Source organism: Mustelus asterias, chromosome 4 (genome assembly GCF_964213995.1).
Source record: "Mustelus asterias chromosome 4, sMusAst1.hap1.1, whole genome shotgun sequence".
NCBI classification, from domain to species: domain Eukaryota; kingdom Metazoa; phylum Chordata; class Chondrichthyes; order Carcharhiniformes; family Triakidae; genus Mustelus; species Mustelus asterias.
This window is the reverse complement of record NC_135804.1, coordinates 46,509,976-46,798,333: the sequence shown is the minus strand read 5'-3', so window position 1 is coordinate 46,798,333 and position 288,358 is coordinate 46,509,976. Positions and strand designations below refer to the sequence as shown.

Below are 288,358 nucleotides of genomic sequence, written 5' to 3'. Positions count from 1 at the left end.
ACAGGCGAGTGAGTATAGAAATAGGAGGATAGGGCAGGTGAATGTGTGGCTGGAAAAATAGTGCAGGAGGGAGGGCTTTGAATTCTTGGAACATTGGGACCGGGCTGGGGGAAATGGGACATCGATAGGTTGGACAGGTTGCACCTGATCAGAGCCAGGACCAATGTCCTCATGAGGGGATTTACTTGTGCTGTTGGGGATGGTGTAAATTAAGTTGGCACGGGTGTGGAAACCAGGAGAGACCCACTAGAGAGGAAAACTAAGCTGTGCAAAGAACTGGGAGGGACAGACAGCGCAGGGGTGGGGGTGAGGGGTGCGGGGGCGGGGGGGGTGGGGGGGACGGGGGTTGGGGGAATGGGGGGCGGGAGGGGTGGGGGGGTGGGAGGAGCAGGGCGGGGGGGCGGGGTGTGGGGGGGCAGGGGGCGGGGGGAGCGGGGGGTGGGGGGGTTGCAGGCCTATGGGGCATGAGATAAGCAGCAAATGCAAGGGCATGGTCAGCAGACCTCCCCTTAACGATGCTGGGTCTCTAAATCAAAGCATTCTTTCTGATTGTATCACAGCTTGGCATGGTTCTTGCTCTGCCCAAGAATGTAAGAAACTACAAAGGGTCGTGAACGAAGCCCAGTCCATCACGCAAACCAGCCTCCCATCCATTGACATGATACGTGGTAAAAACACAAGTAAAACATTTCTTACAGGGGATAAGTATCTCAAGAGAAAAAAATGCAGGGCTACAGGGGAAAAGTGGGGGTTGTGTGTGAGGGGGGTGGACTAGCTCAGTTGCTCTTACAGGAAGCCGCATGGACACAATGGGCCGAATGATCTCCTTCGGTGCTTTCACCATTCTACGATTCAATGAAAGAAAGTCCCTTTAATTGTACGCACAAGTATATTTTGTTGTCAATCTGGAAAGGCAAGCATGCTTCTGATTATTCTGCTTCTTTGCCCCAAGCTAAAGCACATTTTCCTGGTGCTCCTTTATTTGGACAGTTAAACACGGAGAATGCTGCCTCTGTTGCAAGGAACCATTGGGTTACTAGTTAATGAGTAAACCATGTCAAAGCTTCCAATCTGGTTCAAGGCCTGCTCCTTACTACAATGGAGCTCTTGTAGTGGCTCCTGCTGTCTTGTCGAAGTGGGACTAATTGAAATTGTACAACTCTCCCTGTTGTTCCTGCAAATCAATTCTTAACAGTTTACAATGGACTTTGAGCAACTGGACAAGTTTATGGTTTAATCTTCGTAGAATGAAAACCTGATATGAGTCCATAAAAATATAAAATAAGATTGAATTTTTAAAGAAGCCTTTTATTTATTCGTGTTTTCAATATTGCAGCAATAAAATTGCAATGCTGTAGCGGTTGTGATATTAACATTTATGCATCCACTAAAGCTTTGAATGTCTAAATAGCAACAATTGAAGTTTAACATGAACCATAGAACCATAGAAAATTACAGCTCAGAAACAGGCCTTTTGGCCCCTCTTGTCTGTGCCGAACCATTTTTTGCCTAGTCCCACTGACCTGCATTTGGACCATATCCCTCCACACCCCTCTCATCCATGAACCCGTCCAAGTTTTTCTTAAATGTTAAAAGTGCATTTACCACTTTATCCGGCAGCTCATTGCACACTCCCACCACTCTCTGCGTGAAGTTCAAATGTAACCTGAAATCCCAACTCAAAGTGGGATTACTGCCCCCCCCCCCCCCCCCCCCCGCCACCCACACTTCCCCCAACAGCAAATCTTATTGCCAATGAGTTTTGTTGCGTTGGTCAGTATCACTGAGAGTTCTTGATTAGATTCCAGAATATTTGTACTTTTCTAACCAGCACAGCCCCTGGTTCACTTTGCGGAATATCATGGAAGCTCCATTTACTTATCCACTGTAAAAAGCCATTGATTAAATATTACTAAATCTACTGTTCCGTGCATTCACTCATTAACTGATAGAATAAATGATAGGTCAGTAATGTGCTTGATCTATAGGGGATGCAGAATAGTTCCCAGTGCTTCAGTGAAAGGCCCTACATTCTGTCCTAAATTCAAAATCCAAAATTTATTTTATGATCTGCATCTCAACTTTGATCAGAAACTCATTTGCACTCTGAGTGTAGAGAGGTGACTTTTCCTCTTCCACTCTTCCTGTTGTTCCCTATTTGGAGTTGAGCGTCCAGTAAATATTTTCTTTGTTAAAGCATCACTTCCATTTCTATCATTCAGGAGTCTTGAAGGTGCTTTTTATCTGTCTTGAAACATGTATTCTGCTGCCTGGAAGAGAGGTCCATGCAAGGTGCTACACATACACACAACTCCTCTCCAACATTAAGTTGTAAATATTTGGGCAATGCCGGTAATAGTGTCTACACTCTCTGAAAGTTTCAATGAATGCAAGATAGTTTGCAAAGGTCCTCAGGCATCCTTGGGTATCTTTAAACCTGGGTTGACACTGTGCGGGACTTTCACTCTATATAACAATGGCACTGTGGTTAGCACTGCTGCCAAAGACCCAGGTTCAATTCCGGCCTTGGGTCACTGTCTGTGTGGAGTTTGCACGTTCTCCCTGTGTCTGCATGGGTTCCCTCCAAGTGCTCCAGTTTCATCCCACAGTCCAAAGGTGTGCAGGCCATGCTAAATTGTCCCTTAGTGTCCCAGGATGCATAGGTTTGGCGAATTAGTGGGGTAAATATGTGGGATTACAGGGATAGGGCCTGGGTAAGATGCTCTGTCAGAGGCGGTGCAGACTAGATGGGCTGAATGGTCGCCTTCTGCACTGTAGGAAATCTATGATACATGGAGCATGAAATAAAAGCAAAGGGAGATGATCCCCTCTGTGGAATCTCATTTTACTTTGTTTTGGAGTTAGGTCAGATTCTGACTCTGGATTTACATTCCACATTTATTTATTGTGAATGTGCCCTAAGTGGGTACACTGCTCAATGCGAGCCGATTCTCTCCTGTCACTGTCTGAACAGACAGATAGAAGCTATGCGCATTGACATTTTACTCTGGCAAACATTCAAGGCCAAATTTGATTTGCAGCCGACCTAGAATCATCCCGGTATCACTAAATTTGGAAACATGCAAGGTGTGAATTTTGCCAGCTATGTGAATGGAATCCATGAGAATGCTTGTTTCAACCAGCAGATGTGAGAAATGTTATGCTCCACGTTGGCTAAAGGAATATATGTTCTTCTCGTGGGAAGAACTTTGGTGCAATGACTGTAGTGGTTTCTCCATAAAATATTTGTGTCACAAGCTTTTTCTTCCAAAATTGAATGTGCTGTTGTACTCCTGAAACTTGTCCATGGAGTGCTTGAATCACAGTGCTGATCATGATTTTCTAACATGACTATCTTAGCATGCTATTGGGAAGTGGGAAGGCCAGGCCTTCCTCTGTAAAGAAGTGCTAAAACATTAACAAGAGAGTGGCTCCTGGCAATTATTGTGCTTTAGTGATTACCAGATTGGTACCAATCAGCAGGAGCAGGAGCACTGCTGCCTCACAGTACAAGGGACCCAAGTTCGATTCCTGGCCTGGGTAAGATGTTCTAGTCAGTGCAGACTCAATGGGCTGAATGGCCTCTTTCTGCACTGTAGGGGTTCTATGGTTAATAAGAAGGACTTTATAGGTAACAGGGCTGGTTTTGCTGTTGTCGTTTCTGGTGCTTAGAATTATGTCCTGTGGCCTGTCTGGTTTCATTGAACATCTTCTTGTACCATGGTGCCATAGTCAGTTAGCTCATCTACTCTGCAGCCCTAAATCTCATTCAAACACGAGAACCTCAGGGGTGGCACGGTGGTTAGCACTGCTGCCTCACCGTGCCAGAGACCTGGGCTCAATTCAAGCCTCGGGTCACTGTCTGTGTGGAGTTTTCACGTTCTCCCCCTGTCTGTGTGGGTTTCCTCCGAGTGCTCCAATTTCCCCCCACAGTCCAAATATGTGCAGGTTATTTGGATTGGCCTTGCTAAATTGCCTCTTAGCGTCCCAAGTTGTGTAGGTTAGGGGTTATGGTTTTGGAGGGATTGGGTAAGATGCTGAGTCAGTGTAGACTCGATGGGCCGAATGGCCGCCTTCTGCACTGTAGGGATTCTATGGTTCTATGAACCTCAATTGCAAAGACTGAGGCTCCTGCGTTCCTTTCCTCTGGGTCCTCTTACCTGCGACACTTACACTTACACCCTCCTGACCAAATCAGAAGATCCTATCTGAAGTGACGTGGCTACTTCCTGGTACAAAGCATCCAGGTATCTTTCCCCCTCCCTGATGTGTCTGCAGCTCAGCCTCCTGCTCAATGACTGTGAACCATAGCTCCTCAAGCTGCAGATGTGTCTGCCCTGGATCACAGTGGCATCCAGAAGCTTCCACATTCTGCAGCCATGATACATCACTTGTCGTGCTATCCTTAATATGTTTTAATTCATTACTTAATTATATTATTCACTTATTTATTTTCCTTTTTTTAATATATTCAATATAATAGATCCCATGGCACCATGTTGAAGAGCAATATTAATCCCTCAATCAAAATAACAAAGGAGGAGACTGTCTGAGCATAATCACATTGCTGTTCGGGGGGAGTTTGCTCTGCGCATATTGACTTCCGTGTTTCCTGCAATACAACAATTGTTGCGGGCTAGGTAGATTGGTCATGCTAAATTGCCCCGTAGTGTCAGGAGGACTTGCTAGGGTAAATGCATGGGGGTAGGGCCTAGGTGGGATTGTGGTCAGTGGAGACTTCATGGGCTGAATGGCCTCCTTTTGCACTGTATGTTTCTATGATTACGCTCTAAAAGCATTTCATTGCCTGTAAAGCACTTTGAGATGTCTGGTGGTCGTGGAAGGTGCAAAAATATACTTTATTTGTAAATCTGTGAGAACATTACAAACATTCATATGGGAGGATTTAACCTAGTTTGGCAGGGGGGTGGAAACCAAAGCAAAGGTGAATTAACTGAAGGGGAAACAGAGAGTAGGGCCAGTAAGACTCAGAGCAGGTGGGATGTGGTTGCTAATCAAAGAGGGTCTGGTGGACTGAAGTGCATTTGTTTCAATGCGAGAAGTGTAACAGGCAAATGGAATTTAGAGCTTGAATTAGTACTTGGAACAATGGTGTTGTTGCTATTACAGGGAAGGACAGGATTGGCAGCTTAACGTTCCAGGGTGCAGATGTTTCAGGCGGGATAGAGGGGGATGTAAAAGGGGTGGGGGAGTTGCACTACTGGTTAAGGAGAATATCACAGCTGTACTGCAGGAGGACACCTCGGAGGATTCATACAGCGAGGCAATATGGGTAGAGCTCAGGAATAGGAAGGGTGTAGTCACAATGTTGGGGATTTACTATAGGCCGCCCAACAGCCAGCAGGAGATAGAGGAACAGATATGTAGGCAGATTTGGCAAGGTGTAAAAATAACAGGGTTGTTGTGGTGGGAGATTTTAACTTCCCTTATATTGACTAGGACTCATTTAGTGCTAGGGGTGTGGATGGGGCAGAGTTCGTAAGGAGCACCCAGGAGGGCTTCTTGAAACAATATACAGATAGTCCACCTAGGGAAGGGGTTGTACTGGACCTGGTATTGGGGAATGAGCCCAGCCAAGTGGTCGACGTTTCAGTAGGGGAGCAGTTCGGGAACAGTGACCACAATTCAGTAAGCTTTAAGGTACTGATGGATAAAGATAAGTGTAGTCCTCAAATTAAGGTGCTAAACTGGGGGAAGGCTAATTACAACAATATTAGGCAGGAACTGAAGAATGTAGATAGGGGGCAGATGTTTAAGGGCAAATCAACATCTGGCATGTGGGAGGCTTTCAAGTGTAAGTTGATAGGGATTCAGGACCGGTACATTCCTGTAAGAATGAATGATAAGTATGGCAAGTTTTGGGAACCTTGGATAATGAGAGATATTGTGAGTCTAGTCAAAGAGAAAAAGGAAGCATTTGTCAAGACTAGGAGGCTGCGAACACACGAAGCAAGTGTGGAATACTGGGAAAGTAGAAAGAAACTTAAGCAAGGAGTAAGAAGGGCTAAAAGGGATCACGAAAAGTCATTGGCCAGCAGGATTAAGGAAAATCCCAAATGCTTTTTATACATATATAAAGAGCAAGAGGATAGCCAGGGAGAGGGTCGGCCCACTCGAGGACAGAGGAGGGAATCTATGCGTGGAGCCAGAGGAAATGGGTGAGGTATTAAATGAATACTTTGCGTCAGTATTCACCAAGGGGAAGGACTTGGTGGATGATGAGTCTGGGAAAGGGTATGTAGATAGTTTGAGTCATGTTGAGATTAAAAAGGAGGAGGTATTGGGGTTCTTGAGCAACATTAAGGTGGACAAGTCCCCAGGGCCTGATGCGATATACCCCAGAATACTGAGAAAGGGAGGAAATTGCTGGGGCCTTGAGAGAAATCTTTGTATCCTCACTGGCTACAGGGGAGGTCCCAGAGGATTGGAGAATCGCCAATGTTGTTCCTTTGTTTAAGAAGAGTAGCAAGGATAATTCAGGTAATTACAGGCCAGTGAGCCTTATGTCAATGGTAGGGAAATTATTAGAAGATTCTTTGAGACAGAATTTACTCCTGCTTGGAAATAAGTGGACATATTAGCAAGAGGGAACATGGTTTTGTGAAGGGGAGGTCATGTTTCACTAACTTGATCGAGTTTTTCAAGGAAGTGACGAAGATGATTGATGAGGGTAGGGTAGTGGATGTTGTCTACATGGACTTCAGTAAGGCCTTTGACAAGGTCAAAGGCCGAGTGGTGCAGAAGGTGCTACCCTTCTTAAACAAAGGAACAACATTGGCTGTTCTCCAATCACCTGGGACCTCCCCTGTGGCCAGTGAGGATACAAAGATTTCTCTCAAGGCCCCAGCAATTTCCTCCCTTTCTCTCTATTCTGGGGTATATCACATTGGATCAGAGGTGAGCTGGCAAGGTGGATACAGAACTGGCTCGGTCATAGAAGACAGAGGGTAGCAGTGGAAGGGAGCCTTTCTGAATGGAGGGCTGTGACAAGTGGGATCAGAGCTAGGACCTTTGCTGTTTGTAATATATATAAATGATTTGGAGGAAAAGGTGACTGGTTGATTAGTAAGTTTGCAGAGCACACAATGGTTGATGGATTTGCGGATAGTGATGAGGACCATCAGAGGATACAGCAGGATATAGATCAGTTGGAGACTTGGACAGAGGGATGGCAGATGGAGTTTAATCCAGACAAATGAAGTAATGCATTTTGGAAGGTCCAATACAGATAGGAAATATACAGTAAATGGCAAAACCCTTAAGAGTATTGGTAGGCAGAGGGATCTGGATGTACAGATACACAGGTCACTGAAAGTGGCAACGCAGGTGGAGAAGGTAGTCAAGAAGGCATATGCATGCTTGCCTTCATCGGCCGGGGCATTGAGTTTAAAAATTGGCAAGTCATGTTGCAGGTTTATAGAACCTTAGTTAGGCCGCACTTGGAATATAGTGTTCAATTCTGGTTGCCACACTACCAGAAGGATGTGGAGGCTTTGGAGAGGGTACAGAAAAGATTTACCAGGATGTTGCCTGGCATGGAGGGCATTAGCTATGAGGAGAGGTTGGAGAAACTTGATTTGTTCTCACTGGAACGACGGAGGTTGAGGGGCGCCCTGATAGAAGTTTACAAGATTATGAGGGACTGGATAGTCAGAAGTTTTTCCCAAGGTGGAAAAGTCAATTACTCGGGATCATAGGTTTAAGGTGCGAGGAGCAAAGTTTAAAGGAGATGTATGAGGCAAGCTTTTTACACGGGATGGTGGGTGTCTGGAACTCGTTGCTGGGGGAGGTACTGGAAGCAGATACTATAGTGATTCTTAAGGAGTGTCTTGACAATTACAGGAATAGGATTGGAATAGAGGGATATGATCCCCGGAAGGGTTGGGGGTTATCGTTCAGTCGGGCAGCACGGCCGATGCAGGCTTGGAGGGCCGAAGGGCCTGTTCCTGTGCTGTAATTTTCTTTGTTCTTTATTCCAAAATGACCTTCACACAAAAAGCAATAATATTCAGGCTCTTTACATACATCAAGTAACATTCTGAGATGCTTCAATACAACAAAGGAAATGTTTCAGACATTTTACAATGGTCTTACAAATGTTGCAAACTTATTTCAAAGGTTGTCCACAGAGAAAATGTTGCACTCCGAGGTGCTTCGTATAACTGAGTTACATGTAATATTCACTGTATACTTTCAGTGAGTCATTCAGCCCGAGGAGGTTCTACTCCTCATGATTCATTGTAGTTAAAAGGTCTTAGATAGCCACCTCCCCCATTGTGCCCCAAGCTTTAGTGCATCCCTCAACATGTAGTTCTGGGCTTTGGAATGTCCCAGTCTGCAATACTGGATCAGGGTCAACACCTTGTACTGGAAGACCAACAAGCCTTGGGCAAACTTCACTGAGTTTGACTTTCACTGAGTTGATGATCCCCCAGCAACATCTCGGAGTCTGTTCCTGGGACAGCCCATAGATCACAGAGAGAGCACTGCGTCACGGAGCTGTTCAGGATGAACTTCAACAAAAACTACCTCATCCAAATGCAAATCTTTTATCTGTTTAAGTTATTGCCAGAAGCTGTAATAATGATTGTGTTCAGCAGGGGTTGCTATAGGAATAATAAAACACTTTGAAGATGTACCAAGATTTGTTGCCAATTGAGTTAACCTTTTTTTAATCCTTTCACTTTATATCTGGTTTGTGGGGTGGCATTGCGGTATTGTCACTGGACTAATAATCCAGAGTAATGTTCTGGGGACCCAGGTTCAAATCCCACCACCGCAGATGGTGAAATTTGAATTGAATGAAAATCTAGAATTAAAAGTCTAATGATGACTATGAATCAATTGTCTAAAAAAAACATCTGGTTCACTAATGTCCTTTAGGGAAGGAAATCTGCCAGGAAATCTGGAAGAAAATGGGTGGCTCTGTGGTTAGCACTGCTGCCTCACAGCGCCAGGGACCCGGGTTCGATTCCCAGCTTGGGTCACTGCAGAGTTTGCACATTCTCCCCGTGTCTGCATGGGTTTCCTCCAGGTGCTCCGGGTTCCTCCACACTCTGAAAGACGTGCTGGTTAGTTGCATTGGCCATGCTAAATTCTCCCTCTGCGTACCCGAACAGGCGTCAGAGTGTGGCGACTTGGGGATTTTCACAGTAACTTCATTGCAGTGTTAATGAAAGCCTACTCGTGACACTAATAAATAAACTAAAACCGACATCCTTGCCTGGTCTGGCCTACATGTGACTCCAGATCCACAGCACTTTCAAGGGCAATTAGGGGATGGGTAATAAATGCTGGCCCAGCCAGCGATGCCCACATTACATGAAAGAATAAATAAAAGGTTTTCACCCCTCTCGGGGTATGTATTCAGCAGGATACATAGCACGGCGGAGGGGGGGGAGGAAACACATGCCTCCAGATACCACCCTCGGGATATCACCTGACACAAAATAGATCAATTCAAGTAAAATCATTACTTTGTGCAATTGTTGCGTTAAATGAAGACCATCCTTGCCAGGGAAATAAATTTCCAATTTTGTCACCACAAGTCAACATCGAGCCAGAGTTAACAACTTTGTTTGTTTGACATATATCTGGAGATTTCATCACAAGGTCTCCCACCTCCAAGTGGTCTGTCCAGTCAAGCAACATTTTCACTCCTCTCTGCCAATGAACTAGTGAATAAATGGAAGTGTTGAATGAAAACTAGAAACAAACCCTTGCTTTTAAATGTCTGAGTGATTTCTCTCCCGGGTTGCTCAAAGCAATGGCATGGGAGATTAATTTTTAATTGCTGGAGTCTCCAGGACAATGAGGAGGGTTGGCAACTCAATGTCAAGAATTCCCAAGTGAGGTGCACCTCAGCCAGCTGCCCAGTCAAACTCTCTTCACTCCTTCCCAACCGAGCCAGAAAACACAAGGGTGAAATTTCACCTTTTCCGTACAACCAATACAATAGAAAATGCTGGAAATACCCGTGAAGTCAGCCATCATCTGTGGAGAGAGAATAACAGAGTTAATGTTTCAGAGTCAATGACCACTCATCAGCGGTTAGGAATCATAGAATCATAGAATCCCGACAGTGCAGAATCGGCCCATTGAGTTTATAGGCTCCCTAAAGACTACACAGTAGGACAGAGTATAAATAAGGGCATTGGTGAGACTGCATCTGAGTTCTGTGCACAGTTTGGGTCTCCTTAATTAAAAAGGGACATACTTGTATTAGAAACAGTTTTGAAAATGTTCACTTGGCTGATTCCTGGCATGAAGGGTTTGTCTTATGGGGAAAGGTTGAGCAGGTTGGGCCTATATTGATTGCCGTTCAGATGGACGAGAGGTGAACTTATTGAAATATAAGGTAGGTGCTGAGAGGATGTTTCCTCTCATGGGAGAATCTAGAACGAGGGGGCACATTTTCAAAATGAGAGGTCTCCCATTCTCAAGATGAGGAGAAATTTCTTCTCCCAGAGGGTCATTTGTTTTTGGAATTTTCTTCCCCAACAGACAAGTCTGAATAAATCCAAGGCTGAGTTAGATGGATGTTTGATTGACAAGGAAGTAAGGGTTAGAGGGGCAGGCAAGAAAATTGAGTTAAGGGCACATTCAGATTAGCCACGATCTGTTTGACTGGCAGAGCAGCCTTGAGGGGCAGAGTTGGCTACTCCAGCTCCTAATTCTTATATTTGCAACTTGTTATGCATACAATCCCATGGTTGACCTGGAAGAGATTGCCGGTTTAGTGCTAACTTAAGACTGTTTTGTGATCCCATGAATCCACTAGAAAAGGCTACTCAATCACATGTCACAGAAAACTTTTACAACCAGCAACTGAAGGAGACTCTCACCTCATCCATCCAGCAGATCTTAAGATTTAGAATATCTGAGCTCACATTCACACCAAGGGAATTCATAGACCTACATTCGAACGTATGGGGAATATTGTTTAAAAAAAACATTGCTGCAAAATAATATTTTTGAAAAAGACCTTCAAGGATTTCCTGTCTCCTTGTAGCAATCACCATTTGCTGATCAAGGTGGTGGGCAGGTACAGCCTGGTTGCTAGGAGCAGCCAGGACACCTCGAGTGAACACAGATTTTCATGTCCCTCTTTCCTGACCTGTTAAGAGTCATCAGCACTGGGCACACCTAAGGCAGAAAAACAGATCGTGTGAGGAGTCTAATGGAAAACTTTAAGCTTCCTTTTTTAGACTTCCTCTTTCATTAAAATATTTCTCTTTTATCAAATTAATAAACCTACTCAGAAAAAGAAAGGCTTGCATTTATATATCACAACCACAGACATCTCGAAGCACTTTGCAGCCAATTAGACACTGAAATGTAGTCACTGTTACAATGCAGGAAACAGTGCAGCAATTTTGTGCACAGCAAGCTCCCACTAGCAATGTGATAATGACCAGATCATCTGTTTTTGTGATGTTTATTGAGGGACAAATATTGGACAGGATATGCACTATAACTTCCCTGCTCTTCTTCAAGGTCATAGTGCCATGGGATATTTTACATCCACCTGAGAGGGACCCCGGTTTAACATCCTATCTGAAAGCTTACACATCTGACCATGCAGCACCCTCTCAGTACTACACAGGAGTATCAGCCTTGGTTTTTTCTGCCGAAGTCTTGGGATGAGACCTCAACCCAGGATCTTCTGATTCAGAGCGGAAAGTGCTATTAATTAGCTAGGATTCACATGGCTCTCTGAAACAGTCAGTCCTTGAACACACATTCAAAAAGGGAGGTAGAGAAAAAAAACAGGGAACTATAGACCAGTGAGCCTAATGTCGGTACTGGGGAAGTTGTTAGAGTCCATTGTCAAGGATTTCATAACTCGGAAGGCAGTGGTATAATCAGACTAAGTCAGCATAGATTTACGAAAGGGAAATCATGCTTGACGAATCTATTGGAATTTTTTGAGGATGTAACTAGTGGAGTTGACTGAGGAGAATCGGTAGATGTGGTTTATTTAGACTTTCACAAGACTTTCGACAAGGTCTCACATAACACACTACTATGTAAAGTTAAAGCACATGGGATTGCAGGTAATGTCTTGAGATGGATAGAAAGCTTGTTAGCAGATAGGAAGCAAAGAGTTGACATAACTCTTTTTTCTGATTGGCAATCAGTGACTAGTGGGGTACCGTAGGGATCTATGCTGGGACCCCAACAGTTCACATTATATATCAATGGTTTGGAAGATGGAACCAAATGTATTATCTCCAAATTTGCAGATGATACAAAGTTGTGTGGGAGGGTGAGGTGTGAGGAGGATGCAAAGATGCTTCAGTGTGATTTGGACAGGCTGAGCATGTGGGCATATGCATGGCAGATGCAGTATAATGTGGATAAATGTGAGGTTATCCACTTTGTAGCAACAATAGGAAGAAAAATTATTACTTGACTGGGTGTAAATTGAGAGAGGTGGACATTCAATGAGACCTTGGAGTCCTCGTGCATCAGTCACTAAAAGAAAGCGCGCAGGCACAGAAGGCAAATGGTATATTGGCCTCCATAGCGAGAGGATTTGAGTATAGGGTTTTGCTGCAATTGTATAGGGCATTGGTGAGGCCACATCTGGAGTATTGTGTGCAGTTTTGGTGTCCTTATCTGTGGAAGGATGTCCTTGTTATAGAGGGAGTATAGCGAAGGTTTACCATGCTGATTCCTGGGATGGCAGGTCTGTCATATGAGGAGAGATTAAGTCGGTTCGGATTATATTCACTGGAGTTTAGAAGAGTGAGAGGAGATCTCATAGAAACTTATAAAATTCTAACAGGGTTAAACAGGGTAGATTCAGAAAGAATGTTCCCAATGGTGGGGGAGTCCAGAACTAGGGATCATAGTTTGAGGATAAGGGGTAAACATTTTAGAACTGAGCTGAGGAGAAATTTCTTCACCCAGAGGGTGGTGAATGTGTGGAATTCACTACCACAGAATGTCTGATTTCAAGAAGAAATTAAATATAGCTCTTATATATCAAGGGATATAGGAGGAAGGCAGGAACAGGATGTTGAATTCAATGATCAGCCATGATTAAAATGAATGGCGGAGCAGGCTGGAAGGGCCGAATGGCCTCCTCCTGCTTCTAGTTTCTGTGTTTCTATATTCATGTGAAAACATTGTTTCCTGTTTGAGGATGGAGGAGAGCCCTATGTAATTTGAGTAAAACTAGCTCAATGATCTGGCATGTGGGAGTTTTCAAGTGTAAGTTGATAGGGATTCAGGACTGGCACATTCCTGTAAGGATGAAGAATAAGTATGGCAAGTTTTGGGAACTTTGGATAACAAGAGATATTGTAAGCCTAGACAAAGAGAAAAAGGAAGCATTTGTCAAAGCTAGGAGGCTGGGAACACACGAAGCAAGTGTGGGATACAAAGAAATTAGAAAGAAACTTAAGCAAGGAGCAAGGAGGGCTAAAAGGAGTCACGAAAAATCATTGGCCAGCAGGATTAAGGAAAATCCCAAGGCTTTTTATATATATATAAAGAGCAAGAGGGTAGCCAGGGAGAGGGTTGACCCACTCAAGGACAGGGGAGGGAATCTATGCATGGAGCCAGAGGAAATGGGTGAGATATTAAATGAATATTTTACATCAGTATTCACCAAAGAGAAGAACTTGGTGGATGATGAGTCTGGGAAAGGGTGTGTAGATAGTTTGAGTCATGTTGAGATCAAAGAAGAGGTATTGGGGTTCTTGAGAAACATTAAGGTAGACAAGTCCCCAGGGCCTGATGGGATATACCCCAGAAAACTGAGAGAGGCAAGAGATGAAATTGATGGGGCCTTGAGAGAAATCTTTGTATCCTCACTGGCTACAGGGGAGGTCCCAGAGGATTGGAGAATCGTCAATGTTGTTCCTTTGTTTAAGAAAGGTAGCAAGAATAATCCAGGTAATTACAGGCCAGTGAGCCTTACATCAGTAGTAAGGAAATTATTGGAGAGGATCCTTTGAGACAGGATTTACTCCCACTTGGAAATAAGTGGACGTATTAGCGGGAGGCAACATGGTTTTGTGAAGGGGAGGTCATGTCTCACTAACTTGATCGGGTTTTTCGAGGAAATGATGAAGTTGATAGGGCAGTGGATGTTGTCTACATGGACTTCAGTAAGGCCTTTGACAAGGTCCCTCATGGCAGACTGGTGCAGAAGGTGAAGTCGCATGGGATCAGAGGTGAGCTGGCAAGATGGATACGGAACTGGCTCGGACATAGAAGACAGAGGGTAGCAGTGGAAGGGTGCATTTCTGAATGGAGGGCTGTGACAAGTGGCGTTCCTCAGAGATCAGAGCGGGGACCTTTGCTGTTTGTAATACATATATATAAATGATTTGGAGGAAAATGTAACTGGTTTGATTAGTAAGTTTGCGGACGACACAAAGATTGGTGGATTTGTGGATAGTGGTGAGGACCATCAGAGGATACAGCAGGATATGGATCGGTTGGAGACTTGGGCAAGAGATGGCAGATGGAGTTTAATCTGGACAAATGTGAGGTAATGTATTTTGGAAGATCTAATACAGATAGGAAATATACAATAAATGGTAGAACCTTTAAGAGTATTGATAGGCAGAGGGATCTGGGTGTACAGGTACATAGGTCACTGAAAGTGGCAATGCAGGTGGAGAAGGTAGTCAAGAAGGCATACGGCATGCTTGCCTTCATCAGCCGGGGCATTGAGTTTAAAAATTGGCAAGTCATGTTGCAGTTTTATAGAACCTTAGTTAGCCTGCACTTGGAATATAGTGTTCAATTCGGGTCACCACACTAGCAGAAGGATGTGGAGGCTTTGGAGAGGGTACAGAAAAGATTTACCAGGATGTTGCCTGGCATGGAGGGCATTAGCTATGAGGAAAGGTTGGAGAAACTTGGTTTGTTCTCACTGGAACGATGGAGTTTGAGGGGCGATCTGATAGAAGTCTACAAGATTATGAGGGGCATGGACAGAATGGATAGTCAGAAGCTTTTTCCCAGTGTGGAAGAGTCAAGTACTAAGGGACATAAGTTTAAGGTGCAGGGGGCAAGGTTTAGAGGAGATGTACGAGGCAAGTTTTTTACACAGAGGGTGGTGGGTGCCTGGAAGGTCGTGGAAGCAGATACGATAGTGACTTTTAAGGGGTGTCTTGACAAATACATGAATAGGATGGGAGGGATATGGTCCCCGGAAGGGTAGGGGGCTTTAGTTCAGTCGGGCAGCATGGTCGGTGCAGGCGTGGAGGGCTGAAGGGCCTGTTCCTGTGCTGTGATTTTCTTTGTTCTTTGTTCTTTGTTCTCTTCCAACATGATTGAAGTCTTTGTGTAAAGCGTTTGTAAACCAACAACAAAGTCTTGACAAGTCAATTTCTCTTTAACAATTCCACCAATGTAGCCTGTAGAAGTGGTTGGAACTGGATCACGTGAACTTGCTTTGATTGATTTGTAAACATATTAATTAACTCCCAAAGCCAGTGAGATGAATGTTTTATATACAAAACATCTTCCTATACATAAATGTATGAATGCACTGCCTCAAGGGGTGGTGGAAGCAAGTTCAATAACAACTTTCAAATGGGAAGTGAATTAATTCTTGTATGGGAGGAGATTGTAGGACTATGGGGAAAGAGCAAGCAAGTGGGATGAATTGGACAGATCTTTATGTTAGCACAGGCACCCTGAGCCAAATGGTTTACTTCAGTGCTGTAAGATTGTCTGATTCTATATTGCTGCTGCCTCAGGCTGGTAAATAAGCTGCCAGAACACAAGGATGCGTCTCTCCTATCCACTCACTCGCCCATGAGAGTTGCATGACCACTGTCGAGACATCATGGACCAAATGCTCCTTCTCCCCAGTCGGTATCAGGTAACACTGACATGAACACAACCCAATTTCTGCACAAAGACCTGGATGCAAATCATTATTTGAACAGCTAGCAATCAGATACAAAACATCATACCATAAACACAGGTCACCACACAACATAGCACCTCATGCACTAGATCAACAGGGAATTAGATATAGCCAATTCAGCACCATCACAAGATAACTGTTATGCTACCGATTCCAGCTGACTTCGATGGAATAAGGCACAACTCATTAACAACTTGTATTTAATCGGACGGCACAGTGGTCAGCACTGCTGCTTCACTGCGCCAGGGACCCAGGTTTGATTCCAGCCTTGGGTGACTGTGTGGAGTTTGTACGTTCTCCCAGCGTCTGCGTGGATTTCCTTTGGGTGCTCCGATTTCCTCCCACAATCCAAAGATAGAACATAGAACAGTACAGCACAGAACAGGCCCTTCGGCCCATGATGTTGTGCCGAGCTTTCTCTGAAACCAAGATCAAGCTATCCCACACCCTATCATCCTGGTGTGCTCAATGTGCCTATCCAGTAACCGCTTAAATGTTCCTAAAGTGTCTGACTCCACCATCACTGCAGGCAGTCCATTCCACACCCCAACCACTCTCTGCGTAAAGAACCTATCTCTGATATCCTTCCTATATCTCCCACCACGAACCCTATAGTTATGCCCCCTTGTAATAGCTCCATCCACCCGAGGAAATAGTCTTTGAACGTTCACTCTATCTATCCCCTGCATCATTTTATAAACCTCTATTAAGTCTCCCCTCAGCCTCCTCCGCTCCAGAGAGAACAGCCCAAGCTCCCTCAACCTTTCCTCATAAAACCTACCCTCCAAACCAGGCAGCATCCTGGTAAATCTCCTCTGCACTCTTTCCAGCGCTTCCACATCCTTCTTATAGTGAGGTGACCAGAACTGCACACAATATTCCAAATGTGGTCTCACCAAGGTCCTGTACAGTTGCAGCATAATCCCACGGCTCTTAAACTCCAACCCCCTGTTAATAAAAGCTAACACACTATAGGCCTTCTTCACAGCTCTATCCACTTGAGTGGCAACCTTTAGAGATCTGTGGATATGGACCCCAAGATCTCTCTGTTCCTCCACAGTCTTCAGAACCCTACCTTTGACCCTGTAATCCAAATTTAAATTAGTAACAAAATGAATCACCTCACATTTATCAGGGTTAAACTCCATTTGCCATTTTTCAGCCCAGCTTTGCATCCTATCTATGTCTCTTTGCAGCCTACAACAGCCCTCCACCTCATCCACTACTCCACCAATCTTGGTGTCATCAGCAAATTTACTGATCCACCCTTCAGCCCCCTCCTCTAAGTCATTAATAAAAATCACAAAGAGCGGAGGACCAAGCACTGATCCCTATGGCACTCCGCTAGCAACCTGCCTCCAATCCGAAAATTTTCCATCCACCACCACCCTCTGTCTTCGATCAGATAGCCAGCTACCTATCCAATCGGCCAACTTTCCCTCTATCCCACACCTCCTCACTTTCATCATAAGCCGACCATGGGGGACCTTATCAAACGCCTTACTAAAATTCATGTATATGACATCAACTGCCCTACCTTCATCAACACACTTAGTTACCTCCTCAAAAAATTCAATCAAATTTGTGAGGCACGATTTGCCCTTCACGAATCTGTGCTGACTATCCCGGATTAATCCGCATCTTTCTAAATGGTCGTAAATCCCATCCCTAAGGACCTTTTCCATCAATTTACCAACCACCGAAGTAAGACTAACCGGTCTATAATTACCAGGGTCATTTCTATTCCCTTTCTTAAACAGAGGAACAACATTCGCCACTCTCCAGTCCTCTGGCACCATCCCCGTGGACAGCGAGGACCCAAAGATCAAAGCCAAAGGCTCTGCAATCTCATCCCTTGCCTCCCAAAGAATCCTAGGATATATTTCATCAGGCCCAGGGAACTTATCGACCTTCAGTTTATTAAACTGCAGGTTAGGTGGATTGGCCATGCTAAATTGCTCCTTAATATCCCAAGATGTGTAGGTTAGGGGGATTAGTGGATAAATGCATGGGGTTATGGGGGTAAGGTTGCTAAGGTGCTCTCTCAGAGAGTCAGTGAAGGCTTAATGGGCTGAATGGTCTCCTACTGTATTGTAAGGATTCTTTGCAGGAACATCACAGAGGAGAAAAGATATGGGCATCAAGCCCATTAGGAAGGGTGCACAGAGTTGACAGATAGCTTGGTTTTTTTAAGAAAGCAGGGAGATATTCTGAGAGAATGGGAATGGAGTTCCAATGGGGTTCAAAGTAGAGGAGATTTCTCCCACTGAAATCAACCACAGGGCAGGAGTGGGTTGCGCATAAAGCCCGAGTCAGAAGTATGAACAGGGTGACAGAGACAATGAGGCTGCTGCTGCTCCTGGAGCAGTTTGACGATGGACAAGGATTTTCAATTCAAGCCTTTAAGGGTTAGCCAACCAATGACGGATGAATTTGCGGCGATAAGTCAACAAGGTTTTATTTGCATCAGGACGCAGTGGGGAATCTTTGGGGTGATTTGTAGTTAATGCCATGTGGAGGTTGAAAGGCCATCAAGATATTGGGGAAATCATGACTCGTGGAGAGGAAAGTGTGCAAACTGTTCTCACCAGCAGCAGGAGAAGGTATGGGTAAATGTGACCAGTGTTAAGTTGTTGGAAGTAAAAGATCTTGTATTTAAACAATGCTGAGGTTGAATTTTTCATTCTTGAGATATGAGCATTGCTGGCATTTACTGACCCATCTCTAGTTGCCTTGGAGAAGGTGGTGGTGAACCTCTTGACACACTACTGTCCATGTGGTCAATGTACTCCCACAATGCTCTTAGATAGAGTTCAAGAATTTTAAAACAGTGAAAACGAAGGAATAGTGATATATGTCCAAGATAGGATGATGTGTGATTTGAAGATTAACTTGTTCAAATTGAAACAGTGTGTGATTTGAAGGTGAGTTTGTCCAGGTTGAGACAATGTGATTTGAAGGTGAATTTGAGGTTAACAGTGTTCCCATGCACCTACTACTTTTGTCCAGCTATGTGGTGGAGGGTGCAGCTTTGAGAGGCGCTGTTGAGGAAGACTTGGTGAGTTGCTGCAGTCAATCCTACAGATAGTACATTGTGCAGCCATGGTGCGCTGAGAGTGAAGTGGATGTTTCAGGTTTAATGCAGTGTTGTTCAGCTATAGTCAGCAGGTAGAATGGATGAAGTTTAATAGCAAAGTCTTTGGCACAGGGTCAAAACCAATGGCTTGTTCTGTCTGATGTTCATTTGCAGGAAGTTCTGACTCATCCCTTGAAATAATGCCAGCCTGGCAGGTTTACAGTATGGTGATGGTCACAAGGGACCTGATAGGGAGGTTAACTGAATGCCATCAGCACACATATGGAAAGTGAGTTCCCATATCTACAAAATATGTTAACAAGAGAGATGGGAGAGAATGGAGCTGAGGGTGGATCCTTTGGGAATTCTGGGGGGTGCAGAAGAATGGGTTGCTAGAGATGCAGTGGGTGCGCTGGGACAAGTCAGAGTGGAACCACATGAGGGACAACCATGACTGATGTAGATAGTGGCGGAGAGGCAGTGAAGGAGGATTTCATGATTGACCTTGTCAAAATCTGAAAAGAAAGGGAAGCAAAATCTACCAAGGTCACATGGTCAAGAACATTATTGATAACTTTAAATTGCTGCAAACAGAGTCCAAACCCTCAGGCATTCAAATGGGGAGATGTGAGAGGGAGAAGTGAGGGTGCAGATGAAGTAGAAACTAAAAGTCTCCAATCAACTAAAAATACTGGGGAATTAGATAGAGAGCACAACATGGGGAATTAGATAGAGAGCAAAACATGGGGAATTAGATAGAGAGCAAAACATGGGGAATTAGATAGAGAGCACAACATGAGGAATTAGATAGAGAGCAAAACATGGGGAATTAGATAGAGAGCAAAACATGGGGAATTAGATAGAGAGCAAAACATGGGGAATTAGATAGAGAGCACAACATGGGGAATTAGATAGAGAGCAAAACATGGGGAATTAGATAGAGAGCAAAACATGGGGAATTAGATAGGGAGCACAACATGGGGAATTACTTAGGGAGCACAACATGGGGGATTAGATAGGGAGCACAACATGGGGAATTACTTAGGGAGCACAACATGGGGGAATTAGATAGAGAGCACAACATGGGGAATTAGATAGAGACCACAACATGGAAAATTAGATAGAGACCACAACATGGGGAATTACTTAGGGAGCACAACATGGAAAATTAGATAGAGAGCACAACAAGGGGGAATTAGAGAGAGAACACAACATGGGGAATTAGATAGAGCACAACATGGGGAATTAGATAGAGAGCACAACATGGGGAATTAGATAGAGAGCACAACATGGGGAATTAGATAGAGAGCACAACATGGGGAATTAGATAGAGCACAACATGGGGAATTAGATAGAGAGCACAACATGGGGAATTAGATAGAGCACAACATGGGGAATTAGATAGGGAGCACAACATGGGGAATTAGATAGGGAGCACAACATGGGGAATTACTTAGAGAGCACAACATGGGGAATTAGATAGGGAGCACAACATGGGGGATTAGATAGAGAGCACAACAAGGGGGAATTAGATAGAGAGCACAACATGGGGAATTAGATAGAGCACAACATGGGGAATTAGATAGAGAGCACAAGATGGGGGAATTAGATACAGACCACAACATGGCTCATGGACAACTGGACACCTCTTACAGAGCTACCAGGGAATGGAAACTTCAAAGCAGGCTTTAATCTAGACTCGATTTCAGAGACCAAGCTGCAACTGTACAGCTAGGGACAGAGACAATCTCAACAGACCATCAGGAGTAGCGCACTTCCACTAAATTATTAAGTACAACTATTTTTAAACTGAAAGAATAAAATGAACTAACTTGTTGCTATGGCTCCTGCTACAGACAGAAGCTGCTCACCTTCCATCTGTTCATCACAGGAAAGTAAAGGCAGGCCTCAGGAAGCAGAGATGCCCATGTTGTATTGAAAGGGCACAGCTAAGTCTGAACGGGATGGAGAATTTTAGCAAATCTCCCAACTTAGTCCTGCTGCTTCTCCACAATGGCTAAAGAAACCAACCACATCACTACAGTCACCTCCCTTAACTGTGTGGTTAGTCTCAGTGAAGAGTGAATCCTTTCCCACAAAGAGGAACGTATCGTCCAGTTAACAAAAACAAGAGCAGCTTAGAGCAATTCACACTGTCTCAGTTGTGGGCCAAAACTACTCGGACAATTGAGCAAAGATGCCATGGTCAATGGACTCACATTTTCATGTTGACTTACAGGACATTGCCCTTGAAGTCTAATGTAAATGTAGCCACGTAGCGCAATAAGACAGATGAACTTTGTCCAATGGCCCATGGAAAGAAGCAGGCAACAAACTCCCAGAGCACGATAACTGCTTGTTGCATGTCCACTTGCCCACATAAGGGGGCGACTTTGAGCCCGCACTTTCTGTCTGCAGGAATGGCGGCATGTGCTCAAATTCCAGAGAATGTGATTCGTGCCAGCGAGTTTCCGAGTTCTGATCTTACCGGCTCCTCGCCGGCAGGGTAGCATGAAACACACCCCGGGACCGCAGAAAGCTCATTTTATTATATTAGCATTTCATTGGCAACTCCCCCCCTCACCGGATATTCAATTGGTGCTGGGGTGACATCACACCAGCACCGTTTACAACAGGTTCACCTAGACGTGAACCTGGCACCTTCACCTCCAAGGGGGGGGGCGGTTCAGAGATCAGCGCTGAGGCAGCCAGCATCCTCCGCGGTGTGCACTGCTCAGGAGGCACCAGAGAGGACCCAGGGGACACGGATTGGTTCAACCCAGTGCTGGGGGTGGGTGTCCCAGAATCACCATTCCAGGGAAAGGGGTCGGGAGGGGTCACTTGCAGGCTTTGCCTTCTCTTCATGTCAGGCGCTTCTTGCTCTACAGGGGTTGTGAAGGCTGGTATGTAGGCAACACTTCCCGTGTCCTCCATCCTGACTTCCTGCCCATATCGCAGCTGGGGGAGTGCCCGTCCTGGCAAGAGGATGGGAGAGACATAGCACTACCATTCTCAAACTCAGTAAGAAGTCTCCAAGATCTCAAGTCCTCCAAGAGAGGATCTCCAAGAAGATCGCGCATATCGACACAGATGTGAGACTTCTTACTGTGCTTACCCCAGTCCAACGCCGGCATCTCCACATCATTCTCAAGCTCCACAGGGATGAGGCACAGGGTGAGCACGGTGGTTCCCCAAGTTGGTGGCATGAACAGACAGGGTGGAGGCTCTGTGGGTGAACAAAATGAAATTTATTGACAAATGTTCAGAACAAAATGGTGACCTAGCTACACGAGTGCCTATATTTATTCAGGCCCTCCTCGGTGTCAGGGGTTGGGGGTGTGTTACTCACAGGGAAGGGGGTGTCAGATGGGCTGGATACGCCCAGATCATCCATCATCTTCCGGCACTGCTGTTCCCTCCTATTCTGGAGTGCACTTGCACTGACCAGGGCTGGCACTGCATCCCAGGTGGGGATAATGCCCCTGCTGGAAGGCTGTCTCTTGGATTGGAAGTAGAGAGTGTCCCACCACTGCTCCACGCCATCCAGCATCCTGGTGAGGGCCCCTTCTGTAAAGCGCGGTTTGGCCTTCTTGCCTGCCAACTGCTGCAGTTGTTGTGGAACAAGTGCTGGGGAGCTGTTTATACAGAGCTGCCCAGTGCTTGCAGAAGTTAAGTTGTTGCAGAACGGGCGAATCATACGGAACATGCCGCTAAACTTGTGGACATAAAACTTATTGACAATGAGGCATAACATTCGGCCCAAAAATACGCCAGCGCTATCAACTGGAAACACTTCGTTTTTCCACCGGATCCAACACTCTGCCATTCTTTGGTAAGATTTTGCGGAAGGCTGCTGCTCTTTTGGTTACCTGTGCGATTCACATCTGTCATTTGCAGCACGATGGCACAGTGGTTAGCACTGCTGTCTCATAGCGCCAGGGATCTGGGTTCAATTCCGGCCTCGGGTCACTGTCTCTGTGAAGTTTGCACATTCTCCCCGTATCTGTGTGGGTTTCTTCTGAGTGCTCCGATTTCCCTCCCACAGTCCGAAAGGAGTGCAGATTAGGTGGATTGGCCATGCTAACTTGCCCCTTAGTGTCAGGGGGGATTAGTAGGGAAAATACCTGAGGTTACAGGGATAAGGTGGGATTGTTGTCGGTGCAGGCTCGATGGGCCAAATGGCTTCCTTCTGAACTGTAGGGATTCTATAAGTAAGAAGTCTCAGTTGCAGTACCTCTGTTGTCTCGGTGTTGAGTGTCTAGGGCATTGTTCATGTGTGCCAGGCTGCACAATGGAACCCAGTCCCAAATTACATGTTTTTCATGACCTTAGGAGCTCAACAAACAATTGCAAGTGTTTCTGTTGTGTCCAGTACCAGGCACTCGGCAGGCCTCAGTGCCCCTTCATATGGGGTGTCAGGGCCTGAGGAACAGCAGCTAAGGAGTGCCAAACACCACCTTTCCAACCCCGGAGGATCTTCTCAGCTCCTGGCTGCCCTTACATTAAAACCCGTATTTGCGTTACTATCAATATTTAGCTGCTCAGCGCTGGAGAGTTTGGTTGCTGAAAGACGCACTGCTTGTTTTTGCTTCATGCATATGAAAGGAAAGGAAATCGGAATGGCACATTAACAGGAAAGCTTGTACATTTCACAGTAACTTCATTGCAGCGTTAATGTAAGCCTTACTTGTGACTAATAAATAAACGTTACTTTATGTTCCTTGTGCACAATAGCAGGTTTTGTTTGTAAGAATTGCACCTTGCCCTCTCTTGCTCTCCCTGTGGCTCCCACCAAGAGAGCACCCAGATAATGTGCTCCCGGGTCTGGAGAAGGATTGATCTGTAACTAGCAGCTGCAAGGTATATAAGAGTAGCCTAGTGTTCCCCTCCGACAGAGTTTTCCATCCATCCCAGCAGGAAAATACTTGGTCTCTGCTGCGCACCGACACACAGTGCGACAGCTGAGAACTGGAATTTGTTCTGTGGGGCCACGGACCGATAGTTTTGGACCCATAATGCCCCACACCACTCCCCAAGCATATCAAACGGTCAAACTCCCATTGGAAATATCTCAAATTAGGTGGAATTATTCAGTCAAACCCCAGGTGATGTCATCAGCTGAAAACAACATGAGCAGCCCTCTATTCGCTGTGTCAGTCTCACATAACCTTGTATCGATCCATATGCTTTTCTGGTATTCCACTTTCACCAGTATTCAAACCTTGAACCTGACAGGATTTGAATCACAGGGATAGACATCGGCTTTTCTCAATGGCTGGTACAGTTTCAACGCAATTCAGTTCCTTTCCTGAAGGTTAACTGGGTTAAAGGTCCTGAAGGTTAAGTGGATTAGGGATAGGGCCCAGGTGGGATTGTGGGGGCGGCACGGTGGTACAGTGGTTAGCACTGCTGCCTCACAGCACCAGGGACCTGGGTTCGATTCCCGGCTTGGGTCACTGTCTGTGTGGAGTCTGCACATTCTCCCCATGTCTGCATGGGTTTCCTCCGGGTGCTCCGGTTTCCTCCCACAGTCCGAAGATGTGTGGTTTAGGTGGATTGGCCATGCTAATTTGACTTTTAGTGTCAGGGGAGACTAGCTAGGGTAAATGCATGGGGCTATGGGGGTGGAGCCTGTGTGGGATTGTGGTCCGTGCAGATCCGATGGGCCGAATGGCCTCCTTCTGCACTAAAGGATTCTATGATTCTATGGGTTAAAACATTTATTTATTTCAGATATGATCTGGCCTCTCTCAGTCCAATGAATTCTGTGCGTGTGCAATCACTGAAACAAGAACAGCATACTAAAGGATAATTGGAGTGCTACGTGCAACTGTACATACTGGAGTGCAGCTTATAGATATTTCTATACCTGCATCATTCTTTCAGTAAGCTCAGTGGGCTAGGTGGGATTGGGGACTGTGCAGGACGATCTCCATTGGACATGGGGTCAGTGACAGTCTGGGAAATGATGGCTTGATGTTTGATTGTGGGCTCATGGTGCAGGAGGAGATGTCAGAGTATTGGCTTTCGGCTGATGTTTGCCAAACAAGAACAGTTCCGCTCTCAGCAACATGTTTAATGGCAATGTCAGGGTAGGGCCCAAGCATACATCTTCTTACTGCACTGCTGTCCCGTCCGCTTATGCAGCGAGCTGCACTCACCAGTGCTGCCACTGCGTTGCAGACGGGGGTGATGATCTTGGTGGCAGGCTTTCCCCTGGAGCTGGGGTAGACTGCGTCCTGGTTCTGCTCCACCCCATCAAGCATCCTGGTGAGTGCTCCCTCTGAGAAATGCAAGCAGGTTTCCTGGCTGCAATCCCCTGCAGTCGCTGTGGTACAAGTGCTGGGCAGCGCTGGGCAGCCATTTATATGCAGCTCCCCAGTGATTGGTGCAATTAAGTTCAGCCATGGTGGGCGAATCAAAGGGAGGATACCGTGGGCACACGGCATGATTTTTGTGGCCAGGCAGAAATTACGCCAGAACCGTTGGCGCGATTCACTCCATTCTTCTCGCCAGAACCGACACTTTACCAAATTCTGGCACAATCACCCCTCAAGAATCTCCAAACCAACTGCTCAACTGCCAAAGTCAGAGCTACTGGAACCACCCAACTTAACAGCCACAACGTTTCACCATCTACTCCTCACAAACAAGCCAAAGATTGATTTGCATATTTTTTCTCACTTTTATTTTTGAACTCACTCTCCTTTCTAATCTGCGTGTACGTGTTTTGCACTTTATTATTCTCTCCTTGCATTTTGCTAACTAATAAACTCTCTTTCTTTAACTCAAGAAAGCCTGTTTAAATTGGCTCTTTTTAAAACATTGGGACTGCGAAAAGGTATCCAAAAGGAAAGGGATCCTTTCTAAATTAACCTTGTTGCAACCAACCAAGGGGGTTGAATAGAGACAGGGAGCCAATTCAACCCCTCTCAAGAGGGAGTGTATCGGTTTGGGGGTACCTCTGTCCAGAATCATAACAAATTGGAGAACTCACCCAAGAACTGGTCGTAACAACCTACATCACATGGACAGCAACGGTTCAAGCAGGTAGCTCACCACCACCTTCTGAAGGATAATTAGGGATGGCAATAAATGCTGGCCAAGCCAGCGACACCCACCTCCCATGAATGAATATAGAAGAAAAGCAGAACCTCAATTTGAGCAAGCCAATAGCTCAGTCTATTGTCACCCTGGTGATGGTGTGATCAGTTGTTGTCTCTCTGTGGTAGGCCATCAGCCAGGCCCTGAGCTGGTACCTGGTGAAAGGTCAGCGACCTGAAACATTAACTCCTGTTTCTCTGTCCACAGATGCTGCCAGACCTGCTGAGTTTTTCTGTTTTTTACCTTAGTGGCTATTCCTGGTCTCTGCAAGTTCCTGATAGAGAGAATGCCTGCAGAACTTGTGAACTGGTGGAGGATGAATGAATTATGGCAGCTCCCTCGATGCCTGGTACAATATACTGTTACCATGGTGACAGACCTGCTGCACATGAAGAGAGTAACATAATTGGGCAGTGTTGTGTATGGCCTGGGCCTGGATTTTTCTCTTGCTATTTAGCTGTGCAGTTTAGAGGGAATATTGGAGGCCTTTTCCATACAAAGTGGCTTGGGTGATGCAGTTGTGGACTGCGGATTGCGGGATCCTATGGATGTCACCAGCAGATCCCTGGAAGGGCCCAGGCCTGAAGATACTGAAGGCTATCTGTGGTCACCTTGACAACTGGGGGCAATGGGTGGACAACTGTTCTTCTTGGGCAGAGGTCTTCATCCGAGGGACTGCAGATTCTGCGACCATCTCTGCAGTTGGAGCCTGAGCCTTCGAAGGCACTGCTGTCCAGCGAGTTCACGGTAGCTGACCCTTGGCCTAGTGACCCTGCACTGAGGATATCACATGAGGTGCAGCCCTGTGTCCATCCCCTCTGTTCTCATAGAATCCTACAGTGCAGAAGGAGACCATTCGGCCCATCAAGTCTGCACCGACCACAATCCCACCCAGGCTCTATCCCCATAACCCCATGCATTTACCCTAGTTAATCCCCCTGAAACTAAGGGTCAATTTGGCATGTCCAATCCACCTAAACCGCACATCTTTGGACTGTCGGACCCAATTGGAAGTGGCCTTGACTGCCCTCCTAGACCAGGACCCCTCCCCACAGGGAGCAGAGATGACACCCAACAAACTCTCTTCCAACCCTCCTTCCAACACCTCACCTCACATCCCCCAGATTCCAACTCACTGTTTCCATGCGCTGACCAGGACACTTACCTTCTCCTTAGTCTGTCTGGTTCACTGGGCCCTTTATGGCAGCCAGTGTGGTAAAAAAGGGGGAATTTGCTGGTGTTGCATTGTGCTGTCACCTTCAGTGACTCTCGCCGCAGGCCCCAAGCAGCTCCAGCCAGCGAGGGTTTGAACAAAGCCTCTCGGTGTGCTTTACACTGTTGTAATTCCAGAGAGCCAGGGCTTTAGGCCTCTGGTTGGGGGTTAATGGCCCTGACAATATTTCTCTGACTGCTATTTTAATCTTGGCCTGAATCCAATTAAAATAAACAAGTTTACACTAAGATATTGCGGACATTGGAATCTGAAACTAAAACAGAAAAGGCTGGAAACTCTCAGCAGGTCTGATAGCTTCTGTGGAGGATAAAGGTCAATGTTGGCTCTATTCTCTCTCCACAGACACTGTCAGACCTGCTGAGATTTTCCAGCATTTTATGATTTCACAAACAGGTTTGCACCTCTGTTAAATTCACAAAAAGGACGAATTAACCAGTGCACTCAGTGTAGCCGGAATCCTCTGAGCATTGCCAATGATCATCAGAGTGCCGGTCCGTTCAAAACTCCGCTCAACCTGACACTGCTCCACAATTCCTCCGGGACCTTCCAAGCCCAGCTTTTCCAGAAATGTGGAGCGCAGCATCCATCAGGGAACTCCGCAGCAGATTAGGGAAGGCAGAACACTGCTCCCCTTTTATGGCACCAGCTTTGTTATGGTAAGTGTAAATGTCCAGTTTGAATGTCAGTGATTAAGTGGATGAATGAGTAGCTGAGTAGGATGGGTGAGTGGGCAGGTGGGTGAGTGGGCAGGCGGGTGAGTGGGCAGGCGGGTGAGTGGGCAGGCGGGTGAGTGGGCAGGTGGGTGAGTGGGCAGGCGGGTGAGGTAAGTGGACAAGTGGCTAGAGTGGGTGGACTAAGTTGACTAGTGAAGAGGTGGGTAGGTAGGGTGAGCAGGCGGGGATATGGGTTGTAAGGTAGTCGGGTTAGATCGGGGGATAGTTGGGTACTCAGGGGATATTCGTGGGGTCAGGGGGCCTAGAGAGGTTTTGGAAGGTTAGGTTGGGTCAGTCGGAGTAGTGAGGTCAGGTTCGGGGGTAGCTGGGTCAGGTCAAAGGATATTTGTGGGATCAGGGAGTGCAGTCAGGTTGTCAGAGGATTAGTCGGATTGGGTTTGGTCAGGGAGTTGTCAGGTCAGCCCAAAGAGGTAATTGGGTCAGGTTTGGGGGTACTTGGGCTTAGTCGGGGGGATGAGGGGTATTTGTGGGGCAGGTGGTTGGAGGATTAGTAAAACCGGGACTTGTCACATCGGGCCGGGATAGGAACAAAGAAACAGGAATAGACTATTCAGCCCATTGAGTGTGCTCCGCCAGTCAATACGATCATGGCTGATCGGATACTTCAATACCTTTACTTGCACTATTCCCATAGCCCTTTATGTTATTGTTAATCAGAAATCTACCCATCTCTACCTTAAACATACGTCCACAGCCCTCTGGAGCAGAGAATTCCAAAGATTCACAACCCTCTGTGTAAAGAAATTTCTCCTCATCTCGGTCCTAAGTGGTATCTCCCTTATTGTGGAGAATGTTCTTACGGTACATATTCTTGCGAGTAGGTACACGGTACATACTCTTGCGACTCGGCCAACATTGTCTACCTGATACACTGCAGGAAAGGATGTCCCGAGGCATGATACACTGGGGAGACCAAGCAGACGCTACGACAACGGATGAATGAACACCGCTCAACAATCACCAGGCAGGAGTGTTCCCTTCCTGTCGGGGAACACTTCAGCGGTCATCCTCTGATCTTCGGGTAAGCGTTCTCCAAGGCGACAACACAGAATCGCTGAGCAGAAACTGATAGCCAAGTTCCGCACACATGAGGACAGCCTCAACCAGGATCTTGGGTTCATGTCACACTATCTGTAACCCCCACGACTTGCCTGGGCTTGCAAAATCTCACTAACTGTCCTGGCTGGAGACAATACGTACCTCTTTAACCTGTGCTTAACCCTCTTTCCACTCACATTGTCTGTACCTTTAAGACTTGATTATCTGTAAAGACTCTCATTCCAACCATTATCTTGTAAATTGAGTTTGTGTCTGTATATGCCCTGTTTGTTAACACAACTCTTCACTCACCTGAAGAAGGAGTGGCACTCCGATAGCTTGTGCTACCAAATAATCCTATTGGACTTTAACCTGGTGTTGTGAGACTTCTTACTGTGCTTACCCCAGTCCAACGCCGGCATCTCCACATCATAACAGTCAGTCAAACAGGTCACAATAAGATTTACAACATGCAGAATGTTACTGCTGTGCTAATAATAATTTCTGCATCACTCAACCATATCCAAACATTGGACCAGAACTCAGCAGTGAATTTAGTTAAATAACATGAATGTCAGGTAACAAACAGTGTGAAATGCAACATGCCAGCAATAGGGTGAGCTGGATGGAGTGAGGTCCTCTGCAGGTTCACGATATACCTGTTCACTTTGAATTGAGAAGTATGAGCAGCACAAACCAGTTCTGTTATGGTGGTTTACCCTTCAACTGCATCATTATCTGTAATCTTTTGTTTCCATTTAGCAGGAACTTTCTATGGTGTGTAACCTTGAGATAATAAATATTTACAATAACCATCAACCTTTTAGTTGATGGGTTAGAACATTTTTGTGTTAGGCCTGTGTCGTAACAATGCCTAGAAGATATTAATTTTGATGGTTAGACAACAGTAGACAATGTTTTCTATTGCAAGTTTAATGCAGCACGACCAAACTACCACTTCTCAACTGTTCACACCAATCAAGCCAATTATTAGGAGGCAGATCTGATTAATTTTCCATGACTTAAAGTTAAATTGAGTAGCCTACCTGTTCTATAAGGCCAATTTAAAGTAGATTCCAAAACCTTCCACAGTTGAATGTGCTATTAATGTCTTTTATTTATTCAGCAATATAAGAGTCATAGAGGTTTACAGCATGGAAACAGGCCCTTTGGCCCAACTGGTCCATGCTGCCCTTTTTTTTTAAAACCCCTAAGCTAATCCCAATTGCCCGCATTTGGCCCATATCCCTCTATACCCATCGTACCCATGTAACTATCTAAATGCTTTTTAAAAGATAAAATTGTACCCGCCTCTACTACTACCTCTGGCAGCTTGTTCCAGACACTCTCCACCCTCTGTGTGAAAAAATTGCCCCACTGGACACTTTTGTATCTCTCCCCTCTCACCTTAAACCTATGCCCTCTAATTTTAGACTTCCCTACCTTTGGAAAAAGATATTGACTATCTACCTTGTCTATGCCCCTCATTATTTTATAGACCTCTATAAGGTCACCCCTCAGCCTCCTACGTTCCAGAGAAAAAAGTCCCAGTCTATTCAGCCTCTCCTTATAACTCAATCCATCAAGTCCCGGTAGTATCCTAGTAAATCTTTTCTGCACTCTTTCTAGTTTAATAATATCCTTTCTATGATAGGGTGACCAGAATTGCACACAGTATTCCAAATGTGGCCTTACCAATGTCTTGTACAACTTCAACAAGACGTCCCAACTCCTGTATTCAATGTTCTGACCGATGAAACCAAGCATGCCGAATGCCTTCTTCACCACTCTGTCCACCTGTGACTCCACTTTCAAGGAGCTATGAACATGTACCCCTAGATCTCTTTGTTCTGTAACTCTCCCCAACGCCTTGCCATTAACTGAGTAAGTCCTGCCCTGATTCAATCTACCAAAATGCATCACCTCGCATTTGTCTAAATTAAACTCCATCTGCCATTCGTCAGCCCACTGCCCCAATTGACACAGCATGTGGATAAGCCTACAAGAGGAGAGGCTGTACCCGATCTGGTACTGGCTAATGAGCCTGCACAGGTGTCAGATCTCTCAGTGGGGGGGCATCTTGGGGATAGTGATCATAACTCTATTTCCTTTACGCTAGCATTGGAAAGAGATAGGATCAGGCAAGCTAGGAAAGTGTTTATCTGGAGTAAGGGGAAATATGAAGCCATCAGGCAGGAGGTTAGAGGCGTAAATTGGAAGGAGGTATTCTCGAAGAAAAGTACCGAAGGTGGCAGATCTTCAAGGAATGTTTGTCTGGAGTTCTGCATGACAACGTTCCGATGAGACAGGGAGCTTTTGGTAGGTTACAGGAACCGTGGTGCATGAAAGCTGCGCTGAACCTAGTCAAAAAGAAAAGCAAAGCGTACAAAAGGTTCAGAGAGCTTGGCGATGATAGGGATCTAGATGAGTATACGGCTTGTAGGAAGGGACTTAAGAAAGAAATTAGGAGAGCCAGAAGGGGTCACGAGAAGGCCTTAGCAGGTAAGATTAAGGAGAACCCTAAGGCGTTCTATAAATATGTGAAGAGTAAAAGGATGAGATGTGAAGGAATAGGACCTATAAAATGTGAAGGTGAGAAAGTCTGTACAGAACCGGAAGAAACAGCAGAGGTGCTTAATGAATATTTTACCTCGGTATTCACGGTGGAAAAAGACCTGGGTGGTTGTACTACAGGATTGAGGCGGACTGAAAAGATTGAGTATGTGGACATCAAGAAAGAGGATGTGTTGGAAATTTTGAATAGCATCAAGATAGATAAGTCGCCGGGACCGGATGGGATGTACCCCAGGTTACTGTGGGAGGCGAGGGAAGAGATTGCAGAGCCTCTGGTGACGATCTTTGCGTCATCGATGGAGACGGGAGAGGTTCTGGAGGATTGGAAGATTGCGGATGTGGTTCCTATATTCAAGAAAGGGAATAGGGATAGCCCAGGAAATTACCGACCAGTGAGTCTAACCTCAGTGGTTGGTAAGTTGATGGAGAGGATCCTGAGGGACAGGATTTATGAACATTTAGAGAAGATTAGTATGCTCAAAAGTAGTCAGCAAGGCTTTGTCAAAGGCAAATTGTGCCTGGTGGAGTTCTTTGAAAATGTGACTAAACACATTGACGAAGGAAAAGCAGAAGATGTGGTTTACATGGACTTCAGCAAGGCGTTCGATAAGGTCCCCCATGCAAGATTTCTCGAGAAAGTGAGAGGGCATGGGATCCAAGGGGCTGTTGCCTTGTGGATCCAGAACTGGCTTGCCTGCAGAAGGCAGAGAGTGGTTGTAGATGGGTCTTTTTCTGAATGGAGGTCGGTCACCAGCGGAGTGCTCCAGGGATCTGTTCTGGGACCCTTGCTGTTTGTCATTTTCATAAATGAGTTGGATGAGGAAGTGGAGGGATGGGTTGGTAAGTTTGCCGACGACACGAAGGTTGGTGGTGTTGTGGATAGGTTGGAGGGATGTCAGAAGCTGCAGCGTGACATAGATAGGATGCAAGACTGAGCGGAGAAGTGGCAGATGGACTTCAACCCGGATAAATGTGTAGTGATCCATTTTGGCAGGTCAAATGGGATGAAGGAGTATAATATCAAGGGTAAGACTCTTCGCAGTGTAGGGGATCAGAAGGACCTTGGGGTCCGGGTCCAAAGGACTCTTAAATCAGCCTCGCAGGTAGAGGAGGTGGTTAAGAAGGCGTATGGTGTGCTGGCCTTCATCAATCGAGGGATTGAGTTTAGGAGTTGGGAGATAATGATGCAGCTTTATAAGACCCTGGTCAGACCCCACTTGGAGTACTGTGCTCAGTTCTGGTCGCCTCATTGCAGGAGGGATGTGGAAATGATTGAAAGGGTGCAGAGAAGATTTACAAGGATGTTGCCTGGATTGGTTGGCATGCCTTATGAGGATAGGTTGAGGGAGCTCGGTCTTTTCTCCTTGGAGAGACGAAGGATGGGAGGTGACCTGATAGAGGTGTACAAGATGTTAAGAGGTATAGATTGGGTGGATTCTCGGAGGCTTTTTCCAAGGGCTGAAATGGCTGCTACGATAGGACATAGGCTTAAGGTGCTGGGGAGTAGGTACAGAGAGATGTCAGGGGTAAATCTTGCACTCAGAGGGTGGTGGGTGAGTGGAATCGGCTGCTGTCAGTGGTGGTGGAGGCAAACTTGATAGGGTCTTTTAACAGACTTCTGGATGAGTACATGGGACTTAATAGGATTGAGGGTTATAGGTAAGCCTATATATAAGCCTAGGTAGGTAGGGACATGACCGGTGCAACTTGTGGGCCGAAGGGCCTGTTTGTGCTGTATTTTTTCTGTGTTCTATGTTCTAAGATCCCGTTGCAATTGGAGATAACTTTCTTCACTGTCCACTATGCCACCAATCTTGGTGTCATCTGCAAACTTACTAACCATGCCCCCTATATTCTCATCCAAATCATTAATATAAGTGACAAATAACAGTGGGCCAGCACTGATCCCTGAGGCACACCGCTGGTCACACGCCTCCAGTTAGAAAAACAACTCTCTACAACCACCCTCTGGCTTCTGTCAAGAAGCCAATTTTGTATCCATTTAGATACCTCACCCTGGATCCTGTGAGATTTAACTTTATGCAACAACCTACCATGCGGTACCTTGTCAAAGGCCTTGCTAAAGTCCATGTAGACAACATCAACTGCACTGCCCTCATCTACCTTCTTGGTTACCCCTTCAAAAAACTCAATTAAATTTGTGAGACATGATTTTCCACTCACAAAGTCATGCTAACTGTCCCTAATCAGTCCTTGCACCTCTAAATGCCTGTAGATCCTGTCTCTCAAAATACCTTCCAACAATTTACCCACCACAGATGTGAGGCTCACTGGCCTGTAGTTCCCAGGCTTTTCCCTGCAGCCCTTTTTAAACAAAGGCACAACATTTGCCACTCTCCAATCTTCAGGCACCTCACCCGTGACTATCGATGATTCAAATACCTCGGCTAGGGGAACCGCAATTTCCTCCCTAGCCTCCCACAACGTCCTGGGATATACTTCATCAGGTCCCGGGGATTTATCTACCTTGATGCGCTTTAAGACTTCCAGCACCTCCTTCTCTGTAATATGTACACTCCTCAAGACATCACTATTTATTTTCCCAAGTTCCCTAACATCCATGCTTTTCTCAACAGTAAATACTGATGAGAAATATTCATTTAGGATCTCACCCACCTCTTGTGGATCCGCATATAGATGACCTTGTTGATCCTTAAGAGGCCCTACTCTCTCCCTTGTTACTCTTAAAGTTAACTTAAAAACCAGTAATATGTAGCTATGACTGAATGAATTTGTGTTTTCATATTTATTGGCTTCGTAACTAACTTCTGACTTTACACAAGTATATAATATGAAAGATATAGTTGTAATGCTTAAATATTTTGCAGGTTTTAACTGGTATAAAGTAAGTGTCATCTTCGTTTATTCAACTGACTCATGCACATCCAGGCATGGCCAAGAATTCATTTCTTTTTTCTGGTGAAAAGGAAGAGAGATTTGGCGGAATGGGAGGAACTGGCATCAAAAGGATCACGGTGCTATAAGGAAAAGATGGGAAGTCTCTGGGTTAGGAACCACGGATCCACCTCAGGGAAATATCACCTCAGGATCAGGAACATCTACAGGACAATGTCAGGGAATTATCACCTCAGTATTAGGATGACTTCATTAATTATGAAGGTACCTACAATACTGGAAGTTGTACATCTGCCAATTCTCCCTTGAGCTAACAGGAGACAAGATATCTTGGCAAAAGTATATTTATAGACTGTTTTTCACGAGCTTATGAAAGGGGAGAAATTTTTCCTATGATTACTTACCCTTTCTAGATATTAAATAGAGCGAGGCCCATGGTGGTACATGTTGCACACGGTGTAAGGATTGAGTTTGATGATCTAACTAATCCTTTGCCATTTCATTTGTTTTACATTTAAATCATGTTACATATCAAGGGTAACTTTACAAGTCCCTACTCGCTGAGGCAGGGTACACCTGAATTTCTGGTATGAACTCTCAGCTGGCAGGAAGCATGAACTCGTGAAATGACTACCACGAGGTTGAGTGCCTGCGCATGTGTTGGGTGTAATGGTAGTGCATGTGTACACGTGTGTGCATGTGGGCCCGTGCGTGCATGTGATTGATTCATATTGTGCATTCGTGAGTTGGGCTGAATCAATGATTATTGATGGTCAATAGGGGAAGGGAAGGAGTGATGTGGCAGGAGATAAAAAGACTAACAATGGGTGAAAAATTGTTTGCTGTCATTTAGTCTTTTTGCTGTTTGGCTTTTAATTTATAATGTGGAGATGCCGGCGTTGGACTGTGGTAAACACAGTAAGAGTTTTAACAACACCAGGTTAAAGTCCAACAGGTTTATTTGGTAGCAAATGCCATTCGCTTTCGGAGCACTGCTCCTTCGTCAGATGGAGTGGAAATCTGCTCTCAAACAGGGCACAGAGACACAAAGTCAAGTTACAGAATACTGATTAGAATGCAAATCTCTACAGCCAACTAGGTCTTAAAGACACAGACAATGTGAGTGGAAGGAGCATTAAGCACAGGTTAAAGAGATGTGTATTGTCTCCAGACAGGACAGCCAGTGAGATTCTGCAAGTCCAGGAGGCAAGCTGTGGGGGTTACTGATAGTGTGACATAAACCCAACATCCCGGTTTAGGCCGTCCTCATGTGTGCGGAACTTGGCTATCAAACTGATATACAAACTGATAGCCAAGTTCCTCACACATGAGGACGGCCTAAACTAGGATGTTGGGTTTATGTCACACTATCAGTAACCCCCACAGCTTGCTTCCTGGACTTGCAGAACCTCACTGGCTGTCCTGTCTGGAGACAATACACATCTCTTTAACCTGTGCTTAATGCTCCCTCCACTCACATTGTCTGTATCTTTAAGACCTGGTTGGCTGTAGAGATTCGCATTCTAATCAGTAATCTGTAACTTGATTTTGTGTCTCTGTGCCCTGTTTGAGAGCAGATTTCCACTCCATCTGACGAAGGAGCAGCGCTCCGAAAGCTCATGGTATTTGCTACCAAATAAACCTGTTGGACTTTAACCTGGTGTTGTTAAAACTCTTACTGTTTTAATTTATATGCAGAGCCCATTTCCAGGTGCTTCTGTCAGTGATGTTAGAGTCTCAGGCAAGTTTGATTTGACTGACTGCTTGACAATGATTCAGTCAAGATGTTGTCCGTATCTTACCAGCAACGACTATTGGCCCGGTGCAAAGAGAAGAGGAGGAGTCCTGTCTCTATTAGTAATCCACTTCATTATCGTTGTTAGGCAGTGTACACATCAATCATATGGCTGGTTAGAACATCAACATGCAGTTTGTATCAAAACTATGCAGTCTAAATGCATTCCCGTTGGTTTCCATGACAATTCTTGAATAATCCCAGAATATTAGATACTACCTGATCAGGAGAGCCAATGCTGGCCAGGCGTTCGTCTTCCCTCTGGATGCCGTCTTTGCGTCCTTGATGCAGGGTCTTCCTCTTCTGTGTGGTTAGTCTCCAGAGTTTCGCTATAGCTGGTTCAGGAATGCTCATTCTTATCCTGTTCCTTATCTTTTCCAAGATATTCTGCCTCTTCCTTGCTGGTTTAAACTTCCTTGCTTATTCCGTGTCTTTCCCTCATTGGCCCCAGCCAAGGTCCTAGGTAGGATTACCTCATTGCTCTCTGGCTAAATAAGGGCTTATGCCTTACAACATTTCCTTTGTCTTTTTTACAGAACTGAGTAAGTTTAACCAGTTCAAGCCAGTTTCAAGTTTCGGGTTATTCCAGTTCAAGCCTCATAGCGCCAGGAACCCAGGTTCGATTCCCGGCTTGGGTCACTGTCTGTGTGGAGTTCTCCCCATGTCTGCGTGGGTTTCCTCCAGGTGCTCTGGTTTCCTCCCACACTCCAAAGATGTGCGGGTTAGGTGGATTGGCCATACTAAATTGCCCCTTAGTGTTAGGAGGACTAGCTAGGGTAAATGCATGGGGTTATGGAGATAGGGTCTGGGTGGGATTGTGTTCGGTGCAGACTCGATGGGCCTACTTCTGCACTATGGGATTCTATGATTCTAAGCAGAGTTTGCAGACTTTAGCTGCCCCTTTCAGCTCCTGGCCAACAAAGGATTATATCTACTGCAGATGTACTGAGAGCACTGGGACAATTTATCCTGACTGAATACACAAAGAGCAAAGATAACACAAACCCTGATTTGCAAAGTGACTATCAACTTTTCACTCACCTGAAGAAGGAGCAACACTCCAAAAGCTTCTGCTACCAAATAAACCTGTTGGACTTTAGTCTGGTGTTGTGAGACTTCTTACTATCTGACCCATGACAGATGTTTTACCCAGTAACTAAGATCACAAGAGCATACCTGCCTCCGCTATCTGACATCTTGTGGCCAAACGGGCCACCTAAGATGGTGGTTCGCAAGAGCACGCTGAGATAATTGGACAAGCGCTGAAACAGACAGGCTGCAGCCTCAAAAGAAATTGGACAGAGATAAACAGGCTGCAGCTGCAGGAGCTTGTTATACACAGGATATAGGCCATCTCCAGGACAAAGGACACTTCCTGGTCAAACTGGGTTGTTTACCAGACAGAGGAGAGCCTTACCCCTTATTTGGGAGGAAGGAATTTGACCTACAGGCATGGCCATTTTGTACACCCAGAGATCAGTGTGGCAGTACTTGATTGGACCTTATCGATCAGGCTGATCAAGGCCTGATTGATTGATTGATTGGCAATGGCCAAAAAGAGCGTGAAAACCAATGAGGTATAAAGGGTGCTGCACAACAGAAGAATCTCGCTCTCTCTCTCCCAACGAATGAATGACAACAACGGTGACCATCACCAGCAACGACCAGCACAAGGAGAGCCAATACACCCAAGAAGGACGGAAGACCAGACCCAGAGTATCAAATTGGATCAAAGGACCAGACTATGCAGAGGACTACAGAGACCAACACGTGGATAAAGGCCAATATCTGCCTGGCTACTTGCCAGTCACGCAAAAGTTAAGTCTAGTATTGACTTGAACTTTAGTATTCTATAAGATAACTTATTGTTGATTGGGTGGGTGATTAACAATTGTGTGTGTAAATAAATATTGTTGCATTAACAAGAAGTCTACTCGCAATTCTTTGTCCACTGTATAAGGGTTAAAACAGACCGTGCAGCAGGTGCAACAGTCTATAAGTCCAAAACATGTAACTTTGATTCTGATTATTTTAACAGGGCATCAAAAAAGACTTGTCCAATTTTACTTGTAGAATTTAAATTTTAAATCAATTGTTAACTCTTTGGATAGCAAAACAGGGACATTTTCTGCTGCATAACACTTGTGAAAATGATCTGTGTGCATCTGACGCTGCTCTTTACAGAACACAAACAGAAGCAGTGTAGAGCTGGAAACCAGTTCCCAGATCAGTTGAGAGTCGGTCATTCTGTTGCAAGACTCTGAAGATGTTAACATGTGGATTTTTTTCTTTTCAATATGAAAGGCAGTGGGTGTGATCATTCAGACAGTAAAACTACTGATTGAGCACAGAAATCAAATAATCCAACTTCTGTTAGTGCGATTACCAGTTAGTCACTGGTTAGTGAACTCTTTCAGTGAGTCTGAGCTTTTTCCAAATGCATTGTTTGCATGGTACAAGCTTATCACATAATTATCTCCCCACATCAGACAGAACCTTCAGTACCTTACCACTTAACAACTTTGGAAGCATTGTACTTGAATTATAGAAACTAAAAACTAAATGAACTTCTAACTATGATGCTAGTACACTATTTTTTTATTCATCTGAGGGACATGGGTGTCGCTGGCTGGCCAGCGTTCATTGCCCATCCCTAGTTGCCTGAGGGCAGTTGAGAGTCAACCACATTGCTGTGACTCTAGAGTCACATGTAGGTCAGACCAGGTAAGGACGGCAGATTTCCTTCCCTAAAGGACATTAGTGAACCAGATGGGTTTTTCCGACAATCGACAATGGTTATCAGATTTTAAAAAATTTTTTTATTATTATTTAATTCAAATTCCACCATCTGCTGTGGCGGGATTCAAACCTGGGTCCCCAGAAGATTAGCTGAGTTTCTGGATTAATAGTCTAGCGATAATACCACTAGGCTATTGTGTCCCCAAGGGCAATTCCACACCCTAGCTCCCTCAATCACTGATGGTAAATGCACAATGATGTGCCGTATTAAACCATATAATCCTCAACTAAATGCTTGGCCCAGGCTTTTTTCATGCAATTTAACGGGTGAGGAAATTCTGGACAAATCCCACTAACCTTACTCGCTCAAAGGAGTAGAAATTTAGGTAAGATTCCTGATATTGCTGGGAGTTGGCTTCTGGATATTGGATGAATATAAGCCAGGGCTGCAACATGATGCTAAGCTTCATTATAAGCTTGTTGACACTTGCTGCCTGGTTTAAACTTGAACAATCATGAATATTATTGGAAGGTGCTATGGAAGAATTCTTTCAGGAAAAGTGGCAGACTGGAGGGAGAGGGGAGTGATTGAGGGAGAACCACTTTTATCTGTCAGGTTCCATGAACAGCCCCATCCTTAATGATGAAAAAACTCACCAAAAGGTGAAGCTGAAGGTATACAACCATCTTTTGCCCGAAGTGTCAGATGAATGATCCATTCGGCCTTTTCCTGAGGTCCCCACCATCACAGATGCTAAGATTTGTAGCCAATTCGATTCACTCTATCAAGAAACAGCTGAGTACATTGGATACAGACAGACTCTGCACCCCAGCTGTAATGCTGATAATCTATGCTCCAGAATGCTTCTAGCCAAGCTCTTCCAGTACAACTCCATTAAAGCATCTACTCACAAACAGGTGAAAAATCGCCAGCTATGTCCTGCCGTGAATAAGCAGGACAAATCCAATTCAACCTACTCTGAAACATCAGCAAAGTGATGGAAGTTGTCATTGACAGTGCCATCGTGCTGCACTTAGCACCCAATTATCTGCTCACCAATGCTCCGGTTGGGTTTTTGCCAAAGGCACTGGGCTCTAGACCTCATTACAAACATTGGATAAAAGAGCTGAATCAAAGCAGCGAGGTGAGCATGACTATCCTTGACATTCAGGCAACATTGGACCAAGTGTGGCGTCAAGGAGCCCTAATAAAATTGGAGTCAGTGGCAATTAGGGAAAACGCTCCACTGGTTGGAGTCATACCTGACCCAAAGGAAGATGGCGGTGGTTGTTGGAAGCCAATTATCACAGCGCCAAGACATTGACGCAGGAGTTTCTTAGGGCACTGCCCTCAGCTAAAACTATCTTCAGTTGTTTCATCAATGAACATCTCTTCATCAATAATTCAGAAGCTGGAATTTTCACTGATAATTGCAAGATGTTTAGTCCTATTTATAACTTCCAAGATCCTGAAGCATTCTGTGCCTGTAAGTAGCAACATCTGGACAACGCTCAGGTTTGGGCTAGTAAGTGACAATTACATTCAAGCCACACAAATGTCAGAAATGACCATCTCCAACAAGAGAATGTCTCGCCTTCTCATTTTGATGTTCAATGGCATTATCTTTACTACATCCCCCCATCAACAAACTAAGGGTCACCATTGACCGTATAATGAACTGGACAAGCTATATAATTCATCCAGCTGCCTCACTGTTTTCAGTGACTAGAACTGGGAGTTCTTCATGCAGGAACAGAATCCCCTTCAGGTAATTCAATGGGTCCACAGTACAGGACAGTAGAGCAACACTTGTAAGATCACCAGCCTCTCTTGTGATGGAGGATAAGGGAATTGGCCTTGTCCTTCTTTGGTGCAACTACACTTGCCTTCTCTTCTTGCCTCTCATCCATCATGATTACACACAGGGTAATAACCCCTCACACTGACGAAGCATCACCCTGACTCGAAATGTTGGCTCTGCTCTCTCCCCACAGATGCTGAGATTTTGCAACATTTTCTGTTTTTGTTTCAGATTCCAGCATCCGCAGTATTTTGCCTTTATAATAACCTCTTACTCTGGACAGAGATTGAAATAGGAGCTGGAATACCTCCATCTGCTCCTCTCAGTAACTCGGCACAGCAAAAACTAAAAACCCTGAAACATGCAGTCAAACCTAAGATGCAAGATGTCCAAACTTTTAAGAACATAAGAACATAAGAAATAGGAGCAGGAGTAGGCCATCTAGCCCCTCGAGCCTGCCCCGCCATTCAATAAGATCATGGCTGATCTGACGTGGATCAGTACCACTTACCCGCCTGATCCCCATAACCCTTAATTCCCTTACCGATCAGGAATCCATCCATCCGCGCTTTAAACATATTCAGCGAGGTAGCCTCCACCACCTCAGTGGGCAGAGAATTCCAGAGATTCACCACCCTCTGGGAGAAGAAGTTCCTCCTCAACTCTGTCTTAAACCGACCCCCCTTTATTTTGAGGCTGTGTCCTCTAGTTTTAACTTCCTTACTAAGTGGAAAGAATCTCTCCGCCTCCACCCTATCCAGCCCCCGCATTATCTTATAAGTCTCCATAAGATCCCCCCTCATCCTTCTAAACTCCAACGAGTACAAACCCAATCTCCTCAGCCTCTCCTCATAATCCAAACCCCTCATCTCAGGTATCAACCTGGTGAACCTTCTCTGCACTCCCTCCAATGCCAATATATCCTTCCTCATATAAGGGGACCAATACTGCACACAGTATTCCAGCTGCGGCCTCACCAATGCCCTGTACAGGTGCATCAAGACATCCCTGCTTTTATATTCTATCCCCTTCGCAATATAGGCCAACATCCCATTTGCCTTCTTGATCACCTGTTGTACCTGCAGACTGGGCTTTTGCGTCTCATGCACAAGGACCCCCAGGTCCCTTTGCACGATAGCATGTTTTAATTTGTTTCCATTGAGATAGTAATCCCATTTGTTATTATTTCCTCCAAAGTGTATAACCTCGCATTTCTCAACGTTATACTCCATTTGCCATATCCTCGCCCACTCACTCAGCCTGTCCAAATCTCTCTGCAGATCTTCTCCGTCCTCCACACGAGAGAGAGCATCAGACTCAGCTGACCAGGATAATCCAAAGCTCTGTGTGTAAGAGAGGACAGTATACAACAGCACAAAGTGAGGGCAGAAATGATAGGCTTTCGATTGTCTTAGGGCAGCCTTGTCATTTCCATTGTGTGCTGGTGAAACAGGAAACCTACCTCTTCCTCCAACGTTACACTTTCTGATGGACATAAAATGGCTCGGAATCTTTCCAGAAATGGGTCCGCCCCCAAAACCAACCCCACAGAATGAAATGTGCTGGAATTATGCTCGCAACTCACTAAACATAGCAAGGAATTTCCAAAGAAATGACTGCTTTGGTTTACGTTATGAAAATTACTGTGCTTAAACTATTGATCTCCCATTTGCTGATCCCTCCAAGTAGTTCCTGTGTGTTTGAATTTACAATCATAGAATCATAGAATCCCTACAGTTCAGAAGGAGGCCATTTAGCCCATTGAGCCTGCACTGACAACAATCCCACCCAGGCCCTATCCCCTTAACCCCAAGTATTAACCTTATCAGTTCCCCTGACACTAAGGGGCAATTTAGCATGGCCTATCCACCTAACCCAGAAATCTTTGGAGTGTGGGAGGAAACGGGAGCACCCGGAGGAAACCCACACAGACACGAGGAGAACATGCAAACTCCACACAGTGACCTGAGGCTGGAATTGAACCCGGGTCCCTGGCGCTGTGAAGCAGCAGTACTAACCACTGTGCCACCGTGCCACTCCAACCACTGTATCACTGTGCCGCCCCAGTCAATATGCATTGACTGAGGATCAATGAAAGATTGGGCGGAGGGGTGGGTTATGATTCTTGATTGCAGACAACAATTTGAAAGCAGCAGGAGTGCACATGCAAAGCAGTAAGTGCATGCGTTTATGAATAACCATTGCATTGTGGACCTTGGAATAGATGTTATCAAATATTAATTAAAAGGGATGCAGTAAAAATGCAGTTGTAGGTTGCAGACAGAGATCTTGTGCACCACATGTTCAAGCAATACTGTTATTTAAAAAGTGTTATGAGTGTTACAATATTAACAGCATTCTTCGAGCGAGGAACTCTGCTAAAAGGCAATGTTACTGTTGGCAGTTATCATTTAGTGAATATAATTGTTCTGTCTTCATACATCCTGTAAATTAAAAATGTGCTTGTTAATTAAAAATGTGCCAAATTACTACTTAGCAGTCTCCCCATCCAGCTGATGAAATGGTACAATTTACCTGTTCTGGATTCTGCTCTTGTGTCCATCGGAGTAACTGAATGGAGTGAGGTGGAATTGCGCTATACGTTAAGGTGACCAGAATATATAGCTGGACTCGGAAATAGCAAGTATCTCAAGGTGAGATTTAATTTGTAAACAATACATTTTATTCAAATGCCTAAAGGATCAATTGCTTGAAGGAATGGCTTTTGTAGGGAAACATGGAATATTTTCAATGGCTCAATGCGTATATTGGTGTAATGCACTATAGGATATAGCCTTCAGCGTATTTCAGTCCTGAATGATTAAGAACTGGAGTAATTCTAGAAAGAATACAAAAGGGCTAATGCATTTTTTTCTGTGTCTGCCCTTTTGTATAATTATCCACAGCCCCAAGTGTAAATTAGGCTGTGGAAGGCAAGGTAGCCTTAACACTTGGATTGGGAATTCAAAAAATATTTGAAGGAATGTTGGTGCTCTAGGGTGCTACAGAACAAGGGGATGTTAGCGGAGAGGGTGCTGCAGAACATGGGGACGCTGGCAGAGAGGGTGCTACAGAACATGGAGACGCTGGCAGAGAGGGTGCTACAGAACATGGAGACGCTGGCAGAGAGGGTGCTACAGAACATGGAGACGCTGGCAGAGAGGGTGCTACAGAACATGGAGACGCTGGCAGAGAGGGTGCTACAGAACATGGGGACGCTGGCAGAGAGGGTGCTACAGAACATGGAGACGCTGGCAGAGAGGGTGCTACAGAACATGGAGACGCTGGCAGAGAGGGTGCTACAGAACAAGGGGACGTTAGTGGAGAGGGTGCTACAGAACATGGGGACGTTAGTGGAGAGGGTGCTACAGAACATGGGGATGTTAGCAGAGAGGGCGCTATAGAACATGGAGACGTTAGCAGAGAGGGTGCTACAGAACAAGGGGACGTTAGTGGAGAGGGTGCTACAGAACATGGGGATGTCAGCAGAGAGGGCGCTATAGAACATGGAGACGTTAGCAGAGAGGGTGCTACAGATCATGGAGGCACTGGCAGAGAGGATGCTACAGAACATGGGGACGCTGGCAGAGAGGATGCTACAGAACATGGGGACGCTGGCAGAGAGGGGGCTACAGAACATGGGGACGCTGGCAGAGAGGATGCTACAGAACATGGGGACGCTGGCAGAGAGGGGGCTACAGAACATGGGGACGCTGGCAGAGAGGGGGCTACAGAACATGGGGACGCTGGCAGAGAGGGGGCTACAGAACATGGAGACGCTGGCAGAGAGGGTGCTACAGAACATGGGGATGCTGGTGGAGAGGGTGCTACAGAACATGGGGATGCTGGCAGAGAGGGCGCTACAGAACATGGGGATGCTGGCAGAGAGGGTGCTACAGATCATGGAGGCACTGGCAGAGAGGGTGCTACAGAACATGGGGATGCTGGCAGAGAGGGTGCTACAGAACATGGAGACGCTGGCAGAGAGGGTGCTACAGAACATGGAGACGCTGGCAGAGAGGGTGCTACAGAACATGGAGACGCTGGCAGAGAGGGTGCTACAGATCATGGAGGCACTGGCAGAGAGGGTGCTACAGATCATGGAGACGCTGGCAGAGAGGGTGCTACAGAACATGGAGACGCTGGCAGAGAGGGTGCTACAGAACATGGGGACGCTGGCAGAGAGGGTGCTACAGAACATGGAGACGCTGGCAGAGAGGGTGCTACAAATCATGGAGGCACTGGCAGAGAGGGTGCTACAGAACATGGAGATGCTGGCAGAGAGGGTGCTACAGTACATGGGGACGCTGGCAGAGAGGGTGCTACAGAACATGGAGATGCTGGCAGAGAGGGTGCTACAGTACATGGGGACGCTGGCAGAGAGGGTGCTACAGAACATGGGGACGCTGGCAGAGAGGGTGCTACAGAACATGGGGATGCTGGCAGAGAGGGTGCTACAGAACATGGAGACGCTGGCAGAGAGGGTGCTACAGATCATGGAGGCACTGGCAGAGAGGGTGCTACAGAACATGGAGATGCTGGCAGAGAGGGTGCTACAGTACATGGGGACGCTGGCAGAGAGGGTGCTACAGAACATGGGGATGCTGGCAGAGAGGGTGCTACAGTACATGGGGACGCTGGCAGAGAGGGCGCTACAGAACATGGGGACGCTGGCAGAGAGGGTGCTACAGAACATGGGGATGCTGGCAGAGAGGGTGCTACAGAACATGGGGATGCTGGCAGAGAGGGTGCTACAGTACATGGGGACGCTGGCAGAGAGGGTGCTACAGAACATGGGGATGCTGGCAGAGAGGGTGCTACAGAACATGGAGACGCTGGCAGAGAGGGTGCTACAGAACATGGAGACGCTGGCAGAGAGGGCGCTACAGAACATGGGGATGCTGGTGGAGAGGGTGCTACAGATCATGGGGATGCTGGCAGAGAGGGCGCTACAGAACATGGGGACAAATATTTGTGCAGTCTCATCTAAAGACACAAAATGCATGTCTGCATCATTCCGATCCAGTTTGTTGCCCAGGAATGGATGGCATCGGGAACTAGGGAGTGGAGTTTGTGGCATGGACCAAAACAATGATTTGTGTATTCTAATATTTAGCTGCAAGAAAATTCTGCTCAGCTAGTACTGAATGCAGTTATAGAGATTGTAACATTTCCAAGATCTCTGAGAGACCTTTCTACACAACTTGAAAATGTCAGAGATTTAGCAGGTTTGAAGCAAGGAAAGGAGTAATGTGAGGAAAGAACAAATGGGAAGATCTGTTAGGATGGAAGGCAGGAGATATCAAATAGAAAAAAAGTGATGATGGTGTAAGTTGATAGGGTCTCAAGGAGCAGAATCATTACTAACAGTTACTGTCTTATGAATGGGAGCAGTGTTTGTGATCTGGAATGGTTGAACATTGAATCCAAAAGTTGGGAAATGCGTAATCGAAAGCCTTAATGAACAGCACCTTATTTTTATGATTAGGCACTTTAGAGCCTTCTAGATGATAGGCAGAGCAACTAGAGGGGCCGTTACTTTCACACTTCAAAGGGCACTTCAGTAGCTCACTGGGGGAAGAAAATAGAAAACAAATAAGCAAAACTGAGATATGAACAAAAGTCATTTGGACCAGAGCTCCTTTTAATTAAGCATTTCTTTTAGAATCAACTGCTCCTAATAAACCCCAGCTATCAAATCCATAATTGGTAGTGAGGAGGCAATCCATGGAGTGGTGACTGGATTCAATTCAAGGAAAAAATGGGGGAGCGGTTTTGTTCCAGTATTTGATTGCTAGGTCGGTGTTGGAAAGTATTTTGCTCTTTGCTTCCCTTTCTGCCTCCCGCTCCCCAGTATTTCCTTAAAATTAAACCAGCCACGGGTTGAGCCAATGTCAGATTCGATTCCAAAGAGGACCAATCCGATCAGTGCGCTGCAGTCCTTCTACATCCCATCATGAATGGTGGTGGTCAATTCAACAACTAGCAAGAGAAGAAAACTCCATGAACAGCCCCATTCTCAATGACTGCGGAGCCCAGCACAGCAGTGCAAAAAGACAAGGTTGCACCGCTTGCAAACATCTTTAGCTAGAAGTGCCAAGCGGACTCCCCAAAGCCTGTCCACCACAGGAGTGTGATGGAATACTCTCCATTTGCCTGGATGAGTGCAGCTCCAACAACACTCAAGAAGCTCAACAACATCCAGAAGACAGCAGCCCATCGATTGGCACCCCATCCACCACCTTGAACACTCACTCCCTCCAATGCCAGAGCACAGTGACAGCAGTGTGTGTTGTGTAATATGAGGCACTGCGTCAACTTACCAAGCCTCCTTTAACAGCACCTTGCGAATCTGTGACCTGTACCGCCTGGATTATGTGTGGAAAAACCACCATCTGCAATTCCCCTTCAAGCGACACATCTTCCTGACTTGGGACTGTATCATCATTCCATCACTATTGCTGGGTCAGAATCCTGAAACTCCCTTCCCAAACAGACTGTGAGTGTGTACCTACACCACACGGACTGCAACGGTTCAGGGAGGCAGTTCATTACCTTCTCAAGGCCAATTGGAGATAAGAACATAAGAACATAAGAAATAGGAGCAGGAGTAGGCCATCTGGCCCTTCGAGCCTGCCCCGCCATTCAACAAGATCATGGCTGATCTGAAGCGAATCAGTTCCACTTACCCGCCTGCTCCCCATATCCCCTAATTCCCTTATCGATCAGAAAACTATCTACCCGTGATTTAAACATATTCAATGAGGAAGCCTCCACCACTTCAATGGGCAGAGAATTCACTACCCTCTGAGAGAAGAAGTTCCCCCTCAACTCTGTTCTGAACCGGCCGCCCCTTATTTTGAGGCTGTGCCCTCTAGTTCTGGTTTCCCTTCTAAGTGGAAAGAATCTCTCCACCTCTACCCTATCCAGCCCCTTCATTACCTTATATGTCTCTATAAGATCACCCCTCATCCTTCTAAACTCCAACGAGTACAGACCCAATCTGTTCAATCTCTCCTCATAAGCAACACCCCTCATCTCCGGTATCAACCTGGTGAACCTTCTCTGCACTCCCTCCAAGGCCAAGATATCCTTTCGCAAATAAGGGGACCAAAACTGCACACAGTACTCCAGTTGCGGCCTCACCAGTGCCTTGTACAGTTGGAGCAAGACCTCCCTGCTTTTATATTCTATCCCCCTCGCGATAAAGGCCAACATTCCATTCGCCTTCTTGATCACCTGCTGCACCTGCAGACTGAGTTTTTGCGATGGGCAATAAAAGCTGGCCTCATCAGAAATGCTGATATACCAAGAGTAAATGAGTAATAAAAGGTATTCAGAAGGGGCAGCCTCCCTTTCGGCGCTCATCACTACTCCACAGCTAATGGGATGATAGCCACAATGATTTTCACACATCCGTTCGCGAGCTTTCACATGCAACATAGGTAGGAAATGTCACAAATTGCACGGTGCTGCATAGCCCAGCCCTATCACGATAAAACTATACCTGCAGGAAACTGAATAGCTCAGGCAGTTCCTTCAACCCACACAACAAGCCAGAAAGCTCAAGATGTGAACCTTAGCCCAGTTCAAAAGACCAAATCCCTTTTGCTGATGAAGGCCCAGGTAGAGAAATAAAGCCCTGACTATTTATTAGAGGACATTGTGAGATTTGAATCAGTCTCCTTCTCTATATTTATGTTGCATAATTATAGTATTCATGGAAGTTGTACTCTCCCTGAAACTACTCCGGTTTGGGGCCAGAAGTTATGGAATCAGCTTGATACAGTCAATGCCTCTTTGTTCTGATTGGTTTTGATTGCAATTGTCTTGCCCAAGAGAGAGATTGACTTTTAAGATCATAAGATATAGGAGCAGAATATGGCCATTCGACCCATCGAGTCTGCTTCGCCATTCAATCATGGCTAATAAGCTTCTCAATCCCATTCTCCTGCCTTTTCCTTGTAACCTTTGATCTCCTTACCAATCAAGAACCTATCTATCTCTGTCTTAAATACACTCAATGACCCGACCTCCACAGCCTTCTGTGGTAGCGAATTCCATAGATTCACCACCCTCTGACTGAAGGAATTCCTCCTCATCTCAGTTCTAAAGGGTTGTCCCTTTGTGAGGCTTTTCCCTCAGATCCTAGTCTCTCTTACTAATGGAAATATCTTCCCCACATCCACTCTATCCAGGCCTTTCAGTGCGCTGTGGCCTAACAGCTCATGGCAATGCTTTTTTTAACCACTTGCGTCAACTCCACGGTTAAGACTGTACTGGGGATATAGGTTCATAAAGCAGCAAATTCAAGTTATGGCAACTGTCCAGCAGCACAGGATTTCTGAACAAGTAACAAGGGCCATTTGCCTAGGTTTCAGGCCTAGCCCCACTAGGTTACATTCTACAGACTAAAGGAAAACACAAATTAAATCGCACACACCACCTTAGTGCAACACTCTAGTTTGTAACAGTTGAATTTGATAATTATGAATATCAATGGTGTGATTTAACAGTATGTAACTTTAATTAAGCTTAGTATTCATTTTATTTGTATTGGGTTTGATATCTCCACACTTGATCAGTTGCAGGATGTACTTGTTTCACACATTCTCTGCAAAGCATGGCAAAGCATTGATCAGTGAGATGCCAAATTCTCCTTCCGGCCATTGAGTTGGTGTCTGAACATTCCATACTTTGACTACGACTGCGACCCCTGCACGTTAGTTTAACTGTGAGTGCTGTGGTCTGGAGTGTCAGACCATCATGTTATCATAGCAGTGATACGTTCAGATCTCAGCCACGCTGAAAATCAATACATTTCACAGGAAAAAGACAAATGCTTGGTGGCAGATGCAGAATTAAGCACATTCTTTGCATTACATGAGGCAGAGAAACATCACCTCTGTGGCGCAAAATAGTCCTTTGATTCAAATATTGGGTTTCAAAAGGCTCCAAAACCTTCAGCTCTAGAAGTCGATGATGTTGAATTTTGAGATTCAGCTGCTGGAAATGCCTATCCAATTCTTTGCTGGAGATGGTCCAGTGCATTGACAAGGAAAGCTTGTTGGATCTGGATCCAAACCATAGCATTACACTGCATCTCCACTTGACTATCAACTTGTAACTGCCTGTACGAGAGTGGCACTTTTCATTTTAGTCAGCAAGTATCAGCATTCACTGAGGTGCGGGGTTAGGTGGATGGGCCTTGCTAAATTGCCCCTTAGTGTCAGGGAGATTAGCAGGGCAAATATGTGGGGTTACGGAGTTAGAGCCTGGGTGGGATTGTTGTCGGTGTAGGCTGGATGGGCTAAATGACCTCAACAAACAAAGAACAGAACAGCACAGGTATAGGCCCCTCGGCCCTCCAAGCCTGCGCTGATCATGATGCCTTCCTAAACTAAATCCGTATGCACTTACGGAGTCCGTATCCTTCCATTCCCATCCTATCCATGTATTCGTCTGGATGATCTTTAAATGTTGCTATCGTACCTGCTCCCATCACCTCCCTGGGCAGTGCGTTCCAGACATTCACCACTCTGTGTAAAAAACTTGCCTCCCACATCTCCTCTAAACTTTTCCCCACGCACCTTAAACCTAGGTGCCCTAGTACTTGACTTTTCTACCCCAGGAAAGAGCATCTGACTATCAACTCTGTCCATGCGACTCATAATCTTGCAAACTTCTATCAGGTCACCCCTCAATCTCCATTGTTCCAGTAAGAACAAACCGAGTTTATCCAACCTCTCCTCATAGCTAATACCCTCCAGACCAGGCAATATCCTGTTAAACCTCTTCTATACCCTCCTTCTGCATGGTACGGATTCTATGAGTTTATGTCACAAAGTTAAGGAACCCATTGAGCTTAAGCCCTGCCATGTGTTGAACTTCTCGAAAACAATTGAGAACGTTGCCTTGACTGAAGCACAAGAGATCAAATTTCAAAAATGATTGGGGCGAGCTGCCATGTTTCAGTCACTAAAAAATGTATTTTTTTTAAGCAATTTATTTATTTTTTTGAAATCTGGAAGTCCTTTTCCAAGTAAAGGGGTGGGAGGAATTTGGGTCGAGGTCAATCCCTCAGCCTCTCTCCTTGGACATGAGTCTAACGCCAATGCTACCATCCAGAGTCAAGTTGGACTCCTTTCACCGCCAACTCCCAATTTATCTACAACTTTAACATTGCTGCAACCGCTTCCCAACGCTGTGACAGTTGCCGTATAAACCAAACCTTCTTTTCCACCTTCACATTCCTGGCAGGCTGCCTCACCTGCTGAGAGTGCATATTGGAAATTCCAGAATACACTGTCCATTATTGTACTTTTAATGGTTGGAAAATCATGTGCAGCACGGACTGGAATCTCCAATATGCACTCTTGGCAGGAGATGCTCCCTGCTGGGAGCACGAAGGTTGGAAGTGTACCCATTTGGTGTCGAGGAGAACGGGTCTAATTCCTCTACTCATTGGTCAACTGTTTGAACAAAAGTTAACCCTTTTGCAATTTTGGTTTTCCAGACTCTGGTGAACTCCCGGCCGAGCTTTTGTTAAAAGGTCATTACTGATTCGCAACTTGATGTTTTGCTTTCTTTGCATGCAAGTTCCTTTGGTAGAACACTTAACTTTCCATGTTTAATGTTTGTTCTGACAATAATGACAGTCATTGATATATCATTGCAGAAAACAATGATATTTTTATTGATCAATCTTGTAATTTTATGCAATAAAATCTGTGAGTAAATTACAAATGAGTGAAGTTTTAAAGTTTATTTATTATGTAACAACTTTAATCAGGCAATTGAGCTGGGCCTGTTAGAACATAAACTCCCTGATTAAGGGCCAAATTGATGGGCCAATCAGGGCGCCTCTTGCTTTGTATTTAACCAGGAGTGTCAGTTCCTCTGATACTCCTAGTGTAGACTGCTAACTGAAAGCACTCTGTCTGCAGCTGTCAAACTTGTAAATAAAGGGATTTTGGTGAAGGGACTTCTGCCTCCGAGGACTTATTACAATTATTGTCACAAGTAGGCTTACTTTAACATTGCAATGAAGTTACTGTGAAAATCCCCTAGTCGTCACACTCCGGCGCCTGTTTGGGTACACTGAGGGAGAATTTAGCATGGCCAATGCACCTAACCAGCCTGCCTTTTGGACTGTGGGAGGAAACCAGAGCACCCGGAGGAAATCTACGCAGACACGGGAAGAACGTTTAGACTCTGCATAGACAGTGACCTAAGCCGGGAATTGAACCTGGTGCTGTGAGGCAGCAGTGCTAACCACTGTGCCAGCCCTTGAAGAATTGTATTGAAGAGTTAGATTTAATTGAATTGTCTGTAAACTACTGCAGAGATGTGTGGAAGTGGCTTGACTCAACTGTCCACATTGTATCTTTCCTATGCAGAGGCTCAATTCTTGACCTTGATAAACTAGCTGGAGTTGTGACAGTAAGTGGAGAACCCTTGCCAAGAAGATACATCCATGACTTCATTGCATGAAAGGAAATTGACTCCCCATCTCTCCCACACATATGAACTATTAGGTGAAGAGACATGGCACTGGTAAAGAGTATGACTTCAGTACTGGAAAAGGAAGGGGTGGACAGGCTCTGGAGAGTTGAGCTGGTTGCTGGGTTTTATGTTTGTTGTTTACTGTCCTGCTTAGCGAGACACTCCTGGATAAAGTTTACCCACAGCAGGGTGAAATCTCACATTATACAGAGCTGCTTTCAATGTGTTACAAAAGTGACAAGTGAACCAAAGTCCAGCTTCACTCCCCCACATGGCCACCTATCCTTGTTGTTCAGTTTTTCACCCACTCAGCACTGCCTTTTATTCTCCTATTAACACATTCTGCTGTCATACATTTTGCCACTATTGACACTGGTCAGTCCTTAATGTCACTATTAACACCCACCCCCCTCTCCCCACTTTGTCTTATGTCCATGACTACTTCGTCAATGTTACCTTGGTTCCGATCCTGTCCTTCTATTCCGCGCCATCTACCTCTCCAACTATATAACTTCTACCTCTCTTCAGTTCTATAGAAGGGTCCCATGGACTCGAAATGTTAACTTTGTTTCTCTCTCCACAGATGCTATCAGACCTGCTGAGTTTGTCAAGCATGTTCTGCTTTTATTTCTGTTCCGGCCTTTATTGCTGAGAGCTGCGTTCCTGCTTGTCCCAATGGTTCTTTTTTGGCTAATTCTGAGCCTAGTTATGTAACTTGACCAGAACTTGACTGAGTCTTTCTTGGAATTCTCCAATGTTTGCTTTATTATTTGGTGAACTATTTCTAGCTTCATTCTTGCTTTTGAATCAATTGTTGAGAAGATGGATCCAAGCCTATTTCTGCCTTATTTTTCCTTTTTGTAAAAAAAAAATGAAGTTTAATCTTCATATCCAAGTTTGATTTTGGTATTTTGTTAATATCAATTGGTAGATCTCAAACTATCAATAAAATAAAGTTAGATCCGTCTTTGGTGGGGGAGAAAAACGCAAACAAATTGTCACAGTTAGGAGTGTCTATAATGTTACAAGATGTTTTTTTTCTTTCAAACGGATGCAGAATCAATCGAAGATGTTGCTTAATATCAGCCAGGGATTTACAATATTGACTTTTTAATGCTATTGAAAGAAAAATATGATCTGGTCACATGCTCTGGATCACACAACATTATTAAAGTAGTCTTGTGTTAGCACAAACAAGTCAAACAAAAGGCAGAGATCAAAAGCTTCTCAATTGTCATTAGTTTTCTAAATTTAACTGCAGCACTTAATATGTCAACAAATCCAGTAGATGATATATCAATATCCTGGTGTACTGTGTAGCCACAAACAGCCACACTTCATTCTAAACCAAAGATTTTCCTTTGGTTTAACACATTATATTCTTTGCCTTTTTTAGGAGCAAGACTCAAGAGCGTTCCCTTTGAACATATAATTATTGCAAATAATCAATTTAAAAGGTTCTACTCTATTGTGCAAGGCATTCTTTTTTGTCTAATATCGGCATATATTTCAACCACATCAAAGCGATCATGTTATAAAGCATGATCACTTTATAACACTTTATAGTAAGCATACATATAAATTGGGGAGGTGATGGTGCAGTGGTATTGTCACTGGACTAGTAATCCAGAGACCCAGGGTAATGCTCTGGGGACCCAGGTTCAAATCCCACCATGGCAGATGGTAGAATTTAAATTCAACAAAATACCTGGAATTTAAAGTCCATGAAACCATTGTCGATTGTTATATTGAACCCGACTAGTTCACTAATGTCCTTTAGGGGAGGAAATCTGCCGTCCTTACCTGGTCCAGCCTACATGTGACTCCAGACCCACAACAATGGCCTAGCAAGCCACCCAACCACTACAAAGAAATCACAAAGGAATGAAACCAAACAGACCACCTGACATAATAAATCAAATCAAAATCAAAGAACTAGCAACAGTACATGAGATGGTAAATTCAAGAGGATGATTGTGAATATGGGTTGGAAAGTTTATATGGAGGGAGAAAGCTAGGGAGGGTAAGAAGGCAGTGAGGTACAGTCAGAAACTGCAGTGATACGATACTTAAAACAAAGATGGAACCAATTTGCAAGGAATTACAAATCCATTTGCTAGAATATATTTTTGAATTTGCCTGATAACCTACATGTGTTTGGTATTTGGTGCAGTGGTATTTTACAGATATTTTACACTTCCCCATGCATCAAACATAGACGCTGTGATGCCTTTATTGACTGACAGTGGTCAGCTGATTGATTTTGAACAAAAGAACATTAAAAAATAGGAGCAGCAGGAGGTCGTATGACCCACTGAATCTGCTCCACATTCAATAAGATGATGGTTTACCTGTACATCAATCCCACTTTCGCCCTATACATTAGGTCCTCACTTAAAGTTGGAGCTGCTTTCCTGAAAGTCGTGACTTTAAGTGGACAACTTTATGTGAATCAATGAAAGATAAAATCAGAGTCAGGTTTGCTCAGACATTTCTCACCCAAGAAAATCAACATACAAGTTGAAATACTGAACTGTACATGTGTGGTACTGTGCATTCCTAGCTGAAATAACTTGAAAGATAAAATAAATGACTAAATATAAAGTAAGTGCTGCATAGATTCAAATAGATAATAGCCACCAGTCTCTCTTTCTTCTTCAGCAGCCTCCTGGCTTAGGGGCTGACTTGCTTTCACTTTGGTCCAATGGGTTCGGAGATGGCGGATGCAATGCGCAATCTGCAGAGACATGCAGATCAGGTGTTGTTTGGAGGGTCAGTTAGATGAGTAGCTTGGAAGTTTTGCACACTCTCTGCCGCCTTGACTTTGCCACCACACACCCTCGGCAAAGGCTGGCTCTTTGATACCCTGCTGAATGAAAGAACCTGCTCCCATTTTGGTTGCTCACCGTGAATCGGCAGAGATATTTGACCTCTTCAAGGATGCTTTGAGGGAATCCCTAAAGTGTTCGAGTGGAGATGGTTTTGAGTGATTCGCACCTTTGTGTTGGGCATGCTGACTTGCCACCTTCAGCAATTGCCTCTTTCATTGACTTTTTTAGGGTCCCTGCTGCCAAGTTGAACAAGGCCAAATTTAATCTGAAGATTGCAATGGTATGAAATGGCACTCAACGACGCAAAACAGTGTTAAAATGAAACTGAAGGTGCAAAAGCGGGAATGACAGCCCTAAAAACGTTAAAGCAAAATGACTTCAACCAGGGCAACTTAAAATGAGGACTTACTGTACAGGAATAGGGCCTGGGTGGGATTGTGGTCGGTGCAGACTTGATGGGCCGAGTGGCCTTCTTCAGCACTGTGGGGATTCTATGATCTATGTATCCATAAACCTTCATTTGTTTAATGTCCCAAAATCTGCTGATCTCAGTTTTGAATACGCACAATGACTAAACATTCACAACCTTGTGGGGTAGAGAACTCCAAAGATTCATAACCCTCTGAGTAAGGAAATCTCTCTTCTCAGTCCTAAATAGCTGACTCCTTGTGCCAAGACTATGATCCCCAATTCTAGACCCTCCAGCTAGAAAAAACAGTCCCTCAGTATCTACTTCTCAGAGCCTCTAATAGGTTTATGCACTTCAAGGGGATCACTTCTCATTTTTCTAACGTCCAGAGACAATAGGGCCCGTTCCCCACCTGAGCTTAAGTGAAAGCAGGAGAGAAATGCACAGAGGTTATTTGATTCCATAGGCAGCTGGGATGTGGAGCTGTCAATCAATTGAATCAGGGACACAATGAGGAGTGTAGAGAAGAACCTGACGGGCATATATTTCACATTTAGTTCACGTTTTCCCTAACTGACACATGAAAAGTCTGCATTCCTTCCACATAGTTAACTGAAGAAAGATATATTTAAAGAAGATTTTATGTAGAAAGGAGGAAACACTTGCACTTTCTGAGCCACATTCACTTACGAGTGAGCACAATTATGTTTGCTTACGCATGTTGGGGGATCATAAAATACTAATCCCTGTGACTGACAACAATTTCCTACCTTGCTAGAGCTTTGTCCACTGCAATTTATTTTCAACTACAAAGGGATGATCTCATCATTTCATCAACCTGGAGAGTGATTGAGTATTCTTCACTGCAGTAACAAATCAAACATCATCCAGACAATATGATCCTAATTACATCCCACACAATAGTCCTCACAGTAACCACATTGGCTTATTACCATTTTAAGAGGCTATCTGAACTGAGATGGCAGACATTTTTCAGAAGCAGTTAAATATTTTATAACCAAAAAGAATTATATGTGCTGATTACAAGCAGTAATAGCAATTTTAGATTCAGATGACATCAGAACAACAAGGGAGATATTTGAGTGGTTCATGTCCATTAATTTAACCCTTGAGGTCACTTCCATGTATCAGATTTCATGTCTATATATAAAAGATATTAGATAATAGGGGGGTGGTGATGGCCGAGTGATATTACCGCTAGACTATTAATCCAGAAACTCAGTTAATATTCTGGGTTCGAATCCCGCCATGGCAGTTAGTGGAATTTAAATTCAATAAAAAATCTGGAATTAAGAATCTACTGATGACTATGAAACCATTGTTGATTGTCGGAAAAACCCATCTGGTTCAATAATGTCCTTTCGAGAAGGAAATCTGCTGTCCTTACCCAGTCTGGCCTACATTTGACTCCAGAGCCACAGTGATATGGGTGCTCTGGTTTCCTCCCACAGTCTGAAAGACAGCTCATTAAGTAGACTGGCTATGCTAAGTTATCCCTCAGTGTAGCCGAACAGGCGCCGCAGTGTGACGACTCGGGGATTTTCACAGTAACTTCATTGCAGTGTTAATGTAAACCTACATGTGATACTAATAAATAAACTTTAAAACAAGTATATCTGCATTATCTGTCAAATTGTAACATTCTAACATTTGAGGCAATAAGAAAAATATACGAAAGGATCTGTTAACTTCATGTGGAAAAAAGCATTAATTGGACGAAGAGAGAGAGAAATTCAGTTGCAAAATGCCAATTCTATAAGTTGTCCATCTCCGTCTCCTAGGGGCACAATGCAGTTGCTTCTTGCACACTCTTGTTGGAGGACATGGACTCCACAGGAGGATTCCCTGCGTGTTCCAGAGACATTGGTGTGGGCAATCCTGATGCCACACACCCCAACCAATATGCCAGGATCATTAATCTGAGCAACAAATGTGTATGCAGCTTGATCTTGCCCAACAGGATGGGAGCATGCCAGGAGTTAAAATGGGGCATAAAGCAGGAAACATGCTATCATTCTCAATTATTTCAGTGACATTGGATGCTACAGGTCCTGTTGCAGCATGATGTCAAGAATCACCTTCTCTATAGGGCGCAGGAGACGTAGACAACCTCGTCTCCCTCCAGATTTTCTTTGCGTACTTCAATTATGTTCCACCTCTTCCTGCAAGAGAGAAGACAGAATATTCAGGAGTTGACCTCCCTGGTAATTTGCTTCCACTCTCAGCGTGGTTTTTGAAGGCCTCTTAGATGTGTGGGATCATCTCTCCCGACCCATCTGTACAACGAATGTCTCCAGCATATATCCATCATATAGGTCCCTTTGACTGCTCTGGTGTTTCCTTTCCAAGAATTTACATTCTGTGAGAATGGATGTTACTTTTTAAAATACCTTTGGGAGAATATTGTGTTATTCTGTAAAGAAGGCTATGTGTGCATGTGTGTAAATGGCTTAATTAAGCTGGGAAAGGTTAATGGACACCATTTGTCTGGAAGAATTGAGGGAAAGGGAGCAGAGGTACTAATGCATGCATTAATAATGAAGCTACAGTTAAGTAGCTTTATAAATAAGAATTTGCATCAGGAGATATATAGGGACCTGTATTTTTTTCAGCTATTAAATTTCAAAGGGAGGTAAAAAGCTTTCACAGCATGCAAAAGTTCATAAATAAATAAGGGAAGGTTATTGAATTTTATTTGACCCCAAAATAGGGACAATAGGAAAGACATAAATGATTTTTATATTTTGGAAAAGTTAAGTTCAAAAAATGCTCAGAATAATCAAAGATGGAAAGGAAAACAGATAGGTGGGGAGAGGCCTGCAGCAGTAGTGGACTCGTCAACATTAAGGACATTTAAATGGTCATTGGATAAACATATGGATGATATTGGAATAGTGTAGGTTAGATGGGCTTTAGATTGGTTTCACTGGTCGGCGCAACATCGAGGGCCGAATGGCCTGTACTGCGCTGTAATGTTCTATGTTCTATGTTGAGTGATTTGGGATTGGCTCTGTGAATAAGGTCTCCGAGCAACAGCTCTGGGCTGGGAGAAAGTGTCATTTGAATCAGCCATCCAGTAAAGCCAGAAAAGTCTTGGGCTGCTTGTCCTGAAGTCTTGGATTCCCACAGCAGAGTGGAAGTGAGTTTGAGTGATCATATATTATGACTTTATTAAAGCTACAGTCCTCCAACAAGAGTTGCCCTGGCTAATATTGCTGGATTTTTATAGTTAAATGTCTGTAAGGGAATGTGCCCCAGAAGGTGTTTACTTGTGAGTCTGACCAAGTAAGAGTCGATTGGGGGAATGTTTTGTGAGACTAATTTTAACTATGTAACTGTAATCTTGTGCACTTAAATTTTCTTTTCTTCATGTTAATAAACCTTTTACTTTTAATTCTTAAAAATCTCAATATGGGACTTCTTTCTGCTGGGATCTTCGTGGTTTAAAGGAATGGCCCATAAGTCAAAGTTCCCCTGGGATTTCGTTTGCTCAGCAAGTAACACCTGACATCTCTGTGGTCATAACAATTGCAGCAATCTCTGACCAGCTTCACTTTTAGAAGGGCAAGCTGCCTTTGTAAAGAGCATGATGTGGAGATGCCGGCGTTGGACTGGGGTAAACAGTAAGAAGTCGAACAACACCAGGTTAAAGTCCAACAGGTTTATTTGGTAGCAAAAGCCACTTTTCCGAAAGCTAGTGGCTTTTGTTACCAAATAGACCTGTTGGACTTTCACCTGGTGTTGTTAGGCTTCTTACTTTGAAAAGAGTAGACAGCTTGTACGACATGGTCTATGAATAATGGAGTGAGACCTTCAGGCAGCATTCAGGAGCAGCGATCAGTGCAAGAGGCTCACCAACTCACACCACAATCATTCAGGTGAGATGCGAACACCTTAATCTGAACAGGCAGATGTGTTTGCAAATGTGAACCGTAAGGTCCAGAGTCTTTTGTGTTGTTTTATAGGGAAACAAAATGGCCAAAGTTCGTTGTATGTATACAAAGTTGGTTAGGAGCTGCTAGGAGGATGCAGAGATGCTTCAGCGTGATTTGGACAGGCTGAGTGCGTGGGCATCTGCATGGCAGATGCAGTATAATGTGGATAATTGTGGGTGTGGTGAACCATAGATGGTTACCACTATGGGTACTTGTACATATGTTACTCTTGTTACTGTTGGGGTTAGGGTTGGGGTGTTCCACCTGTTAGCATTGTTCTGTGGTACACTCCGTTTGGCTCCGCCTTCTTACAGGAGTATAAAGGTCACTGCTACTTCCTAGTGGCCCTTAGTCTGGGATAGTATTGTTAAGCAGTATGCTCTATTCTTGTTGTGAATAGAAGCCTTTATTCCCGGGTACGTCCTAGCCTCCCGAGTGAATTAATCGCGCATCAATTTTATTCACAACAGAATACCGAAAATTTTGTTCGAAGAAAGAATGGAGCAGATGCTCAAACCCGATTGGCTAACCTTGGATCCGCGTGCCGCGGGAGCGTCGAATACTTTCGACCATTGGTTGAAGTGTTTCGAGGATTACATTGACGCCTCGACAGCAGTCCAGACCGACGCCGACAGATTGCGGGTCCTCCACGCCAGGGTGAGCGACACTGTGTATGCAACAATCCGTGATTCCCAAAATTACAAAGAGGCCATCGAATTACTCAAGAAGCTGTACCATAAACAGCCGAACGAAATTCATGCTCGTCACCTATTAGCCACTCGACGGCGGCAGCCTGGCGAAACTACGGGACAGTACCTGCGCGAACTTCAACAGCTAGCCAGAGCCTGCAATTGCAAGGAGGTGTCGGCTACTCAATACACCAACAATCTTATCCGAGATGCGTTCGTGGCGGGAATCGGCTCATCCTATATTCGCCTGCGGCTGCTAGAGCAAGGTAACTTGGACCTGGCTAAGACGGTAGAATTGGCCGATGCAATGGAAACGGCCTCCAGAAGTCTTGAAACCTACCCCACCGACCACATGGGAACATCGTGGCAAGTACAGCCACCGCCTCAACTGTACCCGGCAGCTCCTCGGAACTGCGCGATAATGCTTTCAACTTCAGACCTGACGGCTGCGGCAGTTCCTGGAGGCCCACGGTGCTATTTCTGCGGATTGGTGAAGCACCCTCATCAGAGATGTCCAGCCAGGACGGTGTTTTGCTCCGCCTGTGGGAAGAAAGGGCACTATGCAAAAGTGTGCCGAGCAAAGACCCCTTCCAAGCCTAGCAGTGCTGTGTGTGACTCCCCAGGATCCATCTCCTCGTCTCCGGCCTCATCGATGTCTTCAGCCACGTGCGATTCACGGGCGCCGCCATTTCCTATGACGACGATGCAAGCCACGTACGACCTGCGGGTGCTGCCGCTTTCAACATCATCGACCACGTGCGATTCGTGGGCGCAGCCATTTTGGTCGACACCGGCCGCAGAAGACCAGCAGGGGTCCTCGTCGTCGGCTATCTCAGCTGCCTGCAGTTACACTCGGGATCCAACAGTGGCGTCAATCATCCTGGACCAGGCCAAGCCTCACAGACTCGACAAGTCCATGATGGACATAGAGGTAAACGGGCGCCTGACACATTGCCTGTTTGACAGCGGGAGCACAGAGAGTTTCATCCATCCGAATACAGTGAAATGGTGCGGTCTCTGTGTGCAAACTGTCAGGCAGACAATCTCCATGGCGTCGAGGTCCCGATCTGTTATCGTTCTTGGGAGCTGTGTGGTAACCTTAACGGTGCGGGGCACAGTTTACGAGAACTTCAGGCTCCTCGTGTTACCGCACCTTTGCGCTCCGGTACTCCTGGGGCTAGACTTTATGGTCCACCTGAAGAGTGTGACCCTGCAGTACGATGGGCCACTCCCTCCACTTTCAGTGGGAGAACAGCAGCCTCCAAATTGTCCAGCGCGCTTCACATATAGTCTCTCGACACTCAAAATTACCCCGCCTTCCCTATTCGAAAATCTCATGCCAGGCTGCAAGCCCATCGCAACTAAGAGCAGGCGTTACAGCGCTGAAGATTGGATCTTTATTCGATCTGAGGTTCAGCGGCTCCTCAGGGAAGGGGTCATTCAACCTAGCACTAGCCCATGGAGAGCACAAGTCGTGGTGGTCAAGACTGGAGACAAGCCCCGGATGGTCATAGACTATAGTCAGACCATTAATAGGTACACGCAGCTGGACGCATACCCTCTCCCGCGCATACCTGACATGGTCAACCAGATTGCGCAGTACCGGGTGTTCTCCACCATCGACTTGAAGTCAGCCTATCACCAGCTCCCCATTCACCCAGAGGACTGCAAATACACGGCCTTTGAGGCGGATGGCCGTCTCTACCACTTTTTAAGAGTCCCTTTCGGCGTCACTAATGGGGTCTTGGTCTTCCAGCATGAGATGGACCCAATGGTGGACCAAAATGGGCTACGGGCTACCTTCCCGTACCTGGACAACGTCACTATCTGCGGCCATGACCAGCAGGACCACGACGCCAACCTCCAGAAGTTTTTATGCACTGCGTCTCTCTTGAACCTGATCTATAACAAGGAGAAGTGCGTATTCAGCAAGCACCGCCTAGCAATCCTCGGATACGTGGTGGAAAACGGGGTCATCGGCCCCGATCCAGACCGTATGCGTCCCCTCCTTGAACTTCCCCTACCCACTAGCATCAAAGCACTGAGAAGATGCTTAGGCTTCTTCTCGTACTATGCACAGTGGGTCCCCAATTACGCGGACAAAGCCCGTCCGCTCATAAAATCTACCTCTTTTCCCCTGACAGCAGAGGCTCGCCTAGCCTTTGAAGGGATAAAAGCTGACATCGCGAAAGCCACGATGCATGCTGTCGATGAGTCCATCCCCTTTCAGGTGGAGAGTGATGCATCTGATTTCGCCCTGGCCGCCACACTTAACCAGGCGGGCAGGCCCGTCGCCTTTTTCTCTCGCACCCTCCAAGGCCCTGAAATTCGGCACTCCTTGGTGGAAAAAGAGGCTTAGGCCATTGTGGAGGCCGTACGGCACTGGCGCCATTATTTGGCTGGCAAACGGTTTACCCTGCTCACGGACCAGCAGTCCGTGGCCTTCATGTTCAACAACACGTTAAAGGGAAAAATTAAGAATGATAAAATCTTGAGGTGGAGAATCGAACTCTCCACCTACAACTATGATATCATGTACCGTCCGGGGAAGCTCAATGAGCCCTCAGATGCCCTGTCATGTGGAACATGTGCCAGTGTGCAGGAGGACCAGTTACAAGCCCTCCACAATGATCTCTGCCATCCGGGGATTACTCGGCTCTTTCATTTTGTAAAGGCCCAGAATCTACCCTACTCCATAGAGGATGTCAGGTCGATAACCCGAAGCTGCCAGGTATGTGCAGAGTGCAAGCCGCACTTCTACCGGCCTGACAGGGCACATCTCATTAAGGCCACTTGCCCTTTTGAACGACTGAGTGTCGACTTCAAGGGCCCCCTTCCTTCGACAAATCGGAATGTGTATTTCCTCAACGTGGTTGACGAATACTCCCGATTCCCCTTTGCCATCCCCTGTTCTGATATGCCCTCTGCCACGGTCATCAAAGCCCTGTGGAGTCTTTTTACCCTGTTTGGTTACCCCAGTTATATCCACAGTGATAGGAGTTCGTCGTTTATGAGCGACGACTTGAGGCAATACCTGCTCTCTAAAGGAATTCCCTCAAGTAGGACTACGAGTTATAACCCCAGGGGGAATGGACAGGTCGAGAGAGAAAACGCTACAGTCTGGAAGGCTGTTTTACTGGTGTTAAGGTCTAGGGGTCTTCCAGTCTCCCGTTGGCAAGAGGTACTTTCTGATGCGCTCCATTCAATCCGGTCCCTCCTGTGTACGGCAACCAACTCTACCCCACACGAGCGGATGTTTACCTTCCCTAGGGAGTCTTCCTCTGGGACCTCACTGCCGTCTTGGTTGACATACTCAGGACCTGTCCTCCTGCGGCGGCATGTTAGGGCCTGCAAGTCCGACCCTTTGGTTGAACAGGTCCATCTCCTCCACGCCAACCCTCAAAATGCCTATGTGGCATATCCTGACGGGCGAGAGGACACGGTCTCTATCAGAGATCTGGCGCCTGCAGGGGACCTGGAAACCCCCGTCACTCCCGCACCCCTGGTTAGGATTCCTTTGCCCATTCTCTCCCCTCCTGACACGGCGCGGGCAGCATCGGGACCTCAACTTAATCCTCTTACTCCCGTGTACAGCTTGCCTGAGTCCAGGAGATTGTCGCCACTTCGAGGTCCACAGGTGTGTGAGGAACTGGAGGAGTCACTGGACACCACCTCTGGGAGAGGGTCGTCACCATGGTCACCAGAACCGGCACTGGAGCCAGTGCTGCGGAGGTCGCAGAGACGGTGCGGACCTCCGATACGACTGAACTTGTGAACATAGGGACTGTTCGTATTGTCTCCTTACCCCACCGGCCTTTGTTTTTAAAGGAGGGGTGAATGTGGTGAACCATAGATGGTTACCACTATGGGTACTTGTACATATGTTACTCTTGTTACTGTTGGGGTTAGGGTTGGTGTGTTCCACCTGTTAGCATTGTTCTGTGGTACACTCCGTTTGGCTCCGCCTTCTTACAGGAGTATAAAGGTCACTGCTACTTCCTAGTGGCCCTTAGTCTGGGATAGTATTGTTAAGCAGTGTGCTCTATTCTTGTTGTGAATAAAAGCCTTTATTCCCGGGTACATCCTAGCCTCCCGAATGAATTAATCGTGCATCAGTGGGGAGGCACGGTGGTTAGCACGGCTGCCCCACAGTGCCAGGGACCTGGGTTTGATTTCCAGCTTGGGTCACTGTCTGTGTGAAGTTTGTACATTCTCCCCGTGTCTGCGTGGTTTTCCTCCGGGTGCTCTGCTTTCCTCCCACAGTCTGAAAGACATACTAGTTAGGTGCATCGACCTAAGCAGGCACAGGAGTGTGGTGACTAGGGGAATTTCACAGTAACTTCATTGCAGTGTTAATGTAAGCTTTACTTGTGATTAATAATAAATAAACTTTAAAAAGTGGGGGTACAGCAGGCAGTAAAGAAGGCAAATGGCATGGTGGCCTTCATAGTGAGTGGATTTGAATATACGGATAGGGATGTTTTGCTGCAATCATATAGGGCGTTGCTGAGGTCACACCTGGAGTATTGTGTGCAGTTTTGGTGTCCTTATCCGAGGAAGAATGTCCTTGCTGTAGAGAATACAGTGACGGTTTACCAGGCTGGTTCCTGGGATGGCAAGTCTGTGATATGAGAAGAGACTAAGTCGGTTAGGATTATATTCACTGGAGTTTAGAAGAGTGAGAGGAGATCTCACAGAAACTTATAAAATTCTAACAGGGTAGATTCAGAAAGAATGTTCAGAACTAGGGGTTATAGTTTAATGATAAAGGGGTAAACCTTTTTGTACTGTGAGGAGAAAATTTCTTCACCCAGAGGGTGGTGAATGTGTGGAATTCACTACCAAGGAATGTAGTTGAGGCTAAAAAGTCTGATTTCAAGAAGAAATTAGATATATCTCTTGGGACTAAAGGGATTAAGAGGTATGGGAGGAAGGGAGGAGGAGGGGGGGGCGGGGGGAGAGAAAATCAGGATATCGAATTTGATGATCAGCCATGATCAAGATGAATGATGGAGCAGGCTGGAAGAGCCAAATGGCCTACTCCTGCTTCTAGTTTCTATGTATAAACTATCAATGGAAAGATTTGTTTGGAATGTAAATTTTATTTTCAGCACATAGGGTCTATTTTTTTCTTTCATGAGAGAAAACCAAATAATGAAGTAGAGATTAAAAGGACATTTACTGCACAGACTTAAATTGTGTACATGTATATGCAAATTACACATCACATCTATTTTATGAACTTTATAAAAAAATAACCTTTTTAATGATGTTACACCCTTTTCCAAATCTTCAGTAATGTATTTTGGATTTGTTTGGATAATTTCATTTAATTGCAGCTTGGTATTGCATGAATGAATAACAAAATCAAATCAATCATCACCGTCAGTTACTAGCACAAAGTTAGTTACTTTCCGAACTTTGAATGCTATTAATTAGTCTGACAGACCCTGGATATGGTTTCTTCACAGATCAAATTGACAGAAATGTCCTCAATTCAGTTGAAGCACCCAAGCCACAATTTTAAATGTTTTGGCGCAGTGGGAAGGTGGAGACGAATTGATACTTCCAGTTACTGAGAAATAGTTGGAACCATGTAGCCTCTCCAATTATTCTGTTCAAATAAACTGGGATGGTAGGATTATGAAAGTTTCCAACATTCTACTGTATTAGTCACGCAATGGAATGTATGCTTTTCAAAAGACAACCACAGCAGCTATTCCCTTTAACAAGTAGAATTCAGCTGCACTTTAGCAGTTAAAAAGGCTTTGCATGTTTTTATCCCACCTGAAACATGTAGAATAATTTCTCTTAGTCCAAGATGATGCTGAAATAACTGGACACAGTAAGAAGTCTTACAACACCAGGTGATAGTCCAATAGGTTTATTTGGAATCACAGGTTTATTCTGAGCACTGCTCCTTCATCAGGTGAGTGGAGGGGTAGGTTTCACAAACATGACATATATAGACAAAGACACAATTGCAAGAAAATGGTTGGAATGCAAGTCTTACTGGTGTTGAGGGACTTCTTACTGTGTCCATCCCAAGCAAATGCCGGCATCTCCACATCAGAACTAACTGGAAACAGCACTAGAAGTGCGAGAATTGTCCTTTAAAATATTGAGGCTTCTTCATCTTTATGTGCCGCAGTGTGAAACTCGCTGATCCTTCTCACTGATAAAGCATATGTTTTAATTGTCAGAATTCTTGCTCAAAATCTGGGTGCTATGGTGGGATCATATACATGGAGGCTTGGGATTCCAAGCTTTCATGAATATTTTATTGAACCCCTTGCATACGAAGAGGGAAAATAAACATAGATTGATTTGAAATATAAGTACAAAATATTGGAAACATTCAGCAGGTTACTTAGCAATAGGAAAAACAAAAAATGCGTGTTTCGACTGGGATCCAACATGCAAAGTGCTGATGAAGCACTGCACTTGGACACACTCAGAACATTTAACTATCTTTTCTCTCTTGGAAGTTGTACAATTCCAACATGTTCTGTTTTTTTTTTTAAGGTCTCAAGCATTCGTTTGTTTTCTTGAATCATTATTGTCTCATTAGTCATCAACACATGCTACTGTTGGTGATGTACTTCTTTGTTTAACTGAGGCTTAACCAGTTTAACCAGAACTAGGCTTGCAACCTGGTATCTTCAAAGAAGTGCCTGCGGGGATGGTAGAGGCAGTGGCGGATTAACTACCACCCGGACCCCTAGGCTGAGCTTTAGTAAGGCCCCCTGACCTTGCCCCCTGCCCCACCCTTCGTTGAATAGAATAAAGTGACGTTAGATAACTTATATCGTTGTACTATGTATAATGTACTACATGTATAATATCATAAAGTTACATGAATCAATTACAGCCCTTTTATTCATTTATTTTTCATTTTCTTTACATTTGTACTTTAAAAAGCTTCGTGTTTTTTGGTTTACAAAAGTGTCGATAAAAGCATGTAAATCGACAGATCGAAGCATGTCTGATTCAATGTGCATGAGTGCCAGATGACTAAGTTTCTCATCGCTCATTGTTGAGCGCAAATAGATTTTGATCTTCTTCAGTGCTGAAAATGAACGCTCACCTGAACAGTTAGTGATTTTTTTTTGCTCTCTGGCCCCCCTCCCTTCCGGGCCCCTAGGCTTAAGCCTACTCAGCCTAATGGTTAATCCGCCACTGGGTAGAGGCATTGGTTATAATCTTCCAAAATTTTCTTAGATTCTAGCTGGTCCAAGCAGATTGGAAAATAGCAAATGTTAAACCTTTATTCAAGAAAGGAGGGAGGCACAAAGCAGGAAACTGTGGGCCAGTTAGCCTAACATCCGCCATAAAGAACCTGCTAAAATCCATAACTAAGGAAGCTATAGCAGGCTACTTAGAAAGTCATAATGGGATCTAGCACAGCCAAGTGTGGTTTTGTGAAAGGGAAATTATATTTAACTTATTGGAGGAGTTATTAAAGGAAATAACAAACAATGTGGATAAAGAACCCGCAGATGTGGTGTACTTTGATTTTCAAAAGGCATCTGAAAAGGTGCCAGCCACATGAATGGTTGTGACACAAAATAAGAGCTCATGCTGTAGGAGGTAAAATATTAACATGGATAGAGGATTGGTTAACTAATAGGAAGCAGAAGGTATGGATAAATGGGTCATTTTTAGGTTGGCCAAGGTGCAAACTAGTGGAGTTCCATAGAAATCAGTGCTGGACCTCAACTACTTACAATCCATATCAATGCCATATATACGTTAACGAAGTTTGATGATGACAGTAAGATAGGTAGGAAAGTAAGCTGTCAAGAGAGAATCTGCAAGGGGAATCTGATAGGTGAAGTGAGTGGACAAAAAAAAACTGGCAAATGGAGAATAATGTGGGAAAATGTGGGAAAATGGTTTGCAGGTACAGCAAGTGATAAGGAAGGCAAAATGGAATGTTGGAGCTTACTTTTCATTGTATACCAATACATATGACAATAATAAATCAAATTAATTAATGCAGGAAAGTGGAATATAAAAGTAGAGAAGCATTACTGCAGGTGTACGGCACTTGGTGAGACCACATCTGGAATAATGTGTACTGGTTTGGTCTCCTTATTTGAAAAAGGATATAACTGCATCAGAATCAGTTTAGAGAAGGTTCATGTGACTGATTCCTGGGATGATAGGCTTATCTTATTAAGAAATAAGAACAGGTTGTTCCTAAATCCAATGGAGTTCAGAAGAGGTGATCGTATTGAATCATGACAGATGCTGATGAGGTGTTTACTCTGAGGATAGAGTGTTTACTCTGAGGATGTTTCACTGTGCGAAGGAGGCTAGAACAAGGGAACAAAGAATAAGAGGTCTCCCATTTAAGATGGAGATTAAGGGAATTCTCTTCCTCATAAAGCAGTGTAGGCTGGATCATTGAATTTATTTAAGGCCAAGTTAGATAAGTTTTTGGTAGACAAAGGAATCAAGGGTTAATTGTGGGGGGCGGGGGGGGGGGGGGGGGGGGGGGGTGGGGGGAATGTAGACAGGAGGTGGCATTTGGACCACAACCAGATCTACTCCTGCTCCTATATTCTATGACTTACGAACGGTGCTGTATAAATGCAAGTTTGTTCTTAAATCAAGGTTGTACATAACCCTCCAGAAGTCCATGCATGGTTTAAACTGCTATAGTCTTCCCCCATAATATTACAAAGTGGATGAAGAACTACTAAAAGATATAACAGCTTAAAAACAAGTGTCTGAAATGTTTAACCCAGTCCAAACATTTAGAACATAAGAAATAGGAGCAGGAGTAGGCCATCTAGCCCCTCAAGTCTGCTCTGCCATTCAATAAGATCATGGCTGATCTGATAGTGGGTTCAGTTCCACTTACCTGCCCGCTCTCCATAACCCTTAATTCCCTTAATGGTTAAAAATCTATCTGTGACTTAAACACATTTAACGAGATAGCCTCTACTGCTTCATTGGGCAGAGAATTCCAAAGATTCACTACCCTCTGGGGGAAGAAGTTCCTCCACAACTCTGTTCTAAATTGACTCCCCCGTATTTTGAGGCTATGCCCCCTAGTTCTTGTTTCCATTGCAAGTGGAAATAACCTCACTGCTTCTACCCTGTCTCGCCCCTTCATTATCTTATATGTCTCTATAAGATCTCCCCTCAACCTTCTGAACTCCAATGAGTACAGGCCCAGTCTACTCAATCTCTCCTCATAAGCTAACCCCCTCATCTCTGGAATCAACCTGGTGAACCTTCTCTGTACCCCCTCCAAAGCTAATATATCCTTCCTTAAATAAGGGGACAAAAATTGTACACAGTACTCTAGGTGCGGCCTCACCAGTACTCTATACAGTTGCAGCATGACCTCCCTGCTTTTATACTCCATCCCTCTCGCGATAAAGGCCAACATTCCATTTGCCTTCTTGATTACCTGCTGCAGCTGCAAACTGTGTTTTTGTGATTCATGCACAAGGACTCCCAGGTCCCTCTGCACAGTAGCATGTTGTAATTTTTCACCGTTTAAATAATAGTCCATTTTACTATTATTCCTTCCAAAGTGGATAACCTCACACTTACCAATGTTATACTCCATCTGCCAGATCCTTGCCCACTCACTTAGCCTATCCAAATCTCTCTGCAGACTCTTGTGTCCTCCATGCAATTTGCTTTCCCACTCATCTTTGTGTCATCCGCAAACTTTGTTACCCTACACTCGGTCCCCTCCTCCAGATCGTCTATGTATATGGTAAATAGTTGAGGCCCCAGCACCGGTCCCTGCGGCACGCCACTAGTCACTGATTGCCAACCGGAAAAGCACCCATTTATTCCGACTCTCTGCTTTCTGTTAGATAGCCAATCCTCAATCCACGCTAACACTTTACCCCCCAAATCCGTGTACCTTTATCTTATGCAGCAACCTTTTGTGAGGCACCTTATTGAATGCCTTCTGGAAATCTAAATACACCACATCCACTGGTTCCCCTCTGTCAACTGCACTCGTTATATCCTCAAACAATTCCAGTAAATTAGTCAAACATGACTTTCCCTTCATGAATCCATGCTGCTTGATTGAACCATTCTTTTCCAGGTGTCCTGCTATTTCTTCCTTAATGATAGATTCCAGCATTTTCCCAACTACGGATGTTAAGCTAACTGGCTTATAGTTACCTGCCTTTTGTCTACCTCCTTTTTTAAACAGTGGCATTACATTAGCTGTTTTCCAATCAGCTGGCACCTCCCCAGAGTCCAGTGAATTTTGATAAATTACAACTAATGCATTTGCTATTTCTTCTGCCGTTTATTTTAGTACCCTGGGATGCATTCCATCCGGGCCAGGGGACTTGTCTACCTTTAACATAAAGCAGTGCAGGATCCCAAGCTAAATTTACAAAATACATTACATAGGCCTGATCTAGTATCCCACTGATGACAGCAATGGAACCATAAGGTCCATAAAGTATTTGATCCGCTATTTCTAAGTTTCTCCTATAATCACAGTCCCCTTCATAACCAAACATTAGTTGGCAAAGGAACCTATTCACATTATTATTACCTTTTTAAAAAATTCATTTACAGATGTGGGCATCGCTGGCTAGGCCAGCATGTATCGCCAGTCCCTTGTTGCTGAAGGTGATGACAAGTTGCCTTCTTGCACTGCTGCTTGCGATGCAAATCCATTTCACAGGAAAATCTGATGTCCCATCTCTGGTCAGGTCTACGTAATGTATTTTGTAAGTGTTAGCTTGAGATCCTGCACTGCTTTATGTTCAATTTTTGGAATTGGTTATAAATTTCAGTCACCTGTTTTTAAGCTGTTAAATCTTTTAGTAATTATGCATCCACTTTGTGATATTATGAGGGAAGACCATAGCAGTTTAAACCATGCATGGACTTCTACCAGCCAGGAAACACTGAAGTGTCAGTGGAGAATTCATTCCTGCCGATACTCCAAGGAGTGATAATTGGTCGCCAGAGATGGGGCATCTGGCCCTCTCTTAGGAGCAAATCCAGGCTCAGAGCTGCTGATTGGCAGGCTGCTCTCATCCCAGAAGCAACAGATAAGTCAATGGACAGCATTGGGACGACAAGCAGTTCACAGAGTCTACGTCCCAGAGTACAGGATCAGGTAAGTGCAGGGGTCCCAAGGTGGGGAGAGGTGGTAAGGTACGGGAAGGGGGATTGAGGTGTTGGTGAAGAGGGACCACCTTGTTGTGAGGGGGGTACCCTATATTGAAATGAGGCTGCTAGGCCCCACCCCAGGCCTAAGCAGGGTCACTTTCCAAGCTTTCCCTTGCTCCTGATCTCTTCCCGCCAGCCTGAAAATTAAGGGCTGTTTTCCCCACAGCCTCAAGTGATCAATAATTGGCCACTTGAGGGCCCCAGTTGAGGCCAAGGGAAAGTGGATCAGGCCAGGCCTTGTCCTATCCCACCATAAAATTGCCAAGAGGTTGGGGCAAAAGAAGACTGGTGGGAAGGCCACCTGATAAATTTTATGGCCTTCCCACCTGCAAATCTGCTGTCAGGGGAATGCAAAATCATTATCTAGGGAGGAAAACTAAGGGGATCATTTTCCCATATACTGTAGGCACTAAAGAACCTCTAAAGTGGCTAAATTGCTTCTCATCTGCAAGTCAATGCTAAACCTGCAGGTGCCCGATATAAACCTCCAGGCAAATTTAAATCATGATTATAACAAATTAGCCCTAAAATTGCGTGTTGAAGCTATACTTCCAGACAGTGTGCCTTATTAACACAGCATCTACTTTGTGCAAGTTGCATTCTTCACCAAAATAACCCCTTAGTGTTTAATCTCACCTCTCGTTCATTCATTTAGAATTTTAGTTTTGTAGTAGTATCTTAAATTGAAACTTATTTATATCCTTTGCTTTTAAGACATTGAGGAGCAGGGTCACAACTGCAATTTAAAAAAAAGTCTATATAGATTATTCCAGAGTTAAAGACGAGAAACATCCATAACAAGGTTCAATATTTCAGAAATTAGATCATGGCACTGTTTAGGAGAAATTCTTCATGATAGAAGTTTCAATAAAGCACATTCCTTAATAACCCTGATTCACCAAAACAAGTTTAAATTTGCACTTCATCTTCTGCAAACAAAGGCACCACCTTAAACCGAAACAATTACAGACAGGTGAAAAATGTGACATTGTACCATGAACGTGTTGTGTGCAGCTCTCTCTAATACTGTTGACTTGTCCTTATAATGCTTTCTAAAGTACCACAATCATTATTACATTTCACAAATCCTTTTCAGTAATTTCCTTTCAAAACTAAGATGCACAAAACTCCAGAAAATACTCCAAATATAAACTCCTCAATGAGTTAAATAGGGCTAAGATAGCAAGCAGCATGCTATCGCTTGATTTAACTTGTTGACATGTGGCATGTTGGGACTCTCAATTCGATACTTTCTGTGAGTAGTTAACCATCAATGCATTTACCTTTTCCAGCTTTTCCAATAGTCTTCCATTTTGCACAAGCTTTAATAGTCCTGTTCCATAAATCCACACTTCTGCACCTTAAATTTCATTGACCTTTCCTTATCTCAGCCACTTAACTTGAATACCATTTGGTTCTGTAAATCTTTACATAGTAAAACCAAGTGGCCAGGTTATCTAATTGTGGGAATAAAAGTGACAGGACTTGTGCATAATTAAGAAGAATGGAGAAACCTGAAAGATAAATAGATTATTAATCTATAATAAAGTTTATACCTCAAAGTTATTCAAAAAGGCACAGAAAAAGGTAAATCCAAAACATCACTTCAAATAGCCCAACACAGTAAGGTTTACATCAATAACTTGTATTTGTATACTGCTTTTAGCATAGCACATCATCCCAAGCAATGTTCTCGCTAATTAAATTTAAGCTTATTTATTAGTGTCACAAGTAGGCTTACATTAACACTGCAACGAAGTTACTGTGAAAATCCCCCAGTTGCCACACTCCGGTGCCTGTTCGGGTACACTGAGGGAGAATTTAGCATGGCCAATGCACTTAATGAGCAGGCCTTTCGGACTGTGGGAGGAAACTGGAATACCCAGAGGAAATCCATGCGAACACCGAGAATGTGCAGCCACTGCAGAGTGACCAAAGCCAGGAATCGAACCTGGGTCCCTGGCACTGTGAGGCAGCAGTGCTAACCACTGTGCCACCGTGTTCTTTGTTTTGCAAAGGCTGTTTGTTGTCCCTTCAGGATTGCTCGGAGGCCATGCGTGCACACACGTTAAAGGAAATGTTGACGTGTGAAAGCTCTTTGCGTGGTATGTTGCAGATTGTTACGTGGTCATGTGGCTCAAGAAGAAACGTTGGTCCTGACAGGAGTGTTGGCAAACAAAATTTGACACAAAGATATTAGGACAGGTGACCAAAAGCTTAGTCAAAGAGGTAGGGTTTAAGAAGCATCTTAAAGGAAACTAAGGAGAACAGGTTTAAGCTGGGAATTCCAGCTTAAGGTGACTATAAGAATGGCACGAATTGTACAGTAATTAAAACCGGGAGTGTGCAAGAAGCCAGATTTGAGGCGTGCCAAGATATCGGACAGGTGTTAGGAATCATCAATACATTTTATAGGTCAGGTGGTGAGAATATAGTTCCTTATAGAATTGTTATACTATAGAAGTAGTTATGCAATTGTGTCAGGTCTCAGTGCTGTCAAGTTCACCCCTTTAATATTATGGGATAGATTTGTAAAAGCACTGTCTGTATATAAAGATTATTTGCAATTCAGTCATTCTGGCTGGGATTTTTCCAGACATTAAGAGAAGTTACATATTCTTTTACCCTTGCTGACTTGTCAGCTGAGCCAAGATAGAAGTACCAATTGTGGCACTTCATTGTTACAGGTGTACAGGAAAATGTCTTTCTGTTGAGAATTTAGTGACTCCGATATCACTGTCCAGTAAATGGAACATCAGAAGAAAAAGATTTTCACAATGGTTTAGAAGAATAACTAACTTTTCCTTTGAATGTACCGAAGATTTGGAGTCAATTACGTGGAGGGCAAGGTTAGGTGAAGAACCTCTCCTATGGACTTCACCGCTAGATTTTGACAAAAACCTGGGATACAGCTGAGGCATAACTACAGGTGGAATCCAAAGAACAAAGAAAATCACAGCACACAAACAGGCCCTTTGGCCCTCCAAGCCTGCACCAACCCCCTACCCTTTCGGGGTCATATCCCTCTATTTCCATATCATTCATATATTTGTCCAGACGCCCCTTAAAAGTCACTATTGTATCTGCTTCCACTACCTCCCCTGGCAGCGAGTTCCAGGCACCCACCACCTTCTGTGTAAAAAACCTGCCTCGTACATATCCTTTAAACCTTGCCCCTTAAACCTATGCCTCCCTGGTAATTGATCCAGTCTTAGCTGCTTCCTTTTCTCTGCTATTTTTCATTTCTTTAAAAGACCTTAGATGTAAAGGGGTAATTTCTCAAACCCACATCTCATCTAGGAATACACAAGTGAAGGTAGTGATGGAATTGAGAAATTGCCTCTGCAGAATTTTGTCAGTAACCTTAAATTCTAAAACTGGTTAAGTGGTATAAACTTGTTACAGCTGGAAATTTGTCTCATAACTGTTCTGCATGAATAGCAATATTTCATAATTGGACATTGCAATTCAGTGGTCCTTTTCTTTCCCTTCTTTTCTATTTAACATTTTTCAATAACATCTGTATAACACCTATGGGTTTCAGCTTCTTACTCCGCTCTATCACAACCAAACTTGGAATTATGCTCTTTATCTGGGTTGACCCATGTATACAGGTACCTATTACACCATGTTTCGGTGCGTTTTGTTGTTGTTGCCAAGAATTAGTGATACTAATAGCATGCTTTCTAGTCCTGTCGAACCTTGATGAGGCTTTGTTTCCCTTTGACAGACACAAGCTAGTTGGTTTAGCTTAACTTCAAACCTTTTGTTAAGAGCTATTTACAAAGACCTCAGGGTAAGCACGTGACATTCAGGGCACAGACTGTTCAGATCCTAACTCTCTTGGAGCCTCTCGATCATGCGACTACTGATGTCAGTTATCTCACTGAACCATCACAGCCTTATTAACATATTAATTAACCCTTTACTCTCTACACCATACCTTGAATTTTACATAGTCCATTTTTTATACAACAGATTTTGCATCCTTTCTTCTTAGAATCATGGAATCCCTACAGTGCAGGAGGCCATTTGGCTCATCAAGCCTGCACTGACAACAATCCCACCCATGCCCTATCCCCGTAACCTCTGACACGAAGGGACAATTTAGTAGCTTGCGTACCTTTGGATTGTGGGAGGAACCCAGAGCACCTTGCTATTACTAAGAAGTGTTTAATTACTTCAATCATCCAAAGCATTGTTGTGATGGGTTGAGTTACTGCCTTGGCGTTACCTCCCTGCTAAGGGATGCTTTGATGTGGAGATGCCGGCATTGGACTGGGGTAAGCACAATAAGAAGTCTCACAACACAAGGTTAAAGTCCAACAGGTTTATTTGGTAGCACAAGCCACAAGCTTTCGGAGTGCTGCTCCTTCATCAGGCGAGTGGGAGTCGTGTTCACAAACAGGGCATATAAAGACACAAACTCAACTTACAAAATAATGATTGGAATGCGAGTCTTTACAGGTAATCAAGTCTTAAAAGTACAGACAATGTGAGTGGAGAGAGGGTTAAGCACAGGTTAAAGAGATGTGTATTGTCTCCAGCCAGGACAGTTAGTGAGATTTTGCAAGCCCAGGCAAGTCAGAATCACTGAGCAGAGACTGATAGCCAAGTTCCGCACACATGAGGATGGCTTCAACCGGGATCTTGGGTTCATGTCACACTATCTGTAACCACCACGACTTGCTTGGGCTTGCAAAATCTCACTAACTGTCCTGGCTGGAGACAATACACATCTCTTTAACCTATGCTTAATCCTCTCTCCACTCACATTGTCTGTACCTTTAAGACTCGCATTCCAACCATTATTAACTAGAGAAACAAAAGGAAAGTGTAGTTGCTTCTGTATATTCTCTTCAACTAACTGAATAATGGAAATTGGGCACAGTAAATTCTAAATGATCTTCCAATTAGTTTTATTTTCAACACATGGGCAGTAAGCCATTTTCAATACCAGGATGAATTTGTCAAATGGTCTTACCCGAGTTACCATAATCCACTGTACATTGTTTTTATTCTCTCCAATTCCATAGCAATTAACATGGGATGTCAGATTGCTTCCAGATGTTTATTTTTCTTTTCCAGCCAGCAATGCAAGGCAGGCAGAAATAGGAGAGTAAAATATCAACCTACATACCTTCGTGGCAAAGACGTGGATAGCACTGCACGACAGAAGGTACCTTATCTTCCTCAGGAAACTGGGTCCTCCTTTCCAATTTAAACACATTGCAACTAATAATGCTATATTTGAATCTTCTAATATTAAATTGGGACAAGAACCATGGAGGGCTCCAGCACATACAATCGCCAAGCAAATTAGGAAGATGCATTTTAATGTAACATTACAAATATCAGATTCCATAATTCATTAGTGGTATAATTTTCATTTCAGGAATGAAGTGTAGATAACTGGGAACAATTGGTTGAAGAGCTGGTAAACTGACCTGAGGGGATTGCAGTGCAAAAGGTAACCCAAGTTTATTTAATGAGGATGGAATTGGAAATAATAAAACTTAAACAATGAACGGTCCATCTTTGAGAGTTTGCTCGGAGATCTGCAATTAGGACAATAGGAGTTTTGGATTATTCATGTTGCTCCCAGATCAAAAAAGATAAAAACACTTTTATAAATGAGTTACTTGGTGGGACCAACAAGTTCAGAGGACATTAACTCCATTAGAGATAAATTAGTCATGTGGATCACAGATTCAAAGGGGTTTGTTTGAAGGGAAAATGTTTAGAACATTTCAAGTCAGGTTTTGTAAAAGTTTATTTTTTTAAAAGTGTCACAAGTAGGCTTACATTAACAGTGCAATGAAGTTACTGTGAAAATCCCCTAGTCACCACACTCCAGCGCCTATTCGGGTACACAGAGAATTCAGCATGGCCAATGCTCCTAACCAGCACATCTTTCAAACTCCATGCAGACGGACTGTAGGGGTGAGAGAGGCTCCATTGTTTACTTGTGTGTGTGTGCTTTTGCTCATCGAACAAACAGTTAGTTTGGAGAAGAGAAAGAGAGGGAGAGGGAGGGAGGGAAATAGACTGCCAGGAGCCATGTCTGTCCAAAGTCAGGACATAGAGCAAAATAGCTATTAGGAGGCAGTAGTGTTTCTGATTTTTAAATCACTAAGAATGAATACAGTGAGGCCTATGCTTGAGCTGAGAAGTAAACAGTTGTAAGTTTTGAAAAAAAGGTTGGAGGGTCACTTAGCCAAAAGCTAGTGGAAGGATTCCCATGCAGTTTCAACAACACTCAAGAGGCTCAACGTCATCCAGGACAAAGCAGCATGCTTGACTAACACCCTATCCACCACCTTCACTATTTATTCCATTCACCACTGATGCACCGTTGCAGGCGTGTGCATCACCTACAAGATGCATTGCAGTAGCACACCATGTTTCCTTAGACAGCACCTTCAAAACCCACGACTTCTATCACCTGGAAGGACAAGGGCAGCAGATGCATGGGAACACTGCCACCTGCAAGTTCCCCTCCAAGCCACGCACCCTCCTGACTTGGAACTATTTGACTGTTACTTCACTGTTGTTAGGTCAAAAGTCCTGGATTCCCTTCCTAACTTCACTGTGGGTGTACCTGATGTTCAAGATGGCAGCTCACTGCCAACTTCAACAGCAATTATAAATTGGTAAATTGCCCCTTAGTGTCAGGGAGATTAGCAAGGTAAATACGAGGGGATAGAGCCTTGGTGGGATTGTTGTCAGCGCAGGTTCGATGGACTGAATGGCCTCTTTCTGCACTGTAGGAATTAGGGTTGGGCAATGATTACTGACCTAGTCAGTGATGCACACAAAAGAATGTCATGGATCTACCTAGTAACAGAAGGAACAAGAATTTAGCAAGGAATGGTAGATATGATCGGCCCTGCAACAGGTAAAGACCTGCCTATCAACAATAGTAGCCAGCATTCAAAGGGAATGCCACCTTTTCCAGTAATGAGATTAGCACACACAATAGCTATCAGGAAACAGTTTACCTGGACAACGAAGATATCAATGGAGGTATACGGGTGTGAATTTTGGGAGTTATGGAATGTGAGATAAATACAACGCAAATATGGGTGAGGTGGTGGTTGGGGGGGGGGGGGGGGGCAATCACGGAGGAACAAAGGTATCATTGCCAGCACCGCAGAAGTAGGCAGACTAGTTTAACATCTCACAGCTGAGAAGGCATTGTAACATCCAAAAGCTGGAGGCGCCAATTTTACAGCTCAGAGTCTGAGGGGCCATTTTAACATCCAAAAAGTCTTAGAGCCAGGAGAATGCAGAAACTTTTGGAAAGGCAGTTTAAATACTTTTGCTGACCAGGAAAAGACGTTCTTCAGAATCCTGCCTAGTATTGTGTGGTAACTATAAGCTAGATTTATTTGATTTGGATGTTGTTTGGGAACAAGAATATCTTTAGGAGTTCAGGGATCACAGATATATATATTTTGGAATGGGGTAATTTTTATATAAAGTGTGTTTAGTAGTTCATATATTTAATTGTCTCAAGAGTGTTATAGTCCTAGTTGTGTGTATTTGTCTTTTCTTTAGTTTAATAAATAGTCTTTAGTAACCTTTATATAAAGACTGGACTGGTTATTCTCACAAGGGGTTTCACGTGACTCTTCAAGTCCTTCCAAAACAAAACTATACACCACCACAAACTGGTGTTTCAAGTTGAGATGCCCTTGCAAATAACATTTGCATGGTTCATGACAATAATAAAAAAACCCTGGAGAGTTAGGAAGCAAAAGGGTGACTGGGTTGATAGTCCGATTCTTGATAAACTAGTGTTGTTAGCAGAGCTCGTTTTGTTTAACTTTTTTAAAATATAAAGTTTTTTGTTTAAAAATGCTAAATCTTGTGGCATGGTTCTTTCAGTTAGTTGTTGGGTGCTCAAATTTCTCTAAATGTTCATGGTCTCTGTGAGGATCATAACAGTACAGAAATGTGAAGTAATATATTTTGTAAGCAATAGGTAATGTTAAGTATACCTTAAGAGGTAATATTTTTAGATGGTACAGGGCAACAGGTACCAGGGCCTTGGTACAGATTATAGGTCAATAGGTTAAAATATAAAAGCCACAGGAGGGTTAAAAAGAACTCTATCTAGTATAAAAATACAAAGATAGGCAACCATGCTGAATTTACACAAGAGAATGATTAGGCTACAGCTGGAGTATTACAGTTTTAGGCATCTCTATAGGATGAATGAAAAAGGCACAGGTTACATTCACATCACGTTAACAGGAATAGGGAGACGGCTTGTTATTGAGAGATACTTTAAGGTTTTTTCACTGGAGGTGAAATTAACAGATGATTCAATGCAAGTTTTGACAATTCTGATGCATAAAGATAGGATAACTAGCAATGTATTGTTTCCATTGGTGAGCCAAATTGCAACAAGAGGGCTGAAACACATTCACCACAAAATAATGAAAGGGGAAATTAGAGAAAGTATAGTTTTAGGATCGTCAGAATTTGGAACATTCTGCCACAAGCTGTTGTTGAAGCAGATTTCTCGTACATCAAAAAAAAGAGATAAATGTTTAAAAAATACTGAATATTACAGAACGAGATCATGAGTGGGATTAAACTAGCTAACAGTGGTGTGACTTGATAGCCTGTTTCTATGCTGCAATATTTCATGACCTACAAATTCTGCATCTAAGATTTATTAGACTATTCCATTCTGGAATGGAATAGTCTAATAAATCTTAGATGCAGAATTTGTAACCAAATGAATTGCAAATTATTTCTTAACAACATGCTCCTAACGTTACCGTTTTAAATACTCTACCACAATGGCCATAACATAGGTGGGTATATATGAGATTAATGCACAATACTGGAATCCAATTAAAAATGAAGACACCTTGCTTTAGTTTGAAATGAAACAGTGGAAATTACAACATAATTACATCTAGAATTTTATACTGTTACTTATAATCAAGTATATCTGATCTGAGGCAGTGACTTGAAAACAACATTAAAGCATCAACAACTTGAATTTATCTAGCACCTTTAATGTAATTAAAACATCTCAAGGTGCTTTACAAACATTAACAAACAAAATTTGACACCTAGCCACATCAGGAGCTGTCAGGTTAGATCAAAAGCTTGGTCAGAGATGTAGGTTTTAAAGAAGTGTCTTAAAAAGGTAGCAAGGCGGAGAGATTTAGGAAGGGAATTCCAGAGCTTAGTGCCTTGGCGGCAGGAGAAGGCATGGCTGCTAATGGTGGAGCAATTTAGATCAGGAATGCTCAAGGCGTCAGAATTGGCACAGTGTAGAGAACTCGGGACTGTAAGATTGGAGAAGGTCACAGAGATAGGGAGGGGCGAGACCATGGAAGAATTTAAAAACAAGGATGAGCATTTAAAGATATATCTCAGACATTGTTTAACTGAAAGCTAATGTAGATTACCCAAGCACAGGTGAGATGGGCGAGCAGAACTTTGCTGCCTGAGTCCTAACTTACACAAAGTTCTGAATAAACTGAGGTTTGCTGAGGGAGACTGGGCAGGAGTGTGTTGGAATAGCCAATTCTAGAGGTAATAACGGCATGGATGAAGGTGTCAGTCGGCTATGTTACAGATGTGGAAATAGATGGTCTTAGAGATGGTGCGGATATGTGGTAGGTGGTTCATTTTCGGGTCAAATTTAATACCAAAGATAAAAATAACCTGATTCAACTACAGACAGTCGCCAGGGAGAGGATTGGAGTCAGTGGCAAAGGAACAGAGTTTGCGACAGGGATTGAAGAGAATGGCTTTTGTCTTCCCAATATTTAGTTATAGGAAATTTGTGCTGGTCAAATACTGGATGTAGGACAAGCAGGCTGACAGTTTAGAGAAAGTAGGGAGGTCAAGAGGGATGTTGAAATTGTGGTGGTTTAGGACATCACTTGGACTACTTGGTCAAGAGCAATCTATTCTGTTATGTTATTTTACTAGTAGCTTACATATTATGTTAGCATTGAAAACCAACTTTCCCTACAAAAAGAATATGCATTTTACACTGAATTTGTAAACAGTGAAATATATAGCAATTAGAAAGAGAACATTCAAACCTTCTGCCTATATATCAAGTAACTAATAAAAACACTGAAGGTTACACATCTTACATTTTATTTAAACACTATGATTTAAGAGCCTAGGATGCAAGTTCTTTCATTTGTATGTCTCTCAACAGCACAGCAATCTTAAAATTCCTTACAAAATTTTAAAATACAAAATGTACATGAAATTACAAGGCTCTGTAAACATCTGCAAAACAGTTGACTTAGCCTGTAGTAGTTTTGCTCCTTCTACAAAACGTACAATTGTTGAACAAATTCAACCGTTAGGAATGACATCTGTTTTGAGTATCAAAAATAGAGTTTTAAAGCAAGTGTTCACACCAGCAAATGAAAGTTTTTATTCTTTGGTTAAAAAAAGGATGGCAGTTCCATTGACACAGTAATGTTTCCAAAGGATGAACATAATTGCACTGAAGCCAGTTTCAGTTCCAAATTATACAATCCTATTCCATCCTTTTTGTAACTAACATGATTATAATCCAGTACCCTTGATGTAGTTTATTTTACTAAAATGCAACCACAATTCATTGAAATTTACAGATTTTTTTTCTCTTGTAGCTTTTGAATACAATAAGAATTAAGGCTTTCTTACAGCTTTCCAACCATTCTATAAGAGTTAGGAAACTTTTTTCTGAAATACAGAGTAGTACAGAGGGTACCATAAATATCAGCTTATTTTTTGTGCATGCCAACAACAGGTCAAAACCCCAACGTGCTGTTTACAAAACTGAATTTGCATAGCCTAATAAGTCTGTGCTTTTACAACAAATCGATTAAAACAACTGAATTTCATAAAGTTGTTTACTTCTACACTCCTATGAAAGCAACAAACTAGTTTTATTAAGACCACTGTATGTAACCCTTGACAAAGCAGATACACCGACGGAAGGTGGTTGTCCACAGCTACAGATTTTTTAGGATTTTGTTTTTTTTTAAAAAAGCAGTTCTATACTTTCTACACTTCAGGCGTCAAGGTAATTTGAAGGCATCAGGAGGTTCAGTGCATAGGATTTTCTGGGGGTTGTACGGGCTGCCGTACACTAGTACAGTACGTCTACATAAGTCACTCCAGAGGATTTGCAAAGAAAACTCAGATGATGCATCAGTCATTACAAACTCCACATGCTATGATATCCAAGGTCAAAAGCTAAGGCAGGGAAACCGTTTAAGCCTTTATAGAGTTCTTTATGCAGTAAGTGCTAGGTATATTACGAAATGAACATGCCTGAACAATATATGGTTCAGTATAGGAAAATGAAAGCAACTGATCTTTCACTACCATACAAGCTCTATCTAACATTATGGGTGATACTCAGCTCAGAGCTTCCTATTCTGGACAGCAGTGGCATTAACAAATTAACCTGCTTGGTTAATCATTTTTTTAAAAAAAAAGAATAATGGTACCTAACCAAGCAATAATATAATTGTAATTTGGCAGTTAAAAGGTTGACCTTAAACTCATAAAAACTCACAACATAATGACTCCCAATGAATTATGAATAGGACTTTTCACTGGCCCCACAGCAATCTGAATTTTGCTCAGACTTGTGCTTTTCTTTTGTGATGAGTAGTAAAATTACAATTCTCATTGCACATGTATAGTGCAGGTTAATTTTGCATTTAACAAGCAGTTTCTCTAGCATTACAGGCAAATAAAAGCATAAGTTGTGTTGACAAAAATAAAAGCAACCTTTGTTTCACCTTTTTAACCTCATTCCCTGCCTCATTCTTTAAAATGCATTTGTGCTGTTTCATAAAACAGCCTCAGTGTGCATTCTGCAGGAAACAGATACAAATTGGCCTAATAATGGAGTTACATCATTTGAATTTCATTTGTTTTTATTTTAAATATCTAAACCCATATCCTGCACCAGTGACAACTGCATTTTTTGATTGCACTATTCATGTGTCAGTCCTTTGTACATTGTATCATTTGGAGTGTAATGAAAAAAACAAGCAAGATGTTTCTCAATTATATTTCTGTACCAAAAGCAGTGTTTTATAAATTCTAGGTACAAATATTATCATTTTAAATGGAAACCAGAGTATAGCTTGTCTACACCATCCTAATCGTTAGTCAGATTACCAGTACTGCTGTTCTAATGAAGCATTAGTTTTCTGCACTGTTCTGCACTTCAGCCCGGGTTCTGCACTTACAACAGCTTCTTTGTAGGACCTGTTTGATGATGTCAGCCACTGGAGATATGGGTGTCACATAGGTTAATGCAAATGACCAAAACACATCAAAAACTCTCGAAATCCTCTGCAAACTGCAGTCATTTAAACTTATTATATACTTCAATGGCTTCAACATAAATCCTGTACATAGTAAAAGTTATTTATTCCGGGAGCCCTATTACAAAATCCATCAGTTCTAAGAAAGCTTCTGACAAATTCTAAAAGCTAAATTAGTAAGGCGCTTGTATTTGTGCTAACTTGAAGTAAGAGAAACATATCTACAAAGTTTCAAAAACTCCTTGAATTTGGAATGTTGTTTCCCACCCACCCCAAACCACATATTTCCATGATGGAATGGTCTGTCAAGTCTACAAGATACCATTTTAAGTTTAGAAACAAATGCAGTACCACATTTGGCTTTGCTTCCTATTAACAAAGAATTGTTAGTCATTTTAGATTATGGCTTCCGCAACATTGGCTACACTGGACAGGCTTCTAGTCTCTGGAAGTTTTCATTTTCAAGAAACGTTTTGCACATCCTACATGCTGAAGCACTCTTCAGGATGACAGAATGAAGAATACACCACTACTTACAGCATTTTGTTTACCATCTATTTATATTACCACCTTATTAAACCCCCTTTTAGCTTAAAATGAGTAATATTTACAGTAGATACAAATCACCTTAATTGTGATAAAACACTATTCAATACTATTTGATTTAATCTACTAAAGGAGAGCCACCTCTCTAAATGTATTCCTGAAGTAGATTAAAGCCGCTTTTGTTTTTCAGAAATGTTTGCCTGTTGCAGTGAAATACAGGCAGCAAGAGACAGATTTGTAGAGCATTACGATGTAGGACTGACACCGTATGGTTCACTTTCAGTATAGAACTGCTGCACCTCTTGTAGGAACTACTCAAGGATCCACTGTTCCACTTCATAAAAGGCCACAATGTTGGAAGCACAACAATTTTGTCTAGATGGGGTCGGGGGAGGCGGGTGCGGGAAGGGTTGATGTTCAGCAGAATACATGATGTTTGCAGTCGACATCAGACTCCCTCAGGTATTCCACTATCCAAAGCTCCAGGACAGACACACTGTGATTGGGCATGCATTGCTGTTGCACGAGACGCTGGAATCTGTGACATGTCTCTTCCTATAATTTCGTTCACTGGCAAGAAAAAGAAAACAAAAATTAGTGCATTCCTACGTATAGATGATAATTAAGGCACATAAATTTCTCCAATCTTAAAGTTCACTAAAATTTTAAACAGTTTAAAAACTGAAAAATAAGTATAGCATTCAGATATATGCACATGAATGTATTTTTAAGTTGTCTTCAATTTTAATAAAGACCTTTATACAAGTCAAATTATTACTTTTTATCTATACCTATTTCAAATATTTGTAATCAACAACCCCTATTGACATCACTGAGGGCACTGTTGAAAAAAATACTGATTCCAACAACAGGGGGGGGGGGGGGGGGGGGCGAGAGAGAGAGAGAGAGAGAGAAGGGAGGAAGGGAGAGGCAAGAAAAAGAAAGGAGAGGGGCAGGTAAGAGAAAGGAGGAGGAAAAAAAGAGAGAGAAAGGGAGGGGAGAGAGGGAGATATATAGATCTGACAGAACCAGCAGGGGTTTTAAGGTTAAAAACAAAGAAGTATTTGCGATCTGTCATTGGAATGCAAGACTGAACTTGAGAAAAAAAGCTGCAAAAGGTCAAAGAGAAATGAGATGAGTCTAGTGGTAAGCTCTCAAATTAATCCAAGTTAAACAATTATAAAGAAAGATAAGTACAATTAATTAGTATAAAATTAAAGCCAATTTCAATTACAAGCAATGTTTAGTTAACTTTATCCCCTAGAGTTGATAAAAGTTAAGTAACAAGGGATAGGAACAGGAAAGGGTTCTGAATATTCCAGTAAATTAAACACGGAGGTATAACAAGGTTTTAAGAACAAACATTTAAGTCCCTATTTTTATAAAGTAATATCAGCATGATATTCTAATTGTTAAGTCTTTATTTATTTATGTTTAATAGAGGCATGGCAGCACAAATCACACCCATGGAGTGTGCATCAAGTCAGAACCCCAGGAGACTTCTTCTGTCCTGAACAACTACAAGTGTTGCCAGTTGCAGCAGATGAAACTCCAGGGTCCGGAGCTTGAACATCAGCTGGCATCACTCCGCTGCATCAGAGAGACTGAGAACGACATGGATAGCACATCAATAGATGTGGTTACCCCACAAACTATGGGCATGCAAATAGAGAGGCAATGGATAACTGCCAGACAAATACTGCAGGAGTCCCCTAAGTGCATCTTATTCTCTAACAAGTATTCAGATCTAAATATTGATGAATGATGGTCCTGCTGGAGAGTGCAGTCAGAACCTAGTGCATGACGCAACAGCTGATTCAGTTCTAGAGCCAGGGTGGGTGGGGCGGGGGGTGGTGGTGGGAGGAGGAGGAGGAAAGAGAGAGAGAGAGGGAGAGAGGAGAAAGACGTTAGAGAAACACTACCATAGGAGATTAGATAAGTGGGTAGACAGTCATTTCTCTGACAAGAAACATGAATCCAGCATGGTAATTTGCCTCCCTGGCGCCAGCATCAAGGATACATTTGAACAGCTACTGAGCACTCAAGGTAAGGCCAGACAGCAATCGCAATCCTCACTGTTACCAAAGATTTAGGTAGAAAGCAGGGTAGGGTAGAGTTTGGGGAGCTAGGAAGGAACCTAGTAAGCAGGATCTCAAAGATAGTAATTTCAAGATTACTACTGGTGCCATCAGCCAGTGAGTCTATAAACAGGAGGATGGACTAAATGAAGATGGATGGAGAGATGGTGCAGGAGGGAAGGCGCAGGAGGGAAGGCTTTAAATTCCTGGGTCATTGGGATGGATTCTCGGGGAGATGGGACCTGTGCAGGCCGGATGGGTGACAGCTGAATACAGCTGGGACCAACGTCCTTGCTGGGTGATTTGCTTGTGCAATTGGAGAGGGCTTAAACTAACTTGACAGGAATGTGAGGTCAGGGGATATTATTAGATAAGAAAATCCAAGTGCATAGAGAATTGGGAGATTCAGATAACACTAGAGCAGGAAATAATAACATATTATGTGGGATCAGAGAGAGAGAGAGAAAGTAATAAAGGCCAAGTTTGGTTTGCTGTGTATGTACATGAATGTACAGAATGTAGCAAATAAAGCTAGTGAGTACGTGAAAAATAGGAGCAGAAGTAGTTTTTGACTCTTGAGCCTACTCTATAATTCAATAAGATCATGGCTGATCTGATTGTAGCTTTAAGTCCATTTTCCTGCCTGCCCCCATAACCATTGAGACATTGTAGGTCAAAAGTCTAACTCAGCCTTGAATTTATTCCACTGTTCTCTGGAATAGAGAACTCCAAAGATTATTGACCCCGAAAAGAAGAAATTCCTCTTCATCTCAACCTTAAATGGGAAATTCCTTATTTTAAAACTGTGCCCCTTGGTTCTAGATTCTCCCATGAAAGAAGCAGGAGGAATAGATAGCCACGTGGAGTTGTGATGTTGAAGCAATAACAGAGATTTGGTTCAAAAAGGGCAGGACTGGGTACTAAATATTCCTGGATAAAAGATGTCCAGGAAAGTTAGGAAAAGAAAGTATTATTAAGGAGAACATTACAGTGCTGGAAAGAGAGAGAGAGAGAGAAAAAGTGAGAGAGTGGGAGTGAGAATGTCCTAGAAGGGTCAAGGATAGAAAAGCCTTCTATAGGTATATAAATAGTAACAGGTAATAAAAAAGGTAGAGTGGGGCAGATTGGGGATCTAAAAGGGGATTTATACATGGAGGAGTGGGAAGGGCTGAGGTACAAATTGAGTACTTTGCATTAGTCTTCATCAAGGACAGTGCTTTCCCATATGGCAAGAGGAGGTAGCTGGGATACTGGATGTGATGAAAATTAATAAAGGGGAGATATTAGATAGGCTAGGTGTACATGGAAGTTGAAAAACTACCAGGAAAGGATGTGATGTATCCAAGGATATTGAGAGAAGGGTGTAAATTGCATATTCCTCCCATCCTCCTTAGACAGTGGGATGGAGAGAGGGCAGGAGAATTGCAAATACTAAACCATTGTTCAAAAAGGATGCAAGGATAAAGGATAAGTCCATCGAATATGGGTTAGTCAGTTAACCTTGGGGTGATGGGAGAGCTTTTAGAAATGATTGGGAAAAAGTTAATTCGACTGGAATTCCTCTTGGAAGAAGTGATTACAATATGGTTGAATTTAAAATACAGATGGAGCGCGAGAGGGTAAAATCCAATACCAGTGTCTTAAACAAAGGTGACTAAAAAGGGATGAGGGAGGTGTTGGCTAAGGTAGACTGGGAGCAAAAACTTTATGGTGGGACAATTGAGGAACAGTGGAGGACTTTCAAAGCGATCTTTCACAGTACTCAGCAAAAGTATATACCAATGATAAGGAAGGACTGTAGAAAAAGAGATAATCAGCCATGGATATCTAAGGAAATAAAGGAGGGTATCAAATGGAAAGAAAATGCATACAAAGTGGCAAAGATTAGTGGGAACCCTAGAGGACTGGGAAATCTTTAAAGGTCAACAGAAAGCCACAAAAAAAGCCATAAAGAAAAGCAAGATGGATTATGAGAGTAAACTAGCTCAGAATATAAAAACAGATAGCAAAAGTTTCTACAAATATATAAAATGAAAAAGAGTGGCTAAAGTAAACATTGGTCCTTTAGAGGATGAGAAGGGGGATGTAATAACTGGAAGTGAGAAAATGGCTGAGGCATAGAACGTGTATTTCGTGTTGGTCTTCACAGTGGAAGGCACAAATAACATGCCAAAAATTGATGACAGGAAGGCTATTATCACGAAAGAGATAGTGTTGGGCAAGTTAATGGGGTTAAAAAGGTAGACAAGTCTCCTGGGCCTGATGGAATGCATCCCAGGGTACTAAAAGAGATGGCGGGAGAAATAGCAAATGCACTAGTGGTAATTTACCAAAATTCGCTGGACTCTGGTGATTCCCGCAGATTGGAAAACAGCAAATGTGACGCCACTGTGTAAAAAAAGTAGGTAGACAAAAGGCAGGTAACTATAGGCCAGTTAGCTTAACTTCTGTAGTAGGGAAAATGTTTGAATCTATCATCAAGGAAGAAATAGCGAGACATCTGGATATAAATTGTCCCATTGGTAAGTCGCAGCATGGATTCACGAAGGGAAGGTCACGTTTGACTAATTTGGTGGAATTCTTTGAGAACATTACATGTGCAGTGGACAATGGGGAACCTGTGGATGTGGTGTATATGGATTTCCAGAAGGCATTTGACAAGGTGCCGCACCAAAGACTGCTACATAAGATAAAGGTGCACGGTGTTACAGGTAATGTATTAGCATGGATAGAGGATTGGTTAACTAACAGAAAGCAAAGAGTGGGGGTAAATGGGTGTTTTTCTGGTTGGCGATCAGCGACTAGTGGTGTGCCTCAGGGATCAATGTTGGGACCGCAATTGTTTACGATTCACATAGATGATTTGGAGTTGGGGACCAAGTGTAGTGTGTCAAAATTCGCAGATGACACCAAGATAAGTGGCAGAACAAAAAGTGTGCAGAGCATGCTGAAAGTCTGCAATGGGATATAGATAGTCTAAGTGAGTGGGCAAGGGTCTGGCAGATGGAGTACAATGTTGGTAAATGTGAGATCATCCATTTTGGTAGGAACAACAGCAAAATGGACTACTATTTAAATAGTAAAAAATTGCAGCATGCTACTGTGCAGAGGGACCTGGGTGTCCTTGTGCAGGAATCTCAAGGAGTTAGTTTGCAGTTGCAGCAGATAAAAAGGCGGCAAATGGAGTTTTGTCCTTCATTGCTAGAGGGATGGAGTTTAAAAACAGCGAGGTTATGTTGCAGCTGTATAAGGTGCTGGTGAGGCCACACCTGGAGTACTGTGTACAGGTTTGGTCTCCTTATTTGAGGAAGATTATACTGGCACCGGAGGGGGTACAGAGGAGATTCACTCGGTTGATTCCAGAGTTGAGAAGGTTGGCTTATGAGGAGAGACTGAGTAGATCGGGGCTATACTCATTGGAATTCAGAAGAATGAGGGGAGATCTTATGGAAACATACAAGATTAAGAAGGGAATAGATTAGATAGAAGCAGGGAAGTTGTTTCCACTGGCGGGTGAAACTAGAACTAGGGGGCATAGCCTCAAAATAAGGGGAAGCAGATTTAGGGCTGAGTTGAGGAGGAACCTCTTCACACAAAGGGTTGTGAATCTGTGGAATGCCCTGCCCAGTGAAGCAGTCAAGGCTATCTCATTGAATGTTTTTAAGGCAAGGATAGATAAACTTTTGAACAGTAAAGAGATTAAGGGTTATGGTGAGCAGGCGGGTAAGTGGAGCTGAGTCCATGAAAAGATCAGCCATGATCTTATTGAATGGCAGAACAGGCTCGAGGGGCCAGATGGTCTGCTCCAGCTCCTAGTTCTTATGTTCTTATTTAAAATGTTGATCAATTTAGAAAAGCAAGCCCTGATTTGTCAAGGAAAATTGTGTTTTGCTAACTTGAGTATTTTGATGAGGTAACAGAGAGGGCTGATGGATGGTAGTGTTGTTATGCATGTGATGTACCTGGATTTTCAAAGTCATTTGATAAAGTGTCACACAACAGGGTTGCAAGTAAAGTTGGAGCTTATTCCATAAACGACAGCAGCAGCATCAATTCAAAATTGACTGAGTGACAAAAAAAACTTAATAAATACTTGTTTTTCAAGCTGAAGGAAGATATTTAGTAGGGTCTCTAGGGGTCAGTATTAGGATCTGTGCTTTTCATGATCTTTATTAATGACCTAACTTAGTTGTATAGGGCACAATTTGTGAATAACAAAACTTGAGTAGTATGAACTGTGAGGATAATGTTAAAATCAACACAACAGTAGATGGACAAGTGGCAGATGAAATTGAATGCAGAGAAGTGTGAAGTGTTTAATTTTAGTAAGAAGGACAAGACAATATAAAACAAAATGGTACAATTTTAAGAAAGATGCAGGAGCAGATGGAACTGGGGTATAACTGGGGTAAGGTAGAGAAAGCGTTTAGTAAAACAGACAGAATCCTAGGTTTTATAAGCAAGGGCATAGAGTTCAAAAGCAAGGAAATAATTATAAATGTATACAAAACACTGGCTCAGCCTGAACTGGAATACTGCATTCAGCTCTGGGCATCACGTTATAGGAAAATGTGAAGGCACTAGGGAGGGTGCAGAAAAGAAAATCACAAGAATGTTTCCAAGATGAGGAACTTCAGTTATGTGGATAGACTGGACAAGCTGGGGCTGTTCTCCTTGGAGAAGAGAAGATTAAGAGACGACTTGATAGAGGTGTTCAAAATCAAAGGGTCTGGAATGAGTAGGTGGCATGAAACTGTTCTGGTTGGTAGAAGGATTGCAAACCAGGGAACATTGAGTTGAGGGCAAAAGAAGCATCAGTGACATAAGGAAAATTCTTATTTTTTTACAATGGATGGGGAGGATCTGAAATGTGCTGCTTGAAATTGTGGTTAAGGCAGATTCAATCAAGGCCTTCAAAAGAGAATTGGATAATTATCTGGAGAGAAAATAGATTTCCACGGCTATGGCAAACAGGTGGGGGAGTGGGCTAGGTGAGTTGCTTTTGCAGAAAGCCTGCACAGACACAAAGGGACAAATAGCCTCGGTGTTATAACTATTCTGAGATTCAATAAAGATTAAATATTTGTGACAATAAAGTCAATGCCTAATACCTTCACAAACATATCTAGATATATTAAAGACAATTCTCCAATTACCACTGTTGTAGCAGGACAATTTGTTTCTGTACCATATGGACCAATCTACTCTTTCATTACATGCTTTGTGGCTTTTCGAGGAAACAGCAAGATGTTGTAGGCAATGGCACAGATAAAGATGTCAATTCTTTGAATCAATAAATGTAGGTGGTTGAAAATAAGCTGATGACGTCAATAGGTTGTATTTCTTTTGGTCATTTGAGACCAATTGAAGAAGAAATGAACTGTTTTTGAAGGTAAATTTGTTACGCAAGTTTAAAATGCTATGCACTGAAAAGAGTAACTACAGTTAATTTGCATCAAGTTAATCAAATGAGCCACAAACACACGACTGTAATAATGTTGAAACTTTCAAAACATCAAACATATAAAGTTAATACAACGAATATTTTGCATTGATAATAGATTTCTTTTGAAAAACCATAGATTCCCTACAGTGCAGAAGGAGGCCATTTGGCCCATCGAGTCTGCACCAACAACAATCCCACCCAGGCCCTAGTCTGCCCACGTCTCTGAATTGAAAAAAATGCCTATAGATTCAATAGCTGTTGTTTACATAACTCGACATTACAAATCTATGCACGATCTTAGCTTTGTTTAATACATTAGGAACTGCTGTGATACTTCTGCTTCCCGACTGTGAAAGCCTCCTGTCCATCATGCTTCGTTTCTAATTAAAGTGCATTAAGACACTCACGTTTGGGAATACAGCCCAAGGGTAGAATGATAGTGAAACACTTTACAACTTGGATTGGAATTAGTGAATATTTCATCCAGTCTGCTCATTTGAACGAATGCTATAAATGGCTCTTGCACAAATAATGCTCAATATCAACTTCTGAAGAATTAGAACTGATTTCAAATCTTATTTCATGAAATAGGTTGACTGCAAAGATTTTGCAAATAACAGACACAAGTGCTATATAAAATACCACATTTCTTGAATGCATCTCATTGATACAGCTCAACTGATACATCCCTACCAACTAATGGCTTTAATGATATCCATGAAAGCTTATGGTATTTGCTACCAAATAAACCTGTTGGACTTTAACCTGGTGTTGAGAGACTTCTTAATGCTTTCCAGCAGGGGAAAAGCAGACAACTCCACTCCATCTTCTCATCCCTCAGTCTGTCTTCTACCTGATCAAAAAACATTCATTCCAACTATAGCACAATACTTGAGTCGATGTCATAGGATCTAAAATATCTATTTGGCTTAAATCCAACTATAATAATTTTTTATACATGCTGGGCAAATGCCATAAGATATTTAACCACATATTGTTGCCATGTAAACCACACAGATGTTGGCGACACCATGTCATAACAAATAAATGACAGTGTCATGCAGTAGATTACAACATCTGCTTACAAGAACACAAGATCTAAGAAATTAAGCCATGCTTTCAGCTGTACCAAAGACAAGGTAACATAGTAATCAATCTCATTGAGAGAGAAAAAATGCATGGCAAAACCCACACTTCTCACATATTTTAGTGACACTAGCGGAAAGCCGAGATGATAAGCTCAAGTGGGATGGAGGAGCCTTTACAAAGGAAAAAAGCTTAAATGGTTTTTCATATTCTGCCAAGATGTCTTATTAATTCTATTTTTCAATTTTTATAATTGTTAAGTGGATGACTGATCATAATAAGTAAAATATGAGAAAGCAATGATTTTAAAAAAACCTTCCTAAAATCAGAACAATCTGAAACTTAACCTCAGCTTTATTTTATTACATTACCAATTTTCTCCCCCCCCCCCCTTCCACCGACAAAAGTACCGATTCTCTGAAGTTCTGCATGGACACCATGTGCTGTCTATGGTACTGCTCCTAAATGGCTTCATTCATTCACAGGGAATGTTAGCAAATCATTCAACCACATTGCCCTTCAGATAAGCCAGACTGTATTCTTAATCAATATCCTCACACAGGTATTTTAAGTTAGTGAAGTGGACAGTGATCGGGTGAGAACATTTTGTTTTCTCTTCATAGACCACGGAAGCCAAGGTCAGCAACGTACTGCTTTCTCCATCAACTTAGTATTTCATAGATATAGTACGCAATGAGGGGACTGTTACTAGAAACAACAGAAACTGTAATGGTCAATGACGCACAAGCAGCAAATCCTTTTAGATCTCTCTGCAACCTGCTCTGAATGCATTTCATTAATGGTAGTGTTTAAATATTAATCAAATTCTAAGCATTGTAAACATAGAGAAAGCACCTTCATCCGTTTTTAAAGAAAGTATTTTAAATACTTACATGATAAAGAAACTTGGATTAAAATCTGTGGCCATTGCGAATTGTATTTAGAAACAACAGAGCAGTCACAAGACCATGAGTAAGTTTTGGTCTGGTCTGTGTGAACATGGAATGTTTATGCCATGTCCCAGGGCTTGATGTGACAGCAAGGTTGAATTCAGAAGAGTCGTGCTATTTACATTTAAAATCCCTAGCAGCACATCTCCATGGAAGCTCTTTATTACTTTTTGTGCCACATGTACAATCCACTTCTAACAACTTGCAGCTCTGTGTGCTCAAAACTTAATCATTTGAATTGAAGTGTTTTGGAATTAAGGAGTGGAATGCATATAATAACACCAATGAATGTTTAGGCCACAAAGACGATCAATTCTATGCGAAATACTTTACCCTGTACACCTTCTGCATCATTTGTTGTGATAAAACTATTCTTGGTACTACTGGATTGTCTCTTATTCTGGCAGGAGACCTCAGCAATAACTGAATGGCATCGATATTGGGACAGAAAGATATTCCTGTCAGTTGTTGATACTGTAAACCAAACGTTCCCTGCCCACACCTCATCTGTTCTGCACAGTGTCCTTGTGCTAAGTCAGCGGCCACCTGCTTATCTGTCAGAAGTATTATGGGAGATCCCAGACCCCTTACAACTAAGGTCCCTCAAGGTGTGGTTTTCATTCTGAAAGGGAGGTTGTCAATAAAATTGGAGGTTAGGAGGGCTGCAGAGATGATAGCAGTGCATTCGAGCTCTGCTCCCAGCAGAGGTAGTAATCTAGTTCATTTCATCTGGGCAAGATTTAAAATATTACAAATTTAAATGCTCCTCAATATCATGATCTTTGTGGGCGACTTGGGACAAAATGACAAATTATTTTATAAACATTTTCTTGAAGAACATGAATCAAAATTAAAAGTGACCTCTCTGAGTAACCTCAACACAATTATATTTGTGTATTACAAAAAGTTTTAAATTAAACAGATGGATCATTTCAAATGCCCAATATTAACGTAGGTTTCCTTCTCAGAGGGACAGCCCCACTTACCCAAGTTCAGAAAACTTAATACAGGTTGATTCAGCAAACTCCATGTTTGTGGAATACTGTTGGCGTTTAACCAGCTCACACCATAAAATCTACCAGTACGGAGCAGACAACCTTTCTGCTGCATATGTAACTGGATCACCTAGCCAGGTAGAGCACTGATTGCACAATTATTTGCAGCCAACTGGAGAGAATATCCTGTGTTAACTCTATGGTTTGCCCATTGCACTTGTGGTGTGCTGACGCCTGCAATCGTGATTTCCCCAAGCTAGGGTAGAGAAGGATCAAGGTGGCCAATGAGATTAAACCAAGGCTTTACCTGATGCAATTTTTCAAAGCCTTTTGGCCGAGATGAAGCATTAGATCAAGCCCAGGAGGGGGTGCAATGCCTTATCCTGTCAACTTGGATCTTGTCTGATTGAGCCCAAGATAGGATGCAATGTTTTGCGCTGTCAGCTTGGATCCGGTTTATCCCTCATGTGAGGACCATGATTGAACTTAATTTGAATGGGCTTTTTTGATTAGAAATAAAGTACCGAAAGGTACCAAAAAAATTACTATGAGCTAGGATGGCTGGTAAATCAATAATGCTCTGGAGTTACAAGTACTTGAACCAGTACAATGTAAGACAGCAGATGTCAGACTAACACAATGCACCTTAAACTCTCAATGATTTTGCTCACATCTGTCCTGAGCTTAGGTCCTTTTGTCTTGGACTTTTGGTGTAGGACTTGTTTCTAATACAGATTGCAAACCTGGTATCTGCTTAATACTTGTTCGTTAGTACTACTTCTAAACAGGTTAAAGTAGGCACATAGCTCTTGAACATGATTCCAACCTTTCTTTCACGAGCGTAACACATGACTGTCAGTGATACATCATCATCTACATAATACATTAGCAGATTCTATCTGTTAACCCTTTATACTACAGCATCCTCCTTACCACATATACAAATACATACTTTACCCCCTTGTAACTTATTTTTGCTAAACTCAAAGTGAAACTAATGAACAATTGAATGCTTCTGATATGACATTATGGGTCTACACTTCCACAGAATTACAGAGTCAGATTGCCACGCCACACCTAATTTCTTAACTCAAAATCCTTTTGACTCTTTACCGCCTGACCTTCTGCCTCAGGCCGGGAGAGAACAGTGTAAAGCAGCTTATGGTCTTGAAGGTCTGCAGAGTCAGATGCATGAAGGTCATATCCCCTTTTTTAGCAGCACTATTTGGGGCAGGGTGGGTTTACAATATAGTTACCCAGAAGCTAGAAGTGGTTTGAATTCTAACTTTTTCTGGGTAACTGTTGCTGTAAGACAATCGGAACCATCCAAAGTTTCTGATTTAAACGGGCAGGGTGTGTGCACATGTACTCCACAGATACACTGCCCTGCAGCGTAGAAGTTCTGTCCCAAGTTGTGTTATACAATTACATTTGTAGATAATTATCTCCATGAGACACATATTTTCCTTTTATTCCTTATATACTCTGAATGAATGAATGAATGAAATAAAGCATAAGCAAACTTGGATCAACAAGCTACCACAATTACACAAGTGTATAGACCTACAGATGCACAAAAATAGGAGAACAGAGACATTTCTAACCCTTTCAAAACTGATGGGTATCCCAGAAGGAAAAACTACCTTTCTGAAGGTTTTGAAGATTTATCTCTAATATATATCTAGTGGATATGCTTTTAAAGATCTAACTGGAGGCTCTATAATTTTGGAATATGGTGTTAGTTTTAATTTACTGAAATAAATAAAATACAAATTATGAATGACTGGAAATTACATTTCAACAAGTGATGCTGTTTTGGAAGGGCTTGCGTGGTGAAAGATAATGAACAAACCCAATAAACCATCTGCAGCTCAGGATTCTTTTTTATATGCTAGTTTGCTGACTCAAATTTGCTTAATCAACAACCTCTTTTATCCTTTCTATAGTCTGCATGAAACACCTGCTTCTGCAAATGCATAGTCAAAGAATGCATTATTGCCAAAGCTTCCAAATAGTTGATGAGTGTCAGAAATACATAGCACTGAATCAATAATTGAGTAGCCTGTTAAGCTACAATCATCTTTCAGGTACCTGAGCAAAAGAGAAACCCTATTTCCTGAAGGTAACATTTTTAATTACAATATACTTCTCAATTTGGCTTGTTCACAGTGCACTGTTACTGATGGAAAAATACTATGTACCCTGTGTTTTGTACCATTAACTCCAACTCTTAAAATCAAATGCTTAATCTAGGGAGAAAATAAGCCAAATTTGTGTTTCTATTCTCATGGGTTAATTTGTTATCAATTTAAACAATGCTTATGCTCCTGTGTTTCATGTCATCATGAGAGGAGAAAGAAAATTCTCTGGTTTTCAACTCTGTTCACTTGAAGATAGCAGCTATAATTTAGTCTCCAGTCACATTTTAGCAAATGTTAAATTGATAACGAATAGTGACTTGTACAAAATTCAGAGAACACGGCTACGATCAATTAGGCCGTAACGTCCAAGCTCCCCAGCATCAGATTGGGAGGAGTATCCCAAGCTGCACTGGGGAATCCCTCTCGGAAGTTCAAAGGTAAGCGTTTGCACGGCAATTGGTCAGATGCGCTAGCTTCCTCTGGGCAAATGGCCTGCACCGGCAACCATGAAAAAATGCAATTTAAATGGGAAACTTTGGATAGTCCTAACTCTGTTACCTAGAAGCAGTTAAGAAAATTAAAACCTCTTAACTTCTTAGTAATTTTTGTAAAGGCACAGATCAGCTCCATTTGGGACTGCCCCTACACACTCCTGACATGCCCCTTGGGACGCCCCCCCACCCCCCTCAACTCATGGATGAGCAATAGGGGCAAGACTGAAACTAAAGTTCAGCTTAATCACTCCTTCCAAACCCATTTTTGGATATCTGTTTCAGCTTGACCCAATGGTGTACATCTTTGGTTCCTTGTTCAACCCAGAGTTGAGCTTGCAACTTCACATGGAGTCTATCATCAAAAAGTTCTCACCGTTCTGATTTCACATCCATTACTACTGAAACCATATTCCCATCTCTAGATTTGATCTTTTCAATGCTTTCAGTACAAGCACTCCAAGCTCCACGCAACATAAACTCCAACTTACTCAGAATTTCATTACCTACTTTCTACTCCACTCAATTACTCTATCCCTGACAGCCTACATTCACTCTCTATCCTGCAATGCATGGATTTTAAAATTGCCACCTCAATGCTAAAATCCCTTTCCAGGGAACCTCTTCCGACCCTATGTTTCTGCTTGCATAATTTCTTCTTTCAACTCTGGTATATTGTATCACCATTTCCTCCACTCGGTCATCATTTGTATAGCCTTCCACCATCATGCAAAACCTTCTTTAAACTTCCACCTTGTTGCACTTTTCTCTGATCTTCCGAAGCCTCAACAAACATCTACCTACCTTTTGGCCATAATCCTGAAATTTCCTTCTCAGGTCTGGCCTTAAATTGTGAAGCACCTTGGAATGTTGCGCTAAAACTACTGTGTAAATTTGAGAAAATGTTGGAAAATCTCAGCGGGTCTGGCAGCATCTGTAAGGAGAGAAAAGAGCTGACATTTCGAGTCCAGATGACTCTTTGTCAAAGCTTTGACAAAGTCATCTGGACTCGAAATGTCAGCTCTTTTCTCTCCTTACAGATGCCGCCTGACCTGCTGAGATTTTCCACTGTTTTCTCGTTTTATTTCAGATTCCAGCATCCGCAGTAATTTGCTTTTATGCTGTGTAAATTTATATAGTTGGTATTGTTGCATTTATTTTTATGACAACTGTAGACACTCTAGGAATTAAATTGCGTAGCAGTAGGAGAGCTCAAAGATTTTACCATGGAATAAAGAAAAACCCTGAACCTTGAAAAACTCTGAACCCCTTTATGTCATTATACTTGTCAAGATAAATATCTGAAAGAATTCTCATAGATGTACTGTTACAATAATTTTGATTAACTAGGAGCCATGTTACTTCATGCATGCCATAAAATATAAGTGTTCAATTACTAAGATTTACGTAATCGGTTTCTACAGAAGCAATGAACAAATTTACACAATACAGCCAAAATAAAAGTTCTTCTATAGTATTGAAAATGTTGAGCCCGAAACAATTTTAATCCCATTCATGACACGTTATCAATAGCAGCATGATTTCTGTGGCAGCTCTATAAAATTAACAATGCAATACTATTTTAAAGGTGCTTTTCTAATGCTTCTCTGGAGGTTTGCGCTGCAGAACATAAACAGCTGCAGCAACCATGGACAGGACTATTGAAGGCTGATAGACGTGGGACTGGAGGCAAGCAGACCCGGACCTTGATCACCATTGGAAGGCATGATTGTTCGCCAGCACCATCCCACTCCCAATCATTTTCAAGAAGGTTGATTTGGGGGCAAAATGGCTACCTGCCCATGGTTAGCCAACTGAGGTAAAGGGCAACTGGAATTGTTCAGCTGGCAGGCCAGCCTATACTGCAGCCTCCCCTGAGGAACACCCCCTTCTGCACCCACCATGAATGTTGGGCCACAGCTTGGCTGTTGGCTGCCCAGTGAAGGGGTTGCCCTTAATTAGATGCCTTCTGGCCACTAACTGGCCAGCTCACCAAAAATCATTGTCAGGTGACTATTGCAGACTAGGTGTGCGGTCACAAGCCACATTTGATCCCGCTGTCCCAAATGGGAAATTCAAGCCCCATGTTTTCAAGTTACTGAAGAGTTAAATGTGAATTTTATATTGCAGGCTTTACAAATCTTCTTTCTTGGTCATCAACATGGGATTTGTTGGGTCTGTACGCGCTCGTTGATGTAGCTTTACAACATGCTAGGAATTCACTGTTAACATTGTAGAATCTGTGGTTCTCCTACGCGTTCCCCCAACCCCAACAGGAATTGTTTTGTAGCAGTGCATCACATAAAAACAAGAGAAACTAGGATACAATAACCAAAAAAGTTAGACATTTGTCCACTGTTGATCTATTTGTGATGTCACAATAGAAGCGTCAATGTCCCAAAATGTGGACACAAAATACCTGAACATCAGTAGCCAAAACGTCTCACGTGCAGCGCGAAGCCATTTTGATCATCAGTACAATTTCAGTATGTCCTTCTCTTGCATTTCCCACAAACAACTAAAGCGCAGCTTACACCCTCGTGACAATTGTTTTTCCATTTTGTGTTTATTTACTTTTTGTTAAAGGATGTATTTGCACTTGCAGGTAAAATTAAAAATCAAAGCTCTTGCATAACATAAGCAGACGTACAATAAATTGAAGTCGGGCAGCTTCTTTTCAATTAGATGAGCAAAAAATTAACTGAGACAAGCATGACAATCAAATTTTGGATAAACTAATATGGATTTTATAAAATCATGCAGCCAAATCTAACTCTGATGTTTCTATTTTTCATGGAAACTTTATTAAAAATTAAATGTTGCCTAAAGTATACACAATTTACACCTCATTCTCCCTTACTATACATTCCAATCTACATTGCCTGGTTACACATGTCCAAATTTAACAAAAGTAGGCTTTATCTCACAATTACAATTGCCTAGTTATTGGTACATCAGTAAGCCAAAAAGAACAAAAACAAATCAAAAGCTTGACTTTTTGAATACCTACATTAATAAATTTAAATGTCAATATTAATCATAAACTTATTTAATTCACTGACACTTGATCTTGTTGTTACATTGCAGGCAGTAATGGATCAGTTTCATGACAGGTCAAACAGCTGCACTAAAAACTGTGGAACAAGAGGCCTACACATTAATGTTGTTTTTTCTTCTAAAGGGAGCTAGCTAAAATAACTTACAACTGCAGAGAAATATTCCAGACTCTCAATTCATCAAGTCAAAAGTTACTGATGAGATGTCAGAACAAAGAAAATAAAAGTCAGTGTATAAAGGGTATAAAGGAGAAGACAATAAAGAACTAGAGCAGAATTACAAAATTGCAATCTAATCTAAGGCTCAGAGTAGTTTATAAACTATGAGCCTGAAGCTACCAGTTAATTGTCACTGAATTCCTTTCGAAAACTATCAATCCAACAGTACTAATCTTGAACTGACAAGTAGGAGAAAGCAGAAATTTCAAATCATTTTATAATGCTGATTTGAGCAATTAATATTTTTCCCCGCAGATTAAATTTTCTCAAGAAAGGTGGTGTATCTAACCCAAAAGATGATAAAATCAAACTATTTTGAATAAGATGCATATTCTCATCAGCAGGGCAACTGAGAATAACTTCAAATGGGTTGGATGGACTTAACTATGAATATTTCCTACCTTGAGTATTTCTTAGCCTGCCTTCCATGAGTACTTGCTGGATCTCATCCCACACCCAGTCAAAGCCTCCTGATCAACTCACTCTAGATATTCATTAATCAGTCTGCTTGCTTCTCAGATTCTCTGGTAAATACACTGCCTCCCAATCTCCCAACTCATTTACGTCTGTACACCCATCCTGAATGCTTTTTGACCCACTTTTCAGTTTGAGCGGTTCCCGGCTTTCGAACTCAGCCAAAGTGCTCCCCAACATTATTTATCCTTCTTTCTGAAGTGTTTTTTGCCAAGTGTTTCATGCGTTGACACAACCTCGATACAAAAGAGAATAAAGCAGTGCAAAAGTTAAAAAAGGACAACGCCATGAGTAAGAAGATAGGATTTTGTTCCTCTAATGAGCTGCAAGTGAAGACCAACAATGTTAATGATTATTGGCCTAAGGGAAAGTTCTAGGATTGTATTTAGCAGCCAAAGCAATGGACTGAAAAATTTCATTTTGATTTGAAGAATTGTTACACTAAACACACAAAAAATATAAAAGAAACAAAGGATAAACTTTACACAACTAACAACAAAACAAGGTAGTGGTAAAAGGAGAAAAACATGCCCCGAAATTATTATGGGAATCATTTTCAGTCATAATGACTGTGGTGAAATATCCAACAGATGTGCATTGGTACAGGATAGCTCAAGTGTAGGAGCTGACGCTAACCTGGAGTTTCAACTATTTTTCAACTTCTCGATCCTGCACAGGACTATGGTCTGTACTGAATCTCTTTAACAATATCGAAAGTGAATTATTGACTTTATTTATCCACAGAGGCTTCAACCTAGAGATCATATGCTTTTATAGACAAAAATGCATGGTTTCTTCAGTGTGTTCTATACTGGCAATTACTATGTATACTGGATGTGTTTGCAGTGCACTAGCAAGTTACTAGATAAAGGAAAATCTGATACCTAATCACAGAGATAATCTGTTTTGTGGGGGCAGACTTTCAAAGAGAACATTTTATGTTCTGTAAACAAAGGCTACAGCTTTTTATAACATTTCAAGACACCTCAGTTTATCATTGAAATAACCTGTAACTTTTCATAAGCAACATACACGTAAAATGATCTTTGTTTTTTAATGAGTCTTTTCACGTTTCGAAAACCTCTCTTTAATCCAAATGAAATTCCACCACAAAGACTACACCATGCTTTTTTTCATATTTTGAGCTAATTTATAAAAATACTCACTGGCATAAGTATATTGGTAAAGAGGTGGTGCATTTCACACAATAACTTTCATTAGCATTTTCATATTGATCCCATTTATCTAATGTTGTCCTGTACCATTTTCCTGTCTGCTAATAAACGTGCTTCATTAGTACATCATTCCTGAATAACGTAGATGCGATATGTACTCAATTATCTATCATACAACAAATGCTAGTTTAGCAAATCAAGTTCCATAATTGCCCGAATCCAAGAACATTATGGCTCAGATCTTCCATTCGCCAGATTGTCAGACTCAAAATGATGCGGGAAGGAAGGGGGAAGGGGTCATGAAAAGAGTGTATAGGGAATTAGGGAGACAGCTGAGAAGGAGGAAAACAAAGGTAGTAATCTCAGAATTGCTGCCTGTGCCACGGGAGGGTGAGGGCAGGAATGGAGTGAGGTGGAGGATGAATGTGTGGCTGAGGGACTGGTGCAGGGGGCAGGGATTCAGGTTCCTGGACCGTTGGGACCTCTTTAGGGGCAGGTGTGACCTGTACACAAAAAACGGGTGGCACTTGAATCCCAGGGGGACCAATATCCTGGCGGGAAGGTTGGCTAAGGCTACTGGGGAGAGTTTAAACTAGATAGGTTGGGGGGGGGGGGATCGAGACGAGGTGACTGGGAGCGAGGAAGTTAGCTCGCAAACAGAGAAGGGTTACAGATGGTGCAAGAGGGAGGATGGACGGGGGATAGAGAAGGGGAGAGCTCAGACCAAAGGATTGAAATGTGTTTACTTCAATGCCAGGAGTATAGTGAATAAAGGAGATGAGCTTAGAGCGTGGATCGATGCCTGGAAGTGTGATGTGGTGGCCATTACGGAGACTTGGATGTCTCAGGGACAGGACTGGATACTACAGGTGCCGGGATTCAGATGTTTCAGGAAGGGCAGGGAGGGAGGCAAGAGAGGGTGTGGAGTGGCACTGCTGATCAGGAATAGTGTCACAGCTGTAGAGAAAGTGTATGCTGTGGAGGGATTGTCTACAGAGTCTCTGTGGGTGGAGTTCGGAGTGGGAAGGGGTCGATCACTTTGCTGGGAGTTTTCTATAGGCCGCCCAATAGTGACAGGGAGGTGGAGGAGCAGATAGGGAAACAGATCCTGGAGAGTTGCAATAATAGCAGAGTTGTTGTGATGGGAGACTTTAATTTCCCAAACATAGATTGGAATATCCCTAGGGTAAGGGGATTGGATGGGGAGGAGTTTGTTAGGTGTGTTCAGGAGGGTTTCCTGACACAGCATGTGGACAAGCCTACAAGAGGAGAGGCTGTACTTGATCTGATACTGACCAATGAACCTGAACAGGTGTCAGATCTCTCAGTGGGAGAGCATCTTGGGGATAGCGATCATAACTCTATCTCCTTTATGCTTGCATTGGAAAAAGAGGAGATCAGGCAAGCTAGGAAAGCATTTATATGGAGCAAGGGGAAATATGAAGACATAAGGCAGCAAATTAGAGGAGTAAATTGGAAGGAGGTATTCTCGGGGAAATCTACTGAAGAGAGGTGGCAGTTTTTCAAGGAATGTCTGTCTAAGGTTCTACAGGACAATGTTCCGAGCAGACAGGGAGGAGTTGGTAGGTTAAAGGAACCGTGGTGCACGAAAGCTGTGCAGGACATAGTCGAGAAGAAAAGGAAAGCGTACAAAAGGTTCAGAGAGCTTGGCGAAGATAGGGATCTAGATGAGTATACAACTTGTAGGAAGGGACTAAAGAAGGAAATTAGGAGAGCCAGAAGGGGTCACGAGAAGGCCTTGGCAAGTAGAATTAAGGAAAACCCTAAGGCGTTCTATAAATATGTGAAGAGTAAAAGGATGAGACGTGAAGGAATAGGGCCTATAAAAGGTGAAGGCGGGAAAATCAGTACGGAACCAGTAGAAATGACAGAGGTGCTCAATGAGTATTTTGCCTCGGTTTTCACAGAGAAGGACATGGGTGGATGTACTGTGGGCTTGCGGTGGACTGAAAAGATTGAGTATGTGGACTTTAACAAAGAGGTTGTACTGGAATCTTTGAATGGCATCAGGATAGATAAGTCACCGGGTCCGGATGGGATGTACCCCAGGTTACTGTGGCAGGCGAGGGAAGAGATTGCAGAGCCTCTGGCGATGATCTTTGCGTCGTCGATGGAGACGGGAGAGGTGCCGGAGGATTGCGGATGTGGTTCCTATTTTCAAGAAGGGGAATAGGGATAGCCCAGGAAATTACCGACCGGTGAGTCTAACCTCAGTGGTTGGTAAGCTGATGGAGAAGATCCTGAAGGACAAGATTTATGTGCATTTAGAGGGGTTTAGTATGCTCAAGAATACTCAGCATGGCTTTGTCAAAGGCAGATCGTGCCTTACGAGCCTGGTGGAGTTCTTCGAAAATGTGACTAAACACATTGACGAAGGGAAAGCGGTAGATGTGGTTTATATGGATTTTAGCAAGGCGTTCGATAAGGTCCCCCATGCAAGGCTTCTAGAAAAAGGTGAGAGGGCATGGGATCCAAGGGGCTGCTGCCCTGTGGATCCAGAACTGGCTTGCTCAAAGGAGGCAGAGAGTGGGTATAGATGGGTCTTTTTCTAAATGGAGGTCGGTCACCAGTGGTGTGCCCCAGGGATCTGTTCTGGGACCCTTGCTGTTTGTCATTTTCATAAATGACCTGGATGAGGAAGTGGAGGGATGGGTTGGCAAGTTTGCCGACGACACGAAAGTTGGTGGGGTTGTGGATAGTCTGGAGGGATGTCAGAAGTTACAGAGGGACATAGATAGGATGCAAGACTGGGCGGAGAAGTGGCAGATGGACTTCAACCCAGATAAATGCGTAGTGGTCCATTTTGGCAGGTCAAATGGGATGAAGGAATACAATATAAAGGGAAAGACTCTTAGTACTGTAGAGGATCAGAAGGACCTTGGGGGTTCGGGTCCATAGGACTCTAAAATCTGCCCTGCAGGTGGAGGAGGTGGTTAAGAAGGCATATGGTGTGCTGGCCTTTATCAATCGAGGGATTGAGTTTAGGAGTCCGGGGATAATTGTGCAGCTATACAAGACCCTCGTCAGACCCCACTTGGAGTACTGTGCTCAGTTCTGGTCGCCTCATTACAGGAAGGATGTGGAAAAGATTGAAAGGGTGCAGAGGCGATTTACAAGGATGTTGCCTGGATTGAGTGGCATGCCTTATGAGGATAGGCTGAGGGAGCTCGGTCTTTTCTCCTTGGAGACACGTAGGATGAGAGGAGACCTAATAGAGGTATATAAGATGTTGAGAGGCATCGATCGGGTGGACTCTCAGAGGCTTTTTCCCAGGGTGGAAATGGCTGCTACGAGAGGACACAGGTTTAAGGTGCTGGGGTGTAGGTACAGGGGAAATGTTAGGGGGAAGTTTTTCCACACAGAGGGTGGTGGGCGAGTGGAATCGGCTGCCGTCAGTGGTGGTGGAGGCAAACTCAATAGGGTCTTTTAAGAGACTCCTGGGTGAGTACATGGGACTTAATATGATGGAGGGTCATAGGTAGGCCTAAAAGGTAGGGATATGTTCGGCACAACTTGTGGGGCCGAAGGGCCTGTTTTGTGCTGTAGTTTTCTATGTTTCTAAAATGTGTCGACTTCGGGGAAATTGTCTAGGTGGTTTGCACTTCTGACAGGAAATCCCTCTGTCCCTGGGATCCTCCTTCACTGTCTCAGAGTCTGGACAGAGACAACATATTTACATGGATGCTTACCCAGGAAATGTTAGATGGAAAAATCTTAGTCTAACCCCTGAAAAACTAACAACTGACCCCCACCCCCCCAATCATTCACCGACTCCTCAATGGCCTTTAGGGAAGGAAATTTGCTGTCCTTGCATGGTCTGGCCTACTCAGACTCTCAGTAATATTCTTGACTCTTAACTGCCCTCTGAAATGGCCTAGAAAGCCACTGAGATTGAGTTCAATTAGTGATGGCCTTGGTGGTGACGTCCACATCCCATGAAAAACTCAGTTCATCAAATGCGAGATCAATATTCTGGATAAGTATACTACAACCCTTCCCTGTGTCACAGAACAACTACTTGCATTTATATAATATCTTGAATATAATGCAAGGTGCTTCACAGGCATGTTATCAAATGGGGCAAGAATGTGTCTTCATGTTTATGACAGAACACAAGATCTGCAATAGCATATCATTTTACATCAATCAAGAAGTCTAAATAGAAGACTAACTTTAAAGTTTTACAGTGTTGATGCCTGACCCTCATAATTCAAAAGCACTTGAATTAAACACATTCAAAAAGTTAAATGTTACCTGGAGAACCAGGGTGACTGAAGTACTGATTAGGCAATGTGAAAGCCTTGGGTTCATCGTTTAGTCTTTTGGTACAAATTGTCAATGGTTTTGGGCTTTTAAGAAATAATCAGGCTTACTTTCATGAAATATCTGTCCTCAGGCTGCATTAGTCAAAACGTTTAAAGCCTCAACTTTCTGAACCAGTGTTATTTTAATGCCAGCATCAAACTATTTATTTACAATGGATTCACACTTAGGTTAATTTAGGAGATTTTGGAAATTTAGATCCTAATGGTCACATAGAAACCAAGTCAATGTAATTGTGCGCTGTATATTCTATGCAATTCTAAGAATCATAGCTTGGCCACACTTCTAAAGCTTAAACCTACTCCTGTTGGTTTAAAGTCAAATTGCCAATCTTTGTCCAGGAGTCTTCCAGATGGGTGCATAAATATTTCAGCACTGTTGCTAGTAGCCCAGATGAACTCAACCAGGTGACATTTCTCATTGCATTAGAGGCCTTTCTGCTTAATGACCTTACAGGCTATCACTACACAAAAAAAAACCATATCCAGCTTGGTCATTTAAAAAAAATAAAATTGTGGTAAATCTTTAAGATTTCATACAAATACACTGGAAAGATTGATTTAGTTCTTTAGTTTCTGAGCCATTAGCATCTGCAGGAAAGTAGCATTATATAGATAATCTGTATTATATTTTTATATTATAAAAATCTAGACAAGTTTTATAAAAAATTAATCAAGTATTACCAGATTATTAAATGGAAGTTTTTCTTGTATTGCTGTGACTTAAAAATTCTAATTTAATAATGCAAAAGCAAGCCTCCACTTCGGTTCAAGGAGATTAAGAAACACAAAGCATCTGGATAACTGCATGGATAAAAGTTGGAAACTTGGCTGCCATAAATTTAACACACATCCTCAAGTCCGTTTAGGCTGTCAGAAGAAAAAAAACTTTTAAAAGTATAATTACAGTTAAGTTAACTTGAATTTCAAGGCACCTTCTAGTAAGTTATTTAGCATGTAATAAAAAGGCAAGCGTGATCACTACAAGGGGTAAGCATGATGTTGGCCTAAGTGGAAACTACAGCCACAAATTGACGTACATCAAGTAGAACTTTCACTGCTACTTTTTCCATTTGAAAGCACGTTTAATCACTCGGTTTTACAAGTAGAAGTTGGTGGTAAATATTTGAATCCCATTTAAATACATATCACCACAATGTCCAGAAATCATACTGCATATTAAAAGACTCCTCTGTTGAAACTTAGGTTACAATTACACAGCAAAATAAGATGCAATTTCAGTTTCAAGCTAAATTGGCAATGTGTATTTTGATTCCAGAACAAAGCTTAGTGAAGTGCTCCGAGAGGGTGCTCATGCAATGCTTTGGTTTGACATCATATGGAATTTAAATCCAGTGTGGTGTCACACCAGGCTTGCAAAATACTCTGGTGGTTCCTCCCATTGATGCTTTGTAAATCCAACTAACGTTAATTTAGATGTTGAGAGAATAATAATTCTCCGCTTGCTAAACATTTTGAATTCTGCAATTATAATGATAGTGAAATGTTCAGCATCATTACTCCTCTGAAATTGACAGCAACTTCTGAAGTCCACACATGTAGTTGTTGAGACACAGAAATCCAGAAGTTGATGTCAGTGATTCTACTCTTCTTTATAGGGTGCATTGTTGAAGTCCCCCCACCCTCTCCCCAGAAGGCAATCAAATATAAATCACCAAACTGACAAAACTTCACCCTTGGCCTTTTATACTACTAGCCTTGCTGCAAAATCTTTCAAAGAACCTTGTTAAAGGAGGGTTGAAGGAGGGGTAACTGGGTTTTCAAAGAAATACTTATTACTAAACAACCTCACTGTCCCCGAGCCACATGCACCCACACCATATATATTTAAACCATTTCTCTCACAGGTGTAATATCTCAAAATCAGTAACCTCAGACAGAGCCCGTGCCAGTTTTCAGAAAGAAAATCAGAACTTTATTTCAATGAATAGGGCAGACAAAATCAAGAGAGCAATTTCCTTTAATGTATATGCTGAAAGTATTTTCTATCTATTTGAGTTTCTAGCCTTACTAGAACACCTTCCTGCTTTTGCCTGGCTTTTCTACTGATGTTAACAAAGCTGGATCTGACACGAGTTTTTTTGAATGGCTTTTTTGATTTATTGCTTTAACTTTACTCCTATGCAGGTTGGGTACATCAGGCCGAGATGGGTCAGGTGGGGTCAAGGGTCGTTCCAACCATTGGGAGCATACAAAGCAGGTAACTACGTGACATGCCAAAGAATCCCTACAGTGCAGATGGAGCCCATTCGGTCCATTGAGTGTGCACCGACTCTCTGAAAGAGCATCTTTCGAAAGAGCCCAAATATGCCTCTAACCTCGCGCATTAACTATGGTTAATCCACCTAACCTGCACATCTGTGGACTGAGGGGGGAAACTGGGACACCCGGAGGAAACTCACGCAGAAGGGGAGACTATACAAATTCCACGCAGACAATCATCCACAGTTGGTGAACCTGGGTCCCTGGCACTGTGAGGCAGCAGTGCTAACTACTGTGCCACCGCCTACTGCAGCAACTCCATGAACAAGCCAATTAACTTTTTCACTCATTTAATGGAACTTAAAATTCTTGTTTAAAAAAAAAAAGTCCAGTTTTTGGATAGCTTGATTTGAGGTACTGCATTGTATTTCGGTTTCTACCTTATTCCCATGTGTATTTTTCAAATAATTATTTTGTTCATTGTAAAACTTAAATTAGAAGTGAAAAAGTCAGTGCATTTTACTTCCTGGTTAGTTGCGGGGGGAAAACACTTCAATCTACCTACTTAGCTCGAATGATTTTGTTGCCAGAAGTCCGAGATCACCTTGACATAACACCAGATTCAAATTGATGTCAGGAAAGAGGAGAGATCACTAGCCTTTTGTGGATGGATTCCCGAGAGCCAGTAATGGTAAGCACGATCACTTTATCATTTAGTGAAATCTGGGCCAAACATTTCAAGCTATTGGGAGAACTCTGCCCACGATTGTTTTTGGGCAAGCTGGTAAGCTCTACCCTGGGCAGGACTGCTACAGTTCCTGCCAGACAGGAGTGAGGCAAAGTATGTACAGTTATGTCTAGTTAGAAATTACCTTTAGACTAGCGGCTGCAGTATAAATGGAATGAAGATAAATAGCTGGAAAAAAAAATTGTAAACAGACCCAAGGTCTTGTTCGGTATATAGTTGAATTCACATTTTTTAAAAAAATGCTAGAGAGGTAGAAGCATTGTAAAAAGACACCGTTCAGTGCAATAAGTATGACAGAGACTCAAAAATGATTAAAATTCATATTCCTCATGAATAAAAAGTTTAAAATGTCATTTAAATAGGCACCTTATATCATTTCAATACATAATTTACATACCATTTCTATACATAGACTTACCAGATCATTTTTGACTGAATGCAACTTTGAGTGTCAAAACGTGAGCTTTTGTCACTATTTCCGACACTGACATTCAGGCTCTTAAACTCACAAAATGACAGCCCTGGCTGAAATTGAGGTTCTAGGACATCTACCAGAGTGCACCACTGGCAAAGACAATGACTGTGATGCAATCATTCAAAGTATGGAAGCAATCATTCAAAGTATGGAAGCACCCCTCCTCCAGAGCAGCTAAAAAGGCGTACACTTTTCTAGCTAACTCCCAATCAGATTACCTATATCTGGATTAGAAACAATGGCTTCCATGACCACAAGACGTCTCAAAGTGTTACGGTAAGTGGATGCATGGGCAGAGTACCACCTGCAAATTCCCCTCCAAGCCACTCACCATCCTGATTTGGAACTATATTGCTGTTTCTTTACCGTTGCTGAGTCAAAAGCCTGGAACTCCCTTCTCAGCAGCGCAGTACATGTACCTACACCACATGGACTGCAGCCATTCAAGAAGGTGGTTCACCACCACTTTCTCAAGATCAATTAAAATCAATTAAAGATGGGCTTAGTTAGCGATGCCCACATCCCATGCGCAAATAACTAATGAAAAGTGTTGATTAACATTGCAGGAAACAAAAATCTAATTGGAAAAGTTGTTAATGCTATTAAGTGGAAGCCTTAATCTTTCACAGTGAGTTTAATTGGTAATTGTGTTAATGCAAAAATTTCATGAAACTCACAGGGAAGTTGAGGACAAGCTTTCATTTGCACAAGGCTAGGTGGTGCAAAATGTTCAGCAACTTACAGCATTTCACAATTGCCTGGTTTTCTCTTTGCTTACCATCAGATGCTGGGTGATTTAGATACGAATAATGGTGCATCACATTAAGCTGCTGTTATTTTGGCAGCCAAATCTGGGCAAGTGAATTACATATGGCATTTTAAGGCAACCACGGATTAGTACAAAATATAGGATATTGTTTCCTGTTGACCCATCTTGTTTTTGGTGCGACATGAACCACAAGATATTATTCGAAGTTTAAACAACCCACGCAACCTTGCAAAAGTAAAACTGCTTGCTCAAGTGATAAGTTCCAAACCACATTTTGTTCCTAGGTTTTAAATTGATGTTCACAGTGAAATTGTGAAAATTAAACTTTCTTTTTTCAAAGAAAGCAAGTAGAAACAACCAAAAACTTCACAGTATCCCTGTATTTACGTATTAAAACGATCCACTTTATAAAACATTTTTCCAAGAGTGTTTTTTTTAAAATGAAAGCTGAGAAACAAAACACTTATGACTTAGAACGGAGAACAAATTAAAAGGATAAGAGGAGGAACTGGTTTGAAAATTAGAAACCACGTAATTCAAAATATTGCTTCATGTTTGGTTAGGAAATAATGGGCTCACCATGTGACATAAAACTGATGTTATCACCACTATGTCAAAACACTGCCAGCTACTCTGAAAATGTTAAACTTTACAATCTCAATACCAAATACAATTTGGCACTTCATATATTACCTTATTCTATACTAACTTTACAACTTCATGGAAACAGCATGCAAATTACTTTCCTGATTTTGAGATTGTAAAGTTATTTCATTTATCTTTCAATAGAACAATTACACAGCAAAGGTGTACATCGCAATGGATAGCCACTTACAGGGGAAATGAATCTAAACAAAATTATAAATTATATTAAAATTAAAGAAACACTTCAATTAACTCTTTGGAAGCTGACATGCCATTCATTGAGCATCCACAAAACATGCTCTACTGGGCTTTAAACAAGAATGGAAAATCAAAGATTTGGTCCTTTCACTTTAATGGCACAAGGCTAAACTTACAACGCTCTACTTGTCACCTGGTTGAAAAGTAGCCTCAGTCATGAGTTTTGAACAAAATAAGTCAATATTTGACAACGTAAATCCCAGATGGAGAATAGAACACATAAGAAAATGGGTAAGCTTGTCTGAACTTAAGAATAGCTGCAAATAACTTTGAGAGATTATTTAAAACAATGCAAAATTTTAAGCAGATAAAGTAGAAGGGAATGGCAAAATTGAGGGAGCGGAAAGAGGAAAAAAAAGAAAAACTATCTTTAATTTAAAGAAACCCTGCTAGCATCTGAATGGCTCAAAGAGCCATTAAAAGCACTGCAGAGTTACAGAAGAGGAACTCAAAACCAAAACAAACTGGCTGACCCAAATTGTACAATTCCCTGAAACTGCCAACAGTGTATAGGAGTTCAAATAAAGAAAATACTAAAAATATTAAATGATGTCTAAGGTTTCAAGAAGCAACTGAACATAACTATTAGGCTTACAAAGTTATGCAAAGTGTTTACCAGGCTCTTACAAATGTAGCCATAACTATCACTGAAATTGTTATAACAATTTGGCCAGTACAACTTTGAACGTTTTCTACTTTTTGTAGTGGAAATTGAATTTTTTGTTTAATTTAGTTATCTATTTAAGTGCAGCGGATTTTACAAACCTAGGAAATGTGGAGTAACCGTTTAAAAATCCAAATTATTTAGAAACATTTACTTGCTCAACATTTACGAACGCCTACTTTAAAATGATAACCAGCTATTTTTGAATTGTATGTGAAAATCCAATGGGCAAGAAGTAAATATAATTTTAATCAACTCTTTTACTTTAGGGATGTTTGTTTTAGGATGTCAACTTGGAAGAAAACCATAATCGTGGATTTTGTCCATCTCATTTATTGGAATTGAACAGGGTGAGGTTTAAGAAAATCAATAGGCAAGCCTGCTTAACTTACACGTTTAGCAGAACAATTTGTTTAATGTCCAGGTAATACTATTCTCACATTTCTGAGAGAATTATTAAAGGCCTTAAGTAAACTTAAAAGTCCCAATGGTTCTTAATAACGTGTGTGCCCATAGACTGACCATATGTACATCAAAAATAACACTTGTCAAAAGATTGAGAGGAATGTTAGTAGTATGAACTAACAATGCTACAAGAATCTTGAACTACAGAATCCCTACAGTGCAGAAATAAGTCATCTGGCCTATCGAATCTGCACTGACTCTCCAAGAGCATCCTACCCAGGGCTTCCCTTCCACCCTACCCAGTAACCCTGCACATTTACATGGCGAATCTACCTAATTGAGCCAAGATTTATTTTTGAAGTATACAAGGATAATTGGTATTTTGCCAGCACATATAAAAATATCCCTTTAGAAACTGGTTTAGATCTGTCAATGTGTTATTTTTATACAATTCGTATTGTATGTTATACATCATTACCTCACTACCATGCAGGACATATTTTCCAATATAGGACGTTTCTCACAGAAAACCATTATTTCTATTCAAGTCTGTAATGAACTATCGGCAGCTTAAGTAGGATGTTGGGTTGTTCTATTACATAAATACTCTACAAATAATTGCCACATATCACATTATTTATTATATAGGTCCTGGAAATATTGCTCACATTTTTAAAAATCTAAACCAAGCAAATATCCACAAATTGACTTTTGAAGGGAAATCCCAAGAAAACTTCAGTCAAAACAGTTTTTTTTAAATAGAAAGTTAACATTTAATGCATAATTTAGTGGAAGTTTCAAATTTAAAATAAAACTACTTTGCAACTAGCAACTGAAAAAGCTGCTAGTAAACTTTGCTAGTTGATGATTTAGCTCAGGGAAACTCTTACATAAAGAAATAGACAAATAAACATTTTTCCAGAAGGTAAAAGCACAATGTAATCTTATCAGTGAATTTAATTCACAATGTAATTAATTTGGCCTTTCTTAAAAATAAATACTACAACAAAACTTGAAATGCAACAATAATTTTGCATTTCACTTTCTTTACACTGTTGTTTTCTTCACATTGCAGTTTGTGATAACATGGGGTAGGAGCAAAATCAAAAATAAATGTAATTGTTTAAGTTACTTTTGCAAAGCAAATGTGTACATCAGAAATTAAAGAACATATTAAATTGCATTAAACAGAATCTTGAAGTTCAAAATCTTTTACTCATGTAATTAATCTGCAAGCATAAACTCGCTAGACGATTACCAAGCAGAGTAATTCCCCAACTGATTGTACAACCTGTCTAAATTTTTATTCCACGCATATAGAAAGAATGAAAATGGAGGCAAATTCTATAATGGGCAGGCAACCTGTCTTGGCAATGAAAACCGACAACAGCAATTCTTCAGCCAACTACAATATAAATGAAATACAAACAGTAATTCATTTATTTGTTATACATGCATGCATTTTTTTTAATGTTGGCCATTCCCAGAGTTAGTCCACCGAATTCCAAAAACGTGGAAACCTCAGGGAGTAATTATTACTGTTAATCTCGATTAACTGGGCAACACTCAAGGAAGCTTAAGGGCAACACTTGACATACAAGGCCGATTGCTTATCATCTAGCTGTACAGTTTTAACAGCTGTGGCTGCGTAGAGATTCCCTGTAGTGGCGTCAGATTATTAGCGAAGTATATTTAGATTTGCCTGTGACTGAGTGCAACCTGTGGCTGGTATGGTATCAACTTTCACCGTAGCAGCAGCCTTCACCCAGATTATTCTTATAGCTGAGCAACAGCTGCAATCTCTTTCCGCTGGTATGATCAATGTTAGCCATTTGGTATAGATGGGAACTTCATGAGATGACACAGTGCAAATAGAACCATTACAGTTAGACTAACCTTCTGATTAATGTTAACAGAGTGGATAGTCAGAAGCTTTTTTCCAGGGTGGAAGAGTCAATTACTAGGGGGCATAGGTTTAAGGTATGAGGGGCAAGGTTTAAAGATATATGAGGCAAGTTTTTTTTTAAACATAGAGGTGGTGGGTGCCTGGAGCTCACTGCCGGGGGAGGTAGTGGAAGCAGATACGATAGTGAGTTTTAAGGGGTGTCTGGACAAATACATGAATAGGATGGGAATAGAGGGATATGGTCCCCAGAGAGTAGGGGGCTTTAGTTCAGTTGGGCAGCATGGTTGGTACAGGCTTGGAGGGCCGAAGGGCCTGTTCCTGTGCTGTAATTCTCTTTATTCTAGTATTTATACCCCCAACTCCGTTAGCGTGGATTGGGGAATGGCTATCCGACAGGAAGCAGAGAGTCGGAATAAATGGGTGCTTTTCTGGTTGGCGGATGGTAACTAGTGGCGTGCTGCAGGGATCGGTACTGGGGCCTCAACTATTTACCATTTATAGAGACGATATGGAGGAGGGGACTGAGTGTAGGGTAACAAAGTTTGCAGACGACACAAAGATAAGTGGAAAAGTGAATCGCGTGGAGGGCGTAGAAGGTCTGCAGAGAGATTTGGACAGGTTGAGTGAGTGGGCGAGGATCTGGCAGATGGAGTATAAAATTAACAAATGCGAGGTTATTCACTTTGGAAGAAATAATAGCAAATTGATTATCTAAATGGAAAGAAATTACAACATGCTGCTGTGCAGAGGGACCTGGGGGTCCTTGTGCATGAGACGCAAAAACCCAGTCTGCAGGTGCAACAGGTGATCAAGAAGGCAAATGGGATGTTGGCCTATAATCGCAAGGGGGATAGAATATAAAAGCCGAGATGTCTTGCTGCATCTGTACAGGGCATTGGTGAGGCCGCAGCTGGAATACTGTGTGCAGTATTGGTCCCCTTATTTGCGGAAGGATATATTGGCCTTGGAGGGAGTGCAGAGAAGGTTCACCAGGTTGATACCAGAGATGAGGGGTGTTGATTACGAGGAGAGACTGAGAAGATTGGGTTTGTACTCGTTGGAATTTAGAAGGCTGAGGGGGGATCTTATAGAGACCTATAAGATAATGAAGGGGCTGGATAGGGTAGAGCTGGAGAGATTCTTTCCACTTAGAAAGGGAACTAGAGGGCACAGCCTCAAAATAAAGGGGGGGTCAGTTTAGGACAGAGTTGAGGAGGAACTTCTTCTCTCAGAGGGTGGTGAATCTCTGGAATTCTCTGCCCACTGAAGTGGTGGAGGCTACCTCGTTGAATATGTTTAAATCACGGATAGATGGATTCCTGATCGGTAAGGGAATTAGGGGTTACAGGGATCAGGCAAGTAAGTGGAACTGATCCACTTCAGATCAACCATGATCTTATTGAATGGCGGGGCAGGCTCGAGGGGCTAGATGGCCTACTCCTGCTCCTATTTCTTATGTTATGTTCTCATTTATCCATTTATACTCCATACAATATACGCTATCTCTCAGAATAGATATGTCATTTCACAAACCAATACAACCTATGATTTAGTACATTGGACTAATATCAAATGTTAGACAAAGAAAAAACGTGCATCTATATAATGCCTTTTCACCTTTTTCAGGTACCATGCTTTAAGAGGGATTGATGACCATGGACCTCCATTGAAGACCATGGACCCCCATTGGATTGGTTCATGATTAATTTTGGCAAAGTACTTCAGTGGTTTTGCTGTTGCCTTCTGCAGTATGGCTGACAGGAAACTCTTTCACACATAACCCTTGCATCAGGTGTATTGGAGGGATTTACAGACTGATGATCGACCCGTTTAGCAACATTATGAACACATCTTCCAAAGCATACAAGTCCTGAAGTGGAACTTAAACCCAGAGCTTCTGGCCCAGAGATAGAGGCAGTACCACTGTGCCACAAGATCTCCATATGGTGCCATTAATATAAAAAAAAATACAACACTTCACAAAACAGCAAGCATAAAATAGACTCTAAGCCATTGCTGAAGGTGTTGCAAGACAACCAAAAACTTTACTTAGAGGTGGATTTTAATAAGTAATTAGAGATCAAGGTGCCTGGATGGCTGAGATCAAAGCCATTATTGGGAGGCAGAAAAGGGCAGAATCGGAGGAATGGAGATTCAGCAGAGTGTAAAAGGAAGAGGATTGGATTGGAGGGGGATACAGCAATAGGGAAAGGCAAGGCCAAAAATGGAATTTAAACACCGGCTGCGATCAAATAGGCATGAGTGGAACCACCACCGTACTAGAACTGAGAGAGAACTGGAAGAGGTTGATATGGATGATCATGTCAAAGCCATAAGAGGAGTGAAGGAGGGATAATGCACCAGAGGTGTACAATTATAGAGGGTGTCATTTGTGATTTTGGTTGGATTGTTTTGTGCTTTGGCAAAGGTGGAAATCTGATTGAAAAAAAAGTGTTTTAGATATATGCAAACTTAGTTAGAATACATCTTCCTTTTGAGCCTGAAGAAAATTAAAATAGAAAGTTTGAATTAATATGCTACTTAAGCTTTGGAAATTTAAATACATAGCAACAAGGTTGCAATTTTCTCTATTCAAATGAAGAAATTAATATCTGTGAAATCTAAATAACACAATGTTAGAAAATATGCAGGGAAAAAGGGATTAAATGATTGCCAATTGCAAACTACACTTCTGAGAACATAGGGTTTTTCATTGGTAATACGCATTAATCATCTTTCAAGTTCTAGCAAGTTTACATTTTACTCATTCTTTGTGGAAAACACAATAGGGTATTCCCTGTACAGCTATGTATTTTTTTACTGTACATTAATCAACACAGTTTTGTTCTCTTAGGTTTTCTATAAGGAATGTAGAAGATACCCAAAATTAGAAATGCTGTCAGGCCCAACACCATGAAAAAAAGCAGAATAAAGTGCAGCATTAATAATAATTTCAAAATTTAAAATCTCTTCAAATATATAGGTTTCTTAAATATACACAAATGTGGAAAGCTATAAATAAACTTCTAAAACTGAGGGCAGACTACTGGTTGCAGGTTTGTGCTTGGCATATTTACACATCTCTTTTACCTGCATGAGCACATGCTTATACACGTACATGCCACAGACATTATTCACTTCATTTGAGGCATTCTTGAACTGCTACTCAGAGAGGAAAAGTGAGTCATCGCCCAGAGTTATTTTAAGACTTAGAAAATCAGTTGCAGAACAGGGCAAACAGAAGATTGGAAGTGAGCTAGCTGCCCAGTCTCTTTGCCAGACAATGGTGCATCAGGATTAATAAAGTAAAAGTGGGCAGAATGGGGAATGAGAATTAGGGAGGCCACAGTTGCAACGTCACTGGACTAATAATCCAGAGGTCCAAGCAAATGCTCTGGGGACATGGATTCAATGTCATAAAAATCCATCTGGTTCACAAATGCCCTTTAGAGAAAGAAATCTGTCATCTTTATCTGGTATGGTGTGACTCCAGACCCACAATAATATGGCCCTAACAACCACTCAGTTCAAGGGAAATTATGGATAGGCTTCAAATGCTGGCCTTGCCAGTGATGCCCACATCCTATGTGATTATTCTGAGACAGTGTCCCTTGGTTCTAGACCCTCTTAACCAGGGAAAACAATCTTTCTACATCTGTTCTGTTGAACCTTGAATGTCTCAATGAGGTCACCTCTCATTCTTTTAATTGCTATATTAGACATGGCCTATATTCTCTGGAGTAGGAAGGATAGATGCAGAAAGGATGTTTCCCCTAGCTGGGGTGTCTGGAACCAGGGAGACAGAGTTTTAGAACAAGAGGTAGACCATTTTGGACTGAGAGGAGAAGGAATTTCTTCACTCAGAGGGTGTGGGCCTGCGCGAATCCTTCATCCACCCTGGATGGGCCTAAATGCGAAGGGCAGTGGGTAAACCTTTCAGGACTGAGGCGAGGAGAAATGTCTTCATCCAGTGAATGGTGAACCTGTAGGATTCACTACCGCCAAAAGTAGTTGAGAACAAAACATTGTGTGATTTCAAGAAGAAATTAGATATAGCTCTCGGGGCTAAAGGGATCAAGGGATATGGTGGGGGCGAGGCGGGACCAGGATGTTGTTCTTGATGATCAGCCATGATCAAAATGAATGGTGGAGCAGGCTTGAAGGGCTGAATGGCCTACTCCTGTTTCTATTTTCAATGTATCTTTGAAATTCTCTACCCCAGAGGGCTGCGAAAGGTCAGTCATTGAGTATTTTCAAGACAGATAGATTTCTAGTTATTAAATATATCAAGGGATATGGGGATAGTGTGGTAAAATGGCGTTGAGATGGAAGATCAGCCATGATCTAGTTGAATGAAAGGGCTGAAGAGGGCAGAAAAGACCATCCCTGCTCCTACGCAAGAATAAATTTAAATAAACAGACAATATTTTTGGGTGTGTATCAATAGTACTATGCAAATAGCTATTTTAACATGTAACAACAATGTCTTGAAGTCTTCATTTAATTGGTATCATATCCAACAACAAAGCAAATTAGCATTATGGGCTCTGTTGGTAGCCAAAAGACTGACATTCTAAAAAGTGTAATATCTGTATAATTTATTTTTGCCTCAGCCCAAAAGGTGGGAGCCCCTTGAGCATAAAATACCCATAAATGTTCCCTTTCCTTCTAAGTAAAAGAAAACAGACGCTTGCTTGAACCTCTCTGCCACATTTGTGCAAATTAAACAAATTATAAGCTTCTAAGTATGGGTTTATGCATTTAATAGGGATGTAGAGACGATAGCAGGTGTAATTTGTAGGCGGACAAATGCTGTGGTGCAGTTCAGCCCACTCAGATTGAAAATAGTAACTTCTATTAGATTAGCAGAAGAGTACAAATGTGCTCAAACACTGATACAGACCATTCAGAATTCCAGTTTGTGTGGTTGGGTTAAATGTAGAAACAGTTAGGCCGGAATTTTCCGGCTTTTTACTGGTGGCGAATTCTTTGGTCCCACTGGCTGTGCATCCCAGCTGTGGGTTTTCTGGCGGGGTGGGGTGACTCCAAAGAGAAATCCCACCGACAGTGGCAGGACCAGAAGATCTCGTTGCTAGTGAATGGCACGCCACTTCTCACTGCCAAGAAACCAGCTGATGGGACGCTGGAGAATTCAGGCCTTAATTTCATTTTTAATGAAGGAAAACTTTCAAAAACCCGATGCACGGGTGGAATTCTCCAAAGCTCCCACTGGCAGGTTCAATGGCAAGCAAGGAGGATGAATTCAGCAGGAGGCCCAGAAATCAGTTTTATGTGATCTTTCATTGGTACCTGCCATGGTGGATTGGGAAACTCACTGGAGGCTGGTGTGAAATCTGGGATGTAGATGAAGGCCAGACCATCCACACCTGATTCTCTGCAGTGTCAATGGGAAAACAGACTGGCATGAAACATGTGGTGTGCAGATGTTGGGACTTACCTGAACAATGCCTGGGGCTGCCTCTGGAGTTAGTGATGGAGGTCGCCAGAAACCTGGACCCTAGAACACCACAGCAATGGGTGGGTGGTGGGGGAGGGGGGGGGGGGGGGGGGGTTTGGTGGTGGTGGTGCATCTACATGTGGACATTCCAGATTCAGTGCCCTAGATGGGGTCCATCTTTCATTCTTGGAATGTTTCTGGAGATCCATTTTCTTTGTCAGGAGGTCCACCTTCTTTCTTTAATAATGGGTCAGTGATGCTGGGCACCTTTTCAATGTGGTGCCCAGATAGGACAGCAGGCTATGAGACATCCAGGCTTGCCCGTCAAGGAAAACAATGCAAAATACCCGGTTGCGTAATTAATGAGGTCAGGACCAGAAGAATCTGTGTGTTTTCCCGACGGCCTCTGCAGCGGGAAACAGTCCATGCTCCGGCCCCACCAGGGAACTCAGATCCAGGATGGGAGAATTCCACTCCATATTAAAAAAGATCAACACTATTTTTAAAAAAAAATTCTTAGAGCATAATATTAATAACAGCACCTTTCCTATGGTTACACCATATCACAAAGTTCAATGTTATTACTCAGCATGCAGTTATTCAATAATAAATTATATAAGTGAAATCTGACTAAAAACAGTCAAATGTATGCAGTGCTCCATAATTAATATCAAGTTATAATTTAAATTCCATTCAAGCACAGCAGCCAACAGAGATGGGTTACATACCCTGTGCCATCGTAAAGATGGCTATAACTCAAGTTTATGGTGTGTGTATTTTAAAACGTTAAGAAATAGGTATCTATGAAAATATATTTGTGAATGATAATGTTTTTTCATTCACTAAAGCACCATATTTCATTACAGCTTATCCATTCTGCAAAGACTGGCTGATTAGCTTTGCATTCTTTCAATTTGTAGACATGAGGTTTAATTTTTTAATTCATTTTCACCAATATTCTTCCTTTCTCTCCTACAGTTGATTTCTTGCCATTGGCCCAGGTGCAATCTACTATACATTACTTGTTGTAGGAAGCATCACCAGTTCCAGCAGACCAGATCTGGCATTCTGATCTGCATCCAAACATCTGCATCTCTAGCAGGAGTCACCGAATAATGATCAGGAGTAGAAATGCTGACCAATTGTCTAAAGATCAAACCTCCAAAATTCTAGGTCTGCACAGTTTAGCTACTCACGGCCCAAAACAGCTGAACCAATGTGTTACTAATATTGAGATGTATGGTGTATAATAAGAATTTTTACTTCTAAAAATATATTTTGCATAGGGATCATTGCAGTCCTTTAAAATTTACGCACTAAATATTAAAATAACTATTTAGCTTTTACAATCCTCAATTTGAAACAACACTTCTTGAAACCTTTCAAATTATACCAGGTAAAATATTCATGGAAATAATAATCTATATCTCTTGGTTCTGTTTACAAAAAAAAGCAAAGGCTTGAACACTAATCTGACCAGAAAGGGATGTACAATTAGCATGAAATTTGTTTCAAATTAATGGAAAAGAAAGATGCAAATTATAAGGGAGATATTGTGAGGGAGTATTTTTTTTTTCACAAAAGCAAAATTATTCCACACTGGTCATTATTGATGCGGTTTAGTTCAGAGATTTTAAAAACATTGATGAAAAGGGAATATCTTTTTCTTAAAGTTTTAAAATGCACACACACTATTTTGTATTCGAATTGAAATCTTCCTTTTGCTTTACAAAACATTTTGGCCATAGCTTAAATTAACTCAAAAGCTAATGAAGGTCACAGGCTTTTTCTTACCACAGGATTTACTCGCTAAACAGTTTGTAAAATATTGAGAATTGCAAGGAATTTGTCTGTACTTCTGTAACAAGAAACATTTCTCTTCCCATTATGAGGTGTTATATTGAGGTGTCAGTCCGTCTTTGGGCTCCATGCTTAATTTTTTAGTCAGGCCTCTTAGCCTTTAGCTTCTCCTGAGGTATCTACAAGGCAGCTATTTGCCCTTATGTGAAAGTTTGGTTCATGAGTGCCAGAGTGTGTCCACATGTCAATAGGCCTTCACACTTCACGTCCGGGAGCCAAATCTCTTCAGAGTTTCTCTGAAGTTTTAGCCTGGGGCCGTGAGGGACCCAGTTTCCACATGGTGCCATGAGGAGGCACAGCTGAGGACTTGCTGATATAGAGGCTATTTAATGACAGGACTAGGTATACATATTTGGCACTTGTTTTTAAAATTGTTGCTAGACAGCAGTGTAGGGTGAAAATGAGAAACAAACTAACAAAAAAGGTTCAGATGTTAACTCTCTTCACCCCCACAATTGACACATCACATTGACCCAGTGAACATGTCTCGATATGTCATCTTCCCGGGGACTCCTGCAACGAAGCCTGTGGCAAACATAGTGCTTTGCATTCCTAGGAGTCCAACTAGGGAGGTTTAAGGGGGAACCCTGATATTCGGGCAACCCAGCATCCGCATATATTTTGCCTAGATTCAGGCCCTGGAGAGGGCACTCTAGCTTCACTGCAGAGCATTCACATAACATGAGAGATAGCAGTTTAAGAGAAATGAGCCCAACTCGATCGGCGTTGAGAATGTCCGCTGTGTGACGTTGGGAGGGGCCATCTTAACCCACTGTCCACCTACCTTATGACAGGCAGTCCCTGACAAGGGGCTGACCCAACATGGTTCATCTGCTCCCACGGTGCTTGGAGCTTAGAGTATCTGCCCAACAAATGGATGGAACCCATCACATAGGCAAACAAACAAGAAAGAAAGAATATGCCAACTCTTTGACTGGCAAGCTGGAATGTCAGGACCAACTGCACAGAACTGACAGATGACTTCCAGCTGGTCAATAACACTTGCAAGACAGCTGCAATCGACATGGAACTCAACAGACTGAACATCGACATAGCAAACCTGGCCTCTTGTAGAGATTCTAAGAGTAAATTACTGAAAGAAAAAAATTACACATTCAGCTGACGGGCAAAGAGTTTAGATAAAATGCGTGAGCAGGATGTAGGCTTCGCTGTAAGGAACTCGCATTCACTTCTGGAGGCTGACTCTTTGTGAGAGTTTTGAAAGAGGTGAGCAAGCGCTTGAGTAGAGGTGCTTAACAAAGATGGCAAAAAACTGTCTTACAGGATGGAAAGCGGCCACGGAATGAGCTGCTAGAGATAGGCAAAATTTTAAAAGTTGAATTTTTACATTTTAAATGTATCGAAGACATGCATTATAATAACTGATATGACAAATATTTTGGTAAATTTGTGCATCAATAAGTAGCCAATCAGGACACTATGTCCACGATCGTCAAATTTAAACACCTGTGGGAAGCTGGTGCCTTATACCACTGAAATACTAAGCACATTGACAATTAATTGCATTTTTATGCAATCACTAACTGGCAATTAGTTATTTTAAGATTTCTGCATTTGAAATACAATAGACTTTAGCTAGTTATAGTTGTGGAACATTTAAAAACTTAACCCTCTATAACGTGAAGCAAAAGACTTCCTTCAACTGCAGGTGGATTTCAAACACATATTCGCATCATTACTAATTCTATTTCTGTATGCGTAATGTCACGTGACTCAGTCCCTGCCTTAGTTCACTGGCTGCTGAAACCTTCACTCACGTCCCATTCACCCACACTCACTGACCTACATTGGTTTCTGGTTAAGCAACATTGATTTTAAGATTTTCATCCTAGTTTTCAAATTCCTCCATGGCTTTGCTTCTATTTATCTCTGTAATTTCAAGTCCTACAATTCTCCCAAGTATCTGCACTGATTTTAATCTCACCACCGCTGGTAGCTATGCCTTTAGCTGGCAAAGCCCCAAGACTCTGGAATTCGCTCTCTAGTTCTCTCTTCCATGCTTTAAAGATGCTGACTTCAGACCACTTGATCAAGTGTTTGGTCACCTGAAGTAATATCTCCTGAGTGGCTCAAGGCCAAATTTTGCTTTAGAATGCCTGGTGAAGAGCCCTGGGATATTTTACTATGTTAAAGGTGCTATATAAATACAAGCTGTTAATGGATCTCCACTAGGACTGAGTGTCAGCAGTTGCAATGTCTTACGAAATAAGTGAATGCAAGTAATTATAGCTAGAACCATAGAATCCCTAGAGTGCAGAAAGAGGCCATCTGGCCCATTGTGTCTGCACCGACTCTCAGAAAGAACATTTCACCCAGGATCTCCCCTCTGCCCTAGTCCCATAACACCACCTATTTACCATGGCCAGTCCACCAAACTTGCACATCTTTGGACTGTAGAAGGAAACTGGAGCACCCAGAGGAAACCCACACAGGCCCAAGGAGAATGTGCAAACTCCACACAGTCACCCAAGGCCGGAATTGAACCTGGGTCCCCGGTGCTGTGAGGCAGCAGTGTTAACCACATTCCACCGAGCCACCCATACATAAACTTGAGCAACTTTAACATATATTTCTGATTCTCAGTCTGAAGAAACAGGCAAAAACATTTGCTTTTCTTTCAACTTTTTTTAAAACAATGCAACAAAATTGGAACTTCAAGGTAACAAATGTATATAACAATGCCAGCTGTTGTTGTATATATTTGTAAATCTCCTATCATGGTAGTCATCTTGAATTATCAAAATAGAACTATTAAACCATGGCATATGTAATACATTATCATGCCCATTGTTACTGAATAAATCAAACTCCACCTATGTAACCTGGAATTGTGAAATCATTACATCAGTGCTTTGGGCATCAACCATTTATTATAACGAAAAACTGCAAATCAGGTGTCTTGAGTATAGATTCCTTACCCACACATTTAATCTTTATTTTTCTTTCAATAAACACAAACGTTTGGCAGGTAGCAAGCAGGGAATTAGGGTAGGTATGAGTTTAGCAGCTGTGATAGAGAGTTCATGGTTGTTCTGAGAGAATAAATTCTGACTGTGACACTGGAGAATGATAGCATTAGGGGAGTTAAGGGTTTGGTTGCACCAGGAAAGGACTGTGGAGATTGGTGGCTCTGGATGGTTGGACTGTGTAGTTTAAGTTGATTCCTGAGGTCAATCAATAGAGGGAGGGCCAGCTGAGTGGAAGTGCCTGAAGATCAATTTTCCTCCCAATATTTACTTTCCTTTTCAGTTTACAGTGTAGTGATTAGGAACCAAAAACATCTATTATTTTTAAAACACGTAAATTGGGCTCGAGGCCAGTAGTAAAGAAGGGCTTTAAATGTTTACACAACAATGACACAACTCAATATTTGTATATTTACAATAACCACCAGCACTATTAGATTAGAGCTTCCAAGTGGATTTTTAAAAAAATAGTGGCTCTGACCAAAACTCTTTGCATGGAGTTGATCCAAATTTGAAGGCTTGTTCACATCGACCATTCTGAAAACCTGAAGTTTTCAAAATGCCATCTCTAGATGAATGCAGTTTTATGGAACCAAAGTGGTTTAAGCATGTGATTGCAAACTCAAGTGAAATTTGAATGAGACGCACTACAGTTATTAGACTGCAATTTTTGTTTTGAGAGACCAAAGCAAGACTCCAAAAACAATTAACTCACTTACAAAAAATTCCCTCTTCCATAATTTATTAAATATACAGTATTGGTCTTTTCTGGCTCATAAAATATTTAATCTCTCATTCCAAAGTCAAGCAATTCCACTTAACCAACTGTTCATAGAAAGAGCTCGATATCAGGGCAGTATTTGACTGATATGGCACTAAGGAACTCGAGCAAAACAAAAGTCACAGAGGTTTCATCTCAACCAAACCATCTCTAACTTTAGCTTCTTCAATTACCTTCCTTATATCATAGATGAAGAAGCAGGGGTCTTTGGTATGGATTCCACACTGTTCAACTCCACACAGCCTGTCGCAGAACTGGAATTAAGATCTAGATGACATCCTCGGCACTCATTGGCCTCTGACAACTGCAACTGTCTACTTTTGCATCACATGACTTCAGCTACAGGTTGAAACGTAGCACATGATATTTATGGCACTCAAAGTGTCAGGTCATGACTCTCAGTCAAGAGAAGCCTCTGCCATTTCCCTTCACCTTCAATTGCTGTTTCCTCATATTGGGGGTTATCACTAAATAACGTAGAGGCTGGGGGCTTCAATGAGTGGTTCACCTCCTGACTCCTCAAAATTTCTCCTCCTTTAGAAGGTTTAGGTCAGGAGTGTGATAGACTACTTGCGTCCAAAGGATGGAGCTGTAACATTTAAGAAGTTCAAAACCACTCCGGACAGAGAAAAGATAGAAAATGTCAGACAGAATTTGTAAAGAAAGGAAAATGTTGATCCTTCATCAGAACTGGACACAGCAGTTTGCTTGATCAATGCCTCTGCCAGTAGACTCAATATCTATCCTCTCTACCACTTGGACACTGTGACTGTAGTATACCTTAACTACAGGATACACTGCAGCAACTCACCAAGGTTACTTTAACAATACTGTTCCTCCTTTGTAACCTCTACCACTAAGAAGGAAAAGAGCAGCAATTTGTGGAAACACCACCACCTCCAAGTCACACACTGTTCCAAGTCAGCGCTATGTAATTTTTCCTTCATCATCAGCAGGCCAATATCCCGCGGGTTCCCTTCAAAGGCTTTCTACCATCTACAAGGTACATGTCAAGAATGTTGGAAAACCTAGCGCTTTCACAACAACCCAAGAAGCTCAACATTATCCAGGACAGAACTGTTCATTTCACTGGCATCTGTGACAATGTAAATGTCTACTGTCTCACTACCAACACATGATGCACTACAAGGTTATTTTGGTAACACCTCCTTCCCCTACAACCAAGATGAGCAAGGATGGCAATGTTGTGGGAATACCATCACCTCTCCAAGTTCTCCTAAATCAAACATGAACTTGATTTATATCACTTTTCCTTGATTATCACCAGCCTGAAATATCCTAGCTATCACTGTGGAAATACCACCATCACAGGGTCTCAAGGCGGCAAACCGTTACCTTCCCAGAGAAACTAGGAATAGGCCTTATTGGGACATTGTCAGCATCCAAAAAATGTAAAGCAACTTTTCAAAATGTGAATCTTTCTTGAATAGTTTTCAGCCAAACAATTTCCATTGATAAATGGTAGAGAGCAAAAGAAAATTAAAATATAAACATTGCTGAATTCCTGAAATAAAAAATCTTTTAAACTCATGTTTTTGGTATAGAAGCGTAACCACGGCCCTTAAAGGATTAAGAACAATCCTAAAATTTGTAAACTAGCTAGCTTAATTTTTTTGCCAGTTTACTGCTCGTAAGAATATTCTGTCACTAATTTAGTAGCATTTCAGAAGTTTCTGTATGAATCTGTATCACAACGAAAAGGAGAAATATATTACATAGAGATATATTTATAAGTAACAACAATAACTTGCTCTAATCATTTCTTATTTTTATGGGACGAGGAAGTGTGGAGATGTTCAGTATATACTAGGCTTAAAAATAACCCTAAGAAAGTCTTTAGTGTTGAATTGTTTTGGAATGTTATTGCAACTTAAATTAGAGATATAACTTATGAATTTTTTTTACCAGGTAACTATCATAGAAGCAGAAATCACTCCTGAGGTTTTGTGGTGACTATACATTCTGTAACAACTCTGGATATGAGTTTGTTTAGTTTATTTTTCACCTTCCTAAATTTCTGGCTCTTGCATGCCAGAATTTGTGTAATATCTGGAAATTCCCATTGCATCAGGACAAGACCAAGATATATTGACATGAAACAATGGAGAAATCACATGTTTCAAGTCTGTGGTACAAGTTTACATCAAGGTATTGAAAGGTCAGACTTTGTTACTAGTTGATAGAAATAAAAGACATATTATTTCTTTCTTGCATAGTACATATTCACCTCAGCTTGAGGCTTAGGAAAAATAGGAGTAACAAATCTGAACGTTTGCCCTGATCACCTTCCTCCCAAGGAAAAACCACAAACCAGTCGGACTCTCAGTGAAGAAAAGTTTAGGCTGTTAATTACGTGCAAAATTGTGTTTAGTTGTGGGCAGATGGTGGGCATTAGCCAGGGATTCATGTGTGCCCCTAAAAATAGACACTGACTCAAGCTGTGTTTGCTAGTTTAAGAGGAGCTTGTTTGCAATCTGTAACTGTAAATAAATGCTTATAAAAAGGATAGGTTCCTGTCATATCCTTCACCAACTGGATTTCTAGATTACAATAAGGACCAGCAGAATGTCTTTCACACGAACCTTGCTCAAAAAAATTAAATCTAATATGTTTAATTCTAAATGGTTCCTTTTAAAGAGGAATAACTCTCGTCTCCATTTAATAATTCTGTCATTCATCATAAAGTGCACACAATTACTGATGACATCAATCCTATCATAACCGTTCTCCCATTTTCTTCAGTAAGTGCTGGTAATGGTTTTGCTTTTATTACTTACAGCTCCTTTCGACCCATTTTTTTTCTTCATTTATCTCATTACCACCTGCTATTGCCTTACATATCATTCCTTTTGCTATTTAAGCATCCCTGCCTTCCATCCTATTACAGGTCTTTCCATTTGTTATTTCCTCGCCTCCCACTTTTTCCTGCCTCTGGACTTGTTTAAAATCTATTACATCTCTAACATGTTTCAATGCTGATGAAAGATTTCTCTCCACATATGCTGTCTGAGCTGCTGAGCATTTTCAGCATTTCTTTTATTTTGACATTAGTAATGTTTTTATTGATCAATAGCCTTGCTCTTGATAACACATGGCTCTGATGTTCCTATAATTCCATCGTTAGTAAGAAATTTACCACTTTCTTGGTCAACATAACGATTACAAAATACGTGAAGTACTTCAACTTGGTAGCTAATTAAAAGGATGTGTTAGGTTTGTGTAGGCGGGGACCAAAAAAAGATAAAAGATAACATCTGTTTCTCTGTCAACAGTTAACATTTCTAGAATTGCACAAACAATTTCCAAAGAGTTATAACTTCAAGTGGTTGTGTGTTAGGTTGAAAGCAAATTACTGTGGATGCTGGAATTGGAAACAAAAACAGAAAATGCTGGAAGACCTCAGCAAGTCTGACAGCATCCGAGGAGAGAGAGAGCAGAGCCAACAAGAGAGCGAACAGAACACGTCATCTAGTCATGAAACGCTAGCTGTTCTCTCCCCACAAGTGCTGTCAGACCTGCTGAGATCTTCCAGCATTTTCTGTTTTTGTTGCACGTTAGGAGTTGTTCTGACAAATTGCTACCTTATTGCATTTAAGTATCCATGCATACATGTACTATTTCTTTGATAATATCCTTTTTAACAATAAAATAAGTTAGGTTGAATTACTTACCATCATCAAGTGTGATATCCTGTAGGCCAATGGCCTGAAAAGGCAACTCACTATCCTCTGGTTCCTGTTTAATGTTCATTGATGCTCTCTCTGGTGTTGAAAATGGCGATGGATCACACATATCGTGATGTGTCAATGGAGGAGGTGCGGACAGACTTCCTAAACTTGTACTATGTAGCTGTGGTGAGGTTTGTCCAGAGTGTGGAGAATGTCCCAAAGAGTGAGCTGCTGTTGGAGATGGTGAAGAAGCTGGACCTGAATTTGGAGAACAGTACATTTGCTGCATTTGTTGACATCCAAGGTTGATTTGAAGTGGACCAGCTACATCAGGCTGATAGGATAATTTTTCATATCTCTGGCTAGAAACAGAGTTCATGGGAAGACCTGGCTGTCCATTATACATCATGTTAGATTGCATAGGCTGATAAGAAGGCCTGATAGGTGGAGCTGGTGTTGGGAAGGACTGGTGACTCAAGGAAGGCATAATGGGACATTCTGAACCTGGACTAATGCTTCTTCCTGATAGGTGTGGCATACACGTTACTGATGGAGAAATCATTGGTGCATACGTTTGCTGCATTGGAGGGCCGAGGTTCCTCTGTGACGCAGATGCCAAATTTTCATGAAGGTGGCCAGTATCTGAGGAAGGCAGCTGAGATCCAACTTGGTGTAGACCAGATACACTAGCAGTGTGTGCAACAGGCATTGGAAGGGTAGGAATCGTGGGCAATTCCAACTCATCAGTATGCTCCATTTTGATTAAAACTGTGAAGAAAAAGAAAAGACAAATTAATTGCAGGTGTACAGAATAACGTGCTATTAATGCATTAACACATCTCACTTTGTCACGATTTTTGTTGATACCATGGTCTCAGGTTGGGACATGGTATCTTAAGTATCAACTCATCTGAGTTGGCTAACATCCAAGACAAAAGGCCGTGGACTCAAACTTTATTGTAGGATTTAAGCACATAATCTGACACATCATTGCAGTACTGAATGAGTAATGCATTTTCAAATGTGCAATTATTTAGCTGAAATGTTGAACAAAGGTTTTGTCTGCCTACTCCAGTGATCCCATGACACTATTCGATGAGGAGTAAATATGTCTCCTCTGAAACAACAAACTAACAACAGGACAATTATCATTCGTTTCACTGTTATTTTGGGAATCTAGCTGCTTACAGAGTGACTGCCACATTGACCGAGATAATATCACTTCAAAAAGTGAATTCTTGCATATGAAGTTTTATGCCATATGAAAGATACCATTGCAATGATGCACACAGTCATGAAGTGCTATATAAATACAAGTCATTTTTTTCTCATCACTCAGTCCCTAGACCCAAATCCAATTGGCCATTTAGTATAATGATCATAGGCAATGAGAATTAACAAGCTATATAAACAGTAGGACTGAACTTGATTATTCCATCTTGTAACATCCACACAAATGTATACTAAGGGACCAATAGAGAGATCAAGATTCTTGATTCCCTCAAGACTTTTCTCTTTAGCTCAGGAACACCTAGGCCAAAATAAACATCCTGATCAGTGAATTCAGCACAAATCAGGGACCAAATCTTTTGACCTGTGGCTCTGGATCATACAAAGGTATTTTAACCACCAAGTTATCATAATAATATAAACTACACTATTTAAGTAGAACTTTATGGGGATAACTTTGCCTCTTTCAAAAACGGATTTAAAAGTCTGAAATTACATTCACTGCAGTTATTATTCGGTTCTTGCAGTTTAATCAAAAATGCAGCTCACTCGATAAGAAGACATCTGCTTAATATGCGCATACTGCAACAGAAAGCACCTGCTTTTCACACCAACTCAGTTCCACAATTTATGAACATAATGTTAACTGGGACCACAAGATTCCAAATAATTCCCCTCCAAGTTGCATCTCTCTCACACATTTTCAATGTATATTTTAAATAAAGGAAACAAGGCAAAGAATTAGCAATGCAAGACATTTTTTTTTTTAAATAGAGGCACTTACCCTTCTTTAAGAGTATTGTTTACATATCTTCATGGCAGAATTGCAAACTGCCAAGTATAGAAGGATGACTCAAAGGGATGAAAACTTGTATTCTAAAACTGCTTAAATTTTAGCTTACTAATTGAGCTTTTAAAAAGGTGTATGTTAAAATCATTCCATAATCACCTCACTTTGCCCAATGCTTTTTCAGTGGAATTTTTGGTAAAGGTTACAGTGCAGTTAGGAACCATAATTTTTTTAATATAAAGTCAGATTTTGCAGTGCAGCCAGGTGGTATCACAAAACTTGGAATATGGGTAGCTTTGTCTCCATTTAAACATATCAAATAGTTTGCAACAAATGTTAACAGCTGCTTTCAACATTTCAACTCAACTTTGAAGACATAAATACAATCACTTATACCACTTCTACTGCTCCATTTAAGTTTCATATTCACTGGAAGTTTAATTGTTTTGACATTTTAAAATGAAGTTCCTTTCCTTGTGCACGTTTATGAATCTGCATTTACAAATGACTCCAAATATTTTATAAACAAATGTTTTTCTGGTTTCATTGAAATACAAACAAGTTCCCAATTATAGTTTTCTAGAAAACTTAATACACATTTTTTTGAAAAGCACACCAACGGATCTTCCATAGCATTGCTCATTTGGTTGGAGAATATGTTTTGTTATAATGACAACAAGGTTGCAATTTTAGTTGATGTTCGGCATCATTGTGTACAAGGAAGGGAAATATATCTTTATTCCTATGATTTTAGTAAAAAGTTAGTGCATGGTCCAATCTCCGACAGTCATGTACTTGGAAAAACAATCTGGCAAACTGTGTCTTTTGCATCCATGAACTGCACATTTCATACTAAACTATTTGGCTTTGTTTTTTAAATCTCCTGTCAAAAAGATATTATAAATTACTCTCCTGGCTACCAACTCTAATGATTTCATTACGTAAGTGACAAATACTCAAGAAAGACAATTCAATAGCGGTCATGTTTTCATAAGCTGGTAAAATACCATAAAACAAGCTATTTTAAAGGTTTTCCAAAATTTGGGTTGCAAAAAAAAACTTATGACCAGGTGCAGTGTGTAAATCTTCTAGCCTTGTAGATTCTCCCATGTAATTCATGAAAAGCTTCTCATATTTAAAGCAGAGAAATGTGCCTTTCCCAAAAGGAAAGAGAATCAAAGTAAATGCATGAACTTGCTAACAGACTGTCAAACAAATGATCTTCCAGACCTGCAGCAGTTAAGTGGACTTCTTTAGTGAGACAGAATGGTTTTATATGGCAAGTAACATATGAAGTGGAAGGGGAGCTGTTTTTGGAGCAATTGTTGGGGGGGAAGTGGGGGGGGAAAGAAGAGAGAGAGAGAGAATAGTTCTGAAGCAAGGGAAAGTAAATAACACACTTAAAATTAAAATGCAAGGAAAATAGCTTCGCTTTAAAAGAGGATGCTAACTTTGTGGTATCATTTTTAGCCAGTTTCTAAAATAAACCAATGATTTGAGACAAGTAACCAAAAACATTTGGCTGCTTCACTTTAAAATGCTCAGATGACAGCTCAAGCCTACACATTTCACACCGCTTTCCCATTGCCTTGGGTGCCATACGCCCACATGTGCACTGTTGTTAGCGACAAACAATTTGCGACAAGTTCAAGCCTCAGCTTCTGCCAGTTTAGCAGAAGACCGTGGTTTACAGATAATAACTGGTTGCTGCTTAACAGTACAACAAGCCACTTCCTGCCAACACCTGTCCTGATCCATCATTGGTCCACTGAACAGATCTTGCAATGAAAACAGGAAACACATCAAGTAGGCTGCATTATGAGCACTCAGCTTTGGTGAAATATCTCATTATTTTACAGCTCTATGGCAATACTATAGGTAAACATTATCACAAACAAAGTACGGAATTTAAATTCTCTCCTCTCAGCTGGAAAGAAGCAGGAGTATAGCTAAAATGGAGTTCTCCATTTCTTGCCAATTCCCTACTTCAGGTTGCTGCTTTAAGTACAAGGTGAGAGAGGCTCCTGATGGATTCCTGCTGGCCCCATAACTTACATATGACCTCAATGGCATCTTTACTCATTTTTTGGATTTAAACAGGAAAGCGTCTCCAGATCCCGACACCAAAGTCCAGAATTCTTCATGCTTGGGCTCCCCACTTTCCAACTCTGCTACCATCACAACATTCCTCCCATCCTAACTCTCTGTGATAGCAAACTTGTATTAGCTTGTCACTGGCCAATCCATGCCCCCCCCCCCCCCCCCATTCCTTATATTTTTGAATATTTCAACATTGCTCAAATTGTTTAATTGTGATAAGTTTAATACTAACTATCTTACTATTCAGAAGTGTTAATTTTATCCATCGAGAACAACAAAAAGTTGGAAAGCAGCAATAAGGCATATAATCGAGGAGTTCTGATAATTTACTCTATGGGATCAAAATTCAACCTTTGACACATTTTGATGTATTTCTCCATAGGGGAACTTTCCCAAGTAAATTTATATCCACTATTGGTGCTGATGTTCTGACTAGATTTTGCTGTGCTCCATAAAAATGTCATTATCAGAGTTTTGGGAAGTAAAACATTCTTAGCGGGATATTCATTATGGTATACAACTTTTCATATAAAACTGTTGAGTTCCCAGTATGACTCGAGTTTATCTTAAATTATACTGATCAAGGGAGTATTGAGTTTGAACTTTAGTATGTACCAATTTAGCTAATTTCAGCAGAACAATGGTGGATGTTATAAATTGATTCAATGGGCCCTATTTTACCATTTGGAGTCTAAGGGCCGGATCCGGGCGTAAATAGAGATCCAAGCCCGGAATCCTCCTTGCAGCGCGCCCATACACTTTGGGAAAATATTTCAAAATATGGATTGGGGGGGGGGGGGGGGGGTGAAATATTATCCCAAATTTTTGACTGTCAGGTTTTTGGTTCCTGCGATTATAGTTTTGACATTATCTTCCAAAGGGAATTCCTCTAATTCTGTGCAATGTTCAGATGAAAACAAGATGAAAGAAAGGATCCAATCAGATGACAGATTAGAGGCAGATTAGCTGCACCCAACGTTGCCCATGAAAATCACATTCATAAGGAGGGGCACATCTGCCATGGAATGTGAGAGAAGAGTTGCCAATACAAACTTCTTCTCACTGTGGTTGATTTCCCAGATTTAGTAATTTCCTTGAATCTTATTTCCAACCAAGTTCCACCACGGGGACAATTCTTCCAAGTTCACCACATGACTCTGAACATTTGAGCACCTGGCTCATGGCTACAGGAACATCAACAATCCAGTTACAGATCACAAATGTATTATACAGGTCACTAATTGCTCACTAGGACACTGTAGTTTAATTACCTTTCCCCTCGATAATTAGGCAGCACAAAGAAGATGCCACATTATTTTCAGTTTGCAAGATTCTCCCAAGTCCATCCCCCCACCCACTCCCTCCCCCCTCCTCCAGCAGACACCAGCAGAAGGCCAGGAAGGTGCTGCAGGCTCTCGAAGGACTGCAGGTTGGAAGGAAGGTGGAGGGAGACCAGCGATCGAGGTAGGTTGGGGGTGTGCACTGCCAAGGGGGGCCTGCCTCCCAGGGGGATCTGATCCGGGTGGGGGGGGGGGGGGGGGGGGGCCCTGCCAGGGTGGTTAGCGGGGAGGTCAGCGGGGAGGTCTGCGAAGGATGGTCGAGGAAGATGGGCTTTGGGGGTTCCCCTGCAGAATAGAAATCCGCTTCGGATTTTTATTCTGCAGGTCGCTTACAGCGTGGATCCGGAACGGGCCAGAAGACGGTAAAGTGGGATTTGGCGGCAGAGTTGGGCGCGCGGTTCATTAAGTCGATTTAAATGCATGCTAATGCATTTAAATCGTCGGGCTGCCCGATTCTGGCGCAGACCGGACCCGTGCCCAAATCGGGTGTCGGTAAAGCCGCGATCTGCTCGGATTTGGGTGCAGATCGCGTTAAAGGCCCGACGCCCGACTTTACCGCGATTTTGCACCCGAAAATGGGCACGAACTTTTGGTAAAATAGGGTCCAATGAATTTACATGAGGGTAACTGGTCAGAATGTTTCTTATCCATTGACTGTCACTATAAGCACATATCGGCCTATGGCAGAATTTGGCTTAGCATTGAGGACCCCTCTCCTACCAGTGGAGAATGAGCCTACTGCACTCCCTGTTGCTTTATATGAATCATAATTGTCTGGTACTCTTCTGTACCTTGTCAAATGTCTGAACACCAGCAAACAATTAACACTCAGAAGCGCAAGGGAAAAAACTGGCATGAACAATATAGGATCGTCCAGTTACCCTATCTTCCAACTGCACCACCAATAACAGGGCGAGAACAAGACAATAGTTTAAAAGTACAGTTCAGCTACTCCCGTGCAATCTAGCCTAACCACTCCGTGGTTTTCATTGTTCAGATTTGATTAAATGCGGAAGAACTAAGCCACTACATCAAATGCAAGATCAACAGCTATCGATGGTAATTTAACTGTCAGCTACAACAATTTTTCTCTCCCTTTAAATATTTAACCCAGAACTCCAATTCTTCTGGAATGAGAAGGCAGATACAATGTGGTCAACTTGACTTTTAAACATAAGAAAAGTTGCTGCACTATTGTTTATGCAACTTGCACCTATAAACTGTGTCAGAATTTATTTCAAATGGTGAATGAACAATGCTAGACCCATTAGACATGCCCTAGTCCATTTTATTTCCTTGAGCTTTTGCAAAGCGAATTGCTGTAATTGGGATATTGCAATGGCATGGTGTCCTCTACAGGACATCTGGGATCTATGGTAACAGCACAAGCAAATGGATCTTCTTAAAACAACTAGACTGAAAATGTGTTAATAAACAGCACAGATTTGGAGTCAAGAAGCGCACATTAGAATATTGAATACAATGTCAAACCAGATACAGAAAGTGAAATAAAAAAGTGAATATAAAGATTGGATTAAGTGTTCGGAATTGAGGAAAATTAAGATTAAAAAATGAAACTGGGATAAAAGAAAGAAAGGAGATAAAATGAGATTGATAAATGCAGCTGTCTGAAGGGGTGTTTTGATACACGACTTAGCATACCAGTGAGAAATGCTAAGTGTTTACCTATTTGACTAGGGGAAAACAATGGGGTGTAGAAGGGGTGACTCTGAAGTGGAGAGATAAGGAAATTGGCACTTATATGCTAATAACTGGTCCACAGGGTGGGTAACAATAAAGGGAAAGAATGATATATCCATTGCACAATAACTGAAGAAAAGGAAAGGGTAGAAACAGCTACCAGCATAGCTACACCCAAGTCTCGTCCAAAAGGTTATTGCTAAAAGGCAGATGTTTAAAATTCAAAACTTGAACAGAGAAGATTGTACTTTCACTGAAACTGAAGAGAGTTTTCCCAAATGTGGACAAAGCGTATTAACTATCTGCTAGATTTAGCTCAGTTATATAATATTGGATGTTGTTTTGGAAAACTCAGTTCAGAAAACGAAGGTAGTTGGGAACAAAGGGGTAAGTTCATGTAAAAGTGTGCGTGTGTGTCGCCATCAGCGTAAAGTGCACTGTTGTTGTGTATTGTAGTCTTTATCATGCTTGAATTGATTTATTAGTGTCAAATGTATTGGAATACAATTAAAAGTATTGCTTCTTGTGTACTAGAAGACAAAACATACCGTTCATAGAGTACATGGGGAGAAAGAAAGGAGAGGATGCAGAATATAGTGTTGCAGTTACAGATAGAGTGTTAAGAAAGATCAGCTTAATATATGGTAGGTGAATAGGGCCAATCTGCCTTACCTACACATCTTTAGACACTAAGGGAAAATTTAGCATGGCCAATCCATCGGACCTGCACATCTTTGGACTGTAGGAGGAAACCTAGTCATAGCTAGGGTGTGGAGAAAGATCAGCTTAATATATGGTAGGTCCATTCAAAAGTCTAATGGCAGCAGGGAAGAAGCTGTTGAGTTCGTTGGTACATGATCTCAGACATTTGTATCTTTTTTCCCAATGGAAGAAGGTGGAAAAGAGTATGTCTGGGTTGCGTGGGGTTCTTGATTATGCTGGTTGTTTTTCCGAGGCAGCGTAGATGGGGTTAATGGATGGGAGGCTGGTTTGCGTGATGGATTGGGCTATGTTCACAACCCTTTGTAGTTTCTTGCGGTCTTGGTCAGAGCAAGAGCTATACCTCGCTGTGATACATTGGAAAAGAGGTTTTCTATGGTGCATCTGTAAAAGTTGGAGAGAGTCATAGCGGACATGCCAAATTTCCTTAGCCTCCTGAGAAAGTAAAGGCATTGGTTGGCTTTCCTAACTAGCGTGGAAGGACCAGGGCAGGTTGTTGGTGATCTGAACACCTAGAAACTTGTGTGTTTTTCTTTTAACTAATATCCTTAATAATTGATCCCAAAATGACTGAACTATTCCTCCCTGTTTACAGATCTTTTCTCACACTATTCCAAATTGAAAATATGCACCACAAAGAACCGGTGTTCCAAGTTACCCTGTGTTTCGGGATGCCCTCGCATTTATCAGCGGGGTTCTTAACATGAGAGAAAGAAAAATGATTTTTTTTAAATTCCAAAAACAATTAAAATCTAAATACTTGTAAAAGTAAATTTTCATTGTGTGAGAGAGATTGTTTGCCAGTAATGTAGTAGTTAAGGAGTGTCTTAAGATTGAAATGGAAAGTTTGAACATTGTTAGCTTAGCCCATTTTGCATATAATTAATAGTGAACACCATCAGTCCATTATTTTAATGGTAAATTCTGGCCCAATCCATTGAAGATGTAACTACATTTCCCAGTATAAGCAAAAAAAATCTTAATATCATAAGTCAATCATTTCTCAAATATTCTCTTCTGGTCTTTTTTTTTTGCTTGAAAGTAGCAGCAATTACCATTTCAAATGTCATAACTCAATGAGTTGCTGCCAAACCAAACAGTCTGTCTGCCAGCACATACACAAAAATCAGATTCTGAACTGTAGAGTAGAAAGAAAAATAACCACGTATGCTGGAAAGCATCGGGGCTTCTAATTTCTGCTGAACTCTTTGTCCTCATATTTCACTTAATATTTGGGTTTGCCATGATCGTATTCGTTTTCTCTCAACCCTATCATTCTTGGCTTTTCCTGAATAAATTCTACAAGCAGGTTTTCCCAACATCTGCAATGAATCATCAATGAATATATTTTCCTTGAGAACTATAAGTGAGATAGCAAAGCTATCCCATTTTTCAGACATTGATCTCCCCTGCCCAGCAGTTCAATGTTTGTTACAACCCATCATTCTACCCTGCTTCTTGGGCAATTTTCTTTTTATTTGAAGACCAAGTTGAGATTCAGTACTGAAATGACAATTCTTAAATATTGCACTTTATTGTAATTTTGCTGAAGAGAAAATACAATTCCCCTTGTTTTTGCAGTGAAAATTAAACCAACTGAATGAAATGATTTACCTGGCATGTAGGTGAAGCGTTGGGACTGACTTCTTTTTCTCTTGCCATTACAAACATAAAATTGAACTTGAACTGCAGACGTAATATTTTTATTATGGTATGGAGGGACTTCAACAACAAGATTAACCTGAAATAAGACAACTTCAAAGAATAAGTTCACGCACCATCGACTTTCCAGTTTTTAAAAGTAAAAAAAAAAAGTACATTTTGTTGATTATTAAGATTGCTTTTGAATATTGAGCAGCAAATTAAGTCCAGCTGTAATAAAACTGCAACAACAGTTCTTGGTATCTTTCATGATTCACCTCGCTCCTTAATGAAATGAAGAATAAATTTAGGGGATGTTGGGGGAATCAAAACTAAATGTGTGGTTTTAAAATAATGAAATATCTGCCAAAGACTCAAATGGTTTAAAATTAAAGAATGCAAGTGGCATCCAAAAAAGAGATTTTCCATGTAACTTGAGCAACGTTTTCCAACCAGAAAACAAAGGTTTCCAATTACAAGTAGAATAATGGCAACACAATGGAATTCAACTCAGTTTAACAGACGTAGTAACATTATCATTGGCACAAGCCCACAATTTCTAATATCAAGGAGATTAACATTGAAGACTCTAGCCAATTTTGATTTTTGAAGTAAAATGCTAAGAATATGATTCACTTGCAAAAATACTATGATTAAGATGTAATGTGGGGGTCTGTAAAATTCTCCAATGCTACCCAAAGCACCAGAAATATTGCACATAATTTAAAAAAAACATTTTCAAGATTAATTTTCTCTTACTCAAAATTAGTTGAAAGTCAGCTTTGAACTTGGGTTCAATTCCCTTAGCCCAAACAGTGATAAACAGCATTAGAAAAAAAGTCAAAAAACCAAAATCAAGTCAATCTAGATAAAAGAGGAAATAGATCAGGATTGGCTTTCATCTTCACAGTTCATGCAACTCAGCATCATTTGGACAAAACTTAGAAAAGTTTACTTTAATTTTCTAACAGTCATCCAAACTGCGATAAGCAACCACTCAAAACATCTCAAGGCTGTCTAAATTTTACCATACTGAATCACATTAAAAAGGAAAATTAAATATCTTACCCCTTGAAACTTCTCCCTGATAATTTTTCCTTCTACCTCCCATTGAGGGCGTCCATCTGTAGAACACATTAGAGCAATCTAAGAATTTATCTACAAAAACGATTTTGCATACGTGCAACTAAGGGCCTGCAACACTCAGGCACACGGGCACAAACAGCCCTTTGAATTGCCGTCTTTGTGATCAGTATTCTCACGCACTCACACAGGAATATGTCTTGTAATCAGCTAATATTCACTTTTCTTCAAGGTGGCTGGCCAGAAGTACTTGAATTTTTACATTGTACATAGACTCTCACACTCACACATGCTAGGCACACATATCTGTCCAGTATGCATATCCAGACACATGCACAGACATCCAGGCTTGTACTTATATAGTGCGTTACCATATTTTTCAACAACTATTTAGTGCATAGTATTAGCTCAGACAAAAACAATTTAATAACTGAACACCAAATTTCGTAATAATGTTAACTGAGTGGTAACCACTGGCCACAGTACAGCAAGATTTACATTTCTAAATAGCGCAACGGGATCTTTAATGTCTATCTGAGCAGGCTTTGGTTTAATGTCTTATTGGAAGGATATCATCAAACGATGGAACAATTCCTCAGTTTTGCAGCTATCAGCTCAAATCACGGGCTCAAGTCCATGAGAAGATTTTGAATCCAAAACCTTGTGAATCCAGAACCATTCACTATCAATTGAGACAGACTGGCTCACACAATTACAGGATTAGTTAACTCAGCCCAAACCAGGGATCAAAATGGGATTCTTCTAGTTTATAAGAATCAGTGCCACATATTAGGTAGAATAAAGTCACAATGACATACATACACAATCTTTAAAAAAAAATAGTTTTATTTACAATTATTCATGTTGGTTTTGAAGTATTATCTTCGTTCAGCATCGCATTTGTTTTCAAAATAACATCAAGACAGTTATGACCTGCTGGCAACTTTCAATAATACACCCAATTCAACATTTATGGAAGCTGAAGTACCTGCAAATTTACTTTAAAAAAGCAGCAGAGGGTGACATAGTTGGAAGCCTGGGAGTTGAGCCAGTACTTGCAGAAGAGCCCAAGGAAATGAGAAAACGTTCAATCCTTAGTTTATAGTTTCAAAATATTTTAAAGCAAGCAAGCACAATCATATACGAGTCTTAAAAAGTACTTGATAATACTGTCCAGGGGCATCCAGAGAATTTTTCTCCCTTAAGTGATGTAGACTAAAAACTGAAAAAACATTCCCAGTACTCAAGAAAGGATAATTTTCAAAAGACGTTTACAGTTCCCACTGGAGGAGAGGTTCCCATATATTGATTACTGATCCAGAATACAGGAGTCAAGTTCTAACACATGGAAATATTATTTTGCTTAGGAAGAATTATTTGAGCTCAACACTGACCCAGTGATGATTTATGATAAAATGTTTACCTTTAAAATATAAAATTTGCAAAATTGTTCTATGAAATACTTTCCAAAATTAAAAAGAATTCCTTGAAATGATTGGCATAACTCATTTAATTGTATTAAGTAGTCAACTACTTAAAATATTTGGCAAATAAGCAATTTTACTAAACTACATGTACTTATGGGGAGCCTATTAGCTCAAGCTGTCTAGAACACAGTTCTTAAAATGGGCCATACCATACCAACTGAGGTAGTTCTTGGGGCTTGCCTCTTCGCCTTCCCCATTGTGACATTATGCATAGAGATGCGTGGAGAGCCATGAATAGCAACCCTCAGATAAAGAGGACATTACATGGAGAGAGACAAGCGAGCATTTATATAGCACCCTTAATGCAAAACATTCTAAAGAGCTTTGCAGAAGCTTTATAAAACAAAAATTTGACACCAAACTAAATAAGGAGATATTAGACCAGATGATCAAAGGCTTAATCAAAGAGGTGGGCTTTAAAGGACTTCTTAACGGTGGAAAGGAAAAAAAAGGTGGAGAGGTTGAAGAATGAATTTCAGAGCATAGTGCATTGCAGTTGATGATGCAGCTACCAATGGTAGAACAATTAAAAATTAGGGATGCTCTAGAGGCTGGAATTAGAATGCAGTTGTCTTTGGAGTGTTGTGGAGCTGGAGGAGATTACTTAGATAGGAAGAGATAAGGTTACAGGAGGATTTGAAAATAAGGATGAACATTTTAAAATGTTAAGTATTGCTTAAGTGGGAGTTCATGTCAATAAGCACAGAGATGAGGGGTGAATGAATCTCGGTAAGAACACAGCAGCACAATTTTAAATGACCTCAAGTTTATGGAAATAGAATGCTGGAGACCAGCCAGGTTGCCTTTGAATAATCAAGTCTAAAAGGTAACATGAGGGTTTCAGCAGCAGATGAGCTAAGGCAGGGGCAGAGACAGAATGTTACAGAGGTGGAAACTGGTGGTCTTTATAATGACATAGATATGGAGCTGGAAGTTCATCCTTCAGTATGACACTAAGTTTGCAAACAGTTCGAGCTAGGGAAATTATATAGCAGGACTGGAAACAATAGCAACTCAGGATGACTTTAACGTATTACTGCATCATGTACCACATCAAATCAGAATCTTTTCTGAGCAAACTAAAAATTTGAAGCCACAGTCTAACAGCAAGTTATTCTCAGGTTGTATGCTCTATTTTCCAATTAGGAAATTTGGATTGTTATCTAAGCTTTACACATTTGCAATTTCATTTCCTTATTAGATAAAGCAAATTGCATTTCTTGCTCTCAATTTTAGCCTCGGTGGAATATCTTCCAGACAACAAAGTTTTTAATTCAATTTCACAACTTGTAAAAGTGGGATTTGTCTATAAAACCTCAGGTTTCTTCATTGACCAACATCCAAGCAGGTAACCAATAACATAACCTGACTGACTCAAGTCTCAATGTCCAAGGTCAGCATTTGGGAATATTATTAACAGCTTTTCCCACCCCCATTTTCACATACTGATCCCCTTCAGTGATACCAAAAGATGAAACTCTCCTCAGGACATCATGAGGCTGAAAATATTTTCAGTCAATGACTTAAACATGATAGAATGGTGAAGAGAAATAGATCTCTTGTGATAGCGAGTTGAGGAACAGGGAGAGAGTGCAGTTAAACATGTGGTTGCAGGGATGGTGTAGGAGGGAGGGTTTCAGATACATGGATAATTGGAATACATTGGGGGAGGGGTAATTATGATGCGATTAGGCAAGAATTAGGGGGCATAAGTTGGGAACAGAAACTGTCAGAGAAAGGAACTAATGAAAAGTGGAACTTTTTCAAGGAACAAATACTGGATGTCCTTGATAGGTATGTTCCTGTCAGGCAGGGAGGAAATGGCCGAGTGAGGGAACCATGGTTCACAAAAGAGGTGGAATGTCTTGTGAAAAAGGAAGAGGGAAGCTTATGTAGGGATGAGGAAACAAGGTTCAGATGGCTCGATTGAGGGTTACAAGTTAGCAAGGAATGAGCTGAAAAAGGGGCTTAGGAGAGCTAGGAGGGGACATGAGAAGTCCTTGGCGGGTCGGATCAAGGAAAACCCCAAGGCTTTTTACTCTTATGTGAGGAATAAAAGAATGACCAGGGTGAGGTTAGGGCCGGTCAAGGACAGTAGTGGGAACTTGTGTATGGAGTCAGTAGAGATAGGCGAGGTGATGAATGAATACTTTTCTTCAGTGTTCCCCAAGGAGAGGGGCCATGTTTTTGAGGAAGAGAAGGTGTTACAGGCTAATAGGCTGGAGGAAATAGATGTTCGGAGGGAGGATGTCTTGGCAGTTTTGAATAAACTGAAGGTCGATAAGTCCCCTGGGCCTGATGAAATGTATCCTAGGATTCTGTGGGAGGCAAGGGATGAGATTGCAGAGCCTTTGGCTTTGATCTTTGGGTCCTCGCTGTCCACGGGGATGGTGCCAGAGGACTGGAGAATGGCGAATGTTGTTCCTCTGTTTAAGAAAGGGAATAGAAATGACCCTGGTAATTATAGACCGGTTAGTCTTACTTCGGTGGTTGGTAAATTGATGGAAAGGGTCCTTAGGGATGGGATTTACGACCATTTAGAAAGATGCGGATTAATCCGAGATAGTCAGCACGGATTCGTGAAGGGCAAGTCGTGCCTCACAAATTTGATAGAATTTTTTGAGGAGGTAACTAAGTGTGTTGATGAAGGTAGGGCAGTTGATGTCATATACATGGATATTAGTAAGGCGTTTGATAAGGTCCCCCATGGTCGGCTTATGATGAAAGTGAGGAGGTGTGGGATAGAGGGAAAGTTGGCCGATTGGATAGGTAACTGGCTGTCTGACCGAAGACAGAGGGTGGTGGTCGATGGAAAATTTTCGGATTGGAGGCAGGTTGCTAGCGGTGTGCCGCAGGGATCAGTGCTTGGTCCTCTGCTCTTTGTGATTTTTATTAATGACTTAGAGGAGGGGGCTGAAGGGTGGATCAGTAAATTTGCTGATGACACCAAGATTGGTGGAGTAGTGGATGAGGTGGAGGGCTGTTGTAGGCTGCAAAGAGACATAGATAGGATGCAAAGCTGGGCTGAAAAATGGCAAATGGAGTTTAACCCTGATAAATGTGAGGTGATTCATTTTGGTAGGACTAATTTAAATGTGGATTACAGGGTCAAAGGTAGGGTTCTGAAGACTGTGGAGGAACAAAGAGATCTTGGGGTCCATATCCACAGATCTCTAAAGGTTGCCAGTCAAGTGGATAGAGCTGTGAAGAAGGCCTATAGTGTGTTAGCTTTTATTAACAGGGGGTTGGAGTTTAAGAGCCGTGGGGTTATGCTGCAACTGTACAGGACCTTGGTGAGACCACATTTGGAATATTGTGTGCAGTTCTGGTCACCTCACTATAAGAAGGATGTGGAAGCGCTGGAAAGAGTGCAGAGGAGATTTACCAGGATGCTGCCTGGTTTGGAGGGTAGGTCATATGAGGAAAGTTTGAGGGAGCTGGGGCTGTTCTCTCTGGAGCGGAGGAGGCTGAGGGGAGACTTAATAGAGGTGTATAAAATGATGAAGGGGATAGATAGAGTGAACGTTCAAAGACTATTTCCTCGGGTGGATGGAGCTATTACAAGGGGGCATAACTATAGGGTTCGTGGTGGGAGATACAGGACGGATATCAGAGGTAGGTTCTTTACGCAGAGAGTGGTTGGGGTGTGGAATGGACTGCCTGCAGTGATAGTGGAGTCAGACACTTTAGAAACATTTAAGTGGTTATTGGATAGGCACATGGAGCACACCAGGATGATAGGGAGTGGGATAGCTTGATCTGGGTTTCAGATAAAGCTCGGCACAACATCGTGGGCCGAAGGGCCTGTTCTGTGCTGTACTGTTCTATGTTCTATGTTCTATTCTGGGGAAGGTGGGACCTGTACAAACAGGACCGGGTGCACCTGAACCAGAGGGGCACCAATATCCTAGGAGGGAAATTTGATACGGCTCTTCAGGGGGGTTTAAACTAATTTGTCAGGGGAGTGGGAAAAGGAGTTGTAGTCCAGAAGTCAGTGAGGGTGGTGAGGTATTGGGAAAGGTATCAGGGTCAAGGGTGGGTACCGGTAGACAGGAAGGTGGGTTGAAGTGTGTCTACTTCAATGCAAGGAGCATCCGGAACAAGGTAGATGAACTTGGGGCGTGGATTGGTACTTGGGACTACGATGTTGTGGCCATTACGGAGACGTGGGTAGAACAAGGATAGGAATGGTTCTTGGACGTTCCGGGGTATAGATGTTTCAGTAAGCGTAGGGAAGCTGGTAAAAGAGGTGGAGGAGTGGCATTGTTAATCAAGGATAGTTTAACGGCTGCGGAAAGGCACTTCGAGGGGGATCTGCACACTGAGGTAATATGGGCTGAGGTTAGAAATAGGAAAGGAGCGGTCACGTTGTTAGGAGTTTACTATAGGCCCCCAAATAGTAATAGAGATGTGGAGGAAGAAATTGCTAAGCAGATTATGGATATGTGTGGGGGTCACAGGGTAGTTGTCATGGGGGACTTTAACTTTCCAAATATTGATTGGAACATTTGTAGGTCAAATAGTTCGGATGGGGCAGTTTTTATGCAGTGTGTGCAGGACGGTTTCCTGACACAATATGTGGATAGGCTGACAAGAGGTGAGGCCACATTGGATTTGGTACTGGGAAATGAACCGAGCCAAGTGTTAGATTTGGTTGTGGGAGAGCACTTTGGAGATAGTGACCACAATTCGGTGTCTTTTGTTATTGCAATGGAGAGGGATAGGGCCGTACGGCAGGGCAAGGTTTACAATTGGGGGAAGAGGTAATTATGATGCGATTAGGCAAGAATTAGGGGGCATAAGATGGGAACAGAAACTGTCAGGGAAAGGCACTAATGAAACGTGGAACTTTTTCAAGGAACAAATACTGGGTGTCCTTGATAGGTATGTCCCTGTCAGGCAGGGAGGAAATGGCCGAGTGAGGGAACCATGGTTCACAAAAAAGGTGGAATGTCTTGTGAAAAGGAAGAGGGAAGCTTATGTAGGGATGAGGAAACAAGGTTCAGATGGCTCGACTGAGGATTACAAGTTAGCAAGGAACGAGCTGAAAAAGGGGCTTAGGAGAGCTAGGAGGGGACATGAGAAGTCCTTGGCGGGTCGGATCAAGGAAAACCCCAAGGCTTTTTACTCTTATGTGAGGAATAAAAGAATGAGCAGGGTGAGGTTAGGGCCGGTCAAGGACAGTAGTGGGATCTTGTGTATGGAGTCAGTAGAGATAGGCGAGGTGATGAACAAATACTTTTCTTCAGTGTTCACCAAGGAGAGGGGCCATGTTTTTGAGGAAGAGAAGGTGTTACAGGCTAATAGGCTGGAGGAAATAGATGTTCGGAGGGAGGATGTCCTGGCAGTTTTGAATAAACTGAAGGTCGATAAGTCCCCTGGGCCTGATGAAATATATCCTAGGATTCTTTGGGAGGCAAGGGATGAGATTGCAGAGCCTTTGGCTTTGATCTTTGGGTCCTCGCTGTCCACAGGGATAGTGCCAGAGGACTGGAGAATGACGAATGTTGTTCCTCTGTTTAAGAAAGGGAATAGAAATGACCCTGGTAATTATAGACCGGTTAGTCTCACTTCGGTGGTTGGTAAATTGATGGAAAAGGTCCTTAGGGATGGGATTTACGACCATTTAGAAAGATGCGGATTAATCCGGGATAGTCAGCACAGATTCGTGAAGGGCAAGTCGTGCCTCACAAATTTGATAGAATTTTTTGAGGAGGTAACTAAGTGTGTTGATGAAGGTAGGGCAGTTGATGTCATATACATGGATTTTAGTAAGGCGTTTGATAAGGTCCCCCATGGTCGGCTTATGATGAAAGTGAGGAGGTGTGGGATAGAGGGAAAGTTGGCCGATTGGATAGGTAACTGGCTATCTGATCGAAGACAGAGGGTGGTGGTGGATGGAAAATTTTCGGATTGGAGGCAGGTTGCTAGCGGAGTGCCGCAGGGATCAGTGCTTGGTCCTCTGCTCTTTGTGATTTTTATTAATGACTTAGAGGAGGGGGCTGAAGGGTGGATCCGTAAATTTGCTGATGACACCAAGATTGGTGGAGTAGTGGATGAGGTGGAGGGCTGTTGTAGGCTGCAAAGAGACATAGATAGGATGCAAAGCTAGGCTGAAAAATGGCAAATGGAGTTTAACCCTGATAAATGTGAGGTGATTCATTTTGGTAGGACTAATTTAAATGTGGATTACAGGGTCAAAGGTAGGGTTCTGAAGACTGTGGAGGAACAGAGAGATTTTGGGGTCCATATCCACAGATCTCTAAAGGTTGCCAGTCAAGTGGATAGAGCTGTGAAGAAGGCCTATAGTGTGTTAGCTTTTATTAACAGGGGGTTGGAGTTTAAGAGCTGTGGGGTTATGCTGCAACTGTACAGGACCTTGGTGAGATCACATTTGGAATATTGTGTGCAGTTCTGGTCACCCCACTATAAGAAGGATGTGGAAGCGCTGGAAAGAGTGCAGAGGAGATTTACCAGGATGCTGCCTGGTTTGGAGGGTAGGTCTTATGAGGAAAGGTTGAGGGAGCTAGGGCTGTTCTCTCTGGAGCGGAGGAGGCTGAGGGGAGACTTAATAGAGGTTTATAAAATGATGAAGGGGATAGATAGAGTGAACGTTCAAAGACTATTTCCTCGGGTGGATGGAGCTATTACAAGGGGGCATAACTATAGGGTTCGTGGTGGGAGATATAGGAAGGATATCAGAGGTAGGTTCTTTACGCAGAGAGTGGTTGGGGTGTGGAATGGACTGCCTGCAGTGATAGTGGAGTCAGACACTTTAGGAACGTTTAAGCGGTTATTGGATAGGCACATGGAGCACACCAGGATGATAGGGAGTGGGATAGCTTGATCTTGGTTTCAGATAAAGCTCGGCACAACATCGTGGGCCGAAAGTCCTGTTCTGTGCTGTACTGTTCTATGTTCTATCTTTGCCTTCCCCTCCCACTTGCCATTCAATTGGCATTTCTAAGTTTTCAATCTGAAGTCACAGTATGCTCGAATAATTGTGGCTTCACAGGAGCAAGTCAAGAACTTTATCTCCTTTGACTTTATCTTTATCTTGACACAGGCAGCCAAAACCGGCCCACAGCAGCTGGAAATCCCATCACTGAAGCACGTGAAATCTTCAACAAGTTCTCGATAAAGAAGGACATGTGGTGAAATTTCTTGCATCATTTTGATCATTTATATAATCAAAATAATAGATGAGTTTAGTGATTATTTGTATAATTTGTAATTTTACTTCGAGTTGGATGCACTTAGCTGTGTTGAGCCAATTCTGAATTTCTTCAATATAGATGAGTAATATTTTGGTGCTGCGATAGTGTGCTGCAACAATTCTAAATCTGATGCCTTTGAAAGGTGTAAAATGAAGAACGTTCTTAAGAGAACCCCCCCCCCCCCCCAAGGCATCTTAATGGCAAGTTAAATAGAATAGTCAGTGATCGATTGGAGTTAAGGAGAAATGTCATGTCAATTGAGGATCCTCCCCCCTTCCCAGCCAATCCCCACTGTGGTTGACAAGGCACTCAACTGTGTCTGACCCATCTCCCAAACCTTTTTCCCCTCACCCCTTCTCCTCCCTCCCAGAACCATGACAGCATCCCTCTTATTCTCAATTTTCACCCAATCAGCCTCCACATTCAAAAGATCATCCTCTGCCATTTCCAGCACAATGCCACCACGAAACACACCTTCCCTCACCCTCCCCTGTCAGCATTCCACAAGGCCCACTCCATCTACAACACCCTGGTCCACTCCTCCACAGCCCCCAACCTTACATCCCCTTCCATGGCAACTTCGCATGGTTACAGAAGGTGCATCACTTGCCCCTTTTATCTCTTCCCACCTCTCCCCCCCAGGGTCCAAATAATGCTTAGTTTATCCAGCATTTCTGTTTTTATTACAAATTTCCAGTATCCACGTACTTTATTTTTATTTGAGAGTTTAATAGCCGGTTTTGTTCAAGGTTGTTTGCAGTTTTGATATATCTGTAAATTCCTAAACACAAGTAAAAACAAAAATCAAATAACTACTAATCTTTTTTCCCCTCATATTTGACAGATGTTAAAACTTCTACACAGCTAGATATAAACAGCAAAGCACACAACCTTTTCCTCTATTTTTTAAATATCCTCCACATATTGTATGATCTCTGTGCTAACGAGGAAAGCCAGGAATACATTTATCTTTAAAACTTCGTCAGACCACGTAACTGTGAGCTACTTGTTCATATTACTTCAACAGTCAATCATGGGGCCAGAAGGAGCAAAGTAAATAGTAGCAAATTGGTGCATTTATAAGAAAACAGGAAATTGCTGCGGGAGTCAGCCCCACAATCCTGCTCCGCCTTTCAATTTCTACATTAACTCCATTTTCTCACCCAATTCCTGTATCGCTCAAGTCTCTAAAGATGACATTCCATCTTTGCCCTGACTTGAATTTTCAAGTTTTACTTGTAAGAAAAATTTGCTTTTGTCTGAAAACTTGTTCACACTCCGTTTCTAAGCATATACCCTCAAATCAACTGTCCATACAAGAACAGGTTTTGCAGACCTTTCTGTGGTGAATGGGCAGCAAAATCATGGAAATTGCTATTTGCTACTAAATAGGCTCGAAAATGGATAGGTAGAAAACTGACCTATGCTGTGGACTCAGTTTTCTCAACCCTTTAGAGGTGGGCTGGAAAGCAGAAGGGTGGCAACATGGCAGAGGAAAGAGTAAGGAGAGAAAAGCCCTGGCAACCTCCCAGCAGGGTTCTGGGAATGGCGGCCTCCTTTATGGGAGAGGAGGAAGGCCCACAGAAGGCCTCCTTTGGTAGCAGTGGTTGCCACCACAGCAGTGGCATCACTGCTATCCAAGGGTCCACCCCTACCCAACCCCAATCATTGCACCCTGCCTCCCTCATGAACTTACCTGCTCTTTCAGGACACCACTAGCAATGGAGCTGTTGAAGCTGCTGAGCTATTAGCCCTCTGATTAGGATGGTAGCAGCTTTGGTGCGCCATTCTCAATTGTATGGCACCGCCAACAGCAGGCAATGAATTGGCCATGCTGTCAGTAGCATGTTGTACCATGGTCCCTGCCCCCACCAAAGTAAAGCCAGCTCCCAGTTTAGATTGTGGGAGCTGACCTCCAATAATGGCAAAATTCAGCCCTATATCCGAGAACATAACTGCACATTCTATCAACAATAACTTGTGCTAAAATAGCACATTTAGCACGATAAAGATGTCCCGAGGTGCTTTACATTTGAGTTACAAAGCTAAACTTGAAACAAGCTATGTTAGGCAATATTAGCATCTCCAAGGCAATATTAGAGCATACGATCAAAAACTTAGTCAACAAAACAAGTATTAAGGGAGGTTTTTAAAAGTAGGAAGGAGTGTTAGATGAGGTGGAGTGGTTTCAGGACGGAATTGAAAATGTTAGGTCCGAAGCAACTGAAAGCAGGACCAGCAATGATGGAACAAAAAAAAAAAAAAATCACACCCAGAATAGATGACAGCTCCTTTGAAGGGATGTGGGACTGGAGAAGATTAGAGATAGGAAAGAGTGAAGCAATGGAAGGATTTGAAAACAAGGATGAACATAGAACAGTACAGCACAGAACAGGCCCTTCGGCCCACGATGTTGTGCCGAGCTTTATCTGAAACCAAGATCAAGCTATCCCACTCCCTATCATCCTGGTGTGCTCCATGTGCCTATCCAATAACCGCTTAAATGTTTCTAAAGTGTCTGACTCCACTATCACTGCAGGCAGTCCATTCCACACCCCAACCACTCTCTGCGTAAAGAACCTACCTCTGATATCCTTCCTATATCTCCCACCACGAACCCTATAGTTATGCCCCCTTGTAATAGCTCCATCCACCCGAGGAAATAGTCTTTGAACGTTCACTCTATCTATCCCCTTCATCATTTTATACACCTCTATTAAGTCTCCCCTCAGCCTCCTCCGCTCCAGAGAGAACAGCCCTAGCTCCCTCAACCTTTCCTCATATGACCTACCCTCCAAACCAGGCAGCATCCTGGTAAATCTCCTCTGCACTCCTTCCAGCGCTTCCACATCCTTCCTATAGTAAGGTGACCAGAACTGCACACAATATTCCAAATGTGGTCTCACCAAGGTCCTGTACAGTTGCAGCATAACCCCACGGCTCTTAAACTCCAACCCCCTGTTAATAAAAGCTAACACACTATAGGCCTTCTTCACAGCTCTATCCACTTGACTGGCAACCTTTAGAGATCTGTGGATATGGACCCCAAGATCTCTCTGTTCCTCCACAGTCTTCAGAACCCTACCTTTGACCCTGTAATCCACATTTAAATTTGTCCTACCAAAATGAATCACCTCACATTTATCAGGGTTAAACTCCATTTGCCATTTTTCAGCCCAGCTTTGCATCCTATCTATGTCTCTTTGCAGCCTACAACAGCCCTCCACCTCATCCACTACTCCACCAATCTTGGTGTCATCAGCAAATTTACTGATCCACCCTTCAGCCCCCTCCTCCAAGTCATTAATAAAAATCACAAAGAGCAGAGGACCAAGCACTGATCCCTGCGGCACACCGCTAGCAACCTGCCTCCAATCCGAAAATTTTCCATCGACCACCACCCTCTGTCTTCGGTCAGTCAGCCAGTTACCTATCCAATCGGCCAACTTTCCCTCTATCCCACACCTCCTCACTTTCATCATAAGCCGACCATGGGGGACCTTATCAAACGCCTTACTAATATCCATGTATATGACATCAACTGCCCTACCTTCATCAACACACTTAGTTACCTCCTCAAAAAATTCTATCAAATTTGTGAGGCACGACTTGCCCTTCACGAATCCGTGCTGACTATCTCGGATTAATCCGCATCTTTCTAAATGGTCGTAAATCCCATCCCTAAGGACCCTTTCCATCAATTTACCAACCATCGAAGTAAGACTAACCGGTCTATAATTACCAGGGTCATTTCTATTCCCTTTCTTAAACAGAGGAACAACATTCGCCATTCTCCAGTCCTCTGGCACCATCCCCGTGGACAGCGAGGACCCAAAGATCAACGCCAAAGGCTCTGCAATCTCATCCCTTGCCTCCCAAAGAATCCTAGGATACATTTCATCAGGCCCAGGGGACTTATCGACCTTCAGTTTATTCAAAACTGCCAAGACATCCTCCCTCCGAACATCTATTTCCTCCAGCCTATTAGCCTGTAACACCTTCTCTTCCTCAAAAACATGGCCCCTCTCCTTGGTGAACACTGAAGAAAAGTATTAGAACATAGAACATAGAACATTACAGCGCAGAACAGGCCCTTCGGCCCACGATGTTGCACCGACCAGTTAAAAAAAAACTGTGACCCTCCAACCTAAACCAATTTCTTTTCGTCCATGAACCTATCTACGGATCTCTTAAACGCCCCCAAACTAGGCGCATTTACTACTGATGCTGGCAGGGCATTCCAATCCCTCACCACCCTCTGGGTAAAGAACCTACCCCTGACATCGGTTCTATAACTACCCCCCCTCAATTTAAAGCCATGCCCCCTCGTGCTGGATTTCTCCATCAGAGGAAAAAGGCTATCACTATCCACCCTATCTAAACCTCTAATCATCTTATATGTTTCAATAAGATCCCCTCTTAGCCGCCGCCTTTCCAGCGAAAACAATCCCAAATCCCTCAGCCTCTCCTCATAGGATCTCCCCTCCATACCAGGCAACATCCTGGTAAACCTCCTCTGCACCCTCTCCAAAGCCTCCACATCCTTCCTGTAATGTGGGGACCAGAACTGCACACAGTACTCCAAGTGCGGCCGCACCAGAGTTGTGTACAGTTGCAACATAACGCTACGACTCCTAAATTCAATCCCCCTACCAATAAACGCCAAGACACCATATGCCTTCTTAACAACCTTATCTACTTGATTCCCAACTTTCAGGGATCTATGCACACATACACCTAGATCCCTCTGCTCCTCCACACTATTCAAAGTCCTCCCGTTAGCCCTATACTCAACACATCATTCATCACCTCGCCTATCTCTACTGACTCCATACACAAGTTCCCACTACTGTCCTTGACCGGCCCTAACCTCACCCTGGTCATTCTTTTATTCCTCACATAAGAGTAAAAAGCCTTGGGGTTTTCCTTGATCCGACCCACCAAGGACTTCTCATGTCCCCTCCTAGCTCTCCTAAGCCCCTTTTTCAGCTCATTCCTTGCTAACTTGTAACCCTCAATCGAGCCATCTGAACCTTGTTTCCTCATCCCTACATAAGCTTCCCTCTTCCTTTTCACAAGACATTCCACCTCTTTTGTGAACCATGGTTCCCTCACTCGGCCATTTCCTCCCTGCCTGACAGGAACATACCTATCAAGGACATCCAGTATTTGTTCCTTGAAAAAATTCCACTTTTCATTAGTTCCTTTCTCTGACAGTTTCTGTTCCCAACTTATGCCCCCTAATTCTTGCCTAATCGCATCATAATTACCCCTCCCCCAATTGTAAACCTTGCCCTGCCGTACGGCCCTATCCCTCTCCATTGCAATAACAAAAGACACCGAATTGTGGTCACTATCTCCAAATTGCTCTCCCACAACCAAATCTAACACTTGGCCCGGTTCATTTCCCAGTACCAAATCCAGATTTTTTTTTTAAAAATAGAGCAGTTGCTTAACCTAGAACAAATGGAGGTCAGGGGTGAAGCGTGAACAGGACATGGTATGAGTAAGGACGTGGCAACAGAGTTTTGAATGGTCTCAAGTTTACGGAGCATAGAATGCAGGAGGCCAGTCAGGACATATTTGAACAGTCAAATCTAGATGTAACAAAGAGATGGAGGAGATTTTCAGCAGCGGATGAGTTGACGCTAGGCAGAATTAAGCCAAGTTAGAGTTGGGAACTGGTGGGCTGAGTGATGGCATATATGTTTGAAAGCTCAGCTTTCAGTCAAATATGGCACAAGGTTGCAAACTCAGTTACATTAATCTAATAGTGGTAAATAAGAGAAAAGTAACTAAACATAGCAGTATAGATGATACTGGTGGTACAGCCAATATAGTTGGCTGGAATATTGATTTTAACTGAGTAAAGATTAACAAGGAAAAGAAAACAAGATTTCCAAAGATGTGCGGGTTAGGTTGTTGGCCATGCTAAATCAACCTAGTGTCAGGGGATTAGCAGGGTAAATATGAGGGGTTACAGGAATAGGGCCTGGTTGGGATTGTGGTCGATGGGCCGAATGGCCTCCTTCTGCACTGTCGGGATTCTATGAATGCTGGCAAAGCTGCATTGGAGGCGAAGATCACAACTGCAACTTTCTTTTCCAAAATAAGTATCATTCTAGACAACCAATAACTTAAAACAGTATTCACTGCAGCTAATTGCACAATTCCATACCTGGGCCCTTTTCAAGGAAGACAATCTTAGACTCCGGAAGAAAATTGAAGCCATTAACGATCATTTCTTCTCCACCACTGACTGAGCATGAACTGATGCTGTATTTTTCAATCTGAGGAAGTTCCTGGGCAGAACGCTGGGCTGTATTAATCAAATAACAAGGATTACTGATAAAAGACTTAAGTATATATTTATTACATCATTGATTCTTATCCAATTCCACTCAATGTTTTGAGTTACAGGAGATGTTCAAAAAGATCAAAGTGCATAAGAACAAAGAGCAAAGAACAATACAGCACAGGAACAGGCCCTTCGGCCCTCCAAGCCCACGCCGCTCCTTGGTCCAAACTAGACCATTCTTTTGTATCCCTCCATTCCCACTCCATTCATATGGCTGTCTAGATAAGTCTTAAAGAATCAGGTACACAACCATGTAAGTATTACAAAGACAAATTTTAAAAATGTACCGGTGCAAATTTGCTTCAGTTCTGTTTTGCCTGTTTTGGACAGCCTGCTGTGTCCAAATATGCATTTTGTTATGCAGTTTGGGGCATCCTCAATTTCACACAGTGTTTAGCAGCTACTATCTAGCACAGTTAAAAAGAATGCAAAACATTCAAGAAATGTCTCAAAATTAAATTCAGATGATATTTCCAGATGACTGAGATGACAGGATAGTTATGAAAGTATAAAATGTTCAGAATAGTCAATCTGATTCAGATATTAGTCAATGTGTTCAATTCAAAATAAAAGAATCCACAACATTAGAGAAATTAATGTTTAGGAGAATTTTAGCACTGAGTTAATTGTGATGAAACAGTACTCTTTTCAAATGTGACAAAAGAAGACATTCTGCATCTGAAATATTTAATCACTGAGACAATAAGAAGTTTGTGTCAATACACGTGAACAGTAGGACAGCATAAATAGGTGCTTCTACTGGAGTTCCAGACTGTGTGAAGAATAAAACAATATTCAAAACAAGTGAGAAAAATATTTGATGTAGTGAACAGAACCAAAGTATATTAATTCATGGTAGCACAGTCTGGATCTACCCCACAATATTCCACATGAAGAATCGCAATCCCAAATACTTTCCAAGTAAGTTGAGAACATTTCCCGGTTTCCTTACTGTTTCCTCACGTGTGACAAGACCAGGACAGCCAATGATTTTTGGGAACTGGTTTTGTCACTTTTCAGTGCTATACTAAATAAGTTGGTGCACAAGAACAAAGAAAGTAGGAGCAAGAGCAGTCCACATGGTCCATCAAACCCACTCTCGCATTCAATAAGATAATGGCTGATCTTGGGCTTCAAGTCCATTTTCCTGCCGGTTCCCCAGATTCCTTAATTCCCTGAGTGACCAAAAATCAGTCTATCACAGCCTTAAATATATTCAATGAAGGAGCATCCACAATCCTCTGGAGTTGAGAATTCCAAAGATTCATAACCCTTTAAGTCAAGAAATTTCTCCTCATCTTAGTCCTAAATGATGGGCCCCTTATCCTGAGAATGTTGCACTATGAAATGAGATGACGGTGTGTTAAGTTTACCTCCCACACACCAATCATTAAACACCTGACAACAACTGGTGGGAGGTATAATAGAGACATCTACACCCTGCCAAATAAAACAGGTCACTAAAGCAGCAATCTCTGTGGGAAGATATGGAAACATGAAGAAAAAATGTAGGAAAATAAAGTTTGATGAATGTGAATTTAATACTAACAGCATTCAACAGGAATGGAAGCTGCTTGCAGCGAGACAACTTTTCCATTGGGCTGTGGGATGTGCACACGGAAAACAAGGCGAACTCTTGTATTTTTTCTACCAATGTCAGTTTCACCCTTGCGAAGTTCAATATCAGAGTTGCGTAGTTTCAAAATTCCTGCACAGTCAATGCTAGAAAGAAACAAAACAGATTTGTAACAGACACATGTTCCAAGAATCCAAATATGATCACTTTAAAGTAGTTTAATTTTAAATGGATTTCAAATAAAACTTGAGCAATCTGCTGTCCATATTAAAATAAAAACAAAATATCCAAACAAAAAAAAAAAAACAGGCTAATACTAATTAGTTTGCTCTATGAATAATATAAACCAACATTCTGATTTTCGTAATTTTAGCCTGGGGTGCTAAAAAGGCAAATTTAGGATCAAGTTATCATTTCTTGCTCAGCCTAGGGATATGAATTTTCAAGTATGGACACAATGATACCTGCTTCAATAAAACTCATGAGAATCCTGCTATTTGTAACAGCTTCTAAAGCTGCTCAAGTGTGTAGATGTTACTTTTAAAGCTAACAACGCATATACAGTAGATATTAGTTTTAAACTCTTGTGCCCCTTTAGAACTATTGTTCCTGAACACTACTGCAACAGAACTATGACAGCAATAACCAAAACAGAAAAATTCAATGCACAGGATGGGCCAAAACATGGATCAGCCGATTTTACGGCTACCATTTTGGACATGTCTAAGAAACTCTTCCCTCTATATTGAGGAAGCAATACACATAAAACTGTAACTGGCCATTCAGGTTTTTTAAAAATTTTAAAGTACTTGTAAAGCTGCAAAGCACTCCAGTAGGAATAAAACATATCAGGCAATTTCCCAGAAACCTGCTTCCACCCATCGATCCCTTCAGGATAAAATAAAGCTGCAAGCTTTGTTCTCAAAACACTCACTTCCCCTGCCCAATCAAACATTCACAATTGATCAACATTTCCATCCTGCAACCAAGCAATCAATATTAAATGTTTCTATATGAAATTTAGCAATCGGTTCGAGTTAAGGCGACCCTGCAACAAAGACAGAAGTAAATCATCCCCCATTTTGAAGTGGCATTCATATGCTTATATTCTAGTTATGATGTGGAGATGCCGGCGTTGGACTGGGGTAAGAAGCCTAACAACACCAGGTTAAAGTCCTGTTGGACTTTAACCTGGTGTTGTTAGACTTCTTACTGTATATTCTAGTTATTCAGCCATGTAGTTTGCTTCTGCCTAGAATAAATAAATTGTGGTGGTCATCAGCTGGCAAGTTATCTAAATCCTGTAAGAGTAACATACTTTTTATGATTATGCCTGAGGTAGTTAATAAGGGCTTAATGTCTGTCTTCACAATAAAGGATGTTGCCAATATCACAAGAGAGTGAAACTGGAGAGGATAAAAATAGTTAAAGCGCACGTACTTAAAAAGGTTGACAAAAAGCCTGGTCAAGGATGCATGCATCTTAAACACTGTTGAGGAAAGTGAGGGAAGAAATAGTGGAGGGTCTGGCCACAATATTTAATCCTCCTTGCGTGAGAGCAATATCAAAATGATTGGAGGATTGTAAATGTTACAACTCTGTTCAATAAAAGGGGAAAGGGATAAACACAGTAACTACAAGCCAGTCAATCTAACTTCAGTGGTGAAGAAATGTGTAGAGATCATAATCCAAAATTAATTTTCATTTGGAAAATCATGAATGGCATCCAAAGACAAGATATGGGCAAATTGTACCTGACAAATTCTTGAGTTCTTTGGTGAAATATCATCAAGTTGATGAATAATGTAGCAGTTGATGTGTAGATGGATTTTCAAAGTATTTACACTCCGTCTCATTACTAAAAGTCATTAATATAGATTGTAAACAGCTAAAGACACCGATTCTTACAGGACTTTACTAGTCACAGCCTTCCAACTTTAAAATATCCTGTTTATCCCTACCCTTTCATTCTGTCTATCCTCTATCCATGCTAATACATTACCTCCAACCCCATGAGCCCTGATCTTGTGTACAGTATCTTATTGAATGCGTTTTGGAAATCCAGGTATACATCTACTGGCCCTTCTTTATCTACCCCACTGGTTCCATCCTCAAAAATCTCTAATAAATTTGTCAAACAATTTTCCTTTCATACAGCCATGTCTGATCACACTCTGATTTTCTAAGTGCAAGTTAAGACTTCCTTAATAATAGATTCCATCATTTTCCCTGATTACTGATGTCAAGTTAACTGTAAAGCAGTAGCCGTGTAAAAACATTTTTCTCATTTCCTTAGCCGATCACCTTGAATCACCTCAGGTTCTCAATCATTCCACCAATGGGAATAGTTTATCCCTATCTAATCTGTTTAGACTCCTCAAATTTTGAACAGTTTAATTCTCCTTGCAACCCTCTCTTTGGCTAGCTCTAAAAAATATTCTTCTTTGTTTCAGTGTTAGGAAATGTGTCAGTTGTACCAAGGCCATCACCCACACTATTGGAAGCTTCTCAATATTCCACAAATACTGTGACCACACATTAAACAATTACTCATTCATACCAGGTACTTTATGCTCTTCACTTAGGACCACAATTTTGTCGAGGAATGGAATGAACACTTAAGAGCTACCTTTATATTTAGGCAGGGAAGAAGGATTTTTAAAATTGCTGTAATAGGAAATATCAGTGATATGGGTCTCAAAGAGGCCAGTATTCTGTTGAAAAGGAATATATTAGGTCAAACATCCTATCATAGCTTGGTATGGCTCCTGCTCTGACCAAGATCACAAGAAACTACAAGGGTTGTGAACGTAGCCCAGTTCATCACACAAACCAGCCTCCCAGCTATTGACTCTGTCTACACTTCCCACTGTTTTGGGAAAGCAGCCAGCATAATCAAGGATCCCACACACCCCAGATATAAAAAAATAAAGTAGTAAATTAGTCATAAGTAAGGCTTACATTAACACTGCAAAGAAGTTACTATGAAATTCCCCCAGATATATTCTCTTCCACCTTCCTCCGTCGGGAAAAAGATACAAATGTCTGAAAACACGTGCCAACAGGTTCAAGAACAGCTTCTTCCCTGCTATCAGACTTTTGAAATGGTCCTATCCTATATTAAGCTAATCTTTCTTTTCACCCTATCTGTATATACAACACTATATTTTGCACCCTATCCTTTTCCCCTATGTACTTTATGAACGGTATGTTTTTTGCCTGTGTAGCATGCATGAAACAATACTTTTCACTATCCCAATTCATGTGACAAATAAATCAAATCAAAACATTCAATTGTAGATATACAATCACATTTAAATTGCTTTTTAAATTTGTTATACTCTAGGGCGGTAGTCCCTTGCTGGTGGCCATTATATTTGCTCCATGTTGGAATCTAGTTACACAAGCATGACATTTTTTGTTTGATTTTGTGTTACCTACAATAGAGTGATGAGAACTAAGAAATCCAATCTTTAGTCCTGGATTTACAAATAAAACCTGGAAGGAAGATTACCCACTGCATTATGAAGAAGGGATTTTTTTTCCCATTTGTCTCATTTATTTTCTGAATTATCAAGGGCAAGAGTTTTACAATATCTTATCCTGGAATACTCTTTTGAAAAAGATAACTGAGGCTTATGTGCCTCTCTCCACCCTGTGTAAACATTTTCAGAAATTTAATTATTGGAACTGTAACTTCATACTAGATGGAACTGACAAAAGTTTTAAATAACAAATGTAATAAAGTTCCAGTGACTTGAGCAGTTAAGGGGTTACACTGTCAAGTTTTCATCCCTCAAGTGTGAAAGGATTCAAACAGCAGAAAAGATGAAAATATAAATATCATTACATTGAGGAGATTGGTCAAGTACCTGGCAGTCATATTGTTTTCAGGCAGAAGAGGAATTTCAAGAACCTTTGTACTGGTAACTATAATCTCCTGGCTCGCTGTAGCAACAGTCTTCCCAGTGATTCTGTGCACCTGGTAGAATGCATGTGGTCTTAAATAGCGATCATCAGCAGTTCCAATGAACATCTGCAGGTTGATTGGTTTTTCATTGTAACCTTGAAGCTGCAAAAGACAACAACATGTTTACAGTAAGCAAAAGCAACTAGATTTCCTGGAGAGAAAGAACAGGAAATGAGCACCAAAAGATGAATCATGTTTTCTTCAGTAAGAGGAGTAGATAGTCTTCAAAATCCCCAAGTTATTTTTTAAAACAATGAGACTTATCTTTAGCAACACAGCATTAATAAGTATGAGTTATTTTCTCTCCTTACAACTTAACATCTTTTCCTCGGTTTTTTCTGGTTGAACATAGAGATAACTTCTACCCATTATTACAGTACTCTATAATCATTCAACACATTGGCAACGTACGCACAGCAAATAAAAACAATTGTACAGCGTGGATAATTTCACACTGCATTGCACAAAGGACACTGAAAGTTTGCAAATTATTTTGACAACTTTGAAGTATCAATGCCCAACCATGGAAACAATAAAGCAGTTTTTTTTTTGAGTTGATGACTTTAAAATTATGACATTGGCTTCTGCCCATTACATGTTTCTGACTTCTTTCAGGAGGAGGATGTTGATGCATTGGAAAGGGTGCAGAAGAGATTTACCAGGATGTTGCCTGGTTTGGAGGATATGGACTATGAAGAAAGGTTGAACAATCTTGGAGGATTGTTTTCATTGCTGCGTCGGAGGATGAGAGAGTACCTGATAGAGGTTTACAAGATTATGACAGGTTTGGATGGAGTTGATAGTCACAAGTCTTTTTTTCAAGAGTCAAAGGGTCAATTACTCGGGGGCATAGGTTGAAAGTGAGAGGAGAAAAGTTTTAAAGAGATATAAGGGGCAAGTTTTTCACAGAGGGTGGTGAATGCCTGGAATGCGCTGCCGGAGGTGGTGGTGGAAGCAGATTCTATAACAACGTTCAAGAGGCATCTGGATAGATACATTAATAGGCAGGGAATAGAGGGATATGGACCACGTAGAGGCAAGAAAACATGAGGGGGGCATCTGCGTCGGCATGGACTTGGTGGACCGCAGGGCCTATTCCTGTGCTATACTGTTCTTTATTCTAATGCAGCAGTTTAGGAAGAAAATGACAATATTGGAAATCAAAAGTAAAATACTGCAAGTGCTAGAAATCTGAAGTAGAAACAGAAAATGCTGGAGCTAGTCAGCAGACCAGACATCATTTGTGGACAGCAAAAGAGAATTATGTTTCACATTGATGGTGTTTCATCAGAAGTGCACGTTAAAGGTTTTCTCCAGGATTCCAAGATTTGGATAGAAGGGGAGAGAACAAAAGGAAATGTCTGTGATTGGGTGGAAGGCAGAAAATGCTAATGGGACAAGTAGCCCACAAACTATATGGTTATTAATTTAAATAAAGACAACTGAATAATTTGCTGTTGAAATTCATTTCCAACCACTTTCGAAGCCTTATTTCCGCACCCCCCACTCCCACGTTTAAAGCTAGATTTTAAAACTACACCTATTGAAGCTTCAGGAGTTTACCTATGTTGATACTTTGAGAGTCAAAAGTATGAAAGCATCCACCTCAGACGGTGCAGAACTATCTTTCCACTATAAAGGTCCAGCTGTTCTGTGTATAAAACTCTTTGCAGCCTAAAATCTTCTCTTGAATGATCCAAAGATGTGCGGGTTAGGTTGATTGGCCAGGTTAAAAATTGTCCCTGAGATGCGTAGTTAGAGGGATTAGCGGGTAAATATGTGGGGGTAGGGCCTGGGTGGGATTGTGGTCGGTGCAGACTCGATGGGCCGAATGGCCTCCTTCTGCACTGTAGGGTTTCTATGTTTCTATGATGCATATGAAATTGAAAACTGCTGTCAAAGCCAGGGATTTGCAAGATAGTTTCCTCATTCATTGTTCCCTAATTTCTGGACAGAGAGGACCAATATTGTGCCGAGGATGCTGGCAGGAGGAGGGGGAAAAGGAGGTGGATGCCAAGAATGATTTTAACATGGTGACGTTGACGCACCACATTAAAATTTAGGGAGCCATCATCAGTTAAAAGAAAACCACTGGCCAGCAAAAACAGGAAGTTATGGCTTTCAGTACAGCAAGATAAAACTATCTAGCACTTCCTAACTGGGTTGACTGGATAAGTAATAAAGTTTAATATCATTTCACTAATTTCCTCCAGCGACTGAATTACATCACCATTATCTAGATGATCTGGTACACTTCATGTGACAAAATCCAAAATAGAAAACATCACTTTTAACCTTTCAAAAGCATAGGTCATCCTTCAACACCTGAAAACCATGACCAGGATTTTACTGAGGGGTGACAGCCTCACTCATTGGTTGGAAACTCGGTGGCAACTCTCTTTCCACCAATTCTGGAATCCACAGCCAATAGGAGTGGGGCAGGCCATTCAGCCCTTCAAGCATGCTCCACCAATCATTACGACTGGCTGATCATTCAAATCAGTAACTGGTTTCCACTCTCTCCCCCCCCCCCACACCCTTTGATTTCTTTAGCCCCAAGAACTATTTCTTACTCCTTCTTAAAAACAGAAGGAGATTTGGCAAGCATGATTTATCTTTCATAAATCCATGCTGACTGGCTGATCCTGCCACTGTTTTCCAAGTGCTCTGCTATTAAATCTTTTACAATGGATTCTAACATTTTCCCCACTATCGATGTCAGGCTGATTGGTCTACAATTCCCTGTTTTCTCTCTACCTCCCTTTTTGAATAATGGGGTTATATATTAGCTACCCTCTGATCTGTAGAAACTGTTGCAGAGTCTACAGAATCTTGGATGACCACTAATGCATCCATTCTTTCTTGGGCCACTTCTTTCAGTACTCTGGGACGTAGATTATCAGACCCTGGAGATTGACAACGGAGTTAAAAAGGTATGATGTAGATAGGAAAGTTGAGTCAAGGCAACAATTAGATTAGCCTTGATAAGATCAAATAGCAGAGCTGGCTTGATGGCTCGAATGGCCTACTCCTGATGCACATATTCATGTGTCTCTCTATTATCTTGAGAATGGGCACCCTCCACTGGCAGCGGGAAGGTGACAGGTAAGACACCCCCTAGAATCCAATCTGATTTTTGGCCCCTCTGGGAGACAAAATTATAGTCCATATCTTTAGGATATTTTGAAAATTTCCTCCTCTTCTGCTGATTTGTGTTCAAGTCCACAGGCGACAGTGACATTTCCAATACATGTATTTAGACTTTAAAGTTGAGAGCCTGTTCAACAATGGAGAATACAGTTAAGCTTCATTCTGTCTCCATGCAGACACTTCCTCGCTAGGGTTACCAGTTGGTAATAAGGAGTATATGTGGGGAAAGAATTGATAACTTCCTTTGGTTCTACAAAAGTACTGGCTTCAATGTGCAACTTTCATTAACTACATACAAAACATTTATTAAACTAACAAGGGCACTCTATTTTGTAAAAACTAGTCTGGAGAACATTTTACTAGAGACAAAACATAGTACGTGCAATGCTTCAGCTGCAGCAAAGAGAAGCCAGAAAATATACTACTTAAGAAAGATGGCATGGGGGATGCTTTAAATATAAAGTACTTCCTTCTCTCCAATCTGTGCACTATCAAAGTCTTAAAAATTTGAAACTCAATATATATTATTTTGATTGGTGAGCTATTCTCATACCATGAACTTAATTTGCTGGTGTCATAGACACATCAGTAAATACCTCCATATCAGTAAGAAGGATCAGCAGAGATGTTTTAGTGAAGGAAAGTTAATAGCAGTCATGTGGTGCTTTGTAGTCATCTAAGCAGTGCTTTGGTTCAAAGTAAAGTTCAAAGGGAAGGTGGTCTGATAATTATGCAGATCCTGTGAAGGCATGACCAGTGCTGGCATCTCATGCCAAACATATTGACCAGAGACAAAGTTCTCTCGGTCCTCTCAGCGTAGGCAAGCTGTTTGCACAACTTGGTGTCTAGGTCCAAACTAAATTTTAGGTCTATAATCTTTCAGAAAACCTTGATGCGCTTATCCAATCTTTTGAGTAGATGGGTCAAAGTACTTTAGTAAGATGAAGTCAAATGTAGTTTATTTTATAGACAGCAAGTGCTGTCATAATCAAAAAAACTCACTTCACGCCTCTTCTCCATGAATAGAAAAATTAGTAAACCACACAAGCTTTTGTGGTAACCTTTCCAGCTATGACCTGAACGAGTGAATTTTCCCTCATTAGGTCATGCTCCTTTCCCAGGCCTAACTGGATTGGCTGATTTGAATACAGATTTTTTCCCCCCTTTTTTTGTTAGAAGTTATCATTTCAGCTTTATAAGCCTAGCCCAAGATTTCAACAAAAAGTCTGCAGTATCCTCTGCTACAATATTACTGCACATTCAGCACACACAAATGCTAATGATGCATTTAATTTCAAATAAGATGGTCTCATGATGATTTAAAACTTGGCAGCCTTTAAAGATGAAAGCCCAGAAGCATTTCAATATCAAAATATAAAAAAGGCAGGTCAACTCGCAGGCTGGATTTGCTTTGGAAAATCCACATCTACAATAATTAGAAAATACTAATTCTCAAATTAAATACCAGGTATTAGTAGAACTAAAGCTGTAACCCAAATGCTCATTTCAAAATTCTTAATGCTAGAAGATAGATGTGTGGGGAAACAATACTTGCACTGTAAACCATCTGGCAACTATTAACACTAAACAAAATGACTTAAACTAAATAAATAAGCTTCCAAAATACTTCATTACAAATGAATGCTGGATCCAATTTACTAATAAAAAAAGAATAAAATGTAATCAACAATAATAAGGTTCAATAGTACTTAATTGTATCTGAGGAATTAGAGTCCAATTTTTTAGTCATTCGAATCTACCAACTGAATCCAAGTGAACTTTGTCAGCTCTTGATCAGGATTTAAATACTACTTACTCGCATTCACTACGTCTCTTAAGCTCAAGCCAATGATTTCCTCATAGATCAGATTCTATCTTACATAAACTTTTGATTCGTTCCAAACTTTACTGTTCACAATCCATAAGGCACAACATCCTACTCACCCCATAACCCTGTCCTCAATGACCTCCATTAGCTTCCTGTTCTCATTAAATCAAACTTCTATTCTTCAGACGGAACTTTCCGGCTGTTCACGAAAATCCCGCCAACCGCACTGTGAGTTTCCCAGTGGCGAGGAGCACAGTCAACGGGAAACACTTGACGATGGGAGGACCAGAAGATTCTGCCACCGGCGGGCGGTCTCCACCGCCATCAAACGCGCAGCGGGCTGTATGGAAAATCGCACCCCTCATCACCATCACTAAACCCTCAATAGGCTCATTACCCAACTCGGCAACCTCTTGTAGCCCGTTTGCATCTTCCTCTATTCCAACTCTACCAGGCATTTCTCATCCCTTCATATTACCATGAGTAACTATCAGCCATTAAACCCAACATTCCATCTCCCAAAACCTGTTTACCATACTACCCTCCCACAGTTTAGCTCTTCAATTTGCTCCCCTAATTTCCCCCTATTCAATTCCAACCCTCTAAATGCAAAACACCATAGGATATTTTGCTATGTTAAAAGGGAACGTAAAGTAAAAATTGTTTTACAGTATCTGATTAGTGCCAAGGAAAGATGGAACTTGCATTTTTAGAAGCACCTTTCACAACCTCAGGATATCCCAAAGGGTTTTACAGCTAATCTAATTATGAAACGTAGTTGTTACTGGAATGTAGGGAAAAGTAGCAGACAATGTGCGCATAAGCAAGGTCACACAAAGCACACGGAGGTAAATGACCAGATAGCGTGTCAGTGGTTTTAGTCGAGGGATAAATTGTGGCCAATACATCTGGAGAATATCACTGCTTTTCTTGAAAAGAAAATGCCACGGTATATTTCATTCCCACGCGAGGCAGGCAGGCAGGGCCTGGGTACCATCTGAAAGATAGCAATTTTGACAATACACAACTCCCTTCAAACTGGACTGAAGTCTCAGCCTAGAGTGAGACTTCAACCCATCACCTTCTGACAGAAGCAGGATTGCTACCACTGAGCCATGGCCCAGACTAAACGAGATGGATAAGGAAACTGTAGAAACCCTTCACGCTTCCTTTAAAAATTCAAATTCTATTCTGCAAAGTATTTGGGTGAACAAAAACACTTTGATATTTTTGTTGCAATTCAGTTTTATAATTCAAGCATTGTGGTTTTGGAATATTCCATTTTGGCTCCTAAACTGTGAATAAAGGTAATTAATAAGACAAACGTGAAATGCATTCAAATTAATGTAAATAAATTAGAAGCCAGAGACACATTTAAATGGCATGCAAATATATGATCAGATGATAGCTGCATGCCATTTGGAAAATGTCTCTTAACGACTTTCTCCCTCCCCCTTTCTTTGTAAATCATTAACTCGCCTCCACCTTTGATGTCCTGCCCCCAAGTAAAAACCTGGCTTGTTTGAACCACAGTTATTCACCACAATACGGATGGACTCCATCTTCATTCTCCAAGAGCCCAGGATTGAAAGATTATTGCAGACAACTAGTTAAGCTATTCATCTCCAGATCTAATTGGGCCCTTCACCCCCTCCAAAACAACTCAGAATTCACAATAATTCTGAAACAAAGATCTCATTTTATCTTATCTTATTTTCCCCCCCATGAATCATTTCCTTAAACAGCTCTCCCTTTACCATCACCTCCAATGAATGCAAGAAGTTCTTAAGAATAAAGATGAATAATAAAGAGGATGTTGCAGTTTATGCTGCATCCTTCCCTTCTCTGCTGCCCAAGACAAGCAATGTCAAGATTATCCAGTCCCACCCATGCCTAGACTTCCATCATTGTATTTTATCTCCCTGTGCTGAGAATCAGAGCAGAAAAGGGTTTCACATAAAGTAGTCACTGCTTCAGTCATCTGTTGTGCTTCCCCTGCTGGTGGAACACATTTACAGCATATATTTGATTCAAATTAAACTATCTGGAGTAGTTTGTGTATACATGTGCAGAAGGTTATGTTCACTTATGTTTATTTATTCACAAGATGTGGGCATTGCTGGCTATGCCAGGAATAACTGCCCAACCCCAATTGCCCTTGAGAAGGCAATGGTGAACAACCTTCTCAAATGGCTGCAGTCCATGTGGTGTAGGTACACCTAAAGTGCCGTTAGGGAGGAAGTTCCAGAATCTTGACCGAGCAACAGAGAAGGACCTGTAATAAATTACCAAGTCATATTGTTTATGGCTTGGAGGGGAACTTGCAGGTGGTGATGTTCCCACGCATCTACATTATCCTTCAAGATGGTAGAGGTCATGGGTTTGAAAGGGGCTGTCTAAAGCAGCCTTAATGCGTGGCCATCGTGCATACTGTAACTAGTACACATTACTGACATTGTGCATTGCAGGTGGAGAAAGTGAATGTTTAAGTTGGTGGATGGGGTGCCAACTAAGCAGGATAGTGTCAAGCTTTTTAAAGAGTCCAGGCAAGTGACAAGGATTCCATCACATTCCTGACTTGTACCTTGCAGATGATGGACAGATTGTGGGAGTTAGCAGATGAGTCATTGTCACACAACTCCCAGCCTCTGACCTGTTCTTGTAGCCACAGTATTTATATGGCTGGACCAGTTCAGTTTCTGGTCACTGATAACCCCAGGATGTTGATCATTTAATTTTATTTGTTAGGGTCACAAGTAGGCTTACATGAACACTGCAATGAAGTTACTGTGATGGTGGGGGATTCAGTGATGGTAATGTCATTGAAATTCATGGGGAGATGATTCGGGTTTCTCTTGTTGGAGTTGGTCATTGCCTGACACTCGTATGACGCAAACGTTACTTGCTACTTTTCAACTCAAGCCCGATTGTTATTTGTGCTACATATAAACACAGACTGCTTCAGTATCTTGAGGAGTCACAAATGTTGAACATAGAAATCAATCATAGAAACCCTACAGTGCAGAAGGAGGCCATTCGGCCCATCGAGTCTGCACCAACCACAATCCCACCCAGGCCCTACCCCCACATATTTTACCCGCTAATCCCTCTAACCTACACATCCCAGGACTCTAAGGGGCAATTTTTTAACCTGGCCAATCAACCTAACCCGCACAGCTTTGGACTGTGGGAGGAAACCGGAGCACCCGGAGGAAACCCACGCAGACACGAGGAGAATGTGCAAACTCCACACAGGCAGTGACCCGAGCCCGGAATCGAACCTGGGACCCTGGAGCTGTGAAGCAGCAGTGCTAACCACTGTGCTACCGTGCCGCAATCAACGAATATCCCACATATATGACTTTATAATGGAAGGAAGCAGCTGAAGATGGTTGGGCCTAGGACACTACCCTGGGGAACTCCGATAGCAGGACTGACATGATTGACCTCCAACCAAAAAGTGTGAAAATTACAATGTATGAAGTAAAGAATACAATAACACCAAAAGATCAACAAAAATCTCAATTATTGGGTGAAAACACACTGAAAAACTGCACTTAAAAACATATACAACTGGAAAGGTAATTAAACAAATGAGTCACATGAGCATCTATCTGTGCACAAGAAACAAATGTTGCAACAATATAGCAATTTTCAATCTTTGAATGTTGATTTGAAGCATCAGCCTAGGATAGCCCAGATTTTGCAATGGCAGTCCAAAAGAGATTCGCCTGGCTAATTCCTGGGATGAGAAGGTTGTCCTATCAAGAGAGACTAAATAGTTTGGGTATGTAGTCCTTGACGTTTAGAAGAGTGAGGGATGACCTTATTCAAACATAAGATCCTGAGGGTACTTGACAGGGTAGATGGTGAGATGTTTTCACTAGTGGGAGAGCCTCAAACAAGGGGACATAGCTACAAGATAAAAGGCTGGTTTTTTAAAAAACATAGAAATTTCTTCTTGCAAAAGAATCTCTGGAATTCTCTGCCTCAAAGTGTGGTGGAGGCTGGATCATTTGAAGTCTTCAAAGTGATTAATATTTGATAGATCGAGGAGTAGAGGGTTATGGAGAAATGGCACAGAAAAGAAGTTGAGGCCACCATAGATCAGCCATGATTGTATTGAATGGCGGAGAAGTTTTAAAGGGCCTTGTGGGCCTCGTGGTTCCTCAGGGTAGTGTCCTGCTTCTATTTCTTGCGTTGTGTTGTGTAATGACAGTGAAACCTTCAGCATTTGCAGCCACAACCCCACTAAAACTCATAGCAATTTTGGAATTTTGCACATGTACAAAATAATGTGGAAATCTAAAGTTGCTGGTAATAATTCTATGCTCCTCCAGAAGGTATCCTTGCCAAGATCCCCCTGGAATGCAATCCCAAAGCAATCTGTATATATTAGTGAAAATCTCACTCGTTCGCTGTTAATCTTGCTGTAAAAACCCTCAAAAAAAATTTACATCTTGTTAAACAGGGTTTAATTGTGTTTTTAAACAGCTTGTTAGGTTCAAAATTATTGTTGAATACTCTCATTGGCCCTGGAAAGCTAGTTTTATATTTGTGGAATGCCAGATTTCTCCATTATGATAAAAACCTATCCACACAATATTCATTTTTAAGTATATGATATTTTAGCTTCCACCCAAATTCATTCATTTACTTTTTTAAAATCTGAAAACTTAATAGTGAAGGATAATCAGTTTTTTCAACTTCTTGGTTTGCAGCCTGTGCAAATACTTCAATGTGACTGGCTGCTTACCCTGTTTGCTGGCATCACAGCTGCTGGTTGCCCGGCGATCCAATATGCTTGGTGCCAGATTTAAACTGTTGTTGAGAAAGGGAAATCCAAACCACAGAAATCACCTTGCCTTTGTGAACTGCAGTGAGGACCACCATTTTGCTACTGACCCAAAAGGTTCTCAGATCCTGGAGCACGATTTTAACGAAATACCTCTGGCTCAGGAGGTGACTGTTCCATCCCTGAGCCAAGTTGACAGGTAAGCACTAAGCAGACAAACCAGAAGGGAGCAGATATAATGTAACTGGTAAAAGCAACAATTGTAACTTGAGGAAATCTTTCGCGTGCACCAAGAGGCTAGGATCAGGAACGCCACCACTTGAAAGTGTGCAGGCAGGATCAATTGTGTCTTTCAAGAGAGATCTGGAACATTATCTGAAAAGGAAGAATGTGGCAGAGCTATGGGGAAAAGGTAGGGGAGTAACACTAGGTGAATTGTTCCTTCAGAGAACCAGCATAGATACAGTGGACCGAATAGTCTCTTTCTGTGCTGTAACCCTTTTGTGATTCTGCTTTGTAATATTCTACTCCAGATTAAGCTGAAGCTTTTCCATAGAAATACTGACACAAAGAAAACAAGAAAAATGAGCCGACTGCCCCCAATTTTTTGCTTCCCGCTCATTTGAAACATTAATTGCTGCCTCAAAGGTATGTGTGTAATGAAAAGAGGCATTCAGAAACTGGTTACGTGGTCAGATTTAGAGATCTGAGCAATTAAAGTAAAGTAGCTAGACAAGGAAATAATTATTGTTCATCTTTTGTTAAAATTAGATAATTAATTAAGTCCTTTTCAACTTCTGTCAAGTCTGCCATTGGGTTTTTTGTGGAGAAGGATCATGCAAAAATGAACTAAGAAGGAAGTCCAACATCAATGCACAAAATAACTCCAGGAGCAAGATGATGACTTACTCTTTTCTGCCTAGCCAAATAGATATGAAACTGTATTGGATATATAACATTAATTAACTAGACAATGTCACAGATATCACCATCCCTCAATATGTCCTCTCCCACCAGTAGGACAGACCCAACAGAGTTGGTGGCACCATGGTATACAGTCAAGAGGGAGTTGATCTGGGAGTCCTCAACATTGACTCCAAACCCCACAAAGTCTCACAGCATCAAGTCAAATATGGACAAGGAAACCTCCTGCTATTAGCTAGCCCCACCCCCTCCCTCAGCTAGTGAATCAGAACTTCACCACGTTGAACACCAATTGGAGGAATGCATTAAGGGTAACAAGGGCATAGAATGTACTCTGAATGGAGGGTTTCAATGTCCAGTGCCATGAGTGGTTTTGTAGCACCACTACTAACCAAGCTGGCTGAGTCCTCAAGGAAATAACTGCTATACTGCAACTGCAGCAGGTGATGAGGGAATCAGCATTAGGGAAAAACCTAGCTGACCTCGTCCTGACCAATCTACCTATCGCAGATACATCTGTACATGGCAATATTGATAAGAGTGACCATCTCACAGTTCTTATGGAAATGAAGTCCCCTCTTCATTGAGGATACCCTCTAACATGTTGTGTGGCACTACCACTGTGCTAAATGGGATAAATTTTGAACGGATCCTGTTATTCGAAACAAGGAATCCACGAGGCACTGTGGGCAAACAGTAGCAGCGGAATTGTTCTAAACATCATGGCCTATCATATTCCCCAATCTACCATTGCCATCCAATCAGGGGATCAACTCTGCTTAATTGAAGAGTGTGTAGGAAGGCACACCAGAAGCAGCAACAGACATACCCAAAAATAAGCAATCAACCCGATTAAGCAACACAGGACTATTATGCATACTAAACAGCATAAGCAGCATGCAATACACAGAGCCATGCAATCGCACAACAGATTTAAGTTCTGCAGTCCTGCCACATCCAATCATGAATGGGGGTGGACAATTAAATAAGTAACTGGTGGAAGGGGCTCCACAAATATCCTCATCCTCAACAACAGCAGAGCCCAGAACAAGAGTGCAAAAGGCAAGGCTGAATGAAGCATTTGTTACAATCTTAAGCCGGAAGTGCCAAGTAGATGACCCATTTCATCCTTCTGAGGTCCCCAGCATCAGACATTTCACTCCACGTGATACCAAGAAACAGCTAAAAGCACTAGGTACATCAAAGGTTTTGGACCCCGACAACATTCCAATGATAGTACAGAAGAGCTGTACTCCAGAACTAGCTGCACCCTTAGTCAAGCTGTTCCAGTACAAATATAACACTGGCTACCTAACAAAGTGGAAACTTGCCCAGGTATGTCCTTGCTATAAGCAGCAGAATAAATCAAACCCAGCTAACTACCCCATCAGTCTGTTCTCTATCAGCAGCAAAGTAATGGAAGGTTGTCAACAATGCTATTAAACGCCACTTACTCAGAGATAACTTGTTCCTTCAGGCTCAATTTGGGTACCGCCCGGGCCACTTAACTCCTGACCTCAGTACAGCCTTGGTCCAAACATGAATGAAAAAGCTGAACTCCATAAGTGAGTGTCACTACCCTTGACATCAAGGCAACATTTGACCGAGTATGGCATCAAGGAGCCCTCGCAAAACTGGAGTCAATGGGAATCAGGAGAAAACACGCCACTGGTTAGCACAAAGAAAGATGGCTGTGGTTGTTGAAGGTCAATCACCTCAGTCCCAGGACATCACTGCAGGAATTCCTCAGGGTAGTGCCCTAGGCCCAACCATCTTCAGCTGCTTCATTAATAGTTTTCCTCCAGACCTCCTTCCTTCTGCAGAGCAGGCTTGAAGGGACGAATGGCCGACTGCTGCTCCTAATTTCAATGTTTCTATCATGTCAGAAGTGGGATGTTCATTGATGATGCCACCTACACAAGGTGGACTACAGCGGTTCACCACTACCTTCTCAAGACCAATTAGGGATGAGCAATAAATGCTGGTCTAGTCAGTGATGTCCACGTCCAAACTGAACGTGATCAGAATGTAAGTAAGTGGTTGGTAAATCCTTTGAACTGTTCAGGGAAAATATATTCTGTCATGGCCCTACACTTTTGAGACACTGAGGCCTTGAAGTAAAAATGTTAACAGGGATATTAAAAGGATAATTTAATTAGTAAATTTGATTACAAGATTGTGAAGCTTTTCTGTTTTGCTCTTCATTTCCATTAATTTGGCAATATAAATTTCAGTCTAAGAAACTGATTTTTTTCCCCCAAATATATTTTGAACAGTTCAATTGGTTCAACTCCTCTTGCTTTCATTCTTAGGTTTTCCTGACTGGCCATTTAGGCTTGGTTTTCATGCAGTCTAAATAATTTTTCATTGAACAAAGAACAAGAACAAAGAACAATACAGCACAGGAACAGGCCCTTCGGCCCTCCAAGCCCGCGCCGCTCCCCGGTCCAGGATTGAATCCTGAATCCAGGATCCCCGCCCAATTTTCCAGCCTATCTACATCCTAATATCCTATCCACCAAGCTGTCCCTCACAGCTACGATGCTTTGTACTATTGGTAGTATGGTGGAAAATTTTGATTAGTACTTTATCTCTGATTCTACTGCTCAGGTCCGAGATCATGAGACAGATGACACTTTAAAAGAACAAGCAGCATTTAGTTTTATAAATAGGGATATACAGAATAAAGTCATGAAAAATATATACAAAACATTGGCTATACAGTAGTTAAGAATATTGTGTAGAGTTTTGGCTGCCCCATTACAGCAAGGATATTGAAGTCAGAGACCGCATAAATTCATCAGAATGGTGCCCAAGATGAACTATAGTTATGAAGAGAGGCTTAAGATAATGCACCATCTTCACTGCACCGGGCAGATTAATAAGAGGCTTTAATAGAGATAAGGACTGTGAAAAGGTACTGACACGGTGAATAGGGAAAGACCACTTTCCCTTTCTTAGGAGTCAGTGACAAGTGGCCATCTATTTACAAAGTCAGGGTGAACAGGCAGATTAGGAGAATTCTTTTCCTACAGACTAAAGCAAGGTTTTCTTGAGGGAATTCTTGAGCCAGAAATCATTACACTCAAGGGAACAGTAAAATTAGCATTTGAGACAACGGAAAATACAGAACTGTGTGCAGTAAGCAAAGTTGTGGAATTAGTTTGAGATTGCTCTAGCAAACTGTCAACTGAATGATCCTCTGTGCTGTGAACTTCCATTGTACTATGACATATATAAAAATTAATATTCAGGACTGCCAGCTTTGAAACATTAATATTGTTTCTCTCTCCACTGATGCTACCAGACTTGAGTATTTCTAGCATTTCTATTTCAGTTTGTGGCATCCACAGTATTTTGCTTTGACAATATTATCAATACAGTTACCAATAACATTTACTATTCACCAAACAGCTTTTGACTCTTTTCTCAGCAGGCTCAGCATTATCTTCCATCCCACTCCAATTACATATTAATGCAATGTTACTCAGCTCTCTTACATGATTTAACTTCCTGCCCGTGCAACTTTTGACCCTCCACACCAAGTAATCTTATGCTTCTTGATGCCTTCCTACAATCTCTCTACCTTTTCCTCATGGGACCTCTAACTAAGCACATGCCACCAATGTCGAGGCAATCCTATTATCTTCACTTTCAGTAGGCAATGCCATAGGAGATCAGTAGTGAATAGTTACTGTAAAGTTCGAGAGCCCAAGGTATGCTTCAAGTTCAATATATGATAGAAGAATTTTTATGAACTTGGGTAAAATTATACAATAAATTGAATTCAAATGAATGTTCACTGTGGTTAAAATGGCGCTTCAAAACTCATGTCTGAGATTATTTTGTTTTCATGCATCATAAATAAAAATAAAACTGACCATGAGTTTCTCATATGCTGAGATGCACATAGGCTTAATGCCAAGAACTTTTGCTGGGCAGAAAGAGAGAGAGATTGGGATATTTACATTTCATCTCGTTGTGATAAAAGCACAACTCTTTTACCTCATAAAATATCCATGAATATGAGGACAATATTGGATTATTGCTCTCTTAAAACACCTGCCATTCTTTCAATCACATACCAAATTTCAATTGGCAAGTGTGGATCAAACACACCATGTTACAGGGAAGAATGCAATGTCTGCAGGGTTCATGGTTATTTAATCTAACAAGACCTCAGCCGACCAGCTGTTACACATCACAACTCAAGCATATGAATACTGAGTTATATTAAAGTACTGACATTTATACCTTCCAGATCAGTAAAACCACCACATGCCCTTTCTGCAGAGATAGTAAACAGAAACTAAAATAAAACTGCTGTATAATATTACATATGTTGATCATCTAATTTAAGGACATTTTATTTTGGTCTCCATCTGTTCCATCAACACTCTCCAGTAATAGCAAAAGGAATCAGCTTATAAACACTGCAAAAATTAAATTCTCTTGAAGAAATTAAAAATATTGTAAACTCAAAAATTAAATTTGCCATCCTTAGGTTACTTGAGTGATCCATTATATATTACACAATGCCAGCAGTGAGGCCTATTCTTCCCCCCACCCATGTAACATTACACTTGCACTGACACCCATTGCTTGTACAGGGAACCATTGCCAAGTTGTTTCTTTATGTTTCTCTTGTGTTTCCATGGCAAAGGTCAGTGTGTGCGTAAATAAAATTGCAGTGAAGGGGCTAACACCAAAGGTCACTGCAGGATAAAAAGCAATCCTGAGCAACTGTGCAATTACAACCATTGTGGCTGCTCTAGGTCATATACTACTTAACTAAATAAACAGCAAAGCAAAGTAAAATCATTTTAAAAGTCAAATTATTCTGTTGAAAAGCAAAATACATAGGTATGATATTTTAATTTGGACTATTCATTAACCTTTAAATCAAGAGGCACAACACTGTGCTAATCACACAAAATCTGTTGATGCTGAAGTGTAAGCCAACTAGCCCCACGTGTAAAAACATACCACAGAAGTATGAATAGGGCTCAGTTAATAAAATTAACTTCTAACTGAATGGTTTGCAATTCAGACCCATAAGTAATCAAACAACTACGGCAATTAATGCCTTTTTTGTAACCCTGCATTAAAAACAAGAGGCACTATAGGTTGATTTTCTCCCAGATCTGCTATCTCTGTTTTTTACAGCCACAATACAATATGACTACGAAGATTTAAAGTTAGTGTACCTATGACTGACTGCATCAGGCAAACTGCCTTTCCTTTCAACAACCCCCCCCCCCCATAATATATTTTTAAAATCAGAAGGAAACATGCAATGAAATACAAAATAATTGCAACTTTTCCTTTACCATGTAGCAGAAACCTTCTGTTGCCCTAATATCCTGGAATTCTCATGTGAACCCCCACCTCCCCTCCCCTCAAATCAACACCTTTCTCCAACACATCATATGCCCACACAGTTGGGGATTAATGCATTCAGAGCAATCGAGCAACAAAACCAATAAATTTCAGTTATCACTCGAGCTCCCTCAATATATGAAAAATGATTGTTTTTACAATTACATACATGAATTGCTGGATATAAAATCAGAACAACAGTTCAAAGAGCTGGAGTAGATCCTATTAGGGGCAAAGAGGGTGTTAATTACTTAGAGGTGAATGGCAAGGCTACAATACTTACTGAATGCTTTACATTGGTGTTTGCAAAGGAAGATAAATCTGACAAAATATTAGTGGAAAATTGAAAAGGGAAGAGGTACTGGAAAGGCTGGGTAGATAAGTCACCTGATTTGGATGGTTTGCATCCCAAATTCCTAAAGGAAATGGGGCTGGAGACAGTAGAAGGGCTTGTCTTAATTTTTCAAGCTTCTCTAGGTATGGTAAATGTGACACTTATTCAAGAAAGGGTGGGAGGACAGTCCTAGCAGCTAGGGGCGGGTAAGATTTTGGGATCCTTAATCAACAGGCACTTGGAGAGATTTGAGTTAATTGAGGAGAACCAGCACAAATTTGTAAAAGTCAGTTTGTCTTAACTAATCTAATAGAATTTTTGATGAAGGGATGCTGGTTGATGTTGTCTGTTTGGATTTTAAGAAAACATTTGACAAGGTACCTTATAATAGGCTGGTTAACAAAATTGAGACTTATGGAATAGGAGAGTTTGTGTGTACTTGGATATAAAAAGTGACTTAAGGGCAAAAAGCACGGAATTGTTTTTTTCAGGACTGGGAGGTGTTCCCCAGGGGTCAGTGCTAGGACCACTGTTATTTTGGAATATATAAATGATTTGGATCTTTGAGTAAAATTTCAAAATTTGCTGATGATACCAAACTTGGAGGAGTGGCAAACAATGAGGGTGATATGAATTGCCTGCATCAGAACATATATAATCCAGCAGTTGGGCAGACAACTGACAGATAGAACTTAATACAGAGAGTGGGAAGTAACTAATTTTGGCAGGAAAGATGGGGAGGCGCAAAACAGGCCTAATGGTACAATTCTAAAGATGTGCAGGAACAGAGGGACCTGGGGGTGCATGTGCATAAATTTTTGAAGATGGTGGGACATACTGACAGTGGTTACCAAGGCATATGGCATCCTGGGGTTCATAAGTAGAGACATTAAGTATAGAAACAGGGAGTTATGAGGAATCTATAAAAAGCTCTGGTTGGGCCTCAACTAGAGCAGTGCATCCAGCTCTGGTCACCACACTTGAGGAAATATGGGAATGTCCTAGTGATAGCCAGAGGGGATTTACTAGAATGGTTCCAGGAATGGGTGAGGATTTAGTTATAAGGTTAGGTTCAAAAGGCTGGGGTTGTTCTCCTTGGAACAAAGGAGACTGAGGGGAGATTTGATAGTGTACAAGATTATGATAAGGTTAGATAAGGTAGACAAGGAAACACTCTTCCCATTAGCTGATTGTACAAGGATGAGGGTACACAGATTTAAGATTTTGAGTAAGAAATGCAAGGCGAATTATGCAGAGAGTGGTAATGACCTGAACTCACTGCCCACAAAGATGATGGATGCAGAAATAGTCAATGATTTATAAAGGAAATTGGATGGACACATGAGGGAAATAAAATTGCAGGGCTGTGAGGATAGAGCTGGGAATGGGACTAACTGGATTTCTCTGCAGGGAGTTGGCATGGACTTGATGGGCTTTGGTGCCTTAAATGACTCCATGATCTTTATTTTAACACTGTCTTCATTTAAAACACACCCATAAATTTGCAACCAAAGATATTAATACACAAGGTTGCTTAAATTTAGTATACAAGGACAGCTTCTTACACAAATAAATTTATCACGCTTTGAGCAGCAGAAAGGTTCTAATGTAACAAAGTCTCAATCCACCAGAAAAATAAATACTCTTCAAAATGCTAGTGGTTCAGTGGGGCTGAAAGGAAGCATGTGTGTGAGTGTGCGTGTGCACGAGCGTGAGCATGGTGTAATTTATATTGGAATTTGCATATAACTAAATTACAGTTAGACACTTGATACTCACCCCTCCTCCATTGATCAATTACTCAAATTTAGCTGGTAAATTATTCAGGTGGCACATGTCTCATTACAATTGCAACACAAACAAATACAAGCTTTCAAACTTTCAAAAAAAACTCAGTTTAAAAAGGAGCACACCCAAGGAATGTAGAATGAAGTTAAACGTTTCAAACAGCATTTTCAACAAAACTAGTAACAAGTGTTAAGTCTTAAAGGTCAGAATGATTAAAGTAGAAACATTCCAATTAAAAGTGGTAAACAGGCAAAAGAAACCAAACCTAATGAAAAGAATGTGTTTGTCAAATAATAGAAAAATAATGTGATCACTATTGTACAAGGTAAAGCAGGCTACAGCATTGGACTCTACAACTGCCCGATCTGCCATAAAGGGTCTTCTAGTATAGAACTTGCAAACAGATTGCGTGGTTCTCTGATCAATGCTGAGTAAACCAACCCCCATCAGGTCAAGTGTGGATATTATAAATGAAAGGAATAGAAGGTGTGAAAAGGGCCAAAAGGAGTGAAATTTTAATGCCCTGTGCAGCTGGAAAAACACCAAGCTATTAGAGATGTCCTTCGAAACTTGCAGTGTGGCAAGCGGAGACATTTTGTCTTATACAATATGAGCAGGGAGTGCCAGTGGTTACAGTTAAGAGGTATGGGAGCAGCTGATGTGTTATGATCCCAGTGGGGTATCCATAAATCCACCAAAATAACCAAAATTTACCGAACAACCTTTGGGTGGAGAAATTACCAGACAGACTTAAATTCTGTAATTTTACTTTAACACAAATCAGAATAAATGCAAATTAAACATGAATCAACAGGCAAGTCACAATCACAAATTATAAAGTACCCATGGAATAGCAGATTCAACAAAGTCTAACCCACGGAGGTAGTAGACAGGCCCACCCCACCTATATTTGTCCCAGTTTCAGCCACCTTGTTCTACAAAGCAAAATTCCAGTCTCTTTTCTTTGCTTGGTCTCTCTGTTCTTGTGTTCATCATATGTCCTCCATATTTTAACATCCTTTCTGTTGGAACTGCTTTAGTCAAGGCTCGCCAGGTCACATGGACCTACATTTCTAATTATCCAAAAATTGAAAGTCCTTTATAAACATTTCTAAAAACAAACAATTACATACGCCCCAAACATTTAAAAATATTTGCAAATAAACCTCAGCATTACTGATTCTGGGTCAAAGGCCGTCATTGGAAGCAATAAAGAACCATGTATGGTATTCTGACATAACATTACGGTATACTCGTATAAAAAGTGTTCTCTCTATAGATATTCATCACAAAAGCACGTGTATTCATGGCAGAAGACATCCAAAAATATGGATCTGACATTGTACTGAAATATACAAGTGCAAAACAAGACTTTTAAGCTGGAGTTGCAATCCACTGTGCTTTTGTTTCCACACTGACCCTAATGCAAAGTAATCTCCCCATCGTTATCGAGTAAAAACAAAATTTGCTGAGATTTCTGTTTCAGTCATTGACATTATGGTCTAAATGGCTACTCTCCTTTTCGCCATTAACCTCTCATTCTTTTGTTAGGGTGCTTTAGAAATTGTTCACTATGATTCAATATCCATTAAAATGTTCAGATCAACTAAATATTGCAAAATCCACCTTGTTTGATATGCAGCAGGATTAACAATATCTAAACTGTTGCACTGATTTCTCACAAAATACTTGTTTTAGATAGTATTTGTACATGCTTAGTAACACATAATTCTATTAATTTTCAGGATTAACAGGTAAAATGGCACAGGTATTATTTCTTGCAGGTTTTTTTTGCATCAAGGGCATCAATTTTTGTCTGTTGGCATAAAAATAGTATCCCAACCTGCAAAGATAACTGGGGGAAAGAAACAAAGCAAATGTACATATTTAATTCCAAACAACTACATGTGATAGGAAGAAAAATAAAGTCTATTTGGAAATTCTTCCAGAAGTCTCAAAATAACATTGGCAAAATGACACTAAAGCTAAAGAGCCTGACAAAGAGGTATAACAGAAAACTATGGCAAAAATGTGATTACAAAAGCTGCATAAAATAGTCTCAACCAACATTTTGATGCCAGCTACCACAACTGAAATTTTGCACCAATCCGCTGCATATGGCAACTTTTTGAAAAACATTAAGTTTTTAAAAATATATATATTTATTTCCATCCTTTGTTGCAATTCCATACCTCTTCGAGATGACAACTAGCAAGCAAAGTGGCTTACTCATCATCGCAGCATTCAGATTTGATTGCTGAACATATTTAGGGCATTTGTACTCGGCATTTAAATAAGGTAACAAACCCAATTTCATATCATATTGACGTCTGGAATCGTGACTTACACAGCTGCCCAACTGTCTATTTCAGTCACATGCTCCCTAGACAATATTACTGTTTACATTACAATTATTCATTCTGTGCCAATGCCATTCAAGCTGCTCCCACAGAGGCGCATAAGTAAATCCCCCTTCCTCTCAGTGGAAAGCACCTCATCTTGATTTAAACCACCTCTGCTCAAAAGAATTTCACAGAAAACAATGACACCAGTTGGGCGAGGACAACATAGTTCACATTTATTATATGATATTTTTTAGAATTATTGCTCTCACAAGGAAGACAATATTGCTGAACTTCCATCAACTATACAGCTATCTTCAGAAATAAAATTAAATTTCTACAAAAGTTTTCTAAATAGAACCATTCTTTCAAATTCTAATGTTTACTTTCGATTTGCTAGAGAATGCTCATATGCAGGTGGGCCTGCACATTGCATGTCTTGGGGCCAAACCTCCTCAGAATTCCTCTGAAACATTAACCACAAAGGGCCCACATTTCCATGTTGTCACAAGAAGACAGAGCAGAGGACCTGCTGATGGAAAGAGAGAGAGAGACTTGCGCATTTGGCTCTTTTTCATATTGCTGCTTCTGGAGCGGAGCCCAAAGATGGACTGATGTCCAAATATGTAATCTTTCCAGCAATTCCTGCAACCAAGTCAGTGACAAACAGTGCTTTGCATTCCTCTGGATCTAAATGGAAAGGTCGAGAGAGGGACCCTGACGCTTGGGCAACCCAAGTTCTCCATAAATTTTTCCCAGGCTTATGTCACTGTAGAGCATGAACATAATATGGGAGGCAGCATAATAGGTGATAAGCCCAATTGAATTAGTGTATTGAATGGCGCCAGGTCTGTCTCCAATGGCAGGAGGGACTATTGTGTCCCACTAATGAGTCACTGCTTATCTCAAAGTGAGCAGTAAGGTGCACACAGTTCATCTGCTTCAATGGGTGCTTGGAGCTTAGCGTCTCCATCGTACCAGGCTAGTAAATGAAACAAACAAAAAGAAAGATGCCAACACTTCAATTGGCAAGTTGGAATATCAGGGCTATGTGCATGGGACTCAAAGATAATTTGCAGCTGGTCAATTACGTGCAGAAGATAGCTGTGATCCATGTGGAATTTGATTGACTGAACACTGACACAGCTTCCACACAAGGCTCATCGGACGTTGACCACTGAAAGAAAAACATCACATGTTCATCTGGAACAGAAGAGTTCAGTGGAAATCAATATGCAGGGTGTGGACTTCATTGTAAGGAACTCACTACTCTCAATGACAGGACTGCCCACAAATGGTTCAAAGTGTGTTCTCTCCATCTGCCTCTTAACTCAAGCTGGGCCAGTTTACCTTGGGTAGCTATGCTTCAAAGCTGTGCTCCACTACAGAGGGGAAGAACAGTTTTATGAGGAGGTTTACATTGTTATCCGCAGAATTACAAGTCAAAACATCTTTACCTACTATTGCCCTGGTCAGACTGCAGATCCTGGCTGAATGCACCTACCCAGAATGGTTTCAGAACTGGAGACCTACAATTAACATGATCTTCTCAGTCAAACAGTTGCAAGTGAAATGCAATGAAAAGAAGTCTCACAACACCAGGTTAAAGTCCAACAGGTTTATTTGGAACCAAGAGCTTTCGGTGCGCTGCTCCTTCATCAGATGAGTCACCTGATGAAGGAGCAGCGCTCCTAAAGCTCGTAATTTCAAATAAACCTGTTGGACTTTAACCTGGTGTTGAGAGACTTCTTACTGTGCCCACCCCAAGCCAACGCGGCATCTCCACATCCTGAACAAAGGAAACCACTATATATTACCTTAATCAATCTCAACAAGGCATTCAACCTGTGAACAGAGGCAGTCTATTTAGTTTGCTGGAAAAAGCTGACTACCTGCAAACATTGCTAATTCTGTTCTTCTCTTTCTATGACGATGGTAAAAGTCAGTTATGATGGGGCAACATCAGAACCTTTTGAGGTCCACAGTGGGGATCTGCCAGGTGGCTTACATGAAGGGAAGAGTTCAGAAGAAATGAGTGTGCAGGGTGTAGACTTGCTACTTTCAATGACTGAACTCACCACAAATGGTTCAGAGTGTGATCTCTTCATCTGCCTCTTAGCTCAAACAGAGCCAGTTTACCTCATGTGTATCTACACTTCAAAGCTGTGTTCCACTACAGAGGGGAAGGACCAAATTTAAAATAATTTGCAATAGAAGCAAAAGTGAGATTATAAACTTTTTTTTTTTAAATGCAGCGACTGGTTATGTTTTGGAATGTACTCCTTGAGAGTTTGGTGGAGACAGCTTCAAATGAAGCATTCAAAAAGATGATTGAGACTTTATCGAAAAAGGAAAAGTATTCAGGGTTATGGGGGTGTTGTGTATGCAGTGTCTGTCTCTAAGACAGTATAGTAGAAGTGAGTCACCTAACTTGAGTGACCAATGGAAACTGAGAGCGAGTGATTAGAGGGTGGAGTCCCCTCTCAGGTAGTGTCTTCTGGAAGCCATGTTGTAAGCATGTAGACACTGGAGCACTGCTCCAGGGCAGCCAAGGGCCACAAACTCCTGTACCAAGTTTTGCTTATAAATAAATGCTTTTTGTTCCTAACAAAGTCTGAAATCTCTTGACAACGTTAGAATGCCACAACTTATTGGTGATGAGGATGGGATAAACTGAATGGATTGCAAAAGCCGATGCATGGAATAAAGAACAACTCAACAGAGATTAGTTAATGCAGAAGACAAAAGGAAGAGATTAGAATATTAAGCCACTCAGCTGAAGGCGAGAACTAGGGAAGTTGCTCATTTGGAGAGCAGTTGCAGCCACAATGGATCAAATAGCCTCTTTTCGGTGCCTTAACAATTCTGTGATTCTGAAGTCAACACAGACACATCATAACAGCTACAACTGGTATGAGTTGAGTAAGAGTGTGAAACAACAGCAAAATAACCAAGAACACCAAATGGTGAGTCGACCAAGGCCTGCGTATTTAGCCCACTCCTCTACAGTCACGAGACCAGGACAACATATCCTGGATAGCAGAAAAGGCTAGACAGTTTGGGCTTTTGCCATCTCAGATACATTCTCAGCATCTCTCGGCATGATACACTCACCAACTCAAGAGGTCCTAGAGCATGCTAACTTCCATCAGCATAAGCTTATTGCTATCTGCACTGACTTGGCCACATGCATTGAAGGGGGAGCAGCAGTGTACCCAAAGACCTCTGTCCATTGGATTGCGGCCTTCTGGGTCTCCACACCTCTGGTACAAGGAAATTCGCAAACAAAATATGACAGCAGCGGACACTGACATTGGCAACTGAGAGACAGTCACTGACAGCTGATGCCCCTGAATAGATACTGGAAGAGGCAAGGAAAAACAAAAAGAACAGCTGGCCACAAAAAGGATCAGTGAATCCTGCACCTTTTCATAGAATCCCTACAGTGCAGAAGGAGGCCATTAGGCCCATTGAGTCTGCACCATTCACAGTCCCACCCAGGCCCTATCCCCGTAACCCAACATATTTACCCTGCTAATCCCCTGACATTTAGGTCAATTTAGCATGGCCAAATCACCTAAGCCACACATCATTGGATTGTGGGAGGAAACCAGAGCACCCGGAGGAAACACACAGACAGGGGGAGAATGTGCAAACTCCACACAGACAGTGACCCGAGGCCAGAATTAAAGTCAGATGTCCGGCGCTGTGATGTAGCAGTGTTAACCCCATTGTCTTCCTCTGTAACCAGAGTGGGCCCCTGAGCCATACCAGGTGATGCTCAATACTTAGTTGACCATCTTGATGCAAACCACTGTCTCACAAGAGAAGGTTGTCAACAACACTTTCACAGGAAAATTAAACAGCTGCAGCCCTTTGAGCGCAGTAGTAATATACTACCAACTGTAAAAATGGTTGAGATAACATATGGAAACAAAAATTGCACAGGTTTACCAAAGCATCAATAAAGACTGTGCATGTGACAGTGGTGTGTGTGCGCAAGAGAGAGAGCGGAAGGGTGTGTGCATGAGAGAGAATCCAGAATTTGAACTAAAGGAGCAGCAACACGTCTCTCATTAAAAATGACAAACATAAAACCCAAAAACATTTCCGAATAATAAAGTAACTTTTTAATGATAGTAAATGTATGTAAATTGGATTTGAAAAGATTTCTATAAATTAAGTTTTTATATGTTTGTACCTATTGTGCAAAAATCATGTTTTGTGGTTTAACTCTTCAATGTGGGAAGAAATGTTTCTCAGGGGTTTCTTTAGTACTCTTGGGAGGTCAAAGTATTCCATGGCTGGAAACGTTTGGGAAACCCTGATGTAGCAGATCGCTAAATGCCTTCGTAGTGAAATGTCACCTTTGAAGGTAGCTTTCTTTTGATATTTGAAAATATGTTTACCTCAGCCTTACAATTAAAATTCCAAAACAATGCCGCTTTATAAATATTTGTAACAGGCAGCTACTTTCCTGCAACCAAACTGTTGCATTTTTATGTGCATTGTGAAATACAGTCACTTCTGAAGACATTATACAGGTACTATTGTAGTTTACAGAATCATAGAAATCATAGAAACCCTACAGTGCAGAAAGAGGCCATTTGGCCCATCGAGTCTGCACCGACCACAATCCCACCCAGGCCCAACTCCCATGTCCCTACATATTTTACCCACTAATCCACGCATCTCAGGACACTAAGGGGCAATTTTAGCATGGCCAAATCAATCTAACCTGCACATCTTTGGACTGTGGGAGGAAACCAGAGCACCCGGAGGAAACCGACGCAGACATGAGGAGAATGTGCAAACTCCACACAGACAGTGACCTAAGCCGGGAATTGAACTCAGGTCCCTGGAGCTGTGAAGCAGCAGTGCTAACCACTGTGCTACCATGCCGCCCCAGTTGAGCAACTGAGGTTTGCTCCAATAGAGAAAAAAAAGATTTCTTATTGCAAACCTGCACATATGATATCATTGCTAGCAAGAACCACTTGCAATTCTAAGAACCTTCCTGACATCAGTATAATAAACACTTCCACTTTGAGTCACGATTCCACAGATGTCAGCAAAAGATAGGAACAGGAATAGTCAAAAACTCTACCCTACTAAGCCAACCTATCTGAAAGCCAAAGTATCAGCTGAGCCTTAGCTTGGCATTGCCAGTTTTGGTAGTCCATCTGAGTTAGTAAATACGCACTGCCCAGCATCTTGATAAGCTGACCAAACTCAGGTGGACTTCAAGAGTAGCCTGGAAGAGCAATAGGAAAAGGAAAACAGCTTTCCTGCTGAGGCAGCTTTTATGACGATACATATGCTGCTGTTACATTGAAGCCGTTTTTCAAATGAGAAGCTCCAGCTGCCTATACCAGTGGCTCATTAGCAGTGACAATGCCGTGCCATTAGTTGAGAAAAATCAGAGATTTCTGATCATGTCCCAAACAACATTCCGCCCCTGAGTTTATACTACCAAAAATAGAACCAATTATCAAGAAAAGATTCAAGTGCCCCCAGATATATCCCGATTGTTCATATAATTACTACAAAACTCAAAAAATAATTTGAGGTTTTAAACAGTGTTATTCACGAATTTGCATCACATGTAGTGGGCAACAGACTGATGTTTCTTTCTCATCCTAAACCACACAGAAGAGAGCCCTAGCCAAATAGATGCCAAAATCCATTGAAATGAATGAAAATTAAGAAATTCTAGCTGACTGTCAACATTTTCTCTCCGAAGTCCTCAAACGCAGCATCACCTCTCAAAACCATGCCCATCTTTCCAGAATTTCATGTTTGAATCCCTCCAATCAGGTTTTCGCCACTGCCACAGTGCCAAAATCATGAAATCATAGAATCCCTACAATACAGGAGGAGGCCATTCGGTCCATCAAGTCTGTACCGACTACAATCCCACCCAGGCCCTATTCCCGTAACCCTCATTTACCCTGCTAACCCCCCTGACACCAGGGTCAATTTAGCATGTTCAATCAACCTAACCTGCACATCTTTGGACTGTGAGAGGAAGCCAGAGCACGCAGAGGAAACCCACGCAGACATGGGGAGAACGTGCAAACTCCACACAGACAGTGACCTGGGCTGGAATTGAACCTTGGTCCCTGGTGCCGTGAGACAGTAGGGTTAATCACTGTGCCACCGTGCTGCCAAAATGGCCTTGTCAAAGTCACAAATGACATCCTTCATGACTGAGACAAAGGTAAACTTTTTCTCCTCGTCCTTCTTGACAGTTAATTACATCAACCTTCTCCAACACCTCTCCGCTGTCATCCAACTGGGTGGGACTGCTCTCTCATGGCTCCATTCTTATTTAATCATAGCCAGAGTGTCACTTGCAATAGCTATTCTTCCAACTCCTGTACTGTTACCTCTGGTGCGCCCCTGTGGTCTGTCCTTGGTCCCCTCCTATTTATCATCTACATACTGCCCCAAGGTGACATCATTTGTAATCACAGCACTAGTTTTCACCTGTACACTGATACCTAGCTGTATCTCGTAGCTATTGCCCAGAAAGCCTGTTGGTGAAAGGGGATAGCAATCTTTAGTCAGTTTTATACATTAATAGAATTAATGGGCTTGACGCCATAACATATGATGTCACTTCCCCCCCCCCCCCCCCCCCACCCCACAGGCCCCGGGGATTGAGGGATACCTGGGCATTGCCCCTAGCACAAGCGAGTTCCACACAGCATTTCTCACCTTATCCAACAGTGCAATTTTGGGAAGATTGCACCCAATATTAACTACCCTAAGAGAATACTGCAGAAAGTACCCAGCTTGGACGTAACGGCTGTAGGTTTTGAAATGTACATGTTGATTTCAGCATCAAGTGACAGATTTCTGGTAATTGTTCAGGCTAGATATATGAAACTAGAAGAGTTTTGAGGAGGCATATCTGGCTTGAAATGCGAACTCTTGTTTCTTGCTCTACAGATGCTGCAAGACCTGCTGAGTACTCCAAGCATTTTCAGTTTTATTAGCAATTTTCCATTTTTGCTTCCCATACATCGATAGTGCAGTATTACAAATGATGTCTTGAAGTATGTTCTATTTGGCTTCTGCATTAAATGGAATGTTGGTGAACTAGAGGAGTAACTGTTGGCACTTATCTAGTTAGGCAGTTTGGCTGACATTGATATAAAATGGTCATCTTGCTCAAAGAAAAAGAAGTTTCAAGCATCGCATCCCAACCCTGGTGCACGCGAGAGTTTTATGCATCACAATCAGTGCTGTGGCAACTGCCTTTGTTGGGAAAGTTGTTGAGAGCATCATGTCAGGCAGTGATCAGATCTGGCTGTTCTTTTTTATTCATTCAAGGGACGTGGGCATCGCTGGCTAGGATAGCAAATTGAGCAATAAATGCTGGCCTTTCTTAACTGCCCTTGAGAAGGTGATGGTGAGCTGCCTTCTTGAACCGCTGTTGTACATGTGGCGTAGGTACACTCACAATGCTGTTAGGGTGGAAGCTTCAGGATTTGGACACAATGACAGTGAAGGGATGGTGGCATATTTCCAAGTCAGGATGGTGAAACCTCCAGGTGGTGATGCTCCCATTTTATCTCCCACTTTTGTCCTTCTAGATAGACAGCATCTTCCAAACCCACAACTGCTCTAACGGGCTTTAGTGAGTTCCTGCAATCCATCTTGTTGATGGAACACACTGCTGTCACTGTGCAACAGTGAAGGAAGTGAATATTTGTGGAATGGGGCGAGTCAAGCAAGCTGCTTTATCCTGTATGGTGTCAAATTTTTTGAAAGTTGGAGCAGCGCTCATCCAGACAAAAGGATAATATTCCATCACACTCCTGACTCGTACCTTGCAGACTGGGGTCTCAGGAGGTGGGGGTTACTCGCTGCAGAATTTCTCACCCTTGACCTGCTTTTATAGCTAGTGTTTATATGGCTAGTCCAGTTGAGTTTCTGGTCAATGGTAATCCTCCAGAATGTTGATGGGAGGGGAATTCAGAGATGGTAATGCCATTGAAGGTCATGGGTGATGTTTGGAATCTATCTTCTTGGAGATGGTCATTGCCTGGCATTTCTGTATTGTCCAGTATCTGAGTCGTCATGAATGTGCAATGTTCAGCACTAATCAGGAAACACCCCCACTGACCTTACAACAGAAGGAAGGTAATTGATGAAGCAGTTGAAGATGGTTGGGCCTAGGACACTACTCCAAGGAACTCTTGCAGTGATGTCCTGGAGTTGAGATGTCTGACTTCCAAAAACAAAACCTTCTTCCTTTGTACAAAGTAAGACTGCAACCAGCATAGAGTCCGAGTTCTTCTCTCTCTCTTCTTTCTCTCTCTCTCTCTCTTTCCCCCCCCCCTAGGGCTTCTTAATGCCACAGTCAAATTTTGCCTTGATGTCAATACAGTCACTCTCACCTCAGGAGTTCAGCTCTTTTGTCCATGTTTGAACCAGGGCAGGGCAGGTCAGGTGTTGGGTGGCCCTGGTGAAACCCAAACAGAGCATTAGTGAGCAGGTTATTGCTAAGCAAGTGCCACTTGACTGCACTGTTAATGACCCTTTCCATCACTTTAATGATGATCAAGAGTAGTAATTGGCCGTGCAGGATGTGTGTTGCACTGTGTGTACAGGACATAACTGAGTAATTTTTCACATTGCTGGTTAGAGCAGCTGCACTGGAACAGCTTGGCAAAGGGCACAATAATTTCTGGAGCACAAGTCTTCAGTACTATTGCTGGAATGTTGTAAGGGCCCATAGTCTTTGCAGTATCCAATGCCTTCAGCTGTTTCTTGAAATCACAGAATCGATTTAGTTGAAGACCAGCATCTGTGATGCTGGAGACCTCCAGAGGCCAAGATGGCACTTCTGGCTGAAGATTATAGCAAATGCTTCAGCCTTATATTTTGCACTGATGTGCAGGGCTCCCCAATGAGGATGGGGATATTTGGGAAGCCTTCTCCTCCAGTGAGTTGTTTAATTGATCACCACCATTAATGGTGGGTATGACAGGTCTGCTGAGCTTAGATCTTTTGGTTGTGGAATTGCTTAGCTCTATCACTTGCTGCTTATGCTGTTTGACTTGCAAATTGTCCTCTGTTGTACTGGGTTGACCCCTCATTTTTAGGTATGCCTGGTGCTGCTCCTTGCATGCCTCCTGCACTCTTCATTGAACCAGGGTTGATCCCCTGGCTTGGTGGTAATTGTGGGGATATACTGAACCATGAGGTTAAAGGTTATGGTGGAATACAATTCTACTGCTGCTGATGGCCCACAGTGCCTCAAGGTAACCCAGTCTCAAGTTCCTAGATCTTTTTCAAATCTATCCCATTTAGCACAATGGCAGTGCGACACAACATGATGGAGGGTACTCTCAATGTGAAGATGAGACTTCATCTCCACAAGGACTGTGTGATGTTCACTCCTACTGATACTGTTATGGACAGATGCATCTGCAACAGGTAGCTTGGTGGGGTTGAGATAAAATGTTTTTTTCCTTTTGTTGGTTCGTTCACTACCTGCTGCAGATCCAGTCTAGCAGCTATGTACTTTAGGACTTGACTAGCTCAGTCAGTAGTGGTGTTATCACCACTCCTGGTGATGGACAATGAAGGCCCCCAACCAGCATACATTTTGCACCCTTGTCATTCTGTTTTCTCCAAGCAGTGTTCAACATGGAGGAACACTGATTCATCGAGGGGGAGCGGGGGGGGGGGGGAGCATCAGTTGCACAAGACTTGTGGTAGCAGCAAAGCTCAAGTAGCTTCTGTCCATTTTTATTCATCTTTCCCAAGTTGTGGTGTTGAGGCAGGAGGGCCATGCTTCTTGGTCCAGACCCATTCTTTCACTGAGATCCCCAGTAGGTAAAGATGTACAAATTTAGGGATTCTATGGATAGTACCGTTAAGCTCCCCAAAGAACTAACCTTTCGTCTTAGTGAAGCACAATGTTGGAGCGTAGTTACACATGATGTTAATTGGCCCTGCTTAAGTTGAGATGGACAGATGCAAATAACTGCACTAAAAAGTGAATTATTTCCAGGATCAGATGGTTTCCATCTCAGGGTTATAAATGAGCTAGATATGATTATTCCATCTACACTGTTTACCAAGCCATCCATCTTTGTAACATTTGCAAACTTAGATATATGGCTCTGTACCATCACCTTAAGTCATCTCCTATCACTCATTATGATCTTCCAAACTATTCTCAATTTGGGAACCATTCTTTTAAATTGGCAAATTGCATGTCATTTTGTTTTTTAACTGAATAATATAACATCTGTTGTCAGGAAATTACTGAGTCTATAATTAAGGTTAAAGCAACACAACATAGTGAAATAGTTTCAGCTGATAAGAGGGACCAGTTTTGATTTCTTGAGCAGGTCATTCCTGATAAAGTTAACTGAATTCTTGAAGAGGTGCCTAAAGTAGTGGCGAGGAGGATGTCTATGTTTGTTATTTACATGGATAAAAGGCATTTGAGTTTCTCACAAAACTCATAGATCACAAAATTGAAGGTTGGGAGATTGGCTGGGTGGCAAAAGACAGGAGGGATAATGTGCAGGTACTCCAATTGGCAGAATGCAATAGTGACATACCAAAGGAATCTGTGTTGGGGCCAATGTACAATCTAGTTTTATCTTTTGTGGCGTGCAGGTGATCTGAAGTGCATGGACCATTTTTGACATGGCCATGCATAGGTGATCATCTAAAAAGTCTTAGATGTCATGCTTAATTGATGCAATGCCCTGATTAGATGACAATTTGAGTACAGTGAGCAGTTCCAGGCACCACGCCTTAGGAAGGATATACAGATCTTAGAGTGAGTGCATGTAGGCCTACTAGAATAACCAAGAGTTAAATTACCACGAGAGATTACAGAAAGTAAAATTATATTTCCTGAAATATAGAAGGTTAGGCGGGGAACAGATAAATAGAGAGAGATATACTATTTCCATTGATTGTGAAGTCTAGGACTAGGAAGCATGGACTAAAAATCAGGGCTAGACCTTTCTGGAGTGAAGGAGGAAACATTTCTTTATGGAAAAGGTGGTAGAAGATTGGAACCCTTTTGCAAACAGGAAAAGAGTGGCGCAGTCACCAATTGAATAATCCAGAGATCCATGCGGAATTTAAATTCAATTAATAAATCTGGAATTAAAAACTAGTCTCAGTAATGGTGACCCTGAAACCATTGTCGATTGTCATAAAAGCTCATCTGATTCACAAATATCCTTTAGGGAAGGGAATCTGCTGTCATTACCTGGTGTAGCCTAAATGTGTCTTCAGTTCCACTGCAATGTAGCTGATTCTTGAATGCCCTCTTAACTGGCCCAGCTAGCCACTCAATTATACCAAACCGCTACAGAAAGTCAATGAATGAATGAAACCGGACAGGCCACCCAGTATTGGTCTAAACAGAAATGACAACAGCACACCCAGCCCTGTCAACTCTGCAAGTCAGTCTTAATAATATCTGGGGGCTTGTGCCAAAATTGGAAGAGTTGTCTCGGACTAGTCAAGCAACAGCCTGATATAGTCATACCTTACAAGCAATGTCCCAGACACCACCATCACCATCCCTGGGTATGTCCTGCCCCACCGGCAGGTGAGGTTCATCAGAGTTGGCAATACAGTAATACTCAGTAGGGAGATGCTTTGGGAGTCCTCAACACTGACTCCAGACTCCATGAAGTCTCATGGCATCAGGTCAAACATGAGCAAGGAAACCTTGCCTCTGCAATGCCCATACCTCAGCTGCTGGACCAGTCTTCCTCCATGTTAAATGCCATCTTGAGAAAGTCCCAAGGGTGATAAAGGCACAGAATGTACAGAGTGAGGGACTTGAACATTCATCACCAAGAATGTCTTGGTAGCACCGCGACTGACCCAGCTGGCCTAGTCCTTAATGACACAGTTGCCAAACTGAAGCTGCAACAGATGAGCAAACCAACAGGAAGGAAAAACCCACCAATCTATCTGTTATAGATGCATATGTCCATGACAGTACTGGTAGGAGTGATCACCACAAAGACCTCAGCCAGTCTTTACCCAATTCAATTTATTCCACATGATACCAAGAAATGGCTGAAGGCATTGGATATTGTAAAGGCTATGGACCCTGACAACATTCCAGCAGTAGTACTGAAGACTTGTGCTCGGAATCAGCAGTGCCCCGAGCTAGGCTGTTCCAGTACAGCTACAGCACTGGCACCTAACCAACAATGTAGAAAATTGCCCAAGTATGGTCTTTTCTACAAAAAAATAGGATAAATTCAACCCAGTCAATTATCACCTCAGATTTCTCTCGATGAACAGCAAAGTGATAGAAGGGATTAACTATAGTGGTATCAACCATTACTCAGCAATAACTTGCTCACTGACACCGAGCTCCCCCAGGGCTGCTCAGCGCCCGATCTCATTATAACCTCGGTCCAAAAAAAATTGAACTCAAGACGCACGGTGAGAATGACTGCCCTTGACATCAAGGCAGCATTTGACTGAGTGTGGCATCAAGGATCCCTCGCAAAATAAAAGAGTAAATGGGAATCAGGGGAAAACTCTAATGGTTGGAGTCATACCTGGTACAAATGAAAATGGCTGTGGTTATTGGAAGTCAATCATCTCAGTCTCCAGACACTGCTGCAGGAATTCCTCATGGTAGTGTCCAAGGTTCAACTGTTTCATCAATGACCATCCTCCATCATAAGGTCAGAAATGTGCATGCTTGCTGATGATTATGCAATATTCAGCACTATTTGCAACTCCTCAGATACTGAAGCAGTGCATGCCTTTTTGCAGAAGACCTGGACAACACAAGCTGGAGTTGGACATTCCATTCATGTCACACAAATGCCAGGCAATTGTCATCTCCAATAAACGATCATCTGATCATCGCCCCTTGACAGTCAAAAGCATTACCATTGCTGAAACACTATTAACATCCTGGAGGTTACTACTGACCAGAAACTGAAATGGATCAGTCATATAAACACTTTGGGCTACAAGAGCAGGTCAGAGACTGGGAATTCTGTGGCGAATTCCAAAGCTCACCTCCTGACTCCCCAAAGCCTGTCCATCATATACAAGGAACTCCTTGGAATATTCTCCCCTTATCTGGATGACTGCAGCTGCAACAACTCAAGAAGCTTGACACCATCCAAGACAAAGCAGCCACTTGATCAGCACCCCATCTACCACCTTAAAACATTCACTCCCTCCGTCACCAGTGCACATTGGCAGCAGTGTGTGTCATCTGCAAGATGCACTGCAAAGCTCCTTCAACAGCACCTTCCAAACCCATGACCCCAACCACTTGAAAGGACAAAGGCAGCAGATGCATGAGAACACCAGCACCTGCAAGTTCTGCTCAAGCTACTCACAATCTTGTCTTGGAACTATATTACTGTTCCTTCATTGTTGCTGATTCAAAATCCTGGCACTCCCATCCCAACAGTCTTGTGAGTATACCTACATCACATGGATAATAGCAGTTGAAGAAAGCAGCTCACCACCACCTTCTCAAGGGCAATTAGGCTTGAGCAAAAAAATGTTGGCCTAGCCAGCAACATCCACATCCCCTGAAAGAATAAATTGAAAAAGTATTTGAAGTTGATGCTAGGTTAACTGTTAATGTTAAATCTGAGATCAACAGAAACCTGTTAATCTGAAGATATTAAAAGATATGGGGCAAAGGCAGATATATGGAGTTAGGCCACAGATCAGTGATTATCTATCGGAACGGGCTCAGGAGGCTAAATGGCCTTCTCTGGTTCCTATATGAGGTTGACACCAGAATGTTGTCACACTCTGGAAGTTTTTGACTAAACTTGCACAGAAAGGGTTTTAAAAGAGCATTGAGGTTTTATAGTATATCCACACATTTGAAGAAACATCAGGACAAAAAAAATAGTAAAAACACCGATGAGTTAGATATTTAATTACTTAATTACTTAAAGATGATATACAATTTGCCAGCATTTCATCAATAAACAACTTACCGTTACTGTGTTGGGAAGTTCTTGGCCCCACTCCCTACAGTCAAAGGAAGGGGATCAAACACAGTAGGTAAGCTTCGGAGGACGAGCACTACTGCTCCTCCTTGCAAACAAGCAGCACTGGAAACACAACTACTGCAGCTTTCATTGCCTTTCAACTGCCAGATTTTCCATGCCCTGGGACGTCAGGCCTTCAACCATTAAATCCATGTGGCTGCTAATATCGAATGCATACAACCTCATTTAAATATTCTAATTTCTGATCCATATACTGTATACTGATGTCAACACCAAAATTGCCAAATTTGTTCCTACTCAAATTTATAAAAATCGAAACAGTCAAAAATTAATTACTTCTTTGCACTCATGTGGGGTAAAAACACAAAAGCTTCTCAAGTAGAAATACACCATTTCCCAAGATATCCTTCCACCCAAATAGAAGCACAGCCAATATCAAAATACTTAGATCCCATCACAATTACTGGAGATAAAAACTAACACTTGTTGATCAAATATTTCCACTGGTAAGGAGCCTCTGCGGAGAACCACATGTCCTGCATATCAACATTAAAAAAGAGGAACCGATGCCCTACGGTGATATTAGCAGATATAACACTGGCATGTACCTAGGCAATGTCTACATTGTTAGATATGTCCAGTCCACAAAAAGGACAGATTTAATCTGGTCAATTACCACTATTCACAATCAGCAAAGTGATAAAAGGCATTGTCGACAGTACTATCAAGCGGCACTTGCTCAGCAATAATCTACTCAATAATTCTCAGTCTGAATTCCTCCAGGAGCACTTGGCTCCAGATCTCGTTGCAGCCTTGGTCAAAACACGGACAAGAGTTAAATTCCAGAGGTGAGGTGTGAATGAATGCATTTGACATCAAGACAGCCAAGTGTGACACCAGGGAGTCCGAGCAAAACTGAAGGCAATAGGAGTCAAAGTTAAAACTCAGCACTGGTTGGAATCATACCTAGTTCAAAGAAAAATGGTTGTGGGTGTTAGAGGCCAACCACCTCAGCCCCATCAGTCTAGAAGTTCCTTAGGGTAATGTCCTAGGTCCAACTACTTTCAACTGCTTCATTAATCACCTTCCCTCCATCATAAAGTCAGAAGTAGGATGTTTGCTGATGATTTCACAATATTCGGTACCATATGTGACTCGTCAGTTACTGAAGCAATTAATGCACACATAGCAGGACCTGAATAACATTGGAACTTGGGCTAATAAATGGCAAGGAACATTCGCACCTCAAGTACCTGATAACAAGAGATAATCTAACCAACTCCCCTTTTCACCAGCTTTACATTCACTGAATTTCCCACCATTAACATCCTGGCAGTTGTCATTGACAAGAAACTTAAATGTAAATACTGTGGCTACAAGAGCAGATCAGACGCTGGGAATTCTGCAGAAAGTAGCTCATATCCTGACTTCCCAAAGCCTGTCTGACATCTACATGACACACATTGGAAGTGTGATGAAATAATCTCCACTTGTTGAGATGAGGACTGCACCAACAACACCCAACTTAAACACCACCCTGGACAAAACAGCCCCTTGTTCAACATCCTATGGACCACATTCAACATTCACTCCCTCACCACTGGTGCACAGCAGCACCAACTGTACCATTTATAAGGTGCACTGTAAGCCTCCTTCAACTTTCCAAACAACCTGCAACCTCTACCAACTTGAAAGACAGAGATACCAGATGTATGGGAACACCACCACCTGCAAACTTTCCTTCATCATTCTGACTTGGAACTACATCTCCGCTCCTTTACTGTCACTAGGCCAAAAGCCTGGAACTCCCTGTCTAATAGAACCATGGACTTCAAGTTGTTCAAGCAGTTCAAGGTGGTGGCTCAGCACTATCTTCTCAAATGCAATTAGGAAAGGGCAACAAATGCTGCCCTTGTCAGTAATGCTCACATCCCATAAATAAAGAAAAAACTCATGGGCAGGACTTTTCTTCCTCTCTACGTTTGGTGGCAGCGGGATCTTACAGTCCCACCATTGTCAACAAGGTTTCCCACAGCAGCAATGCATTGTCGACAGGCCCATTAGACCCCGCTGGCATGAACAGGAGCAAGATTTCGGCATATTATTTAAAGACATGGGAGGAAAAATGACCAGTGTTTGAAAATAATAGGAATAACAATGGCACTAAAGATAAATAGAGTCCATGCTCAAGGATATCCTCTTGATTTATGGAATCTAAAATGATCCATTCCATTCAGCTGCTGAAATTATGAATATAAGGCTCCACAAACGACCCTAAAAAGGAGAGCAAATTTGGGAGGATGGACAATCTGATACAATCCAGAAAAAAAACTGCTTGCAGCTTCTTTTTAAACATTAGTGAAAAAATAAACAACGACATCATGTGTCATGAGCAATGCTCATGTTTCTCATACATTTTATAAATGTACTTTTCACATGAACAGCAAAGCTATAAGAAATGCCAAAGGGGATGTTCTCATACTTGAAAGCATTCAAAGTGGGGTAAGATTATATACAAGTATTCAAGTACAGCAAGATGAAAACCAACTTGTGAACAATTTGATGCATGCTTTGTTTCCCTTTCTTTTGGGTGTGCAGAATATATAGCTAGCCACAGTTACAGAAATACCAATTTTTTTTTAAGTGGAGGCAAATCACAATGTGGGTCACGTTTTTAAAAATAATTGAATTATAGAATCGCTACAGTGCAGGAGGCAATTCGGCCCATCGAGCACAATCCCACCCAGGCCGTTTTCCCGAAACCCCATATATTTACCTTGCTAATCCCCTGACACTAGGGGTAATTTAACATGGTCAATCAACCTAACCCATACATCTTTGGACTGTGGGAGGAAACCACAGCACCTGGAGGAAACCCACGCAGGCATGGGGAGAACGTGCAAACTCCACACAGACAGTGACCCGAGGCCGAAATTGAATCAGAGTCCCTGGAGCTGTGAGGCAGCAGTGCTAACCACTGTGCCATGTGTTTTACTAGAAAATCAAACCAATTTCAGTGAAATGTAGAATCCGAATAGCACTGTTACAACAGACATAAAATCTAATTAAAAAATTATGTAGGTATTGCTAAAGGGGGGGGTGTCACCATTTCAAAGTAATGAAGCACTAACTTAACGAGTACTTTCCCACATAAATGCACCATGATTACCAAACCTTGTGACTAACAGAAACAATGAGAAATATTTTCTTGCATGTATTAATTGCAAATCATGTACAGGTCCCTGGCGCCAGAGAGTGATGTCTGTTACAGCTAAGGGAATAAGAAACTTCACTACCACGATGAAATTGTAGTGACAATCAACTGTTGCTGCTGCTTTGTTTTCAGTGCATCAACAGGTAATTGTAGTCTTGTAAACCCAAACAGTCACATCATAACCACCCACAATAAAAATGTTGCAGATTTATGAGAAAAGGGAGGGATATGCAAATTTTAGTTCAACTTCCTTGTTGCCCAAAAATCTCACCAAGAGACAGTGTTAATGTTTGACAAGGTAGGAGAAACTGGCTGCAGTCATAGGTCATTGAGTATTAAAGCATTGCTAAACTAAAACGCAATACAAAAACTACAGAAGGGAAACAAGGGAACCTCAGTTTTCTGAAAACAAGAAAGCCCATCAAGGAAGAAACTCTTCAAATAATTTTCTCGCTTTAGTGCCTATGCATGATACATCTTTTCTATTCTGCATTGTTATCAATAAGGTAAGTTAAGTGACAATATTGTTAAAATACTGTTAAAAAGCACAATGGATTCCACATCAAGGAAACTAAAGCAGAATTGCCAGCTATACAAAAAATTTCATAATAATGAAGGCATTTCAATAAACAAAATTTAATATGCATTTAAAACACTGTTTTTGTGTAAGGATTTACATAATAATCATGGTGAAAAGTTTGTAACTCCCTAACTAACAGTACTGTGGGTGTACTGCACCACAGTCTACAGCAGTTTAAGGAGCAGCTGACCACTACTTTGAGGGCAATAAGTGCTGACCTTGCCACCAATGCCACAATTTTATGAATCAAAGGAAAGGCTGTCAGGAATGAAACAAAATGAAGTGCCTACCTTAACAACCGGGTGTCCTCCAGAAGATGCCTTCACAGCTCCTCGACTCCCTTCTGTCTCATAATGAGCTCTGTGGTGGGTCTTCGGCTGGACTTCAATCTTTAGTTCATACTGCAGATACTGACTTGGCAAGGGCCAGTCTAAAGAAGGCAACGATGATGTACTGAAAGACAAAAGTATATATTTACATACACTTTGTGACTTTATTACATGCATTTCAAATCATCCATCATACAGCGTGGCATGAATAAAAAAAGTTTCTCTTCAATACATTTTCTTTCAACATCTACAACCATTTTTGACCCTTCCAGCTCAATTGACAAAACATTACAGGCCACAAACTTTCCTCCTGCCCTCGGGCAATGCCACTGTGCGATTAGCCAAAAAGAGAAAGCACTCTTTTGGGTGAAACTGGTCACATCAATTGCTTCACATACCGAGAAACTATAAAAGCTGGAAGACTGTTAAATGAGGCTAACAAAATTCCAATTTGAGCCAAGTAACCATGCCATCTATTTGAATACAAGACAAATAGAATATATTTTTACACGAGCTATGCTCAGCTAAAAAAGGCACATTTTAATTGCGGTTGTAGTTAAAATTATCAAAAAAGTACAAGACAGGTGGTGCATTATTGAATGCCAATGTCATTGTTCAAAATCAATTCTTCAGAAATCTGACCACGACCAGGTGCATGGTAGCTCAATAAAAGACAGGTCGGAGGAAAGGAGGCCCATCATTGGCTGGCTGCATTTTTATGCACTGATCATCAGAGGACGATGTGGGGGGGGGGGGTTTTTACACAAGAGGATGATGAATACCTAGAACACTACTGGAGGTGGTGGTGGAAGCAGATTCTACAGCAACGTTCAAGAGGCATGTGCTGTACCGTTCTTTGTTTTAAAAGAAGCTCGTGAAAGGTCAAGAGCAACCATCTTCACCCTCATCTAACTTTCCACACTCTGACATTGGTCACAGAGCCTTCAGTCACTACAGCTCTACTATTTGGGACTCCCTCCCCAAATCACTTGATTTCCATTTAGCTGCTCTAATTTAAAGCCCTTCTTAAAACATGTCTCTTTGATCTAGCTTTTAGTTACCATTCCTTATTTCTCTCCCATTGTTTGCTATCCGTTACTTTCAGTAATTTTTGGTGGCACAAGGGTGGCATGGTGGCTAGCATTGCTACCTCACAGCACCAGGGACCTGGGTTTGATTCCTGGCTTCGGTGACTGTCTGTGCAGAGTTTGCACATTCTCCATGTGTCTGTGTAGGTTTCCTCTGTGTGCTCCGGTTTCCCCCCACAGTCCGAAAGACGTGCTAGTTAGGTGCATTGGCCATGTTAAATTCTCCCTCAGTGTATCCGAACAGATGCCAGAGTGTGGCGACTAGGAGATTTTCACAGTAACTTCATTCCAGGGTTAATGTAAGCCTACTTGTAACAGTAACAAATACACTTTTAAAACTTTTTTTTAAACTTTGAAATGTTTTGCGTGTCAAAATGGATATTGCATACAACTAAACATACATATGTTGGTTCGGACCGGTAGTAGCAGAGAACGCTCTTCAGCTGGGAGATCATTGGAATGGTGGATTTTATTTTCAATTTATAAATGAGTAGAAACTCACTACTGAAGGGCAGAGGGACAGCGAATATAGAATACCAAAATGAATTGCTATCTTTCAAAATGTGCATTTCTTCCAAAAAGCACTACAAAATTGACTCTTTTAGCTTCCAATGTTAAATGTTGTACAGGATCAAGTACAGAGAAACAATGAACATACATTATGTTAGGACTATAAAAATAGCTTTATTTTTGACTTGAGTAATGAAATATTATTACAATCCCCATGAGTTAGAAGCTAAACCTCCAAGATGAAGCAATTTGTTTCACATCATTATATAACCCCCTTCAACCAGTGTAGTTAGTGACTTTTTCACAACTCTTCACATTTCTGTGGCAAGAGTAACCTTTTTGAATCAAACCCCTCAAGCTGCTAATACACATTTTCCTGTTGAAAATTATGGCCGATTTTGAAAAAAATATATCTTATATCATTCCCAATTGTATAATGAAACTAAGAGAAAAGAATGAAAACTATGAATAATAGGAACTTGACTCAGTTACATAATCCTTACATTAATTCTCTCAGCCAAGAGTGGTCACTGTGTTAGGAACACATATTTCCAAGAACTGTATGCATTTTAAAAATTGGAAAAATATTGAATTATTTGGACAATTGGGAATTTATCTTGGGCTTTTTTAAAGTTATGTTCACTTTGGATTGTGGGCAAACTACCTTTTTCAAGAAATCACATAACTTCAGTTAAATGATCAGCAAGGCACCTGAAGAGATGAGTTATTTGTTTACTAGAATGTTAATTGCCGAGGGGGGAAAAAAGCTACAAGCTACGAGGCCCTGGAATGTTCTGGAACCCACCTGACTGAGATGAACTTGTTTCTTGGATTCCGTTTTGGGGAATTAACTGAAAAAGGGAAGGTTGCCCAACTTGCTCGCTCCCTGCCTCCGTTGAAGCTCAGTGTAGTTATCAGTTTCCAGCTGATCTCAGTATAACTCAGCTGTACTTGGAAACCCAAAAAGCTGAGAGAGAGAGAGAGATCCCAAGGACATTGATTCCGCTCTGCTCTCCTCCAACCTGAAAGCCCTTTGGAAAGAACTTCCAGACAATTACTGTCACCAGCGATATATCTTTGCACGCAGGATCAACTCCGCTAAAACCATTCCAACTTTATCCCATTTCATAAAGTTTTCCCACTTGATTTAATTTCACTGTATTAGGATACAGTGAAAAGTATTGTTTCCTGCGTGCTGTAGCAACTTAAATGCCAATTTCTGCAAAGACCCTATTTGTTTTAGCCTTTGTGTATATATGTATATGTTTTGAATTGATTTCCTATTGTCACATGTATTGGGATACAGTGAAAAGTATTGTTTCTTGCGCGCTATACAGACAAAGCATACCATTCATAGAGTACATAGGGAGAAGGAAACAATAGGATGCAGATTATAGTATTGCTGTTACTGATAAAGTGAAGAGAAAGATCAGCTTAATGTGTGATAGGACCATTCAAAAGTCTGATGGCAGCAGGGAAGAAGTGATTCTTGAGTGTGCCGATACACATTTTCAGACTTCTGACAGAAGGAGATGGAAAAGAACATGTCTGGGATTCGTGAGGTCCTTGATTATGCTGGCTGCTTTCCCAAGGTAGCGGGAAGTGTAGATGGAGTCAATGAATGGGAGGCTGGTTTGTGTGATGGACCAGGCTATGTTCACAACCCTTTGTAGTTTCTTGCGGTCGTAGTCACAGCAGGAGCCATACCAAGCTGTGATGCAACCGGAAAGGGTACTGTCCATATGTATCTGTAGAAATTAGCATAGAGGCATAGCATCTTACAATGCAGGAGGTGGCCATTTGGCCCATTGAGTCTGCACCGACCACAATCCCACCCAGGCCCTATCCCCATAACCACAGGCATTTACATTAGCTAGTCCCCCTGACACTAAGAGGCAATTTAGCACGGCCAAACCACCTAACCCACACATCTTTAGACTGCGGGAGGAAACCAGGGTACCCGGAGGAAACCCACGCAGATGCTGCGAGAATGTACAAACTTCCCACAGACAGTGACCCAAGCCGGGAATCGAACCTAGGTCCCTGGAGCTGTGAGGCAGCAGTGCTAATCACTGTGCCACCCTTTTTGGTAGTAGTCTGCTATGCATTCTGATTAAGTTTTCGTTAAGAATGCAATCAATTAAAGTCTCACTCCAGGACTTGAGCTGAAAAATAAACACGGACATTCTATTGCAGCATTGAGGAAGTGCTGTAGCTTGGAAAATTGTCTTTCGGTTGACCGTTGACAGCTTGGTTTGACACCATGCCCCATCTGTCCTCACAGGTGGACATTGAAATAATGCCATGGGATTTTCTAAGAGAGCCAGGGCAGTTACCTAGTGTCCTGGCCAATATTTATCTCCCAATCAACATCCCTAAAGTAGATTAACTGGTCATTTTCACATTACAGTTTGTGGGAGTTTGCCAAGTACAAAATGCTGCCATGTTTCTCACCTTACAATAGTGACTAACTACAAAGTACTTAATGGGTTGCAATGTGATTTGTGATGTCCAGTGATCATTAAAGGCACTATATAAATGCAAATCTTTCTTTCTATTCCCTACTTCCACAAAATAACGCATCATCAGAACTTGTGCCAGGTCTTCAAATGTCGAGTCTTTAATAACCATGTACTACTGTCAGGCCAGTACAATGGTGTTAAACCTGGTTATAAAAGACACAGGAGGGCATTGAATGTTAAACATCATTTGTCAATCGAGACAGAAAATGCTGGAGAAACTATGCAGGTCTGACAGCATCTGTGGAGAGAGAATAGAGCCAACATTGAGTCAGAATGACCCTTCGTCAGAGCTTTCCAGCATCCACAGTATTTTGCCTTTATCTGTCAATAGAGGATGTTTTTCCATTGTTTTGGTAATTAAACATACAATGGGTTTCTCCCCAGGAGGATGATCTATTTAAATAATAAACTGGTGGCAAGTGTTGACTACAGACACCGTCACACCTAGGTAGTCCCTTGGGTTTGAGGATGACTTGCTTCCACTCCAGTTTGAGTGTCCAATGCACACTGAAGATTCTGCCGCATATGGGGCAGGTGATACTTGAAGAGTTTGGGTATGTGGGCTGTTAGAAGCTTTGTGCACTCCCTCCGATGCCTCAACTCAACCTCTGCATGTTCCTCAAGAAGTCTCTGTGCTTGGTGCCCTTGTGCCAAAACTCAAAACAAAACAGAGTAACTAAATTTTGGTTTTAACTCAATATTCTACAGTTCCATTTTAATAGATAAAGTTCATTTTGAAATCGGTTAAAATGTTTACTCAATTGCTAATTTCAAGTAACTTCATGAACACATTCCATTGATACTATGAAGCTCCTTTGAAAATCTCAAACGTTTTCAAACTTAATTTGAGCAGTTATGCCCAGCTTAATCTCCAGTACTCACTCATTAAAACTAATTATCTCTATAGCATGTTTCAGGTTCTAACAGTTGTGCTGACACAAATTCTACACGAGAGGAGAACAAAGTACATGAAATTACATTTATATTATGTACACCTTTGTTCAGACAATATGATCTTTTAATGGGTAGAATAAACACATGAAGTTAAATCACCCAGGTGCTATTAATGTAGCATAGGATAACAAAAAGGCACTATATCTAACTAATACACAATTTTATTACATCATCAAAAGAAGTTGAGTTAAAAAAACTAAAAGGGTAAAAGTAACTTGGGCTCGACATTAGGTCTTAATCATTAACTGGTGAAACAGCTGAGTGCAAAGCTTCCACAAAATGTCTTTTTTAAGTAATACTCAACTTTACAATAATGATCAAATAATACATATTCCATTATTATCCTCTGTGACTGTTACTAGAAGTATTCACATCCTATCTGCTGTATTATTAGAGAACAAGAGTCCATTTTAAATAGATATCTTTCAATTAATTTTACTTTTAGTAAGAATGCGATATGGGAATTCCCACCCTATTTGCTCCTGACCTTTAAGCCTATAATTCAGATTAACAATATTATTTGACCTATGTTTTATTCCAGTGTTGAAACATTACAATTGTTTAATCTAGTATCCAAGTTATCCGCTTAGTTATTTCTAGTTAGACAAAACCTTCCAAATTTTACAGACAATGCGCATAACCTTTATCTTTAAAGTCTGCTCAAAACATGAACATTGGTATCATCACCCAGGGCTCCCTCTGCCATTTTAAGTAGTCCAGGATATTTTTCAGATTTTTGCAATAATATAGAACTTCTCTGCATTTCTGAATGGTATTCAGTTATGGTTTGATAACAATGCATGTCAAAAGTAGTAAATGAATAATCAAATGAAGTAGCGTTGCAATGATGCAAAAAGTATTTTTAAAACAGTAATAGCTAACAAATTTTCTACTTCTCAATTATTAAGATTACATTTTTAAACTCATTTATGATATTTTACATTATTTATCACACTGTAATTGCTTATGTTTAGTCAAGGGCCTTTGCAAAAGGAAAATCATTACAAAGCTTTTAACACAAGACCCTTTTCGGTTTTAATAATCAATATAGACAAAGACCGTGCCCCACTGCTACATTAGTAGCAGCATTTTGGCATTCTTGTTGCTATTTCCTTATTTATATAAAAAAAGTGGCAACTCAGCATCACTTGGGAGAACAACAGATATGGGAACATCCTTTCAAATAGACTGTTTACCAGATAGACTGAATTCAGTTTGGATGACACTGATCTTCATCTGAATTTGATCTCTGCATTTACAATACACATCTGTACCTGAAACAGGTCATGCAGTAAGTGTCAAATTCCAGTCTAGGATACGCATTGTGATGTACCATGAGGCTACTTGCAAGTTAGCTGGGGACTACTACACTAACCTGAGTCACGCCATGGTCACTTTCAAAACAAATGTAAAAATGATACTTCATTCCAAACTAAAAATTGGGTTTAATATTTACATAGGTATTGAATTTTGATCAAAACAACAAACTGTATTTATATATCATCTTTAATGGAATAAAATGAGTCAATGTATGAGAACAGTCCAAAGATGTGCGGGCTAGGTTGATTGGCCATTCTAAATTGCCCCTTAGTGTCCCGGGATGCATAGATTAGAGGGGTTAGTGGGTAAATATGTAGGGATATGTGGATATGGCCTGGGTGGGATTGTGGTTGATGCAGACTCGATGGGCCGAATGGCCTCTTTCTGCACTGTAGGATTCTATGATTCTATGAACAGACCAAGAGTTAGGAGAATTGTGCGCTGATCAAAAGGAATCAAAGATATGTTTTAATAAGGTTTTTAAAAGGTAAAGAGTTCAGTAACAAATCACACGTCTTGAAGTGGGGCGTTGTTCTACGTCAAGCTGCTGACTAAAAACATCACTAATAAAATAACAGGAGGGGACATCATAGCAGATTGGATTGAATTCTGGCTCGAGCTGGATTTTAGAAGTAGAGTACAGTAACACAAAGGAAGAACCTACAATTAAGGATACAACTCCACAATTTTTATTTGTGCCACAAGTAGGCTTACATTAATACTGCAATGAAGTTACTGTGAAAATCCCCTAGTCGCCACACTCCGGCACCTGTTCAGGTACACCGAGGGAGAATTTAGTATGGCCAATGCAGCTAACCAGCACGTCTTTCGGACTGTGGGAGGAAAGCATAGCACCTGGGGAGAACATGCAAACTTCACACAGTCACCCAAGCTAGGAATCGAACCTAGGTCCCCAGCGCTGAGAGACAGCAGTGCTAACCACTGCCACCGTGCCGCCCAATTTTATTCCAATGGTTCACCAACCTTTACAACAGAATTAGGCCGAAACAAGATTATAACAGGCAAAATATCTGCTTTGGAATCACTTGAGACGACAGGTAAGTTGTAGTATTTTTTAAAAAACGTTAATCCTTTTTCCAAAATAATCCTTACTGATTCCAGTTAACTAAAATTCTTCTGAAAAGCTCATTAGCTTTTGGTCCATCCCTATTAAAGACATCTCTGTTCCAGCTAACAAGCTGGAAATTATTTTGCAAAATTATGGCATCAGAAACAACCTTCTGATCAATAAACATGCAAAGATTAAGCATAACAACACTAAAAATACATATTAACTTAAAACTACATAGCAATTTAACTACCACTTTCAGGAGGTGCCATCAGAATGTGTCTCTTCAGCATTTTGTTCCTAAGTATCTGATTCAGTAAATAAGATTACTGATCCTAAATTATTTAACCTTCACTGAAGTTTATTTTAGTTGCTGTTCTGCTGATTATTTCCCAAAAGGCTAACCAGCATTCCCTTGAAGGATTTCTGCAAGTAGCAAACGCTTAAAAAAAAACACCAAGGGACTAAAGCTATAACAAGCCTGGTATTTTTAGCTTCAAGGCTTCTTGAGGCTTAAGTCAATATATACACTGAAGCTTGCATTTGGAATCTGATTTTGGGATCTCTACAGGTCTAATTTAAGAGGCAATTTTACTTGGGGTGTATGTGGAGGGTTGAGTTGAACTCTACATAGCCACACCTGCTTCTAACAACTAACACTTCAAACATTACTGTTATTAGTAATCCAAGAAATCAATTTTGGTGTTGCACCTTATGCAACAAGTCAGCTGCAAGCACTGGGACTACATTGTTACTAATCTCAGAACCGACACGGTTGTCACTCATAATTTCTTTGCTGAAATAAATAGTTTACAATTTCCAGTTCTAACTCACGGGGAGTCCAATTATTTTACTTAGTTTTTATTACATATCTTGCAGTTTTACCATCAAAATATTTTCCACTGATGCCATGGAAAAATGTTGCAGAGGCCAGCCCCCAGAATTGACAATCTGTTGAATGCAGGGTGAAGACGACAAATAGTGTGCTTCCCATCCCATCAACGGGGTGATTCTCCCAGTCCACTGTGCTGCTTTAGCAGCGCAACGGGCTGGGAGACAACAATGGCTATTTAGCAGGCTCCCCAGTGGGCGCCACGGCCTCCCCGTGTCTCTGGGGCTACGTTTTGTTTGAGTGTAATCAGCTCTGCGCCAGAAATCGGCACAGAGCTGAGTTCCATATTTAAATCTGCATTTGCCTATCATTAGCGGGCCTGGTACTGCCCACTAGTGTCTCTCTCCCCACCCTCCGCCAGGGGTGGCTCACTCCAGCGGCGTTTACAACAGCTCCCCACTAACAGGGAACTGGCAGCTGACCCCGCTGGAGGGAACAGAGGCCATGGAGGCCCCCCAGGAGGTCAGGAGTGAGGGCAGAGCTGCCCCCTGAGCATTGTCAGCCTGGCAGTACCAGCCTGCCTCTCCCCGCACTGCCCAAGGGGCAAACTGGCAATGTCTAAGGGGCCATTGGAGGGCAGGACTACAGGGGGGGGGCCCTACTGCGCATGCACCACTATGACAGATCGGCGCACGCGCGGTGGCCTGAGCGCTATGCTGCTGGTCCTCTCCAGTGGGAATAGGCCTGCCAACATATTTTCAATGTGAATCTCGCTAGGGCACTCTGCAGTGCTCAGAGTGTGGGAAGATACATTTTGGAAATCCCACAAAGAAAAAAAAACAGCGAGAGTTACTCCAGTTTTTACAAGAATTCGGCACTTTTTGGGAGAATCCCCCCCAACGAGTCTTAAGTATGAGGTAGAGCTGTCAATCCTCCAGATTGTCCCAAATTTACTGAGTTGACCCTGGGGAAAACTCATAGGGACATTTTAAAAAGTGCATGGGGCAGGGGTTTTTCCACTGCTGGAATTGGGAGGAGGGGGATGAGGATCAGGAAACACTTGAGACTTTTAATCAAGAGACATTTCAAATTTAGAAAAAAGCCTACATTGAAAAATGATGATTTTCAATATTTAACACAAACGGAAAATGAAAACCTTGGATTTACTTCTGATTCAATGCCTGAAACTATGCTTGCCCTTTAGAATTGACAAATTTAAAGAGGATAATTTAAAAGCTAATATTAAATTTAATTCCATAATCTCGGAAGAGAAGATGGTCACAGAAGAAAAGTGGGGAGTTGAGGGGCGGCGAATGAGAAAAAGAAACAAGAGGAGGGAAGAGAAGAAAAGAATTGGAGCGGATGGAAAGATTGGAGGAGTTGAAATGCTAAGAAAAAGCAAGTGACCAAACTTGTTTTTAATCGGATGTCTTTCGCAACCACAAAGTGCTTTACTGCCAATGAGGTACCAAACTAGGAAAAGCAGCAGACATTTTGGGCACAGAAAAAGTTCCTCAAACCGATACATGATCATTTTTTTTTACATTGAATTTGAGGGAGCAAATACTTTGGCCAGGACACCATGAGAATGCCTCTGCTGTTTCTTCCTTCACCAACCTGAGAGGCCCTAACAACAGTGCCTCTGACAATATAGCACTCCCCCAGCACTGAACCTTTCGCATGGGTTATACGATCATTGTCAAAGTGGAGCTTGATCACCTTCGGCCATGATGCCTCAACTGTTCAGTGGAGGAATTTGCAAGAATTTCTATCCACCTGACCACCAATTTGTTTGAGTGGCCAGAGGGAGAGGAAAACAAGTGTCAGAATAATTACTCCCTTTCTGAAACAGGCCCAAACTTTGTTCTGAAGGTTACAGGTTCCAATGTCAGTTGGAAGGCAGGGGTCACGTGATCTAGGAGCACAACTGAAATTCCAATTTAGCACAGAGAAGCAAGCCACCTGCAATCTCAGGCTTTCTGTTAAAGCAACAGGATATTGAGCAACATTAGCAATCTGGTGCAGTACAGGTTGCCAGATGACTGTTGTCTGTAGCAGTGGGGAGGCTGGAGAATTCTTGTACTCAGCAGTGAAATAAAAGTATTTGAGTTACTGCTGTATTTCCAATTAATTATTACTTTCCTCCAAGATGATATGCTACTTGCACACCAGAGGACATTCTGACAGCACAAAATGGAAAACTGCTCATTTATATTTTCCTATATTTCCATTCCTGCTTCCATTTTCTCCACAATGTGCTGGTCTCATTTTAAGCACTATAACATACACCTGCCTTTCAAATATTGTTGGGGAGAAGAGATCTTTATTTCTGCAGGAAAACATTACATCAACATCACCACAAGTAGAGGGCATAGGTTTAAGGTGAGAGGGGAGAGATACAAAAGGATCCAGAGGGGCAATTTTTTCACAGAGGGTGGTGAGTGTCTGGAACTAGTTGCCAGAGGTAGTGGTAGAGGCGGGTACAATTTTGTCTTTTAAAAAGCATTTAGACAGTTACATGGGTAAGATGGCTATAGAGGGATATGGGCCAACTGCGGGCAATTGGGACTAGCTGAGTGGTTTTAAAAAAAAAGGGGCGGCATGGACAAGTTGGGCCGAAGGGCCTGTTTCCATGCTGTTAATCTCTGATTCTATGACTCTAAGTGTAGCCTTACCCAGACAACTTGTTCAAGGTTAAAGAGGAATGAAGCCATACAAACTTTATCCCACTCAGATGCTTAGTGAGAAATTCCAGAGTAATTATCAGTTCTTAAGAACACCATTCTTCAATGACAATGTTACCAACCTTTGCAGTTGTTTTTCCTGGGGGAGGGGGTTAACTTCTAACAGCTCTTTTGGGCCAATTTCAAAGAAGAGCAACACTGATGGGGAGCTTCACCCACCGCTAGTGCATATTGAGAAATTGGCTGATAACATGCGTTCCCACCTTCAGAAGTATTAGTAACCAGAGGATAGTCAATGTAATTGACCAGTAGGCAAGGATGGTTATGCACAATTAGTAAAATTAGCCATCATACTTCAATATTGGGGAATGCATCTTTCTCTTTGCCATTTCACTTTTAATGTCTTTTAGGGAAGGAAATCTGGTCTGGCCTATATGTGGCTCCAAGCCCACAATAATATGGTTGACTCTTAACTGCCCCCTGAAATAGCCTAGCAAGCCACTCAGTTCAAGGGCAATTAGGAATGGACAACAAGTGCTGGTGGTGCCAGCAATGCTCACATCCTATGAAAAACTTTTTTAAAGTTTCAGGAAGCTGGATACATGATCCCTCCAATTTTCCAGCAATTAATATGATTGGTGAGTGCACCAAGAGTGAAGCTGCTGAAAAAAAAACCGACTCATTTCACTTCTGTCTTCTATTTTGAAAGTGTATTTTTTTTCTATTCCGCACCAATACACACTTACTAATTTCAGAAACAAGCAAATCCAGGTGCTCAAACCCACTCTTATGACTATCTCACTGCACCAGCACGAATTCTACTTCCATCACCTTAAGTGAATTTTGCACTTGCACCCTCAGTCTCTCTGCCCTAGCACTGCCTTTAGAATTGTACTCTTTTCTTTTATATGGTCGCTCCTCATTCTTCCTGCCAAAATGCATAATTTCACACTTCTCAACATTAAATTTCATCTGCCATATGTCTGCCCATTCCACCAGCCTATCTACATCCTCATTATGTCCATGATTTTCCTCCTTGCAGTTCACAAGACTTCCAAATTTTGTGCCATATGAAAATTTAGAAATTGCACCCCTCACTTCCAAGAAAGGGTCAATAATATTGATCAGGAAAGGTTGAGGTCTTAATACCAATCCCTGGGGAACTAGTTTCTAAAGATTATGCAACAATAATAGCTTGCATTTATATAACACCTTTAGTGCAGTAAAACATCACAGGGACAGTAAGAGCCAAAGTTTGACACCTTGTGGCACAAGAAATATTAGGGCAGGAAAGAAGATGGGAACATTAATAATCCATTCAGCCCTTCAAGCCGCTTTGGCCATTCAAATGGATCAAGGCCAACCAGTTCATAACCCTTAACACCCTTGCTTAACAGAATAAAAAACAATTTGAGTTTGGAAATTTTCAATTGCCCTCACCACCCTTTAAGAGAGTTTGATTTCTAAAAGCCTGGTCAAAGATATTGTTTTTAAAGACCATGTTAAAAGGAAGAGATGAGAGGGAGAGAGGTTTGAGGAAGAAATTCTAGACCTTGGGGCCTAGAAAGCATAAGCATCAATGGTGGAATGAAGAAACTGTAGGATGTACAAAAGACCAGAACAGCAGAAACGCAGAGTTCTCATGGAGTTGTAAGGCTGAAAGTGGTTACATAGAAAGGGAACGATGAAGCCAAGCCATGGAAAAATTTGAACACAACGGTGAGAATTTTAAATATGCGATGTTGCAGGACCGGGAGCAAATGTAGGTCAGTAAGCACAGGAATAATGGGATGAGAGAGTTAGGATGCAGGCAGCAGGTTTTTGGCTGAGCTTAAGGCCGGATTCTTACCGCTCTGCACACCGGCAGGATTTTCCTATCCCGCCGCAGTGAACAAACATTTGGGTGGCTGCCAAATCCTCCAACTGCGCTTGCAGCAGGAACGTGGCGTGAGCGGCCGGTAAGATCGCACATTAAGTTTGCGAAGGGTAGAAGATTAAAGGTCAAGATTTAGACTAACTACATTCACTGTCTTATTTTAACTTCACTTTTGACTATGGCTTTTAAAAGGAGGGCAACATACACTAGTTCGAGGAATTCTCATCCCTTTCAGCCACCAAGTTCTTGAATTAGACTTTGGCTATCTTAATATGTATAATAAAAGAAGAATGCATTATTAATGGTACAACCACCTGGAGGTGTCTCCAGCTCAATAGAATTTTCATTTCTGTTTACTTTTAGAAAAAATTCCTAAAGGCATTATTTTAAATTAAGTGCGGACTTACCGAAAAATTGGTGTATGGCCACCAGGTTTTGGTTTGTTCCAAGTGAAAGGTGAGGGAACGGAAAGAAACTGTTCACTTGACAAATCTTTCTTTAAAGGATGTGGAGAGCCACAAAGATCATCGACTGGAGATTCAACTGAAGGTGACAAACTTCCCTGATCTTCTGAAGTCAAATCTATTTTTCCTGACACTGTAGCAGCCTGATCCTGAGAAGTCTTCCTTGATTTTAAAGGGATGTCAGTCTCTGGGGGACAACACTGAAAAGGTATGAGCCCAGGACTTAGACTTGAGGCACCTTGAAGAGCAGTATTACCAAGCCACGTATCCTCTGTGACACTTCCTCTCGGGGAATGACATGGAGATGGTGTTGGTGAATGATGGGGTGAAAGTGAACCTGCATAACAGATCTCTGCACTTGAATGTCGCCGCTTTCCCCAAGGAGAAGTGGGCCTAGAAGATGGCCTTGAAGTTGGGCGAGGGCTGAGCCAGTTTTCATCAGTAACACTCGCTCTAGGTGAATGGCAGGGTGATTGTCTAGGCGACAACGATTGTGCAAATGAGTAATTTGGCTGCCAGGTCTCATCTGCTGGACAACATCTAGGTGACCCACTAGGAGAACCAAGTGTAAACCGAGCAGCAGCTTCATTCAATTCAGAGTCTACGTCATCGTATATATGAGAGAAAGATTCGCATGAAGAAGCATCCGAAAACCAGCTCCTGGAAGAAATGCTGCTAGCAGGACTTGGGCTTAGTGATGCATCTCTGTAATAAGCAGGATCAAGAGGAAGATATAGATGGTCCCTGGATGGTCTTTCCATATAGTCATTATCTGTGCCATTTGCGTGCACTTCTTCATTAGGCCCTATTCCTTGCTGACAACTGGGAGAAATAGAGGTGATTTGAATACTCGGGCATTCAAATGCTTTTGGAGCACCTACGGGGTTATATTTAGACTCCTGGGTGTTAGAGGTCTGCAGCCGATGTGGTGATGAAAATGTTGCAGAATGTGTCTGTGTTTCATGATGATGAAGACCTATTGGTTGGATTATATTTGATTGAAGGTGGCCTTCATTAAAGATGTAAAACGATGCAGAATCATCTGGCTCTGTATCTGAAAGAAAAACAAAACAGATCAGCTATACCACATGTTCATTTGTCACATGTTCCTTGTGGCTTTCATTATGTTACACAAGATTTGTTAACTTTGCTAATAACGTGAAAATACACTTCCCTTCCCTTTATGTTTCTGTTTCCATAACATAAAAATGTATACTGAACATTCCAAGTTCTGCTTCAGGAAGAAGTTCATGTAACTACGTACATTTATGTTCAGTTCAGTCAATTATTCTAATTTATCCAAAATCAAATTTGCTTGTTGTTGAGTTCTGCAATTCTCTTGAAGTTGCAGGCATTAATGTAGAAATTAAACTTCAGGAGCAAGAAATGTTCTCAGCTTTCTTAATTCTTCCATGCCCTGACCAATAATTTAACGTTATATCAACACATTTTCACTCATGAATCACGCTGTAATTCATTAAACTGATGTTCTCATAACAAAAATTAACTGAAAATAAGTTGATCAAGGAGTACAAAGATGGTACAAAGATGGTACAATTATCAAAAATTTAAGCTGTTGCTTAATGCAAATTTTAGTCCAATAGTTGTCCAAAGCTAGATGTTTAGGTACTGCACATGTTCATGCAACGAGTGGTTCAGGTCTGGAATGCACTGCCTGGAACTGTGGTGGAGGCAGGTTCAATCGAAGCATTCAAGAGGACATTAGATGATTATTTCAATAGAATCACTCTGCAGGGGTACGGTGAAAAGGCAGGAAAATTGCATTAAGTCATAATGCTTATTTGGATAGCTGGTCCGAGACAATGGGCCAAATGGCCTCCTTCTGTGCCACAACAGTTCTGTGACAGCAGTTTTCATTTAATCAAGAATATTTTACAATTTTCACTCAACACCACTTGACTTTAACAAATTACTGCTCGCAAAATACATTCCAATTTTGAATCAATGAACAAAACTCTTTGATCACAGAGGTAGATGCATACAAACATGGGCAAGGAAAAGGCCATTCAGTCCCTAGAGGCTGCTCCGCCATTTTAAAAGATCACGGCTGATCTGATAGCAACTTCAAATCTACATCCTGCCTACCCCTGATAACCTATCATTCCCTTATGTAAAAGAGTCAGCCACGAATCGGTCATCTGTTATGCATCCTGACCAATTTTCTGAAAATCAGGCTCACTGTACATGTTGCTGATTGTCTGTGTTACACCCCCACAGAAGAAAAATTCACAACATATAATAAAAGAGGTAGCAAAAGAAGGTAGCAGGTGCTGTAAATATTGCACTGGGGCACTAATTTATAACTTTGAAAGCACCTTAGGCAGTACAGTCCATTAAAATGTCAAATGCCAGCTTAACTGACTCACCATGTTAGCAGACTACATTACGTAAGAGCTTTCAAGTAACAGTCAATTTGACTCCATATAGATAACAAAATGGTATTATTGCTATGTCCGAATACATTCAAAATTTTTATATTTCTCTCCGGAACTTCTACCTAGCTATCAATCCAGGACAGTTTTCATTTGTCAACCTAGTCATAAATTCTACTAAATACTATATTCAATAACTCAAATAAGATATTCTAAAGACCATCATAGCCTTTGCTCAATTTAGGAAAATAAGTTCACTCTAATCTCTATATTTTCAATAAAATAAAACAAATCATTAAAGGAAACTGTTGACATCTTGTGTACATTTCTCAGAGCTTTAGATAGAAACAAACAACCATATTTGTAACTCAGTCCAAGTTCTCAGCAGTTCCATCAACTTGTAGGACTCATGTCTGAGGGGTAATATGCAGTCTTTTACAAAATTAATGTGCAGCTTTACACAAGGATGATAACTAATAGCATATCCTTCAGTATTTGGTTAATCAAGGTAAAGAGTATCAGAGCTATAGAATGAAACACTTTTTTCAATTTCTGTCACAAGTTAACATTTTTGGATCACAGCAAGCTGCAAAGTAAATCTCTCTCAACCCAAGTCCTAATTCTTTGCCTTAACCCCAAACTCAGAAGAATGAATACTTAATGCTGAAATTTCCAATTTTCACACAGGCAATCCTCCTAACTGAATCGTATTGTCAGTTTAATGCAATTTCCACAAGATTTTGGGTTCAGACTATCCAAATTCATTAACACAGAACTGTTATAGTCAATAACAAAAGGAAACTTTCATCTGCTAAATCAAAGCTGCATTCAAAAGCTTATCTTTTTTAAAGTGCTAACTAATGTTACCAATTGGAAAAATAAATGTAGAAAATGAAATTACGGCGAATGTATTTGACAGGCAAAAGTGAACTGTGAGCAGCTGGTGAAAGATAATCTTTTGCTGAAACGGCCGTTCCCTCTCTTTATAAATATTCCTGTCCAAAAGGATTTAAAGGAACTAGTTTTGATATTTTGCCTATTGATTTCTGAAATACAAGGCAATCCTATCACCATATGTGCCACTTCCATGCTAAAATAGATCATAATGTGGAGATGCCGGCGATGGACTGGGGTAAGCACAGTAAGAAGTCTCACAACACCAGGTTAAAGTCCAACAGGTTTATTTGGTAGCACAAGCTTTCAGAGTCTCACTCCTTCTTCAGGTGAGTGAGGAGTTGTGTTAACAAACAGGGCATATACAGACACAAACTCAATTTACAAGATAATGGTTGGAATGAGAATCTTTACAGGTAATCAAGTCGTAAAAGGTACAGACAATGTGAGTGGAGGGAGGGTTAAGCACAGGTTAGAGAGATATGTACTGTCTCCAGCCAGGACAGTTAGTGAAATTTTGCAAGCCCAGGCAAGTCGTGGGGGTTACAGATAGTGAGACATGAACCCAAGATCCCAGTTGAGGCCGTCCTCGTGTGTGGAATCAGCGATTCTGTGTTGTCGTGTGTCGTGACGGCCGCCTTGGAGAACACTTATCCGAAGATCAGAGGCTGAATGCCCATGACTGCTGAAGTGAAGAGACCATGCAGACGCTACGACAATGGATGAATGAACACCACTCAACAATCACCAGGCAGGAGTGCTCCCTTTCAGTCGGGGAACACTTCAGCTGTCACGGGCATTTAGCCTCTGATCTTGGGGAGGCAGTCTTCACGACACATGACAACGCAGAATCACGGAGCAGAAACTGATAGCCAAGTTCCACACACGAGGTCGGCCTCAACCGGGATCTTGGGTTCATGTCACACTAACTGTAACCTCCCACGATTTGCCTGGGCTTGTAAAATCTCACCAACTGTCCTGGCTGGAGACAATACACATCTCTAACCTGTGCTTGGCCCTCTCTCCACTCAATTGTCTGTACCTTTAAGACTTGTTTACCTGTAAAGACTCGCATTCCAACCATTGTCTTGTAAATTGAGTTTGTGTCTGTATGTGCGAACACAACTCCTCACTCACCTGAAGAAGGAGCGAGACTGCTGTTGTAAAATAGTAAGGAGTCTAACAACACCAGGTTAAAGTCCAACAGGTTTATTTGGTAGCAAACGCCACTAGCTTTTGGAGCGCTGCTCCTTCATCAGGTGAGTGAGAGATCTGCTCACAAACAGCAAACAGGGCATATAAAGACACAAACCCAATTTACAGAATAATGAATAATGATTGGAATGAGAGTCTTTACAGCTAATCAAGTCTTAAAAGGTACAGACAATGTGAGTGGCGAGAGCATTAAGTGGGTCTGTGTCTTTGTCTTTATATGCCCTGTTTGTGAACAGAATTCTCACTCACCTGAAGAAGGGGCTTGGAGCTCCGAAAGCTTGTGTGGCTTTTGCTACCAAATAAACTTGTTGGACTTTAACCTGGTGTTGTTAAACTTCTTACTGAGAGCATTAAGCACAGGTTAAAGAGGTGTGCATTGTCTCCAGACAGGACAGCCAGTGAAATTTTGCAAGTCCAGGCAAGTTGTGGGGGTTACAGATAATGTGACATGAACCCAAGATCCCGGTTGAGGCCGTCCTCATGTGTGCGGAACCTGGCTATCAGTCTCTGCTCAGCAACTCTGCGCTGTCGTGTGTCGTGAAGGCCACTTTGGAGAACGCTTACCCGAATACCAGAGGCCGAATGCCCGTAAAATAGATCATACCCAGGAATGAATGCCAACTTCTTCACTATCTGATCCACTGCGAATGATTCACAGATAATTTGTACCTGTGGACCAACATAAACAGCAACACTAACAAAGGACAACTGATTGGCTCAAAGATCTGATTGGTTAATATGCATTGAAATTTAGATAAAACAATGACTGCCGACGATATCCTAGTGAGAATCAAAGAGAAGTTCCTGAGGCCAAAAATATGAAACAATCTGTAGAAAGTCTATTATGGCATGCTGATTCAACTGTGCGTTAATTCAGCTTCCACTTACAATCGTAATTTCATTGAATCAGCCTGTCTGAATGACTATATTTAATTCCATTCCTTCACATTGTTGGGTTCAGCAACTTCTGCAAAATGAGTTTCATACAGCAATGTCAGTAGCCTGCACCATGCTTCAAAGATGCAAGAAAAAAAGTTAACTTCTAAAAATAATTTTAATGGGGTCCCAATGGCAAGACAGCTAAATTGCTACAAGAAACCAAATTTCTAAGAAACGATTTTAAATTAAGGTCAGTTTTATTGCATTTTTAGAGAAATCTGAGAGCAGAGGAATGCAATGAGTAGGAAATATGCATTAGAGATATCAATATTATATAACCAGCAAGCATCCTATGGTGCTGATGATATTACAAATCATTATGTAAATACAATAGCCATCTGCTGTAACAGTGTGGATGTGTGTCCCTTTAAGGCTAATTTATATTAAGCAAAACACTGAGCGAGTTCATTCAAAGGTTAATTGATATTCAGGCTGAAGATCAGAATCTGGGTTTTGCGAGTAGAATTATCAGTTAAAAATTTTCAAACATCGTGACGAATGCAGTGTTATCCATGTGGCTAATAGGGAAACCAGATGTATATAACTACATTTTTGATTAGTACATTTAAGGTACAGGTATTGGGCAAATAATCATATATAAAGTGTTTGCCTGTATTTGAGAGTTTGTTGATAAATGGGCAAGAGTAAAAGCAGAACGTGCAAGTATTTTGATTAATGTGTGCGCTTTACTTCCTTAGTTACCAACTAAAATGGAGTGTGACATGGGCAAAAACCCTAAACTTGAACAACTTGGAAACACAAGGGAAAAGGTGTGGAGCGAGGAACAATCAGACAGATGGACCGATAAGATTGACCATGATAGGCCGCCAGCAGGAAACAATACAAATAATAATGGTGAATGCCAAGCAGCATCCAGCCATGTTCTGAATGGAAAGCAGGGGTGGGTCTTTTGCATCTCAATGCAAAGAATGTGGACTTGGACAATCACTCTGATGAAGTCAAAATACTGCTTGCAACTGTTGAACAAAGATCTAGTAACTGAACAAAAACATGCTGATTCTGATACATCTATGCTAAAGGCTGCAAGATACCTCACTGAAGAGTGGTAGATTTCTTAAGCAATTATGTGAGATATTTTCCATTAAGACTAGTATATGTAGCTAAAACACTGTCACAACACCTAATCAGGTCATTTCTACTGGTCAACACAGTATTGTATGTTAAATAGGAAGATAGGAAACAAAGTTGGCATAAATGGGTATTTTTCTGATTGGCAGCCAATGACTAGTGGGGTTCTGCCAGGATCTGTGCTAGGGCCCCAATTGTTCACATTATATATTAATGATCTGAAAGAGGGAACTGAATGTTTATCTCCAAATTTTCAGATGATTGGGTGGGAGGGTGAGCTGTGAAGAGGATACAGATTTGGACAGGCTCCGTTTGTGGGCATCTGCAGTATAATGTGGATAAATGTGAGGTTATCCACTTTGGTAACAATAATAGGAAGACAGATTATTACTTGAATGGGTGTAAATTGAGAGAGGTGGATACTTAGTAAGACCTTGGTGCCCTCGTGCATCAGTCGCTGAAAGTAAGCATGCAGGTTGAGCAGGCAGTAACGAAGACAAATGGTATGTTGGTCTTCATAGCGAGAGGATTTGAGTATAGGGATAGGGATGTTTTGCTGCAATTGTATAGGGTGTTGGTGAGACCACACCTGTAGTATTGTGTGCAGTTTTGGTGTCCTTGCTATAGAGGGAGTACAGTAAAGGTTTGCCAGGCCGACTAAGTCGGTTATGATTATATTCACTGGAGTTTAGAAGAGTGAGAGGGGATCTCACAGAAACTTATAAAATTCTAACAGGGTAGGTTCAGGAAGAATGTTCCCAATGATGGGGGAGTCCAGGAGTTGGGGGTCATAGTTTGAGGATGAGGGGTCAACTTTTTAGAACTGAGGGGAGAAGAAATTTATTCATGCAGAGAGTGATGAATATGTGGAATTCACTAGAGGCCAAAATGTTGTCCGATTTCAAGTAGAAATTAGATATAGCTTTTGGGGATAAAGGGATATGGAGGGAAGGGGGGGAATAAAATTTTTTTTAAAAAATCAGGATATTGAATATGATCAAAATGAATTGCGGAGCAGGCTCGAAGGGCCAAATGACCTACTCCTGCTTCTACTTTCTACGCACTACAGCAATTCACCAAGGTTTTCTCAACCACATCTTCTAAACATGCAACCTCTACTCCCTCAAAAAGGACACAGGCAGCAGATGCATGGAAACACCACCATTGCAATTTCCCCAGCCACATACTATCCTGACGTGAAATTATAATTCTGTTCTTTCACTGTCGCTGCATCAAAATCCTGGAACTCCCTTCCCAACAGAACTGTGGGTGTACCTGCACCAAATGGACTGCAGCTGTTCAAGAAGACAGCTCACCATCAACTTCTCAAGGATAGTTAGGGATGGGCAATAAATGTCGGTCAAGCCAGCACGGATGACATCGCACGAATAAATAGAAAAAAAAATGTAGAATGATTCCACCGCACTAAAGGAGTCCAAGGGCGGAATTCTCCCAAGCCTCTGCCGGCATGTTCGATGGCAAGAGAATATGATTCAATTTATTGTCACATGTAGTAACACACAGTGAAAAGTATTGTTTCTTACGCGCTATACAGACAAAACATACCATTCATAGAGAAGGAAACAAGGGAGTGCAGAATGTAGTGTTACAGTCATAGCTAGGGTATAGAGAAAGATCAACTTAATGCAAGGCAAGTCCATTCAAAAGTCTGACAGCAGCAGGGAAGAAGCTGTTCTTGAGTCAGTTGGTACATGATTTCAGGCTTTTGTATCTTTTTCCTGAAGGAAGGTGGAGGAGAGAATGTCTGGGTACGTGGGGTTCTTAATTATGCTTTCCATGGGTTGACCTTCAAGAAAGCTGTCTGACATCTGCAATGGTAATCCCAGATACAGGTTCATCCAGGGTGGAGGGCATGCTCTCGCTGAGAGCATATGGCAGGAGGCCCAGAAATTGGGTTTGTGCCAGTGTGAATTTAGATGGGGCCTTCTGCTCGTGCTTCCCTTAATAGGATGTCAAAGGCGGCCTGAGCCCCCCCATGCCAAATTTTCCACGATGTTGGTGGGAAAAATCATAGAATCCCTACAGTGCAGAAGGAGGCCATTCGGTCCATCGAGTCTGCATCGATCCCACCCAGGCTCTATCCCCATAACACCATGCTAGTCCCCCTGACACTAAGGGGCAATTTAGCAATGCCAATCCACCTAACCCACACATCTTTGGACTGTGGGAGGAAACCCACGCAGATACGGGGAGAATGCGCAAACTCCACACAGATAATGACCCGAGGCCAGAATTGAACCCGGGTCCCTGGCGCTGTGAGGCAGCAGTGCTAACCGCTGTGCCACCGTGCCGCCCAAAATGTTCCAGGGAGAAACACATTCGGAACAACATGGCTTGCAGATGTCTGACTCATTTGAACAATGTCTAGGGCTGCCGCTAGAGTTCAGGATGAAGGCCATCCACAATCCTGAGACTGAACACCACAGCAATGGATTGAGGGAGCGTCTGCAGATGGAGCTTCCAGGTTAGGTGTCCTGGAGGAGATCCATATTCCAGTCTCAGAATGTTCCTGCAGATCCATCTTCTTTCTCGAGAGGACCAATTTCCAGTCTCAGAGTAATTCCAGAGATCTATCTTCATTTTCAAGAGGTCAACCTCCTTTCTTCAATAGTGGGTCAGTGACATTGGGCACCTTTTCAAATGGCACCTAGACACAACAGCAGACTACGTGCCATCCAGGCCTGCCCTGCCACTAAAGATGGTGTAAAACATCCAGATGCATAATTAGTGAAGACATGGCTGGAAGATTTGATGTGTTTGCCCTCTGGCCACTGCAGTGAAACACTCCACGTTGCTATCCTCGCCACGGCACTTAGTCTCAAAATAAGAGAATGCCACCACAAAACATGAAAACAGTGGCCATTTTATTTTATTTTGAGGAAATTTTAGTGTAAAGCTGTAAATCCCCTCCATCAGAACTAATAACCTCAAAGACTTCAGCTTAAGTTATGTAAACATAGAACTGGGTTAATTGTCAGGTGGCTTTCTTTTTCACAGAGGTTAATCAACTTTATGAACAAGTTGATCGCCTGAGCAATAAGTATGGCTTTCCTGCAAGTGTTCAAAAGGGAGCTGGATGAATTCCTGAAATATCAGTGGATGCAAAAGCTAGATGTAGGTGTGGTGCTTCCTTGTCACTGTGCTCTCCTGGAACTTGGTTGGAGACTCTTGGGAGAGGAGATCAGAGAGGAGTTTGCCAGATTTCTTTGTACCCTGTATTGGCCAAGGAATTTTTTCCTCTTCAGAGAGATCACATGGCTGCTGGTGGCTGGGGTGCAGTGGACAGGGAAAGTGGGGGTTGTATAGCTATGGTGCTTATTTGTAACGCAAGCTCAATTGCTCATCAGTTTCAAATGCTCATGCTAACAGTGATTAGACTTGGGGTCTTGGAGAAACAGGACATCTTAAACAAATTTCACATCAGCAACAAAATAACACGAATAATGATGTGTATTGCAAGACATTATGCTCATATGAAATAGGAGTATTACGATGCCAATCGGCCCATCGACTGTTCCAACATTCAGTATGATCTAATTCTGGCCTTAACTCCACTTTCCTGCCTATTCCCCCATAACCGTGGACTCCCTTGTCTATCAACAATTCATCTAACTCAGCCTTGAATATATTCAACGACCCAACCTCCATTGCTCTCTGGGGAAGAGAATTCCAAAGACGAATGAATCTCTGAACGGAAGAAATTCCTCCTCAGCTACGTCTCAAATCAGGGATGCCTTAGTTTTAAACGGCATGCTCTAGTTCTAGATTTCCCCACAAGAGGAAACTTCCTCTCAGCGTCTACTCTGACAAGCCCCCTCAGAACTTTATATGTTTCAATAACATCTTTCATTCTTCTAAATTCTAATGAGTACAGACTCAACCTACTCAATTTTTCTTTCTAAGACAACACCTTCATTCCAGGAATCAGCCTATAAACTTTTTCTGAACTGCTTCCTGTGCAACTGTATCCTTAAGGAGACCAAAACTTTAGATGTACAGTTGTAACAAGACTTCCCTACTTTAAACTCCATTCCTTTGCAATGAAGGCCAACATTCCATTTGCCTTCATAATTACTTGCTGTACCTGAAGGCCAACTTTTTGATTCACGTACAAAGACACCCAAATCCTTCGGAACAGCAGCACTCTGTGGTCTCTTTTAATAATATTCTGCTTTTCTATTCTTCCTCAAAAGTGGACAATTTCACCTTTGCCACACATTATACACAGTCTGCCAATTTTATGCCCACACACTTAACCTATCTATCTCCTTGTGTGGACTAGCTGCATCCTCCTCAATTTGCTTTCTTACCTACCTTTGTACCATCAACAAATTTGGCTATATGGAAGTCAGTCCCTTCAGCAAAGTCATTAATATAGATTGCAAATAGTTGAGACCCTGCACTGATCCTTGCGGCACTCCACTAGTTTTATTTTGCCAACCTGAAAATGACCAAGTTATCCCAGCTCCCCATTTGTTGGCCAATCCTCTATCCATCTCTCACCATGAAAGATCTAGCAGAAGACAAGCATACCAACAATTAGGTGCATTTAAAACTCTGCAAAATATTGACCCAGGAGAGGACCATTTTAAACATGTGCTTCCCACAGGAGATGTTTTGCTTTTGAGACCAACATTTTACTGTTTCCCCAATTGGTCACAAGCATGCCCAGGAACAAAGGGGCCATTAGGGATGGGCAACAAATGCTAGCCTTGCCAGCAACACACACATTCCATGAAGTATCACTAAAGCCACATCCCTTAACAGGAGCATACAAAGCCATTTTACAGCTCTTAAGTTGGTGAAAATGTGGAACAGTCTGTGGAATTTTCTTTCTTGGTGAGCAGCAGAGGCAGGGTCAGTTAATATTTTTATGGCCGAGTTAGATAGATTCCTGATTGACAAGGGAGTCAAAGGATATAAGGGTAGACAGAAAGTAGAGTTGAGGCAGCAATCAGATTAATCCTGACATCACCTTATGGCAGAGCAGGCTCAAGAGGCCCAATGGCCTAATCCTGCTCTTAATTTGTATGTTAGCATGTATGAAAGATTTTTTAAAATATACCTTTTTAGGTCTTTATGTTAAGGATGATTTTGAACTGTGATCTCTCTCTAATTTATACATACACACATTTCACATGTATACGAGTAAACCACAACTCAAATTCCTCACCCTTGCGTCCCCATCACATGATATTGCACACTTCAGATTTGAAGCAATGCTCTAGGTCACACTCCATAAATGCTCAACCTTACATTGTACACTCAGCACAAATACTGCCCAGAGAAAAAACTAATTATATAAAATAAATATTAGGAGTACAATGCAATCGCGGTGTGCAGAAGGTGACAAACCTCACTTTCATTTGAGCCCTCTCAAGAGAAGATACAGATTCTATTTGCTTCGCTCTATGATAGCTACAGTATTTTTATTATAAGCTCAACAGTCAATCATTTTAATCGGGAACTCTCAATCCACAGAATGAGTTGTAAAAGCCAGCATTTTCTGTCTTGTTTCCTTAATATCCTATTATTGAGTTAAAGATAAACAATGTTAGTTGTCAAGAGTTAGAAATGAATAGGTACAATTTCATTTCAAGAGTCAACTCAAAAAAAATGCAATTCTGTAATTCTTACCTTTGTAAAAAAGAGCTAACAGACACTAATAGCCAACAACATAAAACTCGCATCAACTTAAGGGCGAGTTACACAAACAACATTCTCAAAATTTAGCAGCTCACAAGCTATCTTGCACCAAAATGTGAAGTATTTCCCAACAAGGAAACAAGATTAATATGCATCTAAAGAATAAACCTGCTCAAAGTAAAATGCAAATATAATGTCATTCACAAATTTAAGAGTAAGCATTGTAAAGAATCTCATGTTAATTAGCAGGATTTTTTCTGCAGTTTATTGAACTGAAATCATAGAAACCCTGCAGTGTAGAAAGAGGCCATTTGGCCCATCGAGTCTGCACCGGCCACAATCCCACCCAGGCCCTATCCCCACATATTTACCCGCTGATCCCTCTAACCTTCACATCTCAGGACACTAAGGGGCAATTTTAGCTTGGCCAATCAACCTAACCCGCACATCTTTGGACTGTGGGAGGAAACCAGAGCACCCGCAGGAAACCCACGCAGACACGAGGAGAATGTGCAAACTCCACACAGACAGTGACCCAAGCCGGGAATCGAACCCAGGTCCCTGGAGCTGTGAAGCAGCAGTGCTAACCACTGTGCTACCGTGCCGCCCGAGAACAGTTGTTTTTGTAAACACAGCTGTAGATATCATTTGGCACAAAGGCAAATGACAGTTCAAACACTAGCTCTGTAATTCACAATAGTAAACAAATAACATGCTTACAATGAATAAGTGTCACTGTTTGTGATAAATAATGTGGCATTGCAATCAATATCGACCAGGCAAAATAAAATTGCAGTGTGCTGCACCCTAATAAGAAATAAAAAGACCACAAGCCAAAAACCCTGACATGTAGCTGAAGCCATTGTTGATTAGCCCACTCAGAAAAGACTCAAGCAACTCTACTGTCAACACAACACTGATGCACTACATCAAAATACCACTGCTATAATTAGTTGCCACCTACGCAAAGACTTGCATAAGGCCAAAACATTCCTATTGATGAACACAGTTCCACTTTTTTTAAAATATCAAAACTTTGTGCTTATTGATAAAATTAAACTATCTTACACAAACAGACAGGAAACAAAACTGAAATTTGATGTTCAGCTTTTGAGAGAAGCCAAAGTGAAGCCTTTTCCACAATCTACCAAACGCACATGGCAATAATCAATCAAGGCTGAATGACTGCACATTTCTCAAACCTTGTACCCTGCACAAATAAACTAAACAGGCCACCAAAAACAGTATCCTAATTTGCAAAGTTTTAATTAACGTTTTCTGAAGCCTAAATTACATTTACAACCCATCATATTCACTACCAAGGAGAACAGAAAACCATCAATGCACTATTTGCACAATATGTCCATATTTTAGTAGTAATTCTCAACCCTGCAAACCCCCAAAGGCGTGTATTTTGGTTAAGATATATACTGTCAAAGGTTGGGGATGGGGGATATCAGTGCACTGTACTATTTGCCACTCTGTAGCTCTGTTCTCTTTGGTAGTGAATGAGATGGGTACTTTAAGACTTTTCAACATGTTGACGATATTTCCTCCATATCTCAATAGGTTTTGAAAATATCTCCTTAGAGTACTATAATATGCTCCTTATTCATATATAAAGGAAAAAATGATTGATTTATGTACCCTTATGCATTAACATTGCAAGACAATCAAACACTTACTTAAAATGCAAGTTAACAATCAGTTACCTTTGCCATTTATTAAAGATTAGTTTAGACACTCTCTCTCTTTAACTGTTCTTTTTTGCATTAACATAAACACATGCATATAATGACTGATCTATCAAATTAGAGGTCTATTCTTCGTTATTTTTAGTCCTGTCTAATGCAACTTTATAAATGTTTGCATCTTCTATGATTTTCCGCTGCTTCTGAAATCTATCAATGATATCACACAACCTTTAGGTATTCCATCTCATTCATAGGAGTATACAATGAATTTGAGCTGTGAGGATAATTAGGTCTGAAATGAAACACACAACTTTTAAAAAATCTTCCTTTCTGAATTTTCCCTTCTCGAGCCTGCTCTTCAGAAGGCAATGGATACGGACAAATAAACACAACAGCTTGCACTCTCCTGGCTTACAAAATCAGAACAAAGCACCATGGTATATGGCTATTCAAAATAAATATAATTTGTCTAATAAATCAGTCAAAGAAACTGAGCGATTGTTGGGAGGGGAAAAAAACCAAGACAATTTTAAACTTGCATTTTTAATACTAGAGTTACAATGAGTAAGTTGATGTAATCACATTTCAGTAACTACATTCTGCATTACCAAGAACGAGTCATGTCACTGCACTACTATAGTTACTATTGCACTAAATTTAAACTACTGAAATACCACACATAGCTATCTGATCTCTACTCCATGGAAACAAATCTCCTGCTCATTATTTAGCAAAACACATAGTACCTAGAACTTAAACTAGTCAACCCAGATAGTGCAGAAATCCCCTTCTTAAAACTTGCATAATAAATATAACCATAGAAAGGAAAAATGTATCATACTTTTTGGGACAAAAATATTGAACTTGGTTAAACAATTCCAAGAAGCTGTGAAAGCCAACATACTAACAGCAGCTTCAATTCAAATCAAACCAAAAATCATTTAAATGAATTCTTAAAACGTCAACTGATCCAACTGAAATTATCAAAAAAAACCCACAAGTGCTATAAAATGCTGCTCACCTGCTGATGTGGCACAAAGCATCATGAATTTCGTAGTCCTGGCACTGCACAAAGTAAACCTGAAGTCTCAGAAACGTGCACCTATAAAGTTTAGAAACCGTGATAGTCCTTTGACTGCAAAGTCAGTCTGATATTTAATTATAATTAACCAGAAGGCCGATGAAATTACAGACGTCCAATCACTCAGGCACTGCAGTAACTCGCAGTCCACTTTCTTTTTCGAGTCTAGTACTGTCAGCGTCTCTATCAAATCTGGAGACCACTTTAAAGATCAATGACGATGTTTGGAGAAAGTAAATAGGTGAGTATATGGCATCTGCCAACATTAGCGATCAGGTCTTGCAGCAGATTGCTACTATGCTATAGGCTGGTGGAAGTGGATCTACCTTTCTGATCACTTCCCTCGTCTTAAATTCCACTGTCATCTGAACTGCACATGGCGTCTAGGCAAATTTGATGACTTGGATGTTGGGCTAACTTCCAAGTCTACTTTGGTATATTCCCACGTCCCATAAGGGCTCACAGAGATACAACACCTTCCCTTATTTACGTTTTGCAGCGCGCAGTTTGATAGGACAGCAAACCAAAAAAAAACACACACAAAAGAAACGTTTGCCAAACCAGCTTTAAAACAGGTTAGAGGAAAAAAGCGAACTGGGCAATACTTGGCCATAAATTAGATGCTGCGGCAAGTTAAAATTTAAAAGCGAAACATTCCCCAATACTGTAATTCGTGCCAAACTGATGTTGCAAGTGCATTACTGTATGAATTCGTTTCCCTGGAGATAAATAATTAAAGCTGTAACTTTTTTTTTTAAAAAAGGGACAACCAATGACCTCTACATAGAATTGTGTACAGAACACTAGTCCCCAGCAGAGCTAAACACAAACGGCAGCCAGTTGTGTGTAAATAAAACAATTTATCGACACACTACTCAAGCATATATCCTGCACGATCACAAATCGGATGAGCACAAAAAAAGGTGAAAGCTGCCCCTTTTGGTTTTTCATACTTATGTCAAAATAATAATGCAACAAGAATAATGCCCGAAATCTCAACATTTAAAAATTCTGGGTTCAACAAAAAACATTTTTCTTCAAAAATCCCAATTAAAACAAAAACGAACGGATTGCAACTTTTGCTCCTGCTGTTTGAATCCCTTCCATCTGGAAGCGCGGACCCCCCCCTCCCAACCCCCTCATACAAACCTGCAGGGCCTAGTCCAGGCTGCGGACCGTCTTCACCAAATATCAGTCTAAAGTCAAACTCGTCATTGCCACTGTTTACAGTAGTCATCGGTTAGCAGTTTCCCTTTCCCCCCACTTGTTTAATAAAGTTCATAACAGAAGGGGGAGGGGGATCCCGGCTCACTCCGCCAACTTTTCCGGGGTTGTTGATTTTATTTTCCGCTCGCCTCTCTGCTGTCCTGCTTCGAAACGGTTAACCAGCGACCCCCCCACCCCTGCTCTCCGCTCCTCGCTGCGCCTCTCAAACTTTGCCGAGCCTCATTCCCCGCGCCTGCTCGCTGACTCGCGCTGCTTCCCCTCCACTCGCTCCTTCGCCCCGCCTTCTAAAAGCTCGCTGACGGCAGCCGCAGCCACGCCCCCGCTCCTCCACAGCATGGCCCCGCCTCCTCTCCGCTCCCCCTCGGCATGGCCGCGCCCCCTCGCTCTACTCCTCGGCATGGCCACGCCCCCTTGCTCTACTCCTCGGCATGGCCACGCCCCCTCGCTCGACTCCTCAGCGTGGCCACGCCTCCTCCCCTTCCCCTCAAGCATGGCCACGCGCCCTCGCTCTACTCCTCAGCATGGCCACGCCCCCTCCGCTCTACTCCAGCATGGCCACGCCCCCTCGCTCCACTCCTCAGCGTGGCCACGCCTCCTCCCCTTCCCCTCAAGCATGGCCACGCCCCCTCCCATTCCCCTCAAGCATGGCCACGCCCCCTCGTTCTACTCCTCAGCGTGGCCACGCCCCCTCTCGCTCTACGCCTCAGCATGGGCACGCCTCCTCCCCCTCAACATTGCTGCGCCCCCTCCCCTCTCCTCCTCACCGTGACCCTGCCCCCCCTCCTCAGCGCGGCCACGTCACTCCCCTTCTTCCTATCGGCATTGCCACACCCCCTCCCCACCCCCCTCATCATGGCCACGCCCTCTCCCCCTGGCCTCCCAACGCGGCCGCGCCACTCTCCCACCCAAACGTTCGTCACGCCTCCTCTCCTCCCAGCGCAGCCGCACTCCTCCTTCCCGCGTTGGCCACGCCCCCTGTCCCTTCCCGCGTTTGCCACGCCCTCCTCACCTCCTCGTCGAAGCGCCCGCTCCCCCCGCGCCCGCCCTCTTCCATCTGGCGTCACCAGCCACACGCGCGCCGGTCGGCAATATCCGACCTCCCCGCAGCCTTGCCCATTGCGCATGTGCCACTAGCCCGTGCCTCACGGGAGTTGTAGTCCTCTCAGCTTTATTTGAAAACTCATTTTGTCATCTGGCATTCCCCAGTCGCTCAAAGCGTTTCTCTTCGTTCGCCAAGTTTAAATTCCCCAACAACAGAGCTTGAGGGCAAAAATGTGTGTTTTTCTTTCATGTTTCCACATCATCGCACAGAATTAAGTGGAAAAGCAGATTGTGGGCTTTCTAAATTCTGTGTTCCAATGTGTAAATATTATGTGGAAAAATTCTAATTTAAATTTCGTGCTTGATGTCCAATTCACTGCAGTAATTAGCAAATAATTCAACAACAGCTTATTTTAATTCTTTCATGGCGTGTGGGTGCACTGGCAATGCAAGTATTTGTTGGCCATTCCTAACTGCCCTTGAGATTTCATTTTGCATAAGCGCCTTCAAAATAGTGAAATCTTCCAAGGTACTACACAAGAGTATTATCAAACAACATTTGACACTGAACCATATAAGGCAATAACAGAGTCTTAAAGGAGGGAAGGGGGTGGAGAGGGTTGAGGGAAATTCCAAAGTTTAGGACATAAGCAGTTGAAGGCATGGCCACCAACGGTGGAGCAATTAAAATTGGACACACACTCAACTGCCAGAAATTGGAGGATTGCAAACACCTCCTCGGCTTGTTATGGTGGTGAGAGATTACAGAGGTAGGGAGTGGTGACGCTGTGGAGGTATTTGAAAACCAGGATGAAAATCTTAACCATGAGTCAATGTAGGTCAGCAAGCACAGGAGTGACGGAGCAGCAGACTTGGTGCAAGTTAAGATCAGGCAGCAGAGTTTTGGATAAGATCACATTTATGGAGATCTTCCACTTAGGGTGGGGGGGTGAAATGCTCACGTGTCTTCAAACTCTGCTGGGATACCTGTATGTCGAGACTCCCCCTAAATGATGTTTCTTCTGCTAGCTGCATGGTCTGAATTAGGACGCACTGCTGCTATTTATAAACCCTGTGGGTCTAAGTGCTTCCTTACTGAAGCTTCCTCTCTTTAACCAGGAATTGAACAAGGTCTAGAACACAGTCACCTCCATCCAGAGCCCTCTCCCATCGACTATCATCTGGGGAGCCGCAACTCAGGAATCTGCATCCATTAGTATGGCTGGCTGACAGAGGAAATGTGTCTGGCTCATAAAGTGACCAGAGTCTGGAATGTATTGGATTGCGGAAAAGTGGGCTGGATGTCAGCGGAAGAAGTGGCACAATGTGTGACCTTGGGTGCCCCCAGCTCATCACCAAAACCATCAAGAACTTAAATTCTCAAGAATCTCGAAGAATCCAGAGCAAGCTGCACATGGTGTCGAAGTGCCTTAGGCACGTGGAGCAGTCACATCCAAGCTGTTTCCAATGCAGATAGAATGTCTCATTGGCGTCAGATCCTGCAGCCACTCTCAGTACTTTTGACCCCACAATCTGAGTTGTCTCTCAGAAATCCCCTCCGCGCCATTCCAATCTGGGATGAGCGTTTCCTTACAAATCCACCACTTCCTTGCCTTTGCTGGTCATCCAGACACATTGTGGCATTCCATCTCGCCATCCAGAAAAGACATGAATCCCTGGTGGGAGATTATCTACAGAGCAGCCATCCCTTTGTCCATCAGGGATTTGGCATGGAGGAAGCTACATGAAATATACTGTTAGGTTGATTCGCAGACCCACAGGGTAACTGTAATTTCTGCAGTCTGGAGGAGTCAGTGTAAACAGATATGAAAAAAACTCACAAAAATATTTAGGATCAATTTCAGATGAGACATTACAATGAAGTTCAGGTGAACAAAAAAAGATTCCATGACACTATTTGTGGGGCAGAACAACAGAATTCTCCTGATGATTTAGATTTATTAGCACTTGTATCAAGATACAGTGAAAAGTACTGTTTTGCATGCTAGCCATACAAATCATACCATACATAAGCACATCAGGGTAATAGAACAGAGTGCAGAATGTAGTGTTACAGCTACAGAGAAGGTGCAGAGAAGATCAGCGGGGATGTCCATTTAAAAGTCTGATAACAGTGGGAAAGATGCTGTTCTTGAGTCTGTTGGTACGTGTTTGCAAACTTTTGTATCGTCTGCCTGATGAATAATCTCTCCCTCAATGTCAGCAAAACAAAGGAGATTGTCATCGACTTCAGGAAGCATAGAGGAGAACATGCCCCTGTCTACATCAATGGGACAAAGTAGAAATGATCGAGAGCTTCACGTTTTTAGGTATCCAGATCACCAACCGGTCCTGGTCCCCCCATAATGATACTATAGTTAAGAAAGCCCACCAATGCCTCCACTTTCTCAGGAGACTAAGGAAATTTGGCATGTCAGCTACGCCTCTCGCCAACTTTTACAGATGCACCATAGAAAGTGTTCTTTCTGGTTGTATCACAGCTTGGTTGGCTCCTGCTGTGCCCAAACCGCAAGAAAGTACAAAAGGTTGTGAATGTAGCCCAATCCATCACGCAAGCCAGCCTTCTATCCATTGACTCTGTCTATATTTATAATTTATAATATTTATAATCTGTCATAATTAAGGACCCCACACACCCTGGACATACGCTCTTCCACCTTCCATCAGGAAAAAGATACAAAACTCTGAGGTCAAGTACCAACCAACTCAAGAACAGCTTCTTCCCTGCTGCCATCAGACTTTTGAACGGACCTACCTCGCACTAAGTTGATCTTTCTCTACACCCTATATTCTGCACTCTCTCATTTCCTTCTCTATGAACAGTATGTTTTGTCTGTTTAGCAGGCAAGAAACAATACTTTTCACTGTATACTAATATATGTGACAATAAATCAAATCAAATCAATGGAAGAGAGTGGAGGAGAATATAAGCCGTGTGGGAGGGATTAGCAGTTACTCCTCAACCAGTATCAATAATACAAATTATCCAATCATTTATTTCATTGCTGTTAGTACAAATTTGCTATGCACAAATTGATGCTGGCTTTCTCTGCATTACAAGGGACTACACTTCAGAAGTACATCAGTGACCGACAAGTACTCTGGGACTGTAAGAAAACCACAATATAAAAGCAATTTTTTCCATTCTTTTCCGTGGCATGTTTTGTACAGCTGTGATAACTATCCCAATACTCTCTGTGCTATCCGGTATTACCCAAATTTTATTCATGCAGACAGTAAAAGGGAAACTGGGAGCCCTTCTGCTGCAACAAGGAGCGATGGCGTCATTAACTGGGAGCAACCAAAGAAGTTTCATTTATTTTTATATTCTGTCACGGGATGTCACTGGCTGGGCCCGCATTTATTGCCCATCCCTAATCGTCCTATCAATAAATAATCTGTATTTATAAAAACAAACACAACATTATGGCAACAAAGATGATTCAATAATATTAATGAGAAGACGGTTTAGGATGGTAAGTAGGATGATGAGATTGTGAGTAATGAATGTGGTGAAGAATTAACTCCTGCTTTGCTTAGCTGTTGTCTGGAGTAAGTCAATAACTATAGATCCGTGTATAAATAACAATACAATGCACTGGGCTTGCCTTGTAAAACTCCATTCAATCTATTTAACAAGGCTTCAATCGCTTCAAAATGGTACCGTGGAGAATTCTGCAGTATGGAGGAGAACGTTTTAAAGTCATTAAGCACAGAATTGGATATTGTGGAAATAATCGCCAAAAATCTCTCTAACCTCATCGCAACTGGGATTCTCTGGTGCCGTTGCAGTGAATGGAGTTTTGGCTGGAACGCCAAATTCTCCGTTCTCACTTGCAGTGGGATGGGCACAGACGAGATCGGAGAATCTCATCCTAGCCCATAATATGGCTTAGTCCAACTTATCATTTCACACCCAAGCAAAATACAATTGAAAAATCAACCATGTTTCTGCAGACCGAACAATACAAAAAGTGCAAGTGCCTTTTGCACATATTTACCTCAACTAGCAAAGAAACGGATTGTTGAGTCAATCCTGAAATCAGAGTACAAACCTCCAAAGTTAATTACCATCTGCGTTGCTGAGAACTAAAATATCAATAGATACAACAGTAGTGATACTATTAGACAGAGCGTTAAAGAATAAATTATTGGAGCTTGTAACAAAGGCAATGTAATAATAGTGGGGGATGTAATAATACTGAGATAATCAAATTGGCAAGAGTGGTCAGAAGATAAATTTGTAGAATGTTCTTGTTACAGTTTCTTGGAGCAATAAGTTTTTGAACCAACAAGGGAGAAAGCGATCTTAGATCTAGCATTATGTAATGAAGAAAGATTAATTAGAAATGTTATAGTAAAAGATCCACTGAGAAACAGTAATCATAATACCACTGAATTTCATAATAAGTTTGAAAGTGACTTACTTCAAGCACAGACAAGAATCTTAAAACTGAAACAAACCCCAATTATGTGGGTATGAGAGGAGAACTAACTAAGGTTAATTGGGTAAAGAGAATGAAAGACATGGTGGTAAATGAACAGTGGGAAACATTTAAATAAATAATTCAAAATGTCCAACAGAAATATATTCCATTGAAAAACAAAAGCTCAGCAAGGGGTGAACTCATTGAAATTTACAACATTTTTACAGGAAGTCACAAGGCAGATGTAGATACGATGTTTTCCCAGGCTGGTGAGTCTAAAATTAGGGGACATAATCTCAGGATAAGGGGTAGACTATTAAAGATTAAGATGAGGAGGAATTTCTTCACTCAGAGGGTGAATCTTTGGAATTCTCTGCCCCAGAGGGCTGTAGAAATTCAATCACTGAGCATGTTCAAGAAATAAATCTGTAGATATCTAGAGACTGATGATTTCAAGGGATATGGAGATAGCGCAGGAAAGTGGTTTACTGGATTTCCGAATGGTATTCAATAGGGTACCGCACAAAAGATGAGAGGATTAGTTAATGGACAGGAAGCAGAGAATGGGCATAAACAGGGCATTTTCAAGTTTGCAGGCAGTGAATAATGCAGTGCCACAAGGATCAGTGATGGGCCTCACTGTTTTCAACCTGTATTAATGACTTAGAATAAAAGACAGAACGTAATGTTTCTAGGTTTGTTGATGATACAAAGCTAGGTGGGAGGAAACATTTGGGAATGACATGACAAGGCTGCAAAGAGATAACAACAAGATGGTGGATGGAGTATAATGTAGAGAAATGTGAAGTTATTCACTTTGGTCGTAAGAATAGAGAAGCAGAATATTTTTTAAAAGATGAGAAACTTGTAAGTGCTAATACTCAAAAAGATTGGGTGTGCTCATTAGGATACAAGTACAGTAAGCAATTAGGAAGGCAAATGGCACATGGTGGTCTTTATTGCAAGGATGTTGAAGTACAGGAATAAATAAGTCTTGCTACATTTGTGCAGGGTTTTGGTGAGATCATATCTGGAATAATGTATAAAGTTTTGATCTCCACACGTAAGAAAGGACATACTTGTACTGTAGGGGGTACAGTAAAGGTTCACTAAATTGGTCTCTGGGGTGACACCATATTGGAGTTGCAGTTAATACAGGGTTGTCCTATGATGAAAGGCTAAATAAATTGGGCCTATATTCTCTAGAGTTCAGAAGAATGTGAGTCAACCTCATTGAAAATCCTTGAATCAAGCAATTCTGAATGGGCTTGATAGGGCGGATGCTGAAAAGTTGTTTCCGCTGTTGAGGGAATCTAAAACATGGGGGCAAAGTCTCAGGATAAGGGGTTGATCATTTAGGACTGAAATGAGGAAAAATGTCTTCACTCAAGGCTGTGAATCTTTGGAATCCTCTATTCCAGACGGTTGTGGATGCTTCATTTTTGAATACATTTAAGGCTGAGATTTTGGTTACTCAGGGAATAAAATATGGGGAGCAAGCAGGCAAGTGGAGCCGAAACCCATATTAGCCATGATCGTGTTCAATGGTAGTGCAGGCTATGTGGTCTACTCCTGCTCCTATTGCTTGTGTTCCTGCAAAGGAAGAGTGCATTTTAATTGAGCATTGAGAACTGGATTTGTGTACCTGTACTTTACATCTTTCTGTTCCTCTACCCTTTTTAGTTTCTTATTTTTAAAGAAATATGTGGCTTCCTTATTCTCCTACAAAATTTACCACTGCAAACTTATCTATATTGAAGTTCATTTGTCAATCACACACCCATTCTGTACTTTCCTGTATTTTGTCTGAATTCTCCTCTGTATTAAATGCAAACCCAATTTGGTGTCATCTGTAAATTTTGAAATGATTCTTCTGATTCACAAGTTCAAATCATTTAAGTAAATTGTAACAGTGCTCCTAGCACTGATCCTTGTGGAACATTACCCTTTCTCACCATTTTTCACTCTGACTAACTACCTTTAACCCCTACTTTCTGTTTTCTGTTTTGTAGCTAGCTTATTATCCATTCTGCTACTCATCCCCACAGGTTCTGACCTTAGTAATGAGCCTCTTATGCCGTACCTTATCTGTGATCTGTGGCCTTTTGCAAATCCAAATATATTTTGTCTACTACATCAGCCTGAAGTACCCTTTTTATTACTTTTTCAAAGTATTCAATAAGGCTGGGCAAGCATAGTGTTCTCTTCTGATTTTTTAGATTTTTAAAATTACAGCTTTGAGTAAGGACTCCCTTATCTTTTCTATCGGCGACATTAAGGTATTTGATCTATAATTCTCTGTTCTTATTCCATCTCCCTTTACAAATATAGAAATCTACCAGTCTGCTACACAGTTCACTTTTCCAATTTCTTTTAATATATGCGGTGGTACTCTTGCTATTATCCTTCCTAATTTCTTTGAATATATACGGGCGGCATCCCTTCTGGAACATCTTGTTCCTTTAAGTCCTATTCCTAATTTACCACCTCAATTATTTCCTGCTTCAATAGTTTTCTGTGAAATATTTTTCTTTAAACTTTTATCACAATGCTCTTTTTAAAAATTCATTCATGGGCTGTGGGTGTTGCTAGCTGGGCCACTTCTAAGAGCATTTAAGGGTCAACCACATTGCGGTGGTCTGGAATCACGTGCAGGCCAGACCAGGTAAGCTTGGCCAATTTCACTTCCCTGAAAGGACATTAGTGAACTCGATGGGTTTTTGCGACAATCATTTCATGTTCATCATTAGACTTTTAATTTCAGATTTTAAAAAAATTTAATTCAAATTTCATGATCTGCAATGGTGGGATTTGAATTCAGGTCCCCAGAGCATTACCCTGGGTTTCCAGAATATTAGTCCAGTGACATTACCCCTGTGCCATAACCTCCTTTTAAGCATATCATAGTGGTTTTATGGGTTCATAGATCTGGAAATCATAGGATCCCTACCGTACAGAAGGAGGCCATTCAGCCCATTGAGTCTGTACCGACCACAATTCCACCCAGGCCCTATCCCCGCAGCCCCACCTATTTACCCTGCTAAACCCCCTGACACTAGGGTCAATTTAGCATGGCCAATCAACCTAACCTGCACATCGTTGGACTATGGGAGGAAACCGGAGCACCCGGAGGAAAGTATCGTAGCTGAAACAGATGCTGCTAAGTTGATGCTTTCATTGACAAGCATTAACTCAGCAAAACTTACTGACTTGCGGAAGAGACACTTACAAAGAATAAAATGAAATCTCCACAATTCACCAGTGTGGAGCATATGTTTCCATGCTGCAGGAGGAAAGCTGTTTAGAAAAGATATCAAAGGCTCAACATATTTTACAGGATAGATTATATCTGAGACATTAAGAACTCAATGGAACATACGGAGAACCAAGTCAGACGTAAATCGATGCACAAAAAGGAAAGAATACAATCCCCCGAAATAGGTCATTAGGACTGGGAGCAGTTAGTGGAAGAGAGACCAGAGGTTACCAAAACAAACACTGAAATAGATACCACCAAAGGGAAAGAAATAATCTGGCAGCCTGAGGTTTGGGACTGTGTCATGGAAAAGGATTTGCCTTGGATAAATGTGAACCAGATATATATCATTCAAGTGTGCAGCAACCGAATAAGGTGCCAACTGATGATGGTCCAATGGACCTCCATTGGTGCATGAAATCTTGAATTGCCATTAACTCTAAAAATTGTAAAAAGATGCAGATTTCCTTCACTGTTACTTTTAGTTTGATGCGCAGTTGCTGCTATTAATGGAGGGAGATGTTCCGTTAAGTTTTGCCCTTTGCAGAGTCAGAGCAAAATATGTGGCAGGTGGAATAAACCAAAAATGTTCCTGATCCCTCAGCGCCAAAGTGAACTGGGAGTGAATACTGGAAAATGATACACCACGTGAGCCTTCATTCCTGATACACACTCCCAGTGGATGAGGCTCCCTACAGGGAGTATAAAATTAGAAAATGATCCCTTGAACTTTTAGCACAGATGTAAGCACAGAATTCTGAAGCAAATCTCTATTTTCAAGAATTCTGAGATTGTATTGGAAGAACTGCTCCTAATCAAAGCCTTTCTCAGCCCAACTAATTCTATTTGCCTTTCTGTGACAGGGGTTGCAAATTAGTGCCATTCATGGATGAAAATGTGTGCTGCTGACGTGTAATCCCACTCCGATGGAATCAGGCTGCTTGTGTTATTTTTATGTTATCTGAACTTGTGAAAAAGAGGAAACATTCATTAAATCTCAACTGAATGTGAGTACAGGTGGCAAGGATGAATGAATCATGCTCTAATTCACCATGCCAAAATATCCCTAAAGTATTTCCTTTAAACAAGTAGAAAGCCATATATCTCATACCCTAATCATTTAGTCAATTTGGTAACAATAGATCTTTTTCTAGTTGCTTGGTAGTACAGAGGAACTTTGGCGACTAGTCATTGAGTTGGAGACTGACCTGCGGACACTAAAACATTTTGATTTGAATTATTATTGTTACATGTATTAGCATACAGTGAAAAGTATTGTTTCTTGCGTGCTATACAGACAAAACATTCGTTCATAGAGAAGGAAAGAAGAGAGTGCAGAATGTAATGTTACAGTCATAGCTAGGGTGTAGAGAAAGATCAACTTAATGCAAGGTATGTCCATTCAAAAGTCTGATGGCAGCAGGGAAGAGGCTGTTCTTGAGTCAGTTGGTACGTGACCTCAGACTTTTGGAAGGGAGGGAGTTATTTGGATGCTTTGTTTCAGGAGGCGATCACAGCTCTTAGAATAGGGTCTTATGGTTTGGAAAGTGGTCAGGGACAGGAGGATGTTACTGCAGCTGAGGCAGGTAAAGGGATGTAGAGGACAGGAGTGCATGAGTGTCAGTTTTTGCAATTATCCAATAGGTTTGACGTTCTTTCAGTTTGGTCGGATGAAAGTGGGGGCTGCAGGGTGGATGAGCTGACTGACACTTGGGCAGGAAGTCATTCAAGTGTGGAGAGCACATAAGAATGTAATGGTAGTAGGGGACAATATAGTGAAGGGGGTTGACACTGTTCTCCATAGCAAGGAGCGAGAGTCCAGATGGCTGTGTATCCTGCCCAATGCCATCTGCTCAGGGCTAGACAGGAACTTGCAGAGGCAGTGGGAGGATCCAGTAGTTATGATCCATGTAAGGACCAACAACATAGACAGGATGAGGAAGAAGGCTCTGCATAATCAGTATGAGGTGCTAGGCACCAAATTAAGAAGCAGAACCTCAAAGGTAATAATTTCTGGATTATTACCTGAGCCACGTGCAAATTGACATAGGACAAATAAGATTAGAGAAATGAATGCATGGCATAAAGACTGGTGGCAGGATATGATTTGATTTTGATTTGATTTATTATTATCACATGTATTAGTACACAGTGAAAAGTATTGTTTCTTGCATGCTATACAGACAAACCATACTGTACATAGAGAAGGAAAGGAGAGAGTGCAGAATGTAGTGTTACAGTCATAGCTAGGGTAGAGAGAAAGATCAACTTAATGCGAGGTACGTCCATTCAGAAGTCTGATGGCAGCATGGAAGAAGCTGTTCTTGAGTCAATTGGTACATGTCCTCAGACTTTTGTATCTTTTTCCCGATGGAAGAAGGTGGAAAAGAGTAAGTCCAGGGTGCACTGGGTCCTTATTTATGCTGGCTGCTTTTCTGAGGCAGTGGGAAGTGTAAACAGTGTCAATGGATGGAGGTTGGTTTGAGTGCTGGACTGGGCTTCATTCATGACCCTTTGTAATTTCTTGCAGTCTTGGACAGAGCAGGAGCCATACCAGAAAAAATGCTTTCTCTAGTGCATCTGTAAAAGTTGGTGAGAGTTGTAGCGGACGTGCCAAATTTCCTTATTCTTCTGCAAAAGTAGAGGTGTTGGTGGGCTTTCTTAACTATAGCATCGGCATGGAGGGGCCAGGACAGATTGTTGGTGATCTGGACGCCTAAAAGCTTGAAGCTCTCAACCATTTCTACTTCATCCCCATTGATGTAGACAGGGGCATGTTCTCCTTTATGCTTTCTGAAGTCGATGACTATCTCCTTCGTTTTGTTGACATTGAGGGAGAGATTATTGTCGTCACACCAGTTCACCAGATGCTTTAAATCTTTCCTGTATTCCGTCTTGTCATTGTTTGAAATCTGAACCACTATGGTGGTGTCCTCAGCAAACTTGAAAATCGAGTTGGAGGGGAATTTGGCCACACAGTCATAGGTGTATAGAGAGTATAGTAGGGGGCTGAGAACACAGTCTTGTGGGGCACCGGTGTTGAGGATGATTGTGGAGGAGATGTGGGTTGCCTATCCTTACTGATTGTGATCAGTGGGTTATGAAGTTCAGGATCCAGTCGCAGAGGGAGGAGCCGAGCCCCAAGACACGGAGTTTGGAGCTGAGTTTTGCAGGAATAATGGTGTTGAAGGGTGAGCTGTAGTTGATATTTACCCAGGTTTTCCAGGGTTGAGTGCAGGGCCAGGGAGATGACATCTGCTTTGGACCTTTTGCGGTGGTAGGTAAACCGTAGTGGATCCAGGCAATCTGGGAGGCCGGAATTAATTCGTGCCATGACTAACCTTTCGAAGCACTTCATAGTGATGGATGTCAGAGCCACTGGCCGATAGTCATTAAGGCACGCTGCTTGGCTTTTCTTAGGTACCGGGATGACGGTCATCTTCTTGAAGCAGATAGAGACCTCAAATTGTTGTAAAGAGAGGTTGACGATGTCTGTGAATACCTCCGCCAGATCATAGAAACCCTACAGTACAGAAAGAGGCCATTCGGCCCATCGAGTCTGCACCGATCACAATCCGACCCAGGCCCTACCTCCATATCCCTACATATTTCCCACTAATCCCTCTAACCTACACATCTCAGGACACTAAGGGCAATTTTTAGCATAGCCAATCAACCTAACCCGCACATCTTTGGACTGTGGGAGGACGCAGGATCTGAGTGCATGTTTGGGTCCCCCATCCGAGCCAGTCGTTTACCGTGGATTGCTCTGGACTTGAAAGGTTGCTCTGACGTCTGCAATGGTGACCTCGGATACAGGTTTGTCCGAGGCTTTTGGGGTGGAGGGCATGCTCTGACTGACCTCTTGCTCAAAATGGGCGTAGAATGCATTGAGCTCATCAGGGAGGGGTGCATTGGTGCTGGCAATTTTACGTGCCTTCATTTTGTAGCCTGTTATGTCATGCAGACTTTGCCATAGTCGACAGGGTCCGTGTGGCTAGCCTGGGACTCTATCTTGGTCTGGTACTATCTTTTGGCATCTTTGATGGATATCCTTAGATCATGTCTTGTATAGGTCAGGGTCGCCTGGCTTGAATACTTCAGACCTGTACTTCAGCAAGCAGTGGATATCCCGGATCATCCATAGTTTCTGATTGGGAAACACGTGGATTTGCTTCTTTGGCACACAGTCTTCTACACACTTACTAATGAAGTCAGTTACCATAGTGGTGTACTTGTTCAGGCTGGTCGCAGAGTTTTTAAATACTGACCAGTCTACTGACTCTGAGCAGTCCCATCGGAGATAATCTGATTCCCCAGATCAACATTGTATGAATTTCTTTGACAGATTCTCCTGTTTCAGTTTTTGCTTGTAAGCGGGAACAGGAGCACAGCCTTGTGGTCTGATTTGCTAAAGTGTTGGCGGCGATAGAACAGTAGGCATGTTTGATATTTCTGTAGCAGTGGTCTAGGATGCTTGGATGAGGGGTGACCATATGGAGGTTTATAAAATCATGGAGGTGATAAGGTGAGTCCAGGGGAGTCCAGTACTAGGCATAGATTTAAGGTGAGAGGGGAAAGATTCAAAAAGGACCTGAGGGGCAACTTTTTCACATGGAGGGTGGTGCGAATCTGCCTGAGGAGGTGATAGAGGGGGGTACGATTGCATATTTAAGATAAATTTGGACAGATACATGGATGGGAAAGGCTTAGAGGGATATGGGCCAAACACATGGCACTAGTTCAGTTTAGGAAATCTTGCCGGCATGGATAAGTTGGGCTGAAGGGCCTGTTTCTGTGTTGTATATCCCTATGACTATGTGTAAGTGGGTTCCAGTTTGTGGGGCACTGGCACCATTCCTGAGGATAAATGGAATCTGTACTGTTTGGATAGTCTACATCTGAACCGTGCTGGGGCTGATGATACAGCAAGCTGCATAACTAGGGAAGTAGGGAGATTTTTAAACTAAATAGTGGGAACAAGGGATCAAATTTGGCTCTGATGAAGACCCATCCAAACTTGAAACGTTGGCTCTATTCTCTCTCCACAGGTGCTGTCAGACCTGCTGAGATTTTCCAGCATTTCTGTTTTTGTTTCAGATTCCAGTATCCGCAGTAATTTGCTTTTATTAAATTTGAGAAGATGTGTTATAAACAGTAGAGACAAGGCAAGAGGGAAAGCTACAAATGCCGGTACGGTGGCACAGAGACACAGTGGCCTCACGGCGCCAGGGACACTGGTTCGATTCCCGGCTTGGGTCACTGACTGCAGAGTCTGCACATTGTCCCTGTGTCTGCGTGGATTTCCTCCGGGTCCTCCGGTTTCCTCCCACAGTCCAAAAGATGTGCTGGTTCGGGACATTGGCCATGCTAAATTCTCCCTCAGTATAGCTGATCAGGCGCCGGAGTGTGGCAACGAGGGGATTTTCACAGGAACTTCATTGCAGTGTTAATGTAAGCCTACTTGTGACATGAATAAATAAATTTGAAAACTTTAAAATATATATGGAAAATGATAAATAGACTGTGACAGAAAGGGACAGAGATTACAAATCTAAGAGTAAATTATCACGTAAGGCTAGATGCTATAAAAATGATAAAAGGGCAAAACTAAATGTTTTGTATCTAAACACACATAGCATTTGAGACAAAACAAATGAACTGATGGAACCAATAGAAATTATTAAGTACAATCTGATAGTCATTGCAGAGACATGAATACAGGATGACATTGATTGAGAGCTGAATGTGACATTAAGGATGGACAGGAAGTCAAAAAAACGTGGAGCATTGGCTCTGTTAATTAATGATGGTTTTAACACATGAGAGAGGGATGACTTAAGTTCAGGAAACCAAGATGTAGTAGTAGTTTGGTTGAGATGAGAAATTATAAAAGCACTTGGTGGAAATGGTGTGCAAGCCCCCTATATTATAAATACATGGTAGGACAGAATATAAAAGAAGCAATAATAGGAGCTTGTCAGAAAGGTATAACGAAAATTATGGGAGTTTTTAGTCTACGTATAGATTGGAAAAATCGGATGGGCAAAGGTAGCATAAATTAAGAGTTCATAGAATGTTTTTGAAATAGTTTCTCAGAACAACATATTCAGGAGCCAACCAGAGGGCAGACTATACTAGACCTGGTATTGTGTAATGAGGTAGGATTAATTCATAACCTCATAGTGAAGGTGCTCCTCGGTAGCAGTGATCATAATATGATTAAATTTTACATTCAGTTTGAGGGAGAAGAATGTGTCCAGGATTAGTATTCTAAATGTAAATAAAGGCAATTATGAAGGCATGAAAGTAGAGCTGGCTAAAGTGAACTGGCAAATGTGCTTAAGGGATAGATCAACAGATGTTCAGTGGCAGACATTGAAAGGGATATTTTAGTATACACAGAATACACACATTCCAATGAGAAAGAAAATTTCCAAGGGGAGGGCCTGTCATCTGGGGTTCACTCAAAAAGTTAAAGATAGTATTAAACTTAAAGGAAAATTAAAGATTTATGCAAAGATAAGTGGCAGGTCAGAAGATTGAGAAGAATATAATGAACATCAAGGAATAACAAAAAGACTGAGAAGGAAGAAAAACTAGAGTATGAAAGAAAGATGGCTTTGATTACAAAGATGGACAGTAAGAGTTTCTATAGATATTTAAATAAGAAAAGAGTAAACAAAGTGAGCATTGGTCCTACAGAAAGCACATCTTGGGAATTTATAATGGAAAGCTATGGCAAATGAATTAAACAGGTATTTTGCATTGGTCTTCACTATAGAGGACAGAAATCGCTACATCAGAAATGGAAGGGAGGAACATTGCAATCATCAGGGAAGTGGCATTGAGCAAATTGGGTCTGTGAGTTGGCAAATCTCCAGGTCCGGATGGAATTCGCTCAAGTGTCTTGAAAGAAGTCACTAAAGTGATAGTTGATGCATTGGTTTTAATTTTCTAAAATTCCCTAAATTCAGAGAAGGTTCTGTTAGATTGGAAGATAGCAAACTCCTTTATTCATGAAGGAAGGGAGACAGAAAGCAGGAAACTATAGGCCAGTTAGCCTTACATCTGTCATAAGGAAAATGTTTGAAGCCATTATTAAAGATGTTATAGCAGAGCACTTGGAAAAAAACCAAGGCAATCAAGCAGCGTTAACATGGTTTTGTGAAAGGGAAAATATGTTTAACCAATTCATTAGAGTTCTCTGAAGGAGTCATACGTGCTACAGAAAAAGGGGATCCGGTGGATGTACTGTACTTAGAATTCCAGAAAACATTTGATAAGGTATCACATCAATGGTTATTGGATAAACGAAAAGCTCATTGTAACATATTTGCATGGATTGAAGATTGGCTAGCTAACAGGAAACAGAAAGTTAGCATATATGAGTCTTTTTCTGGTTGGCAGGATGTGAAAAGTGGTGTGCCACAGGGATCAGTGCTGGGGACTCAACTTTATACAATTTAGAGAAATAACTTGGATGAAAGGACTGAAGTATGGTTGCTTATTTGCTGACTACAAAAAGATAGGTAGGAAAGTACGTTGTGGAAAGGACAATGAAGCTACAAAGGGACACAGACAGGTTAAGTGAATGGGCAAAAATTTGGCAAATGGAGAAAATGGGACAAATGTGAAATTGTCCATTTGGTAGGAAAAATAAAAATTGGTGAGATTGCAGAGCTCTGCGTTGGAAAGAGATCTGGGTGTCCTAGTGCGTGAATCACAAAAGGCTAGTACATATGTACCCAATTAATTAGGAAAGCAACGAGAATGTAACAATTTATTGTGAGGGGAATTGATTACAAAAGTAGGGAGGTTATGTTTCAGTTATACAGGGCGTAGGTGAGGCCATATTGGGAGTATTGTGTACAGTGTTGGTCTCCTTATTTAAGGAAATAAATAAATGCATTAGAAGCAGTTCAGGGAAGGTTTACTCGACTAATACCTGGAATAGGCAGATTGTCTTATGAGGAAAGGTTGGAGAGGTTAGGCTTATGTCCACTAGAGTTTAGAAGAGTAAGAGGTGACTTCATTGAAACCTTTTAGATCCTGAAGGGTGTTGACAGGGTGGATGTGTAGAAGATGTTTCCTCTTATGGGAGAATCTAAAACTAGGGGTCACTGTTTAACAATAAGGAGTCACTCACTTAAGACAAAGATGAGGAGAAATGTGCTCTCTCTGAGGAGTGTGAGTCTCTGGAACTCTCTTCCTCAAAACGCAGTGGAAACAGAATTTTTGAATATTTGATAGATTCTTGATTAATAGAGTGAAAGGTTATTGGTGATAGGCAGGAATGTGGGATGGGGTTACAATGAGATCAGCCACAATCTTACTGCGGAGCAGGCTCGAGGGGCTGAGTGGCCTACTCCTGCTCCTAACTCATGTTTGCATGTTCGTATGTAGAACTTGGAGTATGGCGGAAAAAAGAGGCATACTGTAGAGGTTTCTTGTCTTACAGTCATCTGGACAGATTCGCAGGAATAGCAAATTTCAAAGATAGCAACAATTTATACTGCATGAGAAAAGGGGTACTGATTGGTTGGTTGACTCTGGTTGATCGAGATGCTACCATGGTGAATGCACAAGGGGGCTATTGTCTAATATAAGACTGATTCAGAGGATTCTCTTATTTAGCACAATGCCATCTTTTTCAATCCAAATGCGATCATGATAGAAGTGTGGAGGCAGGTTGGGAGGACTGGATGAAACTTTCAGGAGTCCGGCAACTCAAAGTTGCCAACCCTAATTCTAAATCCTTTGATGGTGAACTGAAAACAGTCACAATCACAAAATCCCCTTAATTACATTTAGTGTTCAGCCTTTAATTGGCCCCCATGAAATATCTGTCATAGTTTAACCTATAGTGACATCAATTTAAAGCCCCAAAGATATCTTTGCCAGGTATTTTTTGTGTCAGTGTTCCTGTCACTTACCAAATATGGACACCTAGAAATTCAGTGGGTGGGATTTTAAGGCCTCGCTCATCCCAAAACCATAAAATCCCACCTGAGGTCAATGGACCTTTCCATTGTCTGCCCCTCGCCGGCTCCGGTTCCCGTGACGGGTGGGATGGTAAAATTCCAGCCAGTGTCTCCAGTTGTTGATATTAAGATAATTAATTTTAATACTCAGGAAATCAAAGACTAGGGTACAGAATTTCACATTTTGCTCTCCCAGCATGTAGCAGGATGTCAAAAATTGCCACCCCGTAGAATAGGTGCAACCTAATTCTCCTACTTTAATCTATGTTAGCGTTTTAAGGCCTATTTTTATTTCAACAGCAATCACTTACTGACTTCCAAATACATAAACATTTCCTCATCAAATCCTATTCAGAGAAATTCTTATCAAGTGTCCACATCTAAAAGACTAATCTGACTATTCTCTCCATATATGTTGCCTCACCTGTTTTCCAAGATTCTCTGCTTTTGTTTCCCCATTCACACAACCTGTCCGTGTTCCCAGCCACATATAATAACAGCAGACAGATACTCCCAGGACTATGAATCTCTCCACCTTGCCCTGAGGCATGAATATTAACCACTTTGCAGATAACATTTAGAAACTGATATTAACCCTGCTTGTGTGGCTCACATACAAACTTTAAGTGAGTACATGAATTGGCCAAATGCTTGAGTGGATTATCACAGCCAGTTCTTAGTGAGTTTTCCACAGTGAAGGATTCCTTCCCCTTTGCAAAGACTTTACACAACCTACATGTTGATAACAATGCCTTGTCTATGTGTTCGTTCAACATTGTGAGCTTATTTATGAACCTTCTGCAGAAGGTAGCCATCAACATGTATGCCACTCTGTCACTGTAATATAAGCTCGTTAGGCTGAATTTTACACTCCCCTCTCCCCATTGAGGTTATAGGTGGGGGAAATGGGCATAAAATTCCTAAGATGGCCATCTCACTGGGTTCTCACCCACCCCAACATCTCCGCAATTTTGTGGTGCGACAGATTAAGCCATGTCCGCCACCACCCCTCTCCTCCCCCAGGCCTTGCCCCAATTGAAGCCCTTAAGTGGCCAATTAATGATCACTTAAGGGTTGTTTCCCACCCAGACTCAATTTCCAGGCTGGCAGGAAGAGTTCGGGGTGGGGGGAAACCAGAAAAATTAATCTGTTCAGCCTTGGATGGGAAGCAGGTGGGATAGGGTGGGGTAGGGTGGGTGGCAACGTACCTCCAGCAAACGCCTCATTATTAACATCAGGCAAAAGGTCAGGCCTTTTGCTTTCTTCCTCCAAGTCCTCTGCACCAACACCCCTATACTCTGCCCACTTCCCATCCTCACCCTGAGATCCCCAAAACCTCTCTGGTCCTGGACTCCAGGGACTTTGGGCGGGATTTTACAGCTTCGCTCGTCCCAAAACCGTAAAATTCTTCCTGAGGTCAATAGTCCTTCCCATTGTCCGCTCCTCACCTGCTCCGATTCCCGTGGTGGTCGGGACGGTAAAATTCTGGCCTTAGACTCTGGGGACAGCTTGTAGTAAGAAGTCTAACAACACCAGGTTAAAGTCCAACAGGTTTATTTGGTAGCAAAAGACGGACTTTAACCTGGTGTTGTTAGACTTCTTACTGTGTTTACCCCAGTCCAACGCTGGCATCTCCACATCATGACAACTTGTAGTCCCAGTCTTGTCCACTGCATTTTCTGGCACTGCTGGGATTAAAGAGCAGCTAATCAATTAGATTAACCGACAGCTCTCTGAGGCAGGAATTCCTCCTGAGTGAGGAACTCCTTGGAATGGGTTGTCAGGCAGCCAGTATCAGCAAGCATCCGTATTCGCCATTGACTCTTTGGCTGGCAGGAAGAGGAACACTTCCATCTAAAAAACCCTGGCCATTGTCATTATCTGAATTTGTATTCATTGAACTTACAAAGTTAGCAACCCGTGCAATCGTGTTGAGTTTTAATGACAGCATGTATGCCTGTGCTGTTGCCATGGGATCCCCTGTAGGTCAAGCTCTCACTAATATTTTCATTGGCTACTATGAGAAAGACATTTTTGATGGAATGAGCCTAAACTCCTTCCTCGTGCATATTCCCAGTACGTAGTTGACATGTTCTCAATCCATGAAACTGCAGCCATAAGTAAGGATTTCCTAACACAGCTTAATATGTACCGTCCCACATTCAAATTCACTTTTGAGATGGCGCAGTCTAACGTGCTTCCTTTCCTTGATGTGTTCGTTGAGAAGTCCACTAATGGGTTCTCCATTAATGTCTACCACAAGTCTACCGTCACCTATTAATATACTTCTTAGGATTCATATAGTACCATGGGCTGTAATATTGGCCCTATCAGCAATCCTGTAAACAGGGCCCTAGCCGTTGCTCAGCTTGTAAGCTTGACACAGAAATCAAAGCTTTCCTGCAGGCTATCCATATTGTTCACTGCATATAGTGCAAACTTGCAAAATAGTCAAAAACTTTCGCTTTCAGATGTGAAAAATTCCCAGTAAAGGCAAAGTACCTCAGTCCCTGAAACAGCAGGTTAAGCATTTTCACTCTGTTGCTATGCACTGGCTATACGAGTGGTATTTTTCATGAATGAGATCCTGCAGATAACAATATGTATCCCCCTAATTATACTGTCCCCTACTGCATTTGCATTCATTTTCACTCCCCCACTTGAATGGTCCTCTGCAACATGTAGCTGTTCTCATCCACCTTGCAGTCTCTGTTTTTGTTCAAATAAGTTGGAAGTACACCAAACCTATTGGACAATTAAAGGGCTGAGGCTCCTCTGTTGCTACCTTCTGGATGCTCACACTACCTCTCCTACAATCACATCCTCCTAACTGTCCATAACCATGGACCAAATTGGAAAAAAGCTAACTTAAGCGGTGTGAATGCCTCTTGGAAAAAGGAATCAAGGTAACACTTCCACTTGATACTTCGCAGCTCAGACTCTAGCTCATTAACTCTGATTCAAATTTTCTCGAGCTGCAGGTGTGGTTCCCATAGATATTCACCAGCTCTCACAGGTTACAGCAAGGTTCTGTTCCCTGGAGACTGGGGGCCTAATGTTCTTTGCCCTCTTCACCATCAGATTAGATTATCTGAAGGTGCAGGAATACAGTTTGGAGTAATCGGGGTGTGCATCAATAACAGGGAGGAAGGTATAGCCAAAGTAAAACATAAACTGGAAACATGGAAGCCCTCTCCAATGCAGCCAAGTACCTGGTCATCGGGTACAAGGTGCTCTTGGTGTTGTCATACAAGGCACAGGCCCGGCTTGGCCAGCTCCTATGCCAGGACAGTCACCTGAACCATCTTTGTCTTCAGATCAAAAATAGCCATGGCTTTGGAGAGGGTGCAAAGAACATTTAGCAGGATGTTGCCTAGTCTGGAGAGTTTTAGGTATGAGGAAAGGTTGAATGAACTCGGATTGTTTTCACAGGAAAGACGAAAGCTGAGGAGCGACCTGATAGAAATCTACTAAATTATGAGAGGCATAGATAGGGTGGATAGTCAGAGGCAGTTTCCCAGGGTGAAAGAGTCAGCTACAAGAGATCACGGGTTTAAGATGAGAGGTGGTAAGTTTAGGGGAGACGTGCGGGGCAAGTTTTTCACACAGAGGGTTGTAGGTGCCTGGAACACACTGCCAATGGAGGTGGTGGAAGCAGGCATGTTAGCAATGTTCAAGGTGTATCTTGAAAGTCACATGGACGGGAGGCGAACAGAGGGATAGAAACCGTGTATCAATGCAGGTTTGGTGGGCCGAAGGGCCTGTTCCTGTGCTGTATTGTTCTTTGTTCTTCTTTGTTCCGGGATATAATGTACAAATCTCCAGATGTGATAGGGGAGGGGAGGTAATGGAAACATGCCCAACTTTAACCTCACCCTGTGTACAAGGCTGTGTCCATGGCCTAACCTTTATAATTAGAAGTGCAGAAAAAAAAGAGTGCAGGAAGAAAGTGGGAATCAAGAGTACATAGTGAAATGTTTCCTCTTTATTTGAAACTGTTTTTGATTGCTCATTTCAATTAGGATTTCTATCTAATACTGTAGTAAAATTACTTCCTACATCAAAGCAGTGATATTAAACTCTGTTTGTGCCTCACATTGTGAACATCTTGTAAAATGATTGGCTCAGAGACCTATTTCAGGAAAACAAAGTGTTCTAAGGACCAAAAGGCTATCCTGGTGGTGAGGGTTCTCCTTTTACTATATCTGCTAGTCTATCATTTACTGAGATTGGTGCTGTTTGAACTTATTGCACTGTATTGCTTCTTTAACTGCTTGCCTAGGGATAAGAATTGCATTATCTTTGATAATCATGGTTATAGAATGGATGGCACGGTGGCACAATGGTTAGCACTGCTGCCTCACAGCACCAGGGACCCAGGTTCGATTCCTGCTTAGGTCACTGTCTATGAGGAGTCTGCACCTTCTCCCTGTGTCTGTGTGGGTTTCGTCCGGGGTGCTCTGGTTTTCTCCCACGGTCCAAAAGATGTGCTGGTTAGGTGCATTGGCCATGCTAAATTGACCCTTAGTGTCAGGGGGATGAACAGGGTTATTACATGGGGTTACGGGATGGGACCTGAGTGGGATTGTTGTTGGTGCAGACTCAATGGGCCGAATAGCCTCCTTCTGCGCTGTAGGGATTCTATAATTCTATAATCATGAAAGGACATCAAACATCATGAAGAAACAATTTCCATTTATCTTTGTGTCCTCAAGACATCCCAAAACACTTTGCAACTAATGAAATACTTTTGAAGTGTAGGTACCACTGTAATGCAAATAAACTGCAGCAAGTGTGTGCAGAAAATTAGATAACTGATTAATTCATCATATTTTGGTGGGGAGTTGGTTAGCTCAGATGACTGGATGGCTTGTTTGTGATGCAGAATGACACCAACAGTGTGGATTCAATTCCTGTACCAGCTGAGGTTATTTATGAAGGCCTGCCTTATCTCAATTTAACCTGAGGTCTGGTGATCCTCAGGTTAAATCACCACCAGTCAGCTCTCCCTTATGGTCATCTGGGACTATGGCAATTTTACCTTTTTTTACTTGGTACTCAAGGTGTCAACTCCAAAGGCATGGTAGCACAGTGGTTACTAGGCTAGTGATCCAGAGATTAGGATTTACGATCTTGAGATATGAATTCAAATCCCATCATAGCATCTGAGGAATTGGAATTCAGTTAATTAAATCAATCTGGAACACAAAACTGGCATCAGTAACGGTGACTACCCAAGCTTAAAACCCCAGTCTGATTTATGAACATCCTTTAGGGAAGAAAGATCTGCCATCCTACCTGTGGCCAACACATGACTCCAACCCTGTGGCAATATGGTTGACTCTTAACTGCCCATTAAAATCGTCTATCAAACCCGCTATGAAAAACAGTTAGAATAAAATAGGACAAACCATTCAGCATCAACCTAGACACCAGACGCAACAAAGGCCTACCCAGCCCTGTTAGCCCTGCAACAGCCTCCTCACTCGTATTTGGGAAGTGTGCCAAAATTGGGAGAGTTGTCTCACATGCTAGTTACGCAACAGTCTCAAATAATTATGTCCACAAAATCATAGCTTCCAGCCAACATCCAGGCTCCTTATTAGTGTCCCTGTTCCAACCACAAGAATGATCCATTAAGCTGGCAACAGAGCTATAGACAGTCAGGAGGGAGTGGCATGGGAAATGCACAACATTGATTCCAGACTCCATGAAGTCTAGAGCATCTGGTCAAACATGGGCAAAGAAACCTCATACCGATTGCCACCTACATTACCCTTGCTCAGCAGATGAATCAGTACTCCTACATGTTGAACATCACTTAGAGTCATAGAGGTTTGCAGCATGGAAACAGACCCTTCGGCCCAACTTGTCCATGCTACCTTTTTTTTTAACCACTAAGCCAGTTCCCAATTGGCCACATATCCCTCTATACCCATCCTTCCCATGTTACTGTCTAAATGCTTTTTGAAAGTCAAAATTGTACCCACCTCTACTACTACCTCTGGCAGCTTGTTCCAACACTCACCACCCTCTGTGTGAAAAAATTGGAAGAAGCACTGGGGGTAGCAAGGGGACAGAATGTACACTGGGTAGGTGACTTTGATATCCAATACCAAGTGTGGCTAAGAAACACCACCAATAATCAAGTTGGATGAAATCTGAAGGACATATCTATCAGGTTGGGCCTGGGAAAGACAGTTAGAAAATCATCAAGCGGGTTAAATCTGCTTGATCCCATCATCACCAATCTATCTGTCACAGATGGATCTTACTGTGATGCTACTGGTCGCAGTGCCCAACGCACAGTCCTGTTGGAGGTGAATTCTCATCCTCAGACTGGCAACACTTTTCGTCATGCTGTGTGACCCTACCACCATGCTAGATGAGATGGATTCAGAAAAAATCTGGCAGCTCAAAATTGAGCATCCACAAGGTTCCAGTGGGCTATAACAGCAGCTGAATTATATTCCAGCACAATCGGTAACCTCATGGCCTGACATATCTCTCACTCTACCGGGGGGTCAACCATGGTTCCATGAAGAGTAGAGAAAAGGAGCAACACCAGGTATATTTAAAAATGAGGTAGCACTTGTGTGTTAAACAGTAGAAATAGCATTTGACAGACAGAGCTAAGCGATCTCACAACCAATTTTTTTTTTGTTTATATATCCAATTCAGTCCAATCAAGTCCAATTCAGAGTCTCATCAAGTGAGACATTCCCGATCCAAGCTGACAAGACAGGGCTCTCACCTCCTGTCTTGGGCTTGATCTACATGATCCAAGTTGATTGGAGTAGGCATTGCACCTCCTCCAAGGCTTGATCTCATAGAATAATAGAATCCCTACAGTACAGAAAGGGGCCATTCGGCCCATCGAGTCTGCACCGACCACAATCCCACCCTGGCCTTACCCCCATATCCCTACATATTTATCCATTAATCCCTCTAACCTACGCATCTCAGGACACTAAGGGCAATTTTTAGCATGGCCAATCAACCTAACCTGCACATCTTTGGACTGTGGGAGAAAACCGGAGCACCCGGAGGAAACCCACGCAGACATGAAGAGAATGTGCAAACTCCACACAGACAGTGACCCAAGCCGGGAATCGAACCCAGGCCCCTGGAGCTGTGAAGCAGCAGTGCTAACCACTGTGCTACCATGCCGCTCTCATTTGCATCTTAGCCAAAAGGCCGAGATGCCGCTTTTAAAAATTGCTTCAAATGAAGCTAAAATGTAACCTAATGACTTCAACCAAGTACAGCATGTCGATACTACACTTGATCTTAGCCAAAGGGCCGAGAAGCGATAAGAACAGATACTACACTTGATCTTAGCCACAACCAATTGATCCGATCAAACTTTGCAGCCCTGCCACATGAAGTCATGAATGAAGGTGGACAATTAGATAAGTAACAGGAGGAGCAGGCTGTGCAAACATTCCCACCCTCAATGATGGGAAACCCAGCATGACACTGCAAAAGACAGTGCTGTAGCACTTGCAACCATCTGCAGCCAGAAGTGCCAAGTGGCTTCTTCCGAAGGTCCCCAGTATCACAAATATCACAGTCTTCAGCCAATTTTATTCACTCCATGTGATACTAAGCAATGGTTGAATGCATTGAACACAGCAAAGGCTATGTGCCATGATAACATCTTGGTTGTAAAGCTGAACACTTGTGCTCCAGAACTAGCTGTGTCTCTATCCAAGCAGTTCCAGTACAGCTACAACACTGGTATCTAGAATGGCAATGTGGAAAATTGCCCAGGTATGCCTTGTTTGCAAAAAGCAGGGCAAATCCAACCCAGCCAAATGAAGGCCCCATCAGTCTACTCTCGATCACCAGCAAAGTGATGGAATGTGTCGTCGGCAGTGCAATCAATATGCACTTACTCACCTGCTCACTGTTCTCAGTTTGGGTTTCATCAGGACCACTTGGCTACAGACCTCATTATAGTCGCATTCAAAACATGGACAGAAGAGCTGAATTGAGGTGAGAGTGACTGCGGTATTGACGGAACCCTTGTCAAACTGAAGTCAATGGGAATCAGAGTGAAAACACTCCACTCTCTGGGCGCAAACCTAGTTCAAAGAAAGGTGGCTGTGACCATTGGGGATCATCTTCTCAATCTCAGATTATCACTAACAGGGTTCCGCAGGGCATTCCTTCAAGCCAACCACCTGCTTCATCAATGATCTTCCCTCCTTTATAAGATCAGAAGTGTGGATATTCACTGTTGATTGTACAATGTTCAGCACCATTCACCGCTCCTCATAAACTGAAGCAATTCATGTCTGCAAGCAGCAAAAACTAGACAATATTCAGGTTTGGGCTGATAAGCAACAAATGACATTCATGCCACAGAAATGGAAGACAATGACCATCGTGAACTAAATAGGTTGTAACCATCTCCCCTTCACATTGAATGGCATTCCCATTGCTGAATCCCATAGCACCAAAAGCTAGGGAGTTGTGTTGAACAGAACCTTAAGTGGAGCAGCCACATAAATACTGTGGCTACAAGAGCGGGTAGGTGCCCACATCCCATGAATGAATTAAAAAAACACTCATAGCCTTTGACAGTCATGGAATCTCTACAGTGCAGAAGGAGGCCATTTGGCCCATTGAGCCTGCATCAACAACAATCCCAACCAGGCCCTATTACCGTAACCTCACATATTTACCCTGCTAGTCCCCCTGTCATTAAGGAGCAATTTAGCAAAGCCAATCAATCTAACCCGCACATCTTTGAAGCCGCCTGTGAATTGGAATCTCTAGAGTAAGACTCTCTTAAGGTTAACATGCAGGTTCAGTTGGCAGTTAGGAAGGTAAATTTAATGTTAGCATTTATTTCTAGAGGACGAGAATACAAGAGCAGGGATGTACTGCTGAGGTTGTATAAGGCTCCGGTCAGACCCCATTTGGAATATTGTGAGCAGCTTTGGACCCCATACCTAAAGAAGGATGTGCTGACCTTGGAGGGGTTCCAGAAAAGGTTCACAAGAATGATCCCAGGAATGAAGTGTTTGTCATTTGAGGAGCAGTTGAGGAGTCTGGGCCTATACTCGATGGAGTTTAGAAGGATGAGCAGGGATCTAACTGAAATTTACAGAATACTGAGAGGCCTAGGCACTGTGGATGTGGAGAGGATGTTTCCACTAGTGGGAGAGACTAGAACTAGAACGAGGACACAACCTCAGAGTGAAGGGACACTCCTTTAAAACTGAGATGAGGAGAAATTTCTTCAGCCAGAGGGTGGTGAATCTGGAACTCATTGCCACAGTGGGCTGTGGAGGCCAGGTCATTGAGTGTCTTTAAGGCAGAGATAGATAGGTTCTTGATCAATGAGGGAATCAAGGAATATGGGGAGAAGGCAGGAAAATGGGGATGAGAATCATATCATAGAACATAGAACATTATAGTGCAGTACAGGCCCTTCGGCCCTCAATGTTGCACCGACCAGTGAAACCAATCTAAAGCCCATCTAACCTACACTATTCCAATATCATCCATATGTTTATCCAATGACCATTTAAATGCCCTTATCAGCAATGATTGAATGGTAGAGCAGACCCGATGGGCCGAATGACCTAATTCTGCTTCTATATCTTCTGGTCTAAGCAAATTTGTAACAGTACCTGAGTCCTGTGGCCCTGTGATTTGATGTGTGTGACAGGCTGATGTTGGTCCTTGTTCCATGGTGTTTTGCATATTAACGAAATCCTTTTGTGTACCTACAAAAACATTGGAGCAGCGCGCTTTCAGGAGCCTTGATGTTTCAAAGGCTCCCCTGAACATGGAAAACTTATGAGCGGTGTTTAATTGAGGCAATAGTGGTCACACCCACCAGTTGGAGAATCAGCAGGAACCTCACATCACCTTCTTTGGAAATAAATAGCCTTCCCTAGGATTAAGGACACTGAGGGCAGAAATCCTGTATCGCTCCCCCCCCCCACCCCCCCCCCGCCCACCCCACCGACTCCCCCCCATCTGAGAGGCCTGCAACTGTCCATTCCAAACAGCACCAGAGTGGGTGGTGGAAGCAATGCACCAAGCAGAAGCCTAGGATTGCTGAGGGACTCAGGCCACAGGTGAGTCAGAGTGGGATGGGGGGGGGGGGGTTGGCAGCAAAGGCAGGGGTGTGGTTCTCCGTGGACCTCCCCCTTGCAGGTATCAGGTCCCTCAATCATGTACTGTGTCTTTGAATGAGGCCGCCCCCTGCTGGGAGCCTGCAAATAAACACAGCAGTGTTTGCCTTTCAGACAGCCCAGTGGTAGCAAACTGGCCGCTGTGTGATTCAATCGTGACTACACTTCAAAAATAAAACTTAATTGGCTGTAAAGTACTTTGAGGCATGAAACGTGCCATACAAATGCAAGTCTTTCTTTCATAAGTCTTTTTATGTAAGGTATTTTATGTAAATTCTGTGCACTACAAATAAACAGGAAATGATTCACCGCACAAGGACCTTTTGGTTGGAGCAGATACATGTTTTGCTGGAACAGGTTGTTCCAAAGCGATGGGAAGGTGAGAGAATTAGATGAAGTAAGACAAGGAGCTGTTACAGGGCTGGTGCAGTTAGCCTATGGGAGAATTAAGGAAAATGAATCATTTAGAAATTAAATCATGTAAAGATGGCAACTTGAACAGCCACCAAAAACAGGCATAATTCTAAAGCAGGCAACATGCCAACTCGCTAACTTGCATGACTACTGAGCCAGTGCTGAACGTACTGTTGACATGGCTGCACATCTTCTCAGAAAGCCCAATTCTTAGACTGCTAGCTCGCCTGCACTTCCTGTAACAGCCTGTACCTCTTAATGGGGAGGTGAATTTTAGCTGCAGCAGGGGCAGGATTTGTGGAAGGGAGTTTGAGCAGGAAAAAGAGTGAATTGTGGCGTAACAGGAAAAAGAGCATGCTTTAAGGCCCTTTGACACTGCACCACAGGAATTAGTGGAGGGGGGGGGGGGTCAGAAGGTCCTCCAGACAAAAGTTCAGAAGGCAGTGCGACCAAATAACTGTCAATGCAGGATTGAGGACCTGGATGGAGTTCCATAAAATGTTCAATGATTTCACAGAATGGTCAAGGTTAGTGAATGGACGTATCTGACCAACTAGTCTCCCACACTGTTCAATGGACCACATCCCCATCACCCACTGACCACCAATCTCTCAATCACCAGTTAGTTCTAAGGTTCATAGTTTCACCCACATTTCACAGCTTGCATAAACTTGCAGCTGTTCGACCATGATAGCCACATCACCCAGACGCATTGCAGCACATTTACTTACATACTTTTCTCTCTCTTATAGGCCAAGTTGGTGCATAACCTGCTGGGGATAGACACAACTGCAAATCTTTACCTGAATGAGATGGTGACCTGCATCATTGGAGTAGCCATCATTGAGAGAGTGGCCAGAGGTGGTATTGAAGCCATTGAAGATGACGTATCCCCAAACCCAATCCTCTCTGTCACATCCCGCTTCCCCCTCATCTCACATAACCTCTGATTCCAGGGATGGCGGGACTGATGTATGAGAAGAGATTGACTTGGTTAGGATTATTTTCGCTGGAGTTCAGACGAATGAGGGGGGAATCTCATAGAGACCTATAAAATTCTAACAGGATTAGACAGGGTAGATGCAGGAAGGATGTTCCTAATGATGGGTGTGTCCAGAACCAGGGATCTCAGTCTGAGGATAGACCATTTAGGACGGAGGTGAGGAGACATTTCTTCACCCAAAGAGTGATGAGCCTGTGGAATTCATTACCACAGGAAGTAGTTGATGCCAAAACATTGAATGTAGTCAAGAGGCGGCTGGATATAGCACTTGGGGTGAATGGGATCAAAGGGGAGAAAGCAGGATTTGACTATCGAGTTGGACGATCAGCCATGATCGTAATGAATGGTGGAGCAGGCTCGAAGGGCCAAATGGCCTCCTCCTGCTCCCATCTTCCATGTTTCTATGTTCCTATTTACAATAGATTGTGATGGTGGAAGCATGCACCTCTTACTTTCCCCTCGCCAAAATTCTGCTCCTGAGCTTTTCTCCTTTCAGCTACTCAAGAACTACAACCTGGCCAGGCAATGTTGGAAGAGCAAAAGATGGAAGAGGTAGAAGAGCAAGAAGGATGAAGAAGAAACCTCCATCACTCATTTTCACAGTGGCAGCTACCAGCTCAGTTACTAACACTGTACATCAGAAGAGAGGTGAGAGTTCAATGAGAATGAGTGGACTGCAGGGAGGGATGGAGACATTGGCAAAAGGCAAGGTAAGACAACAATGTTTTAACTGAGAAAATCTGTTCGCATGATTATGGCAGTGCACTTGAGCTCGGGAGCATTGCCAAAAGCATGGTATTGTGTACACACTCGAGAATAATCAAGCACAGAAGTTAAATACCAAACATGGGCACCTTAGTTTTTTTTTAACCTGCACTGAACTTATAGTAAAAGAAATTGAACTTAGATTAATTCAATGCCAGAAATACTCAACAGGTCAGGCAGCATTTGTGGAGGCAAACCAAGCTCATGAGCAGGATGTTCTGGTCCTGACACTGATGGGTATTGTTGCGAGTGGGACAGGAACATTTCAGGTAGCACGGTGGCACAGTGGTTAGCACTGCTGCCTCACAGCGCCAGGACCCGGGTTCAATTCTGGCCTTGGGTCACTGTCTGTGTGGAGTTTGCACATTCTCCTCGTGTCTGCGTGGGTTTCCTCCGGGTGCTCCGGTTTCTTCCCACACTCCAAAGATGTGCAGGTTAGGCTGATTGGCCATGCTAAATTGACCCTAGTGTCAGGGGGATTAGCAGGATAAATACGTGGGGTTGCGGGAATGGGGCCTGGGTGGGATTGTGGTCAGTGCAGACTTGATGGGCTGAATAGCCTCCTTGTGCACTGTAGGGATTCTATGATTTCGGGCTGTCCGTAATTTTCCCGCCCTGACCACAGCAATGTCTGCCGGTGACGGGGTCCCGCCCAAAATTTCAGGTCACTGACCCTTCATTAAAGGTAAAGGTAAAGTTGCCACAGAAGAACATTGGCTTCTCTCCCCTTTGAGGGGCAGAGCTGAGTGGTGGTGATTTTAAACTGAGGATCGAGGACTGAGGACAACTCATAGAAAACATAGAAACCCTACAGTACAGAAAGAGGCCATTTGGCTCATCGAGTCTGCACCGACCACAATCCCACCCAGGCCCTACCCCCATATCCCTACACATTTTACCCATTAATCCCTCTAACCTACGCATCTCAGGACACTAAGGGGCAATTTTAACATGGCCAATCAACCTAACCCGCACATCTTTGGATTGTGGGAGGAAACCGGAGCACCCGGAGGAAACCCATGCAGACACGAGGAGAATGTGCAAACTCCACACAGACAGTGACCCAAGCCGGGAATCGAACCCAGGTCCCTGGAGCTGTGAAGCAGCAATGCTAACCACTGTGCTACCGTGCCGCCCACCCAGGTGAGGGGCAAGGTTGAGAAGGCACTGCCTTCATGAATAACCTTAGCTGGTACGGGAATTGAATCACTCAGCATTACAAGCCAACCGTCCAGTAACGTCATCAACCAGAAACATCGGCTGGAATCTTACCGCCCCCCACCTGCTACAGAATCAGAGCGGGCAAGGGGCGGACAATAGAAATGTCCATTGATCACGGGCAGGATTTTACGGTTCGGGACAAGCGAGCCCGTAAAGTCCAACCCTTTAACTCTGTTTTTCTCCACAGATTCTACTTGACCTGTTGAGTATTTTCAGCATTTTGTGTTTTATTTCCAACATCTTGTCTGTTCAAGATTTCTGTGTAACATGTTTAATTGATATGTTTCCAATGCAACACGAGTTTCCACACTTCAGAATTGACTGTAAACACTGTGGGATGTTTCTGAGGTTGTGCAAGTTGCTACACAAATGCAAGTCCTTTTTTAAAGTCTATTAAAAGATGCTGGCAAAATAGTGGGCAAAATATTTGACTTGCAGTAAATGATTACACTGTTCCATGTGGTGTGTAAAATGGCTATTACATAGACACCTTTGCTAACATAAAATGACATCAGAAGTCACATGAGTGTGGGAAGCCACAATGTACAAAGGTATTTATATAATGTCAGACGGGTCCTTATAGATTTCCATAGTTTGGAGGCCAATTCAATGAGTAACGCTTCACTATTGCAGAAGGTAAGCAAGGCTGAAATGGATTACTGGCCATTTTGTATTGAAAATTGCCAAATAACTAAATCTGGCATGAAGTCAAAGATGCTGTACTGAGCACCACCCTGTACGTCACATGCAAATCCTAGGGGATTAACTTACTAGGGAATCCTTTCCGTATGTGGCTCAATGGATGAATTGCAAAATAGCTATAAAATAAAATACCTTTTCTCTAGCTTTTCAATACATGTGTATTAAGTGAAAACATATTCTTGGATTTAATCGAGTGGAATTCTTTGATCATAGCATAAATGTTTTGGAATTGCTGTTTTCCATTCACAATTTAAAAATAATTTATGTCAGAATTATAGACTTTTTCCAATACATGGGAGCCTTTTGGTTGCTTATGTCTGGAAATAGGGTCCTAACCTTCCAAACAAACCTGACATTCCTGGCTCCAATCCATGATCTTTGCGTTTCTCAATCTTTCCGGTTCATACTTCCAGCAGAATTCCCAGGAGGAGTCGATGAATCACAAATGTTCCAGTTATTTTTCCATCCACAGCTTTCTTAATGAAATGTCACAGTAGCCCTACTGTTATCATAGCTCCAAGGGTTTTCCCATAGCTCCTCCACCTTGAAGGGTTTTATCCTATGTCACAGGGCTATTTGTTGGTTACCATCCTCATCTCCCTTGACGTATGAGCTGCAATCTAAAAGATACCAGCTCTGAGGCCTTGCAAGACAACAATAATTACCATCAGAATAGATCATTAGAAAGGAATGTATTCTTAGAAAATTGTTGTACAATCCCAACCACTAGAAAATGAGGCAATGCATCTAATAAAGTCCCTCTTTCACCCCTTATCATCATGCTTCAAGATTATTATCTTGCTACACCCACGGTTTAAATTCTTGATGCAAAAAGAAGGGAGATTCACAATGCCTTTGTGACCATGATTTGTCTGTTTGTGTCACTGCTTGTTATGAGAACAATCCAATTGAATTTATTATTTTCTCTTACAGTTTGTGCTCTTTTTAAGCTAAATTTGGCCGTTGGTTGAAAGAGTTGTGCACTAATGGAAACTGTAAATAACGAACACGCTCATTTATAATCCTAACCATTCCAAGTGATGTCAGTTACCTTCCCATTTAACTGTTATATGTTGCTGTCTAGAATACTTCCAAAATTAATTCTCTTATGGTCTCTTTGTCTGCCATCAAAATACTCTTAAAATCTATCTATTCAACTAAGATTTTGCTCCTTTCCTGCCACCAAATCTCTTTCTGCTCAAGTGTCCACTCTTCCCCTCTTGAAGTCTCAGAAATGTTCTTTTACATGGATTGCAATATGTTGTTGAAATGCATAATTTTAGGTCCTATCAAATCACATCCCATCAGTTAATTTTTTATTGGATTTTTTAAAGCCACATTCTTGACCGACCACATTACCAATTTAGCTTTGCTGACCAGTGTTCATTTTTACACATTTTATTTTTGATGGCTGTTTCTTTTGTTTTAGTCGGTGAATGACAGTGTTAGGGCCGAGCCGCGTGGTAGGACCTCCTTCGTATTTTGCCTGCTTCACTTCTCTATAATAGGATTTCAACCTTTGCTTGTAATTCAACAACGATGGCCTTCTGGCTAAATAAAGTACCGCTTGACTTTCATGAGTTATGCCTTATGGAAATGTATGACTTATAGAGCAAGAGTGAGATAATAGGCTATATTTTCTGATTGCTAACACTCATGTTAGTTAATGGATGGAAAATCATGGGCTGAGGGGGGCACAATTCTGCGGTGTGCACACCAAGGAGTGGGACAGTGGTATGCTTACCCTGGGTGGTTTCTGCGAGTTTTCTACTGGTCTTTACCTGCTGACCAGATATTTTCTAACTCTCTGCAAAGACAAAAACATGTTGGCCACAAACTGTTGGCCAAGTGAAGCAAATTTTAATCAAATGAGCAGAAGACGAGATGAGAATCCAGCCCTTACCTCATGGGCTCTGTCAATTTATTGCCTCTGTTAGTATAGCTGATTGCAAAAGGATAAAACTGGAAACACATCCCTTCAGAATGAAACTGCTAACCTACATATAAGGGTAGGAAAAGGCCAGAAGGTCTTTTGGGCCTGCCCTATTAAAGCATGATGCAAGCTCTGCATACCATCACCTTTATTCTCCCTCCCACCCAGCCATGCTATTAATAAATAAACAGAGGAACAAGACACAAGTCTTTCTCCTCTTCCCCATTTACCAGGTGTACAGGTCATGCAAAATAATCAAATTACCAGACAATGTGTCACGTAATAGAAAAACAAAACTTATCATTATCACACGCATGCAAACTCCTTAACCCAAAGAAAAAAAATACAAACTGTATAAAAAGAAACATTCATTTACGAGAAAATAAATTGACAGAGCCAAATAAAAGTCTAGCTATGAGAGCTTAACAGACTGCAGCAGTCAAAACTAACACTGCCTGTCCAAGCTGAACAGCATCCAAAAAGGGAGATCCAAAGTGACTCAAAATTAATTGAAGGTCTAATGAAAACATAAAAGAAAAGAGTGGCGAATGGAATTATCATCTGCTGCTGGTCTTCCAATTCGTTTCTGTGTCCATAGGTCAGTCCTGTCAAGACTCAAGGAATTTGGGCTCATTTGGCTTGAGAATGCTGCTTCCTCCAGGCAAGGCCATTAAGTGAAGAGGTGGAGGTTTGAAGAAGGATGAAGAAGAAAAAGATTTGTATTCACTAAAATTGTTCCGGGGCTTCAGGTGCAGAAAAGAGCGGTGACATTGGGGTGATCTGGATTTACATGCAAGAAGTAATAACAAAATAATCAAATATGGCTATATTAGGCAAGATGGACAAACGCTTGGTCAAAGAGTTAGGTTTTAGGGTGTGTCTTAAAGGAGGAAAGAGAGATAGAGAGGTGGAAAGATTTGGAGAGGAAAGTCCAGAGCTTAGGGCCATGGTAGCTGAAGGCACAGCCACTGGTGGGAAAGAGATCAAAATCAGGATTGTTCAATAAATCAGAATTAGAGGAATCATTGAACCACAGATTACTACAGTGCAGAAGAAGCCCTTCGGCTCATCGAGTCTACACTGACTCATCCCACTTGTCAGCACTTGGCCCATAGCCTTGAATGTTATGGCGTGCCAAGTACTCAAGAGGTACTTTTTAAAGGATGTGAGGCATCCCGCTTCCACACCCTCCAAGGCAGTGCTTTCCAGACCATCATTTTTCCTCAAATCTCCCCTAAACCTCCCACCCCTCACTTTTAGGAGTGCCGATAGCTTGGAAGGCAGTGGGCTGGAGAAGATTAAAATGGTAGGGAGAAGGCAGGTCATGGAGAGATTTTTTTAAAAAGGAGAATTTTAAAACCAAGCCATTGCATGACCAGGAGTCAATGTAGATCAGTAAGCACTGGGAAAATGGGTGTAAGGGATTTGGTGTGAGTTAGGATACAGGTGGTACAGTTTTGAATGACCCCACGTTTATAGAAGGTAGCAAGTTGGAGGCCAACCTGAAGCGCATTGGAATAGTCAAGTTTAGAGATAACAAAGGTACAAATGAGGGTTCCAGCAGTACTTGGGCTGAAACAGAGGTGCAAATACGCAGTCTTACTGATGGCATGGATTTGTGGTCAGAAGTTGATCTTGGGGTCAAATATGTTCAGCCTCAGAGCGAGGAAACGGTAGCTAAAACATAGAAAATGGAGAAATAGAATTAAATTGAGGAGAGTACGTTATACTTCTGTATTGTGCTCCTGTGAAGTTGTTTGGGATGTTTTACTTTGTTAAAGGTGTTATTTCAATGTCAGTTATTACTGTTATTGTCACATCCACAATACTTACTAATTATACACATAGGAAATCACCAGTATTTTAGGCCGAGATAGAGACGAGAGCTGCATAATCTTAACAGCAAGTGCTGCAGTGATCTTTTTTGGAATGAATTACACTGGCGTAAAATAAAAATGATGTTCAGATGTTGCCAAATTGACAAGTGCAGTTAACACGTTCTGCTGCTCCCTTTCTATCAGGGACTCAGCCCCTTTCGGAGCTGTATGACCCAAAGCAAGCTACTGATAACCGACTAAAATAGCAGTGGGAACCACAGGAAGTACATGAGGAAGGACAGCTGGACTGCTGGAGATAAAGAAATTGAGGGACACAATTTTACATAACAGTTAAGAGGCGATTAAAGGATTAATTCAAATATCAGGACAGCCATATAATAATTGATCTAAGTACAAGGCTAAGCACAGGGTCATACACAGGTAAGGTAAATGGGAGAAGACTTAAGGCTGTTTGCTGACTGCAATGAGGCTGGCTGTAGTTTGAATTTCTTAAACACAGAGATATTGACATCAGAAAAGTCATTAAAAATCCAGGATAAGCCCTGTACTAGGTATGCTGTTTCCCTGTAATTGACAGCAGATTATTTCTCAGTAAACCTACTGTAATGATATCACAAGCCCCTCTTAATACCTTGCTGCAGCTGTCAGTTTACCACAGAAACATGCAAATGATCAGCAAGGGACCCCTCAAATCTGCAGCATAAAAAGCGCAGTAACCTGAATCTGTCAACTCTCCTCTTGATTGTTAGAGAAACATTTCTTATTTACCAACAGAAAATTTATAGTGAATAATAATTGTGAATGAGTGCTGAAATGAATCGTGTGCACAGATAGCTGACGTCTCACAGCTTCCAAATACAGGGCCCTGGAGAAACACACTGATATATAATATATTAAAAAAAACATTTCTATATAATTACTGCTGTGATCAGATTTTGATGCCTTTCAATGCCCTTGATTTGATTACAACTACCTAATCACTCCCTGTGTCTATACATTGAAATAGGCAATAAATTGTTTGGGTTTTTGAATTCCTATGTTTAAGAACCAAGATGGAATGATGAGCTGGTTTTCTTGCAGCAGAGCTTATTCAACAGGTTTTAAGAAGATAGAAGGAGAGAAACCAAGTAACTACAGAGCTGTCAGTTTAACATCCAGTTTGGGGGAAGCTGCCAGAATTAATAATCCTAGACAGAGTGACTGAAAACTTGGGCAAGTATCAACTGATCAATGAACATCAGTATGGAGGGGTAAGTCATTGACTAATCTCGTTAATTATTTTGAGGCGATTACTTGCATTCTGGATAGAGGAGCATCAATGGGTGTTGCCTGTACAGACTTGCAGAAGGACTTGCAGGAAAGACAACAAGAATGACAGCACATAGAATAAGAGGTAACCTTGTAAAGTTACACTAATAAGCTGGGAGGGAGAAGACAAGGGTGGAATTTAGTGTTGGCTGGATAACTGGTGGAAGGCCTATGTTGCCTCCACTGGGGGAGGCCCATCGGAATTATTTTATTTTTTTATTAGTGTCACAAGTAGGTTTACATTATCACTGCAGCAAAGTTACTGTGAAAATCCCCTAGTTGCCACACTCTGGCACCTGTTACACTGTTGGAGAATTTAGCATGGTCAATGCACCGGACCAGCACATCTTTCGGACTGTGGGAGGAAACCCACTTAGACATGGGGAGAATGTGCAGACTCTGCAGAGACAGTGACCCAAGCCGGGAATCAAACCCAGGTGCCTGGTGCTGTGAGGCAGCAGTGCTAACCACTGTGCCACCGTGCTGCCCAAGTGACCATCGGGCACCTAAATGGCCACCGCGGGACTTCCCTGGAATCTAGGGCTTCTTGGGTGGAAATCCCATCCCTGAGAGCTGCTGCCCAATTAGAGGCCCTCAGCTCTCCATTACCCATCAGTACCAGCTACCAGTAATGCACCTACCAGAGGCTTAGGATCAATGAGGAACCCAGTCCACAGGTGAGTGAGGGCAGAATGGGGGTTATTGGGGCAGGAGTCGCTGGCTAGGGCTGAGTGGGATCGGTAGAGAGGGCAGGGGGTGGTGCTCAATGCTCCCACCCCTCCTCCCGATATCTGATTCCTCGATCAAGGACTAAATGCATTTGAACGAGGGAACCTTCAGAAACCTGCAAGCAAACCTGACAGGACTTTGCTTTTCGGGCATCCCGTGTGGCAACTCCCCTGCCCGCCCCTACCTGAATACCAGCAGAGGGCATGGATGAGGCCCTTAAGTGGGCATCCATCACCTTAGCATTCATTCCCTCCACCACCAGAACACAGTGGCACCAGTGTGTACCATTTACAAGATACAGTGCAGCAACTTGCCAAGGCTCCTTCGACAGTACTTTCCAAAGCCTCAACTTCTACCACCTAGGAGGACAAGGGCAGCAGAAGCATGGGAACACCAGCACCTGCAGGTTCCCTTCCAAGCCACACACCATCCTGACTTAGAACTATCTTGCTGTTCCTTCACTGTTGCAGGGTCAAAAAACTTGGAAGATCCATCCTAACAATGCCGTGGGTATATCTACACCACATGGACTGCAATGGTTTAGGAAGCCAGCTCTCTCCCATATTGTTGAAGACAATTAGGGATGGGCAACAAATGCTAACCTTTCCAGTGAAACTCATATCCAATGAATAATTTTAGAAGTAACCCATCCAGAGTAATGCATTCTGTTACATTGGTCTTGGAAATGGTTTAGCACTGATTCAGCAGAATTATGTCAGTGGTTAAAGAGTTAAACTGCAAATCGAGGTATTTAAAATGATCAAGGGCCTCAATAGGGTAGAGACAGAAAAACTATTTCCTTTGCTGGGGAAATCCAGAACAAATGGAAACAATCTTAAATTTGGACCCTGGCATTTTAGGAGTAAAAATAGGAAGCACATTTTCATGCACAGTTTAGTGGAAATTTGGAAATTTCCTGTCCAAAAGGCTGTGAGTGGGTCAATTGAAGTCTTTAAGACAGATTTTAGTTGAGTAAGGATATCAGGGGCTGGTTTCATTGAACAAAGTAAATGGAATTGATATATAGATCAATTCTGATTGACACCGTGGCACAGTGCTTAGCACTGCTACCTCACAGCGCCAGTGAGCTGGATTCGATTTCTGGCTTGGATCAATAGATTACAGTGGCACAGTGGTGAGCACTATTGCCTCACAGCGTCAGGGACCCGGGGTCGATTCCAGACTTGGTTCACTGTCTGTACAGAGTCTGCACGTGTTTGCATGGGTTTCCTCCGGGTGCTCCGGTTTCCTCCCGCACTCTGAAAGATGTGCTAGTTAGGTGGATTGGCCATGCTAAATTCTCCCTCAGTGTACCCTAACAAGCGCCGGGGTGTGGCGACTAGGGGATTTTCACGGTAACTTTGTAAGCCTAATTGTGACTAATAAATAAACTTTAATTGAATGGTGAAACAGCCCAAAAGGGACTGAGTGATCTACTCGTGTTGCTATACTTCTATATTTGATCATTTGTACTGCATAGTATATAGAACATAGAACATAGAACATTACAGCGCAGTACAGGCCCTTCGGCCCTCGATGTTGCGCCGACCAGTGAAACCAATCTAAAGCCCATCTAACCTACACTATTCCAATATCATCCATATGTTTTATCCAATGACCATTTAAATGCCCTTAATGTTGGCGAGTCCACTACTGCTGCAGGCAGGGCATTCCACTATAGTGAATGTTTGCATTTGTTGTAAATTAACTTTGGGATCAAGCTTCTGATTTTCAGATAAAGATGCACTTTAGCTTGCTACATTATTAATTTTAAAGGAGAATGAAAAAAGACCATACAATTCTTGTCTTAGTAATGTTTTCCCAGACACATTTGCATACATTATATAAACAATGGCCAGAATTTTCTCGGGGGCGGACCATGCAAAGGTCCATTGACCTCGGGCGGGATTCTCCGGTTTTTAAGGCGAACGCGGCCGGAGAATCCCACCCAGTATGTGCACATCAGTGAAGTTAACAGAACATCATGTCACTAAAAGTCTCATGCATGAGCTTGGTTTTGGAGGCTGAAGGCTATTTGCAATCTGCCCACTTTTGTATCATCAACAGCTCCAGAAACCTAAGAGCTTCCAGCTTTGGTTTCTATGCATGCAAGCGTGCTGAGACAATTGTTAACTTGTGAGAAAATTATGCCTGGGATAATAAAGTGATTTGGCTGTCTTTCCAATTGGGAATCAGCTGGATTGCTAAAATAACTTCATTCGGCACCGTAGCGATAATGTTACTCTAGTAATCCAGGAGACCTGGATTACTCTAGTAACGATTCAGAGACATGAGCTCAAATCCCAACTCGGCAGCTGGGGGATTTGAATGCAGTTAATTAAATAAGTCTGGAATAATGATATCCTTTAGGGAAGGAAATTTGCTGTTCACATCTTGTCTGACCTACATTTGAACCCAGACCCATAGTAATGTGGTTTACCTTTAACAGTCTTCTGGGATGGCCTGGTTAGCCTTTTAGTCATTTTCAAGAAGGCAACTCACCACCACCTCCTCAAGAGCAGATAAGACAGGCCTTGCCAGTAATGTCCACATTCTGCAGATGAATAAAAAGAAGATTTAAGAGCAAAGGTGGACTAGTCGAGTATTAAGGAGATCAATAAGTTTTTTTTATTCATTCATGAGATGTGGGCACCGCTATCTGGGCCAGCATTTATTGCCCATCCCTAATTGGCCTTGAACTGAGTGGCTTGTGAGGCCATTTCAGAGTCAAGCACATTGCAGTGGGTCTGGAGACCAAATCGGGTAATGATGGCAGATTTCCTTCCCTAAAGGGCATTAGTGAACCAGATGGGAGTTTTTTTTTCGACAGTGGTTTCATGGTCACCATAAGGTTTTTGAGTCCAGTCTTTTATTGAATTCAAATTTCACTTTTTGCCACGGTGGGATTCAAACCGGGGTTCTCAGAACATTTTCCTGGGTCTCTGGATTACTAGCCCAGAGACAAAACCACTATGCCACCACCTCCTTTTTTATCAATAACTGTGCTCCCTATTTACTGTTCCATAGTAAACATTACTGGGGGAGACCAAGACATTTGCCCTCAATTCTAACAAGCAGTTGCATTCAGAAATGCCAGAGGTCATTGGAGGACAATTGTGACCAACTGCATTACTGCAATCAATGAAAGGCCACATTCAAATGAAGTTCCCATTCAAACCCAAATTCAAAGTTATCAACAAGTTCTCAATTAATATGCATTCAAACTACAATGTTAACATTCCTATGTAGACTTTTCCTATCCATCACAGTTTGATTACTTGTTGAATGATTGCTCAGCCCTTTTCATCAACACTTTTTCCACAGAGGAAGAGAAACTTTTTATGACATCCGTCATATTTCGCTTTAATTTTACGATGAGTACAGATCCTACAGTGTTTGTGTCGCACACTACGTAGATGCTTAATTTTAATCTTCCGAACGTTTGTCAGTCATGAATTTGTAAATTGAGCTTTGAAAAGTCAACTTATCCCTAAAGTTGAAACTGCTGAACACCAACAGAAGGTCCAAAAATATGAAAGAAAAACAATTTAGGAAAGGTGGTTCTAGAAATTTTTCAACACTACACATCACCTTTGAACTAACAACTCAGCTCATGTTCAACTTTTATCTAATCAAGGAAACATGGCCTAGAAGAATCGAAACAGGACAAAGTAGGCAATCAAACCTTTCATTCTAAAAGAAATAGTAAATGGCCACTCGCAAAGTTAGATCTGAATTGTAAACCTCAACATTATATATTAGTAAGATACACTTAAATGCAGTCATAATTTTATTAATATACCTTCTGAACCAGTGCAATAATAAAGTTATATCATAACTGCAAAATAGTAGCTCTCAGATGGACAAATAACATTGTGGAAGCCAGACTGAGATGGCCTGGTCTGTATGTTGTTTATTTAACAGATTTCAGATTTCACAGTCCTGAAACTTTAAGAAGAATCCCGACTTTGAATAGGGTTAGCTTCAGAAAGGACTGACACACCAGGAACACTGGTACCACACATAAGCTACACATTTCTTTCAATGTAGCCCTCAACCAGAATTGGGATCTCATTACAATATAGAGCTGCATTGCTGGAATCTAGATACTATAAAGTATCTCATCAGTTAGAGAGACCAAGTTCTTGTGGCAGTGGCTCCTATGCTTTTCAATAAATGTTGCTGTTTGCTAGTGTCCCTTTATAGTTATTGAAATCATGAAACACAATTATATCTAGGCTCTGAATTATGGGACTAAGTTCTTTCTCCTCTGTGACTTTGACAATATCATTAAGACCTCCTTATTCATAGAATCATAGAATCCTCACAGTGCAGGAGAAGGCCATTTGGCCCATCGAACCTGCACCGACAAGAATCTCACTCAGGACTTATCCCCCCAACCACATGTATTCACCTTGATAATCCATGTATTTACCTTGATAATCCCCCTGACACTAAGGGTTAATTTAGCGTAGCCAATTCACCTAACCCGCAAATCTTTGGAGTGTGGGAGGAAACCGGAGCACCTGGAGGAAACCCACACAGAGGGAGAACATGCAATCTCCACACAGACAGTCACACGAGGCTGGAATTGAACCTGGGCCCTTGGCTCTGTGAGGCAGCAGTGCTAACCACTGTGCCACCATGCCGCCCCATATTAATGAGTTTCACTGCCCAATCATGTACAGGCTGTGTGCATTCTAGTCAATCAGTACATACTGGATAGATAGCCTCTGGGATCACAGTGGTTCACCATTCTGAATCTGAGCACTGTGGGGGTACCCACACCAAATGACCAAGAAGGCGATTCACTACCATCCTTTCAAGGCAGGGAGGGTTGGATGACAAATGCTGACTTTGCTAGTGAGGCCACATCCCATGAAAGAATGAAAAAAAAGACATAACATTTAATTAATTTTAAATTAAAATACATAGACGTTGTAACATGCAAATAGGCCATTTGACCTAACCAGTTCATGCCGGCATTTACCCTCTCCCTGATCAAATAGTTCTAATCATATTCATATGTCCTGTTCTCATAGCCCATTAACCCCTCCATCTGCATATCCAATCTAATCTTGAATATAGATACATTCTGCCTTCCTAACCCTTGAAACGAATTCTACAGCTTCACATTTCTCTGTGTACAAAGATTGTCTTTCCCTCAGTTCTAAATCTCTTACATTCTATTTTATGAATGAGCTTAAAGAGCACATTTCAATAAGACTATGATAAAAGACTTGAAGCTCAAGGATGACTATACTGAATTTATATAAAAATAGCAGATTATGGACTAAGAATCATTACATGTGTTTATATCGAATGCTGAATCAGGAAGATGAATGGTTGAGTATAAGTGATAGAAAGTTATTCTGTACAGTGCTCTGTTTAGATCATACTTTGCTGTGTTCAATTCTGGTCACCAAGATGAATGGGCCATTCAAGCACGGGAAGTGGTTCCTGGGTCCCAAGCATTGGAGGATTGAGTTGTGAGGAGCAACTTTTCAGCTCTGAAAGCAGAAGGCTAAAATGGGATCTTAAATACAAGGCAGTTCAAAAGTATAGAAATGGCCCAAAGCGCCACTTCAAACTGTGACAACAGGACTGACGTCAGGTAATTTTTCAATGCAGAAAAGGGCTGATTCCACAATCTGACAGGCCAACGTTTCCAGGGAACACAGGTTGGAAATTTATAGCCTAGATCTCATGATTTTCCAATTTTTTCTAAATTTCCTGCATTACATTGCTTGCTGCTGGCTGCTTTCTGATAGGAGTACTCAGTAGCAGAATCAGGCCTAACGAATGATCAATACAATGACTGTACGTACAGGTAGGGCAGAAACATTGCAATCAGTCAAAATTAAGTTGGATGCTTTTTAAAAATTCTTTCATGAGGTGTGGGTTTCGCTGACTAGCATTTATTACCCATCCCTGATTGCCCTTGAGAATGGTGGTAAGCTGCCTTCTTGGATTGCTCCATATCATGTGGTGTAGGTACACCCACAGTGCTGCTGAGGACGGAGTTCCAGGATTTTGACCCAGCGATTGAGAAGGAACGCTGATATATTTCCAAGTCAGGATTGTCTGTGGTTTGAATTGGAAATTGCAGGTGGTGGTGTTCCTATGCATTTGCTGCCCTTGTCCTCCAAGGGGGTAGAGGTCGCGGGTTTGTAAGATACTGCCGAAGGAGCCTTGGTGAGTTGATGCAGTGCATCTTGTAGATGGTACACGTTGATGCCAATGTGCGTTGGTGGATGTTACAATGAAAGGGATGAGGATTGACAATGGTGGGACTTTGGATCCTTCTGAATGGATCAGCTAAGGGAGGCAGAACAGCCTTTTGCATCTGTAAGCATCGAACCCGGGGGTTTACAAGAATTAGGGGTTTACAAGAATTTTATCATGCAGTATCTACTAATAAAAGTCAAAAATATAATATTTGAAAGAATACTGTGTGAGTTAACAAAACAGTTCTCACCAGAATCTCTGGAGATTATTCAACAAGGGAAAATGTCATGTTCATATTTTATTCTTGTTATATTAATTTTGGTCTTTTTTTAATGTTTCGGCTGCTCTGTAGTACCTAATCCCTTCGCGTTCAAGTGACATTAGAAACCTCTGAGGGCTTCTTTTCCTTGCAATAAAATTCCAATCACGTCAAAAGCCTTCGATGGCAGGCATTTTGCTTATAGTACCTAAAATAAGTGCTGTCAGCTTGTGAATGCTTTTCTAGACACTGATCACCCAAAACAGATCATTTGGGTTTCTGCTGGGCTCTCACAATGAGTTCCATTTTTCTTTGATTACCACTTGTCTTGAATAGAAAAGTCATTTACATAGGTCAAGTACTTCCCTTCATGCACTTAAAGCAATAATTTTCAATTATTACATCTAAATTTGGATTGATTACCTTACATTCTGTTTGCAGTAATTTTTTATGTTTTTCTAGTGGGTGATTCAGCAGAGAACGAACATATCCCCGTCCCTGGAATGAGTTGAAAGATGTTTTCCTGCCTAACACCTGATTATCCAGCATTAGAAATCTCATGATAGGATATAAATGGCTGAGGTAAGCATCAGAAAAGTTCTCACTAACAATTATTCATATTTTCAGAACACAAATAGATTACGGTGGCACAGTGGTTGGCACTATTGCCTCACAGCGCCAGGGACCCGGATTCGATTCCCGACTTGGGTCACTGTCTGTGCGGAGTCTGCATGTTCTCCCCGTGTCTGCTTGGGTTTTCTCCAGGTGCTCTGGGTTTCCTTCCACAATCCGAAAGACGTGCTGGTTAGGTGCATTGGCCGTGCTAAATTCTCCTTCAGTGTACCCGAACAGGCGCCAGAATGTGGCGCCTAGGGGATTTTCAGAGTAACGTCATTGCAGTGTTAATATAAGCCTACTTGTGACTAATAAATAAACACTATTCACTGTTTTTACAAATAAGAACTGAGAGCAAAGACTACATTAGGGTTTCACTTACTGACAATTAAGCATCCTGTAAACAGAAGTATTTCTGCACTGAATTGAAAGTGTGATAGCATATTTATCCACATCTGCAGTTATTTCTTTCCCTCATTGGGGGATACCCCAACATCACACAAAGGGGTAGATTTTTGTTCCTGTGTTGTGGGTTCCTCCCCTGCTGGCTGGAGAACCAGCAGGAATCCCATGGGGTTCCAAGGAGTTAGGGTTAGGGTTTAGGGGGAGGCCTGATATAATTAGGACCTCTGGAAGTCAGATTGCCCACTCCCAAGAGCTGCAGGTCAATCAGAGGCTGACAGTTCATCATTGAAGGCAGCACAACTGGGAGTGGACCCTGCTGCAGGTAATACATTCAGGCCTAACCCCACTGGGTTCGATTGATGCTGGATCTCAGGTGAGTGAAGGCCAGTGGGGCTGCTGTGGGAGGGGTTTTATGGCAAGGGGTGAAAGGGGGATTGGAGGCACAGGTGGGAGTGGCGGCTTTCAGTAACCCACCCTCTTCTCTTCCCTTGTGGGCCCCTTGATCTGGCACAAAGTGCCTGTCAAAGAGGCATTCCTGACCCTTATGAGGTCACAGGCAATTCCAATAGGGTTTGCCAGGCGGTATTCAGCAAAGGCATTGGAGTTCAGGAGACTCCTGAGCCAAATCTCCATCCCTTCAATGGCGGGAGGGATTATCGTATCCAACTCTTCCTGTCTCAATTTAATTGGGGACAGTTTTCCCAATAGCAGGAATCCAATGTGGGAACCCTTGCCCTATTCTCTTGGCAGCCCTGCCACATGCCCACTCCAGCTCGCTACACTCAATCCAGCCCCAAGTGGATTTCCATCAATAGCAATCTAGCCACCCGTGAAAGTGGACTCGGATGATTTTCCTCTGAGATTTCCTCTTTATAGAGAAACGCATGGCTTCTGCTCAGTGCCTCTCTCTATGATCTGTAGGAAGGTGTATGCATGGTCTATGTACACAAGTAGCAGTGACCACCTTGTGCAACGTATTGCTGCATCAGTGCTGTATCACCACTCATTGCATCTTGGATTACAAATGATGCATCATCATGATAACTTCAATAACAATTTTAAAAGATATTTGGTTAGTAAAATGATTGACAAGGAGCTTTGAATGGAATGTATATATAGAAACATTTATGGATACGTTACTTCGGAGTAATACCATGGAGACAGACTATTTGACCAATCAATCTGTGTTAGTGTTTACCCTCAATGCAAGTAAATAGTTCAAATAATTTGAATTACATTTAGTCAACCCATTGGCCATTTACCTTCAACGGATTTGTCTTAGGTCATGGGGAGAAATTGAATAATACTATTTTTTTTACAAAAAACAGGACTTAGGACAGTTCAGAACACGCTCAGTATTTGTTGCATTGAAACAGTCATCTAAAGTTATGTGTTCTGGACCTGAGTTAAAATATTTAAAATATGAATAATCAAAATGCAAGTTGGAAAGTCAGGTGGGAACTTTTCACTCAAAAATGAGAGAACTGTGGTATAAATTACAGGAAAACCATCACAAGTGTACAAACATTCTCAATGGACAGAATTTTCCGAGCCAGATGGACGTGGTTTCCAGTGTGTGCATGGTGGGAAAGTCCAGAAAATGTTGTGGGCTCTTGATTCTGATGATATCCTGCCCTCCTCTGTATCCGGCCAGGGTTTCAATTCCAGTTGGGTAACCCCCATTGGTATGGCTGTAAATTTATTGAGCTGATGAGAAAGGCAATTAAGAGTTAGGAAAATAAGAAGTTGCCATTTAAGACAGAGAACGGCACGGCACATTTGAGACAGAGGGCGGCTCGGTGGCATAGTGGTTAGCGACACAGCGCCAGGGACCCGGGTTTAATTCCGGCCTCGGGTCACTGTCTGTGTGGAGATTGCACGTTCGCCCCGTGTTTGCATGCGTTTCCTCTGCGTGCTCCAGTTTCCTCCTGCAGTCCAAAGATGTGCAGGTTAGGTTGATTGGACATTTAAATTAACCCTTAGTGTCCTGGGATGTGATAGGTTAGAGGGATTAGCAGGATAACTAAGCGGGGCTGGGGCCTGGGTGGGATTGGTGTTGGTGTTGATGCAGACGCGATGGGCCGAGTGGCCTCTTTCTGTAGGGATTCTATGAGATGAGGAGAATTCCTTTCTCTCAGAGGTTCATGAGTTTTTAGAACACTCTTCTTCAAAAGGCAGTGGAAGCAGAGTCTGAATATTTTTAAGGCAGAGGTAGATAGATTCTTGATAAACAAGGGGGTGAAGGTTACCGAGGGTAGGTGGCAAGGTGGGGTTGAAGTTACAATCAGATCAGCCATGATCTTATTGAATGGTGGAGAAGATTCGAGAGACTGAGTGACCTGTTCCTGATCCTAATTGGTATGTTTGCATGTATTGCAATACTCCTGATAATTACAATATACGTTCCCTTTCAGGCATACAGCTGAGGGAAAAACATTTCAAATTGAAAAATTACAGGAAGTGCAATGGAATTCAACTTTTCTCCATGCAGCATGTGGTACTTCTGAGGTACTTCAATACACTTCCAATAATCTTGATATTTACACTTTACATTCCATGTCAGGCACCCTGCCCGAGGGGCTTCTACAAATTTTCCAGAGGCTGAAAGGTGTTAGATGACAAGCTGTCCCCATTGCGCCTCCGTAGCAGCTGCTCAAGCTTTATTGCGCCCCTCAGTACATAGCCCCGAGACTTTGGAGTGTGCCAGTCTGCAACATTCAAGTCGGGGACAACTCTTAGCACTGGAAGAACAACACATTTCAGAGAGATCAAAGAGTGTCTTTAACTGCGTTGATGATCCCTCAGCTGCAGTTGTTTTCTGTCTCGGTGTGCATCCCTGGGAACAGCCCATAGTGTGGAGATGCCAGCGTTGGACCTGGGGTAAGCACAGTAAGATGTCTCACAACACCAGGTTAAAGTCCAACAGGTTTATTTGGCAGCACTAGCTTTCAGAGCCCCAAGCCCATAGAGCATAGAGTCACGCGTCACAGATCTGCTCAGGATGAATCTCGACAAAACCCACCTCATCTTTCTCCAGACTTTCTTTGCAAAGATATATCCTAGAAGGACGTGTCTCTTTTCCACCACAACCACATCGAGGGCAACGTGCAGAGTGGATGAGATTCTGGGCATGTAGGAAGGATCTAGCAGGGTGGGCCTTTTTCAGCACCAGCCAAGTTACATCCTGGTGCTTGTTTGAAAGTTCGGGTCATGAGGCATTCTGCCAAGTGATTTGATTGTCTGTTTTCGGAACCATGCTACAGAATCTACCATCTCCTTTCCTATAGGGCCTCTAGGACATGACGCGCAGGCCACTGCCTGATGGACTTAGTCCATAGGGGAGCTGGTCTCACGACAGGCCCTCAGTTCCCAGAGCACAACCTCCAGGTTGGAGTGGGAGGCCTGGCGATCAGCCTTTCCAGCTCGCCTCTCCATTCCTGTGGTAGTTACAAAAATCTAAAATAAAAACAGAAAATGCTGGACAAACCCAGCAGGCCTGTCAGTAAGAAAGTTTAGAGAAAAGGTTATAAGCATTTAAAAGTGAAAATTCTTATTAAAAATTTAACAATGAGCCAAAGGTCAGGTTTGCCAGACCTGCTGAACTTATCAAGCATTTTCTGTTTTTATTTCAGATTTCCAACATCCACAGTATTTTGATTTGATTTTGATTTTTTAATTTGATTTATTATTGTCACATGTATTGGGATACAGTGAAAAGTATTGTTTCTTGCGCGCTATACAGACAAAACATTCTGTTCATAGAATACATAAGGGAGAAGGAAAGGAGAGGGTGCAGAATGGATTATTACAGTCATAAAAAGATCACCTTAATATATGGTAGGTCCATTCAAAAATATATTGTATTTATTACTCAAAAATCCAAATGCTGATGAGTGATTGTAACTCACGCTGTGGTCACTTTAATTGGAAATCTTTCCTTTGACAGAATGGATGTGTTATATCACGTAGCCTCCCCTCATTGGTCATCGAGCTCAAAGCCATTACTTTGGGAGGGCGTCTGCCCATTAGAAAAGAGATACAGAATCTGGTGAACTGGTGCGATGACAATAATCTCTCCCTCAATGTCAACAATAATCCCTCCCTCAATGTCAACAAAACAAAGGAGATAGTCATCAACTTCAGGAAGTGTAGTGGAGGACATGCCCCTGTCTACATCAATGGGGATGAAGTGGAAATGGTCAACAGCTTCAACTTTCTAGGTGTCCATAGAATCCTACAGTGCAGAAAGAGGCCATTCGGCCCATTTAGTCTGCACCAACCACAATCCCACCCAGGCCCTATCCCCATATCCCTACATATTTACCCACTAATCCTTCTAATCTATGCATCCCAGGACACTAAGCGGCAATTTAGAATGGCCAATCAACCTAGCCCGCACATCTTTGGACTGTGGGAGGAAACCGGAGCACCCGGAGGAAACCCTCGCAGACACAGGGAGAATGTGCAAACTCCACACAGACAGTGACCCCAGTCGGGATTCGAACCCAGGTCACTGGAGCTGTGAAGCAGCAGTGCTAACCACTGAGCTACCGTGCCACCCGTCCAGATCACCAACGACCTGTTCTTGTCCCTTCACGCCAATGCTATAGTTAAGAAAGCCCACCAACGCCTCTACTTTCTCAGGAGGCTAAGGAAATTTGGCATGTCCACTACGATTCTCCCCAATTTTTACAAAGGTACCATAGAAAGCATTCTTTCTGGTTGTATCACAGCTTGGTATGGTTCCCGCTCTATCCAAGACTGCAAGAAACTACAAAGGGTCGTGAACGAAGCCCTAACCATCACGCAAACCAACCTTCTATCCATTGACTCTGTCTACACTTCTCACTGCATTGGAAAAACAGCCAACATAATTAAGGACCCCACATATCCCGACATTCTCTCTTCCACCTTCTTCCTTTGGAAAAAGATATGACAGTCTGAGGTCATGTACCAACCGACTCAAGAACAGCTTCTTCCCTGCTGCCGTCAGACTTCTGAATGGACCTACCTCATCTTAAGTTGATCTTTCTCTACACCCTAGCTATGACTGTAACACTACATTCTGCACTCTCTCCTTCCCTTCTCTATGAACGGTATGCTTTGTCTGTATAGCACGCAGGAAACAATACTTTTCACTGCATATTAATACATGTGACAATAATAAATCAAATCAAAATCAAATCAAAAATTGGGTTCCTGACCTGGAAATTGACAAACCATTCCAACAGGGCCAAGGTGGAGAAGTTTCTACCCAGTGTTTGTCTGGGTAGAGAAACCATTCAGGACTATAGTGCTGGGTAGCTGAGAGAGGATTGTGGAGAAAGGAATGTGATTGTTTGATCCGAAAGGCCTTTCCTCATCCCTGAAAATTTGATGACCTTGCACCAATAAGGTCGCACAAAAAAATAGTTCCTTTTTGCTAAATTTATCTGCAGTGCCAAATTTATTTGGTCAGCTGGGAAGCTGACACACAGAAATGGAGTGATTTTGAATGCAAATATAATACTGTTTAACAGCAGCTGTAAACAGTGGGGTGGAAGATAACAAATGGAAAACAAATATTATTAGACCACTCTTCAAAACTATCTGGAAAAAGAGACCTCATGTTTCATTCCGATGTTTATCAGTAGGTGACAATATATCCCATAATTAGGTCACTGCAAACCTAGGAACATGTCCCTTTAATCAGGACAGTTGAAAAGTGCTCAGCCAGGTAAAGCAAAATCAGCAGTTAACATGTTGATTGACTTTCTCTACATCTTTCCCTACACCCTAGTTATGACTGTAACACTACATTCTGCACCCTCTCCTTTCCTTCTCCCCGATGTACTCTACGGACGGTATATTTTGTCTGTGTAGCGTGCAAGAAACAATACTTTTCACCATATCCCAATACAGATGACAATAATAAATCAAATCAAATTGCTTCCTATTCCCTGGAAATTACTGTTGATATCAGTGATCAGATACCTTACTACATACAGTCAAGAAAGGCGGTGGACAATCAAACACCTAACGGAAGGGGAGGCTCCATGAGCACCTCCATTTTCAACCATTGGTGGGCCTAACCACAAGTGTGCGACACGGTGACACAGTGGTTAGCACTGCTGCCTCACAGCGTCAGGGACCTGGGTTCAATTCCCGGCTTGGGTAACTGTCTGTGTGGAGTTTGCACGTTCTCCCCATGTCTGTATGGGTTTCCTCTGGGTGCTCTGGCTGCCTCCCACAGTCCGAAGATGTGCGGGTTAGGTTGATTGGCTATGCTAAATTGACCTTTATTGTCACAGGGATTAGCAGGGTAAATAGGTGGGGTTACGGGAATAGGGCCTGGGTGGGACTGTGGTCAGTGCAGACTTGATGGGCCAAATGGCCTCCTTCTGCACGGTTTCTATGATTCAATGAAGTGCAACAGGTAAGCCTGAAGGACCAAGTAGATAACCTTATTTGTCCTCTTCCCTTTCATCATGGATACCATTAAAAAAGCGTCTGAGTGCACTGGCAATAGAAAAGACAATGCCATACCCAGAGGGAAACAACAGTTTGGACCAGTGTTCCTATTTCACCTTCCCTGAAGGTATGCCCTCTTCCACCTTCTTCCGTCGGGAGAAAGAAACAAAATTCTGAGGTCACATACCAAGTGACTCAAGAACAGCTTCTTCCCTGCTGCCATCAGACTTTTGAATGGACCTACCTTATATCAAGCTGATCTTTCTCTGCACCCTAGCTATGACTGTAACATTAGATTCTGCACCCTCTCCTTTTCTTCTCCCCATGTACTCTATGAACAGTACGTTTTGTCTGTATAGCAAGAAACAATACTTTTCAATGTCTCCCAATTCATGTGACAATAATAAATCAAATCAAATCAAAATCAGAGAGCCAGTTGGAGTTTCATGAAAACCTGGCTGCTTTCATGGTCATTTCTAGAGCATAAGTCTCCAGGTTTACTGAATTCAATTTTACCATTTGCCGTGGTGAGTTTCAAACTCATAGGCCAGAATTTTACCATCCCGCCCGCCACGGGAATCGGAGCGGGCGAGGAGCGGACCATGGAAAGGTCAGTTGACCTTGGGGGGGGGGGATTTTCCGATTTTGGGGTGAACGTGGCTGGAGAATCCCACCCACAACCTTTGGGTTGCTATTTCACTACATTACCACACCCCTACGTTTCAAAAAGCTTCCAGTCCTCCTTCAGTTTCTGCTTTCTATCTTGAAGGGCAATGACTGAGAAATCTAAAACAAAGTTCCAAAATAAGAAGGGGGAAGCTCACCACTGCTTAAGCTTTGGTAAATGTGTCAGCTCCATGGAAATCAAACGACAGTGTGCTCCATGGTATTAATCTTAAACTGGGAGAGATTTTCTTTCCATTCAAAGAGATGAACCTAAATTAAAATGTTCCATTAAGTTGGAATCTACAGAAGCTGCAATGGATCCAACCGCTGGAATGCACTATGGAAAGCCAACAAAGAAAGTTGGATGATTTAGAAAGCTAGGAACAGACAAATTATAGCATTTGGCCAACCTAGAGGACTATAAAACACTTGCACTTTCCCCTGGCAGTGAAAGTAGGTGAGTTAACGGAGCACTAGCCTCCCACAACTTAAGGCAATAATGCCATAAGTTGTAAAATACTCTGGAAATGACATCAAATACAAGTTAAATATTGAATGATCATCAAATCAGGATACTTTTTGAACTGTGCAGTGTTGCAATGCTCTTGATAAAAAAAAGACGCAGTAATATATACATTACAGGATGGACTACCACAGGGATTATACATGGTAGGAACCCGAGAATAATGGCTTAAGCAATGCACGAGTGAGCCACGTCCCATAGAAATTCATCCCCCCAGCCCTATATACTTTGAGACTAGGTTTGAATTGAATTGAATTGATTTATTATTGTCACATGTATGGGGATATAGTGAAAAGTATTGTTTCTTGCGCGCTAAACAGACAAAACATACCATTCATTGAGTACACAGGGAAGAAAGAAAGAAGAGGGTGCAGAATATAGTGTTGCAGTTTCCGATAGGGTGAACAGAAAGATCAGCTTAATGTGAGATAGGATCATTCAAAACTTTGATGGCAGCAGATAAGAAGCTGTTCTTGAGTCAGTTGATATGTGTTTTCAGACATTTGTATTTTTTTCCCAATGGAGAAAGGTGGAAGAGAATATGTCTAGGATCCGTGGGGTCCTTGATTATGCTGGCTGTTTTCCCAAGGCAGCAGGAAGTGTAGACAGAGTCAATGGAAGGGAGGCTGGTTTGTGTGATGGACTGTGCTACGCTCACAACCCTTTGCAGTTTCTTGCGGTGTTGGTCAGAGCAGGAGCCATACCAAGCTGTGATACATCTAGAAAGGATGCTTTCTATGGTGCATCTGTAAAAATTGGTGAGAGTCGTCGTGGACATGCCAAATTTCCTTAGCCTTCAGAGAAAGTAGAGGCTTTGGTGGGGTTTCTTAACTATAGTGTCAGCATGAGGAGACCAGGACAGGTTGTTAGTGATCTGAACACCTAGAAACATGAAGCTCTCAACCATCTCCACTTTATCACCTTTGATGTAGGCAGGGGCATGTCCTCCACTATATTTCCTGAAGTCGATTACTATCTTCTTTGTTTTGTTGACATTGAGGGAGAAATTGTCATCGCACCCTTTCACCAGATTCTCTATCTCTGTCCTGTACTCCAACTTGTCATTGTTAGAGATCCAACCCACTACAGTGGTGTCATCATCAGAAAACTTGAAATTCGAGTTGGAGGGGAATTTGGCCACACAGTGAAAGGTGTATAAGGAGAATAGTAAGGGGCTGAGGACACAGCCTTGTGGGGCACCGGTATTGAGGATAATCGTGGAGGAGGTGTTGTTGCCTATCCTTACTAATTGTGGTCTGTAGGTTAGGAAGTCTAGGATCCAGTCGCAGAGGGAGGAGCGGAACTCCTACTGCTTGCTGAGTTATTGCCTTTTGTAAACTTCATTATTTTATTATATAAAGTAGATTGCTCCCTCGACAACACATTTGACTACCTTTCATTGTGGGTTCTACAGCCATATGCCACAACTCCATTTTCTATCCCTGAGTAAGTTTTCTATCCATGCTGCTACTGCCCTTTTTATATCATGGGCTTTAATTTTGTGAACAAGCCTACTATGTAATACAATTTTATTAGCATTTTGAAGGCCAAATTGAGCAATTTTGCAGCGTAAATTATAAAAAAGGCCTTTAAAGCTCTTAATTGGCCCCAGGAGAACTCTAAACTCCTGAGACTTAAGCTGCCCAACATAAACAAAATCCAAGAAGGCACGGAGGACTATAAAAAGTAGCCATGTGACCTCAGAGGTCCATTAAACAAGGGCAAAGGTGAAGGTGTAGCAGAAAGGAAAGTCAATCAAATTTTACCATTTCATGAGAACAACACATTCGTCCTCAATGTTATGGTAAGCATCCTCTTTCAAAATGAGCGCATTTAACTTAATATGCAAAAAACCCCCACTATAAATGCTGACCAACATAATTTCAATTTGAGTTATTATCGTTACATTAGTATACAGTGAAAAGTATTGTTTCTTGCACGCTTTACAAAGCATACCATACATGGAGAAGGAGACTGCACAGAAAGTAATGTTACAGTCATAGCTAAGGTGCAGAGAAAGATCAACTTAATATGAGGTGGGTCCATTCAAAAGTCTGATGGTAGCAGAGAAGAAGCTGTTTTTGAGTCGATTGGACTTTTGTTATCTTTTTCCCAACAGAATATGGACATCAAGAACAATTAAAATATACACTACACATGTTCAGGATTTGCTTTCATCTATGTTGCAGTTATTATACAGTAAGAAGTTTGACAACACCAGGTTAAAGGCCAACAGGTTTATTTGGTAGCAAATGCCACTAGCTTTGGGAACAGGCTGTCCCTTCGTCAGGTGGAGTGGAGAAATGCTCACAAACAGGGCATACAGAGACACAAACTCAATTTACAGAATAATGATTGGAATGCAGTCTTTACAGATAATCAAGTCTTAAAGGTACAAACAATGTGAATGGAGGGAGCATTAAGCACAGGTTAAAGGGATGTGTATTGTCTCCAGACAGGACAGCCAGTGAGATTCTGCAAATCCAGACAAGCTGTGGGGGTTACAGATAGTGTGACATGAACCCAAGATCCCGGTTGAGGCCGTCCTCATGTGTGCGGAACTTGGCACTACACAGACGCTACGACACCGGATGAATGAACACCGCTCGACAATCACCAGGCAAGACTGTTCTCTCCCTGTTGGGGAGCACTTCAGCGGTCATGGGCATTCGGCCTCTGATCTTCGCGTAAGCGTTCTCCAAGACGGCCTTCACGACACACGACAGCGCAGAGTCACTGAGCAGAAACTGATAGCCAAGTTCCGCACACATGAGGACAGCCTAAATCGGGATCTTGGGTTCATGTCACACTATCTGTAACCCCCACAGCTTGTCTGGGTTTGCAGAATCTCACTGGCTGTCCTGTCTGGAGACAATACACATCCCTTTAACCTGTGCTTAATGCTCCCTCCATTCACATTGTTTGTACCTTTAAGACTTGATTATCTGTAAAGACTGCATTCCAATCATTATTCTGTAAATTGAGTTTGTGTCTCTGTATGTCCTGTTTGTGAGCATTTCTCCACTCCACCTGACGAAGGGACAGCCTGTTCCCAAAGCTAGTGGCTTTTGCTACCAAATAAACCTGTTGGACTTTAACCTGGTGTTGTTAAACTTCTTACTGTGTTTACCCCAGTCCAACGTCGGCATCTCCACACTGCGGATATTATAAGCAGGTTTCAATATTATATGCCGTAACATAGAATCCCAACAGTGCAGAAAGAGGCCATTCGGCCCATTGAGCCTGCACCGACCACAATCCCACCCGGGTCCTATTACCACATATTTACCTGCTAATCTCCCTGACACCAAGTGGCAATTGAGCAGGGCCAATCCACCTAACCCACACATCTTTGGACTGTGGGAGGAAACCAGAACACCCAGAGGAAACCCTGCCGACATGGGAAGAATGTGCAAACTCCACAGAGTCACCCAAGGCCGAAATTGAACCCAGGTCCCTGGTGCTGTGAGGCAGCAGTTCTAACTACTGTGCTGCCCCAAACATGATGAAATCGGTGCTGCACATGCATGAATCATTTTTTCCTTTCTACAAAGGAGGTTCATCGCACAGCCCAAAGCGTTGCCAGCATATGGCAACTCCATTATTGGATTTGATGTGAAGGATGAATTTGTGCGTGTGTGCCACAGGCATCACAGAATAACTGCAGATGAAACAAGAGCCCTGTTTAGTTTCAGAGATTTTATTGTGATTTGATAGAATATTTAGCACACATTTACAATATGCTCGGAGTCAACTACGCTGGTGCTTATAAACTGATGGCAAGTCCACTGGCACAGGCACACAAATTAATTAAACCCTGCATTTGATCATTCCTTTCTTGTGTTACAAATGCTGTCCAATACATGAGGCTAATATAACATGACAAAAAAAATGGACAGATAGGGGTCAGGCATTTCCATCCCTTCAGACTGGGAGTAGCCAAGAGCTGAGAGTACTGGAGTATTTGGGAGGGTTACACCGACTGTCTAACCTGGTGCACCTCTACGTCAGTACTGCAGCTACAAAGGTAAAGCAGTTTCGCTTGTCAGTCTACACTTAGCTGCTACCCATTGCAGCTTCAAATATTGTCCTGTGAGCAGGGGGTGGGATGGTGACGGCCGTTCCTGATCGCATGGTCTCGATGGCCTCAATTTCCACGGCAAATAATAGTTTGCCATTTTTCTCAGAGACAAGCCCTGTGGGGATTGTAGCAGCTCCACATACAGTTTATTGCTGCAATTAGTTCTTGGTGGACTCTTGCCAAAGATAACTGGTTATTTTAAAATATTTCCCTTCCTGACACGGTGTAGCTTAGGCCTACTCTTGCTACAATTCAGTCCTCTTGGTTGTGGTTTGGAGTCCTAATAATAAACCTTATGGTTAAAATACCCCCCCCCCCGCAAAAGGATTGAATTCTGATTGTACAAGGGACAAGTTTCTTAAAGGTGCATATAGTCAATGACTCTTGCTCTGCCGCTTCATGGGACAATGCCAATATCCTACTTGACACGGAGGTTGAATTCCCTTCACAGAAGCTAGAGAACTCTATTACAGAAAGTAATTAATACTTGTCTTTCAAATAATTAACACTTGTTTTTATTTAATGATGATACTAATGATTTGCATTAAACTCATCCAGTATAGATTCCAGATGGGATATTTCAATTAAGAGTGCATCAAAATAACATTGGACCCAGGCCAGTAAAACTCTTCAACATGCCAATGCCATTATTAACAACTGATTCTTAACAACCCCCATTATTGATATAGAATCATAGAATCCTACAGTGCAGAAGGATGCCATTTGGCCCATCGAGTCTGCACCAACCACAATCCCACCCATCCCCTATCCCCATAACCCCATGCATTTACCCTAGTTAGTCCCCCTGACACTAAGGGGCAATTTAGCATGGCCAACCCACCTAACCAGCACATCTCTGGAGTGTGGGAGGAAACCAGAGCACCCGGAGGAAACCCACGCAGACACGGGGAGAACGTGCAGACTCCACACAGACAGTGACCCAAGCCGGAATTGAACCCCGGGTCCCTGGCACTGTGAGGCAGCAGTGCTAACCACTGTGCCGCCGTGCCGCCCCTAAAGCAAATTCTAAAGCACTCCAGTTTCCTCAATCGCGGAACACTCCAGAGATGCAAGACCAAATTCCATGCTCCTATGACCAGAGTGGGGAGCTCATGTTGAGAGGCTATTGAATCAGGGAGCCAGTGTTTTAGTGACAATTCCTGCTGTACTTCCTTCAAGCAGAATTCCATACGAGGAACACGGTATTGCAAAATTAACCCTTTGCTGTCTTCAAAAGGGTTGATGAAAAGACAATTGTGAGAAGTGGAAGATAACATGGTGAAGTCTTTCAACTTACCCTGGGTAAAGCGAGCATTCTTCTTCAATGTAAACACAACACAGCAGCTTTCCTGTCATTTTATGCTCAACGCCATATTAATTACAAGCTTATTGCACAGGCGCAATGCACAGCTCTAATCTGTATACAGATTCAGAAGTGAAACTGGATCCCACTGAAAATAATCTCAGGGAAAGAGTTTCCAGGCTGCTCATGGCCACCTACAAATGACACCAACCACTGGAATTCCAACATGGCAGCGCATCTGCTCTGTTCAACCAATAGGAAGTATTCAAATAATAAATAAAGACATTGGGTAAGAAGAAATTCTCATCACGGATGGGAAAAGCATTTATACACAAAGCTTTGTCTTAACAACGGGGGTTGGCAGCTCAAGCAAACTGCAGAAAGCAAATAAACGGAAACTCGGGAAAGAACGGGGTTAGAAGGGAAAAGATAGAAGCAGAAATAGAGTAATAACGAGATGGAGAAGGCAAATTAAACAAAGGTAAGCAATTGGCCTTGGAGGGAGTGCAGAGAAGGTTCACCAGGTTGATACCAGAGATGAGGGGTGTTGATTATGAGGAGAGACTGAGCAGATTGGGTTTGTACTCGTTGGAATTTCGAAGGCTGAGGGGGGATCTTATAGAGACCTATAAGATAATGAAGGGGCTGGATAGGGTAGAGCTGGAGAGATTCTTTCCACTTAGAAAGGAAACTAGAACTAGAGGGCGCAGCCTCAAAATAAAGGGGGGTCAGTTTAGGACAGAGTTGAGGAGGAACTTCTTCTCTCAGAGGGTGGTGAATCTCTGGAATTCTCTGCCCACTGAAGTGGTGGAGGCTACCTCGTTGAATATGTTTAAATCACGGATAGATGGATTCCTGATCGCTAAGGGAATTAAGGGTTATAGGGATCAGGCGGGTAAGTGGAACTGATCCACTTCAGATCAGCCATGATCTTATTGAATGGCGGGGCAGGCTCGAGGGGCTAGATGGCCTACTCCTGCTCCTATT

At 42.1% G+C, this 288,358-nt stretch overlaps 1 protein-coding gene and 1 non-coding gene across 3 annotated transcripts; both read right to left on the bottom strand.

The window, feature by feature from the left end:
• Positions 1-81,856: 81,856 nt before the first annotated feature.
• Positions 81,857-229,331, bottom strand: nfatc3a (nuclear factor of activated T cells 3a). 2 transcript variants are annotated; one of them, XM_078210921.1, is made up of 10 exons: positions 228,968-229,331; positions 212,790-213,900; positions 199,489-199,651; positions 160,761-160,960; positions 156,862-157,034; positions 155,133-155,273; positions 140,236-140,291; positions 139,141-139,267; positions 129,649-130,413; positions 81,857-84,893 (listed from the first exon to the last, which is right to left on the bottom strand). In XM_078210921.1, exons 1-10 carry the CDS (start codon positions 229,053-229,055, stop codon positions 84,772-84,774), a joined length of 2,946 nt encoding a protein of 981 aa, XP_078067047.1. In that variant the 5' UTR covers positions 229,056-229,331; the 3' UTR covers positions 81,857-84,771. The 2 variants fall into 2 exon arrangements, with proteins under 2 accessions (XP_078067047.1, XP_078067048.1); XM_078210922.1 differs by lacking the exons at positions 139,141-139,267; positions 140,236-140,291.
• Positions 229,332-253,902: 24,571 nt separating this feature from the next.
• LOC144493277 (U2 spliceosomal RNA) lies at positions 253,903-254,088 on the bottom strand. Its single transcript, XR_013497718.1, has one exon. It is a non-coding gene; the product is annotated as a U2 spliceosomal RNA (small nuclear RNA).
• Positions 254,089-288,358: the final 34,270 nt, after the last annotated feature.

Excerpts from the sequence above, each read along its gene's own strand:
- nfatc3a (XM_078210921.1), bottom strand. The coding sequence starts at position 229,055 with ATGACTACTGTAAACAGTGGCAATGACGAGTTTGACTTTAGACTGATA. Across the intron at positions 139,268-140,235 it reads TCAGGGAGAAGTTTCAAGGG|GTTAATCTTGTTGTTGAAGT; the intron begins GTAAGATATTTA and ends GTCTTATTTCAG. Across the intron at positions 130,414-139,140 it reads ACGCTTCACCTACATGCCAG|TTTTAATCAAAATGGAGCAT; the intron begins GTAAATCATTTC and ends TTTTCTTCACAG.